At 44.5% G+C, this 288358-nt stretch overlaps 3 protein-coding genes across 10 annotated transcripts in view; 2 read left to right on the top strand and 1 right to left on the bottom strand.

Moving 5' to 3' along the window:
- The window catches only part of ptpn4a (protein tyrosine phosphatase non-receptor type 4a), a 307923-nt gene extending 269346 nt beyond the window's left edge, over positions 1-38577 (top strand). For all 4 annotated transcript variants that reach the window (XM_080199483.1, XM_080199485.1, XM_080199482.1 and 1 more), the window contains 6 exons: positions 9195-9256; positions 14425-14571; positions 19381-19509; positions 26601-26749; positions 29322-29457; positions 33418-38577. In XM_080199483.1, the coding sequence (XP_080055609.1) occupies positions 9195-9256; positions 14425-14571; positions 19381-19509; positions 26601-26749; positions 29322-29457; positions 33418-33504 (710 nt within the window). In that variant the 3' untranslated portion in view covers positions 33505-38577. The remainder of the gene's footprint in view (positions 1-9194; positions 9257-14424; positions 14572-19380; positions 19510-26600; positions 26750-29321; positions 29458-33417) is intronic.
- A 28428-nt stretch (positions 38578-67005) lies between these two features.
- On the top strand, positions 67006-227436 carry epb41l5 (erythrocyte membrane protein band 4.1 like 5). Of its 3 annotated transcripts, none has more exons than XM_080199480.1 (24): positions 67006-67376; positions 114209-114313; positions 118722-118764; positions 122476-122554; positions 129602-129646; positions 132139-132191; positions 133940-134060; positions 137302-137389; positions 138315-138403; positions 141428-141497; positions 150939-151108; positions 152864-152970; positions 155407-155437; positions 160215-160251; positions 161583-161698; positions 183176-183345; positions 185825-185928; positions 187653-187772; positions 192887-192954; positions 195768-195872; positions 198579-198681; positions 218429-218506; positions 220767-220909; positions 221695-227436. In XM_080199480.1, exons 1-24 carry the CDS (start codon positions 67197-67199, stop codon positions 221756-221758), a joined length of 2289 nt encoding a protein of 762 aa, XP_080055606.1. In that variant the 5' UTR covers positions 67006-67196; the 3' UTR covers positions 221759-227436. The 3 variants fall into 3 exon arrangements, with proteins under 3 accessions (XP_080055606.1, XP_080055605.1, XP_080055607.1); XM_080199479.1 differs by having other exon boundaries at positions 195765-195872; XM_080199481.1 differs by lacking the exons at positions 183176-183345; positions 185825-185928; positions 187653-187772; ... (4 more) ...; positions 220767-220909; positions 221695-227436 and adding an exon at positions 169587-169862.
- A 7046-nt stretch (positions 227437-234482) lies between these two features.
- Positions 234483-288004, bottom strand: klhdc3l (kelch domain containing 3-like). 3 transcript variants are annotated; one of them, XM_080198306.1, is made up of 9 exons: positions 287922-287954; positions 279945-280003; positions 268532-268938; positions 255474-255556; positions 254183-254261; positions 247674-247723; positions 242747-242867; positions 239197-239383; positions 234483-236213 (listed from the first exon to the last, which is right to left on the bottom strand). In XM_080198306.1, the coding sequence occupies exons 3-9, from the start codon at positions 268692-268694 to the stop codon at positions 235457-235459; spliced, it is 1440 nt and encodes a 479-aa protein (XP_080054432.1). In that variant the 5' UTR covers positions 268695-268938; positions 279945-280003; positions 287922-287954; the 3' UTR covers positions 234483-235456. The 3 variants fall into 3 exon arrangements, with proteins under 3 accessions (XP_080054432.1, XP_080054430.1, XP_080054433.1); XM_080198304.1 differs by lacking the exon at positions 279945-280003 and having other exon boundaries at positions 287922-288004; XM_080198307.1 differs by lacking the exons at positions 279945-280003; positions 287922-287954 and adding an exon at positions 285356-285445.
- Between the last annotated feature and the right edge of the window lie 354 nt (positions 288005-288358).

Genomic DNA, 288358 nt, shown 5'->3' with positions numbered 1-288358 from the left:
TATTCCTTCTATCTGCCTATTGATGGGGCAGCACGGCGGCACAGTGGTTAGCACTGCTGTCTCGTAGCACCAGAGGCCCAGGTTCAACTTCATGCTTAGGTCACTGTCTGTGCAAAGTCTGCACATTCTCCCCATGTCTGTGTAGGTTTCCTCCAGGTGCTGTAGTTTTCTCCCATGGTCCAAAAAACATGCTGGTTAGGTGCATTGGCCATGCTAAAGTCCCCCTCCGTGTACCTGAACAAGAGCCGGAGTGTGGCAACAGGGGATTTTTATAGTAACTTCATAGCAGTATTAATGTAAGCCTACTTGTGACACTGATAAGGAAACAAAATAATGAAGCATAATGGATAGCATGGTGGCACAGTGGCTTGCTCTGCTGTCTCATGGCTCCAGGAACCATGGTTCAATTCCAGCCTTGGGTGACTATGTAGAGTTTGCACATTCTCCCCACGTCTACGTAGAGCTATCTCTAGGTGCACTGGTTTCCACTCTGTCCAAAAATTAGGTGGATTGGCCGTGCTAAATTTGCGTCCAAAGATGTGTAGGTTAGATGGATTTGCCATGGTAACTGGGTGGGGTTATGGGGATGGGAGGTTGTGCCAGAGGAAGATGCTCTTTCAGAGAGTCTGTGCAGATTCGAATGGCGACCTTCTGCACTGTAGGGACTCTGTGACCTCTGAATCAAAGGAAGATTGAAAAGTATTGCCAGTGCCTCTGCAATCTACACTTTCACTTGCCTTGCTATCCTGGATGCATTTCCTTTCCTCCTGGGGCTTTCTCAACTTTAAGTACAGGCATCCCTTCTAACACCACCACCTTACCAATTTTAAACCCTTCTAGTGTCTGAATTACTTAATTTGATTTATTGTTGTCACATGTATTGGTATACAGTGAAAAATATTGTTTCTTGTGTGCTATACAGACAAAGCATACTGTACATATAGAAGGAAAGGAGAGTGCAGAATATAGTGTTACAGTCATAGCTAGGGTATAGAGAAAGAACAATTTAATGCGAGGTAGGTCCATTCAGAAATCTAGAGGCAACAAGGAAGAATCTGATTTTGAGTTGGTTGGTACGTGATCACGGACTTCTGAGTTCTTTTCCGCGACAAAAGAAGGTGGAAGTGAGTATGCCCAAGACAGGGGGAAGTGTAGACAGTGTCAATGGTTGGGAGGCTGGTTTGAGTGATGGATTATGCTTCATTCACAACTCTTTGTAGTTCCTTCCAGTCTGGGATAGAGCAGGAGCCACACCAAGCTACAATATAACCAGAGAGAAAGCATTCTATGGTGCAACTGTAGAAGTTAGTGAGAGTTGGAGCTGACATGCCAAATTTTCTTAGTCTTATAAAATCATAGAATCCCTACAGTGCAGAAGGAAGCCACTCAGCCCATCGAGTCTGCATCAACAACAATCCCACCCAGGTCCTATTCCTATAACCCCACATGTTTACCCCACTAATCCCTCTAACCTATGCATCCTGGGACACTAAGGGGCAATTTAGCATGGCTAATCAACCTAACTCATACAGTTTTGGACTGTGGGAGGAAACCGGAGCACCCGGAGAAACTCTCACAGACACTGGGAGAACGTATGTCGATTTGCCACAATGACCCAAGCCAGGAATCGAACCCAGGTCCCTGGAGCTATGAGGCAGCAGTGCTAACCACTGTGCCACATGCCACCCTGAGAAAGTAGAGGCATTAGTAGGCTATCTTAACAGTTGTTTCTGCGTGAAGAAACCAGGACTGGTTGTTGGTGATCTAGACACCTAAAAACCTGAAGCTGTCAACCATTTCTACTTTGTCCCCATTGATGTCGACAGGGGCATGCCCTTCATTACACTTCCTGCAGTCAATGACTCTCTTCTTCATTTTGATGACATTGAGGGAGATATTATTGTCATCGTATCAGTTCACTAGATTCTCTGTCACTTTCCTTTACGCCATCTCATCATTGTTTGAGATTTGACCAACAACGGTGTTGTCATCAGCAAACTTGAAAATCGAATTGGAGGGGAATTTGGCCACACAGTCATAGTTATATAAGGAGTCTTGTAAGGGGCCGAGGACACAGCCTTGCAGAGCATCGGTGTTGAGGGTGACTGTGTTGTTGCTTATCTTTATTGACTGCAGTCTGTGCATTAGGAAATCTAGGATCCAGTTGCAGAGGGAGGAGGCGAGCCCCAAGCCACAAAGTTTGGAGATGAGTCTTGTAGGAATAATGGTGTTGAAGGCTGAGCTGCAGTCTGAATAGGAATCTGACATAGGTGTCTTTGTTATCTAGGTGTTCCAGGGCTGAGTGTAGGGCCAGGACCTGTTGCTGCAATAGGTGAACTGTAGTGGATGCAGGCAGTCTGGTAGGCAGGAATCAATTTGTGCCATGGCCAACCTTTCAAAGTACTTCATAACGATGGGTGTCAGAGTCACCAGACGATAGTTATTAAGGTACACTGCCCGGCTTTTCTTTGATACCAGGAAGATGCTACCTTCTCATTCACCAAGGCCTGAATAGTATCTTCCTTGGTAACGACAGAAGGCAAAGTATTCATTTAATACCTCAGCTGTGCCCTCTGCCTCCATATGTAAATCCCCTTTTTGGCCCCTGAGAATCCCCTCTCCTCCTACCACCCTTTTATTATTCAAATGTCTTTAAAAGACTTTGGGATTAAGTTGGCTGTCCATTTATTTTCATACTTCTTTGCTTCCCTCATTTGCTTTTTCACCTCCCCTCTCAGCCATCCATATTAAGTGTGGTTCTCAGTTGTACTTTCTACCTGACAGAAGAAGCACGTTTTTCTTCTTCGTAATTTTTTTTTGTCTTAACTTTCTCTTTCAAGAGAACGTACGTTGATCATGCTCAAACTCTGCCTTCATTGAAGGTAGCCCATTATCAGCTACTATTTTACCTGACTCCAATTTAATCAGCCCAGATCTATTCCTACCGAATTGAAGTTGACTTCCCCCATTAATTTTGCTAACTTTGGATTGTTCTTTGTCTTTTTCCGTAGCCAGACTAAACTGATCACTATCCTATTATCACTTGATCCACTTGGACCAGCTCATTCTCAAGAACTGGTTCTAGCAATGCCTCACTTATCATTGAACTGGAAACATACTGCTGTAGAAAGTTTGTTGAACATACACTAGCAACTCCTCCCCACACTTCCCTTTATACTAGTACTACTACCTCAATCTACATTTGGATAATTAAAGTGCCTCATTAGAACTAGATATTATTTTTGCATCTCACTATAATTTCCTTGTACGTTTGTTACTCTGCATCCTTCCCACGAGTTGGCCTTTAATCTACACCGAGCAGTGTAATTGCACCACACTTGTTTCTAGACTGAGCCAAGTAGATTCTGTCTTTGATCCTTGTGGGACATTCTCTTTGTCTAGTATTGCAATGCTCTCCTTAATCAATCCACCATCCCTTCCCTTTTTTCTTCCTTTCTAATTTTGTTGAATGCCATATATTCAAGATATTTAACATCCAATCCTACCCTTTAAGCCAGGCTCGATTTACGAGTCAGAGGTTTACTGCATGGAAACAGGCTCTTTGGTCCAACTTGTCCATTCTGCCCTTTCTGTTTTAAAATTCCTAAGTTAATCCCAATTGCCCACAAGATAGTCGATAAGGCTAATTTTATAATACATTGAACTGTAGAAGCTTCAACGTGTATGTTAACCAATGAAGTTAGATTTGCAGTAGATTGTGGTAGAGAGCTCATTGGCAGATTTTTTGACAATATGTCTCATTTTTCACCAATACCCAGAATTGTTACGACATAAAAGGAGACCTTTCGGCCCATTGTGTCTCTACCATCTCACCAAACGAGCATCATGACTTAGTGCTATTCCCTTTCCTTTTCCTGGTATCCCTGTGCATCAGTTCAAGTAAACACCTTGAAGGCTTAATTAATTAAACCTGCCTCAGCCACACTTTCAGGCATCGCACCCCAGACTTGAACCATTCGTATCACCTTTGTTTCTTTTGCAAATCTCAATTCTTTTACAAGCAGGAAGTTTCCCCCTATCTACTCTGTATAGCCCCTCATGATTTTGAACATCTCTATCAAATCTCCTCTTAGCATTTCTTTTCCAAGGAGAATAGTCCCAACCCCTCCAATATCTTCCCTTAACCAAAATTTCTTATTCCTGAACCATTCTTGTAAATCTCTTCTGCACTCTCTCCAATGTGTTCACATCCTTCTTGTAGTGTAGTGCCCATGACTGCACACACTATTCGAGCTGAGATTTGACCTAGTGTCAGATGACCTACCTGTTTATCTGAGACTATGTCCCCTGCTTCTAGACTCTGCCCCTCCCCCCCAAACTAAGATGCATCTTTGCTGTGTCTACTCTGTCAAACCTTGTAAGAATTTTGAAGTTTGAATGAGATCTCTCATTCTCCAGAGAATAAAGGCCATACATTCATCTGCTTTATCTTTCTACACTTGCTTGCAAGATATCACATGGTAGGTTGTTGCATAACGTTAAATATCATGGGATCCAGGGTGAGGTAGCCAAATGGATACAAAATTAGCTTGATGACAGAAGACAGAGTGGTTGTACAGGCTTGTTTCTCAAAATGGAGGCTTGTGACCAGCAGTGTGCCTCAGGGATCAGTGCTGGGTCCACTATTGTTTGTCATTTATATCAATGATTTGGATGAGAATTTAGTAGGCATGGTTGGTAAGTTTGCAGATGACATCAGGATTGGTGGCAGAGTTGACAATGAAGAAGGTTAATTGAAACGGGATATTGATGAATTGGGCCAATGGACTGACGAATGGCAGATAGAGTTTAATTTAGATAAATGCAAGGTGATGCAATTTGATCGATCGAACCAGGGCCTACTCAGTTAATGGTAGGGCATTGGGGAGAGTTATAGAATGAGGAGATTTAGGGGAACAGGTTCATAGCTCCTTGAAAGTGGAGTCACAGGTGGACAGAGTGGTAAAGAAGGCAATTGGCATGCTTGGTTTCATTGGTCAGAACGCTGAATATAGGAATTGGGATATCTTATTGAAGTTGTACAAGACGTTGGTAAGGACACACTTGGAATGCTGTGTACATTTCTGGTCACCCTGTTATAGAAAAGATATTATTAAACTAGAAAGAGTGCAGAAAAGATTTACTGGGACGCTACTGGGACTTGATGGTTTGAGTCCTAAGGAGAGTCTGGATAGACTGCAGATTTTTTTCTCTGGAGCATAGGAGGCTTAGGTGTGATCTTATAGCGGTGTATAAAATAGAGTGGCAGAGATCACCTAGATGGTCAATATCTTTTCCCAAAGGTAGGGGAGTCTAAAACTAGAGGGCATAGGTTTAAGGTGAGAAAGGAGAGATACAGAAGTACCCAGAGGGGCAATTTTTTTGCACAGAGGGCGATGAGTGTCTGGAACAAACTGTCCGAGGTAGTAATAGAGGTGGATACAATTTTGTCTTTTAAAAAGCATTTAAACAGTTACATGGGTAGGATGGGTATAGAGGAATATAGGCCAAACACAAGCAATTGGGACTGGCTTAGGGGTTTCAAAAAGGAGCAGCATGGACAAGTTGGGCCGAAGGGCCTGTTTCCGTGCTGTAAACCTCTGACTCTGTGATACTGGGAGTAATCAAGTGCTTACTATTTTTAAAGTCCTGCTTACTAATTTCCTGTCCATCTCCCAGGTCTCATTGCAAGACCACATCCTCCTTTCCTCCTATGCCAGTATAGACCACAATTGCTGACTATTCATCCTTCTTCTTGGGGTGTTCTGCGGCCATTTGGTGATATCCTCAACAGCAATCCATCTTGGATTCATGTCTGCACCTGCAGAAAGACTTGTCTACTCACCTAATTACTGAGTCATATCTTCTTATACTGCCTAATACAGTTGAGCCACCAATGGGTTGAATGGACTTGGCCTGGCTGCACCTCCCAGAAAAACCATCACTGCAACCAGTATTCAGAACTGAATATGGGTTGGAGAATGGAATACACTCAAGTGGACTCTTACACTACTCACCTGTAACTGTTCCTTTTTGATTGCCTGGTGGTCACCTCTTTCCTCTCTCCCTGCGTATTCTTAAGCTGTGTAGTGACCACATCTACAAATGTACTATCCACAAACCTCAACTTCAACGGATGTGTCACAGTAAACTTCAGCTACTGCTGAAGCTTCCAAACACAGGGCTCAAGCTTTTGCAAACAGTGACACTTTCTGTACAAATGACTATCCAGGACATAAACATCCTGGAGTTTAGACGTAGCACAGAAATATACATTGTAGAGGCTTTTTAACATTCATTCCAAGGGTATGGACTTCGCTGGGCCGGCCAGCATTTATTGACTATCCCTAATTGACCTTGAGTGGCCTTCTTGAATTGCCGCAGTCCATGCTATTTACCATTTATATAGATGATCTGGAGGAGGGAACCAAGTGTATGGTGTCGAAATTTGCTGATGACACCAAGATTGGTGGAACGGCAAATTGCGCGGAGGGTGTGGAGAGTCTGCAGAAGGATCTAGATAGGCTGGGCGAATGGGCCAGGAACTGGCAAATGGAATTTAATGTTGGCAAGTGCGAGGTGGTCCACCTTTGGTAGGAATAATGGTAGGAAGGACTATTACTTACGTGGCGAAAAACTGCAGCAGGCGACGGTGCAGAGGGACCTCGGGGTCCTTGTGCATGAGTCGCAAAAACCCAGTCTGCAGGTGCAGCAGGTGGTCAGGAAGGCGAATGGGATGCTGGCCTTCATAGCGAGGGGGATTGAATATAAAAGTAGGGAGGTCTTGCTGCAGCTGTATAGGGCATTGGTGAGGTCGCAGCTGGAGTACTGTGTGCAGTTTTGGTCGCCGCACTTACGCAAGGATATTTTGGCCTCGGAGGGAGTGCAGAGGAGGTTTACTAGGCTGATACCGGAGTTGAGGGGGTTGAGCTATGAGGAGAAGCTGAATAAACTAGGCTTGTACTTGCTAGAGTTTAGAAGAATGAGGGGAGATCTCATTGAGACATATAAGATGATGAATGGGATGGATAGGATAGAGGTGGAGAGACCCTTCCTGCCCAGAAAGGACACTAGGACTAGGGGGCACAGCCTCAAGATAAAGTCGGGGGTGGGGGGTGCAGTTTAGAATGGAGTTGAGGAGGAACTTCTTCACTCAAAGGGTGGTGAATCTCTGGAATTCTCTGCCCGTTGAGGTGGTGGAGGCTGCCTCGCTAAATATTTTCAAGACGCGGGTTGATGGGTTTTTGATAAGCGAGGGGATTAAGGGTTATGGGGAGAAGGCGGGAATGTGGAACTGAGCCACAACAGATCAGCCATGATCTTATTGAATGGCGGGGCAGGCTTGAAGGGCTAGATGGCCTACTCCTGCTCCTATTTCTTATGTTCTTATGTTCTTATGTTCTTATCCACAGTGCTGTTGGGAGGGAGTTCCAGAATTTAGACTCAGCAGTAGTGAAGGAATAGCGATCTGTTTCCAAGTCAGGATGGTGAGTGGCTTGGAGGGGGACTTCCTAGGTGGTGGTGTTCTGATGAATCTGCTGCCTTTGTCCTTCTAGATGGTAGTGGTCATGGATTGGGAAGGTTTGAGTAGCTTTGCATTCCTCTATTTGTTAACTTTGCCATCAGTAATAAACTTTACTACTATCAATGTTACTTGTTAATACTGATAGATTTGTTATGATCTGGTAAGTGTCCAGTAACCTTTCTTAAAAATAAAATGAAATTTGAAATTCCAGTTACTTAAAGATAAACCACAAGATTCCACTTTTAAGAAAACAGAATAACTTTTACTGTACAAAAGTTAGCAAAACAATTGACACTATCTACCTTGTAGTCTTAACATTCAGAATTTGCATGAGATAAATGCGAATTAACAGCAAACTGTGATCATACCAGAAGTTGAACATTAAATAATCGAAGCAACAAAGGTAGTTTTGTCTGGAATTTAGACACTGACCAGTTTGCACTAAAACTCATTTACCCAGGTTCCCTGTACTCATGGGACAAAGGACAAGAGTCGCTTCATCCTTTAACTCAAATAAATAATCTATCTTAATTTATCAGAGATCTAGATACTACCCAGGAGGTTGAAATGACCAGGCCTGCTCCATGAGGTATGAATCTTGGTCTTGGGTCTCTGCTGAGTTCCAACTCTGTGGTAAAGGTTGGCCTTGAGCCTTTGCTGCTTTCTTGCTGGATCCTTGCTGTGTCTCTGTTGCCGACACCAAGTCTTGCCTCCTAGGCAAGTTCCTCTTGAGCTTGCTCGCCTCTGACTTTTGTTTGTGTTTCAAGTTGGCCAGTCCAAACTCCCAAATTCTGCAGCCTAGCTGCAGAGGCTGTTGCCTGCTGTTTAATTTAGATTGTCCAATTCTGCATCTAGCCTAGCTGTTCAGGCCATGGGCCACCCATCCAAACATCAGTTGAATCACAGATGAAAGCAAAATACTATGAATGCTGGAAAATGTCAGCGTGTCTGACAGCGTATATGGAGAGCAAATAGAGTCAACATTTCAAATCTGGATGACTCCATGCCTGTTTTTCCATTTCTATTTTAGATTTCCGGCATCTGCATTATTTTCCTTTTGTATTAATGCATGTTGTTTAAGATCTAATATTTTGTTTCCTGCCTACTGTTTTATAAGGTCATTTAAGCTATTGGATTTAGCACATCTTAATGCTCAAACTAGTTAGTCTTGTCAAAATCTATATATTTTTATCTTGCTGGTCCTTCCCAGATTTTCACAATTCATAAAGTTTCTTTGATAAGTTTCTACTGATCTTTTCATTGTAAAGGAACTTGATTCGATCCCGCAATCATCATTTTACTGCTTCTGTGCAATATTTGAATTTATTTGCTATGGTGAAATTTATTGCAGTGTAATCTGAAAGAAAAATTGATACAATGCTTTGGTGCAGTCATTTTGTTCTGTTGTGCATCTTTACATTGTAAGTCAATATACATTAAGCATATTCCTGTTCAAAGTTGAGAATTACAAATGTAGCAACAAAATGCCGTAACTTTGCCCATGAGTGATTCTATATTGTAGTTTTATCTTGCCACCCTTGATATTGTAATATGAATCTCCTCCAGCCAGTTCACTTGGTATTTCCTAATCTCGGTGTTGGATTATTCTCCTGCGTTCAATGCATGTGCTCCTATTGTGTCTTTTCACAGAACTCTGTTTCTCTTGCAGATGATGCAACACGGGTTATTCTAAAAGGTACAGACGACTACATCAATGCAAATTATATAAATGTGAGTAGTACAATGTACTTGTATACCATATGGCATTCAGGTCCTATGGTAAACTTTTTAGTATGTTGTAATTGTCCACTTATGGCATATAAAATAGTATATAAAAAATTCTTGAAGAAGTTGTTGCATCCACATGGAGTTCTGTATCATTGTTGTTTTGAATCTGTAATACCATTTTTGAAACTCTGCAGAAGAGCACGAGGACTTGAAATGTTAATTCCAGTTCTATCCCCACAGATGCTGCCAGACCTACTGAGTCCAGCATGGCCTAATTCTGCTCCTTTATCTTATGATCTTAACACTTGGTGTAAAATAAATGGTCCCCTGTTCTTTGTCCAACGTCTCATGCGTTTAATCTAATATCTATGCTGAACTGAATGTTATAAAAACAGAAAATGCTGGATTCAGTAGGTCTGGCAGCATCTCTGGAGAGAGAAATGGAATAAACATTCCAAGTCCTCCTGACTCTTCTGCAGAGCTTGAAACCTTCTCCGGACCCCTTTCACAGCTAGCACATTCTTCCCTAGCTATGGAGCCCAAAACTGCTCACAGATTCCAAATGGGGTCTGACCAGAGCCTTATACAGCTTCAGCAGTACATCCCTGCTCTTGTATTCTAGCCCTTTATAAATGAATGCTAACATTGAATTTGCTTTCCTAACTGCCAACTGAATCTGCATGTTAACTCTAAGAAAATCTTGAATCAGGACTCCCAAGTTCCTTTGTGCTTCAGATTTTCCCCATTTAGAAAATAGTCTACACCTCTGATTTTCCTACCAATGTGCATAACCTCACACTTTTCCACATTGTATTCCATCTGCCAATTCTTTGCCCACTCTGCTAGCCTAGTTAAGAAGTTATCAATCGCATTATCAAAATTGGTAATTGAAGCAGAGAGTACCCATTATGCAAGCTTTCGAGTTAAGTAGGCATACATTACCGTGTACTGTTAGCTGAGAGCAATTAAGACTAAGTTAGATAGATGGTTAAAGGAAAGAGTAAAGGGAAATAAAAATGGTTTGAGCACATTGAGGTTATGATTATTGTTCATCTGAAGGATAAACACTAACATGAACTGTTAAGACTGAATAGCATGCTTCTGCATTGTAATTTCTATATAATACTGTTGACTTTTAAACTCCTTCTTCAATATTTCTCCTAAATATTTTATTAAAGTCAACTTCTTCATGATTTGGATTCTTGAAATACAAAGCAAGTTTGTGTTATGCAGCCAGTTCCTCTTAGCATTCAGAGTTGTATCGATTAGTGCAATTTTTGATCTTTGCATACCTCAGTGTGCTGATCCATGGGAATAACACTACCACCTCTGCTAAATATTAAAATAATATAACTAACTGTTTAATATTAGATTGGACCACAGATAATTGCATTGACTGTAAGCTTTAACAACTAAACAAAAAAAAATGCTTAACTTATTGACTAGATTTCCTTTGTAGATGTGCTGATAAATTCACCTATATTTCCTTCATACGTGACGCAAGTCATGAGTTAATAGGCATACACCACCATTACTGTTAGCTGAGAGCTAGATAATGCTTATGTATCTTAAAGCTAAAGTGTCCCTAAATTGTCAGTTTTAGAAAGCGAACCATTTCACAGTAGCTTAAGCACAATAATCAAGTCTGACACCAATTCAGTACTGGAGGAGTATTGCGCTGCTGGAAATGTTGACTGTCAGTTGAGCTCAGGTGGATGTAAAAGATTTGATGGCACTTTCCCAAAAAGTGCAGGGAAATTATCCACAATGTTCTGGCAAATAGACATTCCTCAAAATCACAACATCACAAAAATAGATTATCTTGTTATCACCACCTTGCTGTTTGTGGAAGCTTGCTGTGTGCAAATTGGCTATATATTTTTTCCAATATTACAATAGTGACTACACTTCCAAAGTACTTCACTGCCTATAAAGCACATTAATATGTTTTGTGCTTCTGAAAGGTGTCATGTCAATGCAATCTTTTTTTGTTCCTGATAGAAGGCTTTAAATTTTGTTTTAAGCCACCAATAATTTAAAGTATAACTGTGATTCTATTTTGTCATGCCTATTTGTCATTATAGCAGTAACCTTGGATTGATTGACAGCAGTTTATGGATTATTTGACGGGTTTCATTTGCTCATGGGATGTAGATATTTCTGGCAATGCCAGCATTAGTTGTCTATTCCTAATTGACTTTAAGAAAATAGTGGTGAGCCATCTTCTCAAATTGCTGCAAGCCATATGTTATGGATGCATCCACAATGCTATTCAGAAAGGCGTTCAAGGATATTGACCAAAAAACAATGAAGGAATAGTGATGTAGTTTCACGTTAGAATGGTGTGAGACTTGGAGGGGAACTTGCAGGTGGCAGTGTTCCTTTGCATCTGTTGCCCTTGTCCTTCTAGATGTTAGAGGTCACAAGTTCAGAAGGTGCAGTTAAAGGAGGTTTGGTGAGGTGATGCAATTAGATGTATACTGTTACCTTGCACCAATGGTAGATGGAGTGCAGATCAGAAGGCCTTCTTTGTCCTGGATAGTGTTGAGCTCCTGGAGTGTTGGAGCTGTACTCATCTAGTCAACCGGAGGGTATTCCATCATGATTCTGACTTGTAGATGGTGGACAGGCCTTCAAGAGGTGAGCTAATAGCCACTAGACCTTCCGGCCTCTGATCCGTTCCTGTAACCACAGTGTTGATATGGCTCGTTCAATTAAATTTCTGGTGAGTGATAACCTCTAGGTGATGAAGGATACAGTGTTGATAATGCTATTGAACAAAAAAGGAAGATGGTTAAGTTATTTGTTGTTGTGACTGATCATTGTCTGGCACTTGTATGGCATGAATGTTACCTGCCGATCAGCCGGAGCCTGGAATGTCTTCCAAGTTTTCCTGCATGCGGTCATGGAATGCTACATTATCTGAGGAAGTGTGTATGAGACTGAAACCAGCAGTGATTAGCATACAGGTTATGTGGATTGGGAATGGTAAATTGCCCCTTAATGTCCAAAGCTGTGTAGGTTAGGTAGATTAGCCATGGTAAATGTGCAGGACTGCAGGGATTTGGTGGGGGAATGCTGGCCTTGGTAACATGATCTTTTGGAGAGTCAGTGCAGACTAGATGGGCCGAATGGTCTCCTGCATGGTGAGGTTGATATGGTGCTTGACCTTGTCAAGAGGAGGATCATTGGTGAAGCAACTGAAGAAGGTTGGACCAAGGGCACTATCCTTAGGAAGTCCTGCAGCAATGACTTGAGGCTGATTTAATTGGTGTGCAACAATCACAACAATCTTTTTGTGTACATATGACTCAAACCAATGGAGAGGTGATGTGCTGACATCCCCCCCCCGCCCCGAAAAATATAATATTTCTTGATTTTTGTGCTCCCCTTTCATTCAGGGTTGATTAAATTAAGATCAAATCTGTAACTCTGTTGTATCCTTCAGATTTTTGCAGCTAGTAGTGTATTGAGACCTCATTTAGACAGGATGGCAAAATGCTGTTGCCTAATCAGTTATGCTTACGATATGTTGTGCACAATGTCTAAATATTGTAAACTGATCTTTAGCTTATACTTACTTTCCCGATGTCCATCTGAGTTCATTCCTAAATTAAGTAAATAATTTAGTAATTTTCAGATTTTTAAAGTAGGAAAACATTGATATTTAATAAATTAAATTCCTTTGAAAGACTGTGGAGTATGCCTCAGCTTTACTTATATAATTTTAAAATATTGTTATTAGCGGAGTCACCCTTTTTAGACCAGTGAGGAGAATTTTTTTCTGAAGGTTGTGAGACTTTGGAACTCTACCAGTGGAGGCAGGGTCATTGAATATTTTTAAGGCAGAGGTAAATAGAATCCTGTGAGGCAAGAGAATCAAGGATTATTGGGAACAGATGGGAACGTGGAATTCGAAGCAAACATATCACCCATGATCTTATTGAATAGTGGAGCAAGCTCAAGGGGTCAAATGGTCTACTTCTCCTATTTTATATGTTGGTGGTATGAATTGCAGCTTTAAATTGTAGTGCTTATCAGTTGCATTTGTGCTATTGTAGCTTTTCAAGTTTTAAATTTTTCTTCAATGGTTTATCCTCAAAGTTTTGAACCAAGGAATATCTTTTGAATTTTTTCAATAGCCATTCTGTGGTATTTAAAGAGCCACTTTACACTCTAACGTGGGGTTAAAGGATAGATTAAACATAGAATCACACAATGCAGAAGAGGTCCTTCAGCCCATCAACACTGCACCGACATGTGAGAAACACCTGACCTCCCACCTAATCCCATCTAATAGCACTTGGTCCATTGTTTTGAATGTTATGATATGCCCTGTGCTCATCCAGGTACTTGTTAAAGGATGTGAGGCAACCTGTCACAACCAGCCTCTCAGGCAGCACATTCCAAACTGTCACCACTGTAAAAAAAAGCTTTTCCTCCACCCCTGCTGCTGCCCAAAACATCTTGCCCCTCACGTTGAACTATATCCCCTTGTGACTGAACCTTCAACTTAAGGAAACGGCTGCTCCTCATCCATTCTGTCCATTTCTCTCGTAATCTTGTACACATAATAGGTCGGCCCTCAGTCTTCTCTGCTCCAACAAAAACAACCTAAGCATACCCAACCTCTCTTCATAACTTAAATGTTCCATCCCAGACAGCATCCTGATGAATCTCTTCTGCACTCTCTCCAGTGCAATTACACCTTTCCTATAATGTGGCGACCAGAACTGCAAACAATACTCTTGCTTTGGCCTCATCAAAGTTCTATACAACTCCAACATGACTTCCCTACTGTTGTAATCAATGCCTCAATTTATAAAGGCAAATGTCCCATATGCCTTTTTCACCACCCTTCTAATATGCCCTTCTGCCTTCAGTGATTTCTGGAAAAACATGCCGTGGTCCCTTTTTTGTTCCACAGACCTCCTTTTGTTCTGCCATTCATTGAGTAGTGATAGAACAAAAATAACTAATTACGAAGCAGTCAAAACTTGTGTGACTTAGAAATTACATGTCGAAATTATGGTTTTTACTTTTTTGAATCTGAATTGACAATTTTGAGTCTTAGAGTTATAAAATTACAAAATGAAGCGCTCAAGTGAGGAGTGGTTGGAGAGGTTCAAAGATTATAATCAGTTGTAATTTTTCTCTTTTTAATTTTGCAGATGGAAATCCCTTCTTCCAGTATAATAAATCGCTACATTGCTTGTCAGGGGCCTTTACCTAACACTTGCCCAGATTTTTGGCAAATGACTTGGGAGCAAGGATCCTCTCTAGTTGTCATGCTGACCACCCAAGTGGAGAGAGGCAGGGTAAGTAAAATATTTAATAAAAGACATCATTTTGTGTTCTCCTGTATAATCTTAACTATACATTTATGGGAAGACAATGACAGTAGTATAGTGATAATGTCACTGGACAAGTAATCCAGAAGCCCAGACTTCTTATTCCTGGGAATAAGGATTCATGACAGCTGCTGGAATTTAAAAGCAATTAGTAGAGCTGAAATATAAAGACAGTCTCAATTATTGATCGTCATAAAGACTCATCTAGTTCACTGTAGTCCTTCAGAGAAGGCAGTCTAGCCCATATGTGTTGTTGATTCTCAGACCCACAGCAATTTTGTTGACTCTTAACTGTCTTCTGAAATGGCCAGAAAGACATTTGGTTACAGTGCAGTTAGGGATTAGCAACAAATGCTGACTTTGCCAATGATGCCCATGTTCCATGAAGGAGTAAAGAGAAACTACGTTTTTGATGCATTTTCAAAGGTTAATTTGTTACCTGAAGATATGTTGGTAGGATAAAATGAAGTAAATTAATGTGGAATATAAACACCCCAGAATAAGTGGCCTATTTCTCTGCTGTAGAGTCTCTAATCTAGCTCTGGTAAGTGTTGATTATTTTCAATGCTGCATTATTTAAATTGCATGTATTAAGGAAAAGTCAGTTCTAATTAAATTTGATGGCTATCAGGACAACATATATTAAATATTGATTGTACATAACCTTGCCTTTGTCCAGGAAATCTTGTATTGTATTTCATCCTGTTGGCCCTAATTTTTACCCTTTTGTATTATAATTTGCCAGTGCAAATTTATGAATATCTTATTTAAATGCATCGGTAAACCCAGTGGCTTAATTGTAGCTACTGTCACTGAAGTGACTTCCAAGTGATACCACATTACAAGGGCTCAAATTTAATGGTGCTCTACTGCTCCTAGCAAACCAAAATTAAACATGATCTATAATAGTACTTCTATTGGTATTCATGTAATTGTATTTGGGAAGGGAGAAAGAAAGGAAAAAACCATTTCAACTAAGGTTCATGCAGGAGTAATATTAAACTTTGCATATGGTTTCTGTCTCTTGAATCACTTTCACCAGTTTAACTTTTGCTTTCACTGAATTGGATCAACATTTCAAATGTGTTAATCTTACACAAAATGTATTTAAAGACCACAGTTTATGGTGTTTTTGGCTTCTGTCCATGAAAAGCGACCATAGTGGAATTTCATCAACTCTAAATAATTTCCTTTCATTTGGGCCAACCTATGTGAAGTACCCCGGTTGCTGAAAGACCAGGTGCACGCTTATAAAGCTTACTATAGATATTGAAGACTTTGAATTAAGCCATATTTAATTTTACTTCCTGGCCTTCTGCAGGGTATTACTTATATATCAGAACTAGATTGTGCCTCTCCCTTACTAGTTCGTTGTCCTTACCTGAAAGAAGTAAGCCTAGCTTTAGTAGCACTTATTAATACAGATCATAATGTGTTTTGCACACGAGGCAGTTTGCCCTCCTTATTTCTTATATATATCTTTTAGAGGGTTTTAGCCTCAACTATTTACAACCTATATTAATGACTTGGATGAAAGGATTGATTAAATTGTAGCTAAATTTATTTATACAAAATAGGTAGTAAAGTGCGCTTTGAGAGAATACAAACAGTCTGCAAGAATGAATGTAGATTGATTAAATGAATGAGCAAATATTTAAATGATGGCCTATGATTTGGTTTCCTACTTTGGGAAAAATAGGAAAACAAAATATCATTTAAATGGTAAGAGACTGCAGAGGATTGCAGTATGGAATGATCTGGGCATCCTTGTGCATGAATCATAAAGTTAGCATGCAGATACAATAAGTAATTAAGTGAATGGAATGTTGGCCTTTATTGAAATCTGGAATGGAGTACAAAAGTAGCAAATTCTTGCTCCAACTATACTGAGCGTTGGTGAAGCCTCACCTAGAGTACTGTGTGCAGTTTTGATTTTCTTCCTTGAGTAGGGGTTTACTTTCATTGGAAGTAGTTCAGAGAAGGTTCACGAGGTTAATCCTTCGGATGAGGGGCATTGTCTTTTGAGAAAAACTTAGTGGGTTGGGCTGGAGTGCAGAAGACTGACTAAGAGGAGATTTTATTAAAGCATGCAAGACTCAGCGGGGTCTTGATGGAATAAATGCTAAGAGATGTTTCCATTTGTTGAGGAATATAGAACTAGGGGCACGGTTTAAAAATAATGGGTCTTGCATTTAGGACTGAGATGAGGAGGAATCTTTTCTGAGGGTTGTTAATCTAGATCTCTATTCCCCAGTGATCAGCAGAGGCTGGATAATTGAAGGCTTATTCAAGGCTGAGTTAGACAGAATTTTGACCTACTAGGAAGTCAAGGGTTACGTAGTGCTGGCAGAAAAGTGTAGTTAAGGCCACAATCAGATTATAAATTATTTTCTTGAAAGGCATGACAGTCCTGAGAGGCCAGATGGCTTACTCCTGATTCTGTTCTTATCAATCTTATGAACCTCAAACAACTTTGCTTCTCCAGTTCTGACTTCTTGCATACCCCAGATTTTAAATGTGCCACCATTAGTGCCTAGGCCAAAACGCTGGATTTCTTTCCCTGACACATTTCACGTTTCTGTCCTCCTTTAGGACTCTACTTAAATCCCATCTCTTTGTATCAGCTTTTGGTCATTTACTCAAATATTTACAGTCTTTACATTATATGAACATATTTTGGCAATAAATTAATTCAAAATGCAGCAGAAAATGGGACAAGAATGGCTATTCCATTTAATTCTTAAAATTGCCTCAATCTCCATCTTTGTTTTAGTTATGCAATAGTTGCTTCAAGGAGGAAAATTTAAAGCCAAGAGCTTAGGGGGTAGCAAACTGTACTTAGCTTATACCCCAATCCTAACTTTGGTTTTCCCTCCTTACATACAAACGAATGAATTAGGAGCAGACCATTTGGCCCTTTGAGCCTACTCATCAATTTGATAAGATTATGGCTGATCTAATTGTGTCCTCAACTTTACTTTCCTGTTCACCCACTTAATCTTTGATTCCCTTGTTGATCAAAAATTTATCTAAACGTGGTCTTAAAAATATTCAGTGACCCTGCTACCACTTCTGTCTAGGGAACAGAATTTCACGGACTAACAACCCTCAAAGAAAAACAATTCTCCTAATCTCCACTTTAAATGGGAGACTCCTTATTTTTAAACTTTGAACCGAGCTCTTGTACGCCCAAGGGGAAACCCCTCACAGGATCCACTCTTCTCAAGTGCCCTCAGGATCTTGTGTTTCAATAAGATCATGTCTCACCCTTCTAAACTTCTACTCAATTCTCCTTGTGATAAATACCAATATTCCATTTGTCTTTCGAATCATTTGCTGCACCTGCATACCAACTTTTTGAGATTCATGCACCAGGACCCCTCTGTACCATTGGCAATCTCTTTCAATTTAAATAATATATTGCTTTTTCTGTTTACAAATTGGACAAGTTCACATGTTTCCACATTGTATTTCATCTGTTAAATTTGCCAACTCATAACCTTTCTTTGCCCCGTTGCAGACTCTTTTTAGCCTACTCCCCTATCTGTCTTGATGCCATCAGCAATTTAGCAACCATACATTATGTGCCATCATCCAAGTCATTAATATAGATTATATATAGCTGAGGTCCCAGCACAGATTACTGTGGCACTCCACTCGGCATAGCCTGCCAATCTGAAAATAACCCATATGTCTCTACTTTCTGCATACTCTCTGCCCTTGTTCTATGCTAACATGTTATCCCCTACACTATGAGCTGCTATTTTGTATAGTGACCTTTGATGCGACACCTAATCAAATGCCTTGTGAAAATCCAAGTACACTACATCTACAGGTACTCATTATCCATGTTGCTTGTTACTTCCTCAAACAATTTGAATAAATTAGACAAATTCAATTTCCCTTAATCAAAAGCATGTTGATTCTGTCTGATTGCATCAAGACTTTCCTCCTGTGGCAAATGTTAGACTACTGTCCTGCAGTTTGCTGCTTTGTGCCTCCCTCCTTGAATAGGGAAGTTATCTGCTATTTTCCAATCTATTGGGATCTTTCCAGTGTCTAGGGAATTTTAGAAAGTTACAACCAATGCACCTACTATCTCTGCAGCCACCTCTTGTAAGACCCTATTATGCCAGCTGTCAGGTCCTGGGAACTTATCAGCTTTTAGTTCTATTGGTTTTCTCAGTACCATTTCCCTGGTGATTGTAATTGCTTCTAGTTCTTCCCTTCATTTCACCTCTTGATTTATAAGTATTTCGAGGATGTTATTTGTGTCTTCTACAAAATATTTATTCAACATTTCTGCCATTTCCACATTTACCAGTATTAATTGACCAGACTTTCATTAGAAGGCCAACCCTCCGTTAAATTACACTCTTTTTTAAATACTTGTAGAAACTTTTGTACTGTAATCTCTCTCCCTTTTTTTTGCCTTGGCCTTGTCTTTATTTAATGAATCTGTCTTGTAATGTTTGCATTTTAGTATCTTTCTGGGTAACTGCATAAAATAAACATGAATTTTGTGATGGCATTTGAATGTCTCCATACTTGGCCATGCAGTTAGTTCTTCAGTACTTTGTAAATCCTCCCCGACTTTGGTGCATCTCTGTGGCAAGAATGGAAAAGATTTAAAAGTAGTACGGTTTGCAGTTTGTTTTTGTATATGAGGTTCCTCAATAAGGCAGTAGTTGCCAATTTGTACAGCAAGTTAAATTTGAAAGCAGGTTCCTTTAAAGAATTAAATTATATTGACATGGTTTAGCTTTCTCTACTTAGGTTAAGTGTCACCAGTATTGGCCTGAACCTTCTGAAAATGCATCATATGGGAATTTTGAGATTGATTGTCACTCAGAAGAGGGAAATCCTGCATACGTCTTCAGAGAGCTGACTTTAACCAATTTAGAGGTAAGTTGAATGTGCTGAGAGAGATAACTGGGAATGTTTTTCCATCTGTGAGCTACAAGTATACTTGTAACACTTCAGTCTCCAACAGCTGCCTACGAGCTGGCCATATGGGCCTGTTTTATTTGTACTGTGTGCTGCTTTTGTTATGATCACTGATGGCAGGATATTTGCTAATAGGGAAATTGGGAATTTAACTGCTACAAACCGGAGCATGCTCTTCAATACTCATTTGAGTGTTAAGCCTGTCTAAATGACAAGGTACCTCACAAGAGGTTATTGCAGAAGGTCAGGGGACATGGAGTTGGGGGTAGGGTGTTAGCGTGGATAGAGGATTGGTTGTCAAATAGGAGGCAGAGAGTGGGGGTCAATGGGTGCTATTCGGATTGGCGGTTGGTGACTAGTGGGGTGCCCCAGGGGTCGGTGCTGGGGCCTCAGCTATTTACCATTTATATAGATGATCTGGAGGAGGGAACCGAGTGCAGGGTGTCGAAATTTGCTGATGACACCAAGATTGGGGGAAAGGCAAATTGTGCGGAGGGTGTGGAGAGTCTGCAGAAGGATCTAGATAGGCTGGGCGAATGGGCCAGGAAATGGCAAATGGAATTTAATGTTGGCAAGTGTGAGGTGGTCCACTTTGGTAGGAAGAATGGTAGGAAGGACTATTACTTAGTGGCGAAAAACTGCAGCAGGCGACGGTGCAGAGGGACCTCGGGGTCCTTGTGCATGAGTCGCAAAAACCCAGCTTGCAGGTGCAGCAGGTGGTCAGGAAGGTGGATGGGATGCTGGCCTTCATAGCGAGGGGGATTGAATATAAAAGTAGGGAGGTCTTGCTGCAGCTGTATAGGGCATTGGTGAGGCCGCAGCTGGAGTACTGTGTGCAATTTTGGGCGCCGCACCTGCGCAAGGATATTTTGGCCCTGGAGGGAGTGCAGAGGAGGTTTACTAGGCTGATACCGGAGTTGAGGGGATTGAGCTATGAGGAGAGGCTGAATAAACTAGGCTTGTACTCGTTAGAGTTTAGAAGAATGAGGGGAGATCTCATTGAGACGTATAAGATGATGAATGGGATGGATAGGATAGAGGTGGAGAGACTCTTCCCGCTCAAAAAAGACAGTAGGACTAGGGGGCACAGCCTCAAGATAAAGGGGAGGCGGTTTAGAATGGAGTTGAGGAGGAACTTCTTCACTCAAAGGGTGGTGAATCTCTGGAATTCTCTGCCCGTTGAAGTGGTGGAGGCTGCCTCGCTAAATATTTTTAAGAAGCGGGTTGATGGGTTCTTGATAAGAGAGGGGATTAAGGGTTATGGGGAGAGGGCGGGAAAGTGGAACTGAGCCACGACAGATCAGCCATGATCTTATTGAATGGCGGGGCAGGCTCGAAGGGCTAGATGGCCTACTCCTGCTCCTATTTCCTATTTCTTATGTTCTTAAACACACTGTACCTGTCTCAGTGTCTCTCTTATGGATGAAATATCTTAATTACAAATATTTGAGTCACCTGAAGCCAGCCATAATGACATATTGCATGTAGCAAAGCATGCAGAAATTGTAACATATCTCATTTAAAAAATCTTTCTTCTCCTGTGCGCTGCTGAATCCCATAAGCGTTTTACTTCCATGGTGTTTGTTGAAATGCCAATACAACTCATTCAAAAAGTTCTTATGAGCCATGCTTCTTGTCCTCCATAATCTTAAATTAATGGTCTTCAGTTAGTTTATCCATTAACTAAATTATATGAATCAGAAAAATCCTACTCAATCAGTGGTCTACGTTGTTAGCTAATTTTGGCATGTGCTGCAACTAACTGATTTTCTTATTCAGGGCACTACAGTTGATCTCAGTATCACTTCAGAAAAGGCAAACTAACCATAGTAGTTCCCAATTGTGATTGCTATCTGATACCCAGTGAAAGAATTATAGCTATGTGGGAGTTCATTGAGAAGTAGTTGGGACTGATGCCTCCCCTTTTGCTTGAAGTGGGATGGGAGTTGTGGAACTGTTTGCCAACAAGGAGTTGACACACTTGAGTTAGTGGGCATGTGGGGAGTACAGTTGGGAGATGAAATTCATTTTAAATGTTTTTTATTTTTGAATTTCAAAAATGAAATCTTTATTCATGAAGTACCTGATGAGACTTGTAGATTGACATTCAGCATTTTTTAACAAACATGTCCACAACATAGAAAATAGGAGTAGGTCCTTCAACCCCTCAAGCTTGCTCCAGTATTCAGTTGGATTATGGCTGATCTTCTACCTCAACATTATTTTTGTTATCCCCCATCCCTTGATAACTTAAATATGTAGAAATCTATTGATCTACGTCTTGGATATACTCGATGTCTGAGAGTCATCCTCATTAACGTGGCTTGGCAGATTGCCTCCCCTAAAGACATTAGTGAACCAGATGGGTTTTCCAAAATGTTCTTGACTTTCAATTGCCCTCCAAGGGCAACTAGGGACAGGCAATAAATGCTGGCTAGCTAGCAATGCCCATATCCCTTCACGGAGGAGGACACGAATAGTTTGCCGGATATTAAAGATAGAAGGATGGTAGGAGTTGAGGGCCTGAATGCGATTACTGTCACTAGAGAGGTAGTGCTCGATCGACCAGCGGGACTGATGGTGGACAAGTCCCCATGACCGGATGGAATGCATCCCAGGGTTCTGAAGGAAATGGCAGAGGTGATAGTAGATGCCTTAGTGATTATTTACCAAACTTCGCTGGATTCCGGGGAAGTGCTGGAAGATTGGAAAACGGCTAATGTTACGCCGCTGTTTAAAAAAGGTAGCAGGCAAAAGGCAGGGAATTATAGGCCGGTTAGTTTAACGTCTGTTGTTGGAAAAATGCTGGAATCCGTCATCAAAGAAGAAATAGCGATGCACCTAGAGAAGAATTGTTTGATAGATCAGACGCAGCACGGATTCATCAAGGGGAAGTCGTGTTTGACAAATTTATTGAAATTCTATGAGGATGTGACTAGTGCGGTGGATGTGGTGTTTCTCGATTTTCAGAAGGCGTTTGATAAGGTGCCGCACAAAAGGTTGCTTCAGAAGGTTAGGGGGCATGGAGTTGGGGGTAAGGTGTTAGTGTGGATAGAGGATTGGCTGTCTAATAGGAGGCAGAGAGTTGGTATCAATGGGTGCTATCCTGATTGGCGGTTGGTAACTAGTGGAGTGCTGCAGGGATTGGTGCTGGGGCCTCAGGTATTTACCATGTATATAGATGATCTGGAGGAGGGGGCTGAGTGTAGGGTGTCGAAATTTGCTGATGACACTAAGATGAGTGGAAAAGCAAATTGTGTGGAGGGTGTGGAAAGTCTGCAGAGGGATCTAAATAGGCTGAGCGAGTGGGCGAGGACCTGGCAGATGGAGTACAGTGTTAGCAAGTGTGAGGTTATCCACTTTGGCAGGAATAATAGGAGGGATTACTATTTAAAGGGCGAAAAGCTGCAGCATGCTACAGTGCAGAGGGACCCGGGGGTCCTTGTGCATGAGTTGTAAAACCCAGTCTGCAGGTGCAGCAGGTGATCAAGAAAGCGAATGGGATACTGGCCTTTATAGCGAGGGAGATAGAATATAAAAGCAGGGAGGTCTTGTTGCAACTGTACAGGGCACTGGTGAGGCCGCAGCTGGAGTACTGTGTGCAGTTTTGGTCGCCACGCTTGCGCAAGAATATTTTGGCCTTGGAGGGAGTACAGAGGAGGTTCACTAGGCTGATACCAGAGATGAGCGGGTTGGACTGTGAAGAGAGACTAAATAGACTGGGTCTGTACTCGTTGGAGTTTAGAAGGATGAGGGGGGATCTTATAGAGACGTATAAGATAATGAAGGGGATGGATAGGGTAGAGGTAGAGAGATTCTTCCTGCTGAGAAAGGACAGCAGGACTAGAGGGCACAGCCTCAAGATAAGGGGCGGGGGGGGTGGAGCACTTTAGAACGGAGTTGAGGAGGAACTTCTTCACTCAAAGGGTGGTGAATCTCTGGAATTCTCTGCCCGTTGAAGTGGTGGAGGCTACCTCGCTAAATATATTTGTCAGATAGGCAAGGGAATTAAGGGTTATGGGGAGAAAGCAAGAAAGTAGAACTGAGCCACTTCAGATCAGCCATGATCTTATTGAATGGTGGGGCAGGCTCGAAGGGCTAGATGGCCTACTGCTCCTACTTCTTATGTTTTTAAAATTTCTATGCCTTTCGAAACACCTAGTTATTAACTGCATTTTGAAGGGCTTCTTTAGTGAAAGGCTAATTTAAAGTCTAATTGCAGAACTTCTAAAACTTTAATGTGATGAATATGCTTATGCACATAGCTTTGATGTGTAATTAAATTTGTTAAGCTGAATTTAATGTGTCTCCTAGTCCACTTTTACACAGGAAAAGCCTCGTGCAATCTCCTGGTGGCGGGAAAACCCTTCAATTAAATCAAAGGGTTGATGGGACTAATTGGGATTTGCAGCCACTGAAAGCAATTTTGTTTAGGGTCAATAATGACTAATTGACGCCTATCATTCTTAAGGCCACCAAAATTTACTGATGCCTTCTGTATTTAATGAGAGCCACATGATTTTCCCACCCACTCAAAAGATTGCCCGGCAACCCTATTACATTTGCCAGCGGTCTTCCGAGGAGGACCCCTGATTATCAGGCACTTTATGCCTGACTGGGAGAAGAGGGAGGCTTGGCATCAGCAGGGAGCTGCCAAAAGTGGCACCATAACTCTTCTTATCGCTCCACCCTCAAACCCATCCCATTCTCATTCACCTTTGACCTGGAATCCCTCAATATTCCTAGACCTGTTAAGAGTACAGTGCCACCAGCAGCCACTGTTCCCACTGGTGGTGCTGAGAAGCTGCCAGTCTCTGACCTACAGCACTTGCCATGCAGTCTTCTGCTACCAGGACCTTAATCACAGGAGACCTTATAGTGTCCACTTAAGAGAAGAGCCCTCATTTCATCAGACTTCCTCTACAGAAATGACAGTGTTCCACTTGTGGGCATATCTAGGGGTCACTGTTTAAAAATGAGGGGCCACTCATTTGAGACAGATGAGGAGAAATGTTTTCTTTCACAGGGTTATGAGTTGTTTAAACCCTTCTTCAAAAGGCATCGGAAACAGAGTCTTTGAATATTTTTTAAGGCAAAGCTAAATTGATTCTTGATTAACAAGGGGATGAAAGGAATATGGGGTTGAGGTTGCAATCAGATCAGCCATGATCTTATTGAATGGTGGAACAGAATGGAACAACCAAGTAACCTACTACAGCTCCTAATTCATATGTTTGTAGTTTTCTGACCAATAACTGAGACTCCCACTGGCCTCTCAAAATCAAGACTATAATCTGTGTGTCAATGCTTTAAGAAACCCTTAGGGGAAGTTTTGGAGCTTTGGTGACATGCGTGGCCAGACTCGTAGATTGGTATTAAGCAATTTTTAACAAAAATGTCCACGACACAGAAAACAAGAGTAGGCTCTTCAGCCCCTCGAGCCTGAGCAAGGGGCTTTTAGTGCTGCATAAGCTTTGAATTTTTATTTTTGGATTTCATCATTTTGTTCTTTATGTTGTAAATCTGTAATTTAAGATAATTGGCATAAGAAGCAACAGTGACACGAGGAAAAGTTTTCACGCAGCAAGTGGTTACCTGGAATGTACTGCCTGATTGTGTGGTGGAGGCAGAGTCAATTGAGGCTTTCAGGTGGGAATTGGATTCCTGTCTGAAAAGGAAAGAATTGCAGGGCTATGGGGAAAAGGCAGGAGAATAACAGCAGGTAACTAGCCTCTTAAGGGATCAGCATAGGCACAATGGCCTGAATGGCAACCTCCGATGTTGGAACCATGCTATGATTCATAGCTTTCTTTACTATAATGAAAAGAAAAGGCACAAAGCTAAAAATCCAAATTAAATACAAGAAATACAATGAATTTCAATGTGTGCTGGCTGACCATTTCATTTATCATCTTAAGTTTCATCATCTTGCTGTTTTTCCTCAACCAGCCTTTACGGCACCCACTTTTAATAAATTCAGGAGGTTTATCTTCTGGTTGTGCCAGTCTGTGAAATGAACATGCATAGGAAACCAGCGGTGCTAGTATGAGCCACACAGTATTTAGAACATAGTTAAGATGTATTGGATAGATCTGTCCTTTCTCCCCTGCCCCTTATAAGAACATAAGAAATAGGAGCAGGAGTAGGCCATCTAGCCCTTCGAGCCTGCCCCGCCATTCAATAAGATCATGGCTGATCTGTCGCAGCTCAGTTCCACTTTCCCGCCCTCTCCCCATAACCCTTAATCCCCTCTCTTATCAAAAACCCATCAACCCGCGTCTTAAAAATATTTAGCGAGGCAGCCTCCACCACTTCAACAAAAAAAACAGAAGTTATAAACAAAAAGTTCCATTAAGCCTTACTAATAACTGTTTTCCCCTTCAATTTAATGCTTGGCTAATAATTGAGATTTTGAGTTGTATTCTTTTTCAATACAAAAAGTCAAAATATATATTGTGGAGCTGCTTTGGCCACAAAAGCACCAGTTAACAGTCATTCTCATTTGTCTGTCAGTGGTTTCCTGTCCCATATTCAGCATTCTTGAACTTTATTTACTATTCTCTGACAAGCTTCTGAAAATTTAACAAAGTATCGAACCAAATTAAAGGATTTACAAATACAAGCTTTGTTTTGGAAAAAGAAGTTCTGCACATTATGCTTTGCTTTTCACTTTACCAGGCTGATGGATGTAGAACTGGATCAAAATCCTGGAACTCCCCCCCTAACAGTACTATGGGTATACTTAACCTACATGGGCAGCAGCGGTTCAAGGTGGCAGCTCATCACCACCTTCTTGAGGGCATTTGGGGATAGGCAATAAATACTGGCCTAGCCAGTGAAGCCCACAACCCATGAATGATTTTTGAAAATTAGGAGCTCGATTCCTGAACATAATCTTTAAATTTGAGGCAAATCATGCAGATTGAATAAACGAGCAGCAATATGCAGTCATCAGCTTGCTCCAACCCAAATCTTATTTTAAAGTGATATTGAAGGAACCGCAGGTATATCTAGTTTGTCAGTTAATCCAATCTTTTGCAACTTCACAGAAAAATGAGAGCCGTCCACTCACCCAAATCCAATATATTGCATGGCCTGACCATGGTGTTCCAGATGATTCGAGCGATTTCCTGAAGTTTGTGTTGCTTGTTCGAGAAACACGAGTTGGCAAAGATGAACCAGTTGTTGTACACTGCAGGTAAGCATGGTTTAGCAGTTTGCAAGCTTGAAAAACTTAACCACTTTTAGTCAGAGGCTGAGAAATTGGGTTCCTGCCACAGAAGAAACTTGCACTTTTCTTTTAATCCTATTCTTTTTTCTACCGTTTGTCATTTTTAAATGTGGATTGCGTAAAATTGTATGGTAAATGAGAGCCTGCAGCAGATTATATTGAACATCTTTTTAATGTTCCAACTTATGACAGTGACTTATCATTTATGCCACCTATTTGTTTTAATAGGAGGTCTTGTGGTGCAGGGGGTAGCATCCCTATCTCTGAGCCAGAAGCTCCAGGTTTGTGTCCCACTCCAGGACTTGATGATCAAGGAAGGTCGGTTCATAATATAATCAAACAGATTGAGTGCTAACCTGCAATTTCTTCCAAACGTGCTATTGGTAAGAGCAGGAGAGATGTCTGGTCAACCATGCTTGATGTGGAGTGTTAAAAGCACCTGGTGAGAGGCTAGCGACGTGTTCTGGGAATTACTAGCTATGGAAACAGTTGAAAGTCTGTCTTAGTGATCCATGAAGTGCAGGAAGAGAATTGGACAGGATTTGTGTTAATTCATTTAAATGCCAACTTTAGCCCTGTGGAAAGTGCTAGTTATAATCCATTATTCTATATCACATTGGTGATGGTGCAAATGATTATCCAAGTTTTCTACACTAATAATAATTATTGATAAATAACTGTTGCATAGAATTTACAGCACAGAAACAGGCTTTTTGGCCCAACAGGTCAGAGTTTATTCTCAACATGAGCTAAAACTTTTTCTAATAATTATTTCTTTTTTTGGACAAATAGGAGCAGATAAGTTCACCTAACTATCTCGTATTGAGAAAGTCAGAACTACAATGGAGGGGTTAAATTGAGCTGAACAACATTGGCATGGGGGGAACTCAGCAAAAGTCTGCCTTCTTCATTCAGTGACTGTAGCTGGAAAATAGATCTGTGTGCAAATGTGAGAGCAGGATCTAATAATGCTCTAATGATGGCCAACTTAATGGAGGCAGCACATTTCACGTGTGAGCTTAAATAGTAGGCACTTCAATATAATTGTACATGACATGCGATTACACAATCGGGTGAGATGATGGAGGTGACAGAAATTGAAATGGGAAAGCAGCGAGGATGGGAGTAGATGTGGGAGGAGATTTACAACATCAGATTTGGTAGTAACACTGGAAATTGGTTATTGAGAAGTGAAACTTGTTTATTCCTAGTGTGGTTCACTACTGTTAGATTAGAGGCAGTCTTCCATCCAAAAGAAAATTGGGAAAAACAGAATTTGTTTGGCCTGTATTCCAAGACACACATGATGTGTCAATAGGCGGCACATCCATATTAATGGTCAACCACACAATTCTGACCTTCCATCATGCAGAATATTATTAGACAAGACCGAGGATAGAATAAATGTGAGGGTAGCAAATGGCCCAAGAACTGTTTAAAAATCAGAAAAACAGAGGCTGTTAGAGCCAGTTCCTCAGTGATTGGAAATAATATCCTGTAGAGTTCTGTTCTGGAAAAACAGGGAGGTAGTGGTAATGTAATCAAAAAGCCCAGGCAAATTCTCTGTGAACATAGGGGCATGAGAGGATCTAGCCATCTGCCGTTGACAATCAATGGCATTACTAGTACTGAATACCCCAAAATCAATACTTTGGGGGTTGCCATTTACCAGAAACTAAACTGGAGGATATAAGTTATAAAGGTCATAAGAATATAAGAAACTGGAATAAGCCAATTCCCCCTTTGAGCTTGATTTGCCATTGAACAAGATTGTTCCTAATTGTCTGCTTCATTCCTACCTTACCATACTATTCCCATAATCCTTGATACCAAAATAATCTATTGACCTCTATCCTGAATTTGCTCAACAACTAGGTGTCCGCAGTTCTCTTAGGTAGAGAATTTCAAAAATTCATAACCTTTTGAATGAAAGCATTTCACCTCAGCTCTGGCTTAATTGTAATGGTGAATCTATACAAAATTGTAAGACAACAGTTGAGTACTTTGTGCAGATTTTGCCTCTACTATAGGAATGATATTAAGACAGTAGATGGGTTTACAGTGCAGGTTCATTAAAGGACCAACTAGTATAACGAAATAAAAATATTTTTTAAAAGGTTCGAAAAATTGAGGTCAAAAATGCTCAACAGATCAGGCAACATCTGTGGAGAGAGCAATTAATATGAGGTCGGTGGCCTTTCAAAAGAACAATTCTGATGAAAGGTTACAGACCTGCAACCTCTCCAAAGATATGTATATTCTGCTGAGCATTTTCTGCTTCTATTTCAGATTTTCAACATCTGAGGCATTTTGTTTCTATTGGGAAAACATTAAGGGCTTTTCTGTTAGAACAGTGGATGTAATGGTGATTCCTTAACAATAACAATAAGGATGCAATAGAGTTGATGAAAATCTTTTCTTTACAATGATTGAGTGGATGTCGAAGATTAAATACAAAGAGAGCCAGAAAAGGCGTTTGGAGAGTAAATCAGGTTTCTTATGCCAGTGCATTTCATTTTTACTCCACTGTGTTTTTCAGTGCTGGGATAGGTCGGACCGGAGTTCTCATTACTATGGAGACAGCAATGTGTCTAATCGAGTGCAATCAGCCAGTGTATCCATTGGATATTGTGAGAACAATGCGAGACCAGAGAGCCATGATGATTCAAACACCAGTGAGTATTGATTACTTTTTTCACTTGTCATCACAGTTGCATCTCTGGGGCATTGCTTTCAGGAAGTGGGATCAGATGTTCCTTTCATCAGTTTCGGTTGAGTCAGTACCCTGCAGAAATTGAGCACTTCACACAGTATGTATCTAGATAAGGAGTTAGTGCATTTTAGTGTAGAGCATGATATTGTACAATAGATATTCAAAGTATCTTCATGTTTACAACCAGCGGTTGACATTTTGATTCCCTAGATTATGTCACATGATCACCATGCATTTCCTTGCGTAAAAATACAATTGTCCACCCAGGAATTCAAACAAGCATTGGATTCTGTTTATAGCCCTCCCATGGTATTTCCCTCTGAACACTCATTTGTTTGTTCTTTTCTCTGTGAGTAACCATATAGTCTTTCTTTGTCCCATCCTGATGGAATAACTTCAGTAACCATCTCGACCTCAAACTTTCGCTCACCAAACTATAGCACAGTATGATGGTAGACTAATAGATCAGTTGTCCATCAGTGGTAAATCTCTTTGGACAAATAAATTAGTTTTCAGAAAAGGACTGTTAATAAATCTATCAGTTAACCAGAACTTTCCTGTTGTGTCCCATTATTAATGAGGGCTAGAGGATGAATCTGCAGAAACAAGCAACATACCTGTAGGCCATCCAAGTGGCCATTTCACATGTGTGAGGCTACATCCTGTCTGATAGATCTACCCACTCACGGGCAAATAACACAGCCAAAGACCATTCTCTTCTAGATCCATGTCCACCTGCAATTCTCTGCCGACAGAAATTGAGAGATGAGGACCAATTATGCTTTCATCTGTCTTCCTAATTTCATCTTGCAAGCAGACAAATGTAGAGTGATCAGATGCCATTCACAGACCTGTATAACATGATTTTATAGTTTAAACATCATCACTGATCTTTGTACAGTCATTTTATTCATTACAGCATAAGATCTATGAGCAGCAGTAAGACATTTGACCCATTCCTTCTGTTCCAGTTAAATTAAGTGAGACCATGACTAAGCTTGTATGTTCTTATAATCCTCAACAATGTGTTGCCTTATCCCCATAACACCGTATTCTCTGTCTGATACTCTTTCTGTCTCAATCTTGGACAAAGTTTAAAGTTTTCCTTGCTTTCATATTCCATGTTATCAGCACCCCCCAGCCTTCCACCACCAGAACACCCCAAGATCTTTGCACTCCTCCAATTCTGACCTTTTGAGCATCTGCAATTGTAATTGTCCACCATTTGGCTGCCAATACCATTAATTCTCTCCCTAAACTTCTCCATTCTCTACCTCTTTCCTCCTTTGAGACATGCCTTGAACCTACCTCCTCGACCAAACTTTTGATCATTTGCCCTGATATCATCTTGTGTGCCTTGGTATCAAATTTTGTTCATAACTTTGTTGTGAAATGCCCTAGTGCCCTTCACCTTGTAAAAGGCTCTATATAAATGCAAATTGTTGTCATCCCAGTAATCTTTTTGGAAACTGAAATTTGGGAGCCATTGATTTGTTGGCATTCAGTTTTGTAATTTTCCCCACCAGAGCAGTAGCTTAATTGCCCCCATTTTAAAAGCTTTTGTTCATGTTTAAGGATCAGTTAAGCTAAACTTGTGTTCAAATCATGCATGTCATCTTATAGAGGAGCCAAAGTGATGGTTTCAGCAAGTGCACTGGTCTCTTATTGCGATTCTTAAAATAATCCTTTTGAAAAAGCAGACTGCTGCTGTGTTCTACCCACATAAGTGCTTCAGCAAAGTATTCAACTATAAATAGAAGCTTCCTTTTAATTTATGCCTTATGGTAGCAAATATGTAATATTTTTAGAGACCTATAAATTTAGCTGTTTCATTTACATCAGTCATCTTTTGTTCATTATATATAAACTTATCAATATTCCACATTCTGAGAGCAAACGTGCAAAAATAAATAAATTTGAGACCTCCATGTTGGATGTTAATATATTGTCAACAGACTGTAATTCTAAGTGCAGATAAGTTTTTTTTTACTCAAGTGGTGAGGTCAGCATTTATTGCCCATCCTCAGTTGCCCTTGTGAAGGTGGCTTAGAGCCACCTTATTGAATATAATTGAATGATTTGCAAGGTCGCATCAGAGGGTAAAGTTAAGAGTCATTCACATTGCAGTGAGTCTGAAATCAAATTGGCCAGACCAGGCACCAGATTTCCTTCCCTAAAGGACATTACTGAACCAGATCTGTGTGGTAATCTGATAATTCCATTGCTCACCGTTACTGAGAGTAGCTTTTTATTCCAGTCTTTAGCTTTAAGTTTCACAGCTGCATTGATATGATTTGAACTTGTCTCTGGCTTCTTGTTCCAATTTCAGAAACATAACCACTATTCCAAGCTACTTTAACAGAATTCCAAATAGAGCAGAAGAAAATATGATGTCTGCATCTTATTCTTTTAGAAAAAAAAAATAAATGAATAAAAAGAGCTTACTCTTCCACTTCCACCACTTCAAGGGAAAAAAAGGCAGTATGGGGGCAGGGAGGGGATAAGTGAGATTAAACTTTTCTTAATTATAACAGTCAACATGCTGACTGTCCTCAAATGACTGTGAACAATTTCAGTGAGAACCCAACAGTTGTCATCTGGGACCAGCCTGAGTTGTCAAAAGTCAGTCCTGGCTTTTGAGGGAAAGAACTAATACAAAAACTACACTTGTGGAGTGGGAAATAATTTCTGAACTATTTTCTGACATAGCTCGACATGCACGTTAGATAAAGATTAACGTGGGTGAGGCTGCCACCTGCTGCTCTGCAAGCTGCATACACATACCAACAACTTCAGTTATTAATTTTGCCAATTGATCATTGTGGTTTGCTGGGTTTTGGCATTGGTAGTAACTTCAGTATCCAATCTTTCACTTCTGTTAAAAATTGTTTAGTTGCCTTGTATTACAATATGGGGCACCTTGGAGGAATATAGTGGGAGCCTAAAAAGTGTACTGTCTCAAACAATCCAAAAGGAACCTCAGTACTCCCTTTTCACCTAATTGGTGGCATACCTGCTTGTCATCCTCCGTAAAAGATCAGAACAGCATTTTAGAAGCCAACCTATCATATGGAAAGGAGAGCATTTTAACAATTTAGCAATAACTTCCTTTTATATAATATCTTTATTGTGGATAAAATGTCCAAAGGCCCTTCACAGATGTGGAAGATAAACCAGCACGAAGGCAGGAAAGGAGATAATAAAGAGATGAATTTTGAGGAGGATCTTTGAGGGAGGAAGAGACAAAGGATAAGGTGGGAGTGGCTTACAAAGGAAGTTTCAGAATATCAGGTTACAAAAGCGGAAGGCAAAGTCACCAATGGTGGGGGTGTGAACAAGACTCTAGTATCAGAGGAACAGCATTTGAGAGGAGGGTTTTGAGGTTGGAGGGGTTTGTAAAATCAACTAAGTAGAATTCCGTGGTTGCAAACAACCTGGTTCAGCTTGGGACTGGTCAAGGAGGAGGCTGAAATTAGTGGAAAAATTACTGAGTTTGTTGCAGAGGCTGAAGAATATGGTTTTGCTCTCCCCAGTTGTAACTCCAAGAAGTTACGATAAGTACAAGGTTGAATGTCACTCAGGCAGCTAGACAACGCAGAGTGGGAGGATCACAAAAGATGATGGAGAGTTAGCGCTGGATGTCATCAGGATGTATATGGAAGCTGATGTCATTTCTACAGATGATACCAGGGACCAGCAGATAGACATGGAAGAGAATAGGCCAGGATAAATTGTGAAGGAATTTTGGAACTAATGTTTGGAAAGATTCTGTTGTGCAGGCTATTGAATTATAACAATGATTTAATAGAACGGTGAAATACAAACTTTTTGTCATAGACTTCTCTGAAATAAATTGCATTTTGTTCAGTGTGTATATATTGAAAACATGCAACTGAACCTTTGCTTCCTTTCCTTCCTGCAGAGTCAGTACAAGTTTGTTTGCGAAGCTATTATGAGGGTGTACGAAGAAGGCATTGTGAAACCATTGCAGTCAACACTGTACAATTAGCCTAAGTATAAGGCATTTGCTTATTGTTGAAACTGATTTGCTGGGAACGTTTACAGTGTCATAACGTGCTTGCACAACATGCTGCCATGATGTGAGTTTGAGGATTGAAAAATCGGCAAACTGAAGCATGGACTATGAGAACCTAAGCACTGTTGCACTTTATGTTCAAAACATAATAATAGTTTCTGCTTGTGTGATCATACAATTGCGATGGTCACAGTCGCCCTCATTTCTGAAATGCCGCATCCTCCGCTCTGGTTTTGTTCAGGGAAATCGTCAGCTTTTGGATTCCTCTGTAGTGCCAAAAGGGAGAACTACCTACATGATGTTTCCCTCACCTGCCTATGAATTTGTCCTCTTCCTTGCTGGTTTAACTGAGGGAGTTTATCAAAAGGACCACCTTTAACGGTATACATTTTCCGTTCATGAGATTGACTTAACCATCTTTACTTGACCCTTTGTGAAGAAATCCATGAATTTGAAAGTGTGTGTCGCTGTGGAATTATTATTTGTCTTTATTAACAAGTGTTTTCATGCTGCCTTTGACTAACATACAGATAAAACTCATCTCTAGATTGTGTCCTTTAATGTCGAATATAATTAAAATTAAGGTTCAGTGAGCACTTATTAGTCAAATTGACCCAAATTGTCTCACTTTCAGATTTTGATGTGCAGCTGTTTAACTTATGATGAAACTACAGCAGTCACTCAGTACATATTCTCCTCTGTTCCCTGATCAAAGAACTTACCCCTTTTCTGCACTTATGTGCCAATGTTCCTCAATTAGCAAGAAATTTTTTTATAAGTGTATAAATAAAATAATTTGCAGGGAAAAGAAATGGTAATTTTTCTCAGTAAATTCCAACCAACAATAACATTTACAGTGATTTCTGGGCTTGACTCACAAAGCATTAGAGCCCAAAGTGTAAATAACTATTAGGAAATTTAGCCTTAACCACCCATTTCGTAGCAGGATATTAAAATCTGGGTGCTGTTTACTGGTTAGCTACATTATACATTGGCTAGGACAATCTACTCCAAAGACTTGAGTTCATATCCAGCCCAGGTGATGAAATTTTATGTGACCGTTTGTCTTTATGGGCCTCCAAAAAAATGTTAAGCTCTCCTTCTCCACAGGTTTGATCCTGCAGTGAACCGTGCCATGGGGAAAGGTGTGTACCTGCAGTATTTTTTTTAAATCCAATTGGTTTCCTAAGCACTTGTTGATGGGTGCACACCTCCTCTATCAGTGCCCCATATAAGCTTGCCTTACCGTATACCGTTTTAATTTTACTTCAGTTATCAGCACCAGTCTTGTACCCAAAGAACTGCACAGGAGAAGTGCTGTAGTGTAATTTTTATAGTAAGACACTAAATCAAAGTACTGGGAGGCACAAAGCACAAATAAGAAGCTTGTTAACTAAACAATAGCCAACTTATGAAATGCTGATGGATGTTGCTGTTTTGCTGGTCAATATTCTGGCAATTTCGGAGCTTTTGACTCCATTGATTAGTGTCAATACAGACAGTCTCGTTGCACGCATCTTTACCATGCCTCTTTTTTGAAGAGGAGCGCTTTAGGTATTGGAGTAAAAATAAATTGATATTGTCAGGCACGGGGAATAGTAAAATATGCTGCCTATGAATGATTAAAATTTGGAGAAATGTAGAAATATATATGTTAATAAAGGTAGAATGTGAAAAATCTGCACAAAATAATAGTTTTATGATACTGGAACCCTGTTTTTATAATTGATGTGTTTCTGCACAGAATTAGAAAGACATTAAATAGAAACTATTAATAGTTTAGATTAATTCAATGCGTCACTACTTTTCTCACAGTTAAATCTTGCACACATTTTAGTTTTTAAAAAAAACCTTTATGGCATAAAGTAAAGAAGTAAGACACTTAAATGTTTTTTTTTGATGAAAAATAAATATATATTTTTGACTCTGCAGGATCCAGAGGAGATTGAGACCTCTAAAAGCATACACTCAGTGAACAGTATGAATCCTATTGCAAACAAACTTTTGCCAGAGAATAAAAATGGATGAGTGACTGTTTAATTTATCCCTGTCTAAATATCTGCACATCTGTACTCGTGTGTATTAACGTGTTGTACTCTGTGCAGCTGTAAATAATGCTGTCAAGTTGAATGCCATTCATGCCATCAGCGCAATGCAATTCCATTCACCTGGTCAGGATTGGCGAAGCAAGTAAGCAATTGAGATGGTGAGAACAAAAGGTTAAGCTACGCACAACCAATAATTGATAATAACGAACCTCATTTACTTCCCTTTTTTTGGTCTCCTTGGTTGTGCATAACCGCAGTGTTATTTTTACTAGATTTACCTTGAGGAAGGAGGCATGTGAATTGATCCATTTTATTCTGTCATGCTGTATGATGAACATGAATGTATCTATCAACCATGCAAAATTGCAAGCGGTAGAGTAATGACTGTTGGATTTTAAGGATAAATATTTTTCATACCATTTGTATAAAAAAAAATTTAAAAGTTTGTAACATTTCCATTAAAAAAAAATGCAGGTTAAAATGTGTTTAAATTGTAAATAAGAGCAATACTATTGAGACTGTCAGTTCAGTGCCAATTCATGCTGTACAGGTTGATTTCTCTATTGCTTACTGACTGTAATTATGCAGGTTTAGTATTTGGATTGTTTTCCATATTGTTTAGAAATTTGGAAGTAATTTGCAAATTTCCATTTCTGAAATCATCACGGGCACTTTATATTACAATATACTACTGACTGAATTATCAAGTGATTTCATACATAGACGCTAAGCCTAATAGTCTTTGCTTTGTGTATGGAGCTTATAAGAATGCACACTGGTTGATTTTATCTTTGGATTGGGCTGTTAGATCTAAGAAAAAAGTATCTGGCTAAGCTACTATATACACTTTAATCGTTGATATTAAACAGTGAAAGTCTATCATTTGAGGTTGTACCCAATGTCCAAGTTCTAGGGTTAGAACAATATTAGAACATTTCAGTGTGATTTGAAAGCTTTGTCTCATTTCAGCATGATTTTAGGGCAGTTATGCAAATCAGCCAGTATTCATCGCCAATCTTTGTGCTCAAAATCCCCATCTGGTTTCTGCCCTTTACTCTAAATACTATTACATGCAGCTATAGATCAGTCCAGTTGATTGAGCACAAGGTTATGCATATTTTTCAGGTGTTTTTTTTTAATTACAGTATATTGAACTAAGCTAATGATTAGTTCATGTTGATGTTTTTAGTAGCAGAACTTCAAAGAGTATTGCATCTTAGCAAATCAGAGTTTATAAAGATAGGATTCCTTAATTCGCCCATGCCTGGGCTACTGTGAGTAAAGTAAGAAAATAGGGGAGGGGGGGAAGGTCTCGAGTGCAGAGTTTAAAATGAATAAGTCTTTTGCTACTGTGGGCAATTTATTTACTGAAGTGGCCGATTTTGAGTTTGATTAATATGAGAATGATTTATTTGAAACTTGCTCTTAGAACTTCTAGTTAAAAGGTTTTAAATTAAAACAGACTAATGATGTTGCCCTGTGTTAAATACATACCTAAGAAATGGTTTAAGTAAATGATTGAAGATAGCTTTTCTCATTGTGACAGATCACAGAAAATACTTTGTCATTCCTCCTGCTGTAATTTGTTATCTGACAATTTCCACAAAATGCTCAAATACTTAAAGGGGAAAGAATATTTTCTGGGTCTATTTGCATCTCATAAATGCATAATTAATTTATTTGGTTTTTATCATGCTTAATATTTGACCTTCAAAATGTTATAATTAGAAAATCAAGGACAACCAATTGCGATAAAACTGCAGATTATTGATGATGTAATAAATATTGTATGTTTTTTTTCCTAAATGAAAAGTGAAACCTTGTGCCTGATCCTGCAATCTGAACTGTACACGTTTTATAACCTCTTCAGTAAAATCTTCTAATTACAATTTTATGACATACTTAATTTGAATTTTTTGCTGCTTTCTAACTGCCTGTAAGTACTGTTGGTACTGAAATGCATAATTAAAGAACAGGAAATGCTGGAAATACTCAGGTCAGGCAGCATCTACAGAGTGAGAAACAAAGGCCAGAATTTCCCGATGTAGTACGCCCCATCACGACTGCCACCGAGAATGGAGAATTTCACGCACAGCCAGATCTTCATTCAACAACGGGACCGGAGAATTGCAGCCAAGGTTTCAGATTAGTGACCTATTGTCAGAAATGACACAAAAGTAATGGACTCTAAAACATAGTTCTTTTTCTCTCTCCAAAGAATCTCACCTGCTATGAGTTTTCCAGCATTTCCTGTTTTTATTTCAGACTTCCGGCACCCGTGGTATTTGCTTTTTTAAATTAAGGAATGCGTGTTTTCCTTTTCATTGGCTTTATTTTTGGTCTTCACTTGAATTTTATCAACACTGGAAAAAATGTGAAAAGGAGTTGAGCTTTTGCAGTTCCATACTGTATGCTTTAAGAAGGCCTTATTCATTTCAGTTTTCAGAAGTAGCTAATGGCACCTTTGTTGCTGATGCCCAGCAAATGATACAAGCTCATAGAATATCAGCAGTTTAAAGGATTGACTGAATCAGTACTAATGTCTTTTAAGTGATCAGCCACATGGAGTGGGGTGGGAGAAGGAGGAAATTTCAAATTTTTGTTTATGACTCACTCCCTTCTAAATTTTTTTGTGGATATTATTTAACTTCACATGACCACAATTGTCTCATTTGGGTACGAACTTAATAGTTTATTTGTGACTCTTAATTGCTCTGTTACGAAAATAAAGAAAATGTGCTTAGTAATTTAAAGTGTAGCACCTGTGAGTTTATTTTTGGAGGGGCAGCTGTAACTATATGTACTTAAATTTAATAATTTTGTAATTATTTTTTCTCTATTAAATTTCAGTTTTAGCTGATACTTGGATTCTTTTGATTCAAGAAATATTCTTCTGTACATTTTAATGAGGTTTGATTTAATCCTGTACATAGTGACCCAGTTGCAGCATGTACAGTTAATCTTATGCTTTGTTTATAACAGTAAAAACTTGGTTTTAACAGCAATCTGTAGTTCTGTTGCTATTTATTTCAGTTGACTAATACATGTGTCGGTTTTCTTATTCCTCCATAATAAATAATCCGAAGAAGGGAAGGTGATGAGGGCTAGACTTGAGCAGCTATGTGGAATTTGAAGGGTTTTAGTTTGTTTTAATATGAATTAAAATATTGAACAATACTATGACATGACCAGGATTATACATTTTGGTGAGGCTTCGCTATAAGAAGGATGTGGAAACATTGGAGAGAGTACAGAGGAGATTTACCAGAATGCTGCCTGGTTTGGAGGGTAAGTTTATGAGGAAAGGTTGAGGGAGCTGGGGCTTTTTTCTTTAGAGCAGAGGACATTGAGAGGCGACTTAATAGAGGTTTATAAGATGATAGAACATAGAACATAGAACATTACAGCGCAGAACAGGCCCTTCGGCCCACGATGTTGCGCCGACCAGTTACAAAAACAATGACCCACTAGCCTATACCAATCCCTTTTCGTCCATAAACCTATCCAGAGATCTCTTAAACGCCCCCAAACTAGACGCATCTACAACTGCAGCAGGCAGGGCATTCCAATCCCTCACCACCCGCTGGGTAAAGAACCTACCCCTGACATCCGTCCTGTAGCTACCCCCCCTTAATTTAAAGTCATGCCCCCTCGTGCTAGCTTTCTCCATCCGAGGAAAAAGGCTATCACTATCCACCCTATCTAAACCCCTAATCATCTTATATGTTTCAATAAGATCCCCTCTTAGCCGCCTTCTTCCCAACGAAAACAACCCTAGATCCCTCAGTCTCTCCTCATAGGACCTCCCCACCATACCAGGCAACATCCTAGTAAACCTCCTCTGCACCCTCTCCAACGCCTCCACATCCTTCTTGTAATGCGGGGACCAGAACTGCACACAGTACTCCAAGTGCGGCCGCACTAGAGTAGTGTACAGTTGCAACATTACACTGCGACTCCTAAATTCAATCCCCCTACCAATAAACGCCAAGACACCGTACGCCTTCTTGACAACCTTATCTACTTGATTCCCAACTTTCAGGGATCTATGTACACACACACCTAGATCCCTCTGTTCATCCACACTATTCAAAGTCCTCCCGTTAGCCCTATACTCGACACATCTGTTGCTCCTACCAAAGTGAATTACCTCACACTTCTCCGCATTAAATTCCATCCGCCACCTCTCGGCCCAGCTCTGCAACCTATCTAAGTCTCCCTGCAGACTATGACACCCTTCCTCACAATCTACCACACCTCCAACTTTGGTGTCATCAGCAAATTTACTAATCCACCCAACTATACCCTCATCCAGATCATTAATAAAAATTACAAACAACAGTGGCCCCAAAACAGATCCCTGAGGCACACCACTCGTAACTGCACTCCATGATGAATATTTACCATCCACCACCACCCTCTGTCTCCTATCTGATAGCCAATTCCTGATCCAACTTCCTAGATTACCCACAATCCCATACATCTGCATTTTCTGCAGAAGCCTACCATGGTGAACCTTATCGAACGCCTTACTAAAATCCATGTATACCACGTCAACTGCCTTACCCCCATCCACCTCTTTGGTCACCTTCTCAAAAAACTCAATAAGGTTAGTAAGGCACGACCTACCTGCTACAAAACCAGGGGGGATAAATGAGACTATTTCCTTGGATGGATGTAGCTAGTACTAGGGGGCATAACTATAAGGTTCATGGTGGGAGATATGGGAGGGATGTCTGAGGTAGATTCTTCACTGAGTGTGGTTGGGGTGTGAAATACACTGACTGCTGTGATAGTGGAGTCAGACACTTTAGGAACTTTCAAGCGGTTATTGGATAGGCACATGGAGCACACCAGAATAATAGGGAGTCAGATAGTTTGATCATAGCTCAGCACAACATTGAGGGCTGCAGGTCCTGTACTGTGCTGTATTGTTCTATGTTTCTATTGATTAGCTTCCTTTTCTTATCAGGACCCAGGCCCTGAAGGGCCTTGTAATTGTTTAAGAAAGAATCATGGTATCTAGGCAGCTTTTAGAGAAAATAACTCATCTCTGTTCATTACTTTTGTATGGTCATCTTCAAACATTGAAAAGTTATAAATCATAGAACATAGAAAAACTACAGCATAAACGGGCCCTTCAGACCACAAGTTGCACTGATCATATCCCTCCCTACTAGGCCTACCTATAACCCTCAATCCTATTAAGTCCCATGTACTCATCTAGAAGTCTCTTAAAAGACCGTATCGAATTTGCCTCCACCACCACCGACAGCAGCCAATTCCACTCACCCACCACCCTCCAAGTGAAATCATCTTTTTCTAGAAAAGAAAGAAATTTGAAACATAAGTAGAGGTACTTGTGAGAATTTCGAAGAATATATACGATGTATTGTGGCACCAATTAAGCCCTTAAGCTTTAAAACAGCTTAAGAGTTCTATAAAGTACAAGTTAAAAGAACAGACCATGGAAATGAAATCTACCCTCAGGATTCAGCTACAAATATTGGATATTGTCTAGAAATTCTTTCTGGTTCTATATCATTGGCACAAATAGACTTAAGAACGTAAGTAGTTAAGTCAATTTGTGCCATGACAATGGCAACCATGACAATCCAGGGTACTTCTATTTCCCATGCCTAATGAGTAGTGAGGTGATATTTTGTCCTCGGATTTGTACTGGATGTATTTCATATCCATGCACCGACATGGACATCACAGTAACAACTGGGCTGGTGATGCCTGTGCCAACTGCTCAGTTCAGTCCTGACCCAATCTTTTCCCTTATTATTCCACAAATATGTGGCCACTTGCTTTTTGAAAGCTCCTGTAAATCTGCTTCCACCAGCCTTTCAGATACTGCATTCCAGATCATGACAGCCCTTCATGGGATGAAAATATCCTGATTTTCCCCACTTGTTTCGTTCCCCAAGATTTTACAGTTATGTCCTCTAGTGATTGATCTATGAGCCACTGTTTTTCTATTTGATCTTTGAAAACCTCTCTCCATTTTGAATACATTTTTTAAAAAATCTCTCAAATCTTCCCTGTCCTTTGGAGAAGCTAGAATTGTTCTCTCTCTTCATTTAACTGTAGTCCCTCATCCCTGGTATTCTAGCACCCTCAAGGCTTTGACATCTTTCCTAAGTTATGGTACCTGGAGTTATACTCAGTACTCCTGTACTAGTAATTAAGGGGTTTATCATGACTTTCTGGATTTCAGTATTCTGTGCCAACGTTACAAAGCTATGTAACTGACACACTTTTTTCAGTGCCTTATCAACTTGTCATTGCCATTTTCAAAGATTTGCAAACATGTACCCTTGCATGCCTCTGTTCTTGTACCCCCTCAAAAGGGTACCGTTCAGATTGGGTCATTTTGTACTCCCTTGTAAAGTTATTGGTGTATAGTGCAAATTGCAGTTTTGAATCAACATATTATAAATTGAATTATTAAATTGTTTGTGATGGTCATTTCTCATAAATCTCAGTTAAAAGAATATTAAATTTGAAAGGCTTTGTAGCCCCAAATGACAGGAAGTGAAAGCTAAAAGAGGAAAGGAGGGTTGTTATTAATGTCAAGAGCAAGATTCGTTAGGGAGATTATGGAAAGTACAGGAGCAAATTGAAAAAATGTTACTTCGAGGGCAGTGGTAATGAGAAACAAATTGGCTAAAAATATTTTAGGATTCCATTTAAATACCTGAATTGTAAATGATTAACGGGAGGTGGGAGGGGGGTTTGAGCTATTAAGGTCCAAAGGAAACACCTTGACTTTTTGGAGTGTATCTCATGTTGTTCAATGGTAACAACTGCAGAGTCACAGGTCACAATCTTTCAGTCCCCATTGGATATAGGAGTCATCCCAGCAGACTGGATGGTTGCTCATATAAAAGGGAAGAAGAAACCACAGGTAATCAATAATGGGGAAATTATTGGAAACTCAAGGACAACAGAAGCTTTCATTTGGAAAGCCATGAGTTAAACAAGGGAGAGCCAACAAGAATTTGTTACAGGCAAATCATGGATTTCAGCAAAGCTTTTGACCAGTTCCCACATGGGACACTTGTAAAGAAGGGATTATAGTGTAATTTGATGAGGTGAGTTCAAAATTGGCTTTGGCGTAGGCAACTGAAGGTGATGACGGAAGACTGTTTTAGTGACTGGAAGCCAGTGTCCAGTGGTGTACCACAGTGATCTGGACCGGGTCCCTTATCTGCTATTTATATAAAAATATAAATGACTGTGGAGGGTAGGATGACACACAGATTGGTTGAATGGTTAAGTGAAGTTGTGTCTTGAGTTACAGGAAGATGTAGACAGGATGATCAAATGGGCAGTTAAGTGGCAAATGGAATTTAATCCTGAAATTACTGGAAGGAGTAATTTGATAAGGATGAACAGCATGACACTAGGAAGTTCTGAGGATTAAAGGGTCTTGGCGTGCTTGTCCATAGATCCCTGAAGCTGAAAGGTGTGTTAGTGGGCTGATGAAAAAGGCATATGGGACAATTGCCTTTATCAATCAAGGCAAAGGTTACAAGAGGAGGTAGGTCATGTTGGAGATGTATAGAACTGTGGTGAGCCACAGCTAGAGATTTTATTCATTCTTGGGACATGGGCATCGCTGGCTGGCCAGCATGTATTGCCCATTCCTCGTTGCCCTTGAGAAGGTGGTGGTGAGCAGCTGCCTTGAATCGCTGCAGTCCACGATCTGTGGATTGACCCACAGTGCTATTAAGGAGGAAATTCCAGAATTTTGACACGACTGTGAAGGAATGGCAATTATTTCCAAGTCAAGATGATGAAAGGCTTGGAGGGGAACTTGCAGGTGGTGGTGTTTCTATGTATCTGCTGCCCTTGTCCTTCTAGACGGAAGTGATTGTGGGTTTGGAAGGTGCTATTCCAAGGATCTTTGGTGAATTGCTACAGTGCATCTTGTAGATAGTACACATTATTGCTACTGAGTGTCGGTGGTGGAGGGATTGAATGTTTGTAGATGTGATGCCAATCAAGCGGGATGCTTTGTCCTGGATAGTGTCAAGCTCCTTGAGTGTTGTTGGACCTGCACACATCCAGGCAAATGGGGAGTATTCCATCACACTCCTGACTTGCGCCTTAAAGGTGGTGGATAGGACTTTGGTGAGTCAGGAGGTGAGTTACTGGCTGCAGTATTCCTAGCCTCATAACTGTGTTTATGTGGTGAGTCCAGTTGAGTTTCTGGTCAATGGTAACCCCAAGGATATTGACAGTGGAGAATTCAGTGATGGTAACACCATTGAATGTCAAGGGGTGGTGGTTAGTGTGTCTCTTATTGTTGAAGATCATGGCTTAACATTTGTGTAGTGCGAATGTTACTTGCACTTGTCAGTCCAAGCCTGCATATTATCCCGATCTTGATGCATTTGAACATGAACTGCTTCAATATCTGAGGAATAACGAATGGTGCTGAACATTGTGCAACCATCAGCAAACATCCACACTTCTGATCTGATAGACAGAAGGTCATTGATGAAGTAGCTGAAGATGGTTGGGCCTAGGACACTACCCTGAAGGACTCCTGAAGAGATGCCCTGGAGCTGAGATGACTGACTCTTCGCAACCATCTTCCTATGTACTAGGTATGATTCCAACCAACAGAGTGTCCCCTGATAGCCATTGATTTCAGTTTTTATAGGGCTCCTTGATGCCACGCTGGATTGAATTGCATGAGCAGGTGCTGCTTGATAGCCCTGTTGATGACCCCTTCTATCACTTTACTGATTGAGAGTAGACTGGGCGGTAATTGATGGGGTTGGATTTGTCCTGCTTTCTGTGTACAGGATATAACTGGACAATTTTTCACATTATCGGGTGGATGCCAGTGTTGTAACTGTACTGGAAGAGCTTGGCTATGGAAGCGACAGGTTCTGGAGCACAAGCCTTCAATACTTTTGCCAGGATGTTATCGGGGCCATTGCTTTTGCAGTATCCAGTGCCTCCAACTGTTTCTAGGCCATTTCAGAGGGCAGTTGAGAATCAACCACATTGTTGTGGTTCTGGAGTTACATGTAGGCTAGACCAGGTGAGGATGTAAGATTTCCCTCCCTAAAGGACATTAATGAACTGGTCACCACATTATACAAAGGATGTGATTATACTAGGAGAGGGTGCACCAGGATGTCGCCTAGGATGGTATACTCAAGTTATGAAGAGAGATTGGATAGCTTAGGTTTTTTTCTTTGGAGCAGAGAAGGCAAAGGGTTGACCTGATCAAAGTGTTAAAGATTATGAGGGGCTTAGACAGGGTGGATAGGAAACGGCTGTTCCCCTTAGTTAAAGGCTCAGCCACAAAGGGACACGTTTGAGGTGTGGGGCAGGAGGTTTGTGGGGGAGATGTGTGGAAAAACCTTTACCCAGAGGATGGTGGCGATCTGGAATGTACAGGGAGGGTGGTGAAGGTGGGTTGCCTCAAATTCTTTAAAAAGTACCTGGGCGAGCACTTGGCATGCCACAACATTCAGGGCTATGGGCCAAGTGCTGATAGATGGGATTAGATTGGTAGGTCAGGTGCGTCTGACATGTTGGTGCAGACTCGATGGGCTGAAGAACCTCTTGTGCACTGTTTGATTCTGTGATTACTGACCAACTTGATTGAATTCTTTGTGGTATCAGGATAGGTTGTGCAAGCTCGTACTTAGTTGTTGTACAGATGGAATTTTGGAAGCCGTCAACAAAATGCCACACGCGAAGCTTATTAAGGAGATGAAAGACCTTAAGGGAAAAGTGATAGTATGGATATAAAATTGGTTCAGTGACAGGAAACAAAGTGTGATGTAGCGGTGATTTGCAGTGATATTCCCCAAGTGCTTTTTTTTAGTCCTTTTGCCCTGCAATTTTGTTTTAAGGAGCTGAGCCTCGGGTAGAGAAAGAAGCATTATATTGTAAGGTTTAAGTTTAATTATTAGTGTCACAAGTTGGCTTACATTAACACTACAACTAAATTACTGTGAAAATTCCTGTTTCAGTTTACTGAGGGAGAATTCTGCATGGCAATGCGCCTCACCAGCATGTCTTTCAGACTTTTCGGAGGAAACTGGAGCGTCCAAAGGAAACCCACGCAGACAAGGGGAGAACCTGCAGACTCCACACAGACAGCAACCCAAGCTAGGAATTGAACCCGAGTTTCTGGCACTGTGAGGCAGCAGTGCTAACCACTGTGCCACCCTCTTGTAGTCGTTAGTGATGAGGATAGTTCTCAGATTCAGGGTAGTGAAATGGGCAGAAATATGGCAGATGGAATTGAGTGTAAGGAAGTGTGAAATGTTGGAAAGATGAATGTAGAAAGACAGTAGACTAAACGGATGTGATTTTGATGGGTGTAAATAAGAGAAACTTTGATGTCCATATACACTAATTTTTAAAAGTGATGGGGCAGATGGATAAGATGACTAAAAGGCATATGGGTCACTTGGGTTTATAAATGGAGGAATAGGACATCAAAGAAGAGAATGTGCTAGGCAATACTCAGCTAGAGTAGTGCAGACAATTCTTGGCAGTAGATTTCAGGAGGGATTTAAATAGATGCAGAGGATGTTACTAGGAACGAGAGACTTCAGTTATGAGGAGAACTTGGAAAACGTAGGATTTTCCTCCTTGTAACAGGTGGTTAAAAGATGACCACATAGAAGTTTACAAGATGACTATTTTGATGGAGATAAAAGAAATCCTGTCAAGTAAGTCAATAATTGTAGATTAGATGCAAAGTCATTTGCAAAAAATCTAGAGGGTGTGATGAGAAATATTTTCACTGGAGTTGTTGGCTTTATCCAAAAAGGTGGTGGAAGCTAATTCCATCAATAACTTTAAAAGCCAGGTGCTTGGGAGCAAGGAGTGGGTGCAAATGGAAAGTGGGATTGTGAGATAAACACAGCTGCTCTTTCTAAAAGCCAGCAAAGCACAACGGAGTGAATGGTTTCTTTCTGTGCTGTATGATTCTATGAAACTAAAATTACACACAATCCAGAATGTAAATTCATGCTCACGTCTGTACTGTGTAATCCTGGCCTATTGTCCCCCAGGCAAAACTCCCACATGTGCCGGAAGAATTATTCTCCTAGTCTTTGCCAAGCCCAGGTTCAATTCCTAGCTTGGGTCACTGTCTGGCGGAGTCTGCACATTCTCTGTGTGTCTGTGGGCTCCGATTTCCTCCAAAGATGTGCTGGTTAGGTGCATTAGCCGTGCTAAATTCCCCCTCAGTGTACCTGGACAGGCGAGTTTGGCTACTAAGGGATTTTCACAGTAACTTCATTTCAGTGTTAATGTAAGCCTACTTCAAGAAACCTATTTCAACCATTTGCAATACACCCAGATTTTTATTGAATTTTAGGACTGGCCAGATGAGCCAGTGTGTTCACTTTTGGTACCTCCTGTCTTTTAGTTTATATTAAGGAAGTTTTTACAAGACGCCACACTCAAAAGATTTGAAAAGCTGTTCCAACCATCAAATAGCTTTAGCGTCCTATTGCTTCTTAATAAGCCAAGAACAGCCACTCAGCATCTTCATGCAAGTGGATTGTGACTAAGCTGCAGTTGAATTTAAAGCCTTTGCCTCAGTTTGTGGCACAGTTCAGTAATACACTGTTTGAGATAACCCTGCATCGCAGGGTTTCACATCACAGAATGTCATTTGGCAGCAGTCCAGTGTTTCACTTGCTTGAGAGAAAACACCATATGGTGTTTTTTATATATTGGAGCTGTACAAAACAGATCAAGCTATTGCAAGCACCATCGCAATGGGAGTAATATGTATGACAAATGTGCTAATCTGATGGTCCCCACTGTAAGTAGTGTGTAAACGAGGAATAGTCTGTTTATAGGACTAACTAGTAACGCACTCCTAGAGAATGTATTTAGAGAACACCCAATATTTGTTTTCAGGCTCTTTTCTATTAAGTCAACTTATGACAAAGCAGATCCTTCCAGCGCTATCTCAACCCTGGATCAGCGTAGTAGCACATCTGTGAGTTCAAGTACACCCTGATGGGGGTGGTCACGGAGGCAAATGGTTGCATCAATTTGTATGACCAGGCCACTTTCCTGTTGATGGCACGGCTTAATCAACTGACCTTGTGAAGGCCTATTGACAAAATTTCCAGTTGACCTCCAGAACCCTCGAGGTATCGGGGAAGTAGCTGCCTGGAGGTGTTCACAACGATGGCTCGACAGCTGAGGCCACTGTTTAATTTAAAAATTTAAAAACAGTGTAGAGAGCATGTCTCCTTTATGGGTCTCCATCTCTCATACTTGGAAAGGCCAACTTCTGCTTCCTCCCTGAGCTGGAGTGACTTTGGACCTTCAGCCTCAAGAGCCTGCTTATCATTCTTAATTAGCTGACAATCTCATCCTCTGGCTATTAATTGGCCACTAAAATGTCTGTGTCCACTGGAGTGTGTCATTGACCCCTTTTAATCACCTTTTGCTTTGATATTTTAAGTTCCATTTGTTTCTGTTTCAGACAGTCCCCCTTCAAGAGGCTGCCCTTTTCTTGCTTTGTCTGTCAGTTCACTTAGTATAATTGGTTTAACTCAAAAGCGTGGCCTACAAAAGGTGGGCAGAGCATGTGATGACTTCCCGTTGCTGGTAAAATAATGGCAGGGCAGGTGGGAATAGGTGGCGAGTCTACTGGGTTTTTATCGCAAGATTCATTACCTTCTTATTCTAGATGATATCTTGCTGGAGACAATGGCCTTTTGTTGAAAACACATTTGTTTACATGTCACTTGCAAAGATCAAGTAAGACCAAGACCAGGGCAGCACAGTGATTAGCACTGCTACCTCACAGTGCCAGGGACTTGGGTCACTGCCTGTGTGGAGTTTGTACATTCTCCCCATGTCTGTATGGGTTTCCTCTGGGTACTCTGCTTTCTTCCCAAAGTCTAAAGATGTGTGGGTCAGGTTGATTGGCCATGCCAATCACACAGTTTACTGAGTGGCATTTGCTGCTAAATAAACCTGTTGGACTTTAACCTGATGTTGTGAGACTTCTTACTGTGTTTACCCCAGTCCAATGCCAGCATCTCCAAACCACGCAAAAAGCAGGACAAATCCAACCTGGCCAATTACCACCCAATCAGTCTACTCTCGATCATCAGTAAAGTGATGTGCAAACTTCACTTACACTATCTGTATCTTTAAGACTTGATTAGCTGTAAAGACTTGCATTTCAATCATTATTCTGTAAACTGAGTTTGTCCCTTTATATTCCCTGTTTGTGAAAAGGTCTCCCACTCACCTGACAAAAGAGCAGCAAGCGCTCCGAAAGCTAGTGGCGTTTGCTACCAAATAAACCTGTTGGACTTTAACTGGTGTTGTAAGACTTCTTACTGTGTTTACTCCAGTCCAACGCCAGCACCTCCACGTCATGACTCACTACATAAACACAGTTGCTACAAGAACAGGTCAGAGGCTAGGAATACTGTGGCGAGTAACTCCTCTGTTAACTCCGCAGAGCCTATCCACCATTTACAAGACACAAGTCAGGAGTGTGATGGAATACTTCCCACTTGCCTGGATAGGTGCAGATCTAACAACACTCGAGAAGCTTGACACTATCCAGGATAAAGCAGCCCGCTTGATCGTCACACATACAAATATTCAACCCCTCCACCGCTAATACTCAGTACACACTGCTGCTACTATCTACAAGATGCACTGCAGCAATTCACCAAAGATCCTTTGACAGCATCTTTCAAACCTATGACTCATCTAGAAGGACAAGGGCAGCAGATAAACGGGAGCACCACCACCTGCGAGTTCCCCCTCCAAGCTACTCACCATCCTGACTTGGAAATATATCACTGTTCCTTCACAGTTGCTGGATCAAAATCCTGGAAGTTCCTCTCTACTGGCATTGTGGGTCAGCCCACAGAACATGGACTGCAGCAATTTAGAAAGGCAGCTCACCACCACCTTCTCGAGGGCAACTAGGGTTGGACAATAAATGCTGGCCAGCCAACGAAGCCCATGTCTCAGGAATGAATAAAAAAATTAATTGACCCTCGGATCAGGGGACTGGCAGGGTAAATGCATGGTGTTTTCGGAACAGAGCCTGGGTGGCTTTGCAGATCTGATGGGCTGAATTTCCTCCTCCTGCCCTGTAGGGATTCAATGCAGCTGGCACTACTCTCCCAAGATTCCACTCTATTTATTTATTAATTAGTGTCACACGTACATTACATTAACATTGCAATGAAGTTACTGTGAACATTCCCTAGTTGCCACACTCTGGGACCTGTTCAGGTACACCAAGGGAGAATTTAACATGGCCAATGCAGCTAACCAGCACATCTCTTGGACTGTGGGAAAAAAAAACTGGAGCACCCAGAGGGTAATCCACACAGACAAGGGGAGAACATGCAGTCTCCACATAAATAGTGTCCCAAGCCGGGAATCAAACCCGGCTCCCTGAGCTGCGAGGCAGCAGTGGTAACCGCTGTGCTGCCCTAAGTGACATCACTGTGCCTGCTGTAGAATAAAGGGTTAACCCTAATGATAGCTACTGAGGATGTGTCAATCACTGAGAGAAGATGACTACGAAGCATTTTGGAGAGTAGCTCCAGCTGTGTCTTGGTCTTACTTGACCTTTGTAAATAGTATGTGCCTTTTCAACAAAAGGCCATTGTCTCCAGCAAGATCTCTTCTAGAGTAAGAAGCTAATGAATCCAGAGATAGAAGCAAAAAAGCAGGTGGTGGTCGCAGTGATTACACCTACAGAGAAACAGCAGAAAATGGCAGGAAAATCTTCGAAAGCGCCAAGCAAAAGTGGAGCTCAGGAGGTCTCAGCACAGATCCCTGTGGCACACCACTCATTACATCTCACCAACCTGATAAAGACCCAGTTATGCCTACTCTCTGGCTTCCTATTAGCCAGCCAATCTTCTATCCATGCCAATAATGACTCGAATCCATTTTTTAGCTACAGTTGTTTGTGCACAATAAGGGTTACGCACGTGTGAGAACCCAATACCCTGAACACTTATCACATGAGGTATCTGGATGGTCTACTGCATCCTGCTGGAAATGATTATGCAGTCCTCTTTCCAATTGGTGGCGCTATTCTCACTGATTACATTGAGATGCACACACAGCAGAAATTTGGAAAGATTCAAAGTGCACAATTTAAATTGCACTGTTGTTTCGCAGCGTCAGGATAAATACACAAAACCATCATACACCACAGCCGTCTCAACATGTTTTTACACGGCAATCAGTAAATACTGAGATTGTGGAGTTATCCTTTCTCTGAGTATTCAAGTTTCTGTAACCGAGTTCAGTTTCAGATGTTGGCAGTCTACAGACTCACTGATGACCTCTGCTCTGTGCCTCATGATTCTGCCAATCGCAAACACAGGGGTCCAGAGTGGAGGTCAAAGGTCGGTGGCATGATAACACAAACCAAATGCTGGGAAAAGTGACCTCAGCGGAAAATGTTTCGCAATGAATGGATTTATACTGCTCTGCATAACTGAACCTCCCTACTTTTGATTTCAACTCCCCTCCAATCCAATCAATGGAGTACTAAAAACAAACTGACCACAGTTTGAGAGTGAAAATAATTCACATTTTCCCTTCTCTACGTTGCCAGAGTAAAGTGCACGAAGAAGTGGGCGAGCTCAGAGGATACGCTTTTAATACCGTGAGCTAGTCATGCTTGCTTGTTTTGTTAAAGTTGTCTGTACTGATCATAGCTTGGGCAGGCTACTGAAACACTCCCATAATCTTAGCCAGAATTTATGGGGTTTCGCTTGTTAGTTAGCTACCTGTGAATAAGTACTCTCTACTGTGCCATAGAGGTGGAGAAAGTTACCTCTACACTGAGTTTCCTGACCCCCAATTTTATCCCCCTTTAATTTCTGAAAGAAAAACATAAACACAGACTCAATGGGCCAAATGGTCTCCTCCTGTGCCACACTTACACTAGTTGCTCAATGACTTGCATTTATTTAGCATTTTTCATGACGGCCAAATGTCTCAAAAGCACTTCACATCGAATGAAGTACTTCTTGAAGTGCAGTTCACTGCTGTAGTATAAGAAACATGGTAGACAACTTCTGCACAAGATCCCACAAACAGCCAAGAGATAAATGACTTGATAATCCATTTTTCTACTGTCGATTTTAGTATAAGTATTGGCCGGGGCACCAGAGATAACAGCTTGTCTTTGCAATAGCACCATGGTGTCTTTTACAGGTCAGGTGAGCATCAAATAGCCCTCAGTTTAACGTCTCGTCTGAAAGACAGTACCTGTCACCATGCAGCATTCCCGCAGCACTGCACTGGAGTGTCAGCCTGGATTTTTGGGTTCAAGTCCTGGAAGTGGGACTTGAACCAAGAGGTGCAACTGAGGATACTACAATAAGTTTTTGCACCCCTGGGGCTAAAAACAGCTACAGTACTTGCTCCTGATCATTGTCTAGTAGCCACAAGTGCATGTGTGTGTTTGCCAGTCAAGGATCAGTTGGTGGTTTGACTGCAGACAGCCTGCTTGCACTTAGTCTCTGAACTCACAAGGGAAGAATAGCTGATTGGGCAAGAAAATAAAAGCTATGGAGTTGGTTGGGGGGTGTATGTATATGTCTTTGCTAATATCACCTTGTCAGTGAGTAATAGTTATTCCTTAATTTAAAAAATTAACTAAAAAACAATATTTATTCTTAGTGTCTCAAGTAGGCTAACATTAACAAAGCAACGAAGTTACTGTGAAAATCTCCCAGTCACCATACTCCAGTACCTGTCTGAGTACACTGAGGGAGAATTTAGCATGGCCAATGCACCTAACCAGCACATCTTTCAGACTGTGGGAGGAAACCCACGCAGACATGGGGAAAATGTGCAAACTCCACACAGCCAGCGATCTGAGCTGGGAATTGATCCCTGGTCTCTGGAGCTGTGAGGCAGCAGTGCTAACCACTGGGCCACCATTCCGCCCATCATAGAATCAAAATAGAATCATTGTCGGTGGCATGGTAGCACAGTGGTTAGCACTGCTGCTTCACAGCTCCCACGGTCCTGGGTTCAATTCCCGGCTCGGGTCACTGAGTGTGTGGAGTTTGCACATTCTCCTCGTGTCTGTGCGGATTTCCTCCGGGTACTCCGGTTTCCTCCCACTGTCCAAAGATGTGCGGGTTAGGTTGATTGGCCATGCTAAGAAAATTGCCCCTTAGTGTCTAGGGATGCGTAGGTTAGAGGGATTAGTGGGTATAATATGTAGGGGATATGGGGATAGGGCCTGGGTGGGATTGTGTTCGGTGCAGACTCGATGGGCCGAAGGGCCTCTTTTTGCACTGTGGGGTTCTATGGTTCTATTCATGTCCGCAGTGAGACGTAGAACAAACAGTGAGAAATTACAGCTTAGAATTGATTTGAGTTGACAAAACATCAATAATAACTGTACTGTGGTCATCAAAGTCTTTGACTGGAAATAAGGGGTGTGAGAGCCTTACCGTAGCTCCAGTGGAAATACTTAGCAATGTAACTCAGGCTAGAGCTCTACCACCTTAACCACCACGGAATCGGTGTTTGCGAGGGTCTAATAATGAAAATCTCTGCTGACCTCGGGCAGGAATTTCAGGTCTCGCTCGAACATGGCTATAAAACCCTGCCCATGCAAATGTTACAGATTATTTTACTCCAGCTTTTCAGGAGTTCAGCACAATTATTCAGTGAGTCACTGGGTCACATGGACTGGGAAAGTGAGACGTGGATCATTCTCAGGAGTGAATTGAGCTAGTAAATCTCAACTGAGATTGGGTTTGGGGTGTTGGGATCACCAGGGCCTACTCCTTCACTATCTCACTGACCTGAACTCTGTAGAAATGCCAGTTGGTCTCATTTTGACTTTTGGAGAGTTTGCTTCAAGCTCCCTTCATTCTCTTTGACGCAGTAGAGGGTGGAAAATTACTGCTTACGCCCAGAGATTCTCCACTCCAGAAGCTCTCATGATCACACTCACGCAAACCTGGATATACTGAAGATCCACACCACACTCATTTCCTGGGCTAAGGGGGAGACAATCAGCCAGTTGATAATAACTGCCCAGGGACGCACGTTAGACGTATCAGGGTGACAGAAGGATTATCAAGCTCCCTAATGTTAAACAGCTTGCTAACACATACACGTGAATAATGGTCCCGTTGATAAGGTAACAAAGAGCAACGGATAACTAGGGAGTTGAAACCTCAGACAGGGTTCATCACCTTCAGCAGTGAAGGACAAGATGGAAGCATTGATGTGGGAAGAACTTTCTCTATATTAAAGTAGCCTCTGTGGGTAGATTATGTAAGATTCTATTTTATCGTTAAAAAGCTGAAATCATTTACAACTTCTGCGATTTAAGAAATATATTTTGCTGCATTTAAGAATGTGCATAGAGTCACTAAAGTTAAAAGTTTGATATCCTCTAGCTAAACCAGCCCTTTGTGATCTTCCCACCTCTGGGGTGGCACGGTGGTACAATGGTTAGCATTGTTGTCTCACAGTGCCAGGGACCTGGGTTCGTTCCCTGCCTCGGGTCACTGTCTGTGTGGAGTTTGCACATTCTCCTCGTTTCTGCGTGGGTTTACTCTGGGTGCCCCGGTTTCCTCCCACAGTCCAAAGATGTGTGGGTTAGGTTGATTGGCCGTGCTGAATTGTCCCTCAGTGTCCCAGGATGTGTAGGTTAGAGGCATTAGCGAGGTAAATGTGTGGGATAATGGGACTAGAGCCATGGGTTGGATTGTTGTCCGCATAGACCCGGTGGGCCGAATGGCCTCCTAAGCCTAAATCCGCATATTTTATGCCCTCTTTATTGCTGATCGGTGTGAACCATGTGGCTGCCTCAGTTATTGCACCCCCCCAATCCACCTCGATCACATGCTGTGCTTCCATTCCTTTTGAAACTCCATTCTCCAACCACCGTCCCACAACACGACATTAAAAATTATTGGCCAGATTATGTAGTTGTCGTGACAGCAAAAGTGTCAGCATTCGCCACCATTGCCCGGTGAGAGTGATGGCACCTTCCGGAGCCTGTGCACGCACAGTGACCTGTGGAACGCCGGGAGCAGCTGTCGGTAAATCCCTTCCTGCTCCACAAGGTGTGCTGCAGACAGCAACCTTTCGAAAAGTTGAAGTTTATTGATTGGTGTCACAAATCAATTTACATTAACACTGCAATGAAGTTACTGTGAAAAGTCGCCACACTTCGGCTCCTGTTCGGGTACACTGAGGGAGAACTTAGCACGGCCAATGCACCTAATCAGCACGTCTTTCAGACTGTGGAAGGAAACTGGAGCACCCGGGGGAAACCCATGCAGACTCCGCATAGACAGCAACCCAAGCTGGGAATTGAACCCAGGTCCCTGACACTGTGAGGCAGCAGTGCTAACCATTGTGCTACTATGTCGCTAGAAATCAGAGAACGAACGCCCATTTTGATTATGCTGCCCTTTTAACCTTCACCTTGTATGACAGTTTTTAACAGCATTTTAACTCGTAGCTACTGCTGATGAACCTTTCCCTCCATAAAAAATAATTCTAGTGCAATGTCAACTTTTTCCATATTAATAACAATATGGTAGCATTTTTATATAAAAACGATGATTTAAAAGTTTACTCGTGATACTTTCACTTCTAATGTATCTGTCACCATCTTTCTCTCTCTGCAAACATTCACAAAAGTGATGGATAATCAGCGCAGCTTTGACTTCCTGGTTTGCTGTCTATGACAATACTTCATTGCGATTGGCTGCTTATCCTGCTTGATGACATCACTGTTGCTGCCCAGCTGGGGGACTCCCTGGACTTGGTGCCGGATTCAAATTGGCATCAGGAGAGGCAGAGTGCACACCACAAGAGTTGCCTAGATATTTGTAGGCAGCTTTCTTTGAGGTCAGTGATAACATTGCTCCCACTTTGATAGCAAAATCTGGAATGTTATTTTTAATTTTCTCCTCTCTTGAAGGTGTTGATAGGCTGCCTGGTGTATTATGGGTTGTGGTCGCCTTCAGTAGCTCACCCTGATTGATCTATGACAGATGATGGACACACAGCAAACAAATTCCTTTCAGATCAAGCCTTGAGAGGCAGGTTCTGCCACAATTGAAGCATAACATTCCTACAGTGGAGAGGGAGGCCATTCAGCCCATTGAGTCTGCACCAGCCACAATCCCACCCAGTCCTAACCCCATAACCTATGCATTTACACTAGCTAGTCCCCCTGACACTAAGTGGCAATTTAGTATGACCAATCCACCTAACCCACATATCTTTGGAATGTGGAGGAAACCGGAGCACCTGGAGGAAACCCATGCAGACACAGGGAGAACATGCAAACTCCCACCCAGACAGTGACCCGAGGCCAGGATTGAACCTGGGTCCCTGGCACTGTGAGGCATCTGTGCTAACCACTGATATGATGATGGTCTGGGGTTATAGAAAGAAAGCATTTACATTGAGCCTGTCACAATTAGCAGGATGAGCTTGGGTAGGCCTAATTTCCTTTGTTCATTCACACCCTTTGTTTTACGTTGCTACATTTTGAAAAATTAACAACAGTAATCTGCGTATAAACTGACAAAATCAGATTGGTAGCAACTGCCTGGCTGAGGAGTTCTCAGAATGCTTTTGAGATAGGATCTTTGGACAGCACGTTCTGGAACGAACCGGAGAGCAGGTTATTTTACACTTAGTATTGTGCAAAGCGACAGGATTAATTAGCGGGAGTATGGGCAACCCGAGGCAGCAGGAGCCATGGTTTTATGCCTACGTTTCACCGCAAACGGCAGCGTGGATGTCAAACCTCATGAGAATTATGCCGGCAAGATCTCTGATTTTCGGATTCTCCCGAACCCTCGCTGGTGATGGGGAATGAGGTTCCCACCCAGAAATCTCACTTCAGTGAAGTAACATGTCATTAAAGCACTTCTCTTCTGTAGGGTCTCCTTACCAGAAAATTCTCCACGAGGTTTACAGCTGCTTTTATTAAAAAAATGGGAAGCTGCCTGGGAAACACAGCTTTTTATTTTTATTAATGTGTGGGACATGCGCGTTGCTGTCTAGCCAGAATTTATTACCTGGAGGGAACATTGGTATGTATATATCCCCTGGAAGGTGGGGGTGTGTGTGTGGGGGGTGGTGGGTGGGTGGGTGTGTGTGTTGCGGGGGGGGGTGCGTGCCTAGGTACTGCCCAAGGAGAGGCTTTTCTGGGGAGCTCCATGGGGTGGGATGCCATTCAGCGTGTCTTATCAGATATCAGGGCACCCTTTACAAATGGTGCCCGGTTCTCAGGATTCCCGGCGTTGCTGCCTTTTTCCAGCCCCGCTCCACCAGCATGACACCGTGAGCCACACCTGCGCCCAGTGCCGTACAAAACGTGGCAAGAAAACCCGACTGTGCAGCCGGTGAGATGCGCACCAGTTTTCCCGCCTCAGCCAGCACTCTGCGTGGAAGCATGATTGAATTTGACATCCAGAGTGAAGAGTGGATCTAAGACTAGTGTTCTAAACTTAAATGGGGCCATGAAAGCTGAGCTAGGTCAAGGATACTCGGCTCAGGGATCAATCAACAGGGAAACACCGATAAACATTTAAGGGGAAATTTGAGAATATAATACATTCAGTATATTCCTGCAGTAAAGAAAAATTCTAAAGGGAGAAGGCACCATCGATGGTTAACTGAAGGTGTTAAGAAAAACGTCAAACTTAAGGAGAAAACCTATAACTGCACAAAGATGAATGGCAAGTCAGATGATTGATCAGAATATAAAGAGCAGCAGAGAATGACTAAAAGATTAATCAGAACAAAAAAAAATTAGAGTATGACGGGAAGCTAGCTAGGAAAAAGCTTGTGGCTTGTGCTACCAAATAAACCTGTTGGACTTTAACCTGGTGTTGTGAGACTTCTTACTGTGCTTACCCCAGTCCAACACCGGCATCTCCACATCATTGTTGCTAGACTGCCACCTAGTGAGAAGAATGTAGAAGAAAAAATCTGCAGGGAAATTACAGAGAGATACAAATGTAGAATAATTACAATGGGGGATTTTAATTACACAAATGTAGACTGGGACCATGGTAAAGAGTGGAGAGAGGCAAAAGTTCCTAGATTGTGTTTGGGGAGATTTTCTACAGCAGTATGTGTCCAGCCTAATAGGAAAGGATGCATTGTTGGACCTGGTTTTCAGAATGGGGTGGGCCAGATGGATCAGGTGTCAATGGGGGAATATTTAAGATTCAGTATCAATGTACTGTAAGGTTTTGGATGATGATAGAAAAGGATTAAATGCAATCCAGAGTAAAAATCATTAACTGGGGGAGAGCTGACTGTCAAGTTCTGCACACATGAGGACAGCCTCAACCAGGATCTTGGGTTCATGTCACACTATCTGTAACTCACATCATTTGGCCTGGGCTTGCAAAATCCTACTAACTGTCCTGGCTTGAGACACACCTCTTTAACCTGTGATTAAACCTCTTTCCACATGCATTGTCTGTACCTGTAAAGACTTGATTACCTGGAAAGACTCACTTTCCAACCATTATCTTGCAATTGTGTCACTGCCTATATATGCCATGTTTATGAAACCTGCCTCTCCACTTACCTGATGAAGGAGCAGTGCTCTGAAAGTTCGCAATTCCAAATAAATCTGTTGGACTGTAACCTGGTGTTGTGAGACTACTACCTGTAATAAATATCCAACAACCAAGGCACAACGCCTCGTCTCTGAAGACAGAAGGCTGTCAGAGTGAGCTTCATCTGCAAGAATGCTCTTGTGTTGCCAGTGGCTTCATTACTGTTGATGTGGATTTTGTTTTAGCTTGCTTACATTCCAATTAGGTTCACTGTGTGAGATTTTGAAAACAATATTGATAGTACATTATAATTATGAAACCGAGCTGGGTATTATTTACAGTACACATTAAACATAGCATTTCAGATCGTCAAGTCTGTAACGTGCTGAGTTGTCTGTGAAAAGGAAGTTTAAGAAAATGGTAAATGTTGAAAAGTTTATTGAAAAGTTTTCACATCGCAGTATCAGTCAGTGGCACCCATGGGCTGTTCCTCCACATTAACATTGCTAGCCTCATTTACCACTCTGTCTGAACCCACTGAAAATTTCAAAACTGGGATTGATACATTGTCGTTAGCTACAGCATCAAGGGATATGGTGTCAAAGTGTGTAACTGATGTGATTTGATTTATTATTGTCACATGCATTAGCACACAGTGAAAAGTATTGTTTCTTGCGCACTATTTAGACAAAGCATACCCGTTCACAGAGAAGGAAATGAGAGACTGCGGGATGTAATCTTACAGTCATAGCTGGGGTGTAGAGAAAGATCAACTTAATGCAAGGTAAGTCCATTCAATACTCTGACAGCTGCAGGGAAGAAGCTGTTCTTGAGTCATTTGGTATGTGACCTCAGACTTTTGTATCTTTTTTCCTGATGGAAGAAGGTGGAAGAGAGAATGTCCAGGATGTGTGGAGTGCTTAATTATGCTGGTTGCTTTGCCGAGGCAGTAGCAAGTGTAGACAGACTCAATGGGTGGGAGGCTTGTTTGCATGATGGTTTGGGCTATTTTCCCAACCTTTTGTAGGTCCTTGAGGTCTTGGGCAGAGCAGGAGCCATACCAAACTGTGATACAACCAGAAAGAATGCTTTCTATGGTGCATCTGTAAAAGTTGGTGAGAGTCATAGCAGACGTGCCAAATTTTCTTAGTCTTAACTGGAGTTAACAAATCAGCCATTATCAATTTGAATGGTGGGACAGACTGGAGGGGCTGAATGGTTTGCTCCTGCTCTAACAATCCTCCTAACCCCTCGTCCTCCTCATAATGTTAGTCTCGATTTTCTGTTTTAGATCCCTGTTGTATGTTGCCTGTATATCTATTTGCTTCTGTACCAAATGACTTGAAAACTCTCACTGCCAACCTCTGCCATACCCTCACCACTAATCGACTTAATAGAGGTTTATAAGATGATGAGAGGGATTGATAGAGTGAACGTGCAGAGATTATTTCCCCGGGTGGATGTAGCTGTTACTAGGGGGCATAACTATAAGGTTCATGGTGGGAGATATAGGAGGCATGTCTGAGGTAGATTCTTTACTCAGAGAGTGGTTGGGGTGTGGAATGCACTGCCTGCTGTGATGGTGGAGTTGGACACTTTAGGAACTTTCAAATGGTTATTGGATAGGCTCATGGAGCACTCTAGAATTATAGGGAGGGAATAGCTTGATTTTGGGATTGGACATAGCTCGGCACAACATTGAGGGCTGAAGGGCCTGTACTGTGCTGTAATGTTCTATGTTTCTGATTCCACCTCTCCCAACTTCCACCAGCCCTCCTCTGCACCTCTCATTTTTTTCTTGTGCCTTCCATTGCCTCAAACTCTTGGATTCCTTCTGGAAACTGTCCAATTTCTTCTCTTTGTTTAAGATCCTCCTTTAAAACCCACCTCTCAGACCAAGCTTTTGATTATTTTAATATCTCCTTAACTCCTTGATTCAATCTTTGAAGGTTATATTTGCAGTGAAGGTCCACCAGACTGATTCCTGGGATGTCCTATGAGGAGAGATTGCGTTGACTGGACCTGTACTCACTGGAGTTTAGAAGAATGAGAGTGGATCTCATTGAAATGTATGAAATTCTGACAGGGCTGGACAGACTGGATGTAGAGATGTGGTTTCCTCTGGCTGGGGGAGTTGGGGGTGTCTAGAATAGGGGGTCACAGTCTCAAGATATGGGGTCGGCCATTTAAGACCGAGATAAGGAGAAATGTCTTCATTCAGAGATGATCCTGTGGGATTCTCTATCACATGAGGCTGTGGATGCCAACTTGAGTGTATCTAGGAAGGATAAAAGGCGTCAAGATCAAATCAAATTGAATCCAATTCATGGTCCCCACAAGAGAGACATAGAAGATCCAAGCTGACAATTTTACATCACCCAAGAAGGAAGGTGGAGCTTCAGTTTAACATACTCACCAAAAGACTGATTCTCTGACCGTGCAGCACTCCTTTAGGACTGCATAGAGTCATAAAGGTTTACAGCATGGAAACAGGCCCTTTGGCCCAACTTGTCCATGCTGCCCTTTTTTTTAAACCCTGAAGCTAGTCCCAATTGCCCTCATTTGGCACATATCCCTCTCTACCCATCTTATCCATGTAACTATCTAACTGCTTTTTAAAAGACAAAATACTACTACCTCTTGTTCCAGACACTGACCACCCTCTGTATGAAAATATTGCCCCTCTGGACACTTTTGTATCTCTCCCACCTCACCTTAAACCTATACCCTCTAGTGTTAGACGCGCCTACATTTGGGAGAAGATATTGACTATCCAGCTAATCTGTGCCCCTCTTTATTTTATAGACCTCTATAAGATCACCTCTCAGCCTTCTACACTCCAGAAAAAAAAGTTCCAGTCTATCCAACCTCTTCTTATAACTCTTTATTGCACTTTTTCTAGATTAACAATATCCTTTCTATAATACGGTGATCAGAACTGTACACAGTATTCCAAGTGTGGCCTTACCAATGTCTTGTATAACTTCAACAAGATGTCCCAACTCCTATATTCAATGTTCTGACCAATGAAACCAAGCATGTTGAATGCCTTCTTCACTACTCTGCGCACCCGTGACTCCACTTTCAAGGAGTTTTGAACATGTACTCTAGATCTCTTTGTTTTGTAACTCTCCCCAATGCCCTACCATTAACTGAGTAAGTCCTGCTCTGATTCAATCTACCAAAATTCATCACCTCGCATTTATCTAAATTAAACTCCATCTGCCACTTGTCAGTCCACTGGCCCAATTGATCAAGATCCCGTTGCAATCCGAGATAACTTTCTTCACTGTCCACTATGCTACCAATCTTGGTGTCATCTGCAAACTTACTAACCATGCCTCCTATATTCTCATCCAAATCAATAATGTAAATGACAAATAACAGCAGACCCAGCACTGATCTCTGAGGCACACTGCTGGTCACAGGCCTCCAGTTTGAAAAACAATCCTTTACAACAACCTTTGGCTTCTGCCATTAAGTCAATTTTGTATCCATTTAGATACCTCACTCTGGATCCCATGAAATTTAACCTTATGCGACAACCTAAAATGCGGTACCTTGTCAAAGGCCTTGCTATAGGCCATGTAGACAACATCAACTGCACTGCCCTCATCTACATGCTTGGTTATTCCTTCAAAAAATTCAATCAAATTTGTGACACATGATTTTCCAGTCACAAACCATGCTTACTGACCCTAATCAGTCCTTGCATCTCTAAATGTCTGTAGATTCTGTACTCAAAATATCTTCCAACAATTTACCCACCACAGATGTGAGGCTTACTGGCCTCTAGTTCCCGGGCTTTTTCCTGCAGCCCTTTTTAAACAAAGGCACAACATTTGCCACCCTCCAATCTTCAAGCACCTCATCTGCGATTATCGATAATTAAATATTTCTGCTAGGGGACCCGCAATTTTCTCCCTAAACTCCCACAATATCTTGAGATCCGATCCATCAGATCCCAGGGATTTATCTACCTTGATGCGCTTTAAGACTTCCAGCACCTCCTTCTCTGTAATATGTACACTCCTCAAGACATCACTATTTGTGTCCCCAAGTTCCCTAACATCCATGCTTTTTTCAACAGTAAATACTGATGAGAAATAATCATTTAGGATCTTACCCTTCTCTTGTGGATCCGCACATAGATGACCTTGTTGATCCTTAGAGGCCCTACTCTCTCCCTAGTTACTCTTTTGGCCTTTATGTATTTGTAGAAGCTCTTTGGATTCTCCTTTGCCTCACCTGCCAAAACAATCTCGTGCCCCTTTTTGCCCTCCTGATTTCTCTTTCAACTCTACTCCTACACCACTTATACTTTTCAAGGGGTTCACTGATCCCAGCTGCTTTTGCACGTTATGTGCCTCTTTCTTCTTCTTGACCGGGGTCTCAGTATCCCGAGTCATCCAGGTTCCCTACTTCTGCCAGCTTTGCCCTTCACTCTAAGAGGAATATGTTTACCCTGTGTGCACTCAAACATCAGCCTTGAGTTTCACGTTCAAAGAAGGTGGTAGCCTAGTGGTATTATCGCTAGACTATTAATCCAGAAACTCAGCTAATGTTCCAGGAACCTGGGTTCAAATCCTGCCATGGCAGATGGTGGAATTTGAATTTTAAAAAAATCTGGACTTAAGAATGTACAGATGACCAAGAAACCATTGCTGATTGCCCTTTAGAGAAGGAAATCTGCCATCCTTACCTGGTCTGACTTACTTGTGGCTCCAGAGCCACAGCAATGTGGTTGATTCTCAATGGCCTTCAAGGACAACTAGGAATGGGCAATAAATGCTGGCCAGCCAGTGATGCCCATGTCTCATTAATGAATAAAAATATTTAAAAACTCCTCACAGTCACTAAGGTTAATGATGCTTCACTTCAAGGAGAGTGTCATCATTTTTGAAGGATTTTCTTTGTCCTCCCATGGAACTTTGGCCATTTGAGAATTAAAAGAACAAGACCTGGTGGAGAAAACAGTTTTCAGCCACTCAGACTCAATGTCCAGTCCAATGACATTGATCTTTCAGGAGTTTTGACTGTACGCTCCTGGACCTTGTTTCAGGAAGGGTGTTAATGTTTGTTCAATGGCCTACCACTGAATCTGCAGCATTACTGACAGGATTTCGCCAACACTCACGTGTGTTGCTCATACACAGTCCAGGTCATTTCATGATTGACCTGACCAAATCAATTTGATTTGAATTATTTTTGTTGGACTTTAACCTTGTGTGGAGACTTCTTACTGTGACCACCCCTGTCCAATGCTGGCATCTTCACATCATACAATGGAAAGTATTGTTTCTTGCGCGCAATACAAAGCATACTGTTCACAGAGAAGGAAACAAGAGAGTGCAAAATGTAGTGTTACATTCATAGTTAGGCTGTAGAGAAAGATCAACTTAATGCAAGGTAGGTCCATTCAAAACTCTGACAACAGCAGGCAAGAAGTTGTTCTTAAGTCGGTTGGTACGTGACCTCAGACTTTTGTATCTTTTTCCTGATGGAAGAGAGAATGTCTGGGGTGCATGCGGTTCTTGATTATGGTGGCTGCTTTGACTCAATAAATCACAAGGTTCTCAGAATTTTGCTCCAAAGATTTGGATGTTCAAGAAGCTTCATCACTTCAATCTTTGAGGATCGGATTAGAGTCTCCAGTATCTGAAGATTAATCTCCAGGACTGTGCTGTGAGGAAAAATAAGTAACAAAAAACTTAAACAAAAAAATCCTATGAACAATTCTGATTGGATAAGTTATGGAAATATTGGATGGAAAAAAAAGCTGTTTGATTGACAACTAAGAATTATCCAATTGAATGATGAGTGTTTGCAGTTTCTAATGAGCCTGGTGTACCAAGAGGGTAAACCCATTGAATGACTAATGATAGGAGTGTGTGGGCAGGCCATTTGGAGGCAGCAGTGAGGTGATGAAACCTCCATAAGTACCTTCAAGCAGAGTTGGGCAATCGTACCGTCTACTCCATTGACAATGAATCGTGAGCTAGAACATCACTACAAAAGACTTGCATTCATATAGCACCTTTCATGATTCTGTGGTATGACAGGCTGGCATTCTATCCATATTTTGAGAGTTCAGTTACCACTGATGTAAAATGGGCATAAGCAATTTTGAAGGATGCCATCCCTGAATTCACACTTACTGCCAGTGTTATTTTTTTCTCACTGTACCTGCTCCATGTGGAAACCATCTCTAGGCTTCAGAGCTTTCAAGACAAACGGGAATTTCCGTGTATATAATAAACAGTGAACTCTCAATGAGTCAGACTGGCTAATCGTTCTGCAGCAGGAATGCAATATGTTGCAAACCTTGCCTTCATTAGGCATCGGGTTACCAGGTCAACCACAAATGACTCATTTGCTTCCAGTGTGCCATCATCAGGCCTGTCAAATTAGAGCTTTTGCCTTGTCCCAAAGAGACCTTTAGTTAGCAGTCGAGGAAGATAGACACAGGCATGTGGGTTAGAGCGCACCGGTTGCAGCTAATACTTAGAGAACTCACCCTAAAAAGCATGGCAACCAGAGTAAGCCATCAAAGCAATCATAGAATCAGGGAATCCATGCAGTGCAGAAGGAGGCCATTTGGCCCATCGAGCCTGCACTGACAGTAATCCCCCCCAGGTTCTATCCCCGGATCCTCACATATTTACCCTGCTGGTTCCGCCAACACTAAAGAGTAATTTAGCATGCCTAACCCTCACATCTTTCATAGCGTGGGAGGAAACCGGAGCACCCGGAAGAAACTGACACAGACACAGGAAGAACATATAAACTGCACACAGGCAGCAACCTAAGACCGGAATTGAACCTGGGTCTCTAATGGTGTGAAGCAGTAGTGCTAACCACTGTGCCACCCAGTATCTTTGGGAGAAACTAGCTGTGGAAGGGTAGTCCATCCCTGTGAAGTCCAGGGTGGATTTAATGCCAGCTTGCCCCATGGAGTTCATGACAGATCCCTCAACAGCCAGATGGGTAAATTCAGTCCCTTGTCCCCAGATTGGTGACCATGATAAAGCAGTGTTGCACCTCCTTGCATTATGGTGCGTTGCTTTATGAAGTACTTGTTTAAAATTGCTAATGTTTAAAAGCTTATTTATTAGTGTCACAAGTAGGTTTACATTAACACTGCAATGAAGTTACTGTGAAAATCCCCTAGTTGCCACACTCCAGCACATGTTTGGGTACACTGAGGGAGAATTCAGCACGGCCAATGCACCTAACCAGCACGTTTTTTCAGACTGTGGGAGGAAACTGGAGCATCCGCAGGAAACTAAGGCAGACATGGGGAGAATGTGCAGACTTTGCACAGACAGTGACCTGAGGCTGGAATTGAACCCGGGTCGACAGTGCTAAGCACTGTGACACCATGCCACCCACACACTCCTTCTTAAAGGAGGGCAAATCAACACAATTAAACTGCAGAAAATACCAGGCTCCTTGTATGGAGTTAACAACATTTCTTCAGAACATTGAACTAACAAACTGGGGACAGCGACAGGACACAAAAGCTGTGACGCTGCGAAGATCACAATTTGATGTGTGACTCATGCAAACACTTGGGGGTAAGAATCTCAGGGTGATTTTTCTTTGGTGTTTTACACATTCCAGCTTTGCACCCATTGATGACCTGCAGAGTCTAAACAACATTGCAACAGGATGGCACGATGGCACAGTGATGAGCACTGCTGCCTCACAGCACCAGGGACCCGGGTTCCACTCCCTGCTTGGGTCACTCTCTGTGTGGAATTTGAACGTTTTCCATGACTGCATGCGTTTCCTCTGGGTGCTCCGGTTTCCTCCTACAGTCCAAAAGACGCGCAGGTTAGGTGCATTGGTCATGCTAAATTCTCTCTCAGTGTATTTGAACAGGTGTGCAGACCTGCAGAGTGTGGTGACTAGGGGATTTTCACAGTAACTTTATTGTAGTATAAGCCTACCTGTGAGACTAATACACTTAAACCTGTTTAGGTTATCCTTCAGATAGAGGGACCCAAAAAGATGTGACATTATGTGCGATGTCCAGGGCGCAATGAAGACTGCTGCTGCAGTGAAGAGTGAGTATTCTGTGGTTGCCTTTCATGAATTGCAAGGAGTCTTTTGAGCGAGAAGTCGATTAGTAATGAGGATATGATTAAGGCAGGCAAGAGAGAGAGGAGGAAAAAACACAAATGTAACTCCAGTCACGGCATTTTAATGAATCAAAAGCCACACAAAATTCTCAAAGCCCAGCATTAAGATACAGTTAGATTTGACATGGGTTAGATTTTACGTGGGTTAGATTTGACACAGGTTAGATTTGACACAGGTTAAGTTTGACACAGATTAAATTTGACAAAGGTTTGATTTGAGACTGGTTGCATGTTAGATTTGACACAGGTTAGATTTGACATGGGTTAGATTTGACACGTTAGATTTGATATGGGTCAGATTTGACACAGGTTAAATGTGAACACAGTATAGATTTGGCACAGGTTAGATTAGATACAAATACAGGTTATATTTGACACAGGTCAGCATTTGCACAGGTTAGATATGATATTGATTAGATGTGTTAGATCTGGCACAGGTTAGATTTGATAGCGATTAGATGTGTTAGATCTGGCACAGGTTAGATTTGATAGTGATTACATGTGTTAGGTTTGGCACAGGTTAGATTTGACAGCAGTTCTTGGGGGAATGAGAGATGGGTGAGACCCTATCCCTCTTTAAATCCTTAAATCCTACAGCCTGGAAGAGGCTGACGCCATTTCCTGGGCTGGATTGACGCATGCTCTTTTGGCTGGAAGGATTTGGTTAATTTCAGGAGGTGTGTGTGTGTGTGTGAGTTTCAGCTCGGTGCAGTTTCAGCGCTGTTCCCTCTCTCTCTCCCCCATTGATCAGCGCCGAGAGTTGGCGGGCTCTCCACTGGCTACTTTGTGGCTGTGATCGGATACATTTTATCCCCTTCTCTGTGTGTGTGTGTCTCTCCTCTCCGATCGGGACAGGGGAGGAGGAGGAGGAGGAGAGAGGGGAGATGCTGGGCTTCCTTCGGCGGACACTCGGGCGCCGCACGGTGCGCCGACACGCAGACAAGGAGAAGCAAAGGGAAGCTCAGAGATCCGGCACCCACATCCCTGCGGCCGGGGACTCCCGCTCCATCATCACCTGCAGAGTCTCCCTGCTGGATGGCAGCGATGTCAGCGTCGATTTACCGGTGAGATAAACGCTTTCTGTCCCATTGTAACGCATCTGACAGACACAAAACTCAGTGAGAAGTGATGCTACCTCTTTCACACCAGGTCTGGGGCCACTTGTCCCCTAATGATGGCTCGGAATTCACAGTAACTTCATTGCAATGTTGATGCAAGCCTACTTGTGACACCAAGAAATAAACTAATGGCGAGAGAGAAAGACTAAAATATTTTGAAGTTTTTCTAATGTTACACTGTAAACGCCAAACTTCCATTAACTGGGAAATTTCAGTGCTAAAGACTCTGTGTGTGTTAATGTATGAAGATAATCCTTGCTCTGGACATGTTTGGGTAGCATTGTTTTCCAGCCCTGCTGCAGGTTAAGAAGGTGCTTGGAGGAAGCAGGAGAAATTGGCCATGTAATTTCCAGGCGGGTTGTTGCTCCCAGTAAATAATTTCGGAATTTCACTTAGATCCCACTGGCGTGATGAAAGTTTTTTTTTGTTACTGTGGCATCTCCCATTTTGCCTCTAACCTCCCCACCTCCCCCGGGCTCTGGAGCCCAATCAAAGCAAACGCCAGACTCCACGCTCGCTAATCATCATTGTAGCCACAGAGGAGGAAGGACATCATATATATATAAACCTGTTCAAGATCACACTGATCCCTGGTGTGCTGACCACTGGCCAGAGGGCGAATGATGTGAACACCAGAAACGTGAAGTTAAAACCAGCTGAATGAAAGCAATAGTTTATCTGAGAAAACAGATAGGATCACATTTAGGTTAACATTTTGTTTGAGTAGTATTGGCCTCCAATGAAAGTGTGTATCTCACTGATATGAACTGCTTTCTTTGTGTTGTTTTTCTCCTCTAAGTAGAATCCCTGCTTTTTCTTGCCTCAATGTATTTTATTCATAATATTTATAAAAGTACATTGTTTGAATTTGATATTATGTAAAGTGCGAAACTTTTTTTTTCCCCACATGCGACCCAGTACATTTACAATGTTTGCTTCTGCTGGATGGTGACACCATTCAGTTTTCTCTGGTTGGCGTTGTGGTGGCCACATCCATATTGACCATTGCCTGGCGTGTCTCAGGAACTCTACTCTGACCTGGTGATCTCTGCTGCAGAGGAGTGGGCTGAGAAGGTGGATGATTCACTGGCTTTTGTTTCATCTGGGCCACCTTTTCAGCCTGCAGAGCTCCTTCTCTTCTGCTTTCCACTTCTGTCGCTCCTCCAAAACTGTCTTCCATGGCCCCTCCACCTCCAGAGGTCAAGACTCATAATATTCATCACATTTACTTTCCTCTTTCGTGGGATGTGGGTATCACTGTTAAGGCCAGCATTTGTTGCCCATTCCTAATTGAACTGAATGCTTGCTCAGCCATTTCAGAGGGCAGTTGAGAGTCAACCACATTCAATCATAGAATCTGGAAGGAGGTCATTTGGCCCATCAAGTCTGCCACCCAAGTCCTATTCCTGTAATCCCATATATTTACCCTCCTAGGCTCCCTGGCACCAAAGAGCAATTTAACATGGCCAATCAACCTAACCTGCACACCTTTAGATTGTGGAGGAAACTGGAGCACCCGGAGGGAACCCACGCAGACACGGGGAGAATGTGCTAACCCCACACAGACAGTGACCCGAGGCTGGGAATCGAACCTGGGTGCCTGGCGCTGTGAAGCAGCCGTGCTAACCACTGTGCCACAGTGCTGCCTCAATTGCTGTGACCCTGGAGTCAAATGTAGGTCAGACTGGGAGATTTCCTTCCCTAAAGGACATCAGTGAACCAGATGGGTTTTTAACAATAATTAGTGATTGTTCTGTGAGACTAACTTTCAATACCAGATTTGTATTCATTACTTGAATTAAAATTTCAACAGCTGATATTGTAGGATTTAAACCACTGTCCTCCTGCATTGGTCATAGCAGGGAAGTTTGGAAAGATTAGCCTTGTATTCGGTGGAGTCTGGAACAGTTAAGAGGCAACTTGTATAAACCTTCAAGATGCTGAGGGTTATTGACAGGGTGGATGTGGAGAGGATGTTTCCTGTTGTGGGAGAATCTAGAGCTATGAGGGGCTCACTGTTTAAAATTAGAGTCACTCATTTAAAACAGATGAGGAGATATTGTTTTCTGAGGGTCGTGAGTCTTCCTCAAAAGCAAAGTCTACATGTTTAAGGCAGAGCTGGATAGATTCTTGATTAACAAGGAGGTGAAAGGTTGGTGGGAATAAAGGATTGAGGGTACAATCAGTTTTGTCATGATGATGATTGGCGGAGCAGGCTTGAAGGATCGAGTGGCCTACTTGTTGGTATGTTTTGGGGCATTAGCCAGGTCCGTTGGTTTGCCAGTCCAGTGATACTGCTGCTATCTACATTCTTTAGACTCATCAGTATGCTCAGGCAGAGATTGAAAATAAAGTCACCTGGCACTATCTGAAGAAGTTGGCCTCCCCCAACCAACGTTGCAAAAAAACAGGTTAAAGAACCAGAAATGTTTGCAGCCATTACCATACAGCCTCAGAGATTTTTAACAGCTTCCAACCCCGAGGTGTACAATAGTTGAAGGACGTTAGACAGTGTGACAGTTAATGACAGTTGCCCCCAATTGTGCATCCCTCAGCCTGTAGTCCTGGATCTCTGAATGTATCTGTATAACACACGGTAGTGGACAATTCTTTGCACTGGAAGAGGCAAAGACAAGTTTCAGAAGTAGATGAAAAATATGCTACATTGAGGGCAAGGTGAGAGACACCAGATTATAGTCCAACAGGTTTATAAACCTGGTGTCGTTTGACCTCTCATCTTGTCCACCCCAGTCCGACACTGGCATCTCCACATTGAGGGCAGTGTGCAGAGGGGTTAGACTCTGAGCATGCAGGATGGACCCTGCAGGAGCTCCACCAGCCCAGCCCCTTGGTGCTTGTTTGAAAGTCCTGGTTAAGAGGCTGCTGAATTACATTGACAGTCTGCTCTGGAAACCGTCCAACAGGATCCACCATCTCCTTTTCCTGCGGGGCTTTCAAGATTTTATGTTCTGCCCATTGCCTGATGGACTTGTGGCCAACGGTATGTTTTCTGCTTAAAAGGTGGCACAGCAACATGGCAACACTGGAAACAGTGATTGGTACCACATCCACTCTTCCATCACCGACACTCGGTAGCAGCAGTGTGTACTGTCTGCATGATACACTGCAGCAATTCACCAGAGATCTTTAGGCAGCATCTTCCAAACCCATAACCACTTCCATTTAGAAGGATACGCCAGCAGATACATGGGAGCACCACCTGCAAGTTCCCCTCCAAACCACTCACCATCCTGACTTGGAAATGTGTCGCCGTTCCTTTGCAGTCGTTGGGTCAAAATCCTGGAATTCCCTGTCTAACTGCATTGCGAAGTAACCCACAGCAGGTGGATTGCAGCGATTCAAGAAGGCAGCTCACCACCACCTTTACAAGAGCAACTAGGGATGGGCAATAAATGTAGGCCAGTCGCATGAATGAATTTTAAAAAAGTTTGAACCTTAGCTTACAGTGGCACTTGGTGTGTGCATATCAAAGCTCTCCACACAGTTTGATGCAGCTGTGTACAAAGGTGACCCTCAGGATGAGGGTGACATTTTTCTCCCCTTCTTTCTAGAGACTTTTACATCAAGTCCCTGCAGAAAAGGCCCTTTTCATTGCATGATCTCCATACAAAGTGAGAGGTGTCTTGTGTTTACCATGGTGCAGGAATGGGGATATGTAGGCTGCTCTGGGGTTGACATGTTTGAAGCAATATTACTTGTTACAAAGAAATCTGGATAGCCAGTTGAGTGAGGTGCTTCATTGTACTCTCACTTTGGAACATATTAGCTGCTGTAACCACAGACCTTTTGTACCACTCTTGAGTCAGGAGGTTCCAGGTTTGCATGCATAATGCTGGCTGACATTCCCTCGGTATGGTCTTGGTTGAACGCTGACTTTTGGATGGAAGGTTACAGTTTGGCCCCGTCTGCAAGCTCAGGCAGAGGTTTATATTTCAGCAAATCACACGACACTGACTCACATCTGAGGAAACAGATGAAAGAACCAAAAGGATTTACAGTCAGGAAAAGGCCATTTGGTCCATCGTGCTCATGCCATCTTTTGGCTTAGAGCAATCCAAAACAAATCCGCTGCCCTGCTTTTATGCCCCACTTTCGATCCATGTTTTCCATTAACGTGTGCATTGGTCCCTTCCCCAAACAATTCCATGTGCTGACAATGCTGAATTAATTACATTTCTCAAACCCTCTTCACTTTCTTTAAACGAGTAACTATGCTGTCACCGACACTCACTTCAACCAGAGGATTTGTCTTTCCCTCTCCATCTTACCTATCCAGTTTGCTCCAATCGGAAATGGTGCTGGTATCTCAAGTTTCTCCTTGTTCCTGCTGTTCCACATTAGTGATATCATCCTTGTTTGCCACCGTCCTTTCTATAAAACCATAAATGGTAACTGCGACTTGCGACCTTGTGAGCGTGTATTTACCACCATTTTCATGAGGCTTTTTTGATGTGTAGTTTTCCAGTTCTGCGCAAAGACCCAAAAATATGTAAAGAGTTTACAGTCATGGTCAAATTAGTTATGAATCAGATGAGGTTCCAAGCTCCATGCATCAATCTTTTAGTTATCTGACAAATTTACTTTGGTAATATTTAGTAATGCTCTTAGCCATTTGCCCCTTGAGGACGTAGATGCCTGCTTGATTTACGACAGATCGCAACAAGCTAACTGCTCTGCTGTGTATGAAAGCTAGGATATGAATAATTTAGCATTAGCACTCTAGCCTTGAATCAAGTGGAACTACTCACTCACTAAAGTTGGCCATCCCAGGTGAACCAGTGATCCGTGGCACTAGGGCTGCTGTTTTATGATGCCCTATGAATAATTACACCCAGCCACTTTCTTGTACTTAATCATCCCAATGAATTGGCTAACTGTCGCATTTGTGATCAGTGCAATAAATTGGTGTTTGTGTTGTTGCGTTTTCACTTGAAGATCGTAAATGTACGCCAATCAATTTATCATATGCTGGTATGATGAATTACTTTATAACCAGGCTTGAGGCTATCAATGGATTTCCATCACTAATTAATCAGGTTACAGAATTAATTCATGTGTTTGCTAAACAAAGCATTCTTATCAGCATCCAATTCACCACCTTTAAAAGTTCCCTTCCTCTTTCTCTGGTGCACAGTGCTAATCTGTCAGATGTACTGCAGCAACTCACAAAGGCTGTTTCAATAGCCCCTTTTGAATGGTCATTGGATAAACATATGGATGATGTTGGAATAGCATAGGTTAGATGGGCTTTAGATTGGTTTCACAGGTCGGCGCAACATCGAGGGCCGAAGGGCCTGTACTGCGCTGTAATGTTCTATGTTCTAAATCCACCTAGAAAGACGAGGGCAGCAGGCGCTTGGGAGTATCACCACCTGCAAGTTCCCTACCAAGCCACACATCATTCTGACTCGGAAATATTTTGCCTTTCCTTCACTGTCAAAATCCTGGGGCTTGCTCCCTAACAGCACTGTGGGTGTACCTACACTACATGGATGCAGCGGTTTAAGAAGGCAGCTCACCACCACCTTCTCAAGGGCATTTAGTTAGGTAACACCTACTTTCCAAACATGAAATTTAAATGATTGCCGGTTAGCTGTGCTAAGGCTATATTCTGCACATTAAATTGCTTGCATTTGTCAGCTTACCTTTACATCAATCAACAAGTGCCTTGAATTAAATATCATTGTAGGCTTTTCTGCCTAATGATGTTCTGGTCTCTCTGCATTCTTTTAGTCCCACAAGATTGTGCAGCTTCAACGTCATCCTTGGCTCAGTGGTTGCACCATTCTTGCTGTAGGAAGGTTGTAGGTTTAACCCCATGAGGACATAAATTAGGGTTACACCTTCATGCAATACTGAATGAGTGCTGCATTATCATAGGTATTGGGTTTGCTATTAAACTTAGGCCCTAATCTGCTAGTTCAGATGAATGTAGAAGATTCCAAAGCAGTATTGGGCCAAGAGCAGTGGATTTACCTCGATGGTCAATGTTTAATCCTCAAATCAACATTATTATCTCTATTTCTCATTTGTGGGACTGTGTACAGACTTATTGCAGCATGTGAGATATCCTTTTATGCAACCACCAGAGCTGTGCACAGTAGTCTATATGTGCTTGCTCAAATGCTTCATAAAATGGGAGGAATAAGTCACAATTTCAGCTCAGTATTAATCTCATTTCATTATCATTGATTTGTTATTGTCACGTATTGGGATACAGTGAGAAGTATTGTTCTTTGTGAGCTGGTATAGTCAAAACATACTGTTCAGAGTATTTAGGGGAGAAGGAAAGGAGAGGGTGCAGAATATAGTGTGAAAAAAAAATCAGTCTAATGTGTGATAGCACCATTCAAACATCTGACAGCCGCAGGGAAGAAGCTGCTCTCGAGTCATTTGGTACGTGATCTCAGACTTTTGTTTCTTTTTCCCAGTGGAAGAGAGTATGCCCGGATGCATAGAGTCTTTGATTATGCTGGCTGCTTTTCCGAGGTTGTAGGAAGTGTAGACAGAGCTAATGAATGGGAGGCTGGTTTGCGTGATGGACTGGGCTACATTCAAACCCTTTGTAATTTCTTGCGGTCTTGGTCAGAGCAAGAGCCCATATCAAGCTGTGATATATCTGGAAAGGATGCTTTCTATGGTTTATCTGTAAAAATTGGTGAAAGGACCTCCAGGTCTGTTTCATTTACCATTCCTGTTTTTTTTCCCATTTAAGTAAGAGATTATTCCTGATCCCATCTGGAACACTTCTCTACGTTAAGTTTAGAACATAGAACACTACAGCACAAACAGGCCCTTCGGCCCATAAGTTGCGCCGATCGTATCCCTACCTACCAGGCCTATCTATAACTCTCAATCCCTTTTCATCTGGACTTGTCTGCCCTGTTCCCAACTATATTCTGTTTGCTTTTGGAATTTTCCACCTTCATGGGCTTTGCTCCTGGCCTGACAGTATCTTGGTTCTTAAGGTTCCCACCCTTGATTTTAAGCCTCTTTGTCAACTTGCACTTTCCTGCCTCTGTCACCTCTTCCAGCCACACAATTCTTTTTCCCTCTTGCGCCTTCGCAGTTTTCATTTCTCCACCTTTGGTGGCCATGCCTCATCTAGCAATCTCTCCCCAAACCTCATGACCATTTCATCTACTCCTTCTGCCTCTGTGGTTCTCCGCCCTAATAATCTCCCTGTGTGGCTTAGTGTCACTATCCCATGGAGCACCTTGGAATGTCTTTCAACATTAGAAACCCTCTCTGTTTGGTGTGCCAGTGACTACAGATCATTTATGAGGATGTTATACCAGAGGTCAAGAAAGGAAAAACCTGGGGCGCGATCTTAAAAAAAAAAAATTCTAAGAACTGAGTGAGAAAACAAGTGAGAATGGCTCCAGTTTCTTTTGGCGAGCTGAGAGTCGTAATCTTATGGAACTTAGTGCACAAAAAGAGTCTGAATGTGATTCTCGCCAGTGGGGGGGGGGGAGAGAGTGGAACCTAAGTTTGTCGGTGAAACCGGGTACAGAGCACTCGGGGCACCATTGCGCAAGTGCCCCGAAGGTTCACCAGGCTGATTCCAGGGATGACGGGACTGATGTACGAGGAGCGATTGACTGACTAGGTTAGGATTGTTTTCGCTGGAGTTCAGATGAATGAGGGGGATCTCATAGAGATTTAAAATTCTAACAGGAATAGACAGGATTGATGCAGGGAGGATGTTCCCAAAGGTGGGGGGAGTCCAGATCCAGGGATCGCAGTCTGAGGATTCAGACCATTTAGCACAGAGATGAGGAGAGATTTCTTCACCCAAAGAGTGGTAAGCCTGTGAAATTCATTACCACAGGAAGTAGTTGATGCCAAAACATTGAATGTATTCAAGAAGCGGCTGGATATAGCACTTGGGGCGAATGGGATCAAAGGTTATGGGGAGAAAGCAGGATTAGGCTACTGAGTTGGATGATCAGCCATGATTGTAATTGCAGAGCAGGCTCGAAGGGCCAAATGGCCTCCTCCTGCTCCTTTTATTCTATGTTTTTCTGTCTCCCAGTGAACCGGGAGACCTCCTGGCACCCAGCCACCAGCCCTGCCCTGTGGGCATCGCAACTCCCCCACCCCTCCACAACCCACTAAAACCTAGAGCACTGCTTTAAAAAAAAGAAATGAACTTTTGTCTGCCCTGCTGGTATCAAATATCTCTTGTTTTAATCATCCCAAGTTTAGTGCTGTACAGCAAATCTAACTGTGGTATTGAAGCGAAGGTTGTATGACTTCAAGTAAGTCTGAGAGCATTGATGTGATAAATCCCTTCGCGCCACCATGGATAATTGATTGCACGGTCGGATCATTGTATCCGGTTCTGCTGGCCATGTCTGCTTCAGCTGAAACTTAAAGGGATTAGTGCTTTTAATATTGCAATCCATTATGTATTTAAACAGAAACACGTCCCTACCTCGGAGAGCCTGAGATCTGAGATAACATTGAAGCGTCACTAAAATGTCCAGAAATATTCCGGCAGTAACAGTTGGTATCTTTGCCTTTTGAAAGGCTTGTTTATGAAGCTTAAGATCTTTTTACTGTGAATCTTCAGTTTCACACCGGTTGGTGATGGTTCTAAATCCTCCCGCAGCAGACAGTATGCTCAAGTCTGCACGTGTGCAGACCACCAATGACATTGCATGTAGTTAGGTAAAAACACACTCCAATTATAAAAACCTCTGTTTTTGAAAGGAAAGCCTTGTGCTTGTGTACAGTAAGCGAGAGCAATGTTCAAACCTTTGTTTAGTAAACATAGCAGTCATTCAAGCAGTATTTAAGATTAAAGCTGCCCTTTGTTTTACAGATATAATAGTGGGCTTAAAATCTTGCAAAATCAAATCTCAGAATCACACAATGCAGCAAAGGCCCTTCAGCCCATCGGGTCTGCACCGACATGCGAGAAACGCCTGACCTCCCACCTAATCCCAGTTACTAGCTCTTGGTCCATTGCCTTGAATGTTATGATGTGCCAAGCGCTCATCCAGGTACTTATTAAAAGATGGGGAAGCGATTGGCTGAGTGGTATTGTTGCTCGACTATTAATCCAGAAACTCAGCTAATGTTCTGAGGGGTTAGAAAAAAAGGGACATCATGGACAAGTTGGGCCGAAGGGCCTGTTTCCATGCTGTTAACCTCTATGATTCTATGCGAGGCAACCCACTCTACCACCCTTCCAGGCAGCGTATTCCAGACTGTCACCACCCTCTCTCTCTCACACACACACCCCCGCCACCGAATCTTGCACACCCTTATCATTTAGCGCCCCCCCCCGCCTTTTTTTCCAATTATGCTGAGCATATATCAGCTAAAACCTACATAAACAGCAACATGTACCTTTCAAATGCAGCAAATCATCCCATTCCAGACTTACTAACTGAATTTAAATCCCACCAGAATTGAAAACAGTGTTGCCAGCCTGTTGGCCCAGGCCTCTGCTTTACTAGCCCAGTGACATTACCACGACTCCACCGCCTCCTCCAATTGGCAGTTTTTGCAGGAAATGGAAACAGGGGCCTCACAGGATTTGGGAGGGACAGGGATGGGCTTGAGAGTGGGTAGTAGGGAAGAGAATATGTGGACATTGCCGGCTGAGCCAGCATTTATTGTCCATCCTTTTATTGCCCTGGAGGAGGCAGTAGTGAGCTGCTGCCTTGTGCTGCCTCAGCCCATCTAGTGTAGGCATAACCAGAGTGCTGTTAGGAAGGATTTTGACCTGGTGACAGTGAAGGAACAATGATGTAGTTCAAAGTAGGGTGGTGTGGCCTGGAGGGAAACCTATAGGTGGTGATATTCCCCTGTGTCCTTCTGGATGGTAGTGGCTGTAAAGTGCTGTTGAAGGAGTTTTGAAGAGTTGTTGCAATGCATCTTGTAGATGGTACACACTGTGTGTCAGTAGTGGAGGAATGAATGTTTAGGTAGTGGGTGGAGTGCTTTCTCAGCCCACTTGAGTGTTGCTGGAGCTGCACTTGTCCAAGCAGGTGGAGAGTATTCCATTGCACTCCTGACTTGTGTTTTGTAGATGGTGGACAGGCTTTGGATAATGGTATATCATGTGATTGTGATATTTGTGTGTGAAAATGGCAGTGTTTCTGCACCAGTTTGTTTCTTATTAAACAATGGAATTTTGAGCAGCAATGTGTTACTGTGGATCAAACTGCTCTCCACTGGAATGAAAGTTTAGTGAAGATTTTTCCTAGGAATCGAGCTTCCTTGGAAAATAACAAGAAAAACCTCTTTCCAGTGCTAAGTACTGGAACTCAAAAGAGGAGTTAGGAGGGCAAAAAGGGGGCAATAGTGACTATCACTGTTTGCTGTGCAGACACATGGATTTGGGCCAGTGTCTGTGGGAGTTTGCGCATTCTCCCCGTGCTTATGTGGGTTTTTTCCAGGTACTCCGGTTTCCTCCCACACCCCAAAGATGTGCTATTAGGCTGATTGGAGGTAATAAATTGTCCCTAAATTAGTTTTCCCTCAATGTGAAATGCCATAAGCATAGATAAGGGTCGTGGGTGGAGGGGGGGACTCGTAATGTTAAAATGGCGGCGCGGGCTCGTTGGGCCGAAGGGCCTGTTTCCCGGGCTGTTTTTGTTCTTTGTCCTTTGTTCTTTGGAACACACAAGTCATTGAGTTTCACAGGATATGGCTAAGTTCATTAATTTAAGCAGAAACTCGATTCACTTGGTGGTCCACTGACCTTGAGAGGTTTGGCTTCAAGCCACTTCAGTGCGGCATTGCTGGAGGAAAGCTCCTTTTGATGATTGGTAATCCAAGCTTCTTCTATCTGTTATAGTGGATGTGAAAGATCCCATGCATCGTAGGGGGAACAGTACTTTCCTCTGTATCCTGGCTAGCATTCATCTTGCTTATACTTTGATGGATTGTGCCATGCTCTCTTTGACTGTCACTTTTGCCCACATAACTTTGTTAGAAATAATTGATTACAACGTCATCTGGATACCCTAGAGAGAAGCCTGAGGTCATGTACCAACCACCTCAAGAACAGCTTCTTCACTGTTGCCATCAGATTTTTGAATATCTCACACTGAGTTGATCTTTCTCTACACTCTAGCTATGACTGTAACACTACATTCTGAAGTCTCTCCTTCTTTATGAATGGTTTGCCTTGTCCATATAGTGCACAAGAAACAACACTATTCACTGTATCCCAATACATGTGACAATGATAAATCAGGTGATGAACCACATTGACAAAGGACAGAAGTGAATTTCAGTGAGTGCGGCCTCTGAGCAACTCATTGAAAAAGTTTTGGGATTAGATTCCAAGGCTGTTGTGTTTCAGAGTGCAGTGAGGCGCTATCCTGTGCAGCTTTGCTACTTGCTTCTTTTACACTTCCCTGGGTGGCACAGTGGTTAGCACTGCCTCACAGCGTCAGGGACCCGGGTTCGATTCCCACTGGGTTACTGCCTGTGCGGAGTCTGCATGATCTCCCCATGTCTGCGTGGGTTTCCGCCAACAGTCTGAAAGACATGCTGGATAGGTGCATTGGCCATGCTAAATTCCCCCTCCAGTGTACCCGAACAGGACTGGAGTGTGGTGACTAGGGGATTTTCACAGTAACTTCATTGCAGTCTTAATGTAAGCCCACTTGTCACAATAATAAACAATAAATAGACTGTATGGTAAGTCTGAGTTAGAACTCAGAACATAGAACCCGCCAATGCAGAGACAGGCCCTTCGGCCCATCGAGTCTGCACCGACCACAATCCCACCCAGGCCCTATCCCCATATCATAGAACATAGAACATTACAGCGCAGAACAGGCCCTTCGGCCCACGATGTTGCGCCGACCAATTAAAAAAGCAATGACCCTCTAACCTAAACCAATCCCTTTCCATCCATAAACCTATCCACGGATCTCTTAAACGCCCCCAAACTAGGCGCATTTACAACTGCAGCAGGCAGGGCATTCCAATCCCTCACCACCCTCTGGGTAAAGAACCTACCTCTGACATCCGTCCTATATCTACCACCCCTTAATTTAAAGCTATGCCCTCATGCTAGCTTTCTCCATCCGAGGAAAAAGGCTATCACTGTCCACCCTATCTAAACCTCTAATCATCTTATATGTTTCAATAAGGTCCCCTCTTAGCCGCCTTCTTTCTAACGAAAACAACCCCAAATTCCTCAGTCTCTCCTCATAGGACCTTCCCTCTATAGCAGGCAACATCCTGGTAAACCTCCTCTGCACCTTCTCCAATGCCTCCACATCCTTCCTATAATGTGGGGACCAGAACTGCACACAATACTCCAAGTGCAGACGCACCAGAGTTTTGTACAGTTGCAACATGATGTTGCAGCTCCTAAATTCAGTCCCCCTACCAATAAACGCCAATATCCCTACACATTTACCCGCTAATCCCTCTAACCTGCACATCCCAGGACACTAAGGGGCAATTTTAGGATGGCCAATCAACCTATCCCACACATCTTTGGACTGTGGGAGCAAACCCACGTAGACACGAGGAGAATGTGCGAACTCCACAAACAGTGACCCGAGCTGGGAATCGAACCCAGGTCCCTGGAGCTGTGACGCAGCAGTGCTAACCACTGTGCTACCGTGCCACCTGTGGAGTTTTGCATCAGTGTTAGGTTGCTAAATGATTAGAGCTCAGTATTTTCTCAGTGACTGTTTGTAAGGATATCTGAGCAGTGAAATAGGTTTCTGCTCATGACGCCCCACTTTTAAACCCCACTTCCTTTTGCTGACAAAGTGATGTGTTTCGATTTTTGTAGATTGATGCAGTGGGCATTTTAAGATATTTCAGCAATGGGTTCAGTGCACATAATACCCTGTGGATTCGTCCAAAGATTTGGTAGCATGACATTTAACAAAATTGTTTAATTACAAAATCTGAAATATTTGTACACAAATAACCCTGCGGACCGATTATTCAAGCGATGTGAGTGATGAGGATAGAGAAATGACCTTGCCTGATTAATTGTGTTTGCATTCAATCTTACTCCCACAATCAGAATATTCAAAATTGTTAGTTAAAATGAAGAGGACAGCAGCTACATTTATAGCGTACCTTTTAATGTAATAAAACTTCCAACATCATTCCCTCCACCGTTGTCGCGCAGTGGCAACGGTGCGTACCATGTACAAGGTGCACTCCAGTAACTCACCAAGGCTTCTTAGATAGCACTTTCCAAACCCTACCATCAAGAAGTTCTCACAACACCAGGTTAGACCCCCAACAGGTTTATTTGGAATTGTGAGTTTTTGGAGTGCTGCTTGATGAAGCGCTGCACTTGATGAAGGAGCAGCGCTCTGAAAGCTCGTGATTCCAAATTGACCTGTTGGACTCTAATCTAGTATTGTGAGGCTTCTTACTGTGCCCACCCCAGTCCAACGCCGGCATCTCCACATCATGAAGAACAAGATGCAGCGGAACACCACCATCTGCAAGTTCCTCTCTAAGCCACACACCCACCCTGAGTTAGAACAATATTGTCATTCTTTCACTGTTGCTGTGGCAAAATCTTGAGCTCCCTTCCAAACAGCACCTTGAACTTACCTGCAGCACGTTGACTGCAGTGGTCCAAGAAAGTGGCTCACCAATGCCTTCTCAAGTGCAAAGGGTGGGTGGGCAATAAATACTGACCTAGCCCACATCCTGTAAAAGGAAAACAAACCTTCCCAAACCACAGGAACAGTGTTACGCACGCTTTGTCACTCTGCCACATAAGGAGATCAGATGAACAGAAGCTTGTTTGAGGGGGATTTTAAGAAGGGACTTAAACCAGGAAAGCAAGGTAGAGCAAGATGAAGAGGTGCTGGGTAAGAATTCTAGAGTTTAGAACCAAGATAACTGAGGGAACAACCATCGATGGTAAAGTTCATTTATTCGTGTCATGAGTAGGCTTGCGTTAACACTGCAATTAAGTTACTGTGAAAATCCCCTAGTTGCCACACTCCGGCACCTGTTCGGATACACTGAGTGAGAATTTAGCGTGGCCAATGCATTCAACCAGCACGTCTTTCAGACTATGGGAGGAAACCCACAAGGATATAGGGAAACATGCAGACTCCGCGCTGACAGTGAGCCAAGCCGGGAATCAAACCTGTTTCCCTGGCACTATGAAGCAGCAGTGCTAACCATGATTTGAAAATTGAGAATGCCTGAGAGGCCACTGAAAGACACTCGGATATTTTGGAGGGTTGGGAGAGGTTACTGAAATGGGGGTGGGGGGAGGGCAAATTCATGGAAGGGCTTAAAAAAAGTAAAGAAGAATTTTAATTTTGAGATGTTGCTTGATTGGGAGCCAGTGTAGGTCAGCGAGCACAGGAATGAAAAGGGAGCATGACCTGTTGTGAGCTCAGACTTGGAGAGTGGAGTTTTTGATAACCTCCAGTTTACAGAAAGTTGTTGAAAACCAGCCAGGAATGTACTGCAATTATTAAGTCTAGAGGTTACTTAGGTTTCAGCAGCAGATGTGCTGAACTAGGGAAGGGGTGAATTAGGGTGTTGTTACAGAGATGAAAATAGGCAGTCTTTGTGATGGCACAATGTGAAAGCTGACTTGTGGGCCAAGTATGTGACCAGAGTCGATTTAGTCTTGGACAGTTGTGGAGGAGAGGGATGGAATTGGTAGCTGGGGACAGGAGTTTAAAAAGGGGACCAGCGACAATGGCTTCAGCCTACCCAATATTTAATTGGAGGACATTGCTCTTGTCTAGCACTGCAAACTGCATTAGATAAGCAGCCCGGATGTGTTGAGCTGATCTGCTGTTGAAACCCTCATCCAATGCCTTTCATAGAATTATAGAATCCGTACAGTGCAAATGGAGGCCGTGTGGCCCATCGAGTCTGTGTCGACAACAATCCCACCCATGCCCTATCCCCGTAACCTTCCGTATTTACCCTGCCAATCCCCCTGACACTAAAGGACAATTTAGCACGGCCAGTCAACCTAACCTACACACCTTTGGAATGTGGGAGGAAACTGGAGCACCCGGAGGAAACCCATGCAGATATGGGGTGAATGTGCAACTCCACTCCGACAGTGACCTAAGACCAGAATTGAATTTTGTTCCCTCAAACTTGACAATTCTAAAGCACTCCTGCCTGACTCCCCATCTTCCACCTTCTGTAAACAGGAAGTGCTCTGAAAGTCTGCTGCCCATATCTTAACTTGCACCAAGTCCCTGCCACACTCAAAAGCATTAGAGATTCTGGAACAAGGACACATGGCAGGGTAGATGCTGCAAGGTGGGAGAGTCCAGGATAGAGAACATAATCTCAGAGTAAGGGGTCACCCATTAAAGCCAGAGCAGGGGAATTTATTCTCTGGAGGGTTAGTGCTTAGAATTCTTTACCACAAAGGGTTGTCAAGGCTGTGTCGTTTAGTATGCTCAAGGCTGAGGGAGATTTTTAATCAGTCAGGGAATACATGGTTATGGGGATAAAGCAGGAAAGTGGAGCTGAGCATTATCATAGAATCCCTGCAGTACAAAAGGAGGCCATTTGGTGCATCGAGTCAGCACCGACCACAGTCCCATCCACGTCCTTTCCCTATAACACCATGTATTTACCCTGCTAATCCCTCTGACACTAAAGGGCAATTTAGCATGGCCAATCAACCTAACCCGCACGTCTTTAGAGTGTGGGAGGAAACTGGAACACCCGAAAGAAACCCACACAGACACTGTGAGAATGTGCAAACTCCACACAGACAGGGGCCGGATGTGAACCCGGATCCCAGGCACTGAGAGGCAGCAGAAATCAGTCATGATCTGATTGGCAGAGCGGACTTGATGGTCTGAATGGCCTACTACTGCTGCTACGTCTAATGGCTCGACCATCATTGGCTCTTCAGTTAAAGCTGTAAGTCTGGATTCCCTCCCTCTTTTAGCTGCATTTTATCCACTGCCACCTTTCTATGAATGTCAAACCTGTTGACTGCAGGTTCTCATTTGACACTGGGAGCAGTATGCGAGCTGTCAGCACCTAGCTATACTGATGGTTCTGCTTTGCTCCTGTACCAGAAGTAAGCAGCAGACCACCTGTACGCCCACACAGACAATGTGCAGTGGCAACATGGAAGACAGGACAACAGTGATACCCTACTCATAGTTTGCTTTTAAAAAAGAGCACTCCTGAAATCACAGGTTTCTCTGCACTGCTCCCTGTGGCTGCTTTGTACATAAAGTAAAGATCTGTAGAGGCAACAGTAGTGAATTTGAATTGGGTTTACACTGGTGATGATTACACAATGAATGCACTGTGGCAATGGAAGGGAGGTCATGATGTGGAGATGCCAGCGTTGGACTGGGGTAAACACAGTAAGAAGTCTCACAACACCAGGTTAAAGTCCAACAGGTTTATTTGATAGTAAACCCACAAGCTTTTGGTGTTTGCCCCTTTGTCAGGTGAGTGGAAAGTTCTGGTCCCTGGTCTCAACCTGGTGTTGTGAGACGACTTACTAATGGAAGGTACCAGGGCAAGCTAATATCCAGAGATTGGTTTGCAAGGGCTACATCGCGCTCAGTAGATTTTACCATTTGTGTCACCGTGGGGCGGCATGGTGGCACAGGGGTTAGTACTGCTGCCTCACAGTGCCAGGGACCTGGGTTCAATTCCCGACTTGGGTGACTGTGTGGCGTTTCCACCTTCTTCTCGGGTGCCCTGGTTTCCTCCCACAGTCCAAAAGATGTGCGAGTTAGGTGGATTGGCCATGCTAAATTGCCCCTTTAATGTCAGGGGGACCAACTAAGCTAAATGCATGGGATTATGGGGATAGGGCTGGGTAAGATTGTCGTCAGTGTAGACTGGATGGGCCGAATGGCCTCCTTCTGCACTGTAGGATTCTGTGATTCTCAAAGTGCTTAGGGAAGCAATCTGTCTAAATGTAAACTGGGCTTAGTTAAAACCATAGTTTTACTGAGGGTTTGGTCTTTTGTTTTAAAACTTTCCATGAAGGCGTCGACAGAACACAAGTGTCCTCTTGTTGGAGAACGTAACTAATAAAGAAACTTCACCATAAAATGTACTTTTAACTAAACATAAGGAATTTTATGGAGATAAATGATATTATTGCTGCTGTCTATATAAAACAATCTATCTCTTGCCTGACTGTGGGAGGTCTTGGAGATATCTATGGCCACTGACCTTGTTTGAAGTATCTTCATTTGCATGGAAATAGCATTGTGAAAATATGCTTGTGTGTCCAACTCTGTGTTTGTGTTCTGAAGAGGTCTGGGTGTTCCCTTTTATACCTGGCTGCAAATTGAATTGCAAGTTCTAACCTGCACTTGGTATGGTTCCCAAACGCTCTTGCAGACAAAGTTTTACTGCACCACGGTGTGTGTCACATGATGCTGTATAGGCCACATCATCCTCCAGCGCTTTGTATCACTGCTATCTCTTTTATCCTTCAGTCCTCAACTGACTTTCACCAGAAAACCAAAATAATCACTACATCACTCACTGATTCCAAGAATAATGTTATTCCTGCTGCAGAAAGTCTTGTGTATAGATAGCGCTGTCATCAACAATCAATTTCTGTAAGTGATTGAATATACAGCGTGAGGGGAAAGGCATTTTTAAAAATCTCTGCAGTTCTTATATTTTAAAAACTTTTTTTTTGATACTCTGCCCTCTCTGTGTATCTATTGTGGAGCAAGTATTTCAAAGCTACCTGCCGACAATGGTAACAATGCCTTTTAACATTGCTTTGTGACTTGAACCCAAGACATTATATCCTTGTCCCTTCTAGCCTGAGCAAGTCTTGGCAATGCCCTGCCAATATGTTTATTGATTTGCGGTCACGTGTTCTGTTGCCAATCCTGTGGTGCACAGTTATAGTGTTATCCTAGGGGTAAGAATGGCAGCTATTGTATGTAGATCTAGTCACTGGGAAAACCTATGTCCTCCAAAGAAGCATTTTGTCATTAAAATGTCTCGAGAGTGGTCGCATGGGAAGATGGTGGCATCATGGTATTGATCTTGGCTAGTGACCTAGAGGCCCAGGGTAATGCTCTGGGGACCTGGCCACTGGTGGAATTTAAATTCGGTAAATCATCTGGAATTATCACTAAAATTTTACTACCTCTCCTGTCCGAGGGCAATGGAGAATGCCATTCTGCGAGTCTCGCCTGCCCCAGAATAGGGGCAGGCGAGGCGGCAAAATTTTGGCCCGAATGTCTGATGACCATGCAACCATTGTTGATTGTTGTAAAAACCCATCCGGTTCATTAGTGACCTTTTAGGGAGGGAAATGTCATCCTGGGTCTGGCCGACATGTGACTCCAGATCCACAGCAGTGTGGTTGACTCATAAATACCCTCTGAAATAGCCTAGCGAGCTACTTGTTTGTTTCAAACTGCTATGAAGCTTACAAAAAGGAATGAAACTGGACGGACCACCCAGCATCGATCTAGGCATCGGAAACAATAATGGCAAATTTAAATTAAATCAAAAATCAAACCCAGTTCTGTCAATGTTGTAAAATGCTCCTCACTAACACCTGAGGGCTGGTGCCAAAATTGGGAGAGCATATCACACACTCAGAGTCATACCTTATAGATAATCTTCCAGACATCACCTTCACCATTCCTGTGTATGTGTTCCTGGGAGTTCTCAACAGTGACTCTGGATCCCACGAAGTCTCATGGCACCAGGTCAAGCACGGGCCAGGAAACCTCCTGCTGATTAACACGATTGTTCTGCTCTCTTCTCCCCCCACCCCCGCAATCAGTTGGTGAATCAGTGCTCCTGCATGTTGAACACCACTTGGAGGAAGCACTGAGGGTGGCAAGGGTACAGAATGTACGCTGTGTGAGGGACTTCAATCCCCATCACTAGGAGTGGCTCAGTATTCACACCACAGACCAAGCTGGCTGGTTCCTAAAGGGCACAGCTTCTAAACTGGGTCTGCGGCAGGTGGTGAGGGAACCAACAAGAGATATACACACGCAGAATGAAAAAAACATACTTGACATCCTTGCAAACCTGCCTGCTGCAGATGTCTCTGTCAATGAAGAGTATCGGTGGGAGTGACCACCGCACTGTCCTTGTAGAGACAAAGTCCTGTCTTCACCACCTCTTGAGAAAGGTTAAACAGGTTAGACACTCTCAGTAGAAAAGAGAAGGCGGAAGAGTGACCTGATGGCTATCTTTTAAGATTATGAAAAGGTTTGATAGGGTAAATGAAGAGAAGGTGTTCAGAATTCTGCAATAGATTTTGGTCATAAATATAAATTGGTCTGAATAAATCCAGCGGGGAATTCTGGAAAGCCTTCACAACAGCCGTTAGAATTGGCAACCACATGGAATTATTAAACAGGCACTTCTTTGGGGGAAGCTAGATTAAACACCAGAGAGGAAGGAATAGAAGTGACTATGTTGATGAGGTTAGATTGAGGAGGGTGAAAGGTGGTTCATGTGAAGTGCCTGGTGAGCCAATTGACCTGTTTTCATGCTGTAAATATTGCGCACCGTACAGTAACCTTTCACACAGATTTTGCAATTCTTTATTGCTGACATAAAGCCTCACGAGATTACTGTGAACCACTCTGGTTAGACCACACCTCGTGAGACCAATGTTGTGTACAATTTAGGAATGGAAGGTTCTAGTGTGTGTGTGTGTGTGTGTGTGTGTGTGTGTGTGTGTGTATGTGTGTGTGTGTGTGTGTGTGTGTGTGTGTGTGTGTGTGTGTGTGTGAGATATATATATTCTGGTCAATATATCACTGGGACATGCTGATTTTCAATGATGTATACACCTGGAAATAAAATCTCACAAGAATAACTCTATAGCGTGCACCAATTAACATTGCAATATATTCTGAAGATACGTTGGAAACTCAGCACAGAGACCCAAGGTTCAGTCTCTGGTGTGAAGTAGCCATTCTCAACATTGGGCAGCAATGTGGATGTTAGCTTCAGGGCCTTTTTGGGTTATGGGTGAGATAAATCCAAATGGCTTCTTGGTACTCATCAGTGATCTGCGATTGGGGTGAATTGTGATGTGATTGTATAAACTACCAGCTGCTGTTCTCCTAGAATCATAGAATCCCTATAGTGCAGAAGGAGGCCATTCGGCCCATCAATCTGCACTGACAATCCCACCCAGGCCCTACCCGCCCCCCCCATATCCCCAAGTATTTACCCCGCTAATGCCCCTGACACTAAGGGCCAATTTAGCCTAACCATACATCTTTGGCGTGCGGGTGGAAACTGGAGCACCTGGAGGAAACCCATGAGAGAATGTACAAACTCCATACAGGCCGATACCCAGAGCCAGCATAGAAGCTGGGTCCCTGGCACTGTGAGGCAGCGGTGCTAATCACTGTGCCACTGTGCTGTCCCAGTACAGGAAGGTTGACCACGCAACAACAAAAAGGTCACCAATGTCTTTGAATCTCATCCTAGCAGCAACTTTGGTTGCAGAGATTGAAAATTGGAGTGGGAGGGAATAATAATGAACAGCAATAGATAGAAATTTTTTAGAAAATCGGAATAATCTGTCCATTTATATGTTGTACACTGGAGAAATAATGAGGTAAACAAATCTGTTAAATACCTCAGCTCTGGTTTAATAGAGCCTGAGGTAAACATTTGATTAGGATGCTGTCTGACAGCTGGTCGTATGGAACAATCTGGTAAACTGCCAGCTTGCTGTGCTGTCTAGAGTTTGTGGATTAAAGTTATTGCAGCTCCACGAAGAGCAAAATGCTTTCCCTCAGATCTCCCAGTCCCGCTGACTGTACTTCTGTTCTTCCAGTGCGTTAACATAGAAATGTGGGAGATAGGAGGAGGCCATTTGGCCCTTCGAGTCTCTCCGCTATTCATCATGGCTGATTATCCAACTCAATCCTGTTTTCTCTCCATAACCTTTGATCCCATTTGCCCCAAGTGCTAAATCCAACCACCCCTTGGATACATTCAATGTTTTGGCATCAACTACTTCCTGTGGTAATGAATTGCACAGGTTCACCACTCTCTTTTGGGTGAAGAAATCTCTCCTCATCTCTCGTCTAAAATGGTCCACCCTGAATCTTCAGACTGTGCCCCTGGTTCTGGACACCCCCACCATCAGGAACATCCTCCCTACATCTACCCTCTCCAGTCCTGTTAGAATTTTGTTACTCCTTGTTACCAGGAGCTTCAGCTAAATGCCATGGTAGTTGCATGAAATTTTCTCTGCTTGTATCAACCGAAGTTGTTTCAACCTCCTATAGCCATTATAAATATAGAGAATATTTCTCTGACTAATGTATCAATCCATTGACTGAATTTTGAGCATTTAACTGGTTAAAGGTCTGCCACTCTTAAAGTTTATTTATTAGTGTCACAAGTAGGCTTACGTTCACACTCTAGTGAAGTTACTGTGAAAATCCCCTCGTCGCCACCCTCTGATGCCTGTTAGGGTAAACTGGCCATGCTAAATTCCCCCTCAGTGTACCTAACCAGCACATCTTTCAAACTGTGGGAGGAAACTGGAGCACTCCAGTAAGAGCCCATGCAGACAAGGGGAGAATGTGCAGTCTCCACGCAGACAGTAAACCAAGCCGGGAATCAAACCTGGGTCCCTGGCTCTGTGAGGCAGCAGCGTTAACCGCTGTGCCACTATGGCGCACTATGGTGGAAGCAATGACTATTATCTTAGTCTTACTTGGTTGAAGAGCAACTTTACCTCTGCTCTATTGGTTTAAATAGCTGAGTTGCAACGCTGGATCTTTCTATTTGTGAGTAAGGGAAAGGTTTGAATCACATTCAGATGTGGTTTATCCCTGCTCTGGGGTGAAGGCTCGAATCCGCTCGAAGCTAAGGTGCCAAGGATTACGAGTGAGTTGATGTTTTTGGCAGCCAGCATTGCATTCCCAGCAGTCATTAATCCACAGCCTGATACTGCTCTAATCAGCAATCGTTTTGCACAGTATCAGTGAGCTGGGATAATTACAATCATTAAAATACTCGATAATGTGGTGCACAGTAGCGTCTTGTTCGATGCAGTGTAAAAATGACCCTCTATGAAAGAAATGCTTCTGTTTTGTGTTTGGTTGACCTTGTTTAATCGGAAAGCCCTGTCCAGAACATTCAGTTCTACTTTACTAGTTCTGGCCTTGTCAGAAAAAATTGGAACTCTTTTCTGTGAGACTAAGTAACAGTGACGGACTGTAAAAACGGTTTGTGCTGCATCTAAAATATTTAATTTGTAGCATTCAAACGTAATTGTTACTGACAAGTATAAAGGAGTAGCCCCTAGCACACTGCCTCCCCCCCCGCCCCCCACAATTAATCTTGGGCTACAATCTAACATCGGTTCTATATACAACAACAACAACTTGCATTTATATAGCATGTGGGATGTGGTTTCACGGCACTTTACGGAAGGGTAAATTTGATATGTAAACTGGCAGCAAGCCAAAGGAGATGGTATTGTGACTAAAAGCTTGGTCAGAGAGGTAGGTTTTAAATAGGGTCCTAAAGGAGGCCGGAGGCATTTATGGAGGAGATTCCGGAGCTAGGGGACGAGATGACTGAGGAAAATAAGACCTGATTTGTAAAATAGTGCTTCATTTTGTTTCTGAAAGCTTTCACATGATAAATTGATGCCGCACAGAAGGAGACCATTCAGCCCATCGTGCCAGCTCTTGGTTTTCAGTTAGCCCGACAGTCCTGCTTTTCCCTTGTATTCCTGGTGGGAAAAGGTTTACATTACAGAATGATCATCTATTATAGAAGAGGGAGGCGATGGCCTTGTGGTATTATCACTAGACTATTAACCCCGAAACTTAGCTAAAGTTCTGGGGACCTGCGTTCAAATCCCACCGCTACAGTGTAATTTTAAATTCAATAAAAAAATTTGGAATTAGGAATCTACGGGTGACCGTGAAAGCATTATTGATGGTCGGGAAAAACCCATCTGGTTCACAATGTTCCTTAGGGAAGGAAATCTGCTGTCCTTGCCTGGCCTGGCCTACATGTGACTCCAGACCACAACAATGTGGTCGAGTCTCAACTGCTCTTGGGCAACTCGGGATGGGCAATAAATGTTGGCGAGCCAGTGATGCTGAAGTCCCATGAATGAATAAGAATCAAACACAGAGGAGGCTATTCAGCCTGTTATGTCTGTGCTTGCTCCCTGCACTTCATGTCCCACTCCACTGCCTTTTGTCAAACAAGCTATTGAGAGGGTGCAGAGGAGATTTACAAGGATGTTGCCTGGATTGGGAGGCATGCCTTATGAAGATAGGTTGAGGGAGCTAGGTCTCTTCTCCCTGGAGAGACGAAGGTTGAGAGGCGACCTGATAGAGGTTTTGTAAAATGTTGAGAGGAATAGATAGGGTGGATCCTCGGAGGCTATTTCCCAGGGCTGAAATGGTCACTACGAGAGAACACGGGTTTAAGGTGCTGGGAGGCAAGTACAGAGGAGATGTTAGGGGTAAGTTTTTCACTCAGAGGATGGTGAGTGAGTGGAATCAGCTGCCGTCGGTGGTGGTAGAGGCGAACTCGCTGGGGTCTTTTAAAAGACTTCTGGATGAGTATATGGGATCTAATGGGATTGGGAGTTACAGATAGTTCTATGGCTTGGTAGGTATAGATGTGATTGGCGCAACTTGTGGGCCGAAGGGCCTGTTTGTGCTGTAGTGTTCTATGTTCTATGTTAATGAACCAATTTCCTTTAAAACCCAGAATTAAATCTGCCTTCACGCTCTTGCCAGTGCAGTCTAGAGCCTAACTACTCTGTGCATCAATTGGTTTGTTCTGGTTATTGATTTTTTTTTCACCATACTGTCCTTTCCAGACACCTCAATTTTAAACATCTCTATCAGATCTCCTCTTAATCTTCTCTTTTGCATGAAGAACTGCCCTAATTTCTCCAATCTATCTACGTAACTGAAGTTCCTCATCCCTGGAATCTTTTCTGCATCCTCTAATGCTTTTAGTTTTTTTTCATTCATTTATGTGAAGTGGGTATCTCTGGCTGGGCCAGCATTTATTACCCGTCTCTAACATTTGGGAGTCAATCACGTTGCTGTGGATCTGGAATCATGTGTAGGCCAGTCCAGGTAAGTATTGTAGATTTCCTTCCTAAAGGATTTTAGTGAACCAGATGGGTTTTTATGACCATTGACCAATGACCAATGGTCATTACTAGAGTTGATTCCAGATTTTTATTGAATTCAAATATCATTGTCTATCATGTTTGGATTTGAACACGGCTCCCCCAGGTCTTGCTCTGGGTTGCTGGGTTATTAGTCCAGTGACAATACCATGATGCCACTGTCTCCCGCTTCATAATATTCCAGTTCTTCTTGGACAGGAACTGTTTACTGGGTTCCTTCTGGGTGCTCTGGTTTCCTCCCACATTCCGAAAGATGTGCTGGTTAGGTGCATTGGCCATGCTAAATTTTCCCCGAATGTACCTGACCAGGCGCTGGAGTGTGGCAACTAGGGGATTTTCACAGTAACTTCATTGCAGTGTTAATGTAAGCCTATCTGTGAAACTGATAAATAAACAACTTAACTTGTTTCCTTCAGGCAGTGTGTTCCAGAAACAACTCATTTGTCAGTTTCCTTATGGTTCTTTTGCCTTAAGTCTTTATGTCACCTTAAATCTGTGTGCTCTGATTATTCTAAGCCAGATGGTAAAGGATGGAACTGGAGCCCAGTGTGAGAGCTTTAATTTGCAGAGACTCATTTTACCAACACACGTTACCAACTCCAACAATCGGTTTCAATACAATATAAAAGCAAAATACTGCGGATGCTGGAATCTGAAACAGAAAATGCTGAAAAATCTCAGCAGGCCTGACAGCGTCTGTGGAGAGAGTCGAGTCTGTGTCAGGGCTGAGAGCAAAGGGAAACAGTGGAGATTTATACTATGAGGGTGGGGGTGGAATGGGACAAGAGGAATGTAAGTGAGAGTACAGAAGGCTGAGAAGGTGCTTAAAAAGTGTCCATTAAGTGATCAGAATGTGTGTACGGCAGAACAGGAGGCACAGATTGTTAAAGGATTGCCTGAGGAATGTGGCAGTTTCCCTGAAGGGAGTGGAGGGGGCAAGAAGGAGAGCTGGAATGGACGTGAGAAAGAAGGATTGGAAAATGGATGAATAGGATGAAACAAAATGAAATAAAATAAATGGAAATGGGGTGAAGGTTGAGGAGAGAGTTGAGACTCTGAAGTTGTTGCACTCAATGTTCAGTCCAGAAGGTTACAAAGTGCCCAGAGTTTCAATCTTAAAGTAAAAGTTTATTTATTACTCACACGTAAGGCTTACATTTAACACTGCAGTGAAGATCCTGTGAAATTCCCCTAGTCGCCACAGTCCGGTGTCAGATCTAGTCAGTGCTGTTCAGAATGTGGGAGGAAACAGGAGCACCGGGAGGAAACCCACACAGACACAGGGAGAACATGCATACTCCATACAGACAGTGACTCAACCTGGGAATTGAACCCAGGTGGGTGGTGCTGTGAGGCAGCAGTGTTAAACATTGAATTACCGTGTCGCCCTAGTTTTATTAGCATAGGTGAATCCCCAGTCTATTCCCACTTCCTGAATACAATTAAACACTACATTAATATATAGTTATCTGCCACACGGAACGGTTTCTCCTTCTAAATATTCTTCCAGCTTTTCAGCATCTATAGTCAATCACCTGTTAACATTTTTGCTCGAAGGAGTCACTCCAGCAAGACTTGGGCTGATAAGTGGCAAGTAGCATTCCTGCCACACCAGTGCCAGAAAATAACCAGCTCCAAAAAGAGAGCAGCAGGGCCACCTCCGCTTGACACTCAGTGGCGTTACCATCGCTGAATCCCCCACTATCAACACCCGGGAGGTTATCACTGACTAGAAACTGAACAGGATCAGCCATACAAATACCTTGGCTACAAGCGCAGATGGTTCTGTGGAGAGGAAGCCTGTCCTGCACAATTCAGGAGTGTGATGGAATCCTTTCCACTTGCTGGGACAAGTGTAACTCCAATGGCAGTTGAAACATCCAGGACAAAGCAGCCTGCTTGGCACCCCATTAATCTTCTTCAACTCGGTCTACCACCAATGCACAGTGCTTGTCTGTACAACCTGCAGATTGCACTGCGGCAACTCACTAAGGCTCCCTTTGACTGCACCTTCCAGACCCACGATTTTGACCACCTAGAAGAACAAAGGCAGTCAACACGTGACAACAGCACCATTTATAAGTTCCCCTCCAAGCCACTCACCATCCTGACTTGAAACTATCATAGAATCCCTACAGTGCAGTGTCCATTGGGTCTGCACACACCAATTTCCCACCCAGGCCCTATTCCCGTAACTCCGCTCATTTATCCTGGCTAATCCCCCTATATTGCTGTTCCTTCATCAAAATCCTAGAACTCTCTCCTAACAGTGGGACCTACATTGGGTAGACTGCAGCAGTTCAAAGAAGCCCACCACCATCTCCAGGGCAATTAAGGGTGGGAAATAAAAACGCTGGCTCAACCAAAAAAAAAGAACTGAAATCCCTCGTTCCCGGTACCATTCCAATAAATCTAACCTGCATCCTCACCAATGCATTGACATCCTTCCTCAACTGTGCTGCTCGGGATTGAACATGGTATTCCAGCTGAGGCTGAACTCTGTTTTATAAATTGTAATATCTTTTATATTGTAGCCTTTGCCTTTATATTAAACAAACAAAAACAAGGAAGCCATTTTTTTTAGGAGCATTCTCAACTTGTCCTGTTCCTTTATGACTTAACGCTCAACACCTTCTGTTCCTGCAGCCGTTTGAAAATGATAATATTGCTCCTTCTCATTCCTGGTACTGAAATGTATCATCTCTCTCTCTTTGCCCCAAACATCATCTGCCATGTGTTTGGCCATTTTGCCAGTCATGTCTGAAATTACCTGCAAAGTTTAAAATTATGCCCTGTATACTGTGATGGGGGATTGTGACTGAGTGGTGTCAATCTGTAATTTTGCCAGCTACCCAAATATATACTAAAAAAATAATTTTTAAAGATCAGAAAAGACACTGATTAAGGATGGCTGCCACACGTCTCCTGATATCTAGTATTGTAAGTTGAACATTTCTCTGGAGAGTTTCCATATAGATTGCACTGCATGCATACCCTGACAAGGTCTGCTCCAAAAAGAAATTATTGAAATTTACTGGGACAACGCATTTGCATCTCTATAAGACTACCTCTCCAGCAGGGACTCAAAGTCTACCAGAGCAATAGCTAACTGGAAAGAGGTTATTAAAATGAATATTTTTTAAAATTCATTTGTGGGACATGGGCGTCACTAGCTGGCCAGCATTTATTGCCCATCCCTAGTGCCCAGGGGCAGTTGAGACTCAACCACATTGCTGTGGTTTTGGAGTCACATGTAGGCTAGACCAGGTAAGGATGACAGATTTCCTTCCCAAATGGACATTAGTGAATCAGATGGATTTTTCTGACAATCAATAATGGTTTCATGGTCATCAGAAGATTCTTAATTCCAGATATCTTTTGTATTGAACTCAAATTTCACGCTCTGCCATGGCGGCATTCAAACCCCAGTTCTCCAGAACATTAGCTGAGTTTCTGAATTAATAGTCTAGTGATAACACCAAAAGGCCATCACCTCCCCTAACTCCTTCAGAAGCTACTGATTGGGAAGTTATAAACTATGGAATAAAAGCCAGATTTAGACGTCCGAATTTTCTCAAACAAATCTGTTATGGTCAGACACAAAGTGGTAAATGTAGCCGTTACAATACCCAGGTTAAGTTAATTTAGTATATATAAAATCTGTATACACATCAACCACGCTAGCTTTATCAACCCAACTATGTTACTTCAAAGTATTCAGTTGAGATTGCTTTAACAAATCCATTCCCACATTTTTTTCCATATTTTACCAAGTTCAAACTAACTTTGTCCCAGATTCTTGTGTCATGGTTTCTGCACTGCCCATGGTGGCTGACTGGTCTGTAGTTCATGGAATGATCCAACTTCCTTTATTTTTCTGAACAGAGTGAAACATTTTGTAATCCTCCAGTCCTCTGGCACCCCTGTCATGTATTAAGGAGGAAGATTGCAACCAGAGACTTGGTAATTTCCATCCCTCCTCCTTCTGGCAACCTAGGGTATATCCTGTTGGCACCAGGTGACTGCTTTTAGGACTGCCGACCTTGTATTTTCCTTTTTCAAAATTTTATTTCATCTACTAGTCACAATTATCTCCTCTGTTACAGCTACATTGGCAGCATCTCTTATCCAGTGGGGCTTTTTTTTGGTTCTCTAGTCTATTATTAGCCTTATTTTTGCTACAACCTCCACTTACCTATTTCATTTAAATCTGTATATCTCTATCAGCTGAGGGAACTGTAGTTGTGGATACCCTTCTTTCCCCCCTCATGGAAGATGTTTCTACTCTGTCCCCCCAGGAGGTTATCTGCTTGTTGCAGGACCTCACCTTGTTCAGTTACTGTTTTATCTATCAATTTTTTTTTGCTCCAGTCATAAGTGCGTAAGAAACGGTGACAGAACTAAGTCATTTATTACTGCTCAAGGATCACCTGCCATTAATTAAGATCATGGCTGATTTTCCCCATCCTATCCAGATATCTCATCGTTCCTTTAAGTGTACAAAAACCTATCACCGCATTCTAGAATATATTCAGTGACCGAGAATCCACAGCTCCCTGTAATAAAGGATTTCAGCAAATCCTGATCCTTTTGAGTGGAAGTTATTCACGTCTTAGACTGAAGTGGCAGGCCCTTTATCTTGAGGCGATGACCTCCAGCAGTGCTAGACTGATGGGTCGGTTCCATTTCTAATTCATTGAAATTATCCCTCAAGTTAAGTATTTCTAAACTTAATTGTTTCTTGTCCCAACTGTTGTAAGCCTGATGATATGATGTCTCTGTTCCCCAGGGCCTAAGGAATTGATGGAGCAACAGGGACAACCCATTCAAAGTTTCACTGCTGGGGGGCAGGATGAAACAGGGGAACAAGATTCAGAGGAGTGGGAGATACAAACTGCACTAAAATACAGCGTAACTCAGGCTTGGGAGGGATTAGGCAGTGGGAAAATCTCTGGGGTGGGTGTATACATCACATTTTTACTCAGCAGATGAAGCTGACCTTCGCAAGGTTGACATTTATTGCCCATCACTAATTGTCCTGGAGGAGGTGGTGGTGAGTGGCAGCTTTTGAACCCCTGCAGTCCATGTGGTGTAGATACACCCACAGTGCTAGTCGGAAAGGATTTGCAGGATTTTGACCCCGGCAAAATATTTCCAAGTCAGGATAGTGTGAGGCTTGAAAGAAATTTGCAGGTGTTTTCTTGCTCCAGCTGCCTTTGTGTTGCTAGGTGGTAGAGGCTGTGGGTTTGAAAGGTGCTGTCGATGGAGCCTCGATCAGTTGGTGCAGTGCATCTGGTGTATGGTGCACTCTGTTGCTGCTGTGCGCCGATGTTTGGAGGGAGTGAATGTTTAAGGTGGTTGTCCTGGTATTGATCAAGTGCGCTGCTGATGACGTGGAGCTTTGGGGATGGTGGTGATCTTTGAGTGCTGTTGGAACTAGGCTGGACTTGAACCCTGCAGCCTTCCCACTCGGAAACATGGACCACAGCTGACACTTTGACCCAAAATGTCAAAGTACTTTGGGAGAAGCTTCAGTCTGTTAGGCTGTTCGGAGAAAGTGGCAAAGGCAGGCAAATTCAGCTTTTCATATTGGAATTATGATGAGCAAGGTTGATTTCAAAAAGCAGTTTAAACATCTGCAGCCGGGCTTATTGCACAAGACTGGGATATACGCAAATGGATTTCACCCGTAAACCAAAACAAACAACATATGCCAGGTCTGCCACAAGATATGCAGTGCAACAATACAGCGAGCTGTGAATCCAACCACATAAAGATCTACCGTTCTGTCCTTACATTCACCCCTGAATTCAGCAGCAGTGAAAGGGAAAGAAGGCAGGAACCATTGTAGAAATACTCATTGAAAAGGACAGATCTCCAAAAGCTTAACTCTGCTCCAAGCACAAATGTGCCTGTTTATCTTTCTCTCCCCCTGCAATCTTGTGTTGCTTTTTCCCCTCTCTCTCTCATATGATTCCTGCTGGGGTGCAGTTTTCCCATTGGTACAGTTCTCCAGCACTTTTCCCTCAGTCTTATTCATTGTATGTTAGCCCAAATGGTGCCAGGGAGCAGCAGCTGGCTGTTTGACTATGGAATGCATCACAACAGAGCTGGAGATCCTTCCAACTTGATAGCAACACAACTTTCTAGCGTAAGTGGGAGTTAGGATCCTGACTGTGTTCCTCTCCCCCAAGCCTCAGGAGACTGAAGCCAATTGGCACAATAACAAAGCTACACTTGCCAACTTATTCAAATTGTTGATTGAATTTGAATCCTTCCAGGTGTGGAGGGAAGGAATTGTTATTGTTTCTTTCCCATACCTAGTGTGGCGCACAAGGCAAACTTCCATCGGTTCCCATAGCAAGGCTTTACCCGGAACAGGTCGCCAGGGGTTTGTTGCTTAAGGGGCAGCACTCCATCAAGCATGATTATGTCTTGGAGAGAGGGCTTGGGTGGATTTAAAGTAAATAGAGGGGAATTGGTGCACAATTTTAAGAGGAAAAAGCAAGAGACCATAGCGATTGTAGATCATAGAAACCCTACAGTACAGAGAGAGGCCATTCGGCCCATCGAGTCTGCACTGACCACAGTCCCATCCAGGCCCTACACCCATGTCACTACGTGTTTTACCCACTAATCCCTGCAACCTACACATCTCAGGACACCAAGGGGCAATTTAAGCGTGGCCAATCAACCTAACCCCCACATCGATGGACACTTGGTAAAATAAATAAACACCAGCATCGACAGCGACCCCATGAACAGACTGAAGCAGTATGCCTACAGAACTGTTATTAGAATTCCTGCAGTACTGCACACACAAAAACCCAGAGAGAACTTGTGGTGGGTGTGCAGCTACCTTGAGGTTGGATTGCAGTGACGTGTCCAGCTGTTTGAAACCCTTTATTTACTGATTGTACCCAACATTTCCAGTGGGTTATTGGCCATCCCCTGCATGCAAAATTCTTTCCAATCGCAATGATTTGTGTCTCAAATCCTTTGGCTATAACACTCAACTATACTTAACAGATTGCTCTCTCAGTGAAACAGTAATTGTTTCTAATGATGTTTAAATCACTCAAACCAGCTCAATCTGTGCAGTTGAGGCCGATTGAATCTTTATCCATTAGCGCATTTCTTCCGTAGGAACTGATGGCTAAGAAAGATGAAGGGCAGCATGGTGCCACGGTGGTTAGAACTGTTGTCTCACAGCACGTGGGACCCGGGTTCGATTCCCGGCTTGGGTCACTGTCTTTGCGGAGTTTGCACATTCTCCCTGTGTCTGTGTAGATTTCCCCTGGGTGCTCCGGTTTCCTCCCACAGTCCCGAGACCCATGCTAAATTGCCCCTTGGTATCAAGGTGACTATCTAGGGTAAATGTATGGGGATAGCGCCTGGGTGGGATTGTGGTCAGTGCAAATTTGATGGGCTTCCTGTACTGTAGAATTCTATGATCACTTTCTACAACCCTGTTCGCCACATGACATAATCACTGCAATCACACTCCATCAATTAATCTACAGCAGATAGAGACATGGTGGGTAAGATTCTCTGCCCCTCCTCTCTGCATTTTTCCTGGCAGTGGGAGGCAATGTGCTGATCACAGTATATTCTGGTCCCACTATTATCCATGGGAATTCCAGTTGAAGCCACCCCATCAGGGCTGCACTGCCGTGGCAGTGTAAGCAGCCAGAGAATTCTGGCCAATGAGGAAAATCCCAGTGATGGACACCTTCAGAAACTATAGTTTAAAAGTTACCCATTTCTTCCCCAGTCCGCAGTGGTGTAGTATTATCACTGGACTAGGAATCCAGAGACCCCAGAGTAACGAAAGCAAAGTACCACAGATGCTGGAATCTGAAACCGAAAGAAAAAATGCTGGAAAATCACAGCAGGTCTGGCAGCACCTGGAAGGAGGGAAAAGAGCTGACATTTCGAGTCCAAATGACCCTCTGTCAAAGCTAAAAGGCATAGGAAGTGGGAGATATGTATACTGGAGAGTGAGGGAATGAAGGATGAGTCATAGCCGCAGAAACAGGGAAAAAGACTGCTGACGGCAGCCCACAGAGAGAATAAAGGGTGTGAACGGCCAAACGGCAGAGAAACTGAAATCAGAGGGTAAACTGTGGCAGATAAAGATAAAGGGAAGAGGGAATGGGTAAGAGAGAGGTAAAATTTAATAAAAGGCGGAAGAAGAGGTAAGGAAAGGGGGGGATCAAGTAAGGGAAAGAGTTGGGGGAGAAGAAAAATGAAGAAAGACAATAACGAAATAAAAGATCGGGAGCAGTAAAAGTAAAAATAACAGCATCTCATCTTCCAGCTGGGCACTTTACAGCCTTCTGGTCTCAACATCAAGTTCAATAACTTCAGGTGATTAGCTCCATCCCACCTCGCCCCCCACTTTTTTCATTTTTATTTATTTTTACTGTTCTCGATCTTTTATTTCTTTGTCTTTCTTCATTTTTCTCCCCCCCATTCTTTCCCTCACTTGATCCCCTTTCCTTACCTTTTCTCCCCCTCCCCCCCCCACCTTTTAATTTTCCCTCTCTCCTATCCGTTCCCTCCCTCCCCATATCATCAGCTGTCGGAGTTTACCCTCTGATTTCAGCTCCTCTGCCGTTTGGCCATTCACACCCTTTATTCTCTCTATGAACTGACCCATCTTTCACTCCCTCACCCTGCAGTATAAATATCTCCCACTCCCTATGCTTTTTAGCTTTGACAAAGGGTCATCGAAACGTCAGCTCTTTTCTCTCCTTACAGATGCTGCCAGACCTGCTGAGATTTTCCAGCATTTTCTCTTGCTCTGGTAATGCTCTGGGAACCCCGGTTCGAATCCCCCTGTGGCAGATGGCGAAATTTGAATTCAGTAAAAACCTGGAATTAAAAATCTCATGACGACCATGAAAACATTGTTAATTGTTGTCAAAACCCATCTGATTCACTAATGTCCTTTCGGAAAGGAAACCTGTTATCTATACCTGGTCTGGCCCCCACGTAATTCCAATATGGTTGACTCTTAACTACCCTTCAGGGACAGTTCCGGATCAGCAATAAATGCAGACATAGCCAGCAATGTCCACATCCCATGGACAAATAAAAAAATCCTCTGCCTACGTGTTTCGAAGATCATGTCTCAAAGTTGTCATTATACGATTTTCCAAAGCATTGAAAACATTCAGATGGGATTTGAAATACTTATCGCAAAGGAAAATGAATTCTCGATATTCTGTTACCAGATATTTAAAATGTAACTTATTTACTAGTATTCAGCTGTCTGGTGGGTTCCTTACCGACTGGGATCTCAACTAAGCGATCTGCAAGTTGTCACATGGTATGTTGCCAATCTCCTTTGTCCCTCGCGCTACCCTCACATCCTGCTTTTTTTTAAAAAGAAAGGTTATATTCAGTTTGTTACTTGTATTACACCTGTCTTCCTTCCCATGCCCAGGCTGAGAAGCCAGAATTTTAGCCAAAGTCAATGATCAGCCAGTCTCTGCCACCTGGGAAGGGAAGTGTACCTTTTTAAGTGTTTGTTTTTTTAAATCATGTACTTCTGGCAGGGATGAAACTATGATCAAGCAGGTAGTTTCCCCCGGACGAGACTAATCCTTTGCACTTTGGGTGTGCAGGATGCTCGACTGCAAAATTTCTGCAGTAAGCAAACTTTCAGTTTGTTTGCCGGGCTGGCTACGGAAGTGTTTTCATTGCTGCTTAAACGGGGGTTTGCTTATTTTTATTGGGATGTTTAAGACTTTGCATTGTTAGGAGAAAAACTGGTTGGCAGGCCAGATGATAGGAGTCTTTTTTTTCTCATTTTCAGTTTAGAGCTGCAGGTTTGAGTTTTAGTCTTAGGACATGAAAGTAGTCTGTCTCTCTCCCTGGTTTTGGAAATTCAGTGGGTTTGCTGAAAGTAAGCCTTCCCTTTCTGAAGGAGGGAAATCAGCTGTTGGTGGCTTGCTTAGAGTCCCTGGTGTTTTGGAAGCTGTTCTGACTTACAATTGTTCTGTGTCCACCCAGAGAACTGCAGGCTTCAGCCAAAGGTCTCAAGTCTAGTATCACATGAGCATTAGTCTTTGCTGTGTTAAGCTTCTTTAAGGGTTTTGTCTGTAGCAAGGATTTTGTTTGATTGGAACACATTGGATATATTTGTTAAGGGTTATACATTATCGTGGTTGTTTTGTTTCTTGTTTATAATTGATAACCGTTATTATTCTTAAATAAACTTTGATAAAAGCTCCTGAGTGGGTCAGTTGAATCATAACTGAAGTTAACCATCTCATGCTTACCCTGGCCAAATTCAAATGCAAAACTTATGATCCAATTATGATCCAGGTGGGCTCCAGAGAACACTTCAGAGTTTCTGAGCTGTATGTTTTGTTTGGAACTGCAGTTTTGTTACTGCAGAGATCTGAGAATTGAGGTACAAATCAATGATACTGTCATTGAATGATAAAGTGGACTGAATGACCTAAGCCTGTTCCTATTTTCCAGTAGAGGGGAAAAAGGGTGAGATAATAGAAACAAAGATGTGTGTAATTCTTAGTAATGAAACTAAATTTCCAGTGAGCAATAAATAAAACACTTTTTTTTTGTAATGAAGTGCCCCAGAAATCCTCTAATGATTGACACTAATCTTTGGAAAGCACTCAGTTAGTAGATTAATGGATTTAAAGTTGCCATCCAAAGGTTTGGCTATTGTTGAAGCAGAGATTTGTTGGTTTCGCTGTACCTTTTTGCATTTGGAGACCAGTATAAAGATACTGAGGAAAAGATGGCTTGTACACTTTGGATTTAAAATAATCATTGTCACTGAAAGATTGGGTGTCCAAATTTAGAAATTGCTGTTAGTTTGGAATGTGAAACACTCACAGCCCCGTCAGATTTACTTTTCTGATTTTTGGCTGATGGTGAGCAGTACATGTCCACCCAAGAACCGCTGAGTAGAAGATTGAGGTTTTTGGCAGTTCTAATCTTGTAGCAGAGTTGTTGTCATTGGAGTTTGTTGTTTCTTTATCTCGGCAATGCACATAAGTGATTTTTAAACAATGCTGTTTTTAATGATTTTAAAACATAATATTTTAAAAAGGGAGGGGGACCACACTTTATTTTTGGAATACTTTGGGGTTTTTGATGTGGTTAATTCTTTAGAAGTGTCCTTTTTGCTGTAATGTTTAAAAAATAAGTCCTGCATTTTAACAAAGTCATTCACAACCTCCAAAAGCAGACCAGTGGTCTGTGACGCTCTCTTGAACTGTAGTCACTGTTGTGATGTAAGAAATACAGCATCCAACTTGTGCGCAACGCCACAAACAGTAATGAACTAACGTGAAGATAATCTGTTCTAAATTATGTTGGTTTAAGATAAATATCAGGGTGAACACACCTCTGCTTCTTTGTATAGCGCAGAACCATTGGATCTTTTGCATCCACTGAAGTGGGCAAACTTGGCCTTGGTTTAACATTTCATTTGAAAGATGGCACTTCTAGCTGATTTAATCTCATGTCAACCTAGAATCTTAATTCTCAAGTTTCTGCGGTGGGACTTGAATTCAAAACTTCTGACTCGAGACAAGCTTCAGCTGAGTCAGATACTAAAGAATGGCTGTACAAATCATTCCAATCAGTGACTAACTCATTTAGCTGATAATTGAACTTTACATTTATGCTTCCACTAATTATTTATTGCAATTATGTCATTGGGATGAGTTATCAATTCTTATGCAAGGAACGAGAGATTTGTAGATTTTGGTCTAAATTCAGAAACAGGTTAACCTGAAGGACTATTCCCCTGCCATTTTTGTCAATATTTCACTTGTCTCATTCACAACACAATATTTATTTCTCTCTGGTTCTTCGGAGTTATTCCAACTTCCACCTTCAAGTCCGAACTGCTATTTATCCTTCGTAAGAAGTCTCTTAACACCGGGTTAAAGTCCAACAGGTTTATTTGGTAGCATGGGGTGCCCCAGGGGTCGGTGCTGGGGCCTCAGCTATTTACCATTTATATAGATGATCTGGAGGAGGGAACCGAGTGCAGGGTGTCGAAATTTGCTGATGACACCAAGACTGGGGGAAAGGCAAATTGTGCGGAGGGTGTGGAGAGTCTGCAGAAGGATCTAGATAGGCTGGGCGAATGGGCCAGGAAATGGCAAATGGAATTTAATGTTGGCAAGTGTGAGGTGGTCCACTTTGGTAGGAAGAATGGTAGGAAGGACTATTACTTACGTGGCGAAAAACTGCAGCAGGCGACGGTGCAGAGGGACCTCGGGGTCCTTGTGCATGAGTCGCAAAAACCCAGCTTGCAGGTGCAGCAGGTGGTCAGGAAGGCGAATGGGATGCTGGCCTTCATAGCGAGGGGGATTGAATATAAAAGTAGGGAGGTCTTGCTGCAGCTGTATAGGGCATTGGTGAGGCCGCAGCTGGAGTACTGTGTGCAGTTTTGGGCGCCGCACCTGCGCAAGGATATTTTGGCCCTGGAGGGAGTGCAGAGGAGGTTTACTAGGCTGATACCGGAGTTGAGGGGATTGAGCTATGAGGAGAGGCTGAATAAACTAGGCTTGTACTCGTTAGAGTTTAGAAGAATGAGGGGAGATCTCATTGAGACGTATAAGATGATGAATGGGATGGATAGGATAGAGGTGGAGAGACTCTTCCCACTCAAAAAAGACAGTAGGACTAGGGGGCACAGCCTCAAGATAAAGGGGAGGCGGTTTAGAATGGAGTTGAGGAGGAACTTCTTCACTCAAAGGGTGGTGAATCTCTGGAATTCTCTGCCCGTTGAAGTGGTAGAGGCTGCCTCGCTAAATATTTTTAAGAAGCGGGTTGATGGGTTCTTGATAAGAGAGGGGATTAAGGGTTATGGGGAGAGGGCGGGAAAGTGGAACTGAGCCACGACAGATCAGCCATGATCTTATTGAATGGCGGGGCAGGCTTGAAGGGCTAGATGGCCTACTCCTGCTCCTATTTCTTATGTTCTTATGTTCTTATCTCCACATCATTTATCCTCTGAGCCAGTTCATAGTTTCAATACCAGCTGAATACATCATCAAACCCTTTTGTACCGTAAGCGTGACTGTGGCCACTCTCCATGTTGGTCACCAAACAAAACCAGTCAAACACTTGCCTCTTTCTCCTTTTTAATTGATGCCTGTCTTGCATTTGTGTGTCCTCTTTCATTATTTCCTTCTTTCTGTCTGTCTGTCTCTCTCTCTCTCTCTCTCTCTCTTTCCACCCTCCCTCCTCCCTTTTTTTGTTCTCTCTTTTTCTATCTATCTCTTTCTTTCTCTCTCTTTTTCTCTCTCTCTGTCTGTCTTTCTTTCTTTCTCTGTCTCTCTGTCTTTGTCTTTCTTTCTCTGTCTCTCTGTCTTTGTCTTTCTTTCTCTGTCTCTCTGTCTTTGTCTTTCTTTCTCTGTCTCTCTGTCTTTGTCTTTCTTTCTCTGTCTCTCTGTCTTTGTCTTTCTTTCTCTGTCTCTCTGTCTTTGTCTTTCTTTCTCTGTCTCACGCTCAAACACTTCCTCCTTTGCACTTAAATTTTTAAAAAGTAAATACAGTGGATGGGGAGATTTAAAAACAGTTTGGATTTTCTCAGTTTAATTTATTAGGTGTCCACAGATGTAAAATGATGGTGTTTGTACAGTTGAGACCTTATCCTCCTCCACTCCTGTGTCATTAGCTGCAGTTGAGGGTGCGGATGATTGCAGCATAATACAGGAATGTGAAACAGCCTGCTATCTTGACTGATCCTGGACAGCAATGTTGTCTGCTACATACCAAGACTCCTTATATTTGTATTTGCCTGCCCTTACTGACTGCAAGATTCCTTTCTTCAGGGAGGTCAAGCAGATTAAGAAGCTTCCTTGGGAATCAATGATCTTCTGAAGGAAGAGAAACCTAATGCCTAAAGTGAGGTGTTGGCTGGAAACGATGAATCCACTGGACTCTGTAATTTGTGGGACCACTTTTAAACCTGTTTGTCTACTTTCAAACAACAATTGTGGGAGCAAAGAGAGAATGGGCTAAAAGCAAAATACTGCGGATGCTGGAATCTGAAACAAAAACAGAAAATGCTGGAAAATTCCAGCAGGTCTCGCCAAATCTGTGGAGAGACAATAGTTTAAAGTTTATTTATTACTGTCACAAGTAGGCTTACATTAACACTGCAATGAAGTTACTGTGAAAATCCCCGAGTCGCCACACTCCAGCACCTGTTCGGGTACACTAAGGGAGAATTTAGCACGGCCGATACACCTAACCAGCACCCATTTTTTGGATTGTGGGAGGAAACTGGGGCACCCACAGTCCAAAAGACGCAGGCACAGGGAGAATGTGCAGGCTCCCCACGTACAGTGGCCCAAGTCGGGAATCGAATCCGGGGCCCTGGCGCTGTGAGGCAGCAGTGCCAACCACTGTGCCACCGTGCTGCCCTAGCACTAATGTTTCAAGTCAGGATGACCCTTTGTCAGAGCAAGAATTGAGGCTTGGTACTGGATGATGATACTCAGTGAAACTATATTCCAATAAATGATCGATGAGCCCTTGTAAGAGGAGGACAGAATTCCTCTCAAATTCTGTGCCCAAAGGCAGGTTTGACCCATGGCACTGCAATCTCCACCCTGGGGAAGCTAAGGAGACAGGTCCTGAGTCCACGCCAGCCCAGTCAAAACTGGGATCAAATCCCGTGCTATTGGGACCAATCTGTCTAATTATCCTTTTTTTCCTTGTAGCAGCTCTCCAAAGGACACCTCCAGGAATCTGTGTTGCAACCTGGAACTATGGATCGTGATGGTGGAGGCTCTAATTTCTTTACCTCACACGGCTGGAATCTCTCCCACTCTTACCACCTGTTATTAGCATGAGTTGGAAGGATTTCCAAGTTGTTACCCAACCTGTTTGGCCGTGTTGTGAAAACACCTTCTGTTAAACCTCTTAATGCTGATTAGTTCCTCAAGAACTACTTCACAGTCAGACCTCATCTTTATTCAGTCTACTGGCTCCACACTCCAAATGTTGGCTACCTACTCGCAACGGTTCCCAACCAGCTCACCCCACACCTTGGGTCACATGACACATTCCCTTAAAGGGGCTATGCCCCAACATGCATCACACCTTCCTTGACCACCGAGGGGGGTGTCTTGTGAGATGCTGATGTTTATGGGCTGCAGTGTGTGCCCACACAATTTTCACTGCACTCCAAATATGAGTCTTTTTTTTTAAGAGTGCACTGAGACATTTGAGATTCTGATAAAGCTGAGGATTGTGCAGCATGGAACGAGTCCATTCAGCCCAAATAGTCCATACTGGCTCTTTTGAAAGACTGTACTAAATGTGCTAAGCAGCATCCTAATGTGATGGCCAGGTGGCAGATGAGTTGTCAGTCTATTTTGTTATTTCTTACTCTCTCTAGCAATTTGATGCAGCAGAATGGCTTGTCTGGACCACTTGAGAGTTGAGTCAATGGTGTTGAAGTGGAACTGGGATTGCACGTAGGTAAAGATGGCAGGTTACCATCACTGCAGGACATTAGTGAACCAGTGTCTTCCCAGGGCCACACCAGTAAAATGATTTATTCTTTTATTTTAATTCCACTCCTTTATGCTGTGGTGAGTTTTAAACTTGCGCTCCACGGATTAGTCTAGTCCTCTTGTCTTCCGGGTTACTCATCAACTAAATCTATCCTATTTCCAAGTAAGATGGGAAAATGGGATTTTAATTCTCCTCTATCCCTACAGTTTTCTCTTTTCCTCCAATTCTGACTTCCAGTGCACCCCAAAATGTAGCTGCTGCGCCATTAATGGCAATGTTTTCTGATATTTCGGTCCTGAGATCTGAAATGTCTTCCCTGCACCTCTCTGCCTCTCCAGCTTTCTCTCCTCAAGCTACTGTCTACAGCCTTCTTTTAGGTTAATTGTCGTGTGTGTGTGTGTGTCTTGCTATGATTGTGTTCCTAGCAATCCCCTTGAGATATTTTGCAAGGTTTCTCATCATAGAATCCTACAGTGCAGAAGGAGGCCATTTGGCCCATTGAGTCTGCACTGACCACAATCCCAAACAGGCCCTATCCCCATAACCCCATGCATTTACCCTAGCTAGTGCCCCTGACACCAAGGGGTAATCCACCTAACCCACACATCTTTGGACTGTGGGAGGAAACCGGAGCACCCAGAGGAAACCCACGCAGACACAAGGAGAATGTCCACACGGACAGTGACCCAATGCAGGAATTGAACCCGGATCCCTGGCGCTATGAGGCAGCAGTGCTAACCACTATGCCACCATGCTACCCTTACTTCATGATACTCCTATAAACCATCTTGGGACACTTTTTATTACGTTAATGATACATTTATAAAAGTTGTTTAAGGTGCTGTATAAATGCTGGCTGCTGTCATATTTCTATTTGAACCCACAAGCTTTAAGTCTACAATACAATGAATTTCTGATCTGCAACCAACTTCCTGTTTTAACAAATGATATCTCCCTAGTTTTTGCACTACTTAACAGCAGAGTAAATTCCTGATGTTCTGTCATCTATTCCTCCCTCTCTTTACAAGTGTATTTGCCAGACTTGGTGTGACCCATTTATTTAGCGGGAAGCCGATTTATTCGGATTTTAAAAAGGTGACACTTTTTTTTTGCAATGATTTGCTCTGGAAACGTAATCTCAGCCCTGTTATGTTCCCCCTTTGCCAGTGGCTCCAGTTTGATGATGGTTTGGTCTGGGTGTGATTTACTGGTGGTCAAAGGGTTAAACCCACCCAGCTCGGTGTGTTTGTGTTTTCTTATTCGCTAATTGCCGTGACTTGTGGGAAGAAAGCGTTTTTTAAAAAATTTTTTTTCTTAAGAAAACCAGCCTCCTGATCCCTGTGACCACTGCAGGACTGGGCCGCTGTTCATTAAAGTCTTACAATGCTGCTTTTGTGTCAACTGCAACAGCTTAGTCAGACTTTTTTTATCCACTGAACAAATATGAGTGGCCTTTGCATGTTCAACCAACCTAAAGGACTCTTTTGTGTTTATATTAAAATAAAGTGCTTTGCTGAGAATAACTGGGATTATACGATGGCTTGAATGTTTGGGCTGGTTGTTTTGTTAGGAAGTATTTTCCAGGCCACTTCTGAATTGAAAGCACATTTTTCTATTTTACTTGGTTCTGAAATTGCCACAATCTTTCTGATGCGTTAAATGAGGAAAAATATTGATCTTTGGGCTGTTTATCTTTAGCTGATCTTGGCTTGAGAAGGTGGTTGCCCTCAACACAAGGGGAGGCAATGGCCTGGTGGCATAATCACACGACTATTAATCCAGAAACTCAGCTGATGTTCTGGGGAGCTGGGTTCGAATCCTGCCATGGCAGATGGTGGAATTTGAATTCAAATAAAAAAAAATCTGGAATTAAGAATCAACTGATGGCCATGAAACCATTGTCAGAAAAAAGTCACCTGTTTCACTGATGTCCTTTTAGGGAGGGAAATCTGCTGTCCTCACCTGGTCTGGCCAATGTGTGACTCCAAAGCCACAGCAATGTGATTGACTCTCAGCTGCCCTCTAAAGGACAGCTAGGGACGGGCAATAAATGCCAGCCAGCAATGCCCATTCCCCATGAATGAATAAGGAAAACTTACATTAGAGGACTCAGCTTGACTTCTTATATCTTGTGCTGTAGCAGTTGGGCAGAAGGCAGCTTCTTCAGAAGAGTGGAAATTATTTTATACAGAATAGAGTCTATTCAGCCCGGTGGGTCTTCACATTGCATACAAGCCTCCACCTACCTCTATCCACATGTCCTTCGACAGAGTCATAGAATCCCTACAGTGCAAAAGGAGGCTATTCAGCCCATCACATCTACCCCAATTCTCCAACACAGCAACCCACCCAGGCTCTATCCCCTTAGCTCCGTATATTTACCCCGCAGATTCCCCCTAACCTACACATCTGTGGGACACTAAGAGACAATTTAGCGTGTCCAATCTACCTAACCAGTACATCTTTGGAGGATGGGAGGAAACTGGAGCACCTGTAGGAAACCCACATAAATATAGGGAGAACGTGCAACCTTTACACAGACTGGAATTGAACCCTCTGGTGCTGAGGCAGTGTCTTTGTGCCATCCAGGGCGCACGGTATTTCAAAAAGACAGGCAGAATGCCAAAGGAGGTGGGATAGCTCTATTATTAAAGAATGACATGAGGACAATATTGTGAAACATAGAAGCAGTTGGAGGCCATTTGGCCCTCTACCATTCATTAAGATCATGGCTGATCATCCAACTCAACAGCTTAATTCTACTTTCTCCCCATAACCTATAATCTCATTTGCCCCAAATGTTATATGCAGCCGCCTCTTGAATACAGTCTATGTTTTGGCATCAACTACTTCTTGTGGGAATGAATTCCACAGGCTCACCTCTTTTTGGGTGAAGAAATATCTCCTCACTCACTCCTAAATGGTCTACCTGATTCCTCAGACTGTGACCCCAAGTTCTGGACGCTCCCACCAACAGGAACATCCTCCCTGTATTTATCCTGTCTAGAGCTGTTATAAAAAAGTCTCTATCAGATCCCCCCCCCTCATTTGTCTGAACTCCAGCAAAAACCATAAGACATAGGAGCAGGATTAGGCCACTTGGCCCATCGAGTCTGCTCTGCCATTCATTCATGGCTGATACTTTTCTCGTCCCCATTCTCTTACCTTTTCCCCATAACTCCTGATCCCCTTATTAATCAAGAACCTATCTATCTCTGTCTTAAAGACACTTGATGACCTGGCCTCCACAGCCTTCTGCGGCAAAGAGTTCCACAGATTCACCACTCCCTGGCTGAAGAAATTCCTCCTTATCTCTATTTTAAAGGATTGTCCCTTCAGCCTGAGGTTGTGCCCTCTGGTTCTAGCTTTTCCTTCTAGTGGAAACATCCTCTCCATGTCCACTTGGTCCAGACCTCGCAGTGTCCTGCCAGTTTCAATAAGATCTCCCCATATCCTAAACTCCAAATGCAGACCCAATCCTAACCTAAAACAATCCTAACCAAGTCAATCTCTCCTCATACATCTGTCCCGCCATCACTGGAATCAGCCTGGTAAACCTTCGCTGCACTCCCTCGAGAGCAAGAACATCCTTCCTCAGAAAAGGAGACCAAAACCGCACACAATACTCTAGGTGTGGCCTCACCAAGGCCTTGTATAATAGCAATAACACATCCATGCTCCAGTACCCAATCTCTCACAATGAAGGCCAACATGCCGTTTGCCTTCTTTAGCCCCTGCTGCACCTGCATGCTTACCTTCAGTGCACTTACCTGGTGCACGAGGACACCCAGGCCCCACTGCACACTCCCCTCCCCCAATTTACAGCCATTCAGGTAGTAATCTGCCTTCTTGACTTTGCCAGATCTTCTTGGTATGTCTAGGTATCTTGCATCTTATACCTTGGTGTATCAAAGATATGCCAAGAAAAGATCTGGCCTGCGTATATCATGAAATAGAATAAGTTTGAATGGAAATTAGGAACAGCACAAGTGAGAAAATATTGGTGGGAGGTGGATGGCACAGTGGTTAGCATTGCTGCCTCACAGTGCCAGGGATCCAGGTTCGATTCTTGGCTTGGGTGTCTGTGTGTGGAATTCCCAGGTCCATTGGAAAATAGTAATCGTAATCCAGCAGAATGGGTCAAGGTATCAAGGGGAGTGGACCAAAGGTACGCAAATAGAGATGGAGGCACAAATCATAGAATCCTACAGTGTAGAAGGAGGCCATTCGGAATCTTTGGGCGATAAAATTCAGGGGAGGAAAAAATAAGTTCCCTGTAAATCCAGACGTATTGTCCACTGAAGAAACAGTGCTGCTGTTTGGTTTTTGTTTGAGAGGTTGTCATGCAGAAGATATGGCCCTGCGCAGAGTAAGCAGTTTCCCCGGAGATGGCATTTGTACGATGGCATTTTGGGCACGGCGGAATTGCTGCCATTAAACTGGCAGCAGCGAACAGCAGCTGTATTGATGCCAGTCATTTTGTTCAGTGTTGCGGCACATCAGTGTGACTTGAAGGGTGCTACCTCGCTTTAAAGACAATGTGCTGAATAAGCAGGCAGATGAGAGTATTTAATATTCACAGGAAAGACACACTCTTAAAAGCCTGTCTGATTGTGAGCATGTTGGTTTAAAGCAACACCGCAAAAGAGCCCGATTCAATAAACGTGACGTTTGATTCAGTCAGGCTGTTTAAAAGAAAATATAAGTTATATTGCAAGTAGCCTGGAATAATACACAGTGAGAGGCTATATCCATAGGATGAAGAAAGCAATTCTTTTGTGTTCAGAGCCAGTGTGATAGGAACTGTCATGCCTCTTACAATATGAAACGGCCACTAATAAATCCAACTGGGAATTCGGAAGAAACCTTGTTTACCCGGAGAGTGGGTCGGATGTGGAATTTGAGAGTGGTTGAAGTGAAGCTTTTTAAGGAAAGCGAAAGATGTACTCAGGGAGAGGGAGAAGGAAATGGATTGATTTATTGGAAAGGTGTGCCAGTGGGAATGAATTAGAACGGGCAAGAGGCTCGAGGGGAGTGGCTCACAAAGTACGTTGGCAGCAGTGTGTCCTTAGGATTGTAGGTTGGACACTCCTGCCCTAGTGGGTTGCCATGATACGCTTTGTAGAATTAAAGAATTCCAGCTGGGAGTTTAAGTACATCTTAGATCTATCAGCTTTCACTCCTTTTGGAGCGAATCCCTGTTTGGTATTGGATCACTGCTGATTTTGGTATTTCTCAATCTTAAAAGTGTACCTGAACGAGCGCCGGGGTGTGGCAACTAGGGGATTTTCACGGTAACTTGCAGTGTTAATGTAAGACTACTTGTGACAATAATAAACTTTAAATGTTTAGATGAATTTTGTGATCAGCTTTTTCTTTAGATGTTAAATCCAGCACCTAGCATTTCCTGGAGGTTGACTGCCAGGGTAGGGTGAGGTGGGGGAGGAGGAGGAGGAGGAGAGAGAATTAAACATGCCTTCTTGAAAAGCCTAATGTTTTATATCAAGGTGAAAATTTTAAATGACAGCAAAATCCTGTGGATCGTGAAAAACTCAGCAGGTCGTGGGCGGCATGGTAGCACAGTGGTTTAGCACTGCTGCTTCACAGCTCCAAGGACCTGGGTTCGCTTCCTGACTTGGGTCACTGTCTGTGTGGAGTTTGCACATTCTTCTTGTGTCTGCTTGGGTTTTCTCCGGGTACTCCCATTTCCTCCCTCGGTCCAAAGATGTGCGGGTTAGGTTGATTGGCTGTGCTAAAAATTGTCCCTTAGCGTCCTGAGATGCTTAGGTTAGAGGGATTAGTGGGTAAATATGTAGGGATATGGGGGTAGGGCCTGGGTGGGATTGTGGTCAGTACAGACTCGATGGGCTGATTGGCCTCTTTCTGCACTGTAGGATTTCTAAGATTCTAAGGACAGGCAGCGTCTATGGAAAAAGAAGAATGGGGTGAGCGTTTCAGGTCGATGAGAGTCACTCTGACAAAAGTGGAAGTGTTTATCTTTCTATAGGTGCTGTGTGAGCTGCTGAGTCTAGTCAGTGTTTGCTGTTGGACTTTAAGCTAATCTCTTAACCTTCATCTCTCCTTTAACCTGTGGAATAACAGGGGATGTAACCTTAAAATTGGAGCTAGGCCAATTAAGAGGAGCAAGTTCCAGAAAAAGTGCTTTCGATTCCACTCGTGAGATCCTGTGGATGTGTCGGGTCAATTCAAAATTTCGAGACTGAGGATGATGAATTTTTATTCGGTTGGGGTATCGAGGGGAGTGGACCAAAGGCGTGCAAATAGAGATGGAGGCACTGATCATAGAATTCAACAGTGTAGAAGGAGGCCATTCGAACCATTGAGTCTGCACCAACCACAGTCTCACCCAGGCCCTACTCCCATGCGTTTACTCTAGCTAGCACCCCTGACACTCGGGAGCAATTTAGCATAGCCAGTCGCACCTCATTCGCACATCTTTGGACTGTGGGAGGAACATGCAAACTCCACTTAGACAGTAACCGAAGCTGGGAATCAAACCTGTGTCTCTGGTGTGCGAGGCAGCAATGCTGCCCGATCAGCCATGTTCTGATTTGAATATGATGATAGGAGCAGTAAAAGGCCTTTCAGCCCCTCAAGCCTAATCTGTCATTTGTTGAGGTCATGGCTGATCCGCTTGTTTTGATTTCCGCCTTCCCATCTACATCCAGTCCCCCAACCCCTCATCCCTGCAACCTTTGATTCCCTTAACTAACAAGAGTGGCACAGAACAGACCTGAGGGACTGAATGGCCTACTTCTGTTTATGTGCGGAAGAGTTTAGTTATTCTTTTCTTTTCAAAGTTTCCTTGTTCCCTACGTGCAGCACTATTGACAGACCACATCACACCCTAGTAATCCTCATCAGTATTGAGAAAAACAATCAGGATCATATAATATTGTCACAAGTTTTAGACAAAATTGTGAATTTTAATCTTTGAGAAAAATCAGTGATTATTTATCAATCTTTATGACCTATTTTTTGTTAAAGGAGCAAATAAATTTGAATGTCCGTTTGAAATGGGTGTCTTTAAGTTTGAAAAACGTGAGTTGTTGAATCTTTTACAGTTTCTTGTGTTTGATGTTCCTTTTAGAAAAAAGCGAAGGGCCAGGATCTGTTTGAGCAAATCATGTACCACCTCGACATCATTGAGAAAGACTACTTTGGCCTCAGGTTCATGGATTCAGCTCAGGTCGCGGTAAGATGCCTCTTCATCCGATAGACGCTTCAGGAACTTACTTGTCTTAGCATGTGTACGGTGTTTGGAGAAATAAAAGCTGTCATTTGCCTGCCTTTTGTGACCTCTCCGTTGAGAATTCTGTGGAACAGAAGCTCAGGTTCATTTGTCCTCCGTCCAAGGATAAAATACCAAACACAAAAAAAACTCTTCAGTCTCATTCATCGTGTTACCTAACAGTAATATGACATTCTTCCTATCTGGAAAAGGGCTTTGGTTTTATTAATCCAGCGTCCTCTCCATCTCTTGCAAGCTTGAAGGCAGGCCTGAGAGAAGGTGGTGAAATGGTGGTGTTCGGATAGTATAGCTCCATGCTTCCCCTCTGCAGAGATCATTACAAGAAAGATGTGGAAGCTATTGAAAGGGTGCAGAGGAGATTTAAAAGGATGTTGCCTGGATTGGGTGGCACGCCTTATGAGGATAGGTTGAGGGAGCTCAGTCTTTTCTCCCTGGAGAGACGAAGGTTGAGAGGTGACCTGATAGAGATTTATAAGATGTTGAGAAGTATAGATCGGGTGGATTCTCAGAGGCTATTTCCCAGGGCTGAAATGGTCGCTACGAGAGGACACAGGTTTAAGGTGCTGGGGAGTGGGTACAGAGGAGATGTCAGAGGTATGTTTTTCACTCAGAGGGTGGTGAGTGAGTGGAATTGGCTGCCTGTCAGTGGTGGTGGAGGGAACTCGTTGAGGTCTTTTAAGAGACTTCTGGATGGGATTGAGGGTTATAGGTAGGCCTAGTAGGTAGGGATATGATCAGCGCAACTTGTGAGCCAAAGGGCCTGTTTATGCTGTAGTTTTCTGTGTTCTAGAAGGGCCAGGGTCATAATAGCTATCCCCTCCTACTGAGGCCAATGCCTCGCGGGTGCCCGGAGATGGCTTGCCGACTGCAAGCCCGTGAGGCCTTGGATGTTGCTGTACTTGACACAGACCTCCCCCCACTCCGCCCATCCTCCACCTCTCCAAATGCCCCGTCAGGGCAATAAATGTCAATGGGCTGCAACTGCAGGTCCTCTATTGGAGAGGATTTTCCCCCCACAGTGTTCTGGCAGACTTATCTATTTATTTTAAAAATTGAGACCTCTTCAGTGGAGACGACATGGAGGACTTTCCCCACCTACAGTGATGAGGCCTACAGCTCCTGTTGGGGCTGCTTTCCTTTCAAAGCTGATGGTGCCTTTGGCCTCAGGAACCCACCCTCTCTTCCCAGTTGGATGGTACTTCCAAAGGCAACCTCTTAATTGGGCGGATGCTGCAGAGGACACACAAGACCAGTGCAAGTTTGCAATTGAGAAATGGTCCCATCTTGGAATTACATGGGAGGCAGTGGCCTGGTGGTATTATTGCTTGAATTAGTCCAGAAACTCAGGTAATGTTCTGTGGACCTGGGTTCAGCTAATTTTCTGTGGACCTGGGTTCGGATCCCGCCACGGCAAGATGATGGAAATTGAATTCAATAAAAAAAAATGGAATTAAGAATCTACTGTCGACCATGAAACCATTGTCGGAGAAACACATCTGATTGACTAATGTCAATTTAGTCAAGGAAATCTGCCATCCTTACCTGGTTTGGCCTACATGTGACTCCAGAGCCAAGCAATGTGGTTGACTCTCAACTGCTCTTGGCCAACTAGGGATGGGCAATAAATGCTGGCCAGCCAGTGGTGCCCATGCCCCGCGAATGAGTTTTAAAAAAAAGTCTTGTAAAGCAGGCGTATTTTGTCCTTTGTCTTGTTAGCTGGTTCATAAGTAGAGAAGAAGCAACAAAAAAACTAAAGCCCATTTTTAATTACATTCCTGCTGTTTCCTCTTAAATTGCGACCTGTGAATTTAAGCTTTAATGGGTTTAAATGGATGTTTTCAAGCGGGTTTTAATGATGTTTGGCTCCTGTGTTCTTAACCTGCGTAAACCCCTCAGTGCTGCGTGAAGCAAAACATGTTTTAAGGAAATGCAACTTTTCTAAGGAACCATTTAAACTTCCCACCCAGCGTAGATAAAGCCGGTTAGATATCTGTTACATACTTTGCCTGGATATCACAGGGGGCTGTTTCATGTAAGGTGATTGAGAGACTGGCGATTCCAGCTTTCAGTGACTTTTCTAAACAAGCTGCGTATGGGGTTCCTTTCCTCAGCTAAGAGCTTTTAAATGTCTAGCATTGGAATGTGAAGGAAGTGAAAGAAAGCAGGCCCATGATGGAGGAGCGTTAAAAGCAACACGGCCAAGGGTCAAGTCTAGTTATGGAACCATCCCTCTCTCTCCTGAGCACAGGGGTTACAATTCATGCCATACAACCCAAAAGTCCAACCCCCTTCTAAATGATATCCTTCTCTTGACATCGGGTGAACTGAGCAATATTAATCTGGTTGATGTGACCTTTTGAGAATGAATTGATGGTATTTTGATTAGTTAGGGAAACCTTTCAGAATTGGATCTCTTTCCAAGGGTTACTGATGATTATTTCACTTTGAGAATGCCGAACTGCATTGAGTTCAGCTCCACTCCTCAAAAATCTGCCTCCCAAAGGTCAGTCAATGTTTTCTTACTGTCTGAGAGCACTTGCAGCAACACACGGGTTTATTTGAGTTTTCCTGAACAGACAGAATTGAAAGGTTGGAAAAGAATCGAACCTGCGTGGTTTCACTGTAGTTCTTCTTTCCAGAGGCTGGGAGTTGCAACAAACAGTAAAAATTGATGGTTTCAGGTAGAAAGTCTACCTTGAGTAACCAATCTCTACAAACGTCTCTAAGATTTCTGTCCAGGTTAACATTCTGTGCAAAGTCCTTAAACATCGTCCCTCCCAAGTTGAACTTTCATACAATCCCCACAGTGCAGAGAGAGGTCCATCGACTCTGCACCGACCACAATCCCACCCAGGCTCTATTCCCGTAATCCCTCATGGTTACCCTGCTAATCCCCTGATGCTTGGGTTAATTTTGCATGACCAGTCAACCTAAGCTGCATTTCTTTGGACTGTGGGAGGAAACAGGAGCACCTGGAGGAAACCCATGCAGGCGTGGGGTGAATGTGCAAACTGCTTGCACTGAAGCATAGGATCGGTACAGTGCAGAAGAGGCCATTCGGATCACTGAGTCAGCACCAATTCCCTGACAGAGTATCTTACCTATGTCCTCTTCCCCCACTGTATCCTCGCGTAACCCCACACATTTACCGTGGCTAATCCACCTAACCCGCATATCTTTAGACTGCGGGGGGGAAGCCAGAGTACCACACAGGCACGGAGAGAACGTGCAAACTCTACACAGATAGTTACCCGAGGCCGGAATTGAACCTGGATCCCGTGCGCTGCAAGGCAGCAGTGCTAACCACTGTGTCATTGTGTTGAACTGTACCTCCTTCTGGCATTCACTGGGGATACGTTTGAGCATTTTGTTTTTATTCATTCACGGGATCCGAGTGTTGCTGACTGGCCAACATTTATCGCCTATTCCTAGATCCCTAGTTGCCCTTTAGAGGGCAGTTGAGAGTCAACCACATTGCTGTGGTTCTGGAATCGTGTGTAGGCCAGAGCAGATAGGGAGATTTCCTTCCCTAAAGGACATTAATGAACAGACGGGTTAGGGAGCAAACAGGCGGAGCAGGGACTTTCCTGCCCTTCGAGAACTCATCCCAGTTATCGTTTCCATTGACCGAGGCGGGGGAAGTTCAAATTTTAAGATGATTCAGATCCACTTTAATTTTAAAAAATAGCTGCTGTGCTTGAGCAGGCGTTTGACTTGGAAAAGCTGAGAGGTAAAACAGGCCGACCATTTCTAATTCCTGCCCCCTCGTCTGAAGTGCTAAATTATTTTGTAAGGCAAAAGCAAAATGCTGCAGGTGCAGGAAAGCTGAAATAAGAACAGAAAGCGCCCGAACCTTGGTGCCTGCAGACTGCATCAAAGGAGGGAAAGAAAGTGAGTTAATATTTTGTGTCAGTGCTCTGTCCATCATCCCGAGGTGTATTTTTCCACCTCGGGGCGGACTGGGCTCACTGAGTTGTCTGAAGGTTCATTTAAGTTACCCTTAGTGCCACCGTCTCTCGTGCACTCGATGGCACTGTAGCGAATGCGCACTCGCTGGCTCCCAAGTGGTTCCGCTTTGTTTTGTGTACTCTCCTGATCAGAGTCGACTTTCCCTGATAGACACCTCCTGCGATGGTGTTCGGTACATCAATGTACCTATTTCGGAACGTGTTGTCAATGCAGTGACCTGGCTCCACTCTCTCCTGGTGAAACAAAGCAATGTTAGTTTGGTACAAGGTCACAGACCACCTTCAATGACATCCCGTGTAAACCAGAGGCAAGGAGAGCTGCTTTTGTTCCCTGTTTTATGCAGTCTGTGTATGTAATGTTTGTCCGTATTTTTATGTTGCAGCACTGGTTGGATAACACCAAGAGCATCAAGAAGCAGGTGAAAAGTAAGTTGAGTTTGAAACCGTGAGAAATATTTCAGTCTGGATTTGTGAAATGAGAACCGTAAACGTTTAAGGTGATGCAGGATTTGGGAGAGTAGATGAGGAGGAACGCTTTCCTCTGGTAAGGGATTCCAAGGGTTTCTTTCTGTCTGCGGGATGACCAGATGTACAGGAATTGCCTCCAACTGTTCAGACTTGGGTCTGAGGAGTGACTGAGGTCACTGTCAGGCGTATGGGGTGGGGGGAGATTTGTGGGGGGAGAAGGGGTGTGGTTGAGGGGCGGTGCTGTGCAGGGATGGTGCTGAGCATTTTCGGGACGTTGCGAGAGGTGTTCACCAGTAGGGCCGCAGAGGGCTTGGGAATATTTTCAGAGCGGTAGGATGGAGGAAGAGGCAGGCAGTGCAGGAATCCTCCGGGCTGGTGACATCCTCGGGTTTCCAGCAGTGAGTACCTTTTTGGGGTTGTGCAGCCCTGAGAGTGTCCGCAGCAATGTGATGCAAGTGACTTTACAAAGAGCACAAGAAAGTGGCGAAAAGGCATTGGCCAAGGGGGCGTTCATCGTTACTGGGGATAGAAGATTTTTTTTTTGCAACTATTAACATGCGTCTCCTGATGCTGAAGTGAAGAATGTCACTGAGAAGACCCGAGCATTTTGAGGGAGGGTTGGAGGACTGGGGTCACAAGGTAGAACAGAAAGAAATCCCACAACATCAGCTTAAAGTCCAACAGGTTTATTTGTAGCAAACGCCCCAAGCTTTTGGAACACGTTCCTTCGTCAGGTGGCGAGGTGGCATTTCTTTCTGTTTTACCCCAGTCCAACGCCGGCATGTCCACATCACGAGGTACAGCCAGAAATTGTGGTCCACCTGAGAAACATTGATATCAGAAGGGAAAAGCTTACTGTCCAGCAGTCGGACTCTCGATCTAGGAAGGAAGATAAAAATTCGGACCTCCATTCTAATAATCTCTATATTTACCTTCTGCATGCATTGGGTTGTGGACTCGCAGATATAACAGGTCAGCGCGTGCAGGGCAAAGGAATGTCAATTCCTAGGGCATTAGGACCACTTCTGGCACAGAGGGGGCCTGTTCAAGGTGGAGGGGTTGCATCTCCGTGGAGCTGGAATCAGGTTAAGTAATACTGTGGGGGACACTGCTGCTAACTTGGCTAGGAGATCAGACAGTAACCTTAGAAAGACCTTCCACTGGCCAAGCAGATCGTAAGTGACCGGCACTTCTAGACCACCTTTTTGCCCCTTTGTCACATTAAAGAAAGGGAAATGTCACGTACTCAACAGGACTGATGAAAACTGCACGCGGATCCACTGGGGAGGTGTGTGGAATTCAAGCTCTGGGCTCAATTGGCAAATTACACCCAAGTTATGTATTTTTCCCAATTTTTGTAGTTATAAAGCAGATTTCCTCCCAGGCCCATTTATAGGCCAAATTTAGCATTGTCCATGAAAGCTTGTATGGGGCAGTTGTTATGGTTCAGGTCAGAAACTCGTGTTTTATGGCGCCCACCTGGATCATAAGGTTTTTGCATCTTGGATTTGGCTGGGATAAGTGTGATGTGCTTCACTTCAGGTATGATTCAAATGACACACTAGGGAGCTTTTATCAAACAAAGTTTATTTAAGAATATAGTTAACACATATGGAAAGAAAGCTAGCAATAACTTCTATCAATTACAAACACGAGCATAAAACAACCACCTTAACAAATATATTCAAAATGTTTCAATCAAACCAAAACCTTCCATAGACAAATCCCTTTAAATAAGTTCAACACTGCAAAGTTTAATACTCATGTGATATTGTAAATGAGCTGTTTGGTTGGAGAATTAAAAACTCCGTCTCGTAAGTTCTAGTGGTCCACTTGACATACCTAGAATGGTACAAAGTCAGAACAGCTTCCCAGAATCCCAGGTAGACTCTAGTCAAGCCACCAACAGCAGATTTTGTACCGTACGAAGGTAAGAAGCCTTGCTTTCAACTAATCAGCCAAACTTCCAAAATCCAGAGAGAGAGAGACACTGCTTCCAGTCTGATGTCCACTCCCTCCTAAACTAAACACTGCTGCCAGCCAAAAACATAAAATCAAACCTTGAATTCCCTAGGAAGGAAAGAACCACCTTCCGGAACCTTCCTCCTAACTGTGCAGGGCCATAAAACAACCCGGATTAAAAATAAACAGCCTCCATTTTAAGCCACATAGGAGCAATAAAAGGACTCTTGTAGATAGCCTGGTAGCAATGACATAGCTAAGGCTGTAAGCTGCAGAGAACATGATTTAAAAAAAAACTCTTAAAGGTACACTAATGTCACACGGTGTAAACAAGCCAGCTCATATCAATCAGGGACTGGGAATTGAGCCAGTCGAGCCTCCAAAGTGATGATGAATTTATTAATGTGTAAATAGTAGGTGCCGATGACACCTCTGCACTAATAAAAAGTGAGTGCCGTTCCTAAATGGGTGCAATTGGCCAAAGTGCTGTGTATTGAGGGTGGGGACTGCTTCTTGATCGGATGATTTTTGACCCTGCATTAAAGATTTCTGGAAAACAGGAACATGAGTGGATTTTGATTGGCACTTGCTAGCGTTTTAAATTCCATAAACGTTTGCGCTGCTTCAGTTGATTCTGCCGGGGTTTCACTAATAACACCTGAAGGAGTAGAAACACATCAGCTATGGAGCAGATCAGTGGATGTACTCGTATCCTAGTCCCTATTAACACAATGGGCTACAATGTTTACTCTGGTCATGTTTTTTCTTGGATTGAAGTACAGTCTGGAGTGTTAGAGTAATTTTAATCTGATTTATTTATTGATTTGATTTATTATTGTCTCATGTACTGGATACAGTGAAAAATAAGTATTTAAGTTTACTTATTAGTGTCACAAGTAATCTTACATTAACACTGCAATGAAGTTACTGTGAAAATCCCCTAGTTGCCACACTCCGGTGCCTGTTCAGGTACACTGAGGGAGAATTTAGCATGGCCAGTTCACCTAACCTGCAGCTGTAGGAGGAAACAGGAGCACCCGGAGGAAACCCATGCAGACATGGGGAGAATGTGCAAACTCCACACACAGAGTAACCCAAGCTGGGAATCGAACCCATGTCCCTGTGCTGTGAGGCAGCAGTGCTAACCATTGTGCCACTGTACAGGCAAAACATGCTGTTCGTAGAGTACAGAGGGGAGAAGGAAGAGAGAGGGTGCAGAATATGGTGTTGTAGTTACAGATAGGCTGAAGAGAAAGATCAGCTTAATATATGATGGAACCATTCAGAAGCCTGATGGGAAGAAGCTACTCTTGAGTTGGTTGGTACACGATGTCAGACTTTTGTGCCTTTTTCCTGACGGCAGAAGGTGGAAGCGAGTTTGTCGGGGTGTGTGTGTCCTTGATTACGCTGGCTACTTTTGCGGGGCAGTGGACAGTGTAGATGGAGTCAGTAGATGGGAAGCTGGTTTGTTTGACGGGACTGGGTTACGTTCATGACCTTTTGTAGTTTCTTGCAGTCTTGGGCAGAGCAGGAGCCATACCAAGCTGTGATACTACCAGAAAGGATGCTTTCCATTGTGTATCTGTAAAAGTTGGTGAGAGTTGTAGTGGACATGCCGAATTTTCTTAGCCTTTTGAGGAAGTAGAGGCGTTGGTGGGCTTTCTTAACTATAGCATCCTGAGAATCTGTTAAAATTCCCTTTTGCAGTTGGTCCACCGTACTGTCTTCATTTGCGGGTGAAGTTTTATTCATCTGAGCCCAACAATCTTCGTGAAGAATTAACAAGGTGAGAATGAGGTTTCCTTTCTATCGATTTTTGTCCTTCAAAGATTCTGTCTGATTAAAGACGTGACTATGTGATGTCAGAAATATTGGATTTCCTTTTATTTAAAAAGAAATGTTCTCGCTTTTCTTCCTCTTTACCTGATTATAGACACTCTCTGCTGGTTGGTGTGCCAAGAGGTCAGCTAGGACCTGTAGAAGTGGCCACCAAATGACCACAATTCCTATCTGAGCCTCAGATACGAGTACTCTGAAAGTGTTACTCTGTATCAGGCAATTGCATATTTGTGACATTGAGGAAAAATGAACAACCCCCATTTAAGCCACTTAAGGTGCAATAAAAGGACTCTCGTAAACAGCCTGGCAACAATGACATCAGCTAAGGCTGTGAGTTGCAGAGAACACGATTTAAAAAAAACTCTTAAAGGTACACTGATGTTGCACAATGTAAACAAACCAGCTCACCTTAATTAGGGACTGGGAATTGAGCCAGTAGCGCCTTCAGAATGATAATGAACTTATTAATGTGCATTAACAGTGGATATCGATGATACCCCTGCACCAATAAAAAGTGAGTGAATGGCGCAATTGGCCAAAACGCTGTGTGATCAGTATTGAGGGTGGGGCCTGCTTCTGATGAGGTAGCCGGCTAGTAATCCGGATTAGAAAGTCGGGATGTACATTCTCCACCCCCCCCCCCCACCCCTTTTTAACCATAACCAGTTGTAGTAACCCCACCAGTCAAGCTGCCTGCGATCGGCTAATCGAACACCAGACAGGAAAACCTGAAGCTTCAAGCAATAAGAGGCTGACCAGACTCCTGATTCCCAGGCAGGGCTTGTTTATGTTCTGCCTGATCCTTGTTGTGGGCTGATCCGTGACGGATGTATTGTCTGGTAAAAGCCTGTAGTGGGAGCAATGCCAGTGTGTGCAACGTGCTTCAGCATCTGTCACTCACCGTGAAAAATGGCCCGTTTGAAATGCGCAGTTTGTGGATCTGAGGGACTTGGTGCCTTAAAGGTGCCAGGACTGATTGCCAGAGGTGTGTTAATTCTAAAGCCGGCGTTCCCCATGGGGCTTGTGCGAGACTGTTCAGTGCTAGGCACAATTCAGCGCCTCACAAAATGAGGAACGTGCTGGAACCTGTTGGTCTGCCAAGACTCAGCACAGAGCAAACATTAATCTCGATGATAACAAACCTCAGAGGCGTAATTGCACAGTATCACTTCTGGTATTCGTTGTCAGTCTTTAATTCCCCCCCTCCCCCCAGTAAATCTCAGCCCCTGACGTAGCAATGATTCATTCACTTTTGGGAATTGTTGTTGAGGGTATGGGAAGCATTGGCAACCAATTCAAACTCTTTGGCTGCCTCGCTGGCTGTGCTCAGCAAGGTGGCTGTGAGAGCCACAGATTAAAGAGCCTGTGATCTCACTTCCCTTGCGTGCAGGGTTGATTGAATATCTGCCATTGGCCTCTTCTTCTGGTTGGGACGGGGGCTGGGGTAATGGGGAAGAGGGTGGAGGGAAGGGCTAGGGTAAAGGGAGAAAGGGAATTGGGTCCAGAATTGGTGTTGGGAAGCCTCGAGGTGTGGAAAGGGGGAAGAAGGTTGGGGGGAAAGGGTGGAGGAAGGGGATGGGTAAATGGGTGAGTGGGAAAGTGGTCGGAGAAATGGGGAGGGGGAAAGGGGTGGGGTTTTGAAATGGGGTGGGCAGGGGTGAGGAAATGGGGGAGATGTGGGGCACGAAAGTAGGAGAGGTGGGGTAAAGGGAGGAGGGAGGGATGGGGGGAATTCAGAGATGCACATCTTAGGTAGATTAGCCATGGTGGGGGAGGGGAGGGATCCCCTGGATAAGATGCTCTTTTGGAGAGTTGGTGCAGACCCAATGGGCTGAATGGCCTCCTTCTGTGCTGTAGGGATTCTAAAGTTCCCTGGGTTGGATGGGGTGTGGGGCAAAATCGTTCGGGAATCTTGCCCTTGGTGGTCCACCACTGGAAAGTCAGCGGTTGTCAGTGTCAAGTTTGGACGAGATTGGGCTTGGCTCTGTTGCTCCAGATGGTAAAGCATCCTGGTGGGTTCAAAGGTTAAATGTCAGAGGCTGCCACTGCTCACGGAACTGTTACCCAGCAACGGCCAGAATCTTCAGCAGAATGTGGGGGACAACATTGGGTGGGAAAGCAAACTCTTTCTGAGGGGAATAACTAAATGTGATCACAGCACTCATCCAACTGGGAGATTAAATTGTTCTAAATGCATTATAACAATTTAATTTTGTACCCTGGACTCCTTAACTACTTTTCTAATAGTCCTTGGATCGTGTTTGTTTTATTCACACAAATGTCTGTCATTACATCTGTAATGGCTGCCAGTTGGAATGAACAAAACAGTACAGCACGGGAACAGGCCCTTCGGCCCACCCAGCCTTCATGTTGTCCTATCTAGACCAACCTCCTGCATCCCTCTATTCCCTGCTTGTTCATGTGTCCATCCAGATAAGTCTTAAATATTGCTAACATGTTTGCCTCAACCACCTCACTTGGCAGTGCATTCCAGGCCCCCCAACTGGTGCCCCCTTGTAATTGACATTTCTGTCCTGGGAAAAAGCTTCCAACTGTTCACCTTTATCTTTGTCCACTCCTCCCTCCCTCCCTCCTCCCTCCTCCCCCCCTATAATTTTATAAACTTCTATCAGGTCGCCCCCCTCAGCCTCTGTCTTTCAAGGGAGAACAATTCCAGTTTATTCAACCCCTCCTCACAGCTAACACCTTCCATACCAGGCAACATCCTGGTTAACCTTTTCTGTACTCCTTCCAAAGCCTCCTGGCGACCAGAATTGAACACGGTATCTCAAATGTGGCCTCACCCACGTTGTATAGTAACTGTGTGGTGTAAGAATGCTCGGCGTCTGAAAGCTGGCTGGTTTGGTTTCAATCCTTGAGGTAATTGGATGTGTCCGTGAAATTGATTGATTCACTGCGGTGACCTTGCCCGTTTTGAATTGCTAGTTTCCTTGACCTTTCGGCCTGCTCCTGTGCCCTGGGTGGCATTAAAACTGTCACAGGCCGACCTCTGATAAAGCAGCCTGAAATCACGTGCCCAAACCATCGTGTCGTTGATTGGAACAGGTTGTGTTTGAACTGCTTTCTTTGATTTTCTTTTCCACCCTGGAAGAACAACTAATTCTTTTCCTCTCTTTGCTCCGATTCCACATTGTGTAGGGACACTTTTTTTTGCAGGTTTCTCTTTTTGAATTTCTCCCTAAATGCTTCCCTGAGATTGTGCACATGGGACGGCAGAGTGGTTAGCACGACTGCCTCACAGCGCCAAGGACCCGGGTTCGATTCCCGGCCTGGGTCATTGTCTGCGTGAGTTTCTTCCGGGCGTTCCGATTTCCTCCCACAGTCCAAAGATGTGTGGGTTGGGTTGATTGGACATGCTAAGTTGCCCCTTAGTGACAGGGGGATTAGTGGGGTAAGTATGTGGGGTTATGGAAATGGGGCCTGGGTGGGATTGTGGTCGGTGCAGACCCGATGGGCTGAATGGCCTCCAAGACCTGTAGGGATTCCGTGATTTGTCATGCATTTGCAATCTCTGCAGAAGAAGGCCATTCAGCCCATTGTACCTATAAAACAAAAACAAAGAACAACCCAGCACGGGAAACAGGCCCTTCGGCCCAACGAGCCCGCGCCGCCGCATCATCCTACACCTATTCTACCCTGCGTGTCTACGAATGGAACCCTACTCAGTCAGATTCAGGGAAGAAATAGTGTCAATTTGGTAAAAACCGATTAGCCTAAGAGCACATCTTTGGGGTGTGGGAGGAAACCGGAGCGCCCGGAGGAAACCCACGCAACCACAGGGAGAATGCGCAAACTCCCACAGACACAGGCCCAAATCCATGTATCTGCACAGCTAGCAGTGCTAGTCACCGAGCTGTTGCGGCGCCCGTCTACCGGTCCAGGATCAAGCACACACACCGACATGAAGTACTAGGCCACTCCTGGAACTTCCAAGAGCAGCCCACGCACGACCCGCCGTGTGCATGCCCCTCGCTTGACACGAGGTGGACCTCCACCTGTGGAATAAAGACAAAAATATTAATCTTACAGCCTGCCTTTCCGGTGTCTCCCGAGGTTTAACCCTATTTAATAGCCCCTACCATATCCCTCCATTCTCGTTTCACTCATGTGCCTATCTAACTGCATCTTAAACGAGTCCAACGTTCCTGCCTCCACCACCCTACTCGGTAGCGCGTTCCAGACCCCCAAAACTCTCTGCGTAAAGAACCTTCTTCTCACCTCCAAATTATACCTCTCCCCCCTCACCCTTAAATGATGACCTCTCGTGTTCGTACCCAGTCTAGGGAGCAGTCTCTCACTATTAACTCTATCTATTCCCTTCAGTATCTTATATACCTCTATCATGTCCCCTCTCAATCTCCGTCTTTCCAAGGAGAATAGTCCCAGTTTCTTCAACCTCTCCTCGTAACCCAGTCCCCCATGCCAGGCAACATCCTGGTAAACCTCCTCTGCACCCTTTCCAGAGACTCCATGTCCTTCCGGTAGTAAGGTGACCAGAACTGGACGCAGTACTCCAAATGTGGTCTAACCAACGTTCTGTACAACTGAAGCATTAGACGGCAGCTTTTATACTCTATGCCCCTCCCTATAAAGGCTAACATCCCATAAGCCTTCCTAACAACCTTCTCCACTTGTGACGCAACCTTCATGGATTTGTGATCCTGCACTCCCAGGTCCCTCTGTATGTCTATACTCCTAATCGGCCTACCTTTTATCACATAGCTCCTCTCTGCATTATTCCGTCCAAAATGCATCACCTCGCATTTGTCAGGATTAAATGCCATCTGCCACCTATCTGCCCACTGCACCAACCAATCTATATCCTGTTGTATCACCTGACAATCCAGTTCCGTACCCGCCAACCCTGCCATCTTGGTGTCATCAGCAAACTTGCTGATCACACCACCTACGCCCTCTTCCAAGTCATTTATGTAGACTACAAAGAGGAGAGGTCCCAGTACTGAGCCCTGCGGCACACCACTGGTCACTGGCCTCCAGCCCGACAGGGTCCCCTCCACAACTACCCTCTGTCTCCTATTTCCCAGCCAGTTCTCAATCCACCTAGGTACCTGGCCTCGTATCCCATGCGCCTTAACCTTTTCTACCAGCCTACCGTGAGGGACTTTGTCAAACGCCTTACTGAAATCCATATAGATGACATCAACGGCTCTCCCATCGTCAACCGTTTTTGTCACCTCCTCAAAGAATTCCACCAGATTCGTAAGGCAAGACCTCCCTCTAACAAAGCCATGTTGCGTATCCCTAATCAGATCGCAATGCTCCAAATGCTCATACATCCTACCCCTAAGTATTTTTTCCATTAACTTCCCTACCACTGACGTCAAACTCACGGGTCTATAATTCCCAGGGTTATCCCTACTACCTTTTTTGAACAACGGGACCACATTTGCTACCCTCCAGTCTTCTGGGACCTCACCTGTGTCCAAAGAAGAGACAAAGATTTGCGCCAGAGGCCCAGCAATTTCATCTTTCGCCTCCCTAAGCAGCCTGGGATAAATACCATCAGGCCCCGGAGCTTTATCCGTCCTTACGCTACCTAAAAGCCCTAGCACTTCCTCTCTCGTAATAACTATATCCTGCAACTGAACCTCCGCTCCCTCCAAGAGACCGCACGATTCCGAACCCCTCTCCTTCGTGAATACCGACGCAAAGTATTCATTCAGGAGCCCCCCCATTCCCTCCGACTCAATACACAACTCTCCACTCTTGTCCCTAAGAGGACCAATTTTCCCTCTAACTACTCTCTTGCCTCTAATATAGGAATAAAATGCCTTTGGATTTTCCTTAATCCTACCAGCCAAAGCCATCTCATGCCCTCTCTTCGCCCTTCTAATTCCCCTTTTTAGCTCCCTCCTACTCTCTCTATATTCCTCCAGCGCACTCTCCGTACCCATTTGTTTTGACCTAACATACGCCTCCCTCTTCTTCCTGACCAAGTCTTCAATATCCCCTGTAATCCACGGCTCTCTAATCCTACCTTTCCCATCCTTTTGCTTAACCGGAACATACCTCCCCTGCAACCATTTCATTTTGTCCCTAAAAGCCTTCCACTTGCCAACCGTGGACTTGCCAGCTAACAGTCCCTCCCAATCAGTGTCCTGCAGCTCCCTCCTAATCCTGCTATAGCTCGCCTTTCCCCAGTTCAGCACACTCCCGTTCGGACGGCACTCGTCCCTTTCCATTTTTATCCTAAAGTAGACGGACTTGTGGTCACTGTTAGCCACATGTTCGCCTACCTCTACCTCACCCACCTGCCCCGGCTCGTTTCCCAACACTAAATCCAGTATAGCCCCTCCCCTAGTCGGGCTAGTTACATACTGTTCTAGCGACCCTTCCATAACACATTTCACAAACTCCTCTCCCTCCGTACCCCCAGCTCTAGGCCCCCTCCAATTCACTCCGGGAAAATTAAAATCACCCACTACAACCACTCTATTCTTCCTGCACCTGTCCAAAATGCCCCTGCAAATGCCTTCCTCCACTGACTTTGGGCTGTTGGGTGGCCTATAGTACACCCCTAGCAATGTGATCTCTCCCTTTTTATTCCTCAACTCCACCCACACTGACTCAATCCCTATCTCTTCCATATCGTCCTCCCTCTGCACTACTGTGATGTTTTCCTTGACTAACAGTGCCACCCCTCCACCTCTCTTCAACCCTCCTCTGTCACACCTAAAACACTTGTACCCAGGAACATTCAGCTGCCAGTTCTGCCCTTCCCGTAACCAGCTCTTTGAAAGAACAATCCAGCTAGTGCCACTCTCCAGCCTTTTTTCTTCCCCGAAGTCCTACAATTTTCTGACTGCAAGTATTTATCCCAGTTTCCCCTTTAAAAGGTACTGTCAAATCCAATACCACCATTCTCAGACAGAAAGTGCGTTTCTACGATATAAAATATACCTTTCAGTGGGACTGGTTTATGTTTTAACTCTGATCCCTTGTTTATCTACAGATACTTGTTTGTGTTACAGCTAAAGCAGGATATTCTGAGTGGCAAGTAAGTCTTGTTTTGTATTACTTCTGTATTAGAGGCAGTACAAGTACTATGTTTGACCTGTATTAGTCCTACTGGGTGGTAAAGGCTTTCGCTGTGACATATTTCCATTGAGTTGGTGCCGGTGGTTCAGTGAGTACTTGCCCATTTTAGTGGTGAGGGATTGAGGCAGTTTGAACTGTTGCAGTTCTCATGATGATGCTGCCCAGTGGGGAGTTCCAGGTTTTTAAGCCTAGCGATTAAAGAAGGAATTGTAACTTAGCCGAGATGGAGTAGAATATTTGTTACCTTACTTAAGGAGGGACACGTATGCATTAGAAACTGAACAGAAGGTTCACTGGGCTGATTCATGGGATGAATCCCATGTCTTATGCAGAACAGGTTGGGTCTAAATTCATGGGCGTTTAGAAGAACGAGAGGTAATCTTGTTGAAATGTGGAAGATTCTGAGGGGGGCCCTGAGCAACATCATTGGAATTCTCTTCCACAGAGAACAGTTAAGCTGAGTCATAGAACACATTTGAGGCTGGGTAGATAGATGTTTGATCACAAGGGGGTCAAGTGTTTTTGGGGTCAGATCTTAACGTGTTACGGTCACTATTGGATCAACCATGATCTTTCTGAATTGTAGAGCAGGTTTGAGGAGTTGAATGGCATATTCCTCCTAAATCCTATGTCTAAGGTGAATATGCTTGTAACATTCATTCCTTTAGATACTTCCAAAACTTATTCTGGATTTAATGGACTTTTATACTAATGATTGATACAATGATGTAGTACTAAAAAGAAGGGTAAAATATCCTCCACAGTCTCAGCCAGTGTATTGGAACACCTTCAGGTCTTGACCTAGGAACATCATAGAAACTAGAAGCAACCCTTTGAGCCTGCTCCACCATTCATTATGATCATGACTGATCGTCAAATTCAATATCCTAACCCCTCCATATCATAGAAACAAAAAAAACATAGAAAATAGGTGCAGGACTAGGCCATTCAGCCCTTTGAGCCTGCACCAACATTCAGTATGACTGTGGCTGATCATGTACTTCCAGTGTCCCACTCCCGCCTTTTCTCCATACCCCTTGATCCCTTTAGCCACAAGAGCCACATCCAGCTCCCTCTAGAAATTATCTAATGAGCTGGCCCCAACAGCTTTGTTGGAGAGAAGTTCGCAGGTTCACAACTCTGAGTGAAGAAGTTCTTCCTCATCTCAATCCTGAACGGTTTGCCCCTTATTCTTAGACTATGACCCTGATTCTGGACTTCCCCAACATTGGGAACGTTCTTCCTGCATCTAGCCTGTCCAGTCCCATGAGGGCTGGTATCCAGTGAGGATTTTGTATTTTTATGAGATCCCCTCTCATTCTTCTTCTGAATTCCAGTGAGTACACATACAATTGTTCCTCTCATGTCAGTCCTGCCATTCCAGGACTCAGTCTGGTGAACCTTTGCTGGACTCCCTCAGTAGCAAAAATGTCCTTCCCCAGACCAAGAGACTAAAACTCCACAAAATACTCGGTGTGGCCTTACCAAAGGCCTTTATAACTGCAGCAAGACATCCTTACTCAAATCCTCTCGCTGTGAAGGCCAGCATGCCACTAGCTTTCCTCACAGTCTGCTGTACCTGTGTGTCACCCTTCAGCAACTGTTCCACCATGACACCCAGGCCACATTGCACTTCCCGTTTTCTTAAACTGCCCCTATTCAGATAATCTTCCTTCCTGCTTTAGCCACCAAAGTGGATAACCTCAGATTTATCCACATTATATTGTATTTGCCCTCTCAGGCAGCCTGTTAGCATTCTCTCCACAGTGCACACTGCTACCCAGCTTAGTGCCGTCTGCAAATTCAGTTTCTTCCTCCCATATCCCTTGATCCCTTTAGTCCCAAGAGCTATATCTAATTTCTTCTTGAAATCAGACAAAATTTTGGCCTCAACTACTTTCTGTGGTAGTGAATTCCACACATTCAAGAGGGTGAAGAAATTTCTCCTCACCTCAATTCTAAAAGGTTTGCCCCTTATCCTCAAATTATGACCAATAGTTCTGGATTCCCCCACCACCTGGGACATTCTTTCTGAATCTGAGTCATAGAGGTTTACAGCATGGAAACAGGCCCTTCGGCCTAACTTGTCCACGCCGCCCTTTTTTGTACCACTACCCTGCCTAGCCCTGTTAGAATTTTATACATTTTACATATTGTGTTTGTATATGAGTGCGGCTAGCTTATTCACGTTACCCTGTCTACTGAGAGGTAAATGAACGTGCTGCATATCAGCTGGCCCTTCTGTGTAGGAAAATGGTTAAACTTTCACCTGCTACCTTCCTTGAGGCCACACAATGATTGGAATCGCATTGGATGGCGAATTGTGGGCACAGATCCACATCACATCACCCTATGGCGCAGTGCCACAAGCTGCCTGGAGTGGAGCTTATTTTTGGATGTATTACTGTAAACTAAACTCTTCTTTTTTCTTATTTTTTTTCAACAATCTAGGTTAGAATGCCCCTTTGACACAACGGTTCAGCTATCAGCCTACGCCATTCAGGGTGAGGCCGCATTTCTGATTGTTTTGTTTGGGTTTTAAAAAGTTCTACATGTATTTTCTAATGGACGGTGTTGAATATAATCTGCTGCTTTGCCTCTGCCATGCTAGTACTCCTTGGTAAGCTGATTCTCCGGCCCTCTGGATGGCTTCTGATGAACCTGACATCTGGAGGAGCTTTGTCCTTCACCTCAGAAGTAGAAAATAGTGAACATAAGCATCTAAGCTTGACAACCGAGGAGGTCAACAAGTTGGTCTCTTGTTCTCGTGCTTCTTGTAACTGTAACTTTGTCAAGTCGCATGGTTTTGTGAGACATCTCGCTCTGCGGACCTTCCATGCATGACATCACTGTACCATCTGTTCCACATTTGGATAATTTGAAGCCAAAATAGGTCATGTTCGACCGCGCCTGCAGAACTGTACAATTGAGTCCAAGAGGATCCTCAAGAGGGTGACGTGAATGATGGTGGCCATTTTATTTTCAGCTGTGCTCAGGAATACTTTGGAGGGCAGCAAATTATTTGGGATTTCCCCAGGCGGTGCCGATTTTGAAATAATGTCCAACTAATCTGATTCCTTTAGTTTAAGAGGAATTGTTTTGGCTGTTAATGTCAAGGCCACCTGGTTGCCCTTGAGAAGGTAGCTGTCGCTGTGAACTGCTGGTGAGAATACTTCGCACTGTTATAAAAGCAAAATACCGGGGATCTGAAATAAAGGCTGAGTGGGGAAAAAACTCAGCAGGTCTGGTGGCCCTGTGCATGTTTCCTAATCCAATATGACTCTGCTTTAAATATTCCTAACTATTGGAGGAGGTGATGGCCTAGTGGTATTATCGCTAGACGATCAATCCAGAAACTCAGCTAATGTTCTGGGGACCCGGGTTCGAACCCTGCCATGGCAGGTGGTGGAATTTGAGTTTAATTTAAAAGAATCTAGAATTAAGAATCTACTGGTGACCATGAAGCCATTGTCGATTGTTGAAAAAACCCATCTGGCTCATTAATGTCCTTTCGGGAAGGAAATCTGCCATCCTTGCCTGGTCTGGCCTACGTGTGACTCCAAAGCCACAGCAATGTGGTTGACTGTCAGTTGCCCTTGGGCAATTAGGAATGGGCAATAAATGCTGGCCAGCCAACGATGCCCATGCCCCATGAATGAACTTTAAAAAATTCCTGCAATCCCTCAGTCTTGCACCCTCTGGCAGTACGGTGACCCTTTGGCCCTGTACCCTCTATGAGTACGGTGATCTCTCAGCCTTGTACCCTCTGACTGGCAGTATGGCAATCCTTTGGCCCTACACCCCCTGACAGCATGGCGACCCTTCGGTCCTGTGCCCTCTGGCAGTGCAGCGCCCTCTCGGCCTCGCACCTGAATGTCAGTTGAGTTGTGTACTCTGGCTTGGGGCTCGAGCGTACAGATGTCTGACTCAGTGGCATGAGGGTGTTAAATCTGAGAAACAACAACTTTGAGGGCAATATGAAGGCTATGATATGAGTACCAGGACTTCATCGTGGTTCACTCTCTACCGCCAGTCACCTCACCTCTCTGGATGTTTCAAATCCGCTATGATTCTGTTTTAAATATTCTTAACTACTAGGGGAGGCTTACTGGTGACCTGGCTTTGGAGCCTCATTGCCAGTTTTTCTGATTAGTCAGCAAATGCGGGGATGGTGGAAAAAGATTGAGAGAGGGTAGTTAAAAATCTTCATTGTAGTTGCTGAACCCATTTTGTTCTGGTTTGGTCACTCTAGCTGAAGTGGGTGACTGCGATCCCACGGAGCACGGCCCAGACTTTGTGTCAGAGTTCAGATACGTGCCCAATCAGACGGAAGAGACGGAGCTCGCCATCTTTGAGAAGTGGAAGGAATGCAGGTATGGTCTCCTTTTCCAGAGTTTGATGTAAGAGCATTTCGGCTGTTCCTCATATAACATTAGCGAAAGTCAGACTCAAATCAATTGTTTGTGGGATTTGATATCCAGGATCCATCGACAGATTGGCAAGTCATGTTACAACTTTATAGAACCTTGGTTAGGCCGCACTTGGAAATATAGTGTTCAATTCTGGTCACCACACTACCAGAAGGATCTGGAGGCTTTGGAGAGGGTACAGAAAAGATTTACCAGGATGTTGCCTGATATGGAGGGCATTAGCTATAAGGAGAGGTTGGAGAAACTTGGTTTGTTCTAGCTGGAGCGAGGGAGGTTGAGGGGCGACCTGATAGAAGTCTACAAGATTATGAAAGGCATGGACAGAGTGGATAGGTAGAAGCTTTTCCCCAGGGTGGAAGAGTCAGTTACTAGGGGTAATAAGTTTAAGGTGCGAGGGGCAAGTTCTAAAAGAGATGTACAAGGCAGATTTTTTTACACAGAGAGTGGTGGGTGCCTGGAACTCGTTGCTTGGGGAGGTAGTGGAAGCGGATATGGTAGTGACTTTCAAGGGCCATCTTGACAAGTACATGAAAGGGATGGGAATAGAGATACAGTCCCTGGAAGCGTAGAGGGTTCTTGTTAAGTTGGGCAGCATGGTTGGTGCAGGCTTGGAGGGCCGAAGGGCCTGTTCCTGTGCTGTAATTTTCTTTGTTCTTTGATGCAGGTAAAACTAGATTGACACATATTAGAATGGATTGGCACAGTGGACGGGCTGTGGTGCTCCTCCGATGGGGTAGATCTTGCCATCCTGAGATCACATGAATAGACAATGGTGGGCCAGCAGCCTGTTTTATATTCTTTCTAATCTTTATTTCTGAGTTCAGTACAATTAAAAATAAGAAGTGATGGAAAACAGGCTTCTAAATTTGGCTGAGGTGGGAATTTTTAAACTAGCCTGAGTATGGACTTGTCCCTCGAATCCTCCCTTTCTGAATATTTTGCTATTTATAAAGCCAGAATTATTTTTCTGCAGATGTGTTGGGTAAAATCTCCCCATTCCTGGTTCCCATTGCCCTGATAAGGACCTCCTCTGCATTCTTAGGAGGAGATCTCATTGAAACTTATAAAATTCTAACAGGGTCAGACAGGGTAGATTCAGAAAGAATGTTCCCCATGGTGGGAGAGTCCAGAACTGGGGGTCATAGTTTGAGGATAAGGGGTAAATCTTTTAGGACTGAGGGAAGGAGAAATTTCTTCACCCAGAGAGTGGTAGATGTGTGAAATTCACTCCCACAGAATGTAGTTGGGGGCTAAAACCTTGGGGTCCGGGTCCATAGGACTCTTAAACTGGCCTCGCAGGTAGAGGGCGTGGTTAAGAAGGCATATTGTGTACTGGCCTTCATCAATCGAGGGATTGAGTTTAGGAGTTGGGAGATATTGTTGCAACTTTATAAGACCCTAGTCAGACCTCTCTTGGAGTACTGTGCTCAGTTCTGGTCGCCTCACTACAGGAAGGATGTGGAAACTATTGAAAGGGTGCAGAGGAGATTTACAAGGATGTTGCCTGGATTGGGTGGCATGCCTTATGAGGATAGGTTAAGGGAGCTCGGTCTTTTCTCCTTAGCGAGACGAAGGATGAGAGGTGACCTGATAGAAGTGTATAAGACGTTGAGAGGTATAGATCGGGTGGATTCTCAGAAGCTTTTTCCAAGGGCTGGAATGGTCGCTATGAGAGGACACAGGTTTAAGGTGCTGGGGAGTAGGTACAGAGGAGATGTCAGGGGTAAGTTTTTCACTCAGAGGGTGGTGGGTGAGTGGAATCAGCTGCCGTCAATAGTGATGGAGGCAAATTCGATAGGGTCTTTTAAGAGACTTCTGGATGAGTACATGGAACTTAATAATAGAATTGAGGGTTATAGATAAGCCTAGTAGGTATTGATATCATCAGCGCAACTTGTGGGCCAAAGGGCCTGTTTGTGCTGTAGTTTTGATATGTTCTATGTTCTAAAACATTACTTGATTTCAAGAAGAAATTAGGTATAGCTCTTGGGACTGAAGGGATCAAGGGATATGTGGGGAAGGGGGGATCAGGATATTGAATTTGATGATTAGCCATGATCATAAGAAAGGCCATTCGGCCCTGCTCTGCCAAATACTGCTTTTATTGTTTATATCCTATGTTTTCAGCAGTTTGTGTACAATATGGCAGGATGTCTTGGTTTGGCTGCATTTGACTTTTCAGCACTTGAAGCAAGGATTACGTTCAGCAAATTCTAATATCGCAATAAATCCGATAAATACCATGGAAGGCTGTGGCGGGTCCTCTCTCTGAACCGCTATAGCTGTTGTGGAAATGCTGTTTCTACAGTGATCATGCTGGGTGATTCCAGGGTGATCCAGTGATGATAGAGTGCTGACGTTTGTCTTAAGTCAGTCCGTTGTGTGACTCGGGAGGTGCTTTCCTCCTCCTCCCTGGCAATCAATGTCAGGGGAAGGGGAAGGTGTTGTCCCAAAGCCAGTTAGTTCTTGGCCATTTATATTTCCACTTTAACAAATTTAGTTGAGGATTAGCCTCATGTCCAAATGAGAGAAAATCAGGAAAAATGTAGAGATACTGGAGAAGGTGTGGGGAACAAAACCAATTGACAAGTATGATTGTTACGACCCCTCAGCACCATCAGGAAAGGCTGAACGGGCTGGAGCAATTAATTCTGGAAAAGTCTGAGGGATGACGTGCTGGAGACTTTTGGATATCAAAGGTATTTCACGAGGTAGAGATAGAAAATGTCAGCGTCCTAAACTGGAGGTAATAAATTCAGATGGGGACTTCAGAGAGATCCTTCTTAATCTAAACAGTGGTCAGCAACGAGAACAGAAAATGCTGGAGGATCTCAGCAGGCCTGACAGCATCTGTGGAGAGAGAATAGAGCCAACATTTCAAGTCTGTTTGACCCTTTTGTCAGAGCTGTGATAAGAATAGGGGATGTGCTATCTCGGGGAGTAGTTGAGGCAAATAGCTTGGATACAGTAGAGGGAAAGCTGGAGGGAGAAAAGAGTAGAGGATAAAAGTGAAGAAGGATGGAGCAGAAAGGCTGGCATGCACTCTTTGGATCTGTTTCTGTGCTTTATTGGCTTTTTGTAACTCCCTGTTAATAGGTAACTTGGTAACGGTTTGAATAGTCAATGCTTTAAGAAACTACCAGCTGTAATGGTGAATTTCACTAGAAATCTTCTTTCTTTGCAGGGGTCAAACACCATCTCAGGCAGAAATGAACTATCTCAATAAAGCTAAATGGCTGGAGATGTATGGAGTGGACATGCACAAGGTTAAAGTAAGTGAATTTGGTGGATAAAGTTACCTGTTTTCTGGGGTTTAAATGAGATGAGATGGGAACAGAAAATGCTGGAAATGTACATCATGTCAGATCATATCGGTGGAGAGAGAAGCAGAGTTTATGGGCTGAATTTTCCTGTTCTGGTGTGGGGCTGATCGATGAGGGGTTTAAGGGGGTGAGCGTTAGGGACCCTCGCACTCATCCACAGAACTGGGGCCATGTCCCAGCAAACAGAAGTGAGTCTTTTAACCTAGGTGCCTCGACATCCACCCAACCCTGTTTCCACCTCGGTCTACTACAGCAGGCAGTGGCCCTGACTCCCTCCTCCGTGTCATGAGGATAGTGTGGAGCAGGAGCCAGGAAATTGACATCGGGAAATGGTCCAATTCCAAATGTCCACCTCCGAGATGTAAATCCAGTCCAGTCTTTCAGGTCAGTGACCTTTCAGACACATTCCACCATTTTCATTTCAAATTCTCTAACTGGTTGCTAATTTGCAGGTTCAAAGAGCTCCTTCTGATCATTCCAACCTTCTGATACATCATCCAAGTAACTGCCATTCAAGTCTGAGGTTAGCCGATGTCTCTGGAAGGGGCCATCACAGCAGAGCATGGTCCTGCCTTGCTTCACTGTCCAAACGGGTTTTCCAACAAAGACTTGTAGAATAGGCCCACTTTCCCATCTTGCTCCAGCCAGTTCTGGTCCATCCTTTTGGTTGATAGATCTTTAGTTTTTTTTGGGGAGGGCTGCGTTTTTTTTTTCTTTCACTTCAGTTATATTAATGTCACCCACCGTGGATTTGAATCATGTTTTGTCTTGGTTGGAAGTTGAGTTTATTGCACCCTTGACTTGTCTGTGTGTACAAAGGGATAAAGACTTGCATTTCCCTCATTGTAATTTTCATTTCTGTTTGCATAATTAGGGAAGAGATGAAAATGAATACAGCCTGGGCCTGACCCCAACTGGAGTGCTGGTGTTTGAAGGTGAAACCAAGATTGGACTCTTTTTCTGGTCAGTTGGCCCCATCTTCACTCTTTTACAATGCATATAAGCTGAAGGTCCCATTAACAGCATTGTCTGCCTGTGTTAAGAAGAAAAATGTTCCCCGTTGGCAATGTCCAGGACAAGGAATGCAATTACTTCAGAGGTCACCTGTTGGCACTTAACTGCTTGACGCGGCCAATTGGCACAATTGTGCAATGTATTCGAGGCGTTCAGCTGATATTCCACAGTGAACGGGATGATATTTTACGTGCGGATATCGCTTGAAGTTGAAATTGCCCTAGACGGCAGTTTATTTAGCCACACCAATGTTGTTAGATATACAGTGGCTTGTTTGTAGATATTTGTAAGCTATCTCTGTCCCTGAGGCCGTTGTGAGTGATAAAAGTAGATATTGTACAAAATTTACTAAGACAAGAAGAATTGTGTTTGAATGTGGAAGCAGGAAACATCCTGTTTAAGTAATTTTGGTGTTGAATGTGGTTCTTTAATATAAAGGCTTCTGAATCATAAAACCTATGGCTCGGAGACAGGCCCCTTGGCCCAACCTGGTCTATGCCGACTAAACAGCCTATCTAAGCTAATCCCATTTGCCTGCATAACCCTCTAAACTTTTCCTATCCATGTATCTGTCCCAATGCCTTTTAAATGTTATCACTGTCCCAGCTTCAACCACTTCCTCTGGCAGTTCATTCCACATACGTACCACCCTCTGTGTAAAAAAAAAGTTGCTTCTCAGGTTCCCATTAATTCTTTCCCCTCTTAACTTAAACCTATAGCCTCTAGTTCTTGATTCCCCAACCCTGTGAAAAAGACTGAGTGCATTCATCCTATCCATGCCTCTCATGATCTTTAACACCTCTGTAAGATCGCTCCTCAGCCTCCTACACTCCAAAGGAAAAAAGTCCTTGCCTATCCGACCTCTCCCTGTAACTCAGTCCCTTGAGTCCTGGCAACGTTCTTGTAAATCTTCTCTGCGCTCTCTCCAGTTTAATAAATCTTTCTTATAACAAGGCAACCAAATCTGAACCCAATACTCCAGGTGTAGCCTCACCAACATCCCATACAATTGCAACATAACTTGCCAACTTCTATAAGCAATGCCCTAACTGATGAAGGCAAGCATGCTAAAAGCCTTTTTCACTGCCCTATCTACCTGTGACTCCACCTTTAGGGAACTGTGTGGCTGAAGTTCAAGGTTCCTCTGTTCCACGCTACTCCCTAAGATTCTAACATTCACTGTGAAAGAACATAAGAAATAGGAGCAGGAGTAGGCCATCTAGCCCTTCGAGCCTGCCCCGCCATTCAGTAAGATCATGGCTGATCTGTCGTGGCTCAGTTCCACTTTCCCGCCCTCTCCCCATAACCCTTAATCTCCTTGCTTATCAAAAACCCATCAACCCGCGTCTTAAAAATATTTAGCGAGGTAGCCTCCACCACTTCAACGGGCAGAGAATTCCCGAGATTCACCACCCTTTGAGTGAAGAAGTTCCTCCTCAACTCCGTTCTAAACCGCCCCCCCCTTTATCTTGAGGCTATGCCCCCTAGTCCTACTGTCCTTTCTGAGCGGGAAGAGTCTCTCCACCTCTATCCAATCCATCCCATTCATCATCTTATATGTCTCAATGAGATCTCTCCTCATTCTTCTAAACTCTAACGAGTACAAGCCTAGTTTATTCAGCCTCTCCTCATAGCTCAACCCCCTCAACTCCGGCATCAGCCTAGTAAACCGCCTCTGCACTCCCTCCAAGGCCAAAATATCCTTGCGTAAGTGCGGCGACCAAAACTGCACACAGTACTCCAGCTGCGGCCTCACCAGTGCCCTATACAGCTGCAGCAAGACCTCCCTACTTTTATATTCAATCCCCCTCGCTATGAAGGCCAGCATCCCATTTGCCTTCCTGACCACCTGCTGCACCTGCAGGCTGGGTTTTTGCGACTCATGCACAAGGACCGTGAGGTCCCTCTGCATCGTCGCCTGCTGCAGTTTTACGCCACGTAAGTAATAATCCTTCCTACCATTATTCCTACCAAAGTGGACCACCTCGCACTTGCCAACATTAAATTCCATTTGCCATTTCCTGGCCCATTCGCCCAGCCTATCTAGATCCTTCTGCAGACTCTCCACACCCTCCGCGCAATTTGCCGTTCCACCAATCTTGGTGTCATCAGCAAATTTCGACACCATACACTTGGTTCCCTCCTCCATATCATCTGTAATGGTAAATAGCTGAGGCCCCAGCACTGACCCCTGGGGCACTCCACTAGTCACCAACCGCCAATCCTAATAGCACCCATTGACCCCCACTCTCTGCCTCCTATTTGACAGCCAATCCTCTATCCATGCTAACACCGTACTCCCAACTCCATGCCCCCTTACCTTCTGCAATAACCTCTTGTGAGGTACCTTGTCAAACGCCTTCTGAAAAACAAGAAAGACCACATCCACCGGCTCTCCTCTATCCACCACCCTAGACACATCCTCATAGAACTCCAATAAATTTGTCAGACACGACTTCCCCTTAACGAAACTGTGCTGCATCTGCTCTATCAAGCAATTCCCCTCAAGATGCCTCGCTATTTCCTCCTTGATGACGGATTCTAACATTTTACCTACAACAGACGTTAAACTAACCGGCCTATAATTCCCTGCCTTTTGCCTGGCACCCTTCTTAAACAACGGCGTAACATTAGCCGTTTTCCAATCTTCTGGCACTTCCCCGGAATCCAGCGACGTTTGGAAAATAACCACCAAGGCATCCACTATCACCTCCGCCATTTCTTTCAGAATCCTTGGATGCATTCCATCTGGTCCTGGGGACTTGTCCACAATCAGCCCCTCCAGTCTGTTGAGCACCGCCTCTCTAGTAACAATAATGTCATTGACTACCTTGATTTGATTTTCCAAAATGTAACACCTCACACTTATTTGTATTGGATTCCATTTGCCATTTCTCAGCCCAGTTCCTCAGCTGATCAAGATCCTGCTGCAATTTTTGATGACCCTTGTATTTTATTGTCCTTTGTTTTCAGGCCCAAGATCATTAAACTGGAATTTAAGAAAAGCAAGCTAACTCTTGTGGTGGTGGAAGATGATGAGCAGGTAAGAGGGAATTTGGTGGTGTTTTGTCTCCATCAGGCTGGGACAAGCTCGTCTTACATTTTGAAGGCTGGAGGTAGTGGTCTGTGTTCTGAAATTCTGCGCAGGAATTTTGGTGGGATTCAGGACCCTGCCGTGAGGCTTGAATGGGATCAGAAGCTGTTTTCTGGGAGGTTCAGTCGCTTGGCAGAATGGATTCTAAGGCAATTTGTGAGATAGATGAGAGATTGACTAACAGCCAGTATATTTTGACTGACCAAACCTATGGGGAGACGCTGCAAACTCTCCTGCCCTGGCAAACCTAACTGGTGTGACCATAGGGAACTGTTCATACAGGATTAGCAACCAAAGCTGGCAAATGAAGTCCTGTGCCAACTGTTGCAATGGCTAATGTAGTTTCTGTGTAGCAAAGGAAGGAGATAGTCATTGACTACAGGAGGCGTAGTGGAGGACCTACCTCAGTCTACATCAACGGGGATAAAGTGGAAGAGAGTTACTCTGTGCTGAATTCCCAGCCTTTGATCTGCTGGAATAGTTGCAGTATTAGCATGGCTAATCCAGTTCAGTTTCTGGTCAATATTAGCTCCCAAGATGTTGATGGGAGATTCAGCAACTGTCATATACTGGTTAAATTCTCTCTTGCTGGAATGGTCATTGCCTGATACTTGTTTGGCATGTTACTTGCCACTTATTAGCCTAAATCTGAATGTTGTCCAGATCTTGCTGCAAATAGACATGGACTGCTTTGGTACCTGAAGGGTTGCAAATGGTACTGTACGCTATTCATCAATACTTCCACTCCTGACCTTATGTTGGAAGGAAGGTCATTGATGAAGCAGCTGAAGATATCGGGACTTGGACACTACCCTGAAGAATTCCTGCAGTGATGACATGGTGCCATGTTCTCTTAAACCCCTTTCCTACCACACTCCTCATGCGATACCACTTTATCTACAGCCCCCATCAAGTGAGGGCGGGTTCTGTACCTTGGTGACCTTTCCTCGTATCCTTTATCCCTCCTCTTTGCCCTGAGCTGCATGCTCCTTCAGCCAAGACAAAGGTCACCTGAGATACCTTGTCAGGCTCTGCAGAGGCCTCATGGATTTTTGTTTACGTGTCCTTAACCACCCCTTAAGAATTATCTTTATTGTTTTAAATTTCACTCCTGTTCTATTTGCTGCTGCTCCAACATCTGTCCCACCTTGCATCCGATAGCACTTCAGTTTGAAAATCTCTGAACTTGGAACCATAGAATCATGTAACGCAGAATAGGCCCTTCAGCCCATCAATTCTGCACCAATGCGGAGAAATACCTGACCTCCCACTTAATCCCATTTACTAGCACTTGCCCATAACCGCTTACTCTGCACAAGACGGGCTTGAGTTGTGCCACTAGGTGGAAAATATTCCTACCTGTGTCCTTTAAAAAGACATGATGTGGGTATGCCGGCGTTGGACTGGCGTAAACACAGTAAAAAGTCTGACAACACCAGGTTTTAGTCCAACCTATTTATCTATTTAGTCCTCCTTTAAAAAGATCCAGGAGTTGTACTTCAATGGCAAGAGAGCATGGTGCAAGGTCATAGTGCTGCCATTGCTTAACACCCAATGTAGCCTCTGGCACACCACAGGCAGTGTCGAGGGAGACCCTGGGTGTATTTGGTGAAGTCTTTAAGCATTTTACTGCAATTGCAAGTTAAGACAGTAAATGTCAGAAATCTGCAGCTGGTCAGGCAGCGCTTGTGGAGAGAAACACAGGAATAAATATGAATAGGTTGCTGATCTTTCATTGAAATTTTTGACCCTGTTTCTCTCACTGCAGTTTTTGCCAGGCCATTGCAAGCATTCTGATTACATTGATTGGCTACTTGTGGACGTTGCTATTTTGTGGGTTTTTTTGGTAAGATTGAGTGCTCACCGCAAGCACTGTTGAAGCAATTTGTCCTTGAATTCTGCATTTCAGTTGGATCAAGGCACTGGGAGATTTGATCTGCAAATAGTCATGTTACTTTGGGTCAGTGTCCTTGCCTGTCTGAAAACATCCTGATGATAAGGTTGTCCTGGATGCAGAGTTAATAAGAAATATTTGTGCTTTGGGTGTGCACATTTTCTGCATATTAGGTAATACGACGTCTCCAAACTGGCAATCCCTGGGATTAAACACTAGTTGAATTTCGGATCTTTCCGGGTTTCGGGTTGGATGGTTTGAACTATATCAGGCTAGGTCTGGTCAAGGGTCACTCAAACCACTTAAGGAAAAGACAGGTGTATGAAACTGATAACAAGTTGGTGCGCCACCCCTCCTGTGCAGCACCTAGCCAGACAACCAGCAAGTTATCTTATTCATCCAATAAGGCCGCTTTAAAAAGTAAAGCCCAATTTTCAACATAGCCAGATTTGACACACTGTACATTCTAGTTCACTCTATTCATTGGAGGCGGTAGCAAATGGTAACCGCATTCTCCAAGCTGTTAGCGATTTTGCTTCAATGTGCGTTGTTGTGTAGTCTTTAACTTTCTCGCATCACTGCATTAGATTTCAGATTTGTGGAGGAAGATCATTCATTAGTCACAATGGCTACACTTGGGGCAGTTGGGGAATTGACTGCGTAATGTTGTTGCCCTATTTCAGACTTGCAGTCCCTTCTGAAAGTGGCTTGCTGCTGGCGAAGAAGGGCTTGCATTGATGTAGCACCTGTCATGACGATTGGATGTCCCAGATACTTGATGGCCAATGACTCATTTTCTTTTGTTTAAGTGTAGTCACTTTGTGGGGTTCCGGGGGTGAGGAGGAGCTTCCGACTCACTGGTAGTGTCGCTAACTCTGGCTCAGGAGCTCCCACTTCCAGTCTAGCTCTGGGACTTGATGGTCATGGAAGGTGCAATGTGGCCGGACAAGTTGATTATCATCGGCCTGTGGGAAGAAACCAGAGCACCCAGAGGAAACCCATGCAGACATGTGGAGAATGTGCAATCTGTGAATCAAACTCGGGTCACTGGCTGTGAGGCAGCAGTGCTAACCGCTGTGCCACCCCAAATTGTAGACCAGTCCAGCAGAAGTTGGTGATTGCCATCATAGAACGTGGTACCTGAGGGACAGGAGTCACTGTGGGAATATAGGAAACATGACCATCAGTTGAAAAACAGCAAGCTAACATGAATAGCACTGTAATAATCGAGGGAAACTGTTTAAATGATCACAGAGGGACAAAGATAATGCAAAGGGATCCTTTCTGATCATTGAATTCACTCTCCTAAGGAGAGACGTGACTGCAGTGAGAGCTTCCACGCAGTTGCTACTTATAAAATCACTCTCTCTAAAGGGTGCTCCACCTGATTACTACCTAAGGTAATGGAAGTTGAAAATTATAACTTTGGTATGTGCTCAGGGTTAGGCAGTCTGAGGGAACGTGTAGCATTGTTCCAACTTGGCATCTCCAAAAAGACGCGATGACACCTGCCCGTGGCGCACCTGTTGCTGAATACTCAATGCCTTCGATCGTTGCCAGGAAGATGGCCACTTGAGTGAGGCCCTGGAAGGTGGGGCTGCCGTCCAGCTCGATGCCTTTAGGGAAAAGTCACGAGGAGTGAAACGTGTGATTGTCTGGTACCTGATAACTGTAATTAGGCAGTCGCAGAGACTCCCAGCTTAGACATTATTAAATGTGTGCACCCTTGGCCCATGTAATTGCAGCCAAGCACAGGCTCCAGAGGGGAGGGGAGAAAATCTGTCAAGAAAGATTGATTTTTAAAAAAAGGCAAACATAGATTTAGAAAATCTTCACACCTTTGCCTCTAGACTCAACAAGTCCAATGTTGTCATGGCTGGGTCACCCCACCTTGCACTATCTGTAAACTTGGCTCAGACAAAGCCCATCTCGCTGTGTCTTAACTCTCACCAACTTCTTTTCACCTATCACCCCTGTGCTTGCTGACCTGGTCCAGCGAAGCTTCAATTGTACGTGTTTTAAAATTAAATTCTCATCGCTGTTTTCCAGTCACTTCGTAGCCTTTTTCATAGAACCCTACAGTGCAGAAAGAGACCTTTCGACCCATCGAGTCTGCACCGAACACAATCCCACCCAGGCCCTACCCTCATATCCCTACGTATTATACCCACTATTCCCTCTAATTTACGCATCCCTGGACACTAAGGGGCAATTTCTTAGCACGGCCAATCAACCTAACCCGCACATCTTTTTCCTCGCTCACACTGGAGCAATCTACAACCCTACAACTTGCTGTGACCTACCAGCAAGGAATCGGGCTTTTGAAAACCAGGGAGACTGACAGTTCTGTTCGATGTTTTCACGGATGTTGCTGGATAGAGAGAGAGAGACCCCCCCCCCCCCCCCCCCCCCCCCCTCACCGTCTTTCAGGCGGAATGGCTTTGCTTGAAGTTTCGCTTTGTCTACGTGTTGATATAAGGAGTCTGGAAATGACTGTGGGAATGTTTTCCCTAAAGATGCTGCAGGTTCTTTTTGATCTGCGAGTAGTTCATTTTGACTCAAGTGCATTGTATGTTCTTCTAAAAGGTTTCCTCAGAAGTCTGTCTTTTGGTAGGAGAGTCATAAGGTTTACAGCATGGAAACAGACTTTCGGCCCAATTCGTCCATGCCACCCAGTTTTTACCGTGAAGTTAGTTCTGGTTGCCTGCATTTGGCCCAAATCCCTCTATACCCATCTTACCCATGTCACTGTTTAAATGCTTTTTAAAAGACAAAATTGTACCCGCCTCTGTCCTACCTCTGGCAATTCATTCCAAACACACTCTACCCTCTGTAAAAAAAAAAGCCCCTCTGGACCCTTTTGTATCTCTCCCTTCTCCCCTTAAACTTATGCCCTCTAGTTTTAGACTCCCCTACTTTTGGGAAAAGATGTTGACTATCTAGCTGATCTATGCCCCTCATTATTTTATAGACCTCTATAAGATCACACCTAAGTCTCCTACACTCAAAGGACAAAAGTCCCAGTCTACCCATTCTCTCCTCATAACTCAAACCAGCGAGTCCTGGTAGCATACTAGTCATTTTTTTTTAGGCAAAGACTGTTGCAAGGTTAATGTTGACATGAATACTCAGTCCCAAATTCAAAAGTTGTGCAATTCAGTTGTAAGTGATCACTGCCAGTCTTCATTATGGGGAAAAAAAATCACAGGACAGAGAGAGTTCATTCAGTTCATCATGTCCATGCCAGCTGTTTGAAATTTCTATCCAATTTGACTGGGTCCCTTGCTTCTTTTCTCATAACTATTAACGTTTACTGAGGCAGCTCCATTTTAACTATGTTAGTGTCCCTGTCTTTTTATCTCCCTCTCTCTGTCTCACTCACACACACTCACACACACACTCACACACACACACAGTAGCTGCTTGCAACAAATATGGTGATGTCTTACTGGATAAACAAAGTTTGAGAGGCTCTGTCCTGTGTTTTTATTAGAACATAGAACTTAGAAAAACTACAGCACAGACAGGCCCTTCAGCCCACAAGTTGCGCTGATGATATCCCTACCTACTAGGCTTAACTATAACCCTCAATCCTATTAAGTCCCATGTACTCATCCAGAAGTCTCTTTAAAAAAAACCTTTCGAATTTGCCTCCACCACCACCGACGGCAGCCGATTCCACTCACGCATCACCCTCTGAGTGAAAAACGTACCCCTGACATCTCCTCTGTACCTACTCCCCAGCACCTTAAACCTGTGTCCTCTCAGGACCTTGAAGAATGGTGTTAGGACCTGATTCCCGGATTTACTTCAGAGTTAAATGACTGTGGACTCGAATCCTACTCCAGATCTCAATCTAGGCTGATGGTTCTGTGCAACACTGAGGAAGCTGTGCACTTTGGGAGATGCCAGCTTTCACAATGAGGTTTTAAGCCAAGGTGCTATAGAGATGCCAGGATACCTTCCAGAGCAGACTTGGAGAGATCTTCAGATGTTTTGGCTTATATTTATTCCCAGCTATATTGGTAAAATAGATTATCTGGTTGGTTTGCCTTGATGTTCTTGGGAAAAGTAACTATTGTGTTTCCTACGTCACAACATTTCAAAAGTACTTAGAATCCTACAGTGTCAAATGAGGTCATTTGGCCCATCGAGACTGCACCAACAACAATCCCACCCTAACTCCCCAACACTAAGGGGAAATTTAGCATGGCCAGTCCACCTAACATGCACTGCTTTGGCATGTGGAAGGAAACCAGAGCATCTGGAGGAAACCCAAGCAGATATGGGGAGAATGTGCAAACTCCACACAGTCAAAGACCTAAGCCAGGAATCAAACCCTGGTGCTGTGAGGCAGCAGTGCTAACCACTGGCTATTGAGAATTTGAGATGTCCTGAAATGGTGAAAACAAATGTTCACTAAATTGGTCCCTGTGAGATAAAAAGGAGGTATTGGAGGTTTCGAAAAACGTTTAAGGTGGACAAGTCCCCCAGGGTCATATAGAGTCTTGTCGTAGAATACTGAGTGAGGGAAGGGAAGAAGTTGCTGAGGCCTTGGCCAAAATCTTTGTATACTGTTTAATCAAGGGCGAGGCACCAGAGGATTAGAGAGTAGTTAACATTGCTTCTCTGTTTAAGAAGGGCAAAAGAGATAAATCCGGGAAATTATAGGCCTATGAGCCTTATATCAGTGGTAGGAAAATTATTGGAGAAGATTTTTGGGGATGGGATGGACTCACATTTGGAAGAGAATAAGCTTATTATCGATAAGCAGCATAGTTTTGTGAAGGGGAGGTTGTGTCTCACAAACTTGATTGAGATCTTCGAAGAAGTGACAAAAAAATTTGACTAGGACAGGACAGTGGATGTTGTGTACATGGATTTTAGTAAAGCCTATTGATAAGGTTCCACGGTTCCTCATGGCAGGCTGATACGGAAGGTGAAATCATATGGGATCAGAGGTGAGCTGGTAAGATGGATACAAAACTGGCTTGGGCATAGAAAGCAGAGAGTCGCAGTGGAAGGGTAATTTTCTAATTGGAGGTTTATGACAAGGTTTATGGATCAGTGCTAGGGCCTCTAGTATAATTGATTTGAAGGAAAATGTTGGTGGTCTGACTAGTAAATTTGCAGATGACACAAACATTTGGGGAATAGATTATGAGGAGGATTGTCAGAGGATACAGCAGGTTATACGTCAGCTGGAGACCTGGACTGGAAGATGACAGATGGAATTTAACTCGGACAGATGTGAAGTGATGTGATTTGGAAGGTCTACTGAAGATGGCAAGTCTTCAGTAAATGGTAGAACCCTTAAAAATATTAGCATACAGAGGGCTCTAGGCATGTAAATCGACAGTTCCCTGCAGGTGGCAACTCAGGTGGACAAGGTGGTCAAGAATGCGTACGGCATCCTTAATCTGTCAGGGTGTTGAGTATAGGAATTGGAAAATCCTGTTGCACCTGTATAAGACTTTGGTTAGGCTGCATTTGAAGTATTGTGTACAATTCTGGTTGTCACACTACCAGAAGGATGTTGATGCATTGGAAAAGTTGCAGAAGAGATTTACCAGGATGTCGCCCGGTTTGGGGGTTATGGACTATGAAGCAAGGTTGAACAAACTTGGATTATTTTCACTAGAGTGTTGAAGGATGAGGGGGCTCCTGATAGAGGTTTACAAGGTTATGACAGGCTTGGATATAGTAGATAGTCAGGGTCTTTTTTCCAAGGGTCAATTGCCCAGGACATAGGTTGAAAGTCAGAGGGAGAAAGTTTAAAAGAGATGTAAGGGGTAAGTTTTTCACACAGAGGGTGGTGAATGCCTGGAATGCGCTGCCGGAGGAGGTGGTGGAAGCAGATTCTATAGCAATGTTCAAGAGGCATCTAAGTAGATACTGGAATAGAGGGATATGGACCATGTAAAGGCAAGAAAATATTAGATTAAAGAGGCATCTGTGTCGGCACAGACTTGGTGGGCTGAAGGGCCTGTTGCTGAGCTGTGTTTCCTTTGTCTGTGATGAGAGGCTGAGTAAATTAGACATATTAGAACCATAGAAAAGTTACAACACAGAAGCAGGCCATTCAGCCTATCTTGTCCATGCTAGTCTGACACCACCTTTTCTATCCCACCTTCCTGCACCCGGCCCATAACCCTGTAGCTTACAGCACTTAAGGTGCAGATCCAGGTACTTTTTAAAAAGAGTTCAGAGTCTTTGCCTCTACCACCAACTCGGGCAGCGAATTCCAGGCTCGTCACTCACTAACCTCTGCATAAAATAAATGGTCCTCATGTCCTCTCTACACCTACTGACCCTTATCCAAGGTCGATGGACTTTTGCACAGTCCGCTAAGATTCCCCTGGCGGGTGGGATGGGAAAATTCTGCCGCTGGCCTCGTAAAACTGAGGGAAATGGGGAACGAGTGGGAAAATAATCTTGAAGCCCAAGATCAGCCATGATTGTATTGAATGGCAGAGTAGGTTCAATAGGTTGGAAATACCATCTTTCCTTTCTTTGCCCCTACCTTTTCTTTGTTTGTAGATTCAGCGAGATTTCATTGAGTGCAGTTATCATCTTTGTCAGTGTACCGGCAATTGTATCCTTTGGCAAATATATTGTTAAGCCAATTGCTAAAGACAGATGATGACCATTAGCTTAATGATGTACGAACACAGCTGGGACAGCTGGTTGTGGGGGAAGCAGATTGTCACTCTGCTGAGCTGTTCAGAGAATAAGCTTATTGAAGCTAAAAGATACGCTTTTATACTGATTCCCTCAAAAATAATTATTGGAGTTAACCATCTTCACTGGTTAATTTTTAGGCCCAACTTTTGTCTGCCCTCCCTGGCACTTTGGAGGTATTGACTCCTTACCTGAACATACGATCTAGTGGGCCTGGATTTTACTGGGTGCTTTGGTCCCTGACTGCTTGACTAAAATGTCAATGTTGAGCCTGTATTGAGAACCCCACTGATGTTAGATGCAAGGGTACCCCAAAATCCAGAAGAGCAACTTGGAAAGCCTGTGCTTAATTGTTTATTTTACAGTTTGATATAATGGGAGGAAAGATATGCAAACGAGTGAGGAAATGTTAGGTCTTGTTGTAATCATTCACAGATTTCTGCTGTATCCCTGGAGGAAGCCTCAGTCTAGAGAGAGAGAGAGAGAGAGAGAGAGCTGTCAGTCAGTTGGATGGTTGTTAGCTCTGTGGACCCAGCAGCTGTGAGGCCTGATCTAAGTTTCCGTTCTGTATGGGGAAAGTCAGTGAGTGAACCTGGAACCTTCAGCAACTGTGTAGCTCAGTACCACACAGGACAGCATGCCTTTTCCACTGGAGCAGTGATAGGATAGTTGTAAAAAGAAGCACTGTTTCTGAATGCTCCCTGCCTTGCCAACCAAACAGCGGCAGACTTGGCATTGATGACGATCGGGAGCAGCGCAAAAACTGGTGAGGCGACCAAATGGATGACTTGAACCTTACTTTCTTCCCCTACAAGGGCAAAGAACAAGAACACACTTTTGTATTTCGGCTGGATCACCCGAAGGCTTGCAAACACCTCTGGAAATGTGCTGTGGAACACCACGCTTTTTTCCGATTGCGGGGACCCGTCCAGAAGAATTCTAACCAGCTATCCTTTGTGCGAATGGGCTCCAGGTTCAGATACAGGTAAAGAGCTCTCAAACCCTGGGAACTGTTAAGTTACCTGACAAAACGTAGGGGACGATTTGGGGGTGAATGGCAAGTGGTGTGAACTAGTACGTTCTGGCAGACTCATTAAAGAAACATGACTTCAGGAAAATGATTGCGATAAGGGGCTGACTTTTAAAACCTTTAATGATAACAGGGATGAGAGTAATGGTTTAGTGGAGTGTATACTTTTGAATGCATGTTATCAATATAGTCATGATTTGGCAGTTCCCAGGGGTTTAACATAAATTGGCAGCTTACATTTTATATATTACATCATATTTACAACACAGAACTGCCAGCTCTAGTCTATGTCAGTATTTAGACTCCACGTGAGCCTCTCCCGCCCTGCTTTGTCTAAGTGTAATACCCGTCTGTTCCTTTCTCCCTCGTATAATTGTCTAGCTCCCCCTCAACTGTGCCTGTTATTTAACATCAGCCACTTCATGTAGTAGCAAGTTCCACATTCTAAACACCCCCTGGGTAAAGAGATGTTGCCTGAATTTCAGAATTCATTCACTGGGGGCAATCTCCTGTTGATGGATTCCCCAGGTGCTAATGTCATCCTTATGCCTGTGGAACCCCATCAGAGTTTTAAAGCCATCTACCCGGTCATCCCTCAGCCCCGTCTGCTGGAGAACGGAGCCTGAGCTGCTTCAGTCTTTACTGATGTAATTTCCCAGTTCTGATACCATTAAAGTTTTTATGATTGTCACATTAACACTGCAGTGAAGTTACTGTGAGAACCCCCTAGTCACCACAGTCCTGCCCCTGTTCGGGTACACTGAGGGAGAATTTAGCATGGTCAATGCATCTAACCGGCACGTCTTTCAGACTGTGGGAGGAACCAGAACACCTGGAGAAACCCTTGCAGACACGGGGAGAACGCGCAGACAGTGATCCAAGCCAGGAATCGAACCTGCGTCTCCAGCGCTGTGAGGTGGCAGTGCTAACCACTGTGCCACCCCATCATCGTGAAATTATTTTGCAAAATTTAAATGAAAATTTTTCAATAGTTGGGAGACGGCGGTTCCTGGATGGGAGGCCCAGGTGACAATCAAGCCATCCGTGTCAACGAGTGCATATCTTCAGCTTGAGATACCTTGTTTCCTTTCCTCCAGGGTGCTCTTCCCCTCTCCTCCCTCACTCCCTGCCGAAGAATTGCTGATTCCAGTATTTCAAGGAGCCTTCTAAATTGGTTAAGTTCAAAAGCAAAGCGGAATGAACACTAAAGGCACATCTCAGGCTGCAGTTCTTGTGTCAGGGTGAAGCATTCTTCTTCCGTGGTGCTTGTACAAGCAGGGCCGTGCAGTCCTGTTGCCCTCCCACTCCTTTGTGTCACGTGCGTCAGGTCCCCTTCACCCACACTATCCACTGAGCAAGCAAACAGGAACCTGAGTAGGGGGCTGTAGGATCCGGGAAGGGTGGATGGGGGGTGTTGGGCTGGTGGTGGGCACCTGTGGAGTGGTGATGCAAGCCACAAATTTATGGTTTGTCAATGTGCCTGTGAATTTCCACGATTCTTTCAAGCCGAACTTGCATTTTAAAAACGAAAAAAAAAGTGCCTATTTTCTGGACACTAGGACGATCTTGCTTTGTCTCTGTAATCGTTGGAGGGACTGATGCGTTGCTGCTTGAAGGGCTTGAGAGTCAGAAGCAGCCATACATCTTTGTACCTCTACCCCCCACCTGTGGCAGTTTTGGGAATTAATTTCTGAAATGGTTGATTTCCAGTGGCAGAACAGAGTACCAGACCACCAAAATCAGTAAACCACGTCGGCAAGTGTCCTTTGAGCGCCGGCCCAGCAGACGCTATTCCAGAAGATCGACGCAGCAGCGAGGTAATAACCTGACTGACGGCAGAGTGCAGAGAGAGAGAGCTGGAAATGGCTTCTAGTTATTGTCTATTAGTAAATGGCACACCTGCCCTTTTGTGTTAAAGCCATCATACGTTGTAATCTCCTGGCATTGAAATGTACGCAGAGTGCACTTCTTAAGTTTATTTATTAGTGTCACAAGTCTCACAACACCAGGTTAAAGTCCAATAGGTTTATTTGGTAGAACTAGCCCTCGGAGCACTGCTCCAGGTCACCTGATGAAGGAGCAACACTCCGAAAGCTCGTGCTACCAAATAAAGCTGTCAGACTTTAACCGAGTGTTGTGGGACTTCTTACTGTGCTCACCCCAGTCCAACGCCGGCATCTCCAATCATGTCTCAAGTAGGCTTACATTAACTCTGTAATGAAGTTACTGTGAAAATTCCCTAGTTGCCACACTTGGGTGCCTGTTCAGGTACACTGAGGGAGAATTTAGCATGGTCAGTGCACCTGATTCATTCTGATCCATCTAGCCTGTTCTCAACAGTGTTGGCTGTCCACCCCAAAACCATTTTGGGGGAAAGAAAATAGCAAGTTTGATTGGAACCCAAGTCCAGGAGATCTGTTTGTTCCTGAAATGCAGTGACATTTTTTTGTGTATGGTGGTGCAATGTGTCATGATATTTCTGACTCGGATGTCTCGGAAGGTTTGTTATTGAGGGTGTAAAGGGGTATCTGTGAACCAGTCAGCAGATTTCTGCACTACTTTCACAGAATCTTCCAGCAGCAAATGTGGCCATTCAGCCCACATTGCCTTGTGCCAGCTCTTTGAAAAGAGCTATCCAATTAGCCTCACTCCCCTGGTCTTTTCCCCATAGCCCAGCAGTTGCTTTCTTTTCCATCGATTTATCCAGTTTCCATTCAAAGGTTGCTACTGAATGTACTCCCATCATAGAACCGTAGGAAAGTTACAGCACAGGATGAGGCCATTCAGCCCATCTTGCATGTGTCAGCCTGAGGGCACCCTACGAGGTGGTGAGCTCCAGGGCATAACATGTCTTCCTTTGCCGCACATGATTTTTTTCTTTGCTGTTGTACACCAGGTAAATATTTGGCTATGTTTGTTAATAAAGCCATGCATGGACCGTTGGAAGCACTGCTGCCATCTTTTTAGGGGGGGGATAGTGTGCATCAGATGGTGGTGGGGGAGACACCAGAAACCCCCACCCGTGGTGGGGCTCTGGAGATGTGCAATTGCTATAAATTTCAGAGCATCCAAATGTGCCCTGTGCTTCTCAGTGGAAATTTGAACAGTTTAATTAGTTCAGAGGGATGGTTTGCTTTAGTGTTTTTTTTTTCCCCACCTGGTTGTGGTATAAGATTGGCATCACCTCAGATTTACCTCATCTGACCCACCCCCACCAACACGTTCCTTCTTGTGACGTCGAATTCAGTGCATGAGCAGGCAAGTGTGCCCGCGTGGAAGGATCTTGAGAGCCATCTTGCATGGTTGTCTTCCGTTGCCAAGAGCACAGTGTGAATATTTTTCCGTCATGTTTGCGCTGCTTTCCTTCAGATCGTTCAAGCTCATCTTTTGCAAGTTCAGGCTGAGAGTTCCTGTGAATGTGTCAGCGTCTCTGTGGAGAGGGTCTCCCACACAGTAGAAGTGTGAATTTGCACCGCAAATTTCTGTGGGGTTTTTGGTAATGATTTGTGTTGTGAGGAGGAGGTTGATGTTTAATCATTCTTGAGTGTTGCAAGATGAATTATTGGGAAAAAATGTCATAGAATCCCTACAGTACAGAAGGAGGCCATTCGGCCCATCAAGCCTGCACCAACAATAATCCCACCCTATCCCTGTGACCCCGCGTATTGACCCTGCTAATCCCTCCGAAACGAGGATCAATTTAGCGTGGCCAATCAAACTGATTCGCACATCTTTGGACTGTGGGAGGAAAGCCCATGCAGACATGAGGAGAATGTGCAGACAGTGACCCAAGCCAGAATCAAACCCCCCAGGTCCCTGGCACTGTGAGGCAGCAGTGCTAATGCAGCTGTAAAATTACTTCATTTTCATTTTAATTGATTTTGGATTGCAGTATATACAATCTGTCTGCACTAACATTAGCCGTTAAATATTATGTGGTTAACACTGCTGCTTCACAGTGCCGGGGACCTGGCTTCGATTCCTGGCTCGGTTGACTGTGTGGCTTTCCTCTGGGTGCTCCAGTTTCCTCCTATAGTCCAACGATGTGCGGGTTAGGTGGATTGGCCGTGGTAAATTGCCCCTTAGTGTCAGGGGGAACTAACTAGGGAAATGCATGGAGTAATGGAGATAGGGCCTGGGTGGGATTGTGGTTGGTGCAGACTTGATGGGCTGAATGGCCTCCACTGCTGTAGGATTCTATAGTCTACTTCCCTATAAGACTACTAACTGTCTTTATTCCTGTACTTTTACAGCTAATCCGTTCAACAGGCACTTGGAACCAAGGTAGGCAATACTTCACTGAATTCAAACTAATGGGTAACCTGGAGTCACTGACCAGGTAGAATCTGCCGAGCAGGTTTCGTTGATCGTTCTTGAGCGTGACCTTGGGACCAGTCTGCAAGTCTGAGAGCAAAGTACTGCGGATGCTGGAATTCTCAAATAGACTGGCTCAGATTTGTGGAGAGAGAAACCGAGTTCACCATGACCTTGGAGGGTTTTGGGGCTGGAGGTGACAGAGACAGGAGGGCTGAGGACACAGGGATTTGAAAACCAGGATGAAAATATTCAAACAGTTATTTGCAGCCAGTGAGGCCGGTGTACATCAGTGAACAGGAGGGAGTGGTGAACAGCATGGAGTGCGAGCCAGAATAAGGACAGGGAGTTTTTAAAAAATGTCATTATTATTGTCACATGTATTAGGGTATAGTACAGTGAAAACTATTGTTTCTTGTGCTGTACAGACAAAGCATATCATTCATAGAGTACATAGGGACAAAGGAAAGGAGAGGGTGCAGAATATGGTGTTACTGTGTACAGTGAGGGTGTAGAGAAAGATTGGCTTAATACATAGTAGGTCCATTCAAAAGTGTGGCAGCAGGGAAAAAGCCGTTCTTGAGTCACTTGGGACGTGACCTCAGACTTTTGTATCTTGGGTGAACTAGGGGCAGGCTGGGAGACCAACCAGGGCAGTCTTGCAGTAGTCGGGTCTAGCAATTTATTGAAGGCATGGGTTTGAGCAGCAGATGAACTGAGACGTGGGGTAAAGTCAGGTGTGATTACAGAAGTGGGAGGAGTCAAGATCAGGAGTAGAAATGTACGGACTGAAATACCTATCACATTCCTGATACAAATGTCTCCACTCAGTAAATATCCTGCTTGAGACTGTTAAGTATTCTGGCCCATCGAGTCTGCTCCACCATTCAATCATGGCTGATATTTTTCTCATCCCCATTCTCCTGCCTTTTCCCCATAATCCCTGATCCCTTTATTAATCGAGAACCTATCAATCTCTGTCTTAGAGACACTCAATGAGCCTGCCCTCCACAGCCTTCTGCGGCAAAGAGTTCCACAGATTCACCACTCTCCGGCTGAAGAAATTCCTCCTCATCTCTTCTGTTTTAAACGATCGTCCCTTTGGCTTGAGGTTGTGCCTCATTGTGAAATGAATGTCATTTCAAATTGTTACGCATGTCACACCATATAGCCTCATTGAATTCACTCCTTGTAATTCTCATTAAACTGATAGTGACTTAAAAGGGCCACCTTTTTTTAAAAATATTCTCAATCAGGTCTGCTCTCCTTCCCAGTAGCAGTCACTTGCAAACGAGCAGCAGATCCTGTTTAAGAGTGACGCTGGAGTGTCACTAGACAGTTATTGGGTGGGATTCCCCGGCTGTTCATTCCAACGGCATTCTCTGATCCTGCCAGCAGCACACCCCCACCCACGGTTTTCCCAGCGGCATGGGGTGCCATCAGTGGGAAATCCCATTGACAGCAGCAGGAGCAGAGAGTCTCACCGCCAGCGAATAACATCCTGCCTCCCGCTGCCAAGAAACACACGCGGCTGGGAGGCTAGAGAGTCCCCCCCCGCCAGTTTGTTTGGAGCTCTTACATCCATTTATCGAGACAATTCAGTTTCCTTTAAAATGTGGCACAGTGGTCAGCACTGCTGCCTCACAGCTCCAGGGACCCAGGTTCAATTACCAGCTTGGGTCACTGTCTGTGTGGAGTTTGCGCATTCTCCCTGTGTCTGCGTGAGTTTTTCCTGGGTGTTCCGGTTTCCTCCCACAGTCCAAAGATGTGTGGATTAGGTGCACCGATGATGCTGAATTGCCCCTTAGTGACCCGGGATCTGTAGATTAGAGGGATTAGCGGGGTAAATATGTGGGATTATAGGGATAGGGACATAAGAACATAAGAAATAGGAGCAGGAGTAGGCCATCTAGCCCTTCGAGCCTGCCCCGCCATTCAATAAGATCATGGCTGATCTGTCGTGGCTCAGTTCCACTTACCCGCCCTCTCCCCATAACCCTTAATCCCCTCTCTTATCAAGAACCCATCAACCCGCTTCTTAAAAATATTTAGCGAGGCAGCCTCCACCACTTCAACGGGCAGAGAATTCCAGAGATTCACCACCCTTTGAGTGAAGAAGTTCCTCCTCAACTCCGTTCTAAACCGCCTCCCCCTTATCTTGAGGCTGTGCCCCCTAGTCCTACTGTCTTTTTTGAGCGGGAAGAGTCTCTCCACCTCTATCCTATCCATCCCATTCATCATCTTACATGTCTCAATGAGATCTCCCCTCATTCTTCTAAACTCTAATGAGTACAAGCCTAGTTTATTCAGCCTCTCCTCATAGCTCAATCCCCTCAACTCCGGTATCAGCCTAGTAAACCTCCTCTGCACTCCCTCCAGGGCCAAGATATCCTTGCGCAGGTGCGGCGCCCAAAACTGCACACAGTACTCCAGCTGCGGCCTCACCAATGCCCTATACAGCTGCAGCAAGACCTCCCTACTTTTATATTCAATCCCCCTCGCTATGAAGGCCAGCATCCCATTCGCCTTCCTGACCACCTGCTGCACCTGCAAGCTGGGTTTTTGCGACTCATGCACAAGGACCCCGAGGTCCCTCTGCACCGTCGCTTGCTGCAGTTTTTCGCCACGTAAGTAATAGTCCTTCCTACCATTCTTCCTACCAAAGTGGACCACCTCACACTTGCCAACATTAAATTCCATTTGCCATTTCCTGGCCCATTCGCCCAGCCTATCTAGATCCTTCTGCAGACTCTCCACACCCTCCGCACAATTTGCCTTTCCCCCAATCTTGGTGTCATCAGCAAATTTCGACACCCTGCACTCGGTTCCCTCCTCCAGATCATCTATATAAATGGTAAATAGCTGAGGCCCCAGCACCGACCCCTGGGGCACCCCACTAGTCACCAACCGCCAATCCGAATAGCACCTATTGACCCCCACTCTCTGCCTCCTATTTGACAACCAATCCTCTATCCACGCTAACACCCTACCCCCAACTCCATGTCCCCTGACCTTCTGCAATAACCTCTTGTGAGGTACCTTGTCAAACGCCTTCTGAAAATCCAGAAAGACCACATCCACCGGCTCTCCTCTATCCACTGCCCTAGACACATCCTCATAGAACTCCAGTAAATTTGTCAGACACGACTTCCCTTTAATGAAACCGTGTTGCGTCTGCCCTATCAAGCAATTCCCTTCAAGATGCCTCGCAATTTCCTGCTTAATGACGGATTCTAACATTTTACCTACCACAGACGTTAAACTAACCGGCCTATAATTCCCTGCCTTTTGCCTGGCACCCTTCTTAAACAACGGCGTAACATTAGCCGTTTTCCAATCTTCCGGCACTTCCCCGGAATCCAGCGACGTCTGGAAAATAACCACCAAGGCATCCACTATCACCTCCGCCATTTCTTTCAGAACCCTCGGATGCATTCCATCTGGTCCTGGCGACTTGTCCACAATCAGCCCCTCCAGTCTGTCGAGCACCACCTCTCTAGTAACAGTAATGTCATTAAGACCCTCCAGTCCTATCACCTTTCCATCGCTAACACCCGGCAAATTATTCACGTCCTCCTCCGTGAAGACAGAAACAAAAAAGTTATTCAAGACCTTAGCCATATCCCCATCCCCTACCACTAGGTCCCCTTTCTCATCCTCTAAAGGACCAACGTTCACCCTAGCCAGCCTCTTCCTTTTTATATATTTATAAAAACTCTTGCTATCCTTTTTTATATTAAGTGCTAGCCCAGCTTCATAGCTTCTCCTACCCTCCTTTATCAACTTCTTTGTCAATCTTTGTTGACATTTAAACCTTTCCCAATCCTCTTCTCGCCCACTGCTCTTAGCTACTCTAAATTCCTCCGCTTTTAATTTAACACTTTCCTTCACCTCCTTCGTTATCCACGGCTTATTACCTCTCCTCCTACTGTCCTTTTTGACCATCGGAATAAATTTCTGCTGAGCACCAAGAAAGATCTCCTTAAAGATCCTCCACTGCTCCTCAGCAGACCTACCTTCCAACGCGCTCCCCCAGTCCACATTCGCCAATTCTTCTCTCATCCTACCATACTCCCCTCTGTTCAAACAAAGGACGCGTGTCCGGGAACCCACTTTCTCCTCCTCCATCTGCAACAGAAACTCCACCATGCAATGATCACTCTCTCCAAGAGGATCCTTCGCCGCAAGGTCCCTAATTCTACCCGCCTCATTACATAGCACCAGATCCAAGATAGCTCGCTCCCTCGTCGGCTCCAACACACACTGTTCAAGGAAATTATCCTGGGTGAGATTGTTGTTGGTGCAGACTTGATGGGCCAGATGGCCTCCTTCTCCACTGTACGGTTTCTATGATGATTTAGCTGCTGCTCAGTGAAATATAGAGGTCCCCAAACTGAACTTTTTCCAGAGTTCTGTCACACCTGCCTGTATGATGCTGTCATTCTAAACTGTCCTTGTGCCTGTGACGACTGTCATTTTAAAATTCTTCCATGGAATGGCTTCATTATACTTCTGGACATGATCTCTTCGCCAGGTTTCGGTTTAATTGTTGTACTATTTGTGGTTTCTACTGCTGTGATTTAACGCTGTTTTTGTGTTAAACAATTAGAATCACAGTTTTAAAAAAAAACAGTTCAGCTTAGATCCACAAAAAACCTCAAGTCATAGTTAAAATATTATTTCACCCTTTGTTTTTCTGTATAAGTGATTGCAATCATTGTTTTCTCTTGTTTTGTTTTAAAACCAGTTCTCACAGTAACGCAGCAAGCCAGAAACCTTCCCAGGTATGTGTCCGTTATTGTCCTGTGTATGTGGTGTCTGGCTCCCTCTTAGGAGCAGGAGTAGGCCATCTGGCCCTTCGAGCCTGCTCCGCCATTCAATAAGATCATGGCTGACCTTTTCGTGCACTCAGCTCCACTTACCCACCTGCTCACCATAACCCTTAATTCCTTTACTGTTCAAAAATTTATCTATCCTTGCCTTAAAAACATTTGATGAGGTAGCCTCAACTGCTTCACTGGGCAGGGAATTCCACAGATTCACAACCCTTTGTGTGAAGAAGTTCCTCCTCAGCTCAACTCTTCCATCCGTGGTTTGATTTTCTGAGACCCTGCCAGGCTGTACTCTATCTTGTTGTTGGCCCAGGAACACTGAAAACTGTACATCCTGGGAAAATGTAAATTCTTTCTTAAATGTTGATAATGTAATCAATAGCAGAAACCTTAAAAAGGAACATTGCCTGTCTGCATCTGATTAAGCTTAAAAGCTAAATGTGTGCCTCTACACCTCATAGAATCCCGAGAGTGCTGAAGCAGGCCATTTGACCCATTGAGTTTGAACTGGCTGTCCGAAAGAGTATCTTACCCACGTCCACCTCCCCTGTCCTATCCCCATAACTCTGCGCGTTTACTGTGACTAGTTGACCTAACTTGTCCATCTTTGGAATCTGGGAGGAAACTGGGTCACCTGGAGGAAACCCACGCAGACATGGGGAGACTGTGCAAACTCCACACAGACAGTAATCTAAGGCCAGAATCGAAGCCAGGTCCCCGGTGCTGTGAGGCAGCGGTGCTAACCACTGTGCCACCGTGCCGCCCAGTATTCTGTAACAGTGGCAATCGTGTTACAGTCATTGACTTGTACAGCACAGGAGGCTGTTTAGCCCTTTCTGACTGTATGAGCTTTTTGAAAATACTGTTCAGTAATCCTACTCCGCAGCCCAGTTTTAAATGAGTGGCCCTTTACCTTGCAGTTGTGTCCCCTTGTTGACTCTCCGACTAATGAAAACATCTCACCATCTACGCTGTGAAGCCCCCTCAGGATATTGTATGTCTGAATAAAGTCTCCCCTCATTCTTCTAAATTCCAAGGAAACAAACCCAGACTATTTAATCTCTCTTGAAAGAACAACGTTCTCATTCCAGGAATTGGCCTGCTGAATCTCCTTTGGACTGCTTCCAATGTTACTATGTATAGCAGTCGCACCCCCATCCCTCCCCCTCAGAGTTCTTTATAACTGGACCAGAAAAGTCTAATGTCTGCAGTTTCATCCCATATGGTCTGTAGTCACCAAAACCCTCCATCTCTTCATGCAAATGTTTTAATTTCTGTCTCAGGTCTCAGTGATGAGGTCCGCTGTCCCTGTTGTGGCGTCCTTACCCAGTGCCCCTGTACCCATTGAAATCGAGAACCTTCCCAGAAGCCCAGGCCCCAACCAGTCCGAGAAGAGGAGGTAAGGATTGTGACCTTCCTACTTTCAACAACCAAAGTGATATAGTTACAAATGAAAGCAAACCTTAGAACAATTTGAAATGTAATTGCGCAGTTCAAACTGAGTCAACGCGTTTGCGTTGAAAGTCCTTGTTGAAGTAAATTCTTGTGGCACATTAGAAACTCAAAAGTCACATATGATATTCCGTGACCTGTGAATGTCACCTTCCATTGTTGGCTAAAAGACTAAACCCAAACCGTAAGCCTGAGTTAAGAGGCTTTTATTCATTGGTGTGAGAGGATATTAATGGGCCTCTGTTCTGTCAAATTTGTGACAATACTCCAGCAATTAGCTTTCGAGAATTTTTTAAGGAACAGATTTCCACGGAAATTGCATATTTTGAATCCATTCATAATAGTTTGGTAACCGCACACCCAAGTCAGCCTACCATCTCAGCTACAGCAATGCTGTGCTTTTTAAAAATGAATGCTAGGCTTTTTACTGAGCAATTAACCGCGGTTCCAAAGTTGCTTTCATCATTAAAAGTGTAATAATGTTGGGATGAAAAATGTCGCGGTGAGTTTTTTTGTTTTACAGAGGAAGCTCTTGAATCATGTACCAGACCTGTCCACGTATCAGAGCAGGACTGTGGGACTCCTTTGCAGGCCCAGCCTTGAGGTTTCATCTGTGCAGGATTCCGATGGGGAGACGGAACTTGACAGCAATAACCATGCGTTTTATTTGCACTCTTAAATGTTAGAAAGAAGACCCTTTCACAGAGGTCTGGGGGAGGACTGACCCTCGAGATGTGACCAAAATCAATTAACATTACAGGACCTCAGTGTTACAAACTCAGCCTGTGTGGCAGCTCCATTAATGTCACTGGAAGTCCTCCCATCTCGGTAAGATGTTGAGAGGAACTGTGTTAATATCCATGAGTTGGTAATAATGAGGTTCCGCTGCCCTTTTCTGCCATGGTTCTTGCACAGGTCTGGGCATGGTACCAGTAGACCAGTTTTTAAACTGTGTCCTAAGTTGGGCTCTGCTAATGATGGTTGTCGCCAGGCTGCCACTTGAAACATTGATGGCCTTTGTTGTGTGCTGCTGTGTCCAAATCAAAAGCGATTGAATCAACTGGCTTCTTTGAATTTTTGTCTCGCCTCTGATCTTGTTCAGTTTCTGGACTCTGTATGCTCAAGGTGGTGGAACTCCGGTGCTTGACGTATTGCCGGACCGTTGAACGCGGTTCTTCCTTCCTGTGGTGGTGGGTGATGGTTTTCCTTTTTGACCTGATTGCTGCCGGGTGTGTGATCTGAGGGTGGGTGGAGCGTAACGGAATAAATCATCCGCTGGCTCTGTGAAGAATCATTTTCTGCATGCCTTACTTTCTGTTCATGATGAGAGATAAGAGACGACGCTCACTCTTTTGCAAATCCCCTCTGATTAACTTTCCCGGCTGTGCGTGAAATTGTGTGTGTGTGAGATTTCTTTCTGAAACGTAAGAAATAGGAGCGGGAGTAGGCCTTACAGCCTCTGGAGCCAACTCTGATATTCAACAAAACCTGGCTGAACTCTTATCTCAACTCCCCTTTCCTGCCCTACTACCTTCTTTTCCTTACTGCTGGAGAACCTTTCACTCTGCGATTGAACATTCACAGCTCTCTATAATAAATTCTAAAGATCCACAGTCTCTGGAACGAATAAACCTCTCCTCTTTTCAATTCTAAATGGCTCACCCCCTATTGTGCGACTTTGACCCTAGTTTTAGATTCCAACCAGGAAAATCGATCCCTCTGCATCTACCTTGCCAGCTTCTCTAAGAATTTTTGTTTCTGCAAAATCATTTTGCGCTCCTCTAAACTTTTTAGAGTATAAGCCCATTGTCCTCGCTCTGTCCTAGGAAAGACCTCTCTAACTTACTAATGCACACACACAGGCACGTATATTAACATGCATACACTGTGCTTTGGGCTCTGCTTTTGGTTTCCCTGCGTGTTTCGTGGTTGCTGTTCTCAATATAAATCTCCAATTCTCCTCGAGTTTCGATAAACTGCTTAGCCTGAGCTTCACAATAATTCGTTATAGGCAGGGCCGATTATTCTTTAACCAGTGATTTTTGATTTAAAACCAAAAGAACCATAAGCAGAAGTACTCTGTTCGGCCCATCGACTGTGCTCCACCGTTCGGTGAGATCATGGCCAATCTAATATAATGCTTAACCCGACTTTCCCGCCTTATCCCCATAATTCCCTTACTGATTAACAATCTGTCTGTCTCAGTCTTGGGTATACTTAATGGGCGGAATGTAGCAGCCTCGCTGTTCCCCAAATTGTAAAATCCCGCTCAAGGTCATGGTCTGCCCCCTCCCATTCCGATTCCCATGGCGGGCCGGACAGTAAAATCCTGGCCAATGTCTCCATAGTCTCTGCAGCCCAATGTGGTAAAGAATTCCACAGATTTCCTACCCTCCTTGAGAGAAGAAATTCCTTCTCATCTCTGATCAGCTTCTAAAATGATTACGTAAATTGACATTTCTGCTGGGTCTGTAATGCCAGCCGTAACTCCGTGGTCCAGTGCATGTACCTAGTTGATTGTCTGTTGTCCAGCAAGCGGGTGGAGGCCGCAGAATTTAGTGCCACAGCATTTTCTTCCTTTTAAACCTCCAGCAACTTCCTGTTGGAGAATTCAGCTCAAGCCTGTAGGCCTGAATTTTCACTCCAGAGTCAATATCTCCGCGTTAAAGCAGAAATATTGTACTTTCAGAGATCTGTCCCCCGTTGTAGATCAGATGGATGCATTAATATTTCTGTGACTGATGCATATTGTCACTAATGTGGAGAATTAAAAAGATGATGATTCCATCTTGAGTTGAGGCAATCGTACACTGCTGTACCTTCATTCCTCCAAGTTTATGATGATTTAAACATAGAAACTAGAAGGAGCAGTAGGCCATTCAGCCCCTTGAGCCTCATCTTGATCATGGCTGAATACTGAATTTAATATCATGATTTCCCCCCTTCCTCCCTGGTCATTTTAACCCCAAGAGCTACGTCTAATTTCTTCTTGAAATCAGACAATGTTTTGGCCTTTCTGTGGCAGTGAATTCCACACATTCACCACCCTCTGGGTGAAGAAATTTCTCCCCTCTTCTAAAAAGTTTGCCCCTTATCCTCAAACTATGACTTCTAATCCCTTCTGCCTTGCCACCTATTGTTAAGTTGCTAGCATTAACCTAAACTTTAACTTGCAGATGAGAAGTTAGTGGCAGACTCACCGATTTATTGAAATAACACTCCTGGCCAATTCCTTTATATCTCCTGTGGAGATTATCTCTCATTATTGGACGCAAATTCTTTTTCGGCTAACAGATGTATTTGGAAGGAGTGAGTGAGGCACCTTGAAGAAAGCGATGACGCCCTGTTGCTAACATTGCATGTCGACGCTTGCTCTGCTTTGCTCTGCTCCGAAGTAACAATTGCATGAAGACAAAATGGCCGATTTGCTCTGTGGCAACACTGGAAGACTGACTGACTGGCAGAGTTGTAAGCATAGCTTTGTAAAGGCAAGGGAGCTGAGCTGTGTCTCCCTAAGCGATTGTGAGGGAAATTGTATCATTGTGCCTGCTTAATCATGCTGAATTCTCTGAAAGCCCTGTATCTCTCACTGTCCACTCTACGTTGCTCATTTTAGACTTTATCACTGTCCCTCAAATTTCTCCACTTGAATCTTTAAACATTCTTACACCCGTGAATTCTAAAGCATTGATATCTCTTTGCATGGAGCACACACATTGGACTATCATAGAATTTATTTACGCTTGATAAATTTTTGCAGATCTCACACTCGCACACGTTCTCATTCCTATCCGATCCCATTTTTGCCAGCAGGGAAAAGGGGGCAAAACGGAATTCACACAGGCGGAAAACACAAACTCGGGAGGGCCATTTTAACTTGCTGCTGAGTTCAAGTAGACCCCATTTTGGCCATTGCAACATAACTCAGTGTGGTGGGGGGGTGGGTCATAAGTTGATGGAAAAGACTTAAACACTCATGGAGGTGGAAATAAGATCTTTATAGTTGTCCATGATAAGTTTATTCATTACCCAGATATGCGGCAGCTGACAGTGACATATTTTCTTTTCGAAAGACCTCTGCTGAAGTATTTGATTGATAGATGTTGGTGGCACTGTTACCACGCTGAAGGGAATAGGTTTCGAACAGATCTAGCAGCTCGAAACTGGGCATCCGTGAGTCACTGTGGGCCATCGGCAACAGCAGAATTGTACTCAAACACAACCTGTAACCTCATGGTCTGGCACATCCCCCACTCTATCATTACCACCAAGCCAATGCATCAACCCTAGCTCAATGAAGAGTGCAGGAGGGCATGCCAGGAGCAACACCAGACAAACCTGAAGAACGTGATGCTAACCTGGTGAAGCTACAACACGGGACTACTTGCATGTCAAATAGCATCAGCAGCGTGTGACAGACGGAGCTAAGTAATTCTACAACCAACGGATTAGATCAAAACCTGCCACATCCAGTCATGAATAGTGGTGAACAATTAAATAACACCTCCTCAACAATGGAGGAACCCAGCACATCAGTGCAAAGGATAAGGCTGAAGCATTCGCAACAATCTTCAGCCAGAAGTGCAGAGTGGATAATCCATCTCAGCCCCTCTGAAGCCACTGGATACTGCAAAGGCTAAAGGCCCCTGACAATATTCTGCCAATAGTACTAAGGTTTCCAGAACTTGCCATGCGCCTAGCTAAGCTTTTCCGGTGCAGCTACAACACTGGGATCTGTCCGACAGTATGGAAAATTACCCGGGAAGGTCCTGAACATGAAAATCAGGACCAGGCCAATTACTGCCCCATTAATCTACTGTCGATCATCAGTTCAGTGATGGAAGGTGTCATCAACAGCGCAAGCAACACTTACTCAGCAATAATCTGCCCATTGACGCTCGGTTTGGGTTCTGCCAGAGTCACACAGCTCCTGACCTCATAACAGCCTTGGTTTGAACATGGACAGAATAGCTAAACTCCAGAGGTGAGGTGAGAGTGACTGCCCTTGCATCAAGGCAGCATTTCGCTGAGTGCAACATCAAAGAACGCTGGCAAAATTGGAGTCAATGGGATTGGGAATAAAGCTCACCTCTGGTTGGAGTTGTACTTGGCACAAAGTAAGATGGCTACAGTTGTTGGAGATCAATCATACCAGTTCCAGGACATCACTGCAGGCATTTCTCAAGGAAGTGTCTGAAGGCCTAACCATCTTCATCTGCTTCATCAGTGACCTTCCTTTCATCATAAAGGCAGAAGTGGGGTGTTCGCTGATGACAATGTTTACCATTCGTGACTCCTCCGATATGAAAGGAGTCCGTGTCCAAATGCAACAAGCTTTGAATGATATCCAGGCTTGGACTGGCAAGTAACGTTCACACCAGACAATGACCATCCCCAACAAGAGAGAACCTGGTCATCGCCCTATGACATCCTGTGGCTTTACTCAATCCTCCTCCTATCAACATCCTGGGACTTACTGCTGACCAGAAATTGAACTGGAACCGCTGTACAAATGCTGCGACTACAAGAGCAGGTTAGAAGCTAGAAATCCTGAGGTGAGTCACTCACCACCTGACTCTCCAAAGCCTGTCCACCATCTACAAGGCCCTTGTGTGATGGAATACTCTCTACTTGCTTGGATGAGCGTAGCTCCAACAACACTTGAGAAGCTTGACAGCATCCAGGACAAAGCAGCCCACTTGATTGGCATCCGATCCACAAACGTTCACTCCCTCCGCTACTGACGCACTGTAGCTGTGGTGTGTGCCATCTATAGCATGTGCTTCAGGAACTCTCCACGGCTCCTTAGGCAGCATCTTCCAAACCCACGACTGCCGCCATCTAGAAGGACACATGACAAGACCACCACCTGACGGTTCCCCTCCAAGTCATTCAGCATCCTGACTCGGAAATGTATCACTGTTCCTTCACTGGGTCAAAATCCTGGAACTCCCTCCCTAACAGCACTCTGGGTGCACCTGCACCTCGGGGACCACAGCGGTTCAAGAAGATAACTCAGCAGCAGCTTCGAATCATAGAATCCTTACAGTGCAGAAGGAGGCCATTTAGCCCATTGAGACTGTACCGACCACAATCCCAGCCAGGCCCCATTCCCATAACCCCAAATATTTACCCCGCTAATCTCCCTGAAACTAGGGTCAATTTAGCAGGGTCAATTAACCTGACCCGCACGTCTTCAGACTGTGGAAAAAAACCGGAGCACCCGAAGGAAACACACGCAGGCACAGGGAGAAAGAGTGAAGTCCACTCAGACAGTGACCCGAGGCTGGAATTGAACCTGGGGTCCCTGGCACTGTGAGGCAGCAGGGCCACCGTGCCAACGTTTATTGCCATCACTAATCTTCTAAAGGACGGTTATAGACGGGCAGTAAATGCCGGCTTAGGTAGCGACGCCCACACCCCAAATATGAACGAAAAGGAAATCAAATAACCTGGTGTGTGGTAACATTTGTCAGTTTTTGTTTCTGGCTGTGTGAGAACACTGTCACAGAGACTGCGGCACCTTTCTAGTAATGTCAAAAAACATGAAATCTGCTTGGCCGCACTCATCGAGTCCAATTCTCTCTGCATGACACAATTTTTCTTTGAACCTCCAGGCGCATTAGTCCCAGGCAAGTAATCAGATTAGGTCAAATGAATAACTTGTCTGTGTTTTACTTCCTGTTTGAAATGAGGGGCTTTCTGCCACTTGATCAGAAGCACCAGCGATGTAAGCAGCCAGGGCGGGTGCAGTTGAAGTGTGTTCTACCTACGTACGTTTCTCTGCATCCTACACATTTCTCTGCATCCTACACAACGCTGTGTGTCCCCCACCCCACACCCCGGCCCCCCTGCAGCTATCCGTCCAAGATAGGACCCTCGGGCACTTCCACCTAGTGGCTGAAGCATGAAATTGTCAAGCCGCCCATGTGATTTGGGGTGGCGGGCCAGCACTGAGGTTTGGATTGGAAAATTTAAAGCAGTGGCTGCGAGTGTTGGCATTCAGCTAAACGATGCTGTAGGTAAACTATAAAAGTGGTAGATGTGACTTAAAAACAACAACAGCGCACATTGAGATAGCGCCTTGAAAAATGGTATAGCACCAGGGACCCGGGACCGATTTCGGCTTGGGTCACTGTCTGTGTGGAGCTTGCACGTTCTCCCCGTGTCTGCGTGGGTTTCCGCTGGGTGCCCTGGTCTCCTCCCTAAGATGTGCGAGTTAGGTGGATTACTAAATTGCCCCCTAGTGTCGGGGGACTAGCTAAGGCAAATGCATGGGGTTATGGGGATAAGGCCTGGGTGGGATTGAGGTCGGTGCAGATTCGACGGGCTGAATGGCCTCCTTCTGCACCGTGTTATTCTAGTAAACCCCCAAGACCTTCCACAGGGCTGTAATGAGAGCCAGAATACTGATACTGAGACAACACTGGGAAAGGTGACCAGCAACATGATCAATGAAAGTAGGTCTAAGAGAAAGCTCCTAAAGGAGAATGGATAGGCAACTAAGATTTAGGAATTCCAGAATGAGTAAAAGAGCTCTGTAAAGGTAGTTGCCGAGGACAATTTTTATTTTCCGATGCTCACCATTCAAAGTTTGCAGAATGTGCATGCTTCCTGCGTGACATTTGCGCTGAGAAAGTTCAAAGTGCAGAAGAATGCTGCAGCAATGGTGTGTGAAACTGTGGCGGGAGACCTCAATGCTTTTAAAGCTGTTTCTGTCACCCCGGCTCTTGCACTCTCTTTGCCACCCTTTCTCTTCCTCGCAGTCTCATATTTGTTTCCATTTCCATCCCTGCCTGCCTGTCGCTAACAGCTAACTCTGCCCCACGGTCCAGGCTGCCCCGTCCCGGTGACACCCGTGGACGTCCGTGGAACTCTCCGGCTCTGGCCTCTGCGATGGACAGAAACTACACTGAGTTTGTGCATGAGCAGAATGTGAAGAATGCAGGAGCACAGTAAAAAAAAAAGCAATGCCGTGCCTTTGTAATTCCAGCTCCAGGACAAGATGTTTTCGGCTGTCTCTCCACCCCGATAAGTACGCAAAGACTTGCAAATTGGCCAAGAGGTGCTACTGCCCACTCAGTGACGATATGCCTTGAATGGTTAAAGGGCGGAGGGTGGGGTGGTGGTGTTAGTTGGTGTGGGGAATGAGAAGAGGGACGTTCATTGAAATCTCTCGGTAATGTGCTCCTAGGTAAAGTAATATTTTGCGTGCATTTTTTCTCGTCAGTTTGCGTTCAGGTGAGCGGGAATTAAGTGTCCTGGTTATGATTGAATGAATGGTTTTTTTTTGGCCTGTCAATCCTGTTCCCTTCCACCCACCCCTCCTCAAAGCCATGACTTGTTTTGAGTGTAGCTTCCGTCCACAATGGATGGTGTTGAGTGACCACGTATCTTCCATAGACCATAAGAGATGGGAGCAGAATTAGGCCGTTCAGCCCATCAAGTCTGCTGCACCATTCGATCATGGCTGATATGATCCATTCTCCTGCCTTCTCCCTGTAACCCTTGATCCCCTTATTGATCAAGAACCTATCTATCTCTGTCATAAAGACACTCAATGTACCCTTTCTTATTTTGCGGCGCATGTACACAAATCTAGACCCCCCGCAGCAGTGTCCTTGGATTTTTTGGACAAAGAATTGATCGGGTTTTTAAAAAACAAACATAACCTGAATTTGGATTCTTGACTTGAGGGGGTGTGGGACTAATTGAAAGCGTACTATCTCTGCTTGTTGAGCAGGAGAGTAATAAAATCTGCAATGGTTCTATGTTGGAGTGATGTCCCTTTAAAAAGAATGAATTATTCTGTGGTTCACTATTGGGTTAGCCCCTGAGTCTCTCATTCTGTTCTCCATTCGCTCCCATCCCATGTCAAGGCACCAAGTTCAGTTGACACCATCCAGGACAAAGCAGCCCGCTTGATTGGCATCCCATCTACAAACATTCACTCCCTCCACTACTGACACACTGTAGTGGTTGTGTGTGCCATCGACAGCATGTGCTGCAGGAACTCTCCATGTTCCTTAGGCCTTCCAAACCCATGACTGCCACCGTCTAGAAGGACGAGGCCAGCAGACACATGAGAAGACCAGCACCTGACGGTTCCCCTCCACGTCATTCAGCACCCTGACTCGGAAATGTATCACTGTTCCTTCACTGTCGCTGGGTCAAAATCCTGGAATTCGCTCCCCAACAGCACTCTGAATGCACCTACACCTGGGAGACCACAGTGGTTCAGGAAGATACTCAGCGGCACCTTCAACTCATAGAATCCCTATAGTACAGATGGAGGCCATTCAGCCCATTGATTCTGTACCGACCACAACCTCATCCAGGCCCTACTCCCTTAACTGCACACATTTACCCTGCTAATACCCCTGACACTCATGGCCAAGCAACCTGACCCGCTCATCTTTGGACTGTGGGAGGAAACACATGCCTTGGACTTTCTTTTTGAGCAGAGCTGCTTTTCTGACATTGATCTGAACAAGCAAAGGGCTGAAATGACAATTTCCTGTTTTTTAATCAGTAAGGAAGAGAGGGCGGTACAGTGGTTAGCACTGCTGCCTCACACCCGGGTTTGATTCCAGCTTGGGTCACTATCTACGTGGACTTTGTACGTTCTCCCCGTATCTATGTGGGTTTCCTCCAGGTGCTCCGGTTTCCTCCCATAATCTGAAAGATGTGCTGGTTAGGTGCATTGGCCATGCTAAATTCTCCCTCGGTGCACCCAAACAGGTGCCAGAGCACGGCGATGAGGGGATTTTCACATTAACTTCATTGCAGTGTTGATGTGAACTTACTTGTGACACTAATAACTAAACCTTAACTTTAAAAACTTTAAAAAAACTTTACGAACAGGAATATTGTTGGTTGCGATTTCCCTTTCTCCCCCTTGGAGTCTTTGGCCAATTGATTTCTAAGGGGTGTTGAGGCTGCATCTGGTGTGTAGCAGGTGAGTGCCTACACGGAACTGGGTGCTTCGAAAGGGGAACCTACTGCTCCTCACCTCCCTGTTAATTTTGACCGGAAGTTCTTCGTTCAGCGATAGAATATTGTCTGTGCTGGTGCTTATATTTTTGTCAAGGGAATTAAGGGGCTTGAACAGGGGTGGGGGAGGGAGGGGGGAGGGTGGATAGAAAAGCTAACATGGTGTAATTATGCAGGAGGTGGGTGATGCACATATATATAAATGTACCTTATTCATCAGTATCACATTAACTGTGCCTAATATTAACAGACCAAATGTGGTGGTTGATTCCATTCTTGTTCTTATGTGTTTTTCAACGTTTTAGAATTGTAACCAATACATTTTTGGCTGTAATTCTGTTTCTATTACTGAACCATTGTCAGTGTTGGGTAGATTCTTCTATAAAGTGCATTTTACAACTACATTCTGTTACTGTTCTATATGCTTTTAATCTTTTGAAGGATGGGAAACGTAAGCTTTAGCTTATTTTTTTGGGTCAACTGTTTACCAGCAATTTGCGTGTATCTCGATACTAATTCTAGCAGTGCGAAGTGTTCTGATTTTAAGATATAGCCAATAACAACCTACATCCCCCCCACCCCCCAACTCCCGCCGAGGCAACAGAACTGAAAAATTCCACAGGCGCAAACTGAGAAGCAATTTGATTTTATTTGGAAATTGGACTGAGTTGCCTGAGGGCTGCATTGTTCCATGGCTTGGAGCCACACATTGCCCAAGGCCACAGAAAGGGCACCCATGCATTGGCATTTTGTCAGAAAGGGCCATTCAATGCCAGAAGCCTGTGACTGGTTTGACTGTGGCCGCAACCCTTGTTAATGGTCACTCCCGTCTCCCCCTAGAAACAAATTTACATGTTGTTTTAGCACTCTACTAATGTCTGACTCACCCTTTCCTCGTTTCGCCAACACATTTTATCTTAAGGATGGAAACAGTGCGATGTTCATTCCTCAATTTTAATTCCTAGCTTGTCACCCCTGATATTTCAAATGAGCTTCATAGAATCGAATCATAGAACCCTACAGTGCAAAAGGAGGCCATTCGGCCCACTGAGCCTCCACCAACAATCCCACACTCTCTCCCCGTAAACCCACATAATTACCCTGCTAATTCCCCCCCTAAACTAGGGTCGATCTAGCATGGCCCATCAACCTAACCCACTCATCTTTGTACTGTGGGAGGAAACCCACGCAGACATGGGGAGAACGTGCAAGCTCCACGCAGACAGTGACCCAAGCCGGGAATTGAATCCGGGTCCCTGGCACTGTGAGGCAGCGGTGCTAAACACTGTGCCACCGTGCTGCTGAGTTTCCAGCAGTGGTGTATCTAACTTTATTCCTGCGTCTTTGCAAGGTACGTCACTGGCTGTAAAGCACTTTGGGACATTGTGAGGTTATGAAAAACATTGGCCGGAAAGTTATGGCTGCTCAAGCTGGCAGGATTTTACCATCCCATTGCAGTGAATGGAGATTTGGCTGGGCACCCAATTCTCCATCCTCACTGCGGCGGGAGCGCGGCGTGAACGGCCAGTAAAGATGGTGCCTGCTTTACAAGTGCGAGTCTTTTGGAATTCTTTGGATTGTTGGCTCCTTTATAAGTTGTAAAGATCTAAACATTCCACACTCTACATAATAAGTTGAACAGAGGCCAGAGGTTGAACTGACTTGTCTACTACAGCTTTAGTGCTGCATCCTACACTTAGAAAGAGCTGTATTTATGTATTGCCTTTTACAACCTCTGGATAATGCCAATAGAAAAGCTTCATTACCCATAGTCACCATGGTACTTCATGGAGGCCTGTCTCCTTACCTTGTCTCTCGCTTGATGAGTGATTCCTTTCCAGAGGCGAATGATGCCTATGGTTCTTCTCGGGCTGTGGCTCATTACTATCCCACCAGCTAATGAAATGTAGTCAATGTTATAATGTAGGAGGCAAAGCAACCAATTTGGGCATAGCATTGACCTAAAAACAGCATCCTGTCCCAAAGATGGTGTGTGACAGTGCCCCACTCTCTCAATACCACACTGGAGTGTGTTCCTAGATCTTTGTGCTCAAGTCTCTGGAGTGGACCAAACCACTGTTTCAAAATAAACTTGGGAGGATTTCTTTTCTAGGATGTAAGAACTTTAGAGAAGGGACAGAAGCGCACTGTCTGTGTGGAATTTGCATGTTCTCCCCGTGTCTGCATGGGTTTCCTCTGGGTGTTCCAGTTTCCCCCCTTATTCTGAAAGACATGCTGGTTAGCTGCATTGACTTGAACAGGTGCTGGAATGTGGCGACTAGGAGAATTTCACAGTAACTTCATTGCAGTGTTAATGTAAGCCTTACTTGTGACAAATAAATAAACTTTAACTGTCCCTATGTTCAAATCCTGTTGCTATGAAGACCAATATACCATTTTCCTCCTTGACTGTCTGCTGTACCTGTGTGCTTTCAACGACTGACGCACAAGGACACCAAGGCCTCATTGAGTATCCATCTCTCTCAATTTACACCCATTCAAGTAATAATCTTGTCTCCCTATTATTGCTACCAAAGTGGATAACCTTGCATCATACTGCATCTGCCATGCATGTGCCCTTGCACTCAGCCTGTTCAAATCTCGCTGAAGCATCTCTGCATCCTCCTCACAGCTCACCCTTCCACCCAATTTTGTATCATCTGCAAATTTGGAGACTTAGTTCCCTCTACCAAATCATTAATATATAATGTGAACAGTCGGGGTCCTAGCACAGAGGAACCCCACTAGTCGCTGAATGTCAGTCAGAAAAAGACCTGTTTATGGCAAATTTTTGCTTCCTATCTGCTAAACAGCTTTCTATCCACCTCAAGACATGTCCTGCAGTCCCATGTGCTCTAACTTCACATAACAGACCACTATTATGTGAGACCTCGTTGAAAACCTTCTGAAAGTCTAAACCACATCCACTGGTTCTCCTCGATCAACCCCACTAGTTACATCCTCAAAGATTCCAATAGATTTGTCAAGCATGATTTCCCCTTTATGAATCCATGCTGACTTTGTCTGATTATACCATTGCCTTCCAAATGCCGAGTTATGAAACCCTTGATTAATGGACGCTAGCAACTTCCCCAGTACCAACATAAGGCTCATTGATCTATAATTTCCTGTTTTCTCTTTACCTGCCTTTTTGAATAGTGCATTTACATTAGCTACCCTCCAATCTGTAGGGACTATTCCAGAGTCCAAAGAATTTTGCAAAATAACCACCAACAGATCTACTACTTCCAGGGCCACTTCCTTAAGTACTCTGGGATGAAGATGACCAGGAGCTGGAGGTTTATCCTCCTTCAATCCCATCAATTTCCCTCAAACCATTTCTGTACTAATGCTGATTTCCTTCGGCTCCTCATTAAAACTTGTTTATCTCAGAATGGCTCCAGAGACAAGGAGCTTGAGCACTATAATAGACTGGTGAAGCTGGGGCTGTTCTTGCCAAAGAGAAGGTTGAGAGGAGATTTGATAAATGATGCACAAAATCACGAGGACTGTTGATGGAGTGAGTGGGGAGAAATGTTCCGTATGAGGGAAGGGATGAGAACCAGTGGACACCAACTTAAGCTGAATGACAAAAGAATTAAAGGCAATGCGAGGAGAAACCTTTGCCCATAGAGATTGTTTAGTATCTGGAGCGTGCTGCCTGAGAGGAATGTTTGATCATGGCTTTCAAAGTGAAATTGGGTATGTGTCTAAGGGGGAAACCTTTGGACGGCTGTGGAAAAAGGGTAGGAGAGCGGCAATTGCTCTTACATGAGAATGCCAGTATGGATTCAGTGAGTTAAATGGCCACCTTCTGTACTGTAAGCATCCCATGATTCTGTCCTGTTCACAGCCTTCTAACTCGGAGGCGTGTGTGCTACCAACTGTGCTATGGCAGTGACTGCTACATAATGGTGTGTGTCGTTAAGGAAGAATATGCTCTTAATGAATTGATTCATTTAACTTTTTTAGTAAAAATCAGCATCTCTCGAGCATGGATGGAGATGTGGATTGTATCATACGTGAGACTTACTTGAAAAATGGAAAAGCATGATCTTCAGAATTAACCAAACATGTTTAAAGAATCCTTTGACATGCACATGCCACATATAAATTTATGTTATGCAGGCTCTGTTAGTCTCTGTTCAATGCCCCTCTGCGGTTTTAACAAGCAATTTTCTCTTCTCTCCCTCACCCCCACTCTTCTCCTGTCCCCATCACTATGTTAATTCCCCCTCAACTCTGCCCTTCGATATCAGAGAGATTTCCTGTCACTCCCTTTCCCTGTAGGTTTTTTTGTATCCATTGCTTTCCTTCAAGGATTTATCTTTTAAATGTTATGATTGAACTTGCTTCAATCGTTGTGTTTTCTGTATCCGAATCCATCAGCAATTGCCAGCCGGTGTTGTGAAGTCTTGTATGAAAAGATGAAAGATTTGCATGTATATAGAACCTTTCGTGACCTCAGAACACCCCAAAGATCATTGTCACAACCAGTGAAGTACTTTTTGAATGGTAGACATTGTTACAATGTGTGGAATTACGACAAGGACTTGGAATGCAAACAGGATTGGATTTCCTAGTAATACCATCCCCTTTTGCTCCCACCACCTTCCCACCTCCCGGCACACTTGAATTCCCTTTGATGCACTCTGTCCAAGGTGACACAGAACGGTAACTTGAGCAAGGGCATACGGTGGCACCGTGATTAGCACTGCTGCCTCACAGCGTGAGGGACCAGGGTTCGATATTGGTTTGAGTCACTGTCTGTGCAGAGTCTGCATGTTCTCCCCATGTCTGTGTGGGCCTGTCCCAAAGACGTGCTGGTTAGGTGCATTGGCCGTGCTAAATTCTCCCTCAGTGTACCCAAACAGGTGCCGGACTGTGGCAACTAGGGATTTTCACAGTAACTTCATTGTGGTGTAAGCCTACTTCTGACAATAATAAATAAACTTAAAAAGGTGACAGAGGCCTGACACTTCCTGTAGTCAGCAAAGATCAAACCACTTTAGCAGGGAGTGAACAGACTTTGATAACATGACTACTTTGTTGGCAGTTTCAGTGTTGTGTGTACTAAAAATAGGCGCCTCACTTGTTTGTATGCCTTTTTGAGTTATTGCATCTGTAATTGAACACATTTTTTAGAGGGGATTTTTGTAGGAATTCTACACTCCCACCACATAAACGGCCCCAGTCACGTGCTGTACCAGGAGGTGAGAGAGCCTTGAGTACACATCCCACTCGCTTGGCCTGACAGAAACCAGACGCGAGTATCCATCGCAGGATGTTTTGATCTAGTCATTTTCAGAGAGCATTCTGACTGTAAATACAACAGTTTTCTTCTTAAAACATTTATTAGGGTCATGGAACTGTTTTTTTTTTAAAAAAAAGGCAAGCTCTAGGAAGTTGCAGTCCATTCATATTAATCAGTTCAGTCATTCGCCTGAACAAGTCCCACTGCTGCAATCTCACAATATCAACATTGCATTTTGGAATAATTTACCCCGGTGTCTTGCAGTTAGGATTTCAGCACTGCAGCTCGGGTTTCATTTCTGTTTTGTCGAACTTTATTTAAAGAATGGCTTGAACGGATATTTGTGTGAGGAGAGATAAAACGCACAAACATCTTTTTTTTAATTTCTCCCCCGGCTGGGCGAGTTAAAAATAATTCCGCCTCTTCTTCCACATTTCTGCTCGTGTTTCTGCTGAGTGTGGGGCCATTCCAGCCACTGGTGGACTTTATAAATATCCGTGTGGAAATGCGCAGTGCTGATTGGTGACTAAATGCATCTCCACTCTGAGACTGGTGCAAAAGCGTCTATCCAATGAGCTGTGTGGCTGACCTTGCCTTGTAGTGAGATTCATCGCTCCGCTGATAGGTTCCTACTTTCCCATCCTTGGACCCCCAAGGGTCTGGTGAGCAGAAAGGTTTGCAAATGTTACCCCCCTTGTTTCAATAATGAATGACCCACAGTGCAATATAGAATCATTGAATTCCGACAGTGCGGAAGGAGGCCATTTGGCCCATCGGCCCTGCGCCGACTCAGCATCTTACCCAGGTCCACACCTTCACTCCCATCCCCACCCCCACCACCGCCGAACCCCACCCATCCACCAAAACCGCCCAATCCCTGTAACCCCTAATCCCTATCTACACACCTTGGGAACCAGCAATAAGGACAGCAAATGTATGGTAACACCGTCACCTGCTAGTTCCTCTCCAAGTGGCTGACCATTCTGACTTGGAAATACATCACTGTTCCTTCACTGTTGCTGGGTCAAAACCCTGGAACTCTCTCTCTGTAACAGCAGTCTGGGTGTACTTGCCATGGAACCATAGAATCGCTGCAGTGCAGAAGAAGGCCATAAGATCCAGTGAGTTGGCCCTGATTCTCTGAAAGAGCATCTTAACTCTCCCACGCCCTATTCCCGTAACCTGTGCATTTACCATGGCCAATCCACCTAACCTGCAGCTCTTTAGTCACTGAGGGGCAATTTAGCATAGCAGATCTGTCTGCCAGAGCTGTCATGTTCCTGTCACCTTTCTGGTTTCTCGAGAAAGCGTTTCCTCTGTGACATTTTTCTCATCTTCCTCCGCTCCATTGCTGTCTGCTACAGCCAGTTCTGGGTGGACTCCAGCTGAGATGTGAACCAGTTTCGCCTCTCTCCGGGGCTGATGTAAAACCTTTTTAGTAGGGAGCATCCATCCTGAACAAATAGCTTGAACAAACCCTGTAGCCCATGCTTCTATTGATGGCTGAAAAGCATAGTTGGAAATGATATTTTGATTGAAATGTGGTTATATCGTGATATTATTAATCTGAAGATGCGGTCCAAGCTTTCAGGTACTAATTTTGGTAGCAATCTCAAAAGTATTAAAGGCTTTATTCGTGTTCCTTCAATTATATCGGCGTTTGAGAGCAGAAATCGTGTTCACAAAAGCTATTTTAACAATGAATGGAAATTGGGTTAAGTTGCCTGCCAAAGGGCTGAGATATGGCTGGAAAGCTCGCAGCTGCACTTTACTTTTGAGTGGCTAGTTATTGATGTTTCCACTCAGAATTCCTGCAGCAAGGATTTGCAAGTGAAGGATAAATTTGAAGGGAAAGAATGCATGTTCACTTAAGGCCCAATTTGCTTCTTTTCCTACTTGATTGAAGGTTATTTCCTCAGCAAATCGCCCACTGAGTTGTATTGTGTAGCATTTTCATAACCAATATATTTCGGGCTGTGTATTGAATAATTCTCCTGGGTCCAAGCCAAATAGTGATCCCTTCTTAGAATAGAATATTGCTAATTTACACCACCACTTAAAACTTTCAGTGATATTGTGTACTTAACTTGGTAAAATGTCCCAAGCAATTCTTGCCTGGGGTTAGAATTCATTTAGACACTTGACAATGGGGCTTGGGGTTCCTGATTACAATCCCATTCGAGACTGTTAACATTTAAAGAGAAATTTGAACACCCAGCGATTAACTGATATAACTAGGCCATAAAATTCCACATTTCTAAACCAAAGAACTGTCGGGTTTGTGAAAACAAATTGAGCAAACCCAGCATCGCTAACTTAGTTTTTAAAGATTTATGCTATAAATTTACGTCATGGGTGGCACAGTGATTAGCACTGCTGCCTCACAGTGTCAGGGACCCTGGTTTGATTTCAGCCTTGGGTGATTGCCTGTGTGGAGTTTGCACATTCTCCCTGTGTCTTACGTGGGTTTCCTCTGGGTGCTCTGGTTTCCCCTCTGAGTCCAAAGATGTGCAGGTTAGGTGAATTGGCCATGGTAACTGTGTGGGGTTATGGGAATAAAGGGAGGGGGTTTGCCTGAGTAAGGGGGGTAGTGGGAGATGCCTGAGTAAGGTGCTGTTTTGGAGATCAGGTGTAGCCTCATTGGGCCGAATGGCCACCTTTTGCACTGTAGAGATTCTGTGATGAATTCAGTTCTACATTTTACTCTTCCTCTTTCCCCACAACCCCCAAACCACCTAAGACTTCCCTTGCATCTTACATGTATCTTGAAGGTTCATTCATAGTAACTTCATTGCAGTGTGAATGTAAGCCTACTTGTGACTAATAAGTAAACTTTACTTTTGGGTCCAAACCAAGGGTATGCTACAGTTCTCTGGAATTCTCTTTAATTCTTCTCAGCATTCCAGCTATTCTGTCAGGTCCAAGCTTTTATGAAGATCCTTCCATTAATTTATGGCCACGTGACCCTCCAACTTTCCTTTCAGATCTCAAAGGTGGAGTCCTGTGACCAGGTGTGGACTTTACTATTTTCTAGCTGTGGGCTTTGAACATTCAGAATGTCTCTGGTTCCTAACAGTGCTCTCTGCTCCTAGTTTAACAGCTGTTGACGGATATTTTCCCCCTCAGTTCCAAGCTGACTGTGACTGCAAAGTGCAAACTTTCTGAGGGAAACATCCAACTCATCAAAACAAAACTGTTCTAATCCCCACATCATATCTCTCTGATAATGGAGTGCTTAGAACAGAAATTTATTTACCTCCAAAACAACCCTTTGATTCTGTGACCCATATTAATAATTTCTTTCTCTACTGGATAGAAGCGCCTTCGGACATCCTTAAGTCCACAAAGAAACCCTCTGGTTTACAAAGCTGCTTTCAGCTTCTTTTTTTCATTGGAAACTGCATGAATAATTTAAATACCGTAGATGTTGAAATCTGAAACAAAAACAGAAAATGCTGGAAAATCTCAGCGGGTCTGACAATATTTGTGGAGAGAAAATAGAACCAAGGTTTCAAGTCTGGATAATCCTCTGTCAGAGCTCTGGTGAAGGGTTATCCAGACTCGAAACGTTGACTCTGTTCTCTCTCTGCAGATGCTGCCTGACCCGCTGAGATTTTCCAGCATTTTCTGTGTATAATTTAAATCCCTCATAGGAATAATTGATGTTACCAAAACTCCTCCAAAAGTTCGACGATGGGTCATTTATTGTTAAGTTTCTCCCCATCAACTCTGACCTTATTGCTTAACCACAACTCACCTTTGAAGTGTAATTAAGCATGGATTGTTTCTTTAGTATTTATAGCAGTATTGTGTTTACCAGTTCCTGATCTACATTTTTGAAAAAATGCAACACCCCATCTAAAAGTTATTTTCTGAAATGTATGAATTATAAACCTAGATATTCGTGAAACTGGATTATGTCAATCTTGACGATACTTACTTGGGGGCAATGTTATTATTTTACAGCATAGAAGTTAGTTTAAGCCTGTTTTTTGAGGCTTGCAGTTGAATAACAAACACTGGAAGTCTGACGTTTGGTTAGAAAATCTGACCAATTGCTGAAAATCATGTAGCAATAAAGTTGATGCTCCAAATATATACGGTGGCACAATGATTAGCACTGTTGCCTCACAGCTCCAAGGACCCAGGATTGACTCACAGCTTGGGTAACTGGCTATGCGCAGTCTGCACATTCTCCCTGTGTTTGCATGGGTTTCCTCCGGGTGCTCCGGTTTCCTCCCACAGTCCGAAAGACATGCTGATTAGGTGCATGCTAAATTCTCTGTGTATCTGAAGAGGCGTCGGAGTGTGGCAACTCGGGGATTTTCACAGTAACTTCATTGCAGCGTTAATGTAAGCCTACTTGTGACATTAATAAATAAACTTTAACTTTAAATATATGCAGTATTTGATTGCAATGGATTAGCAAAACCAATCGAAGGGATCTTTTCTTTCACTCAATTCCGAGAAGGTGGATTGTGGTTGTAAAGCCCCACCCTGCCAACAGTCCTCCAGGTATCCTTGTCAAGGAGGTATGCTTGATCCTGAGTACCGACTGTCCGCACCGTTTGTTCAACCACATTGTTGGAATTAAAACCAATGGGTTGCCAGGTTGTTCCACATCATCACCCCAACCCCCTCCAACCAGTCCTGGAGGTGGTGGACAGATGCCTGTTGTGTGCCACCAATTCTACCCAACTAAGACCAACAAACACAGCTGGGTATGGAAGCACTCAGTTTGTTGACCTCTGACTCCATGTGGTATTGAGATTGAGCCTGGGAGGGTGCTGAATTTCCATTGATTTTATTTCATACCCTCCCTCCAATGCTTCACCTAAAACCTGAACACCCTTCCATTTGCACATTACCAATCTAGCATTGTGTCCATGGGTTATTGCATTGTACCACCTTGAAGAAAGACAGGAATTCTAATTTCTCGCTTTCAGAAATGTTTTAAAGGTTTTTGAAAATCTGGTCGTCCATCTGTTGTAACTGAAACAGGTAAGCATGTTTTCATAACTGCTTAGGAATAGATCCAAGGTGCAGAGTACTTGATCTTTCCGATTGTGGTTACACAAATGGCTCTTGACATGACCATTGCCCGGGATGAAGGTATGCTTTATCAATGAATGTTTGCTGCCATCACACTGTGCCTGTGGAGTGACTAATCAAGTCCAAGACTATTGTATTACACTAATTAGTGACTGCCTCTACCTGTGGCTGCTTTGGACTTGTGCTAATAGCTTCAATCATTTGATTTTAGTGGCTGAATTGAGCAATCAGTTGACGGGGCCCAGCGGTTATTGGATAGGCTTCTAGGCATTTTTTGCCAGTGCTTGCATTCTGAGATTCTGTGCGGTTGTTCTTTGAAATTACAAATTGTTGGCCATGATGATTTGTCTGACTGTTGCTGCCACCCTTACCGATAGTACGTTGGGAGCGTCAATGATTGGGGTGCGACCAAATTGGCAAAATGACTTTGGCGACGATATTTAAAAAGGCAAAATCCTTGGGTAGTTTGGTGGGGAAGGTGACACTCTGCCAACCTGCTAATGTGATCAGCTTTGTGTCGGGAAGTGAACTTGTAAACTGCAATTTTTTTTTCTCTCGCAAACAATCCAGGCTCTCTTAATTCTTAACCCCACAGAAGTAACTCTTGACGGCAATCTCTTGGGTGCAGCACCCCTTTAATGGTTACCAACCCTTTGAGCACTGTGAGCACGCTTCTGCCACTAATTATAGCCCCAACAGATTCGCGAAACAAAAACAAACGCAGCGAGTGCTGCAAATCTGAAATGAGCATTGAAAACTCTTGAGGGGAGAAATCGAGCAAAGTGGGTGACCGTCCATCCTGAAATTATTAACGCAATTTGTTGCAAAGCTAGTGCGTTGGACGCGGGGACAAGTCGGGAGGAAGCCTGCCTTTCCCCAAGGACGTGCGATAAAATACTTGTGCGCCTGGGAAGTTTCGCTCAGCGCTCAAAGGGTTAACAAAAGCAATTGAAGTTTGACTTTGCCTGGCTGAAGGATCGATGGTGTGGGTGAACGGGGCGCTATCTTCCTCCGTGGCTTGCATGCATGAGGGTGTTGGTTCCAAGGTGGGACGAAACCTTTCCCCCGAACGTTCAAGGACTGAAGCAACATTTTAAAAGTGTTGCGCTGATTTTGTTTCCACAGCGGGCAGATAGCAGACTTACTCGATACCAACGAACTGCTGGAGACTTGTGTGGATGATGTCATCGGAGTACCAGTTGCCATGACAGCGGCAGGAATGTCGGAAGATTCGGTTCAAAGTTTGACCTCTGCTGGAATGACTGAGAGTGTCGGTGGGAAACCAGATTCAGCTGGTAAGAGGCAGGTTGCTTCCAGCGCTTTGTTAATGTGGTGGTGGGATAAGGAGTGTTGTGTGTGTATATAATTTGAGGTACCAGTTTTATAAATAATAATTGCACTTGTAAAGTCCTTCTTTACTTCAAAACAATGCCACACACTGAATTAATCTTGTGTTGCAGTGTGTTTCAGCGCTAGTGAAACATATTTATTAGTCATGAGTAGGCTTACGTTAACACTGCAATGAAGTTACTGTGAAAATCCCTTGGTTGCCACGCTCCGGCGCCTGTTCGGGTACACTGAGGGAGAATTTAGCATGGCCGGTGCATCTCATCAGCACATCTTTTGGACTGTGCGAGGAAACCGGAGCACCCGGTGGAAACCCACGCAGACACGGGGAGAACGTGCGAACTCCGCACAGACGGTGAGCCAGGCTGGGAATCGAACCTGGGTCCCTGGCGCTGTGAGGCAGCAGTGCTTGCCACCATGCCACCCCACCGTACCAGTGGAGTTGAAGGTGTGACGTTGATTTAAAGATTATTTATTATCCAAGGGCACTTGTGTAAAGCTTAAGTGATCTCTTCATACACCTCGAATAGCTTCTGACTATCTTCAGTCAAGCTCGGTCCACTTTCCAGTAAGCCTGGGTGAAATATTCTGCCAGGGAGTCAGTGCAGACTCAATGGGCCAAGTGGCCTCCTTCTGCAATGCAGGGTTTCTATGATTCCAGGTTTAAAAAAAGGCCGATTCCAGAACACTGAGGACGCCAGAGCGATTGATGGTGGCCGGCCAGCAAATATCTAGACCAACGCGAAGACTTGGATTTGAAACTTGCAGAAGTGATTTGGTGTGTGGCCATGGTTTTGAAGTGATGAAGAACTGTCTAAGTGCAATTATTATTTATAAAACAGTGCACCTCAAATTATATACACACAACACTCCTTAGCCTGCTATCACATTAGGTCGGTTCCAAATCTCAAAACCCTGGAACTCTGCACCTCCCTGTAAGGTATCGGCAAATCTTTAAATGCCAATGTTATCGCCATTACTTGACTTATTTTACCTTCCTTCCTGTATTCAGCATCCTGCATTATGGGCCTGGGGCCTTCATTTAGTGGTTTGCTAATTTAAACAGAAGATTCCAGTGAATTGAACTTTGATTGTCCATATTGGTGTTACTGATTTTCATGTTTAGATCCTTCCATGGCCTTGCTTCCTCTCAACGTTGTTTAACCTCCTCGGATTCTGTCATTCTCCAAGGTCTCTGAGCCTCTTTAGGTCTGGCTTTTTGAGCATTCTTGATTTTTTTATATATATGTATCAGTGCACCATTAGCAGCCATATCTTCAACTGCTGAGACCTAAACTCCCTCCCTGAACCCCTCTGCCTCACTACTTCCCTCCCTCCTTTAAGTAGCCCTTTAATAATTACCTCTTTGAGGCCAAGCTTTAAAACGCTTGTCCCTAACATTTTCTAGAGTGGCTCAGTGTCAGACTTTGTGGATATTGTTACTACATTAACAGTGTTGGAGGGTCAGCGCAAGACTTAGTGTTGGTCTAGATATTTGCTGATCGTCCATCATCAATCACTCTGGCGTCTTCAGTGTTTTGGAGTCAGTCTTCCCGACCTATAATCATAAAAAGCCTACAATGCAGAAGGAGGCCATTTGGCCCATTGAGTCTCTTTTAACCAAGTGTACTCCTCCATCCTATCCCTGTAACCCCACACATTTAGCATGGCTAATCCACATAGCCTGCGCATTCTTGAATCCCTATAGTGCAGAAGGAGACCATTTGGCCCATCAAGTCTGTACAGACCACAATCCCACCCAGGACCTATTCCTGTAACCTAATCCCCCTGACACTAGGGTCAATTTAGCATGGCCAATCAACCTAAACCGCCATATTTAGAGCGTGGGAGGAAACCGGATCATCCGGAGGAGACCCATGCAGACACAGGGAGAACACTGAAACTCCACACGGTCACCTAAGGCCAGAATCGAACCTGGGTCCCTGACGATGTGAAGCAGCAGTGCTAACCACTGTGTCACCATGCTGCCCATAATGTTGGAGTGTGGGAGCTGGAGGAAACCCATGCAGACACTGCAGAAACTCCATGCAGTCGCCCGAGGCTGGAATCGAACCCGGAGCTGGACAGACATACACAAACAGTTAGTATATGCATTGCACTGCAATGTGAATTGTCTGTGGTGAGTTGAGGAAGGATACTACATTAAAGCAAGGCCCAGTTTTAGATTAATACAGTGGATGAATTATATTGCTTGATGTATTTGCCTCAGCAGTTTCCCTGAGAATAACCAATTTTCCAATCGAGTAATGAAAAATTAACTTGTTGGCTCATCAGCTTGTTGCTGGAGATTCCTCCGAATGGAGTGGGGAATAGTGGGGGACGCTCGATGTATAAATTGCATTAACGATGGGAACACGTTTGTTTAACCGCTTGTTATTGATCCCTTTTGCCCTCTCCATGTTCCAGCATTGGATGAAGTAGTGGCAAGGCTGAAGCAGCTCCAGATAGAGAGCAGCCCTGTTCCTGGGACCAGGCCCAACATCAACCTCCATGTGAACGCCAATCACCAGGTAGGAATGAGATTGGTGGCTTTACCCTGGTTTCAACTGAGATACCCGTATCAAATCAATACCTTCTCTTCACCAAGTGAGGCTGCTGGCCAGTACCTATGTACTGACGATGGCACCAAACTCCAATTACATAGAACGTAGAACAGTACAGGCCCTTCGGCCCTCGATGTTGTACCGAGCTTTGTTCAAAACCAAGATCAAGCAATCCCACTCCCTATCATTCTGGTGTGCTCCATGTGCCTATCCAATAACCGCTTGAAAGTTCCTAAAGTGTCTGACTCCACTATCGCAGCAGGCAGTGCATTCCACACCCCAACCATTCTGAGTAAATAATCTACCTCAGACATCCGTCCTGTATCTCCCACCGTGAAACTTATAGTTATGCCCCCTAGTAACTGCCACCTGAGGATTTTACAGATTAAATTGCTAATGTTCTAAATTGAATGCAAATTATACTTTTGTTGCCTAAGGGCATCACAAAACCTCAAACGGGCAAAGGCCTTTCAACCTGTAAGAATATAAGGAATCGGGGCTAATCTCTTTGGCTCTTCAAGCCATCTCTGCCATTTGATAAGACTAGGGGTGATTTACTTTGATTTTGGGATGTGAGTATCGCTGGCTAGGTTAACATTTATCACCCGTCCCTAACTGCTCTTGGGAAGTTGATGGTCATCCAGCTTTCTTGAACCCTTGCTGTCCATGTGCTGTGAGTACGCCCACAGTGCTGTGAGGGCATTCCAGGATTTTGACTGTGAGATGGTCTAAGAACAACAATATAGCTCCCAGTCTGGAAGGCATGTGGCTTCGAGGGAAGCTTGCAGGTTGTGGTGTTCCTGTGCATTTGCTGCCCTTGCCCTTCTAAATGGTAGAGGTCCTGGTTTGCTCCCATCGAATCCCTACAGTACAGAAGGAGACCATTTGGCCCATTGAGGCTGTACCAACCACAATCGCACCCAGGCCCTATTCCCATAACCCCACACATCTACCCTGCCAATCCCCCTGACATTAGGGTCAATTTAGCAATCATCCTAACCCACACATCTTTTGGAGTGTGAGAGGAAACTGGAGCACCCGGAGGAAACCCACACAGACACGGGGAGAATGTGCAGACTCCCCGCTGACAGTGACCTGAGGCCAGAATTGAAATTGGGAGCCTGCCGCTGTGAGTGCTAACCACTGTGCCATCGTGCCAACCCTGTGTTCTTGAAGGACCCTTGACCCCAGCTTCCCTTCAGTCCCTTAATCCAAAGGATTTTTCTGTCTCTCTCTGGAATAGTCTCAATGATGGAGCACCCACACAGCCCTGAAGTCAAAGATTTATAACCATTTCTGTGAAGCAATGCACTCTTATACCAGCTGTAAATAGCTGACCCCTATTCTAAAATTATGTCCCCTATCATGCCATTCCTCCCATATGTTCAAGTTACTCTATCGTTGGTTATATTCCACTCATTTCATCAAAACCTCCCTTCAAACACACTGATTCCTGATGACATTTGAAGGAAGTCCATTCTCCAGTTTCACCAAATGTTAACATCCTGAGATGTTTTCTCCTGTTTTGTGTCAATGAGTAGCTCAAACTATGGCATCAGATGGCAGCATTTTAAATATTGCCTGTATGAAAGAAGGCGCCTCTGATGCTGATGATATTCTTGGCGTTGTAGTTCAGAGTGTGTATGCTTTGGGAAGGGCCAATTGATTTTAAAATGTTGTCTTTGTGTCAGGATGAAATTGTTAAGTTGATGGACAAGGACCTCAAGAACACAACCAGTGTCCCGTGCCCGATTCCTCCCGAGGACACGAAAAGTAACAGTTTTAAAGTGCAGACGGAGGCTGGCGTGAAGGTAAAACATTGACAAGGGTTCGTTTTGTACAATCTAAATAACCTGACTGTCAACATTGTAAAAAGTCTGACAACACCAGGTTTTAGTCCAACCTATTTATTTGATAATATACTCACTAGCTTTCGGGGTTACCCCCTTCGTCAGGTGAATGGAGAGTTCTGGCCTCAGACAGAGCATATAAAGCACAGACAGTTTAGAGATTACTGATTAAAATGCGAATCCTTACACCTAACCTGCTGTTCAAGACCTGAAGTGGCTGATAATGTGAGTGGAAGGAGCACTGATCACAGTTTAAAGAGATGTGTATTGTCTCCAGACAGTACAGTAAGTGAGGTTTTGCAAACCCAGGCAAGTCATGGGGGTTACAGATAGTGCGACATGAACCCAAGATCCCTGTTGAGACCGTCCTCATGTGTGCGGAACTTGGCTATCAGTCTCTGCTCAGCGACTCTGCGCTGTCGTGTGTCGTGAAGGCCGCCTTGGAGAATGCTTACCCGAAGGTCAGAGGCTGAATGCCCGTGACCACTGAAGTGTTCGCCAACAGGAAGGGAACAGTCTTGCCTGGTGACTGTCGAGCGATGTTCATTCATCCGTTGTCGTAGCGTCTGCATGGTCTCCCCAATGTACCATGCTTCGGGACATCCTTTCTTGCAACGTATCAGGTAGACAATGTTGGCCGAGTTGCAAGAGTATTTACCATGTACCTGGTGGATGGTATTCTCACGTGTGATGATGGTATCCATGTCGATGATCCGGCATGTCTTGCAGAGGTTGCTGTGACAGGGTTGTGTGGTATTGTGGTCACTGTTCTCCTGAAGGCTGGGTAGTTTGCTGCGAACAATGGTCTGTTTGAGGTTGTGTGGTTGTCTGAAAGCAAGAAGTGGGGGTGTGGGGATAGCCCTGGCGAGATGTTCGTCTTCATCAATGATATGTTGAAGACTCCGGAGAAGATGTCGTAGCTTCTCCGCTCCGGGGAAGTACTGGACGACGAAGGGTACTCTGTCCACTGTGTCCTGTGTTTGCCTTCTGAGGAGATCGGTGCGGTTTTTCGCTGTGGCGCATCGGAACTGCCGATCTATGAGTCGAGCACCATATCCTGTTCTTATGAGGGCATCTTTCAGGGTCTGGAGGTGTCTGTCACGATCCTCCTCATCTGAGCAAATCCTGTGTATACGGAGGGCTTGTCCATAGGGAATGGCTTCTTTAACATGTTTAGGGTGGAAACTGGAGAAGTGGAGCATTGTGAGATTGTCTGTGGGCTTGCGGTACAGTGAGGTGCTGAGGTGACCGTCCTTAATGGAGATGCGTGTGTCCAAGAATGCAACTGATTCTGGGGAATAGTCCATGGTGAGTCTGATGGTGGGGTGGAATTTGTTGATATCATCATATAGTTGTTTCAGTGATTGTTCACCATGAGGCCAAAGGAAGAAAATGTCATCGATGTATCTAGTGTATAGCATCGGTTGAAGATTCTGTGCAGTGAAGAAGTCTTGTTCGAACCTGTGCATGAAGATGTTGGCATATTGAGGTGCAAATTTGGTCCCCATGGCTGTTCCATGTGTCTGGATGAAAAACTGGTTGTTGAAGGTGAAGACATTGTGGTCCAGGATAAAGCGGATGAGTTGTAAAATTGCATCTGGAAACTGGCAGTTGTCAGCATTGAGTACTGAGGCAGTCGCAGCAATGCCATCGTTGTGGGGGATGTTGGTGTAGAGCGCTGAGACATCCATTGTGACGAGGAGTGTCCCTGGTTCAACTGCTCCGTGTGTGCTGAGTTTCAGTAGGAAATCCGTAGTGTCGCGACAAAAGCTGGGGGTTCTTTGTACAATGGGTTTCAGGATGCCCTCAACGTAGCCGGAGAGGTTCTCACACAGAGTCCCATTGCCCGATACAATGGGACGGCCAGGTGTGTTTGCCTTGTGTATCTTTGGGAGGCAGTAGAGATCTCCAATGCGGGGAGTACGTGGAATGAGAGCACGGAGGGTGCTCTGAAGGTCCGGATCATGTTAAAGAACATGTTAAAGAAGCCATTCCCTATGGACAAGCCCTCCGTATACACAGGATTTGCTCAGATGAGGAGGATCGTGACAGACACCTCCAGACCCTGAAAGATGCCCTCATAAGAACAGGATATGGTGCTCGACTCATAGATCGGCAGTTCCGATGCGCCACAGCGAAAAACCGCACCGATCTCCTCAGAAGGCAAACACAGGACACAGTGGACAGAGTACCCTTCGTCGTCCAGTACTTCCCCGGAGCGGAGAAGCTACGACATCTTCTCCGGAGTCTTCAACATATCATTGATGAAGACGAACATCTCGCCAGGGCTATCCCCACACCCCCACTTCTTGCTTTCAGACAACCACACAACCTCAAACAGACCATTGTTCGCAGCAAACTACCCAGCCTTCAGGAGAACAGTGACCACAATACCACACAACCCTGTCACAGCAACCTCTGCAAGACATGCCGGATCATCGACATGGATACCATCATCACACGTGAGAATACCATCCACCAGGTACATGGTAAATACTCTTGCAACTCGGCCAACATTGTCTACCTGATACGTTGCAAGAAAGGATGTCCCGAAGCATGGTACATTGGGGAGACCATGCAGACGCTACGACAACGGATGAATGAACATCGCTCGACAGTCACCAGGCAAGACTGTTCCCTTCCTGTTGGCGAACACTTCAGTGGTCACGGGCATTCAGCCTCTGACCTTCGGGTAAGCATTCTCCAAGGCGGCCTTCACGACACACGACAGCGCAGAGTCGCTGAGCAGAGACTGATAGCCAAGTTCCGCACACATGAGGACGGTCTCAACAGGGATCTTGGGTTCATGTCGCACTATCTGTAACCCCCATGACTTGCCTGGGTTTGCAAAACCTCACTTACTGTACTGTCTGGAGACAATACACATCTCTTTAAACTGTGATCAGTGCTCCTTCCACTCACATTATCAGCCACTTCAGGTCTTGAACAGCAGGTTAGGTGTAAGGATTCGCATTTTAATCAGTAATCTCTAAACTGTCTGTGCTTTATATGCTCTGTCTGAGGCCAGAACTCTCCATTCACCTGACGAAGGGGGTAACCCTGAAAGCTAGTGAGTATATTATCAAATAAATAGGTTGGACTAAAACCTGGTGTTGTCAGACTTTTTACTGTGTTTACGCCAGTCCAACGCCGGCATACCCACATCATGTCGACATTGTGGCAGGTTTAGAATACCTTAGAGGGACAAGTTTGGAAATGTCTAAGACCCTTTTCTCTACAGTCAACAGGTGAATACGGTTAGGTTCACATATATTTTTAAACCTCTCCTAGCTGCACTTATCTCACCTTTTTAAGCCGATAGTGCAACAATTGTAATCCTCGGCTGGAACTTTGCAGTCCTTTCCCGCAGTGGGATTGTCCAAAGTCAATGGGTAAGCGAATGGCTCGCCACCCTCACTGCGGGGGCACCCTGCTGCAGTGGGGACAGAAAATCCACAGCCCTTGTTCCTAAAGCTGGCCAACCTGATATTATCAACACTCATGGTGTAAAATCAAAGCGAGCATTTTGAGAGATTGTGATTAAATATAATGAACAAGCCGCCTTTGACCGAGACTTGCTGTCAGTTGGTGAGGCTGGAAACGTGAACCGGCCCAAGAGTTACCTTTGGCTCCGTGATGGCGCTTTCACTTCTGGGCCAGAGGTTGCGGGTTCTAGTCACGTTCTCGGGGACAAAATGGAGGCTGACCCTTCAGTGCCACACTGAGAAAATGTTAAAGGTGCCAACTGTCGAGTGAGACGTTAATTTAAAGGCCTCATCTGTAGGATGGACACTAAAGATCCCAAGACAATATTTGAAGAAGGGCAGAGGAGTTCCTTTTGCTGTCCAAGCCAATACCTATTCCTTGTTTTGTATCACTAAGCAAAGGACTATCCAGTCATTGCCATGTTGCTGCTTCTGGAACCTTGCTGTGTGAAAATTGATGCTGCGTTTCCAACGTTACAGTGGTGATTAAAAAGGAAGTACTTGACCGGCTGTTTGAGACACCTGAAGGTTGTAAAAGGTGATGTCTGAAATACAATTCTTCTTGTCAGTGCTGCTGGTGACCTGGTTAGGGGCCAGACTTGTACAAGTGCCCACTCTACGCTGGGCACAGCTGTCGTGCCAGTGTTGGAACTGGATTCCTAACGGTCGGAGCTGTAAATATTCACCTAGATAAGTAACTTCAGAGAAAATCGCAATCAGAATCCGTTGAATTTATAAGACTTGAAAGCAGGAATCTTAATAAATTGGACTTAATAGGCTTGCACTGTCCAACCTGTGTTGTACACAGTCCAGTCATTCAGTAACACTTTGCAATGCGTATGAAGGAATCCGAATTGTTCATGTCATAGAGGTTTACAGCATGGAAATAGGCCCTTTGGCCCAACTTGTCAATGCCATCTCTTTTTTTTAAGCTCATCCCGATTGCCTGAGTTTGACCCATATCCCTCTATATCCATGAAACTGCCCAAATGCTTTTTAAGAGACAAAATTATACCAACCACTACTACTACCTCTGGCAGCTTGTTCCAGACACTCACCACCCTCTGTGTGAAAACAATTGCCCCTTTGGACACTTGTATATCTCTCCCCTCTCACCTTAAACCTATGCCCTCTAGTTTTAGACTCCCCTACCTTTGGGAAAAGATATCTAGCTGACCTATGCCCCTCATTATTTTATAAGATCACCCCTCAGCCTCCTACACTGCAGGGGAAAAAAAAGGCAGACTATCCGCCATCTCCTTGTAACTCAAACCATCAAGTCCCGGTGGCATCCTCGTAAATAATGTGTTAAAATTCTGCACAGGTCACAGAAGCCTGGATTGACTTGGGAACTTTTGAATTAAGTGCTACTGTAAAGAGCCCCCTTTAAAATAACTTGTTCAAATTTTAATCTAAAATTTAGAAGAACCTCACTGATATTCCAGACAGAGTTGTGGCTTCATGTCATTTTCATAGCGGGGCAGTGAGATATGACCAGAGGGGCATGTGTACTGTATATTCTGTCCATGTTAATAAGGTGCGTATTATTGTTTAGATTCTTTCATAATAGTTTTACATATTTCTTCCCAGGTGGCGCGAGATGATACCAGGCTGAATGACAATAACTCGAAGCTGTTTGACACAGCCTTCAGCTGCAGGTCAGGACACGATTTTTTCACAGTACAATTTTCATTTTGGGGCCAGATGTAATTTCTTTGAAGTTTTTTTTAATTGTCCACTGTCCTTCCCCTGAGAGTGCTGATTCTCCCCCTGGTATATTTCCACCGACACAGGCAACCCCTCAATAGCGTTTTTAAGCTTATTTATTAGTGTCACAAGTTGGCTTACATTAACACTGCAATGACTGTACTGTGAAAATCCCCTGGTCGTCACGCTCTGTTTGGGTACAGAATTTAGCATGGCCAATGCACCTAACCAGCTTGCCTTTCGGACTATGGGAGGAGACCGGAGCTTCCGCCGGAAACCCATGCAGACACGGGCAGAACATGCAAACTCCACACTGCACCCGAGGCTGGAATTGAACCCGGGTCCCTGACACTGAAAGGCAGCAGTGCCAGCCAGTCTGCTGCTGTGCCGCCATCGCTCACATCGGCTATTCTTTGAACAAGGGACGCAAAGTTTGCATGCTCGTGCAGCAAGCTGTTAGAAATCTAAATAGGACATTGACCTTTACTGCAGGGAGACTGGAGTATAAGAATTAACCAGTATTGCTCCAATTGTACACGATTTTTGGTGAGATCACATCTGGAGTACTGTGTTGCAGTTTTGGTCTCCACGTTTAAGAAAGGATTTACTTGCACTGGGAGTGGTACAGGGAAGGTTCATTAAATTGATCCCTGGGACGAGGACATTGCCCTATGATAGGGTGGACATTTAGAGACTGTTTCTACTGATGGGGCGGGGAACCTAAATCACAGGAGCACAGTCTCCGGATAAGGGCCCAATCCTTTAGGACTGAGATGAGAAATTGCTCCAAAGGATTGGAAATCCTTGGAATTCTCTATCCCAGGGGTTGGTGTTTCTCCATTTGTTGAATGCATTTAAGGCTGGGGCAGGCAGAATTAAGGTTTAAGATTTATTTATTAGTGTCACACATAGGCTTACAGTAACACTGCAATGAAGTTGCTCTGAAAATCCCCTAGTCGCCACACTCTGGTGCCTGTTTGGGTACATTGTGGTCCTTTGGGAAGTTAAGCGATATGGGGGGGAACTGGGACAATGTAGGTGAAGCCCAGGATCAGCCATGATTGTACTGGATGTTGGAGTGGGCCCAATGGCTGTGTAGCCAACCCCTGCTCCTTGGGTGTCTGCAACCCTAGATAGTAGTTATTAGCAGCTTATTTTACTGTATGCACTTTGCAGCATTCAAATGGAATCCTGCCCTTGCATCATATTTGGCACGTGTTTTCCTGTGCATGCAAGCAAAGACCGTCAGACCCACTTGTATAGTTCCCTTAGCCAGGTGAGTGCCAGGGAGCTGGTTATATGCATATCTTTGATATCTTTTCTCCTTCTAATGGTGCATCTTTACCATGCCAAACATTACACAGGGAGTGCTGCACATTCGGAAGTGCTGCCTTTTGAATGAGATGTTGAACTGCTCAGGTGAATGTACAAGATCCCACGGCACCACTTCGGAGAGGAGCAGGGGAGTTAGATCCTGGTCAAGCTGCAAGTTATTTCCTTGCCCTGTTGTTCCTATCCTGGCCACTAGATGGTGCATGAGAGTGGCCTAGATTAGAATGACTATCCCCCAGTCCCCCATCACATGTTCCTCCTTTCACAGTGCTCCCCTCCTCTTGGTAGACATGATGTGTCTGTGCAATTCTATTCAACAAAACACTGAAGTGTAATTGTGTGTCTTTGTTTCGTAACTGGTTTAAATGCTTCTGATCAGGACGTCTTTATGAAGATCTGGGGAGGTTTCAGTTTAACCCGTTACTGAAAAGTGACAATTTTTAGACATGGTTGTGATTTAATGTATACCCATCTCCCAGCACCTTAATTAGTTAGCAGCCAATGAAGCTGTGTGGACCAGAAAGACTAGTGTTTTTTCCCTGAGTTAGTTGGTCTCAGATTGGGTGTCAGCGAGGGAGCTGGAATTTTCTTCTGTGGCTTTGGGTTCGAAAAGGGACAGTCAACTCGAGTTCAGAGATCCTGATCTCTGCTCAACAACTGCTGCCACAGCTGTGTTTGTATTAGCTCCCAAAAATGATGCCTTCCCAAGTTCAATAACCCATCAGGACTCATTGTCTTGACTAGCTGGGTGAGGTGGAGCGTTTCCATGGAACCTCAGTGGAACATAAGAACAAGGAGCAGGAATAGGCCATCTGGCCCTTCGAGCCTGCTCCACCATTCAATAAAATCATGGTTGATCTTTTCGTGGACTCAGCTCCATTTACCCGCCCGCTCACCATAACCCTTAATTCCTTAACTGTTCAAAAATGTATCTATCCTTGCCTTAAAAACATTGTGAGGCAGCCTCAATCCCTTCACTGGGCAGGAAATCCCACAGATTCGCAATCCTTGGGTGAAACTCGAGACTAAAACTGTTCCCCATTATTTTGAGGCTAAGCCCCCTAATTTCACCTGCCAGTCCCTGCTTCTGTCTTATCTATTCCTTCATAATTTTATATGTTTCCATAAGGTCTCCAGTTATTCTTCCTAATTCCAATGAGTATAGCCCCAGACTACTTAATCTCTCTTCACAAGCCAACCCTCTTAACTCTGGAATCAACCTAGTGAATCTCCTCTGCACCCCCTCCAGTATATCCTTCCTCAAGTTGGGAGCATTCAGATGTTCACAAAAAGGCAGAATTGCCTGGGTCTGAGGGACAATATCACTTGTCAGCTGACACTGATGCCCATTAACCTGCTCTCTGCCCCTATTGTGACAATCAAAGCTTTGTCTGAGTGCAGCACACTGTGATTGTGTTCATATTTTAAGCAGGGGATCAGGAGCTGCGGAAACCATGTTAGTGACGAGCAAAATCCCAGAGCGACAAGGTTCCTGGGGCCCAGTGAAAGGCAATCCAGTCAGCACTGCGTTCAACCTGTAAGTATTTCCAGGGGTAAAACCCTCGCTGCATTGCAGTTGTTGAGGTTAAAACATCTGTGATGGGGGCAAGCGAGTCTACTCTGTCATCGTCTTACAAATGGGACAAATTCTGGACCAGATACGATCACAAAATAATTAACTGAAACAGGCTAGAGCTGTGAAATCAAAGCAACGATCCCAATGCAGGAATTGGGAGCAGGAGTCAGCCATCCAGCCCCTTCGAGCTTGCTCTGCCATTCGATAAGGTCTTCACTCATCGCGTTGTGATGTTGACTCCACTTTCTTGCCTGTGCCCCATAAATCTTCACCCCTCCCAATAACCATTCACCCACCCCCTTCACCCCCCCCCTCCCCTGTAACCCTTCACCCTCCCCTCCCCCATAACCCTTCACCCCAAGGGAGCGGAAACATCTCAATCCTGCTTATTCTCAGCAAAGTAATCAATATTTTTGCAAGTACTGAAACACTCTTATTCATTTATTAGTGTCACAAGCAGACTTACATTAACACTGCAATGAAGTTACTGTGAAAATCCCCCAGCTGCCACACCCTGGCGCTTGTTTGGGTACGCTAAGGGAGAATTTAGCCTGGCCAATGCACCTAACCAGCACATCTTTCGGACTGTGGGAGGAAACTGTAGCACCCGGAGGAAACCCAAACAGACATGGGGAGAATGTGCAAACTCTGCACAGACAGTGTCCCAAGCTGGGCATCGAACCCCGATCCCTGGCGCTGTGAGGCAGCAATGCTAACCACTGTGCCACCTGACTGCTTCGTTACTGTATCCCATCACAGCCAGGTTTGGAAGCATATCTATTTCCAAGTTAAATATATTTAGTGATATTTGGCCTCCCCAGCCTTCAGTGGTAGCCTGCTCCATTACTATCCTGGGAATGGTGACCCCTTGTTCTAGACCACCCCCCCCTGCCCCCACCCCGCATCACCATCAGCCAACATCTCTGCATCCAGTCTGTCCAGTCCTGTCCGAATTGCCTCTGTCAATTAGGTCCCCTCTCATGCTTCTAAATTCCAGTGAGCACACCAGGCCTAGTTGACCCAATCTGTCCTCCATACCTAATTCAGCCATGCCAGAAATCAGAGTGTGGTGAACCTTGACTGCTTGAACCCGATGTGGCCAAGTGTCGGGAAGGCAGAGGTAGTTTCAGGTGAGCTAGGTTTGTAATGTTAAATATTAGAGATGAGCTATGGATTTAAGTGGGTTAATTTCGCGCTTCTGTGTAAGAGGAGCAGAGTTCTGGTTAGATTCATGCTAGACAAAGGTGTTTGGGGTTTTGGTCAGTTCAAACTCATCATCCTCAGTGTGAAGGAATTTCTTTTCATCTCAGTTTACCCCCCACCCTCAATGCTCAGTATCCTCAGACTGTCACCCCTGGTTCTGGACACGCCCACCATCAGGAGAATCCTTCTTGCATCTACTATGTCTAGGCCTGTTAGATTTTGATGGGCTTCTATGAAATCCCCACCCCACACCTCATTTTTCTGAATTGCAGTGAACATGATCCTAACTGGCACAATCTCTCCTCATACCCGCCATCAGCCTGGTAAACCTTCTCCACACTCCCTCGAGAGCAAGAACATCCTTCCTCCAATAAGGAGACCAAAACTGCACACAATATTCCAGATGTAGCCTCACCAAGGCCCTGTATAATTGCATCAAGACATCCTCTCACTGTGAACATACCATTTGCCTTTTTTACTGCCTGCTGTACCTGCACGCTTACTTTCAGAGTCTGATGCATAAGAACACCCAAGACTTCATTGTACATTCCCCCCAATTTACAGCCATTCAGATAATAATCTGCCTCCTCCTTTATGCTGAGGGGCACTGGCCATTTAGTTTCAGAATGCTTTTATCTTTGAACCTAACGGAACTAAAGGAATATTGTATTATAATCAAACTTTTATGTTTCAGATAAGTTGTTGATAAGAACTAATTGGTGGCCCTCTGACTTGGTTCCTCCACCTTTTCTTTTTAAAAGAAAGTAGAATCATAAAATAGAATCTCTACAGGATGTGGAGACTTTGGAGAGAGTACGGAAGAGGTTTACCGGGATGTTGCCTGGTCTGGAGGGTATTAGCTATGAGAAGAGATTGGACAGACTCGGTTTGTTCTCTCTGGAACGATGGAGGTTGAGGGACCTCCTGATAGAGGTCTACAAGATTATGAGTGGCATGGGACAGAGTGGAGAGACAGATGCTGTTTTCTAGGGTAGAAAAGTCCAGCACTAGGAAACATAAGAAATAGGAGCAGGAGTAGGCCATCTAGCCCCTCGAGCCTCTAATGGGTTTAAGTCCATGGGGAAAAATTTAGAGGAGATGTGCGAGGCAAATTTTTTACAAGGAGGGTGGTGAATGTCTTGAACGCGCTGCCTGGGAAGGTGGTGGGGGCAGGTATGATAGTAGCATTGAAGGGACAACCAGATGAATTCATAAATAGGCTAGGAATGGAAGAATAAGTGCATATGGCTTTGGTTTCGGCAGGCATCGTGATCAGCACAGGCTTGGAGGGTCGAAGGGCCTGTTCCTGTTCTGTACTATTCTTCATTCTTTGAAGATGATCCTCGATGACCATCAGGTTGAGGGGGTTCAATCCTCGATCGTTTATATATTATTTATGTAGGAGATAAGCCTGGCTCTTTTTGAGTTATCATTGTGTCATAATCTCTGCCATCTCTCCCCCAGTGATGAACTGAGTGAGAAGGAGACGGCTCCATACTCTGAAATTCCAAAGCTTCCGTTGACTCCGGCACCCACGGAGCCGCTCAGTGACCTTCCAGCTTTAAAGGTAAGAGGAGCTTCAAGAACAAAACTCCAGCATCTTTTTCATCCAAAGCATTTTCGCAAACAGTTAAGACTCTTTTTAAGTGTAGTCACTGTTGTTATGTGAGAAAATGTGACAGGAGACCAGCACGCAGCAAGCTTCCTCACGTATCAGTGTGACGACAGCTCAATATTCTGTTTTGGTGATGTTAGTTGAAGGATTGGTTGACAGCTGGGGCACGGAGAGCATTCCTGCCGGAATGAGCAGCAATCTCTTCGGAAAGAGCCTGGGCAATGCAACAGCTCTCAAATTGCAACCAAGTTAACACACGGGAATCCTCCTCCGTTGGTACATATTTGGATGCAGTGTAGACTCGGCACCAAGTGCTATCTCCAGTACTAAGATTAGGCTGCACGATGGTTAGTACTGCTGCCTCACAGCGCCAGGGACCTGGGTTCCATTCCCGGCTTGGGTCACTGTCCATGTGGAGTCTGCACGTTCTCACCGTGTCTGCGTGAGTTTCCTCCGGGTGCTCTGGTTTCCTCACCCACACCGAAAGACATGCTGGTTAGGTGCGTTGGCCATGCTAAATTCTCCCTTCGTGTACCCAAACAGGCGCCAGAGTGTGGCAACGATGGGATTTTCATAGTAACTTCATTGCAGTGTTAATGTAAACTGACTTGTGATGCTAATAAGTAAACATTAAAACTTTTAAGATTAATAAACACTGGACCATCCCACTTATACTGTGCATTAATTTTAAGTTGAATAAGTAGGCTTACATTAAAACTGTAAGGAAGGTACTGTGAAAATCTCCTAGTCACCACACTCTGGCACCTGTTCAGGTACACCGAGGGAGAATTTAGAATGGCCAATGCACCTAATTCTTTTGGACTGTGGGAGGAAACCAAAGCACCTGGAGGAAACCCATGCAGACACGGGGAGAACATGCAGGTTCCACCCAGACAGTGACCCAAGCCAGGAATCGAACCCGGGTCCCTGGTGCTGTGAGGCAGCAGTGCTAACCTCATGCTGAATGGCCCAATTCTGCTCCTGTATCTTCTGGTCTTATGCACCATGAGTGCTGGCAGTGTATTCGCGGTGAAACTCCTAACTGTATTTGTTCTTCCCCTCTCTAACCCAAGGTTCATTGTGTTCCTTTGTACTTCACCTGAATATGCGCTAACTGAGCAAGAGCTTGGTGCTGCCTTTGGGGCCATTGTCCTGTATCACTTATCACCGAGTAACACGTACCCAAGCCTGGCTTTATTGTCTCGCTTGCCACATGCGTTTGTTTGTTGGCCCATGTGCCTTGTGAGCTCGGTTGAACTATAGTATCCTTTGTGTGTCTTGGCTGAGTTTGCATGTGTCTTTTACAGCTGACCTTTTCCTGGTCTGGGCCATTTTCTAGACCCAGCAAGATCCAGTGGTGGAGGTGGGTCAATGAGGAATATTGTAAGGCTAAATTTTCCAGTGATGCTTTTGCCTGTCGATGAGTACAGGATTACTCGTGACTCCAGCTCTCTCACTCCCTGTGGGTTCGCGGTAGCTTTCATTGGCCTTGGCACTGGGCTCTGGTGACCCGCTTCAGAGCGGACATGAAGATTAGCCTTTATGTTTAGGATTCTCCAGAGGTTTATATTCATCTGACCTACAGGCAGCAGATCACAAGTCCTCCCAATCTGAATACGAAGGAACTCCTCACCACATGGGTGTGCTGTTGGACGTTCCGCTGCTTGCTGTTAATCCATTTTACCACAAGAGGGCAGTGGAGCCACCCAATCAGCTAATTTATCAGGAGCTGTGTCCCTCTGTGACAGCCAACCCGTTGTCCTGCTAATGTTTGACAGCTATGTTCGATACTGTTCAGGTTGAATTCTCTACAGATGTCCAGAAGGAGAATTGCCAGGGCAGCAGCTGGGAATTCTGCAGCGCGTAACTTGCTTCCTTACTCCCCAAAACCTGCCCACCAACTCTTAGATTCAAGTTTATTTATTAGTGTCACAGGTAGGCTTAACACTGCAATGAAATTACTGTGAAAGCCCCCTAGTCGCCACACTCCGGCACCTGTTTGGGTACACTGAGGGAGTATTTAGCATGGCCAATGCACCTAACCAGCACATCTTTCCAACTATAGGAAGAAACCGGAGATGTAAAAGTCTGAGGTCACGTACCAACAGAACAGCTCAAGAACAGTTTCTTCCCTGCTGCTGTCAGACTTTTGAATGGGCCCACCTTGCATTAAGTTGATCTTTCTCTACACCCTAGCTATGACTGTAACACTACATTCTGCACTCTTCCATTTCCTTCTCTATGAACGTTATGCTTTGTCTGTATAGTGCGCAAGAACATAGAACATAGAACACTACAGCACAAACAGGCCCTTCGGCCCACGAGTTGCGCCGATCACATCAACACCTACCAATCTATAGACCTATCTATAACCCCCAATCCCATAAAACCCCATATACTCATCCAGAAGTCTTTTAAAAGACCCCAGCGAGTTCGCCTCCACCACCACTGACGGCAGCCGATTCCATTCACTCACCACCCTCTGAGTGAAAAACTTACCCCTAACATCACTTCGGTACTTTCCTCCTTTTCACTGTATGCTAATACATGTGAAAATAATAAGTCAAATCAAACCCAGAGGAAACCTACAAAGACATGGGGGTGGGGAAGGAACAGTGACACAAGCCGGGAACTGAACCCGGGTCCCTGGAACTGTGAGGCAGCAGTGCTAATCACTGCGCCACCGTGCTGCCCACAAGACAGGAGTGTGTTGGGATTTACTAAATACGTTTAGCATCAATTCAACTCTAACAACATACGAAGCTCGACATCATGCAGGTCAAAACATTGCCCCCACCCCAAATCCACCCCCGAAACATGCCCTTCCTCTGCACCCATTGCAGCTGTGTGTACTGTTTATAAGACTTCAGCTCCAAAAGATTGCTTCAATAGCACCTTCCAAACCTGCAGCAAGGGCAGTGAGAGTCTGGGAACACTACCGCTAGGGATGGGTAATAAATACTGGTTTTGCGAAAGACCATAGAATCCCTGCAGTGCAGATGAGTCCATTCGGCCCATCAAGACTGCATCGATTCTGTTGACAGAGTATCTTACCCAGATCCTTCCCTGTGACCCCATACGTTTACCATGGTTAATCCCATCTGTTCTGCACATCTTGATACATTACGGGGCAATTTAGGATGGCGCCAGTCTACCTAAACTACACATCTTTGGACTATGAGAGGAAACTGGAGCACAGAGAGAACACTGACATTATGAGATGGCACAGTGGTCAGCACTGCTGCTTCACAGCGCCAGGGACCCAGGTTCGATTCCTGGCTTGGGTCACTGTCTGTGTGGAGTCTGCATGTTCTCCACGTGTCTGTGTGGGTTTCCTTCAGGTGCTCTGTCTCCCCCCCCCCCAACAGTACTGGTTAGTTGCATTGGCCGTGCTAAATTTTCCCTCGGTGTACCTGAACAGGCGCCAGATGTGGCAACTAGGGGATTTTCACAGTAACTACATTGCAGTGTTAATGTCAGCCTACTTGTGACACTAATAAATAAACTTTTAATTTAAAAAAACAACTTGGGTTGACTGTCTTCATAGTAGCTTCATCACATTACCACCTAACTCCTACAGCTCCACAAGTCAAACAACAGTTTTAAAAAACCCTTTGTCAGCCTATTTACAATTAATACAAACCAATATTTGCAGAAAATGCAAACACATGACAACTCCAGTGAATATTCCCTGGGTTAGCTTGTTACAATATCCAGGAGGGTTTAATTTTTAATTCCTGGGGATCCTGTCCAATCCTGGAGGGCTTGGCAATTCCACTCACTACCTTGCAGACACTACAACAACAGACGAACAGACACCGCTCGACAATCACCAGACAGGAATGTCCCCTTCCAGTTGGTGAACACTTCAGCGGTCACGGGCATTCAGCCCCTGATCTTCGAGTAAGTGTTCTCCAAGGCAGCCTTCACGACACACGACAGCGCAGAGTCGCTGAGCAGAAACTGATAGCCAAGTTCCACATGCACGAGGACGGCCTCAACCGGGACCTTGGGTTCAATGTCACACTGTCTGTAAACCCCATGACTTGCCTGAACTTGCAAAATCTCGCTGTCCTGGCAGGAGACAACATGCATCTCTTTAACCTGTGCTTAACCCTCCGCTCGCATTGTCTGCACCTGTAAAGACTTGGTTACCTGTTAAGACTCACAATCCAACCATTATCTTGTAAATTGAGTTTGTGTCTTTATACGCCCTGTTTGTGAACCAAACTTTTTTAAAACTTTATTCCAATTCGATCCAAGCAAATCAAATCCAATTCAGAGTCCCAACAAGTTGGGACATTCCCGATCCAAGCTGACAAGACAGGGCTCTCACCTCCTGTTTTGGGCTTGATCTACATGATCCAAGCTGACTGGAGTAGGTGTAGCTCCTCCTCCAAGGCTTGATCTCATTTGCATTTTAGCCAAAAGGCCAAGATGCCGCTTTTAAAAATTGCTTCAAATTAAGCTAAAATGTAACCTTATGACTTCAACCAAGTGCAGCATGTCAATACTACACTTAATCTTCGCCAAAAGGCCGAGAAGCGTTTGTGAACCAAACTCTTCAATCACCTGATGAAGGGGCAGTGCTCCGATAGCTAATGCTGCCAAATATACCTGTTGGACTTTACCCTGGTGTTGAGAGACTTCTTACTGTGCCCACCCCAGTCCAACACCAGCATCTCCACATCATACCTTGTCTGTGGCCAACGTTTTAAATCCCCGCGTCAGAATTTGTACATGTATCTGGCTGGTGCTCACAGCATTTCATGATCAGGAACAGAGAACTTGGCCACTTTCATTTATCTCCCCTGCCCAACCTCAACAGCACCTGGAAAGTTTAATCGGTAGTCAAGGTTGTCACTCTCCTGTGGTGAATGAGCTCCCTCTGCTGGGATACTCTTAAAACTGCATTTTTCAAACTCAAAGTTACGTTGCGTAAATTTGTTTCTTGAATTGGTGTTCAACTTTAAACATTTTTTTTGGATGTGATGTACTGAAGATAAAACTTGGACAGGCAAACCCTACCTCCAACAGGCTGACCTGGGAATGCTTTTCATTAATATAGCGCCTGTAACATAGTAGAAATTCCCCGTAATCCCACGTATTTACCCTGCCGGTCTCCCTGACATGAAGGAGCAATTTAGCATGACCAATTCACCCTAACCCATACATCTTTGGACTGTGGGATATGGGGAGAACATGAAGACTCCCCAACAGACATTGACCCAAGGAAGGAATTGAACCCAGGTCCCTGGCGCTGAGAAGCAGCAGTATTTTGACTCTGCCACACCAATGTCCCGAGCTACTCCCTAGGAGTGATTATCAAACCCAAATTCAATGCGTGAGCCCTGGGATGAAATTTTGGCGGAAGGTGCCCGAAAGCCTTGGGTCAGCGGTAGATCTGCGGGACTGTCTCAAAGGAGGGACAGGATTTGGGGAGGGAATTCCGGAGCGTGGGACCAAAGAGGCATGGCCACTGATGGTGGAGTGATTCAAATCGGAGGAGTGAAAGAGGCCAGAATTGGAGGCACGTAGGGGATTTGGTGAGCTTGCCAATGTTAGCGATCCAGGGGGACGAAGGCATGGAGCGATTTTGAAAGCGAGGAACGGAATTTAAAATTGAAGTGTTGCCAGGCTGGGAACCAGTGTATGTCGGCAAGATACAAGGGTGATGGGTGAATGAAACCTGGTAACTGTTAGGCTGTAGAGAGCTGGGTTTTGGAAGAGCTTAGGTTTACAGAGGGGTTCACAGAAGCACATAATATACAGTGCCGAAGGAGGCCGTGGGCCCATTGAGCCTGCACTGATGACAATCCCACCCGAGCCCTATCCCCATAACCTCATATACCCTTCTAGTCCTTCTGACACTAAGGGGCAATTTATCATGGCCAATCATACCCTTCTAGTCCTTCTGACACTAAGGGGCAATTTATCATGGCCAATCAACCTAACCCGCACCTCTTTGGACTGAGGGGAAACTGGAGCACCTGGAGGAAACCCACGCAGACACGGGGAAAATGTGCCAAATCCAGACAGACAGTCCCGAGGCTGGAATTGAACCCGGGTCCCTGGTGCTGTGAGGCTGCAGTGCTAACCACTGTGCCGCCCTGGTTTGCAAGGTGGCAGCCACCAACACTTGAACGATAGCATCTACCGATAATAGAGGCAAGGATACAGGAAGGAAGGGTCACTCGTTTAAGACAGAGATGAGGAAAAATTCCTTCAGAGGCTTGCGAGTCTTTGGAACTCTCTTCCTCAATAGACAGCTGAACAGAGTCTTTGAATCTTTTTGAGGCAGAGTTAGATAGATTCTTGATTAGCAAGCGGGTAGAAGGTTATTGGGGGTAAGCAGGAATGTGGGGTTGAAGTTACAAGCAGGTCAGTCGTGAACTCCTTGAATGGTGGGGCAGGCTCGAGGGGCGGAGTGGCCTACTCCTACTCTTAATTCATATGTATGATTTCAGCAGCAGTGTTGGAGTTGGGCATTGGGAGGTAGAAGTGGGAAGTTACAACAGTACAACTTCCTAAGCCATGTTCACCGTCGTGATTTCACAATATCGCTGTCCTTTCACTGTCATTGGGTCAAAATTGGGGCGGCATAGTGGCAAATGGGGCAGCACAGTGGTTAGCACTGATACCTCACAGTGCCAGGGACCCGGGTTTGATTCCTGGCTTGGGTCACTGTGTGTGTGTGTGTGTGTGTGTGGAGTTTGCACATTTTCCTCGTGTCTGCGTGGGTTTCCAACCACAGTCCAACATGTGCGGGTTGGGTGGATTGGCCATGCTAAATTGCCCCTTCGTGTCAGGGGGACTAGCTAGGGTAAATGCATGGGGTCATGGGGATAGGGCTTGGATGGGATTGTGGCTGGTGCAGACTTGATGGGCCGAATGGCCTCCTTCTGCACTGTAGGGATTCTAAATCCTACACCAGATGGACTGCAGCAGTTTGAAAATGCATCTCGCCATCACCTCCTCAAGGGCAATTAGGGATGGTCAATAAATGGTAACCTAGCCAGCGATGCTCGCTTTCCCGTAAATGTAGAAAAGAAAATACTTAACCTGCCCCCTCATTGGTATGGGAAACAAGAGTGATGCCCACATCTGATGAAAGAACATTTGTGTAAAAAGCTGAGCTATTTTAGGGTGGCACAGTGGCACAGTGGTTAGCACTGCTGCCTCACAGGGACCTGGAATTGATTCCCGATTTGGGTCACTGTCTGTCCAGAGTCTGCATGTTCTCCCCATGACTGTGTGGGTTTCTCCTGGGTGCCCCCGTTTACTCCCAGTCCAAACATATGCAGATTAGGTTGATGACCATGTTAAATTGACCCTTAGTGTAAGTGGGACCAGCAGGGAAAATAGAATCATAGAATCCCTACAGTGCAGAAGAGGCCATTTGGCCCATCGAGCCTGCACTGACTCTCTGATTTAGGCCCTCTCTCCTGCCCTGTCCCTGTAACCTCACACATTTACCATGGCTAATTATTCTAACCTACGCATCTTGGGAAACTATGGGCAATTTATCATGGCCCATCCACCTAACCGTCACATCTATCAGACTGTGGGAGGAAACCCATGCAAATACAGGGAGAACGTGCAAACCCCACACAGACAGATTGAACCTGGGTTCCTGGAGCTGTGAGGCAGCAGTGCTAACCACTGTGCCACCATGCTGCCGGGTTTATGTGGGGTAATTACAGGGATAGGGTCTGGGTGTTTTTTTTCGTGTGTGTGGGTGCAGTCTTGATGAGCTGAATGTCCTCCGTCTGCACCATAGGGATTCCATGATCTCGAGTGCCAATTCTATTTTTCTTTCCCTAATTTATTCACCAATTACTCCCTCCTCTGCTGAAGGTACCGATTTGAGATCCGACGCATTTCGTGGTTGCTGGGCGCCTCGGAGTACCTGTGCGGTTGTGTGTTATCCGGGACTGAGAGTATAGGCAGGCTGTGGGACCAGTTGGGGACTCGCTCAGCCTGATGCTGTTAAAATGGGAAGGGAGGCCTCTGTGCTTTGCTTCAGTCTGAGGCATCTTTCCGTATTATTGGGAGTGGCCTTGCTAAGCTGTACCAGGGAAATGACCTTGCTGTGCTGGCCTAATGAGAGCCTCCCATCTCTGCTCTCTCCATTTTTGCCGTTTGACTGGTAATTAATCTCCGCTAGTAAACTCTGTATCTTCAACTTGACGACCTGACAAATCGGCCCCCTCACATTCCTCTCTTTATTACTCTATTAGGCTATCTGGAAGGTGGATGGGGGAGCAGAGAAGTATCTGCAGTTTGCACAGGCCTCTCGCTCACCAGGCCTCCCTCCCACCCCCTGTTCTCTGCCTTTTCAGTTTTCAAGGCAATTGCACTATTCTAAGGCAAGGTCATGGTGCTCCTTAGTGTAGAATCACATTAACCAACAGTCAGAAGAAAAAGACCAGCTAAAATGAGGTGGACGGTAATTAATTTGTGATTTTTACTCGTGTGTGTGTGTTAGCCAAGTGATCAGATTAGAAAATGTTTTGTTTCTGGTCTCCACGCATCAGCTTTCCTTTCGTTATCTGACAGTTCCACCTGGCAAAGATTTAACTGCAGCATTCTTCAAGGCAGCTGCCAAATATTTACATTGACACAGAAACTCGACTTTACTTTCCCAGCCTCCCCCACCACCCCCCGCACCCAACACCCACCCCCCCCCCCCCACCCCCCCGTCCCCCCGCACCCAACAGAATCTCACAAACTACTTCCAACTATTGAATTCCTTTAAAATGAAATGTTAAATCTGATCCAGCACCCCACCCCTCCCCGCGTCCAGACAATCTCAACCTTTAGCTTATGTAAGGTTAGGAGTGAAAGTAATAGGGTAATTGTTATGGGGGACTTTAACTTTACTAATATTGATTGGAATTGCTATAGCTCTAGCTCATTAGAGGGGGCAGTTTTTGTACAAAGTGTGCAGGAAGGTTTTTTGACTCAGTATGTTGATAGGCCAACTAGAGGTGAGGCTATATTGGATTTGGTGCTGGGAAATGAGCCAGACCAGGTGCTGGACTTGGAAGTTGGTGTGCATTTTGGTGATAGTGACCACAATTCGGTTACGTTCACCTTAGTGATGGAAAGGGATAGGCATGAACCTCGGGTCAGTAGTTTTAGCTGGGGGAAGGGTAATTATGAGGCTATTAGGAGAGAATTAGGAAGCATAGGTTGGACTAGGAGACTACAGGGACTGGGAACGTCCGAAATGTGGAGTTTTTTCAAGGAGCAGCTACTGCGAGTCCTTGATAGGTATGTCCCTGTCAGGCAAGGAGGAATTGGTAGAGCTAGGGAACCGTGGTGCACTAAAAAAGTTGATTCGTTGGTTAAAAAGAAAAAGGAGGCTTATGTCCAGATGAGACTTGAGGGCTCAGGTAGTGCACTAGAAAGCTTTAGATTGGCAAGGAGGGAGTTGAAGAGTGAATTAAGAAGGGCTAAAAGAGGACATGAGAAGACTTTGGCTGATAGGATTAAGGAGAATCCTAAGGCGTTCTATAGGTATGTTAAGAACAGAAGGTTGGCTAGGGCAAGATTGGGGCCAGTTACAGACAGCAGAGGGAAGTTGTGTGTGGAACTGGAAGAGGTTGGTGAGGCATTGAACCAATATTTCTCTTCGGTGTTCACGCAGGGGGACATGAATGCAGCTGAGGAGAACACTGGGTTGCAGGGGTGTAAACTAGACAGTATTGCAGTTGATAAGGGGGATGTGCTGGATATTCTTGAGGGTTTGAAAATAGTTAAGTCCCCTGGTCCGGACGGGATTTACCCTAGGATTCTCTGGGAGGCAAGAGAGGTGATTGCAGAGCCTCTGGCTCTGATCTTCAGGTCGTCGTTGGTCTCAGGTATAGTACCGGAAGATTGGAGGATAGCGAATGTTGTCCCATTGTTTAAGAAGGGGAACAGAGACTTCCCCGGGAATTATAGACAGGTGAGTCTTACTTCTGTTGTGGGCAAGGTTTTAGAAAAAATTATTAGGGATAGGATTTATAGTTATTTGGAGAGTAATGAATTGATTGGAGATAGCCAGCATGGTTTTGTGGAGGGTAGGTCATGCCTTACTAACCTTATTGAGTTTTTTGAGAAAGTGACCAAAGAGGTGGATGGGGGAAAGGCAGTTGACGTGGTATATATGGATTTTAGTAAGGCGTTTGATAAGGTTCACCATGGTAGGCTTCTGCAGAAAATGCAGATGTATGGGATTGAGGGTAATCTAGGAAATTGGATCAGGAATTGGCTAGCAGATAGGAGACAGAGGGTGGTGGTTGATGGTAAATATTCGTCATGGAGTTCAGTTACGAGTGGTGTGCCTCAGGGATCTGTTTTGGGGCCACTGCTGTTTGTAATTTTTATTAATGATCTGGATGAGGGTATAGTTGGGTGGATTAGTAAATTTGCTGATGACACCAAAGTCGGAGGTGTGGTAGATTGTGAGGAAGGGTGTCATAGTTTGCAGGGTGACTTAGACAGGTTGCAGAGCTGGGCCGAGAGGTGGCGGATGGAGTTTAATGTGGAGAAGTGTGAGGTAATTCACTTTGGTAGGAATAACAGATGTGTCGAGTATAGGGCTAACGGGAGGACTCTGAATAGTGTGGATGAACAGAGGGATCTAGGTGTATGTGTACATAGATCCCTGAAAGTAGGGAATCAAGTAGATAAGGTTGTTAAGAAGGCAAACGGTGTCTTGGCGTTTATTGGTAGGGGGATTGAATTTAGGAGTCGCAGCGTCATGTTGCAACTGTACACAACTCTGGTGCGGCCGCACTTGGAGTATTGTGTGCAGTTCTGGTCCCCACATTATAGGAAGGATGTGGAGGCTTTGGAGAGGGTGCAGAGGAGGTTTACCAGGATGTTGCCTGGTATGGAGGGGAGGTCCTATGAGGAGAGACTGAGGGATTTGGGGTTGTTTTCGCTAGAAAGAAGGCGGCTAAGAGGGGATCTTATTGAAACATATAAGATGATTAGAGGTTTAGATAGGGTGGATAGTGATAGCCTTTTTCCTCGGATGGAGAAAGCTAGCACGAGGGGGCATGGCTTTAAATTAAGAGGTGTATAGGACGGATGTCAGGGGTAGGTTCTTTACCCAGAGGGTGGTGAGGGATTGGAATGCCCTGCCTGCTGCAGTTGTAAATGCGCCTAGTTTGGGGGCGTTTAAGAGATCCGTGGATAGGTTTATGGAGGAAAAGGGATTGGTTTAGGTTAGAGGGTCATTGCTTTTTAACTGGTCGGCGCAACATCGTGGGCCGAAGGGCCTGTTCTGCGCTGTAATGTTCTATGTTCTATGTAAACCCTCCTTATTTTTCTTCAGGAGGGTATTGTGGTCAACGTGACGGTAAGGTCTCATTCCAAATTAATCACCGCAACAGGAGAAAAGTCTTCCCCGGACGGAGCTGGCCGCTAGGCTTTCCTCACCAATGGGATAACAGCAGCAAAAGCAAAGCCCGGCAAAGAGTGGGAAATATGATGGCGAGTCAATTAAAATCTCGTCTCCCCCAACCCCACGAGGGCCATTTGCCACATGTCTAAGGCTGTCCTTTGACATTCTGCACCTTTGTTCTGCCACTTACACATTTCAGTCTTTTCCGGCTTGGGTCACTATTTGTGTGGAGTTTGCGCATTCTCCCCGTGTCTGCATGGGTTTCCTCTGCGTGCTCTGGTTTCCTCCCACATTCCAAAGATGTGCAGGTTAGGTGGATTGACCATGCTAATTTGCCCCTTAGTGTCAGGGGGACAGGCTAAGGTAAATGCATGAGGTTATGGGGATAGGGCTTGGGTGGGATTCTGGTTAGTGCAGACTTGATGGGCCAAATGGCCTCCTTCTGCACTGTAGGATTCTATGATTCTAATGGGTAGCACGGTGGCATAATGGTTAGCATTGCTGCCTCACAGTGCCAGAGATCCAGGTTTGATTTCTGCCTCGGGTCACTGTCCTTATGGAGTCTGCATGTTCTCCCTGTGTCTGTGTGGGTTTTGTCCCACACTCCAAAGATGTGCGGGTTGGGTTGATTGGTCGTGCTAAATTGCCAATGTGTCAGGAAGACTTGGAGGGTAAATATGTGGGGTTGGGGGATAGGATCTGGATGGGATTATTATTGATGCAGGCTTGATGGGCCAAAAGGCCTCGTTCTGCACCGTAGGATTCTATGATTCTATTTGTATCATTCTCAGCCTTTGCTACCACCATTTATATTGCCTTTATCTTTTTGTCTGTGACAACTTACAATCCTCCTTCTCACCCTAACTGTATGAATCTTATCCTATTTTCTTTGTCTTTGGCTCTGACGAAGGGTCATCCGGATTCGAACCGTTGGCTCTATTCTCTTTCCTAGATGCTGTCAGACCTGCTGAGATTTTCTGTTTTTGATACGATGGGACGGAGTTGTCCGTGACTGTGGTCGATAGTTGGACTTCTCTATCCCAACTGCATTAATATCCCTGAAAAGCTTCTTCACTCCAACGCTTGTTTCTGAAATGAGAGTCCTGAATTATGATTTCAGCTTTTTTTTCCCTCCTTGAAATCTCACCCTTTTCTGTCAGCTCATCGCGACCTTTCATGACCCAACATGGTTGTTATTCAGTTCTTCCAAATCTGCAATCTCTTCATACGGAATTGTTCCACGTAACAATGCCATGTTGGACAATCTGGAGTTTGCCTCCTTGGTGTGGTGTTCGATGATCTTAAATGTAAGCAGCGCAGGCCTTGTTTGATATTTTTGACATGTACAACCTGTAATTCACATCAATTAAAGGCCTTGTTAATTTGCTCTGTCATTACTCTTTGATCTCACGCTAACTCGGAGACGTTCTGACGCCCCAGCCCAGCTCTCTAACTGTTGTTGTGCGACTGGTTGGCGGCCTCGAAAGCCAGTCTCAAAAGAAATTAATTCCTTAACTTGCAAAGTGCTTTGCGATGATTCGGTGATGTCATGAGGCGCTACCTAAGTACACGTTGTTTTAATTTCGCCAATTTGAAAAGGGAGACGGGTGGCTTTGTGGTAACGTCATTGGACTAGCGGTCCAGAGGCCCAGGCTAATACTCTGGGATGTGGGTTCTAATCTGATGGTGGCACAGTGTTTTAGCACTGCTGCCTCACAGCGCCAGGGACCCGGGTTCAATTCCAGCCTTGGGTCACTGTCTATGTGGATTCTGTATGTTCTCCCCGTCTCTGCTGGTTTTCTTCCGGGTGCTCCAGTTTCTTCCCATAGTCCAAAGATGTGCGGGTTGGGTGGATTGGCGCTGCTAAATTGTCCCTTAGTGTCCCAAGATGTGCAGACTAGGTAGATTAACCATGGAGTTATGGGGATAGGACGGGGATGAGGGCCTAGGTAAGACGCTTTGCCAAGAGTCAATGCTGACTCGATGGGCCGAATGGCTTCCTTCTGCACGATAGGGATTCTTATGTCTCTATGAATTATTACACCTTGAGTTGAAAGCTGGGGTCAGTAATGGTGGCCATGAAACTATCATGGTGGAGGATATGCTCCTGTCTGCATTGATGGGGACAAAGTAGAAATGGTTGCGCACTTTAAATTTTTAGGTGTTCAGATCACCAACAACTTGTCCGGATCCCTCCATGTGAATGCTGTAGTTAAGAAAACCCTACAAAGCCTCTACTTTCTCAGGAGAGTAAAGAAATTTGGCATGTCCACTAAAATTCTTACCAACTTCTACAGATGCACCATGGCAGGCATTCTCTCTGGTTGAATTACAGCTTGGTATGGCTCCTGGTTTGTCCAAGACCACAATTAACTATAAAGGGTCATGAACGGAGGCCAGTCCATCACTCAAACGAGCCTCCTATCCATTGACCCCCCCCCCCATCTCACTTCCCGCTGCTTCGGGAAAGCAGACAGCCTAATCAAGAGCCCCACGCACCCGAACATTCTCTCTCCCACCTTTTTCCTTTGGGAAAAAGGTACAAAAGCCTGAGGTCACATACCAACCAACTCAAGAACAGCTTCTTCCCTGCTGCCGTCAAACTTTTGAATGGATCTACCTTACATTAAGTTGATCTTTCTCTGCACCCTAGCTATGACTCTAACACTATATTCGGCACTCTCTCCTTTCCTTCTCTATGAACGGTATGCTTTGTCTATGTAGTGTGCAAGAAAAAATACTTTTCACTGTATACTGCTACATGTGACAGTAATAAATCAAATCACATCATTGATTCTCATTTTAAAAAAAACTCGTCAGAGAATGCAATTTGTCCCCTAAATCTAGTCTAGATGTGCCTCAAGATTCAGAGCGACCTAGCTGACCCTTAACTGTCCTCCTGAAAGGACTGAATAAGCTACTCAGTTCATGGGGCAATATATGCTGGCTTTCAGTGGCACATGAAAGAGTTGAAAAAAACTGCAACAAGCTTGAATATTGAGCGTTAATAAATGATCTTTAATGGAACGGCCACGAAAGTTGGTGCTGCCACATGCTGCGTGTAATAATACTGTTGAGATTCTGTGTAACAGGTTATCATTGTACAGTGGAAGCTGTTTACAGTGTCACCACAGGTGCTGTGGAGGAGTTCCTATCCCACAATTAACTCGCTCACACACAATTGCGGACCATTAATAATGTTTATTTTTAGAGGTGGTGTCTCGTGGGATCGTGACGGTTTCAACCGGCCCTGCCCCTGCACCTTAATTGACTGTAGATGTGGCTTGATTTGCAGGGTTGTGTTAATGTGTAGGTTCTCGTAGTGTGACACACTCGCTCCTGGTGTTAGATGCAGACACACAGCTTGTCTATCCCTATGGTTGTAGGCGCCAGGATAACCTGGATAACAAAGGCACTGATGTCAGACTCCTATTTATTGACTACAGCTTAGCCTTCAACATCATTATTCCTGGAAACTCATCTCCAAACTCCATGGCCTGGGGCTCGAACCCACAGACTGCAATCAGTTAGGATAAGCTACAACACCACCTCCACAATCATCCTCAATACCGGTGACCCACAAGGCTGTTTTCTTAGCCCCTTGCTATACCACTTATACACCAATTCCCCTCCACATTTTCACGTTTACTGATAACACCATTATCTCAAACTATGATGAGTTGGAGTACAGGAATGAGATATAGAATCTGGTGAAGTGTTGCGACAAAAATAATCACTCCCTCAATGTCAACAAAACGCAGGAAATAGTCATTGACATCAGGAAGTGTAGTGGACGATATTCCCCTGTCGATGGGGACAAAAGAAGAAATGGTCAAGAGCTTCAAGTTTTTAGGTGTCCAGATCACCAACAACCTGTCCTGGTCCCTTCATACTGATGATATAGTTATGAAAGCCCACCAACGCCTCTACTTTCTCAGAAGATGAAGGAAATTTGGCATGTCCACTACGACTCTCACCAACTTTTACAGATGCACTACAGAAAGCATTCTTTCTGGTTGTATCACAGCTTGGTATGGCTCCTGCTCTGCCCAAGACCGCAAGGAACTACAAAGGGTTGTGAACGAAGCCCAGTCCATCACACAAACCAGCCCCCCATCCGTTAACTCTGTCTAAACTTCCAGCTGCCTCGGCAAAGTGGCCAGCATAATTAAGGACCCCACGGACCTCGGACATTCTCTCTTGTATCTTTTTCCCAATGGAATATGATGGAAAAGTCTGAGATCACGTACCAACCAACTCAAGAGCAGCTTCTTCCCTGTTGCTGTCAGACTTTTGAATGGATTTACCTCGCACTAATTGATCTTTCTCAACACCCTAGCTATGGCTGTAACACTACATTCAGCACACTCTCCTTCTCTATGAACTGTGTGTGCAAGAAAGAATACTTATTACTCTATACTAATATATATGACAACAAATTAAATAAAACCAAATCAAAGGAACCAAATGTTAGCACCGCCAGTTTATGCCAAAATGGAACAAGTAAAGCATTCCAAGGTGTTTTAGAAGGGGGTGGGCTGGGAGTCCAGTTAAAATGGGAGAAGGTTTGAGGTGAAACCAAAGGCTTTGTTGAAGAGATGTTTTGCATCTATTAAATAATCTACAGTAGGAAATAGACCTTTTAGCCTCACTGTCTGTCCTTCACACGAGCCTCTGTCAATCCCTCTCATCTCACCCTGTTGGCTTACTTTTTCTTTCTCCCTCATGTACATATCCACCTTTCTCCTTTAAATGCATGCCATTCACACAGTGGTTAGCACTGCTGCCTCACAACGCCAGAGACACAGTATCGATTCCCGGCTTGGGTCACTGTCTGTGTGGAGTCTGCACGCTCTCCCAGTGTCTGCATGGGTTTCCTCTGGGTGCTCCGTTTCCTCAGAGTCTGAAAGACATGCTGGTTAGGTGGATTGGCCGTGCTAAATTCTCCCTCAGCGTACCCGAACCCTGGAGTGTGGCGACTAGGGGATTTTCACACTGGCTTCATTGCAGTATTAATGTCAGCCTATTTGTGACACCAATAAGTAAACTTTAACAAAAAAACCTCTGCATTGTGATAGAGTTCTTCCTGAATTCCTTATTAAATGTCTTGTAGAAATATTTTCTCTGTCACACTACTTTGTAATTTTGTAGACAATAATTAAGATCCCTAACCTCATGCCAAATTTTCTCTTTTCTGGAGAGTAAAGACCCAGCCTTGTTTGGCCTTGACTAAGAAATGTTTTTTGATTTGATTTATCATTGTCACATGTACTGATATATAGTATTGTGAAAAGTATTGTTTCTTGCGTGCTATACAGACAACGATACCGTTCATGGAGACAGAAAGGAGAGAGTGCAGAATGTAGTGTTACAGTCATAGCTAGGGTGAGGTGGGTCTATTCAAAAGTCTGATGGCAAAAATGGTAAAGTTGTTCTTGAGTCTGTTGGTACGTGAGCTCAGACTTTGGTATCTTTTTCCTGTTGGAAGAAGATGGAAGCGAGTATGTCCGGAGTGCGAGGGGTCCTTATGCTGGCAGTTTTTCCGAGGCAATCGGAAATGTAGGCGGGGCCAATGGATGGGAGGCTGTTTTGCATGATGGATTGGGCTATGTTCACAACCTTTTGTAGTTTCTCGTAGAGTTGGACAGAACAGCAACCATACCAAGCTGTGATACAACTAGAAAGAATGCTTCCTATTGTGCATCTGTAAAAATTGGTGAGAGTTGTAGTTCATGTGCCAAATTTCCTTGAGAAAGTAGAGGCATTGGTGGGCTTTCTTAACTATAGTGTCGGCATAAGGGGAAACCAGGAGATTATCTCAGTCCTGGCTTCCATCAGTCTCGTGGATCTTTATTTTTTCACAATCCTGAGTTCCTCTACACTTTTTAAATACAATTTGGGAGACTGGAGCAGTGCGTAGTTTCACTCTCAAATTTGAAAGTCTGATAGCCTTTTTGACCGAGTGAGTTCAAATATTCCTGTGTAAAGAAGTGTTTACTGTGCACTGCCCCTGCCCTACAATAACTCAGCTACGCACCATTGCCACTCAAGATCTCAGCTGCAAACTCTGAAGGATGGAACTTAAAATGTATAGTATGTTGTTAAACATACCATGAAATCAAATTAAACATTGTCACGCTCCCCGTGTCTGCATAGGTTTCCTCTGGGTGCTCCAGTTTCTTCCCACAGTCCAAAGATGTGCAAGTTAGGTGGATTGGTCATGCCAAATTGCCTCTTAATGTTCCAGGATGTGTAAGTTAGCGGGATTAGTGGGATAAATATCTGGGGTTACAGGGATATGGCAGAAGGGCAGGCCTGGGTAAGATGCTGTGCCGGAGAGTCAGTACAGACTCGATGGGCCAAATGGCCTCTTCCTCCATGGATTCTATGATTTTTTAAAATTAAATTTTTAGCAAACCTTGTTTCAGAAACGTACTTCAAATGTGTCCAAAAAAAAGCATTTGGAAACATTGTGGACCACTTGTCCTGTATTTGTCAATATTGGTAACTGACTCTTTACAAAGTGCTGTGTCTAAATTGGCCGGAATTAGTGTCCGAGGACAGTCGGAAAATGCACAGTAATGCAGACATACGACAAACCCATCTCCTGTGGTTTCTGGTCACCTGAAACTCAATAGCAATAATAGAAAACAGGACAGGGATGAATTTCTTAAGAAGAGTTAGATGGAATCATTCGCTTTTTTCTCGATGATTCCCACTCTGGAATTTGGCCCTGCTGTATAATGTTTTGAACACTTTTATGAATGAGTTTCTGGATGATGTCTGTGGCCTGGTATTATTTTGGATGAAGATGTTAAAGGAGTGGGAGGGTGGGACATGCAAGCGAGAACTTTAGTTACTGAATTCCTGGCAGCTGGAGGATTTTCCACTGATAGAGGAGCAAAGTTTTTTAAAAATTAATTCAAAGGATCTGGGCCAGCATTTGGACAGCACAGTGGCACAGCAGTTAGCAGTGCTGCCTCATGGCATCCGGAACCCGGGTTCGATTCCCGGCTTGGGTCACTGTCTGTGTGGAGTTTGCACATTCTCCCCGCCTCTGCGTGGGTTTCCTCTGAGTGCTCCGGTTTCCTCTCACAGTCCAAAGATGGTTAAGTGGATTGGCCGTGCTAAATTGCCCCTTAGTATCAGGGGGATCAGCTAGAGTAAACGCATGGGGTTGCGGGAATACCTGGGTGGGATTGTGGTCGGTGCAGACTCGATGGGCTGAATGGCCTCCTTCTGCACTGTAGGACTCTTATGATTAATTGCCCGTCCCTAATTGACTTTGCGCTGCGTTCTTGAACAAAAGAGGCCCATGTGGTGTAGATCTGATGATGGGGATGCAACAATGTACACTTGGTCGGCAGCAGATGTGAACAGAGAGAGAATTGGAAAGGTAGGGCAGTGTGTGCGGCCGCAGAGTAATTAAGTAGCAACTGGGGAAAGGGTAGGTAGTGGTGGAGACAGCAATGATTGGGATGATATGGGGATGCAGAAACGGGTTGAGAGAGGAAAGTGCTGTGAGGTGGAAACCATGCAGAGAGAATTGCAGATGGCGACGGTGTCTCGTGGGTAGGCCAGCTGGTGATTGAGGCAAGCATTGTATCAGTTCCTTTGCACGGGTTTCCTCCGGGTTTCCTCCCATACTCCAAAGATGTGCCAGATAGGTGGATTGGACATGGGAAACGTATGGGGTTACGGGGATGAGGTGGAGGTTATATTCTCAGACGGAGAGTTGGTTCTGACTCAATGGGTCGAAAAGCCTCTTCTGCACTGGCAGGATTCTGATTTTTCCTTAACGGCCAATTTGTCCAGGCCTCCGTGGGCTAATATGGTTCTCGCCGTGTTTGCGTGGGTTTCCTTCGGGTGCTCAGGTTTCCTCCCACAGTCCAAAGATGTACAGGTTAGGTTGATTGGCCATGCTAAAATTGTCCGTTAGTGTCACAGGAATTAGCAGGGTAAATACATGGGATTGTGGGGATAGGGCCTGGGTTGGGATTGTTGTCAGTGCAGACTCGATGGACCGAATGGCCTCCTTCTGCACTGAAGGGATTCTGCGAGCCTCTTTCTTCTATGGACTGGCATGAACCTGCTGTAGAATGGGCATAGTCGAGGTCTGGGGCAACATTCCCTCATTAATCTTCAGCCACCACTGGTTGTACGAGTTAATTGCCTTCCCCTCCTTGAGTATTGCTGCACTGTAATGAGAGAACACCTTTCCACAGCACGGTATTGTGGCACCAAATCGTATTGCTTTATTTCTCAGCCCCTGGATCTGAAACTCTTTTGTTGTGTTTGCAGAATGTTGCTGAGGATTTGGACAACCTGTTATCGGCACTGAGTGAGAATCTGATCGATTTCACTGACCCTACGCCACTGGTAGGTTCTATTTCTAAAGGTGCACCTCCCTCCTGCTGTGAGATCATTGTAATTAGAGCCAGCAAGCTGCAGTCTCTGCCGGAGCCCACTCACTCTCTGCTTTCTCTATCCCTAAAGGATCTATATGATTATCTGTTAACAAGAAGAAGGCTGAGGCAAAAATATTAGCGTTTATATAGTGCCTTTCATAACCTTGGGGTGTCCCAAAGCACTTTACAGCTGAATAAATCATTTATGGAGTGTAGTCACTGCGGTAATGTAAGAAACACAGCAGCACGTTTACCCATAGCATGGCCTAGTGGTATAATTGCTAGACTATCATTCCAGAAGCTCAGCTAATATTCTGGAGTGCCGGGTTTGAATCCCCCCACCGCAGATGGTAGAATTTGAATTCAATAAAAACTACCAGGAATTAAGAATCTATTGATGACCATAAAACCATTGCCAATTATTGAAAAAACCCATCTGTCCTTTAGTGAAGGAAATCTGCTCTGGCCTACATGTGAGTCCAGAGCCACAGTAATTTTCACAATAACTTCATTACGATATGAATGTAAGCCTACTTGTGACTAATAAATAAGCTTTACTTTACTTTTTAATGTGGCTGAGTTTCAACTACTCTTGGGCAACTAGCGATGGACGATAAATGCTGACCAGCCAGCGACCCATGTCCCATGAATGAATTAAAAAAACGCTCACACAATCAATGCTGAGATAATAATCAGATCATCTTATCTGTAATGTTGATTGAGTAATACCTATTGACAAGGACAGCTGCCCTAGACTTCTTTCAAATAACACCATGAGTCTTTTCCACCCACCTTAGAAGGCAGACAGAGCCTTGGTTTAACATCTCATGTCATTCTCATTCAAAAGATGGCATGCCAACAGTGCAGCACCACCTCAAAGCCGCACTTTGATTTTTGAACTCAAGCCCTAGATTGGCACTTGAACCAACAAACTTGTGACTTTAAAGTGAGGGAGTGTCACCAACGGAGCCATGGCAGATGCTGAGTCAGCTGTGACCCTGAAACTTCTTCACAACTGATGGTCTGTAATTTAATGACCTATGTTCCCAAAAATCTCATTTCAGAGCCACATGAGTAATTTGTACTTTTCAACGCCTTATCAGAATTATTTCTAATTACATTTTAATGCCCCCCTTTACACTGGCCTTCAAGTGACTTTTTATAAAGCTAATTTAACAACCGAGCCACTCAGATAGTTGATTCACTTTCCATTTGGCAGCTGTCACTACCAGCTTCATTGCAGAATTATCGTTGAAGAATCCAGTGCCAGTCTAGAATTGATCATTGATGTTCCTGTAATCTTGCATCATTCCAGCTATCTTGCTCAGGCAGTGCAGATTTACCAATCTATCTGTTGAAGTTATTCACAGAAAAAAATGTAGCTTTTTGAACATTGCAGAAAAGAGAAAAGTTGTCAAAGCTTTTGGTTTTGCACTCATCAGGACAGATGCAAGAATACCAAATTTCAAAGGGAAAACAATTTATACTGCATGAGAAGTGGGTGGTGTTTGGTTGGCATGAGCACTCTGGTAAAGGCATTGACTTGGAGAATGCACTAGGGAACAGTTAACCGCAAGGGTGCTGATTGGTTGGTAAATGGTCTCTGGCCGAGGCATTGCCATAGGGAATGCACCAAGGAACAGTTATTCTCTCGGCTTTTGTTTAATTGAAAAATGCCTGGACATGTTCCTTTTGCCTGCAGCGGACAGGGCCTTATGTACGAGTATTTCCAGCAAGCATATTTGAGTTACATTGTGAGCCCGACTGGCGATGATGATTTAGTAGTTAGTATAATTCTTAGCGCATTTAGGTAAGTGCTGTCCCATCACTGAATCATATATAATGTTGGACATTTGGGAGTTTTGCAAACATGGGTTAGTTGAGTGCGGGCACTACTTTTCCTGTTGCGAACAGTCGGGGATGAGGGGGGGAGTGCGTGATGTTTGATACAATCCACCACTGGGGTGTACAGTCTATATAGCTGGTATCGTACCGCCACTGAAATTAATATATCACATTACTCATTTGTGTGGAAGGTAGCGTGTCCTTTTGGCTTATCGGCAGCTTTCTGTTAGTGGATAATAAATACCATTTGTGTTGCTACTGCAAAAAAGCTTTGACCACATGCTTGTGTTTTTTCCAGCAATACTCCAGTTCTGTAATACCAAAGGACTGTTCAGCTATTCCTTCTGATCTTTGTGTGTTTGTGAATGTTTTTGACGTCGATATAGGGCAGGGTGGTTCCGAATGGAATTTTCAGTCGAGATGGCTCTTCCGCTGTAAAGGCATCAAAACCGCTCACCGAACCTGTACTCTTTCCGCTCCCGTCTCCCACTCCAGCTCAACGTTCCTTGGAGACGACATTTACTACCAGGTAAAGTCTCAGTAATAGCATCTGCCGCTGAGGAATGAATGAGTGTGATTTAAACCCAAGCCTTGTGTTTAGTTGGAAATGGGAAAATGGTTATAATTTTATGGAATGTGGCATTTGAATTTCTCTACGTCACAATTTCAATGATTTAATCCTCAAATCCCCTCCTGACTTTGTGCCATCTTCCAAATTTACTGCCAATTTCTGTGGCACGGTGGCACAGTGCTCAGCACTGCTGCCTCACAGCTCCAGGGACTTGGGTTCGATTCCCGACTTGGGTCACCTGTCTTGTGGAGTTTGCGTATTGTCCCCAGGTCTGCGTGGGTTTCTTCCGGGTGCACTGATTTCCTCCCACAGTCTGAAAGATGTGCTGGTTAGGTGTGTTGGCCATGCTAAATTCTCCCTCAGTGTACCCGAACAGGCACCGGAGTGTGGCAACTAGAGGATTTTCACAATAACTTAAATGAAGTGTTAATGTAAGCCTACTAATAAAACGGTGTCCCTCCCCCCATCCCCTCAAAATCCCACTGCAGCATTTATGGGGCCAAACTCTGGGCTTCCTTCACCTCCCCAAGTCACTCCACCTCGTTGCCCCCCCCCTCCCCTTCAATGGAGAAAGAAAACTGCCTCTCAGCCCACCTTCTCAAGCAAGAGCTTACGTCACCTCCCTTCATGCCCTCACCCTCTCTCCAACTCCCCTCGCTGCTCTCCTCTGAGTCCGGTGCCTTGGGACCTCTCGCTGCTGATGATGTTCGGTCTGTTGTTAACGCGTTGTTTATCTCCCGCAGCGCTCCCGCGAAGGATGTGGAGAAACCTGCGAAGCCCAAGGGGTTGTTGACAACAGAGTTGTGAGGTCGACTGGGCTCACCTTTTGACCTGTTTATGAAATGGAAATTGACAGTCAAAGGTGGCCTGCCTGCATTTAGACTCTCAGACATTGTGTGTGGAGTAAACCAGCAACATTGATGACCTCCTTTTGTATAAAATCTGAGCTCCACGCTTTCTCCTTATTGAGTAAACGTTATGGGCCGTTTGCTGTAGGAACACTCCCCTGTGGAATCTTTGCTTTTCGTACCCACAACAAAAGGAAAAAGTTTCTAGTTGCTATTAGAGAATGTGAATTCCTCCTGGATTAAGGCTACTGGAAAATTAAACATGGGTACAGGAGGCGCCTGGAATAATTACCATAATTTCATCTCAAAGAATAAGATGTGCTTTATCAGTGAGAGCGACGGTTTCTGTTGACTACTGATCCTGAGGAACTGCTGTCAGAGGCGCTAGTGGAATAATCGCTGACTCCGGGCAGGGAGTGAAGGTTGGCGATGGAGTTACTACACTACAACCCAAGCATGGCTCTCCATTGGAGCAACAGATCACTGGATCAGTTCTGCCCAACACTTTAGTGAAGAGTAGAACTTGTAACATCTCAGATTTTAACTACTGAGGCATCACGCAATATATGGACCCTGGATCTAACTCCAGTTTCTTGGTGAAGGATGTCCAGGGAGCTCCAGAGCAGGGTGGCGACACCAGCACAGATTCTGAATTACACTGGTTCTCCGTGAGCTTCCTCATATCCTGGCAGTGGTTTGAATAACTTTCCAATTTGAGGTCCTCAGAAAGGTTGGGTGTGTGTGTGGGGTAGGGTTGTGGGGGGGCCTTTCAAAGCGGAAAACAAACTCGAGCCTTATCGGAAGTATCACATTTTTGACCATTGTTCGCTCGCCTGTGCGGTGTGTTTTAACAGCAGTAAATGAGGGGAAAAGCCTGGAAAGGCATGAATCGCCACTCAGCGATGGTTTCATCTGGCTTTCCTTCAATGGATATCTGAAGCATGATGGGAAGAAGGACAGATATGGCTCGCAAAGAGGGCGGGGGAAGAACAAGTGTGACCATGCAACTTTCACAAAGTATTACTTATAAAACTGTAACTTTTTTCCAACTGGTTTTATATTGAAGTTGCAACTTATTTTTAAACTCCTTTCATTCTCTCTGTTTGGATCTTCTTGCCACCCTCTCCCAACACTCCACCCAATCTCCAAACACTCTGTTACTGCACCCCATCATGCCGGCATAGTGTGCTCCAAGCCGGCTGTGACCTGAAGCAGCCGTGTCTGAACACATATCAGCGGATCATGGTGAGTGAAACCTGCACTTAAACTAAACGTGCAGGTACTGCTCCACTCAACCTTGAACCACACCGCAGCTTTTGATGCTGGTCTCATCCAATTTGGACACCTTTTTGGGGTCTACTGTTGTGAATCTTTTCTGTGACTTTAGTAAGGTCAACAGCGTGTGTACGTGTGGATCAGTGCGTGCTTGAAAGTTCTTCACATGAGTATTGCAGAGTAACACCACACCTGTGCTTGCCGTGACTGGTCCTTCATCTTTTTCCTCCCTTTTTTTGGGAGGGAGGATGTCTCCATTATAATTAGCACCTTGTTTCCCTGGTGCCATGATTAGTCTTTATATAATCATAGGATGACTGAATCTGCTGAGTTGTAATTGTTTCTCGTAGGTTCATAGACCCCTTTCCCCCACTACAAATGTCCAGATACTCATATTTTGTTGCATCTTTTCATTATTTGTGAGCTGGTGTGTACACTTGTCCTTCTCTAGTGCTCTTACCCACCCAATCTCCTGAGAACTAGTCTTCGTTTCGTTTGTATCCCAAGCTACTGATGTTTGACTGTAACCACTGCAGCTCCCCGGCTAACAGTGCACAACCCCACTGCTTCAAGATTTGTGACTTATGCTTGTTATGTCGTAATGTTCCCTGAGCGCCCCAGCTTTGCTCATTTCTGGCTCAGAGGGTCGTATGTTTAGCCTGTACACCAGAGATCCCTGCGAAGTCCTGTGCTGCTGGCATTGCTGTCCTTTGGGAATGGGATCCCACCATGAACTGAGATCTTACCTGCCTGCTCATGGCAGCACTCGAAAGGCAGGCAATTCTCCCAGTATCCTGGTCAATGATCCACCCCAATGCTTGAATGATCATTCACGTCACTACTATTTATAGGGCATTGGCCCACAAGACTGTTCGAGAGTCATTATGGCACAGAAGGAGGCATTTGGCTTATCAACTCCATACCAGTTAGCAAACTCCAAAGGGTAATGCATCACAGTGGCACAGTGGTTTGCACTGCTGCCTCTCAATACCAGGGACCTAACTTAGACTCCCGGCTCGGGTGACTGTGTGGAGTCTGCACGTTCTCCTCACGTCTGCATGGGTTTCCTCCGGGTACTCCGGTTTCCTCCCACACTCCACAGGTGTGCAGGTTGGGTGGACTGGCCATGATAAATTGCTGCTTAACATCAGGGGGATCAGCGGGGTAAATGTGTGTGATTACGGGAATAGGGCCTGGGTGGGATTGTTGGTTCGAGGCTTGATGGGCCAAATGACCACCTCCTGCACCGTACAGATTCTATGATCACATGAACCACTATGAATTGGTTCAATGACCCTCTTGAAATGCAAGTAATTTAGTTTATTTCCTTGTTCGTTGTGGAATTAAGGCTTGAACCTGTTCCCATTAGAAAGATTGACACTTTATTAAACAAGAATCTTAACTGGCACACCTCTCTGAACTCTGATGTCATGAAAATATATTGTTTTGTTTAAGATGGTATTGTAAGTTTGTCTCATCATAAGAATAAGTTCATTGAAGTTTCTGTGGTCACAATTGGCAGCTGCTATGATTTAAGATGGAGACTGATGAGGATTCTCCTCTTATACAATGTGTTTGTGTACTTTCATATCCATGTACTTCATTGTGATCCCTACTGGAAATTAAGGGTGTACGAAACTCAAAAAGACACAAGTCTTTCTCAACTTGTCTTTACCAGGGAGTTGAATGAAGTCAGTTGGAGCTCCTGCAAATGATGTACAAAAATTCATGAAGATAATTAATTATACACCACAGTTAAGCTGATGCATAATTTTAGCCTCATCTCGATTATAGTTTGCGTTATGTAAGTCGGGTGTCACTGGTACTACATGAGGTGAGGAGGGAATAGTTCCTGGGCGAAATGATCTTGCATTGTTTCAGGTTTTGGGCCTGCTGTGCCCAGCACTAAGCCACGTTCTCGTCATCCGGTAAGCTTGAATAGAACGTGTCAAACTTTAGTTTCCTTGTGACTTTGAGGGATTTTATACTCAGAGCCAAGAGGCCTACACAGTAAAAACAAAGCGCTGTAAGTATTTAGCAGATCTTTGGCAGGAGAAACAGGAGTTAATGATTTGAGTGAAATCCTTCAGAGGTTATATCTGTTTTTTTTCCCTCTCCTCAGATGCTGCTAGCCACTGTGAGTACTTGTATAGAAACATACATAGAAAGTAGAAGTAGGCTATTCAGCCCTTCAAGCCTGCTCTGCTGTTCTTTTGATCATGGTTGATCATTAAATTCAAAGCCCTGATCCATCCCTTCTTCCCATATCCCTTGATCCCTTTAGCCCCAAGAGCTATTTCTAATTCCTTCTTGAAATCTCACAACATTTTGGCCTCAACTATTTCCTGTGGTTGTGAATTCCACATGTTCGTCACCCTGTGGGTGGAGAAATTTCTCCTCACCTCAGTCCTAAAAGGTTTAACCTTATCCTCAAACTATGACCCCTAGTTCTGGACTCCCCCACCATTGGCAACATCCTTAACCTACTCTGTTAGAATTTTATACGTTTCTATGAGGTCTCTGCTGGCTCTTCTGAACTCCAATGAATTTAATCCTGACTTAGTCTCTCCTCATATGACAGACCTACCAACCCAGGTATCAGCTTGGTAAACTTTCGCTGCACTCTCTCTATAGCAAGAACATCTTTTCTCAGATAAGGACACCAAAACTACTCATACTAATCCAGCTGTGGCCTCATCAATTTGGAGTAACGATGTTGAGGTCTGGTGTCCGGAACTCAGGAAAGATATATTGGCCTTGGAGGGGCTGTAATGCAGATTCACTCGACTTAAAGAGGAATTTAAGGGGTTAAATTACGCAGGGATTACTTAAAAGATGGCGACTAATTCTTTGCATATAGAAAATAAAGGAGCACTCCAGTTGGGTGTTTAAAATAATAAAAGGATTTGATAGGGTAAGTCAAAGTGAATCTACTTCCTGTGGTGGGAATCCAAAAATCACAGGACATATTTGTAAAATTTGGGCTCGCATTCACATAGTGGGTAGTGGAAATCTGAAACGGAAGTCCAGACTGTTAATCTCTCATAAAAACCTGGTGGCACTGAAGGATGCCATTTAGTCCCATACACTGGCTCTTTGAAAGCACTATCCAATTGGCAGGATTTGAACTTCAACTTGGAAAGAGCAGACCAGGTGGGAAGGGTAACAAAGGCATTGGCTCACCAAACGAAAGCTACTTTTGTACGCAGCAGGATACTGAGCCACAGTCATGGCAGGATGAATCCAGTCTGTCCTAAATTAGTTGACCTTTGTTGAGGTTGCCACAGAAAACCAGTGGGGAGATGAAAATTATTTTTCTGACATTGTGTTATGATCTGGAACGTGCAGCCCGCAAGTGGAAATTGTCACTTTTCAAGTATTTATTGCGTTCTCTTTTAAAAGGAGAAACAAAGGAGCAAGAGAGGGTGGGATTCGAATTCAAAGAGCTATCACGGACACAAGGCTTCAGAAGGCCACATCCTGTAAGGTTCTAGGAGAAATTGAGAGCATGGACTGGGTGAGAGAGGAGCAGAATCAGCCAGGGTTCCCATTCCCAATAAAGAGATTCCGGACACACTCCATCATTAGGCTGTGACATGATCCGGTTTCTGGATGATGCCCACTGCAGTTCAATAGGCCCATTCACAACAACTGGGGCTGAGCCATAAAGGATTGCCATTTGTTTGAGATGGCAGTGGTGTCCTACAGTTTGCTCAGAGTCCAGGTTGCTATGGGAACACGCAACTTTGGTTGTAGCCCAGTGCTATGGGTAGTGGTGGTAGAGATTCCAATTTCTTTCCATCATATTGGTGAGCAGGAATCTCTCCCACCTTTACCACCAGTCACTGGCGTGTATTGGAAGGATTTGCCGGTTTGCTCCTTAGCCTGTTTGCCCACGAACTGGGACTCAAACCCAGAGTCTTCGGCTCAGAGACAAAGACAAGATACAACTCACCACACCCTGTATCTTGGATAAGCTATTGGATGGCGTTTCAGTGTCTGCCATCGAGAGGAGCAGAGAACTATTGAATAGAAAAAGGTATACAAGTATATTTATCAGCTAGTGTACAAGATACAGCCACTGTCCTGCAATTTGTCTTGTTAATTTATAGTGCTAGATCTTCATATACAAGTGCAATTTTCATTAGTCCCCAAATAATTTATTTGATTTATTAAAAAAATGCACGTTTCACTGTATTGTCACAATGAGTAGTATATGTAGCAAGCAGTATTAGGGGCACGGCACTGATTTCTGTATTTCTATGTGTTTGTGTATGTGGTTTGTAGTTTACTAACTCTTTTGTACATTTATATGGTGTAGTTTTCCTTTTTCTCCTGATACAATAAAAGTTCTACAACTGATGGGAAGTTTCTGTGTCTGTATATCTTCTGCCTTTGTTTTTATTTTAACTCCTTTTTAAAACAACACCCTTGAACTCATTCCTTAGCCCGTATGCTAAGGAACATCAGAACTGGGAATAGAAGTAGGCAAATGCAACCTTCCGAGCCTGCTCCACCAGTCAGATTACGGCTGATCTCTCCCTGGTCTCAAATCCATCTCCCCACATCTCTTTATCCCTTATTTTGTTCACAATATATCCATCTACTTCTTGAGACCATTCAATGGGCCAGGTCTCAACACCCCTTTGCTGAGCTACACTGGCTCCCAATTCAACAATGCGACAATTTTTAAAATTCCCATACATAGTTAATCGTAGCTTTCAAAAGGGAATTGGATAATATTAAATTGCAGGGTCACAGGGAAAGGGTGACGGAATGGGCCTGGCTGAGTTGCTCTTGCAGAGAGCTGGCACAGGTGCAATGGGCCAAATGGCCACCATCTGTTCTGCTGTAACCATTCTGATCCATCAGTGCCACCACTCTCTAAATGTTCAGTGTTCTTCCAGTTCATACCTCTGGCATGTTTCTGATTTGAAACGCTGCATCATTGGCAGCTGTGCCCTCAGCTTAGCTCTAGAACTCCCCCCCCCACCGCCGACAAACCTCTTCAGACACATAGAGAAGACCCCAGTCACACAAGGCAGGAAACGATCCACAGTCCCTGGCACTGTGAGGTAGCAATGCCAACCAGGGAACCACCTGTGTCTTAAAGAAGGAGAGAAAAGTTAACAGTGGAGCACATTCCAGAGGCTTAGCTGCTAAAGCAAGGTAATGGTTTGTATTAGAATGAAAATAGATAGTGCTCAAGGGGCCGGAGTGAGAGCACTGCAACATTCTTGGAGATCTGTAGGACTGGAGATGATTACAAACTTGGTGAAGCCCCAGAGGGATTCGATCACAAGATGAACATTTTGAAACACAAGGTATTGCTGGACTTGGTGGCACCACTTGAGGGCAAGAGTGAATCTGGAGCTAGATGGAACAGGAGTGTAAATTTATGCACTATACAGTGGTCAATTCGATTGAGCACTGGAATCAAAAGGAATGCTTTATCCACTACACTAGCAACCACGCAGAGGAGGTTAAGCCCTGTGGGAATTAACTCCCTCTCTATTTTTATTGTGTTTATGTTTGAGGTTCGATGAACAAGTAAAAATTTGGCAGTCATGTTAACTTGTATATTCCTGTGGGTTCGGGCTCCAAAAACGAACACACAAAAAAAAACCAAACTATTATTTTGAAGCTTCTGAAGAAAGTGACCTAAAGCAACTGTAGTTGTAAACATTAGCTTTTATTTGTTGTGTAAGGCGCACACTCGGTTCTGGGAAACATTCCACAAGAGAGGAAAAGGTAAACATTACAAACATCAGTCGGTTCGACAGCAAGAGCGTCAAACCCAGTGCATCTCTGTCAGAATATTTCACTGGTCTACCAATCATACATTGCAACAGCTACCTTTATTTTCAGAGTATTTTGTTTTCTGACCTTTTACATTTTGTTAACATTTGCATCGTAAACATCTGAAAAAAAACGCGCGCGCACACGTTTTCATGGAATCATAGAATCCCCACTGTGCGGCAGGAGGCCATTCGGTCCATCAAGCCTGCACCAACAAGAATCCCACCCAGGTCTTATCCTGATAACCCCACATATTTACTCTGCTGCATTTCATTGCATCAGTTCCAGAGAGGCAAACGCGTGCCTTTCGGACACCAGTTAATGCTCCAGAAGCCTTTTTTTTACATGAGGCAGTGGCCTCAACATCACTTTAATTTTGAAAATAAGTTACAGAGAAATGGGTTTAACTGCCAGCTTTTTGCAGACATTTGTGTAAAATTAATGTGCAGGAAAGGATTAGTGTGATAGGAAAAAGTGGGCAACATTTGATACAGATTAACCGAACCAGTGATCCATAAGCAGGACACTGCATGGCTTTTCTTTCTATTGCATTTGATACAACATCCCGCATTCACAACACTGATTATAAAACATACTCGTTACAGTTCTGCTGCAAGTCAGTCTAAACACTCCCCTGTTCTAAAAATAAGCTTACACGTTGGTTCAAACTCTCTCACCTCCCAATGTGGTATGGTGGAGGAATTGTAATCAGTGCAAGCACCACAGACGTAGATGCAAAACACACTTTTGATTGTGGAATTCTGGAAACAGACTTCACCTGAGGGATTGCTGGTGACAGCAGCGGAAAACATAACGCACTGTTGGTGCCAAACACCACTATGTGCACCAAGAGAAGGCAAACCGCCCACGTGCCTCTTTAGCCTGGCATGGTTCATATTGTGTGTGTCAGTGTGTGAGTTGCATAATTAATCAAGACTCCTGGATTGTGCGTGACCAAACTGGAAGGTGATACAGATTTTCATCAAATCTGAACTCTCAGCCATTATTCGACAAGGCAGTCTTTACCCAGTAACTTCATTGCAGTGTTAATATAAACCTGCTTGTGACACTAATAAATAAACTTTACGACAGCATGCGTCTATCTTTCCCAAGCCGTTATATAAATCTGTAAACCTGACAGCAGAGCATTTAGTAAACATCTACACACACAACCAGTTCAGGATATGACAAAGAGTCAATGCCACGTAACCAGTGTAAATAGGTGGCTAAGCTTAGAGGCACCCAACAAGGCTGATATGATCCAGAGTGTCCAAAAGGCTGCGGGGAGTGGGGGACAGATTCAATGGCAACTTCCAAAGGGGAAATTCTAAAGAAAAGGAAAAGATTGCTATGAGGGTAGAGAAACAGGGGAGTGGGACTAATTGTTCATGGGTTCAGAGAGCCAGCCACAGATTGATGGGCTGACTGGTCTCCTCCTCTGCTGTATAAATCTAAAATTTGCCAATCTTGCTGCGTATCTTTGTTCTGGCTGTACAACTGGAATGAAATCATACAAAACAGCATCCCAAATTCTGACAGGCACCCGCAGGGAGAAAAGCAGAGACACTTAAGAGCACCAGGAAAGGTAACGTGGCAAACAAGCTTCCCACTGCACTGCTACTGTTCGGACACAAGGTGATAAAATAGGGTCATTGCTTCAAAGGAAAAAAACATTTTTTCCAAGCCCTCTATATCATTCATTTCATGCAGTTTGCCACAAATGTGTGAACAATTACACACAGGGTTCCTCAAACCACCTTACCCACTCCCACTAATTGCCCCCTCCCCACATGCTGGCACCCATCGTCACCCCAAGTTTTAAAATCCATTTATTTAATGGTTGTGATCAGGATCACTAGCATTCAGTGAGGATTTAAGGCTACTTTCTGAAGCAGGTCAGTTCCCTTCTTCAACGTTGAGGTGATTGATGTTCAAGTATATTTTTTAGCAAACAAAAAGTACAACAGCTTATAATCAGAACTATAATAAGAATCAGCTTATAATAATTATTATAAATCAGAAGTATTCTGATTTTAAATGGCAGTGCATGGTTAGCAGAAGGCATTGAATGGATTTAAATGTCCAGTTACTCGGGGGAGTAGAGATGGCCAATGTAGCAGAGCAGGTGCGAGACTGGCACAAATGGAAATGCGGTCCCTCTGTTACAGGGGGGTAGGGATGGCAAGAGACACGTGCACAGTTCAGCACTGTGAGACTGTAGCCCGCTTCACTACAGGCGGCCATTCCACTGCTCACACCTTCCCTGCTAGCCCTGCCACATCCATTACAGACTCAAGCAGCACTTGAGCCCATTCCCTCCTGACTGATTGTAATAGAGGACCTTGTGAATGCTCCAATAAAAAGTGGCTGCATAGCTCATGTATCAGCTGGACCATCCAGCACACCCTGGTCACATCTTTTGCTGGCCCTGTTGCTGTTGTCATGTTGGTGGCAGCTACCATTGTGTCTTAGTCACTTGCCTTGGAGATTGTGTGGGGGGGGGGGGGGGGGGAGAAATGGGGGAACGGTGGGGGGGGGGGCGGGGTGGTGGTAACCAAAAGCTGGCACTACTGGGCAGACAGGTTGTTTCTCTCAGCATTGTGGCGGACTGAAAATAACAGCGGTTTTTAAGAATAATAGAACCGTAAAGAAATGACACATGTCTGATATAACACCTAATTATAATGTATGATACATTAATTGTGCTCTGGTGCCATTTGTCTCCCACTCCTCAGCAACTTTTCTTTAAAACTTTACCATATCTAAAACACCCAAAAGGACCTCACGCACAACCTGAAAAATAATACTTTTAAAAACGAACCATACATTTTAAAATGCCAGACAATGCGTTTAAGATAACAATTTAAGCTCTGCTAGTCTTCAGGATTATTTGGGTGAATTTTATGCTGTGCAGTGGTTTATAGATTCCAATGCGCAGTGCTGGAACAATTTTCCATATTTATTGATTAATGTCACAAGTAGGCTTATATTAATACTGCGAATAAATTACTGTGAAAATTCCCTAGTCGCTACACTCCGGTGCCTGTTGGGATACAGAGGGAGGATTTAGCATGGCTAACGCACCCACCCAATACTTTTGGACTGTGGGAGGAAACCAGAGCACCCGGAGGAAACCCATGCAGGCACGGGGAGAACATGCAGACTCCATACAGACAGTGATCCAAGCCAGAAATTGAACCTGGGTCCCTAGTGCTGTGAGGCAGCAGTGCTAACCACTGTGCTGTTTTGGGGGTAGGAAGTCCAGTAAATACTGTTAAAATAGCACTAATGCCCCACTCAATCCACCTCTCTTACAAAGCCGTCGACTGAATTAAAATAGATTTCCCTGAGAAGGGACATGTTCCTCTCTCAAAGTTACTGGCTGAATTAAAATGCATCTCTCCGGAAAATAACTCTTTATTCTTATTAGCTATATTTTCCTTCTTTGCAAACTCGATCCCAGCTTTATTCCACAAGTGTACAGGCCAGATTCCCCAAGTTACCTACTCAGGTGCAGCAGTGCAGTCAAACAATCAAACTTCCCACAGCCAACCGGAGAACCCTTTAATGCCACACAATCTTAATGAGCAAGCACTATTGTTTAAACAGTTTGTGGAAGGCAGCTACTGGGCACAATTTGTTTCTGTAAGGCACTGCTAGTAACAAGTACTTATCATTTGCTACTATCTAACTATGCAAGTATGCTCAAAAAGCATCAGGGGAAATAGTAAATTAGCATGTGGACCGAGACGTCTGATCGATTTGCACTCGTGTAAAGGTCATTCTCATGACTTTTGTCCTAAAAATAAACCTTTTTTTTAAAAATGCATCCTGTGCAAATGTCACACTTGGCTTTTCAGGGATCAGAATGCAAATCTAATCCTGCAGATATTAATGATTCAATTTCACTGTAAATGTATAAATACAAATATAACAGTGAACAAATGCTTCCAATAGTTCTACACAACATAATTAACATAGATGAGAAAATAAATACATGTTCGATCATTAATATGAATTCTTTAGCTTTGTTGGTTTTTATTTGATTCCATTTGTGGATTTCACTCAAATCCACATCAAGCAGGCATGTCAACCCCTTGGAACATTACCTGTGTAAAAGTTGACTCCAGGACCTTTAGCTTAAAATAAAGTGGTTTCAAAAATTCGACAATTGCACAAGTACATACAGTATATTCAGCAGAACTCTGGCAAAGGATCTGGTAGGAAAGAAATAATCCTTTTGTCTCTTTCAAACGATACCTGAATTTTCATGCTTTCGTGTCATCTGAGCTATTCCCAGATCGCAATGGGTTAACCCAGGTTTTATGTGTCAACTTTTTAAAAGAAAAACTTCCACTATCATTTATTGTGTTTTTTTCTTGTCAGCTACAAACTGCGTCTTCCCCGGTTTAGTGGGTGAGTTACCACAGCAATGGACTCTGGCCTTCTTGCCCTTGGACCTAGGGGAATGGATAAGCAGTACTTGCTTTGGAGATTGGGTAAATGAAGGATTAAATGGATTTTTTGCAAAGTGGGACTTGATGAGGTTTTCCTGACTAGCACTGTGGATGGACCTACACCAGGTGAACTGCAGCTATCCAAGATAGCTGTCTTCTCACTGGCAATTAGGAGTGGACATTAAATGGTGGCCTTTCCACAAACACTCTCATCCCAAGAGTGAAAGAAAAAACTCATGACAGTCCAAATATACAATTCATATCAAATCTGACATGAAAGCAGTCACACAAATCTCACTCCAATTTGTCTCACAGGCAGTGCAGTGTCCAGTGGTGTTAGCACAATCCCCAAGAATCTACTGAAGGCTGTCTCTACTTATTGCTACAAGTCCGTTGCCCTTCCTCTGCCTCCTCAGGTTTGATCCGTATCAAATGCTGCACATTCCTCAGGGTTGCCACTGGAATCCAAAGCATCCCCAATAGTAGAGTAAAATCTTGGAGGAACATGTTACCTTGTGTTCAGAAGGACTGAGCTGCCAGGCGAGGAACCCATCTATTTGAACTGTTGTAACAAAGGCACTTACAAGGGTGATGCCAGTTTAGCGACTGACAAGGAAGCAAAGAGTTTGCAATATACATCAAGTTGCAGCTTATAACCTGGTTTCCAGTTCAATCCCAATGCGACCTCTCCAGTTTGAATACACTCACCACATTGGTACTCACCACCTCAGAACTAACCTAGCTGTTGTGCTATTTAACATACATACAATGATTCCGTCAAATCTATCCCCTCTTCAAACACATTGGTGTCAATTGTCACTCCTTTCCCCTACCACTGAAAGTATCAGCTCTTACTGGGGAGACAGGTCCCCAAAGTGGCTGCTAGCAGCTCCCCCCGAATGGATGGTGATCCGAGTCTGGGACAGTGTGGAGCAGGCTATCTAACTGGAGGAGGAGTGAAAGTGCCCGAGCCTCTCCAAACAGCAGCTCCAGAATAGGGCTTTCCTGCAGGGCTCCTGCTGGCCAGCAGTCAGTAATGGGGTGGGGATCACCAGCTAATTTCAGCCAACCATGCTTCCCCCCAGCCCCACTCAAACACCTCCCTCCACCGCCACACCCCCTATCCCCAACCCAAAACCACCCCTGCACAAAACCCCCTGGAGCACATGTACCTTCCCAAGAAAACCTAATATGACACAGGCCGGGGATCGAGCTTGGGACCTTTGAACGGCTTCACACTCCATCAAGGAGCAAGAGACTCCAAATGGAGCATCCAGACTGTGTGCGGAATCTTTCTGTGCTGACAGGCAAAAAGAATGCTGATGCAATTTGCTCTTTCATGGCACTGGGCTGAGGGACAACACGAGTTCAGTCACTGACATCTGTGGCTGGAAGTAGCAACGTCAGAACAGAGAAAATGAGATCTATTGCTTATCAGCCCTGCTGAAACCAAGAACTAAAGAATAGCATTTGCAAAAAGTGCCGAGAGAGAAAAAGAGAAGAAAAAAGCCCGTTTCCTGCCCCCCATCAGCAGCACTATGCCCAGTGCTATCTGGAATACCAGGAGACTTGTCCACATTTTGCCCACAAGACTTTTATCGCCTGACAATTTTAAGTTCACCACAGCAATTCTGCAGCAACTCTTGATCAGAGTGCCACCAGAAGACGAGCTTCCTTTCCTTAATAAGGATGTTGATTCCATCCCTACCACCAGTCACCCAATAAACTGGAGTATGAGAGCTAATAGGTGCATCTGCCATTCTGCTTAAATGATAGAACCCGTTTTTGCACATATACGTTCTGCGTTTCTGTCAGATTCACATTAGGAGATGCCCCTGACGCATACAAAATTAGATAAAAATATGCACAATTTGCCTGTCTGCACGTTTGAGCTTACACGCTATACAAAAGCTATAAAAATATAAAAGTTTGTTAGAAAATGTTTGATTTGAATTAGCATATTAGCACAATAGCAAAAAGTACAATTAAAACTCTCAATAATGTTAGGCCTCTCTATGACCAAGCATGCCAAAAAAAAATACTAGTTACTGTTTGATGTGAATTGTCTTGTTATCACACCCTATGTCAAGTTTGTACGGTCTTTTTTAAAGGCCTTCTCTGTTAAACTAGCACTTTAAAAATGTTTCACATAGCTTCATCTGCCACATAGAGATGCAGCCTGTCTCGGACAATGGTTTGCCCCCTACAATCAGCAGGACCTCAGGGAGACTATCCCGTGAGTGGAGCGTCACTTCACCTTGGTCAAGACAGAGTGTCCCGTCTTCTCCCGCTATACTGTTGTCATCGCTGTTCTCATCGGCGCTGTAATCAGCAGCAGGTTGCTCCTCTGGCTGGATGGGGAGGTGGTGGCCGTTCTCGCCCTGCCATTCCCCATCAGGAGTGTTCAGGCTCAGGAGGTTTTCCTTGCTCTCGGTGCACCGCACGCTAAACGTCTTCATCTCGATGTTCGAGTAGGTTTTTTTGGCTCTGAGCTTTATGGACGACGGGCTGCGGTATCCTGGCGGCTGCGTGGAAAAGTTCAAACAACAGGCCCCCTTCAGGACAGCCAGGGGCTTTCCGTTGCACGTGTCCTGCAGGCCAAGGCTGCTGTCGTGACAGATGATGCTTGGCGGTGACATTGGATGAGGTAATTCTTCCACGTGCTTCTCCTGGAAGCTGGGACCAACACCTATTGTGCAATGATAGATTTTTGGTGGTGGGCTTGTGTCCGTCGCTGGGCTCAACCTCTCCCAGGTCTGTGCTTTGAGATAAAATTTCCACAGGCTGTTGTCCGAGTTGTTATGGTCTCTTCCCCCTCCAAAGATTAACATGCTGTCCTGGTATACGACTGCGGAGTGACCCACCAACTGGTGAGGGCCCGACCTGAAAAATAAAGAATGAATGAAGGGGCTTATTCACTCGCAAGTTCGAATTACAATCACGGTCTGCATAGTTTGAAGTTTTTACTAATCGATCAGGGGTATGGCTGGCAGAAACATAGAAAGTAGGAGCAAGAGTAGGCCATTCAGCCCTTTGAGCCTGTTCTGTGCCATCCTTCATGATTATGGCTGATCATCCGACTCAATAGCTGGATCTCACCTTTCCCCCATAACTTTTGATCCCTTCATCCCAAGAGTTATATCTAACTCCTATTTGAAACATACAATGTTTTAGCCTCAACGAATTCCACAATCTTACCACTCTCCATATGAAGAAATTTCTCATCTCAGTCCAAAAAAGTTTACCCCATATCCTTAGACTATGACCCCTGGCTTGGGGCACCCCCACTATCAGGGACATCCTTCCTGTGTCCACCCTGTCTAGTCCTTATAGAGTCATAGAAGTTTACAGCATGGAAACAGGCCCTTCAGCCCAACTTGTCGATGCTGCTCTTTTTTTTAAAACCCCTATGCTATTCCCAATTGCCAGCATTTGGCCGATGTCCCTCTGTACCCATCATACCCATGTAACTATCTAAATGCTTTATAAAAGATAAAATTGTACCCGCCTCTACTACTACCTCTGGTGGCTTGTTCCAGACACTCAGTATCTTCTGTGTGAAAAAATTACCCTTTGGACACTTTTGTATCTCTCCCCCTTCATCCTAAACCTATGTCCTCTAGTTTTAGATTCCCCTACCTTTGGGAAAAGATATTGACTATCTAACTGACCTGTGCCCCTCATTATTTTCTAGACCTCTATAAGGTCACCCCTCAGCCTCCTACGCTCCAGAGAAAAAAGTCCCAGTCTATTCAGCCTCTCCTTATAACTCAATCCATCAAGTCCTGGTAGCATCCTAGTAAATCTTTTCTGCACTCTTTCTAGTTTAATAATATCCTGGAATTGCTGTTCCATTGCCTACAGGACTACAACATCTCAGCATATTTACCTCTTCATGGAAGCCAGCCTTATTAGAGTCATAGAGGTTTACAGCCTGGAAACAGGCCCTTCAGCCCAACTTGTCCATGACACCCTTTTTGTTTTAAAAAACCCCTAAGCTAACCCCAATTGTACCTGCCTCTATTACCACCTCTGACAGCTTATTCTAGACACTCACCACCCTCTGTGTGAAAAAATTGCCCCCTGAACACTTTTGTATCTCTCCCCTCTCACTTTAAAGCTATGCCCTCTAGTTTTAGACTCCCCCACCTTTGGGAAAAGATATTGACTATTCTAGCTGATCTGTGCCCCTCATTATTTTATAGGCATCTATAAGATCACCCCTCAGCCTCCTACACTCCAGAGGAAAAAGTCCTAGCCTATCCAGCCTCTCCTTATAATTCAAGCCGTCAAGTCCTGGTAGCATCCTAGGAAATCTTTTCTGCACTCTTTCTAGTTTAATAATATCCTTTCTAAAATAGGGTGTCCAGAATGGCACACAGTATTCCAAGTGTGGCTTTACCAACGTCCTGTACAACTTCAACAAGACATTCCAACTCCTGTATTCAATGTTCTGACTGATGAAACCAAGCATGCTGAATGCCTTCTTCACCACTCTGTCCACCTGTGTATCCACTTTCAAGGAGCTATGAACATATACCCCTAGATCTCTTTGTTCTGTAACTCTCCCCAACTCCCTATCATTAACTGAGTAAGCCCTGCCTGGTTCAATCAACCAAAATGCATCACGATGCATTTGTCCAAATTAAACTCCATCTACCTTTCATCAGCCCACTGGTTCAATTGATCAAGAACCTGTTGCAATTGGAGATAATCACCTTCACTCTCCACTATGCTACCAGTGATAGTGTTATCTGCAAACTCATTAACCATGCCTCCTATTCTCATCCAAATCATTAATATAAATGAAAATAACAGTGGATCCAGCACTGATCCCTGAGGCACACCACTGGTCACAGGCCTCCAGTGTGGAAAACAACTCTCCACAACCACCCTCTGGCTTCTGTCAAGAAGCCAATTTTGTATCCATTTAGATACCTCACCCTGGATCCCATGAGATTTAACCTTATGCAACAACCTATCATATGGTACCTTGTCAAAGGCCTTGTTAAAGTCCACGTAGACAACATCAATTGCACTGTCCTCATCTACCATCTTGGTTACTCTTTCAAAAAACTCGATCAAATTTTGAGACATGATTTTCAACTCACAAAGCCACGCTGACTGCCCCTAATCAGTCCTTGCATCTCTAAATGCCTATAGAACCTGTCTCTCAAAATACCTTCCAACAATTTACCCACCACAGATGTGAGGCTCACTGGTCTGTAGTTCCCAGGCTTTTCCCTGCAGCCCTTTTCAAACAAAGGCACAACATTTGCCACTCTCCAATCTTCAGGCACCTTACCCATGACTATCAATGATTCAAACATCTCGGCTAGGGAACCCACAATTTCCTCCCTGGCCTCCCACGATGTCCTATTTTCGCATTGTAAAAGTGAATTATCCAGCATCAGGCTTCAGCCTACAGATCTCTGTGAAGGAATACAGTATTGGACTTTGGTTCTGGACACGCATGAAACAATGATTCTTTGTTCTGTGGTCTTTTCCCTGTAAATTTTCTTTCTCTACCCATTCTTCCTTGTACCAATACACAGGTAGCTACATAACAGCACTCCTCATCCTGGGTGAATAAATTAACCCTATGAGTTTACCGTATCTTAACTTTGCCGTGGGCTTAATAATAGAAAATTGAATCATTTCAAAACTGACAGGTTGGGAAATATGCCACTGCTTAGAAAGCGGGAAATCAAAATCAAAATTCCTAACGGAAGGTGGGAGGAGAAATCAGGGCTGTTTAAATTAAACCCCCTCCTGTCCATAACATTATCTTCAGAATAGTTTATTCAATAAGATTTATCTGCCGTGCACTAAAACACAATCACGTGCTACTATTGAAATCTTTTACCGTGCTTTGATTCTGGACCACGTGGCATTGTTGAAATCCCACTTCCAAAAGTCATTCTGTTCTACAAGTCCAACCAGTCCCCCAAACAGGTACATTCCTCCCTTGTAGACAGCTGCAGAGTGACTGTACCGAGGTCCGGGACCCACATCACCATAGGGGGTAGACACTGGGCACCAATCCTTGGCGTCTGTTGGAAGAGGTATTTTGGTAACATTGCAACGGCGATATAAACAGGTAGCTTATTTTCAAAGTATTATTACCACCCACACTCTTTCCAAACGATTCAAGTGCTTTTCTTTCTGGTCACACATCAGTCTAGATTTTCCACTCCAGTACTGCTGATGCTGCCCCCAAGTTTGTCTCTGGGGCAATGACTGTCGCAGGGGACAGAAAACGCAGCATCTTGGGGAATAATAACCTTTCCATCTCGGTGGATCACCAAGACCTGTTGCAAATCTGACATCAGCAGTAGAGTCTGAATCATTAAAGGAGGAGATAGATACATTTCTAATAAAAAAAAAGAGTTAAAGGGATATGGAGAACAGGTAGGGAGGTGGATTTGAGACCAGGGAGAGAGCAACCATGATCTGATTGAAGGGCAGTGCAAGCTCGTAGGGCTGAGTTTGCCTACCCCTGCTCATATGTTCCAATCCACGCACCCGACACTGTCCCAAACTCTCAAGCACAGAAAGTCCTTTGGCCAGCTGAGCTCATCCCCCTAAAAATAACTTGCCTCCAACTGTTTTGTAACCGGTTTGGTATTAGACTGCACCTCAAGTACATTGCATGTGTTAATTCTTCTTGGTATAAAGAGCTTTCTGATGTGAGTGCTAGATTTACTTTTAGTTACTTTGCAGCTCAGGTGCCTTGCTGCAGTTTAATTTAGTTTACATCTTCTACACGGCTCACACACATGCCTCTGTTGCAGGGTGCCAACTAAACAGAGGCTCTGGCCAACTGGTGGTTTCCTGTTGTGCCAGCTGCAGTATCAATTGCAGCTTGCACAATGCGCACACAAAAATAATCAGACCCAAACTGACTGTTAATTTGGGGTAAAATAAGCAGAGAAAATGATTGTTTTTATTTTACAATGTCGCACAATGACTTCAAACCATCCTCACAGCTGCTGCATTTGGCTGTGACAGCGCTACAGTTGTGTGACGTGAGGCATCGCACACACACACACATATACATACTGGGTGAACCTTGCCAATTCAGAAGGCGAATGTGTAATAAGTCCTTGATTTCCTCAGCACCATCGGAAGCTAAAGGGAGCACCGGCTGCTTTCCATTTTCCTCATTGCTAGCAAAACATTTTTGATTTAATTTATTATTGTCATATGTATCAGTGAAAAGTATTGTTTCTTGTGTGTGATACTGACAAAACACATCGTTCAAAGAGAAGAAAAGGAGACAGTACAGAATGGAGTGTTACAGTCATAGCTAGGGTGTAGGGAAAGATCAACTTAACACAAGGGTCAAAAGTCTGATGGCAGCATGGAAGAAGCTGCTCGAGTCGGATGGTCTATGACCTCAGATTTTTGTATCTTTCAAGACTGTTTCTCAAGTTCTTGTCTTTGAGGCGTGCACTGTCAGGTTTTTAAAAAAACTAATTCAAAGGATTTAGGTGATGCTAGATGGGGGCAATACAGTGGCACAGTGGTTAGAAGTGCTGCCTCACAGCACCAGGGACCCGGACTCAATTCCCAGCTTGGGTCACTGTCTGTGTGGATTTTGCACATTCTCTCCATGTCTGCGTGGGTTTCCTCCGGGTGCTCCGGTTTCCGCCCACAATCCAAAGATGCGCGGGTTAGGTGGATTGGCCATGCTAAACTGTCCCTTAGTGGCAGGGAGACTAGTGAGGGTAAATGCATGGGGTTATGACTTATAGGGCCTGAGTAGGATGGTGGTTGGTGCAGACTTGATGGACCGAATGGCCTCCTGTACTGTAGGATTCTATGATTGTGTGCTGGCTGGGCCAAGATTTATTACCCTGCCCTAATTGTCCTTGAACTGCATGGCTCGCTGGGCCATTTCAGAGGGCAGTTGAGTCAACCACATTGCTGTGGCTTTGGAGTCACATATAGGATGGCAAATTTCCTTCCCAAAAGGACATTGGGTGGCAAGGTGGCACAGTGGTTAGCACTGTTGTCTGACAGTGCTAGGGACCCAGGTTCAATTCCCGGGGTCACTGTCTGTGCGGAGTCTGCATGTTCTCTGCATCTGCATGGATTTCCTTCGGATGCTCCGGTTTCCTCCCACAGTCTGAAAGACGTGCTGATTAGGTGTGTTGTCCATGCTAAATTCTCTCTCACCAACAGGCGCCTGAATGTGGCCACGAGAGGATTTTCACAATAACTTCATTGCAGTGTCGATGTAAGCCAACTTGTGATAAATAAATAAACTTCAAACCTTTCGTGCGTCAAGATAGGTTTTTACAACAATTGACAATGATTTCATAGTCAACATAAGAACTTCTAATTCCAGATTTTTATTGGGTTAAAATTTCTTTATTCGCCGTGGTGGGATTTGAACCCAAGTCCCCAAAGGTCCCCAGATCTCTAGATTACTAGTCCAGTGACAATATCATATGCCACCACCTCCCCTCCAACCCTGTGGATTGGATTGCTGAACTGCACAGATTAGGAAGGTGGCAGCTTCAAGCTCCTTTGGGACATGGAGTTAACAGATCTCATTCTCAATCATTAACAGACTGAGGCATCAACAGGGCTGCAGTCTCTGTCTCTGCACTGACCAGGTCTCTTGCTCCCAGTCTTCAAGAAGTCTAGTTGGCTGAAGGCACATAGCGTAGGGATTTTAGGTAAGGAGTATGAGGAGAGCCAATGTTACCCCAGTACCCAAACAGCATACCAGATGGTGACATGGGCAGTATCCACCATCTTGTGCTGCAGGAAACTAAACCTCTTCAGGAGAGGAAGCCACGGAAAGGGAAACACTGGGGAGAAAATAAAAATGATGAGACTCACCATAAATTGAGTTCGCCTTACTTAACTTGAGGGCAGCACGGTGACAGAATGGTTAGCATTGCTGTCTCACAACTTTAAGGACCCAGTTCAATTCCGGAATTGGGTCACTGTCCGTATGGAGTTTGCACGTTCTCCCTGTGGGTTTCCTCCCACACTCCAAAGATGTGCAGGTTAGGTGGACTGGCCATGCTAGATTGCCCCTTAGTGTCCAAAGGTGTGCGGGTTAGGTTGATTGGACATGGCGAATTAGTGGATAAATACATGGGGTGTAGGGTCTGGATGGGATTATTGTTGGTGCAGGCTCAAAGGGCTGAATGGTCTCCTTCTGCACTGTAGGATTCTATGACTGTTCTATGATAGCTACTGGCAAAAAGTTACAGGCAACACAAAACGAAAGGGAACACAATGCTTGACAGAGAACTGATCAAAGAGCAACACAGAGGCCATTAGCTCCCACTCCCCTCTGAGAATGCTTTATGCTTAATGTTTTGTAGATCAAATGTTACTCCTTGAAACATTGACTCCTGAAATAATTTGAACATTTAGCTGGTATCTCCACTCACCAAAGTTAAAGCTCCAGAACTCCTGCGAGGGTCCCTTTATATCGACATAGCCACCATACACATACATCTGAGCCTCAAACACCACAGCCGTGTGCCCCTTCCTATTCTTGGGCACCTGTTTCTGAAGAAACAAAGAAGGTGTTAATGGCATTTCCTCTATTTTTAGTCTGGCTACAGAGGCAGGTAACATAGAAGCATAGAAACTAGATGCAGGAGTGGGACTAAGCCGTTCGGCCCTTCAAGCCTGCTCCACCATTCATTTTAATCATAGCTGGCCATTGAATTCAATATCCTGATCCCCCCCTACTCTCTTTCTCCCATATTCTACTAATCAGTAATCTCACCCCTGGATAATTACTTGAAATGAAAAATTTCACAGGGCCATGCAGGGGAGCAGGATGAGGCGAATTGCTCTTCCAGAGAGCCAGCATGAACATGAGGGGCCAAATGGCCTCCTTCTTCACTGTAACCATTCTCTGATTATATGTCCTCTGCCACCATCCCCACATGAAGCGTACAAGCACGACTCTGGGTGAATTACTTCCGTTTCTGAAAGTGGCATGGCTTCTGGAGGCCTGAGACTTCTCAATCAATCAGGGTTGCTAATCCAGCCAAATACCTCACCCTCCCAATCTGCTCTTAAACCTTCACATGAAAAGAGCAAGTCAGGGGCTCTGTCCACCATCTATTACAAGACACATGTCAGATGTGAGGTGAAACACTCTCCACTTGCCTGGAGGAGTGCAGCTCCAACAATCCTCAAGAAGCTCAACACCATCCAAGTTAAGCAGCCCATTTAACTGGTGCCCCTTCCACCAGAATAAACATTCACTCCTTCCACCACTGACACACAGTGGCAGCCTTGTGTATCACTTGTGCAGAAACTCGCCAAAAGGTTCCTTAAACAGCAGCTTGCAAACCCACAATCGCTACCTAGAAGGACAAGGGCAGCAGACATACGGGAATCACCACTGAGAAATTTCCCTCCAAGTCACTCACCATCGTGACTTGGAAATAGAATACCATTCCTTCACTGTCGCTGGGGCAAAATCGCGGAACTCCCTCCCTAACAGCACTGTGGGTATACCTACACCATGTCGCCTGCGGTGAGTTCAAGGCAGCAGCTCACTGACAACTTCTGAAGGCCAACTAGGGGTGGGTAGTAAATGCTGGTCCAGCCAATGATGCCCACATCTCCCAGATGAATAAAATAATATTTATCAAGAGGAAACTGCAGCTCATGCAAGTCTGATTGTCAAACAGTCTGACAGCAGAGCACTGGCATAAGGAACAATGGTGCAGTGACAATGCCACTGAATTGGTAATAAGAACATAAGAACATAAGAAATAGGAGCAGGAGTAGGCCATCTGGCCCTTTGAGCCTGCCCCGCCATTCAATAAGATCATGGCTGATCTGTCGTGGCTCAGTTCCACTTTCCCGCCCTCTCCCCATAACCCTTAATCCCCTCTCTTATCAAAAACCCATCAACCCGCTTCTTAAAAATATTTAGCGAGGCAGCCTCCACCACTTCAACGGGCAGAGAATTCCAGATATTCACCACCCTTTGAGTGAAGAAGTTCCTCCTCAACTCCATTCTAAACCGCCCCCCCTTTATCTTGAGGCTGTGCCCCCTAGTCCTACTGTCTTTTTTGAGCGGGAACAGTCTCTCCACCTCTATCCTATCCATCCCATTCATCATCTTATACGTCTCAATGAGATCTCCCCTCATTCTTCTAAACTCTAACGAGTACAAGCCTAGTTTATTCAGCCTCTCCTCATAGCTCAACCCCCTCAACTCCGGCATCAGCCTAGTAAACCTCCTCTGCACTCCCTCCAAGGCCAAAATATCCTTGCGCAGGTGCGGCGCCCAAAACTGCACACAGTACTCCAGCTGCGGCCTCACCAATGCCCTATACAGCTGCAGCAAGACCTCCCTACTTTTATATTCAATCCCCCTCGCTATGAAGGCCAGCATCCCATTCGCCTTCCTGACCACCTGCTGCACCTGCAGGCTGGGTTTTTGCGACTCATGCACAAGGACCCCGAGGTCCCTCTGCACCGTCGCCTGCTGCAGTTTTTCGCCACGTAAGTAATAGTCCTTCCTACCATTCTCCTACCAAAGTGGACCACCTCACACTTGCCAACATTAAATTCCATTTGCCATTTCCTGGCCCATTCGCCCAGCCTATCTAGATCCTTCTGCAGACTCTCCACACCCTCCGCACAATTTGCCTTTCCCCCAATCTTGGTGTCATCAGCAAATTTCGACACCCTACACTCGGTTCCCTCCTCCAGATCATCTATATAAATGGTAAATAGCTGAGGCCCCAGCACCGACCCCTGGGGCACCCCACTAGTCACCAATCCAGAGGTCCAGGCTAATGCTCTGGGTACAAGGGATCAAATCTCACTATTGCAGCTGGTAGAATTAGGTATTTTGTCAGTTGTGGCTGATCATCCAACTCAGTAACCTGATCCTGCTTCCCCCCCCATATCCTTTGATCCCCTTCCCCACAAGAGCCATATCTACAGAAACATAAAATATGGTCTTGACTTAAAAATTTAAGGAATGCTATTAAAATTTGGCACCAAATTGTACTGAGGATTATGAAAGATTCCAGGAAGTCAGAGATAGAACGGGTATTGTTCAGCGTTGCCAAATAATAGAATCATGGCCCATCAAGTCTGCACCAACACACAAGGAACATCAAATGTGAAGTAATTCATTGTGGAAATGGGAATCCAGGAAGGAAGCATACCTTAAATGGTAGGATTTTTAAACATGAGTATACAGGAGCTTTAGCAGGCAGAAGCATTGCCACGTGGCAACGTAAACAAATAGATTCTGTCAAAGCAGAAGTAGAATTCTTGGGTTTGTATCAAATACAAAAGCAACATGGTAAAAGCAACTTGCACAAGAGCTTAGTGGGGCTGCAGTTGCAAATTGTATGAAAGCAGTGGAAAAGGTATCGCGTACGTGGTCTAGGGTGTTATCTCTGACAGAGGATTAGATTTACCAATAATAACTTGCAAAGCTACAGTCTTTTATGATGGGAGTTTAGAACATTGAGGAGTGGCCCGATAGAGGGTGTTCAAGATCGTGTGGGTTACGATAAGGTAGCAAATCTGTTACATCATTTGGTGAGGTGTGCACACAAAATAACTGAAGGGAATAATGGAAAACAATCCTGTATATGGAACACAGAATTCTTTGTGGTAAACTTCAACTGAAGCTAAGCTCATAGATACTTTTAGAAGAGGAATTAGGTGATTGATTAAGGATATTATTGAAGGTTACATCAATAATAGCAAACAAGCCAGCGAATAGATTTAGGGTACGTGATTCATGTGGAAAAAGAATGATAGACTCGATTGGCCAAATGATCTGCTAATATGCGGTGACATTTGCTAATTCAATAACGACAGCGTGATATCACGGCTGCAAGATTTGGCTTCAGGTAAAAGAAGTAGCACTTCCATTTAAGGGGTGATTTTTATGACCAGATGTCCCAAAGCACTTTACAACCAAATAGGTTGGGCTAGTGGGCTGGCGAATGGCAGATGGAGTTTAATTTAGACAAATGCATTTTGGTAGATTGAACCAGGACAGGACTTACTCAGTTAATGGTAGGGCACTGGGGAGAGTTACAGAACAAAGAGATCGAGGTGTACATGTTCATAGCTCCTCGAAAGTAAAGTCACAGGTGGACAGAGTGGTGAAGAAGGCAATCAGCATGCTTGGTGTCATTGGTCAGAACATTGAATACAGGAGTTGGGGCATCTCGTTGCAGTTGTACAAGACATTGGTAAGGCTACACTTGGAATACTGTGTACAGTTCTGGTCACCCTATTATCGAAAGGATATTATTAAATTAGAAACAGTGTAGAAAAGATTTCCTAGGATGCTATCGGGACTTGATGGTTTGAGTCATAACGAGAGGCTGAATAGACTGGGACTTTTTCCTCTGGAGTGCAAAAGTCTGATCTTTTAGAGGTCTATAAAATAATGGAGTGTACAGATCAACCAAATAGTCAATATCTTTTCCCAAAGATAGGAGAGTCTATAACTAGAGGACATAGGTTTAAAGTGAGAGGGGAGAGATACAAAAGTGTCCAGAGGGGCAATTTTTTCCATACAGAGGGTGGTGAGTGTCTGGAAAAAGCTGTCAGCGGCAGTAGTAGAAGCGGGTACAATTTTATCTTTTGAAAAGCATTTAGACAGTTACATGGGTAAGATGGGTATAGAAGGATATAGGTCAAATACAGACAATGGAGATTAGCTTAGGGGTTTTAAAAAAAAGGCAGCATGGACAAGTTGGGCCGAAGGGCCTGTTTCCATGCTGTAAACCTCTGAGTCTATTAAAAAAGTCCCTTTTGAACTGTGGTCCCTGTTGTAATGCAGAAAATGCAGTAGCCAATTTGTGCATGTGATACTGGCTGGACACTGTTTATTTCTGAGTGATTGTGGGTTAAATATTGACTACAACGCTGGGAGAACTTCCTTGCTCTTCATCAAAATTATGCCATGGAACCTTCTACACGACCAACATCTAGTTTGAAGTTAAAGTTTATTTAGTAGTGTCACAAGGTTTATATTAACACTGCAATGAAGTTACTGTGGGAATCCCCTAGTCACCACACTCGGCTGCCAGTTCGGCTACACTGAGGGAGAATTTAGCGTGGCCGATGCACCCAAGCAGCACATCTTTCCAACTGTGGGAAGAAAGGAGCACCCGGAGGAAACCCTCGCAGACAGGGGGAGAACGTGCAGACTCCACAGAGACAGTGATCCAAGCCGGGAATCGAACCTGGGTCCCTGAGCTGTGAGGCAGCAGTGCTAACCACTGTGCCACCCTAGCATCTCATTTGAAAAGTAAATGTAAATATCCACAAACTCCCTCGCACAGAATAAGCAAATATCCTTACCGCGACCTCACTTGAAAATGTCTTGTGCCACCAAGTCCAACTCACGCCACCTATTAGAAATAAAACCTTTGTTAAACTCCAACATCACTTGTAACTACTTTTGTGTACCACCAGAGGGTGGTTCACTAAGCTTGTTAGTCCCAAAATGAAGCCTTTTATTGCCAATCTGGATAAAAGTAGCCAAGAGAAATTTCCAATGAAAGGAAACAAGATTATGCAAGGATTCAAACATTCCCAATTACAAGTTCGCAGAATTCCCAATATATTGGATCTTGTATTTACTTTCTGCTTTATTTTCACATTTTAAAGTTTATTTATTAGTCACAAGCAGGCTTACATTAGCATTGCAATGAAATTAACTGTGAAAATCCGCTTGTCGCCGCACTACCTGTTCGAGTACACACAGCGAATTTAGCATGGCCAATGCACCTCACCTGCACGTCTTTCAGACTATGGAAGGAAACTGGAGAAAGCCCACACAGCCACAGGGAGAGTGTGCAGACTCCATACAGACAGCGACCCAAGGTTGGAATTGAACCTGGGTCGCTGGAGCTGTGAGGCAGCAGTGTGAACCACTAAATAAAATGAAACAGTGCTGGAAACTACAGCTGTAAATGAGGCCTATACGGATTCTATATCTTAAACACATTTCTCGTGTTGATAATTACTTCAAGCACTACAACATCTCAAGTAGGTTACTCAAGGAAAAATACAAATTTATCCTGTGGCCAGGTTGTTGCTGACCCTTGGCTTGGAAGCTTATTCATTTTCCAGATATTACACAAGAACAGCTCACAATTACAAATACAGAAGAATTCTCTCTTTGTTTTATCCACTTTTGAACCATGGCCAACAAAAAGAAGATGTTTCTGTCCAAAAATCTAGTTACTGAACCACAACCAACAGAAAGAAGATATTTCTTTCCAAAAGTCTAGTTGTTCAATAGGCTGTGTTCATTTAAACTTCCAAGCAGAACTTTCAGACTTTACAGGATAATTGCTGCAGTGTATTTTGTAGACATATCGACACCTTGCACTGAATGAGATGTCTGAATGTGTTTTATGAGGTGGGTGGAGGAGGCAACCCCAGTTAGAAGAAGGCAGGAGGTCAGGAGTAGCATGGCCAAAGAGTAGCATGGCCTTCTGAATGTGGGCAAGAGTGTTAGTTAGTGAGAGAGAAAGGGTTTAGGAGAGAATGGAGCGTGCAGAGAAACTTGGTGGCTTAGTCCAGATGCTAACCCTGTATTCAAGCAAACCTAACATTTACACTTTCTTCAGTAAATTTGCTTTGCAATGCCTACTAATAATATGTTTGTTCCACATTAAAATCTATCATGTTCACACATCAGAAGATTTCTTATGAGTTAATTTTTGAAGAAACTCAAGTAACTGGCTCTTGAGGCAGCCACATAGAGGCAGGGAAAATGATCCATCAATTATTGACAAGCGTCCTAACAGAAATAAGATAAATGCACTTGGCAAAGTTGTGAGAAGTTGCTTTGGATAAGTGGTTCATGAGGTAGAATTGGAAGACAAACGAGACAAACGTCATCACTTCTGAAACACATCTTTTAAAAAAAAATCTTGCTGGAATGGAACAAAGGCCCAGTTGAACATTTCCTTACATTTGTACAAGTTCAAAATGAAAAAAATTTTCAGTCAGATTAGCTAATGCAGCGCCATGGCAGGACAAGTGCCTGAAATTTGCAGTCTCATTCAGTGTAACTTCAATTCCAAGAATGGTAATCGGAGAGCATACTAGTGCAGTATTCTTCCAAGGATGGTGGTTTGTCTTCAATAATGCAATAACTATCAATGGCATCTGCCTATTATTATGCTCAGTTGGCTTGGAGCTATACTGGCGGTTTCACAATGCCCTGAGGTCAGCAACAGAGGAACTGGCTGCACAATAAGGCTCCCTTTTACGAATGGTTACATTTCAATGTTAGGAACTAGCAGCACAAAGGGAAGCCATTTACCCTAGCTTACTAGCTACCTACTTAGTCCCTTTTCCCACTTCTTTCCTTACCTCCTTTTTATTTTTTTTAAACCAGTTACCAATTTGTTATATATTAAAGAAATGATGTACTTGGGACACAGGGTGTTAAAATAATGAAGCTTTATTTACAGGATTTACATAACTGCTTCTTCTCTGTCTGTCTGCTAGCGATTTGTGGCACCACGTCCTGTGAAAACATGAACTCATTAACACAACACAGCTTCACTAAAAGCAAATAAGAATTAATACAAATAAATAACCATTCCTCCACCCTTAAACTGAATGTCCCCAATAGGTTCAAAACAAGTTCAACATGAATAATAGAGTCAGAGAGTCATAGAAGTTTACAGCACGGAAACAGGCCGTTCGGCCCAACTTGTCCATGCTGCCCAGTTTTTAACCACTAAGCGAGTCCCAATTGCCCATATCTCCCTATATTCATCCTACCCATGTAACTGTCTAAATGCTTTTTAAAAGACAAAATTGTACTTGGGTCTACTGCTGCCTCTGCGGCTCATTCCAGGCGCTCATCACCCTGTGTGGGGAAAATTGCCCCTCTAGACTCTTTTGTTTCTCTCTCCTCTCACCTTAAACCAATGCCTTCTAGTTTTAGACTAAGAAAAGATGTTAACTAACTACCTCATCTATGCCCCTCATTATTTTATACATCCTCAATAAGATCATTTCCAAGTCTCTGACACTCCAGGGTAAGAAGTCCCAGTCTAGCCAGCCTCTCCTTGTAAGTCAAACCATCAAATCCTGGTGGTATCCCAGTAAACGTTTTCTGCACTCTTTCTAGTTTAATAATGCCCTTTAAATAATAGGGTGACCAGAACTGTACACAGTATTCTCAGTGTGGCCTCACCAATGTCTTGCAGAACTTCAATAAGATGTCACAACTCCTGTATTCAACGTTTTGACCAATGAAATGAAGCATGCTGAATGCCTTCTTCACTACCCTGTCCAGCTGTGATTCCACTTTCAAGGAGCTATGAACCTGTACCCCTAGATCTCTTATTTCAATAACTCTCCCCAACACCTGACCATTAACTGATTAGATCCTGCCGCAATTTGATCTACCAAAATGCGGCACCTCTCATTTATCTAAATTAAACTCCATCTGCTATTGATCGGTCCAAATGAACAAGATAGTCAATAGTCATTAAATCACTCACAATTAATAAGTTAGTTGATGTGAAGGTTGTTGCTTTTGGAAGGGTTGATGGCAAACCTTTGGCATTTTTTTTCTTTACACTGGTGGTAACCTCTGATATTTTTGTCCTTCCATTAATGTCATCATTCGTTACTTTGACCAATGCCAACACAGGCACTGGAGGTTGTCTCGGTGCCTGATCTGCAGTTGAGGTGTTGTGTGCCTCAACAGTGTTCATTAGTGTCAGGGTTGTAGGAAGATGCAGGTCAGGACTTTGTAAGGTTGAATCTGGATTCTCTGCGGATTCCAATTCCGGTGGATCTGTTCTTCCAGCTAACAGCTGGTCCGCACGTCTCCTCTGGAGAACGCCATCTCACGTCTGGGCAGTATAAAAGAGACAGGTCTGGTCTGTGCAAGGATTGTGGCTGAAACATATTACTCTCCTGTGGAGTCATTCCTAATGTGGAGATGCCGGTGTTGGACTGGGGTAAACACAGTAAGAATAACCTCGAAAGTTCGTGAGTTTACTATCAAATAAATCGGTTGCACTTAAACCTGGAGTCATTCCTAGCCACTCCTACTGTTTATGATAGATCTGAAGAGGTTGAGTTCAAATTCCAACTTGACAAATTGAACGCTAGGAAAGGTAAAGTGGCCATGAAAACAGCTGGCTAGTGCTTAAAATCCAGCTAACCATCTACTCCTCGAGTTTGCTTCACCATTCAAGTAGATCACGGCTGATCTGTATCTTAACACCACTTCTATCACCTTTAATACCATTGCTTGACAACAAACTAACAGTAGGTTCTGGAATTTTCAATTGGCTTTTTGGAATTTGGGAAAATATCAGTGATTTTTTTTATTCATTCGTGGAACATGGGCATCACTGGCTGGCCAGCATTTATTGCCCATCCCTAGTTGCCCTTGGAGCGCAGTTCAGTGTCAACCCCATTGCTGTGGGTCCGGAGTCACACGTAGGCCCGACCAGGCAAGGACAGCAGATTTCCTTCTCTAAAGGACATTGGTGAACCAGCTGGGTTTTTCCAACAACTGACAATGGTTTCATGGTCATCAGTAGATTCTTAATTCCAGATTTTTTTTTTATTGAATTCAACTTCCACCATCTGCCGTGGTGGCATTTGAACTCCGGTCCCTGGAACATTAGTTTCTAGATCAGTAATACCACTAGGCCATCACCACCCTGTATTAAATTAATTCCATCATAACTATCTCTTTTATAAAAAGAAAAGTTGGGGCCCACTCACTTGGCTGTTCAGTGTGCATACTGGGAAGACAAAGCATTTTTCCAATGTAACTCTCATTTAATGCCAACATCAAATCATTCTGGCACAGGCCTTATTTATCAGTGTGCTAAATATGGCAGTGCAAGTCACGAGTTCTTTAACCGCACCCCGACACAATCAACTCTTGCCAAGGTTGTTTAATCTGTTCAGAATTGTCAGGCAATGACAAAAGGTCACTTCCTTGAGGCCTGGGCCCACATGATGCAAATATTCAATTAGGCCTCACTTCCTTGCTCTTAGTCCACAGCCCTGATATTTCCTTTTCATCCTTTCCAAGTATACAACCAATGCCTTTTTTGAAAGTTCCCTGTGAATTTGGGTGCCTCAACAACTTTCTTTCTTTGTGGTTGGGGTTGAGGGGAGGAGTGGAAAAGAGCTCTTGATTTCCACTGCCACATTTAACATTGCTGCAAGGCTATGCGTGTGTGCTGGAATTAATTGACACTAACAGTAAATGACTTAGATTGGAAAATATTCTCTCTTCCCAGTACACATACTGAATACCCAAGTGAGTGCTCCCAACTTCTTTTTTTTGGTAAAGGGAATAGCCATGCAGGAATTAATCACTAGTATGTTCCCAAATTTTAATATACACTCGCTAGGGCAAGTCTGGTAGTAATTATTGTTGCATACTCCCAAGAAGCAACTGTATTGTGGTGCGGATGTCATCTAACTCTGTGTCTGCTCGATTCCTATTTGGATTTTTAATAGCAAGTAAAAGCGATGACATTTTTACTGCAATCAATAATAACTTCACCCACGCATCACTTACTTCTGCTGTGGAAACCTCGGTAATTTAAGATGGAAAAGTAAAGGCCAAGGGAAAATGTGAAGAGTGAGCTAAATTTGATACTGGCATTTTAACTTGGATCTTGGCCAATTAAAAGGGGAGAAAGCAATGCCACAGGCGCAAAGTTCCCCAGTTATTAATACATTTAAAACTGCCAAAGGGACAGGATGTTGGACAGCAGTAGTAGTGGGAGATTGATTCACTATCAATTCCAGAATTCTCATTTTATTCCATTCAGACTAAAGCAAAATGGCATTCAGAATGGTTTTAGGAATTGCCAATGGAAAATGGAAAGGTGACACCCCAGGTTTCATCGAGGCACCAGTCATGTGGTTGGGGCTGATTGCGAAGAGCTTTGAATTGCAGCCGTTTGTCTGCCCCTGATTCGGGCCACGTCCGACATGGATCTTGGGTCAAAATCACATATTCTTCCAGCGCTTTGGCAATCCTCATCTTAACTAGCGTAAAAATTCACCGTGACATCAAAGCAAAACCCAAATTAAGTTAACTAATGAGGCAGCACAGTTATATTGTGGAGAGGGGTGGTGAAAAAGAAACAATTTCTCAAGTGACTATTGAAAGCTTTGGAAGATGTAAAGCAACATTATAATTAGTCTGATCTTCCATTGTCAATTACAATCACTTATAGATTAGCCTGGCTATTAAACCAGGGGATTTTCACAGTAATGTTATTATAGTGTGAATGTAAGCCTATTTGTGACTAATAAGTGTAGGTCAGATGGACTTTAGATTGGTTTCATGGGTCGGCACAACATCAAGGGCCAAATGGCCTGTACTGTGCTGTAATGTTCAATATTCTATATAATAACTAAACTTTAAAAATAGACAATTATGAGTTAAACTTTATTGACGACTGCAATACTTTCCAAATGTCGTGGTTTTGCAATGTTAAACGTGCTGTTTATCCATGGGCCTGTAAGACGATAACTTTTTCAGAAAGTGTGTGATAAAAATCACAGTTTTCTCTTCCCGCAGACAAACTGAAGGCTTTCGTACAAATCCGATTGGTAAATCGCTTCCATCTCTTTTCCCAGTTTATTGAGTTATTCATATCCTTTCTCTCAAACTTTATGTCAAAACTATTCTCCCCCTTGCCTCTAGATCTCAACAAAACTTTCTCTTTAGCTCTTCAGGTGAGATATTACTCCATCAGGAGTTATACAGGAAATTGAATCCAAAGACTATGGGGATTATGAGCCAAACACACTTGCAATGTAACCCCAGCAGTACATATTTCTCTTACCAATGTCATAGATCCAGAGAGGTGTTTTCCCCTGGGTGTAAGCAGAGTCCATCATTCCACCAAACACATAGATCATTCCCTTCCAAAGAAAAATCACAGGAAAATTTGAAAACTTAAACTGTGAATAACTAAATTTTTCTTCATTCATTTTATTTTCTCAACATTTCCAAAACACAGCCAACTCTCATCAAGATTGTTTATGCTGGTCAGGCATGGCAATAGCTATAGGATTTCAGCATGGAAAAACGTCACTTAACCATTGTGTCAGTGCCCTTTCTGTGAAGGAGCTACCAGTATTCAGTGAGACCCACTTTCCTGCTCGTTTTCCACAGCTCCTGACAAAGTTCAGCTTTTCAAGGACACATCCAATATCTTTTTGAACGTTACTACTGGATTTACTCTGACCACTCTTTGGGAAGTGCGTTCCAAATCGCTACATAACACAACTTGCTGCAGAGTAAAATTTTTCCTAATTTCCCATCCCTCCCCTGGCTTTTTTGACAAATATCTTAAATCTGGCTCCTGCCAGTGGAAACAGTTTCACTGTCCCATCAAAGCCCCTCATCATTCTGAACACCTCGACTCAATCTGCTCTTAACCTTCTCATTCCCAAGGGGAACAACCCCAGTTTCTCTAGTCGTTCCACATAACGGAAGTCCCTCATCTCTGGTATTGTTCTGGTAAATCTTCTCTTCACCCTCCCCATGGTTTTGCCATCTGGGTTTGCTACCCAGAATTGGACAAAGCTGAAACCACCCTGTGGCTTGGAAAGGTTTCCTATAACTTCCTTCTGGCTCAGAGCATGGAGGTGAATTTGGAGCTGTGGATCCAAAAGAATATTCCTCATTAACAACATATCCATGCAACTAGATCACTTTCAGATCTATATGAAAACTGGGATGGCAAACATCTGCTAACTTTTCTATTAATCCTAATTAAATTCCTCCTGTCCACTATTCAGTGCAGCCCACTTGCTAACAATCTCTGCAACCGCTCAATAGCTGACCGATATTTATCTAAGGAAGTACGTAGATCTCCAATCATTACCTCCTCATACCATCATAGACAAGAATGCCATCTCGCTGCTTAAGGAATTACAGGCATGAAGCCACATCCTGCCACTCCCCAGTTGTCGCGCCTGGGGCAAAAATTTTAGGGCAGCGTCAACACATTTTATACTAGCCACATAAATACATTTTTGATATAACCCACATGGAGGTGGGTGAGTATCTGGCGTAACATTTGCACCATTTTCAACAAAGGCATTGGGTCGCACCCACTCAGCTCTTACTTCATGGGCTACCAGCGAGGGCTCCTCCAATTCTTCTGGTGCAGTTCCAGCCACATCATCCAGCTCCTCCCAGGCATTCTGAGCTGAAAAACACAAAGGCATCAACTGGCATTACAATAAATTCCTATTAAGAGGAACAGAATTTGTGAGGCTGCAGTTATGTCACATGTGGATGACAGGGATCTGGCACTGCTGCCTCACAGCGCCGGGCACTGCTGCCTCACAGCGCCAGGGACTTGGGTTCGATTCCCAGCTTGACTCACTGCCTGTGTGAAGTTTACACATTCTCCCCATGGGTTTCCTCTGAGCACACCTGTTTCCTCCCACAGTCCAAAGATGTGCAGGTTAGGTGGATTGGCCATGCTAAATTGCCCCTTATTGTCAAGGAGACTAGCTAGGGTAAATACATAGGGTAATGGGGATCGAGCCTGGATGGGGTTGTGGTTGGTGCAGATTCAATGGGCCAAATGGCCTCCTTCTGCACTGTGAGTTGTCTAATAAATAACTGTATGTTGTTCACAGTATGAGGACTACAAGTTGGAACATACACTGGGACAGTTGCAGACTATTTCCAGATCTAACTCACTATATCTGTGTTTACTATATCTTGTGTTTACTAGGCTGATACCGGAGTTGAGGGGGTTGAGCTATGAGGAGAGGCTGAATAAACTAGGCTTGTACTTGTTAGAGTTTAGAAGAATGAGGGGAGATCTCATTGAGACATATAAGTTGATGAATAGGATGGATAGGATAGAGGTGGAGAGACTCTTCCCGCTCAGAAAGGACAGTAGGACAAGGGGGCACAGCCTCAAGATAAAGGGGGGGGCGGTTTAGAATGGAGTTGAGGAGGAACTTCTTCACTCAAAGGGTGGTGAATTTCTGGAATTCTCTGCCCGTTGAGGTGGTGGAGGCTGCCTCGCTAAATATTTTTAAGACGCGGGTTGATGGGTTTTTGATAAGCGAGGGGATTAAGGGTTATGGGGAGAGGGCGGGAATGTGGAACTGAGCCACGACAGATCAGCCATGATCTTATTGAATGGCGGGGCAGGCTCGAAGGGCTACATGGCCTACTCCTGCTCCTATTTCTTATGTTCTTATGTTCTTATCTATTGCAAAGAGCACACAGCCATACAAATAATAGAATGTGGCCAGTGGGAAATTAAAATAGAATGGATAAAATGCTGGCATTTTAGGTAACTGCATTATAATAATGTTTCTGTGCACATTATCCCAACATTGGATTTTATTAACCCAACACTAATGTACCAGACCATTAAACAAAGGATTGGTTTAATAATCCCAAGACCCTGAGCTATCATGACTGCCTGGAATCTGGTGTCAAAGTGATCATGATGTTGTTGAACCAACTGGTTCACTCAAGTTGCAGTGTTAATGTACTTGTGACACCAATAAATACATTTTAAGTTCATTCAGAAAGGACATTTGACTCCACATCCATACCAATGTCATCTGAAAAGTGGCCACTTGTCTTGAATAGATTCAAGAAATGCTGCTGGTGAACTTGCGACTCAAGAAGGTGAGTGACCACCATCTCCCACTTCCCTCCTGGAAACCTGGGTTGGGCAATAAATGTTGGCCTTCCCAGAGAGGCCCATTTTTGATTTGAGGAAACGAGAGAGTGCAGAATGTAGTGTTACAGTCATAGCTAGGGTGTAGAGAAAGATCAACTAAATGCAAGGTAGGTCCATTCAAAAGTCTGACAGCAGCAGGAAAGAAGCTGTTCTTGAGTCAGTTGGTACGTGACCTCAGACTTTTTCCTGACAGAAGAACGTAGAAGAGAGAATGTCCAGGGTGCGTGGGGTCCTTAATTATGCTGGCTGCTTTGCCGAGGCAGTGGGAAGGGTAGACAGAGTCAATGGATGGGAAGCTGGTTTATGTGATGGATTGGGCTACATTCACAACATTTTGTAGTTCCTTGCAGTCTTGGGCAGAGCAGGAGCCATATCAAGCTGTGAGACAAACAGAAAGAATGCTTTCTATGATGCATTTGTAAAAATTGGTGAGAGTCGTAGTTGACATGCCAAATTTCCTTAGTCTTCTGAGAAAGTAGAGGTGTTGGTGGGTTTTTTTTTTAAACAATAGTGTCGGCTTGGGGAGACCAAGACAGGTTGTTGGTGATCTGGACACATAAAAATTTGAAGCTCTTGAGAAGCCCGTATCTTAAGAATGACTAACAAAACAATCACTGGTAAACCACTACATTAGGAAAAGTTTGTATTACCATGGCTAGTCCTTCACAAACTCCAAAATCTGCCAAATACACCCTACTCAGCACTGAGATCAGCCATGATCTTATTGAATGGCAGGGCAGGCTCGAAGGGCTAGATGGCCTACTCCTGCTCCTATTTCTTATGTTCTTATGTTAAGATTTATGACCCCATCACTCCTTCTCTCACCTTCCTTCATTGTCTTCCCCTGGCAAACGTTACAACAGCGCACATCTATTGCTCTTTCATTTTGGATTTCCGCTCCATCTTTGGCCACAAAGCTTCAGCCACCTGAGTACCTCATCCTGGAGAGTTCCACCCAAAGTCCTTCAAAGGGCAATCTTTCACCCCCTGAAAGTCTACCTCCATGTCCATGCCATTTGGTCATGGACTCTAAAGCTTCCCCAACTGCTATGCATAATGATGTTTCTCCCAGAGCCAGGATTCTGATAACAGATCAGGGAGTTATTAAACGCCTCTCAGTGCAAGTAAGTGCAAGAAGACTTTTAGCTGTTTTTGCCGTTTTGTGAAAATTCATAATTCTGGCTATAGCCACTCACAAAGAGAAAATTAACCAGAGCCAAAGAGAAGCTCAAAATGAAGTAAAATAAATGAAAGGGAGAGTCTTTTCCTTGAATTGGTGGTTTACCTGCAATATTAAGCAGCTTGATCGCTCTCCCAAATGACTCAATCCTCTCAAACTTTTGAAATCCGCCCACAGCACTACACCCAGAGGTCGAACTGCATACCGCCGAGTGATCACACCTTAATACCCAGTACACCACAACCCCCCTGGTCACCAACGGTGAGTCAACCTCCCAAAGAGGTAATTCCTGTGGTGTGAACAATTGCTGCATTGATTTGATCTTCAGAGGTAGAAATCTTAGAAGAGATTTATTTCTGTCTGACTGTACCAAGATAAAAGTCTTCAATACTCCCATCTGTACAAAGTTATTAAAATGAGTCACTCTGCGAAACAGCTTCAGCGTCTCACTATTTTGGGACATTTGGACAACGATTTCAGTCTCTTGCTCTGGAAATGAACTAATTTCTAGTTTCCCTTCTGCAAAACAAGTTAATTCACCAGCCACACCTGTTCAGAAAGCATATTTATACCTTTTTCAAGGTAGAGAAAAGCAGAGTTTATAATATTTATAGATTTTTTTTTAAAAGAGTGAGCCATGGATCAGTTGGCACTCTTGCCTCTGAGCCACGAGGTCCCAGGGTTCAAGTCCCACTCTGGGAAGTAAGCACAAAAGTCAAGGCCAACAATCCAGTACATCGCTGAGGGACACCTGCACTGTCTGAGGAGTCCTCTTTCAGAGCAAGCAATGAACTGAGGCGCTGGCTGCCTGTTTAGGTGAAGGATCCAGTCGCACCATTTTGAAGTGGAGGGAAGTAGTTATCCCAGTGAAGAGGCCATTATCTGTCCCTGAATCAACATCACAAAATCAGATTTATCACCTCATTGTTACATTACTGTCTGTGGGAGTTTGCCATTTGCTTTGAGAGGTCTGGTGGCTGTGAGGTACAATTGCAGCTTTTTATAGACTGAAGTTTGTAACGATGGCACGATGGGCTAACACGTTTCACACTCTGTCGTGTGTTGCTCCTGCTGTGTAGCATGCATTATGCCCAGTGTTGTAGTGTCACCAGGCTGGCATTTCCTTTTTAGTAAGAAGTCTCACAATACTGGGTTAAAGTTCAACAGGTTTATTTAATAGTAAACGCGACTAGCTTTCAGGGTTTGCCCTTTTGTCAGGTGACTGGGAGTTCTGATCACAAACAGAGCATATAAAAGCACACACAGTTTACAGAACACTGATTAGAATGCAAGTCTTTACAGCTAATCTCGCATTCTTATCAGCATTCTATAAACTGTGTGTGCCTTTATATGCTCTGTTTGTGATCAGAACTCCCACTCACCCGACAAAGGGGCAAATCCCGAAAGCTACTGGCGTTTACTACCAAATAAACTGGTTGGACTTTAACCTGGTGTGGTGAGACTTCTTACTGTGTTTACCTCAGTCCAACGCCGGCATCTCCACATCATCAGCATTTATGCATAGCCCAGCCACTCTTGGTGATGGATGTTGAAGTTGCCCACCCTAGGGTACCACCCACAGCACTTCTTCCAACTGGAGTGCAACATGAGGAGTACTGATACATCAGCTGAGGAAGGTTTCCTTGCCTATGTTTGACTTGATGCCATGGGACTACATGGGGTCAGGAGCCAATGTAGAGGATTCCCAGGGCAACGCCCCCTCAACTATGTTAACCTCTGTTGGATCTGCCCTGCTTGACGGCAAGGACATACCCAGGGATAGGGATGGTGGCACCTGGATTATTGTCTGTAAGATATAATTTGGTGAGTTTAACTACACCAAGCTGTTGCTGGAGCAGTCAGTGGGTCAGTTCTCCCGAGTATGGCACACAACCCCAGACAAACGTGAGGACGCCTTTATAGCACTAACTGGATGAGGTACGGCTGTCAACATTTCCGGTCTTGGGTGGTCCGTTCAGTTTTTAAAAGCTTTTTTTAAGTTTGTTTATTAGTGTAACAAGGAGGCTTGCATTAACACTGCAATGGAGTTACTGTGAAAATCCCTTAGTCTCCACATTCCGGCACCTGTTCTGGTACACTGATGGAGAATTTAGCATGGGAGGAAACCAGAGCACCCGGAGGAAACCCACACAGACACAGGGAGAATGTGCAGACTCCACTCAGACAGTGACCTGCGGCTGGAATTGAGCCTAAACCCTGCCACTGAGAGGCAGCAGTGCTAACCACTGTGCCACCGTGCCGTCCACTTATTACTTTTTTGACTTTTCTGTAGTGGTTTGGTGCAACTGAGTGGCAGTTAAGGACAGTTAAAAGTCAACCACATTGCGGAGTCAGGAGTCACATGTAGGCCAGACCGGTTAGGGAAGGAAATCTGCCATCCCTAAAGAACATTCAGTGATGTGGAAGTTAGGTGGATGGGTCTTTTTTTTTAAATGACAATCTGATAGTTTCATGGTCACCTTTATTAGATTTTAATTCCAGATTTGTTACTTCATTGAAAGTAAATTCCACCACCTGCCCTGGCGGGATTGAAACCCATGTCCACAGAGGTTAGCCTGTCCCACTGGATTACTAGTTCAGTGACATTACCATCATGCCATCCTGCCCTAGCGCTGCAACTGGAAGCGCACTGAGATATTGGTCACATCTTCCACTGCCGAGTTTCCCATTTTCAGGGGAACTCGCAATTAGTTCCAGGGATCTGTTCAAGTATCCGGCTGGCTGATCCCCACTGGGGTTGGGGGAAGCCTCAGTGAAGCATTCAGCTGCTCTACAGCCCAGAGACTCAAAGGGAACAGGGACAAGCAGAGCTACCCACTGAGCCTGGCAGGACATGAGCCGTACAATCGCCAAAACGAAGAACGAGGCGTGTGTCTGATAATCAGAGCTTCTGGAACGACAAGAGAGCTTCCTGAACAATCAAATCCTGCGGTGAGTGAATAGGAACATAGAAATGCAGAGGACCAGAAAAACCATTCAAGTTTATCGGGTTGGTCATGGTATCTGAATATCCCACCATATCCCTCCAGCAAATTTTTCTGACAGACAACAATCTCTTGGTTCTGCTGATACAATCCACTCCAATTGCATTCCTCGGCAGTCAGTTCCAAACTTGCAAATCCTCTACAGATGGTACAAAGAACAAAAAAAAATTACAGCACAGGAACCGGCCCTTTGGCCTTCCAAGCCTGCACCGACCATACTGTCCAACTTAACTAAAACCCCCTATCCTTCTGGGGACCATATCCCTCTATTCCCATCCTATACATGTATTTGTCAAGACGCCCCTTAAAAGTCACTACTGCATCCGCTTCCACTACCTCCCCCGGCAACGAGTTCCAGGCACCCACTACTCTCTGTGTAAAAAATCTGCCTTGTACATCGCCTTTAAACCTTGACTCTTGTACCTTAAACCTATGCCCCCTAGTAACTGACTCTTCCATCCTGGGAAAAAGGTTCTGACTATCCACTCTGTCCATGCCTCTCATAACCTTGTAGACTTCTATCAGGTCTCCCCTCAATCTCCATTGCTCCAATGAGGACAAACCAAGTTTCTCCAACCTCTCCTCATAGCTAATGCCCTCCATACCAGGCAACATCCTAGTAAATCTTTTCTGTACTCTCTCCAAAGCCTCCAGAACCTTCTGGTAGTGCGGTAACCAGAATTGAACACTATATTCCAAATGCGGCCGAACTAAGGTTCTATAAAGCTGCAACATGACTTGCCAATTTTTAAACTCAATGCCCTGGCCGATGAAGGCAAGCATGCTGTATGCCTTCTTGACTACCCCGTCCACCAACATTGCCACTTTCAGTGACCTGTGCACCTGTACACATAGATCCCTCTGCATATGAATTTTCTTAAGGGTTCTGCCATTTGCTGTATATTTCCTATCTGTATTAGACCTTCCAAAATGCATTACCTCACATTTGTCTGGATTAAACTCCATCTGCCATCTATCCACCCAAGTTTCCAACTGATCTATACCCTGCTGTATCCTCTGACGGTCTTTATCACTATCTGCAAATCTACCAACCTTTGTGTCGTCCGCAAATTTACTAATCAATCCAGTTACATTTTCCTCCAAATCATTTATATGTATTACAGACAGCAAAGGTCCCAGCACTGATCCCCGAGGAACACTACTTATCACAGCCCTGCATTCAGAAACGCACCATTCCACTGATACCCTCTGTCTCCTTTGACCAAGCCAGTTTTAGTTCTCATTTTGGTGATCGTACAGCTCATGTCCTGCCAGTTGAATCTAAGCTGCCTTTTCATCTTCTCTTTAGAAGTTTTGCCTCCCTGTTTGAGAAGCCGTGACTGTGCTAAACACAGCAATACTCATCTCAACTGTGCCACTTTGCATCTTTAACAATTCAATAAGTTTATCCAAGCTTTCTTCTCTGCGCTGTAAACATCAACAGCCTCTGCAACCTTTCCTTGTGCTGAGGTATCTTATAGAAGTCAGGACAGAGGGAGGCCATTCCGCCCATCAAGTCTGCACCAACAATAATCTCACCCAGGCTTTGTCACCGTAACCACGCATATTTACCCTGCTAATCGATGGGTGACATGGCAGCACAATGGTTAGCACTGCTGCCTTAGTGTGCGGTTCGATTCCCAGCTTGGGTCACTGTGTAGAGTTTGTACTTTCTCTCCATGTCTGCGTGGGTTTCCTCAGGGTGCTCCGGTTTCCTCCCACAGTCCAAAGATGTGCAGGTTAGCTGGATTGGCCACGCTAAATTGCCCTTTAGTGTCGGGGGACTAGCTAGGGTAAATGCATGGGGTTATGGGATAGGGATTGCGGTCGGTGTAGACACATTGGCCCGAATAGCCTCCTTCTGCACTGTAGGATTCTATAATAATCCCTTTCACCTACGCATCCTGGGACACTAAGGGACAATTTAGCATGGCCAATCAATTTACCCCCATATTTGTGGATTGTGGGAGGAAACCAGACCACCCGGAGGAAACACAATCAGACGCAGGGAGAATGTGCAAACTCCATACACACCCAAGCCAGGAATCGAACCTGGGTCCCTGGAGCTGTGAGGCAGCAATGCTAACCACTATGCCACTGTGTCACCCACTAATTTAGTTATCCATCTCTTTATTCAGAACAGTAAGGGCGTGGAACGCCCTGCCTGCAACAGTAGTGGACTCACCAACATTAAGGGTATTTAAATGATCATTGGATAAACAAATGGATGATATTGGAACAGTGTAGATTTAGACTGGTTTCACAGGTCAGCGCACCATCAAAGGCCAAAGGCCTGCAATGCGTTGTAATGTTTTATGTTCTATCATTGTAGCACTTCCGCTATCTGGATGTCTTTCTAATAATCTGGCAAATAGAACTGTGTACAGTGCTGCATGTTAGTACAGGACAAGTTACTCTACAATAACGCATTCACTTTAGAAGCAGTTCGGTGAAGGCTCACTGGACTCATTCCTGAGGTAACTTATGAAGAAAGGTTGAACAGATTAACCCTATACTCATCAGCGTATGGAAGATTGAGAGCTGATCTTGTTGAAACATAAAAGTTCTTGAGGGGACTGGATGGTGTGGGCAGCCAGAAGATGTTTCCTTCTGTCAGTGTGTGCATGTGTGTTGGGGAGGGGGTGATTAGGATAAGAGCTAGGGAATATATTAAGACACATTTGAAGAGAAACCTTTTCTCCCAAAGAGTTATTGGTTGTGGAGTTCACTTCCCCAGAAAGTAGGGGAGGCTGGGTCTTTGAATTTATTCAAGGCAGGCTTAGATTTTTGTTAGGCAAGGGTTGAATAGAATAGAATCCCTGCTGTGCATAAGGAGGCCATCTGGCCCATCGAGTCTGCACCGGCCACAATCCCATCCAGACCCTATCCCCGTAACCCTGCATATTTGCCCTACTAATCCTGCTGGCACTAAGGATTAATTTATCACAGCCAATCAACCTAATCTGCGCATCTTTGGACTGTGGGAGGTAACTGGAGCACCCAGAGGAAACCCACGCAGACACGAGGAAAACATGCAACTCCACACACTCACCCAAACCAGGAACTGAACCCGGATCCCTGGGGCTTTGAGGCAGCAGTGCTAACCACTGTGCTGCCCTAAAGGTTATGGAGGGATAATGGGAAAATGGAGCTGAGACCACAGCCAGATCAGCCACAGGCCTCAATTTTATCGATGCGGGAGCGCAACTGGTGGCACCGCAAGCGGATGTGAAATCCGTTCCTGTCCTCCACCGGTTCCCGACACGCTGCCTGGCTCATTACCTGGCAGCCATGAAACGTGCTCATTAGTGGTGGTGGTGGAAAAGCCATAAATCTGGTTGCGGTCTCAGCTCCAGTTTCCCATTATCCCTCCATAACCTTTAGGGCAGCACAGTGGTTAGCACTGCTGCCTCAAAGCTCCAGGGATCCGGGTTCAGTTCCTGGTTTGGGTGAGTGTGTGGAGTTGCATGTTTTCCTCGTGTCTGCGTGGGTTTCCTCTGGGTGCTCCGGTTACCTCCCACAGTCCAAAGATGCGCAGATTAGGTTGATTGGCTGTGATTAATTAATCCTTAGTGCCAGCAGGATTAGTAGGGTAAACCACAAACATATTCCGTCCTGGATTGAGAATGGTGAGAAAACATGAACGCTGCCTGGCTGATTGCACCAAGTGTAAAAACACACGGGGTCATGGAAAATTAAGGACAATGTCATGCTTAATGGGCTTAATCATCCTTTTATTTGTTGATGAGCATGCTTCCAATTCCTGCACGGATCTGCTGACCATAGTGGCGCCATGATGTCAGGATGCGAAACCAACGTTTGCTCGGCGATTTCACACAATCAGCTGCTCGCCTGACGGGCCGGGTGAAATTCCGGCTACAATCTGATTGAATGGTGGAAAAGGCTCAAAAGGTCTACTCCTGCCCCTATGTACAAACCAAGAGTGATGCCTGTCCTATCTATTGCTCTGGCTATGGCCCAAGACATCCTTAGATTCCTTCACTATTTCATGTTCGCTTGTTTCAGCAATGTATCCCAACAAAAACGTCAAATCCCTCTAGTGGATCCAGCTCAATACAATTATATCAGTTAGCATGCGACATCCATGCTTACTAGCTTTTCCTATTCTCATGACTGTGCCTTTCTCCACAATAAATAGCATTTATCACTTGTCATTTCAGTTCCTCTATCCAAACTGATCCCTCTGTATTCATCTTGTGTCTGGTTATTTGTAGCCCCTCCCACCTTAGCACTGAGCTTTAACTCTCTTCCTCCAAGAGAAGAACACCGAAAACTAACAGACTGATCCACTGATTGGGGCAGCATGGCGGCACAGTGGTTAGCACTGCTGCCTCACAGCGCCAGGGACCCAACTTTGATCCCCGGCTTAAGTCACTGTCTGTGCGGAGTCTGCACATTCTCCCCTGCGTAGATTTCCTCTGGGTGCTCCAGTTTCCTCCCACAATCCAAAAGATGTGCTGGTTGGGTGCGCTGGCCTCACTGTAACCGAACAGGCGCTGGCGTGTGGCAAGCAGGGGATTTTCACAGTAACTTCATTGCAGTATTAATGTAAGCCTACTTGTGACACTAATAAATAAGCTTTTAAAAGTTACTTGACTGGTTACCTTCTTCCAAACTGATCCAGCTCCACGTGTCGCCCGGCACCCTTTGCTTCCTCAGCCTCAGCTACTCAATCTGTACCACGTGCGGGACAATCTCAGATACAACACTGCTTTCAATGAAATCTGAATGAGCAACAGACACTGCATTTGGCCTTTCCTCCAGTTTGTTATCTCCTTGAAAAAATGTTCTACTGAGACTTTGCCAGATTTCAGATCACTGCCACTCCTCTCAAGCAAACTTCATAGAGCTTTGTCGAGATGATCTAGCCATAACTCCACCCCTAAGTTCTGTATTTCTTCAGATGGTTCTCAGCTCATTCCTTCTGATTGTCCTCCCATGTACGTTCCCTATCACGTCATTCTCTGGGTCGCCTCCTGAACCTCTTTTTGAAGGTTTGAATTATAGGAGAGGCGGGCCTTTTTTCTCTGGGGTGTAGGAGGATGGCAGGGTGGGTACAATTACAACATTTAAAATACATCTGGACAGGTACATGGATGGGAAAGGTTCAGAGGAATACGGGCCAAATGCAGACAAATAGTTCAGTTTCCGAAACCTGGTCAGCACGGATGAGTTGGGCTGAAGGGCCTGATTCTGTGCTGTATATCCCTATGACTCAAGGTGGCGTTTCAATTCTTTTCCCCTAATCCCAGGCACAGTCCTGGTGTTTAGGAATTTCCTAAGGATACCCACCAGAATGTGTCCTGTTTCATTAGTGACTGCCATGAGGATTCTCACATGAAGTGTGTGACAAATTTGTCCATATCAACACTTTCACTTTGAAATAATGTGACAATCTTATGCCACTCCAGCAGTTTTTGTTCCCCAAAGTTGTGCATTTTAAATGGTTTTAATGGCCCTTAGTTGTCTTAGTCCCAGTCCCTGGTAATCACAGCCTCTCGATGTCCAGCTGCCTCAGCTGATTTGCTTATCCAGTCTGTTGCAGTTGAGTAAAGTTTATTTATTAGTCACAAGTAACGTTTACATTAACACTGCAATGAAGTTACTGCGAAATTCCCACACTCCGGCACCTGTTCGGGTCAATGAACCTAACCAGCATGCCTTTCAGAATGTGGGAGGAAACTGGAGCACCTGGAGGAAGCCCATGCAGACACAGGGAGAATGTGCAAATTGTACACAGACAGTGACCCAAGCTAGGAATCGGACTCAGGTCCCTGGCATTTTGAAGCTGCAGTGCTAACCACTGGGCTACCGTGCTGTAATAGTTGACTATTAAGCAGGTAACAAAAAAAAATGTTCTGAATCTATTAGCTAACAGCAATCTTCTTTCTCATTCCTTAATAAGTTACATCCATTTATTCCACACACCTTCCACATTCAAAACTGTCTCAGTGACTGGGCAAAGTTTTCTCCCCACTGATTTCCTGCCTGATTAAAGCGCAGAGATCAACGTGGCTATATTGCACGCGTTTCACTAAGTGCACATTTCAGCAGGTGAGTTCTGCAGCATCTGAAATGTCTGGGGATTGAGGAGCTGCCGACTAAAGACGATTTGAAAAAAAATGTTGTCAGTAAACCAGGCACTGGTTCCAGTAGCTACAGCAGGAAAAAGCAACTGAGGAAGAAAAGGAGAGGGGGGCGGGGGGCAAATGGAGCAGGATAAATTCCGCAACTGTGAAACTTTAAAGGGCCGGCGGAGAATGATCAAGCCATTTGCCTCCTAAAGGAACGTGCATTTTTTCAGAATTATTCTCCTTAGCAAGATCTGAACTTACAAAATTAGAGTGTCTCAATACACATTGAATTTTCTATCATTTAGTTATAAAGAACCCCTAAGTTTTCCACTTCCGCGCTCCACTCTATTCCCCCCATTTTCAATTTGCAGTCAGAGTGCACATTGGCACTACTGCCTCACAGCACCAGGGTCCCAAGTTCAATTCTCACCTCGGGTCAACGTCTGTGTGGAGTTTGCACTTGCTCCTCGTGGGTTGCCTCTGGGTGCTCTGGTTTCCTTCCGCAGTCCAAAGATGTGCAGGTTAGGTAGATCGGCTATGTTAAAATGACCCAGCTGTCAGGGGAAATAGCAGGGTAAATGTGTGGGGTTATGGGAATAGGGCCTGGGTGGGATTGTGGTCGGTACAGACTTGATGGACTGGATGGCCTCCTTCTGTACTATAGGGATGCTATGAACCCAGCCACAGCTCTCCATGTCTCTGGCGCGTTTTTCCAAAATTCTCCTTCTTTTAGTCCCACTGCCACTTGGGACATCCCAAACAGGACGAGGAATTCAATCTTCAGCAGCTACTTGTCTCCTGTTTCAGAATCCTTTCGACTCACATCACTCCAACCCCATAGTGTGGTGAAGACTGAATTATTAAATGATTTCAAGGAGGAGACAGATATATTTCTGATTCAAAAAGACAGGTTAAAGGGAATTGGGGAAGAGGTAGGGAGCTGGATTTGAGACTAGGGAGAGATCAGCCACGATCTGATTGAATGGTGGAGCAGGCTTGAAGGGCTGAATTTGCCAACTTCTGTTCCTGATTCCTGCATTCCTCACCTCAGGTCAGGTCAGGTCAGGTCTGACCTCAAGCAACTAGTGTGAATAAGTTACATTAATCCTTATTCAGGTGCCATTAGCTAAAATTTGATCATGATAACACGTCACAAGAAAGAGCCAATGGAAACCTGGCATCTTACCAATGTTGTACCTCCAAAAGTCCTTCAGCCCATTTTGCCTCCGACCGCCATAAAGATAGACATATCCCTCATAGGTGCAGCAGCCATGCTTGTATCGTTCCACCGGTGCTGCTCTCGACTGGGGGAGCTGCCTCCACACAGGCTGCCCAATTCCTTTATGCATAACGTTCTTGTCACAACCAGGTTATTTCCCAAATGGCCAGCAGCTGGTGAACCACCATGCTGCTTTGCCCCAGAAGCCAGCACTCAAAATTCAGCCAAAACCGTATGGATGAACGTCACAGGATGCTCTAGGAATAGCAGCAGGAGGTTACCAATCATTTCTCGCTCGGGGTGCAGAACACAAGCTGAAACTCTCAAATTACAAAGCAGAAAATGCTGGAAACGCGCAGCAATCGTGGCAGCACCTGTGGAGAGAAAAACAGTGTCAATGCTTCATGCGTGAGACTTTAATCAGCGATTGGTTAAAACATTCAAGAGTAAACTCAGAGATGATGGATTTTGTAGATGTTACGAAATCCTGAACGACAAAGTTACAACGATCTCAATGAAACACATCTGAAATGCGTACCAATTTACTGACACATGTCCTGGCATGGGGTGGCACAGTAGTTCACACTGCTGCCTCACAGCACCAGGGACCAACTGCAGCCTTGGGTGATTATCAGTGTGGAATTTGAACGTTTTTGCTGTGTCTGCGTGGGTCTCCACCCTCAGTCCATAGGAATTGGGATGGCTTGTTGAAGTTGTACAAGACATTGGTAAAACTACATTTCTAGTTATCCTATTATAGAAAGGATATTACTAAACTAGAAGGAGTGCAGGAAAGATTTACTAAGATGCTACCGAAACTTGATGGTTTGAGTCATAAGGGGAGGCTGGATTGATTGGGACCCTTTTTCTCTGGAGCATAGAAGACTGAGGGGTGATCTTATAGAGGTCTATAAAATAATGAGTGGCATAGATCAGCTAGATAGTCAATATCTTTCCCCAAAGATAAGGTAGTCTAAAACTAGAGGGCATTGGTTTAAGGTGAGAGGGAAGGGACACAAAAGTGTTCAGAGGGGCAATTTTTTTCAGAAAGAAATCCCACAGCACCAGCTGAAAGTCCAGACAGGTTTATTTGTAGCAAAAGCCACAAGCTAACTCCCAGCCACCTGACGAAGGGACAGGCTATCCCGAAAGCTTGCGGCTTTTGCCACAAATAAACCTGTTTGGACTTTAAGCTGGTGTTGTGGGATTTTTTTCACACAGAGTGTGGTGAGTATCTGGAACAAGCTGCCAGAGGTAGTAGAAGAGGCGGGTACAATTTTGTCCTTTGAAAAACATTTAGACAGTTACATGGGTAAGATGGGTTTAGAGGGACATGGGCCAAATGCGGGCAATTGGGATTAGTTTAGGGGTTTTAAAAAAAAAAGGGTGGCATGGACAAACTAGGCCGAAAGGCCTGTTTCCATGCTGTAAAAATCTATGACTCTGTGCGGGTTAGGTGGATTAGCCATTGTAAATGTGTGGGGTTATGGGGACAAAAGTAGTTAAAGTTTATTTATTTGTTACATGTAGGCTTACATTAACATTGCAATGAAGTTACGTGAAAACTCCAGCGCCTGTTCGGGTACACGGAGGGAGAGTTTAGCTTGGCCAATGCACCTAACCAATACGTCTTTGGATTGTGGGAGCAAACTGGAGCACCTGGAGGAAAACTACACGGACACGGAGAAAACATGCAGACTCCGTGCAGACAGTGACCCAAGCTGGGAATTGAACCGGGGTCCCTGGTGCTGTGAAGCAGCAGTGCTAACTACTGTGCCATCACTCTGCTTCAGGGCAACGGAGAGCTGACTCTGTCAGAGAGTCAGTGCAAACTCGATGGGCTGAATTACCTCCTTCTGTATTGTGGGGATTCTATGGTCCCCACATTTTGACTGTTGGAAGTTACTTATGTTGCCTTCAACTGAAACCTTAAGAGTTCATAGGATCTGCAAAGAGTCAAGCATGCTGAACAAAGCCTGTCTTATCTTCTTAGTTAAAAAAAACCAGATCGACCCGCAGCGACTTGCCTTTGTATCGGCACCTTCCATTTTATCACCAAGATGTTGTTTCTGATCTCTATACACCTCTTCCTCCCACCTGATAGTCCGTGTGTATTGTATGAACACAACACGTGACTCAGATTCAATTCATGGCATCTTAAACGGCAAAGTCCCTTTAAAAAATAGCTGAAATCACAAAAATCTAGTGACTAAGGCTGAAAGCCCATCTGGGTACTTTAAGGAAGGAAATCTGCCACCTTTACCTAATCTGGCCTCTATATGGGCCCACAGCAACGCGGTCGATTCTTAACTGCCCCTCTGAAATGGCCTTGCAAGCCACTCGGCCCAAGGGCAACCAAGGATAGGCAATAATCATTGGCCCAGCCAGTGAAACCTACATCAAATGAGTGAATACGAAAAGTATTTACTTTGGGCCTCTCTAGAAATTGGGTGGAGGGGAAGAGAGGAACTTTACCAGCCAAGCAGTTGCCCAGATATAAATGTTAACGGCCAAAATTATGAGCACGTGTACAACCTCTGACCTCTGACCTCCTAGCAGAGGGAATTCAGATGAGCAGTTTGACACAGCTAGCTTAGGTCTTTGCCAGTTTCCAAGGCTGGCTTCACAGGGTGGAGGCGGTAGGCTTCATGGGGGGGGGGGGTGAGGGGGTGAGGGGGGGGGGTGGGGTAAGAGGGATGGGTGAGGCTGGCTTCACAGGGTGGGGGTGGAGTGGGAGGGAGGCTGGCTTCACAGGGTGGAGGCGGTAGGCTTCATGGGGGGGGGGGGTGGGGTAAGAGGGATGGGTGAGGCTGGCTTCACAGGTTTGGGGGGGAGGGGTGGTAGTGGGGGAGGCTGGCTTCACAGGGTGGGGGGGATAGTGGGGGGGAGGCTGGCTTCACAGGGTGGGGGGGATAGTGGGGGGGAGGCTGGCTTCACAGGGTGGGGGGGGGATAGTGGGGGGGAGGCTGGCTTCACAGGGTGGGGGGGATAGTGGGGGGGAGGCTGGCTTCACAGGGTGGGGGGGGGATAGTGGGGGGGAGGCTGGCTTCACAGGGTGGGGGGGGGATAGTGGGGGGGAGGCTGGCTTCACAGGGTGGGGGGGGATAGTGGGGGGGAGGCTGGCTTCACAGGGTGGGGGGGGGATAGTGGGGGGGAGGCTGGCTTCACAGGGTGGGGGGGATAGTGGGGGGAGGCTGGCTTCACAGGGTGGGGGGGATAGTGGGGGGGAGGCTGGCTTCACAGGGTGGGGGGGGGATAGTGGGGGGGAGGCTGGCTTCACAGGGTGGGGGGGGGATAGTGGGGGGGAGGCTGGCTTCACAGGGTGGGGGGGATAGTGGGGGGGAGGCTGGCTTCACAGGGTGGGGGGAATAGTGGGGGGGAGGCTGGCTTCACAGGGTGGGGGGATAGTGGGGGGGAGGCTGGCTTCACAGGGTGGGGGGGATAGTGGGGGGGGGGAGGCTGGCTTCACAGGGTGGGGGGGATAGTGGGGGGGAGGCTGGCTTCACAGGGTGGGGGGGGGATAGTGGTGGGGAGGCTGGCTTCACAGGGTGGGGGGGATAGTCGGGGGGAGGCTGGCTTCACAGGGTGGGGGGGGGGATAGTGGGGGGGAGGCTGGCTTCACAGGGTGGGGGGGGGATAGTGGGGGGGAGGCTGGCTTCACAGGGTGGGGTGGAGTGGGGGGGGAGGCTGGCTTCACAGGGTGGAGGGGGGAGTGGGGGGAGGCTGGCTTCACAGGGTGGAGGGGGGAGTGGGGGGAGGCTGGCTTCACAGGGTGGGGGGGAGATAGTGGGGGAGGCTGGCTTCACAGGGTGGGGGGGATAGTGGGGGGGAGGCTGGCTTCACAGGGTGGGGGGGATAGTGGGGGGGGAGGCTGGCTTCACAGGGTGGGGGGGATAGTGGGGGAGGCTGGCTTCACAGGGTGGGGGGGGTTAGTGGGGAAGCACGCACACGGTGACAGATCAGCCACTGACCCCTTCAAACTGCCATCGATTCACAGCATTCTCCCCACATTCTAGAACTTTCCAATTTTGAACGCCTGTGTTCCGGCCTCTCAATCTCATCTGCAGAGGAAATTCTCAAAGCTGTGGAAAAGAATGAGGCCATCTGATCCACAGTGACCGCGCTGATATTTTGGTACGGGTGTCCAATTAGTCCCACTCGCCAATGCTTAATGTTGATTTATTAGTGTAACAATTAGGCGTATACTAACACTGCAATGAAGTTACTGTGAAAATCCCCTTGTTGCCATACTCCGGCGCCTGTTCGGGTACACTGAGGGAGAATTTAGCACAGCCAATGCATCGAACCAACATGTCATTCGGACTGTGGGAGGAAACTGGAGAACCCAGGAGGAAATACATGGGGAGAACGTGCAAACTCCACACAGAGTGACTCAAGTCGGGAATCGAACCCAGGTCCCTGGTGCTGTGAGGCGGCAGTGCGAACTACTGTGCCACCCTAAGTCAGTACCCGTGGCTTTTTCCCCCTTCACCTATGCATTGAATTCTCAGTTGAAAGTTCCTATTGAATCTGCTTCCAGCAGCTTTTAGGTAGCACATTTCAAATCACAACAACTCACTGTGTAAAATAATGTCCTCACATTGTTTCTGCCAATTACCTTCAATCTGCGGCTCCTGGTTACCAATCCTTCTGCCACTGGATTCAGTTTTGTCATACCTGCTCTATCAAACCATTTGTGATTTTGAACACTTCTACCAAAAGCCTCCCCTGCTTTTTCTCAGTCATTTTACACAAGTCCCCTCAACCCTGACACCGTTCTCATTAACTCTTCCGTACCAAACCCAAGCTCTCGAAACACCCTTTCTAAAATGCAGTGCTCAGAACTGTACACGCTGCCAGTGCACGATAAAGATACTTTTGTCCCCAATTTCTGAATTAACAAACCCAAGCATCCCATATACTTTATTTTGCCAGACTTCTCAGCATGCCCTGCTACATTTGAAAAATACTGAGGTTTGGAGTTACCTCTGATTTTTACTGCTTTGACAATGGTCAATGTGCCTCTAGCTACCTCAGTGCTAATCCCTGCAATTCCATCCCTAAATGACAAGTAAGGTTTGTCAACCATTCCTAAATGGTTGTCAGACTATCAGATTCACCATCAGACTCTCCTAATGGTTATTGGGTGGCACTGGTGCCCCACAGTGCCAGGGGCTGGGTTTGATTCCAGCTTTGGGTCACTGTCTGTGGAGTCTGCACGTTCTCCCCGTCTTGTGGGTTTCCTCCGGGTGCTCCGGTTTCCCCCCACACTCCAAAGGTGTGCAGGTTAGGTGGACTGGCCATGCTAATTTTCCCCTTAGTGTCCCAAGATGTGTAGCTTATGGGGATTACCGGGGTAAACACTTGAGAGTTACGGGGATGGGGCCTGGCTAAGATGCTCTGTTGGAGGGTCAGTGCAGACTTGATGGGCTGAACAGTCTGCCTCTGCAGTGTGGGGATCTGGTGAAAGCAATCTGGGAGATTTTAAAATGACAATTCTGTGATTCGATTCTGTAACTTGTGGTCCCTGGCCACAGCCCATTCATGAATGGTGATAATTGCACTTGCAGCAACCGACCTGGTGCAGCACGATAACATAGATCCTAAACGACATGAACATGCACACACACTGCTCATCAACATTGCTGCCTGTTCTTTCCCCAGTAAGAAGTCTCACAACACAAGGTTAAAGTCCAACAGGTTTACTTGGTAGCAAAATCCACTAGCTTTTGGAGCGCTACCCCTTCGCCATTGTGACTAGAACTCCCATTCACCTGAAGGGGCAGCGCTCCGAAACCTAATGGATTTTGCTACCAAATAAATCTGTTGGTCTTTAACATGGTGCTGTGAGACTTCTTACTGTGTTTACCCCAGTCCAACACTGGCATCTCCACATCATGTTCTCTCCCCGCCAGCGCTGTCTGTACTTCCAGTTGAGAAGAAGGATTTTGAATCAGAAGCAAAGGGTAACTGTTGGAATTTTCGACTGCCTTTGCTTAGAAAATTCACAGCATGCAGTGACCAGCCTAAAAATGCTTAGCCAAGTGGCTGCAAGGAAGGCCCAGGATTCAAGGTAAGAGGGAGCACTGTTGCCTGCTTTGCAACTGGGTTATGAAAATTACCACTACAACTCTCACCAATTCTTACAGATGCACCACAGAAAGTATCTTTTCCAGATATATCACTCCTCCTCTGTCCAAGACCACAAGGGTTGTGAACATAGCCCTGTCCATCACACAAACCACCCACCCATCCATTGACACTGTCTACACTTCCCGCAGCCTCGCATGGATCCCACGCACCCTGAACACCTTCTTCAGTTGGGAAAAAGATACACAAGTCTGAGATCACGTACCAACTAACTCAAAAACAGTATCTTCCCTGCTGCCATCAGACTTTTGATTGGACCTACCATATATTAAGTTGATCTTTCTCTACACCCTAGCTTTAACTGTAACACTACATTCTGCACTCCCCCTTCCTTCTTCCCTACGTACTGTATAAGCGGTATGTTTTGTCTGCAAAGCGCACAAGAAACAATACTTCTCACTGAATCCAAATGCACGTGACAATAGTAAATCACTTTGTCCGAAGATAGTGTAATCAGTGATTTCACAACTTTCTGTTTGTGAAGTCGCTTTAATGCTCTTGAAAAAATGTTTGACTTGACAAGAGCTAAAACATGTGTGAAATGGGTAGCAACCAAGGAGGAAATAATGACCCAGGCCCTGTTTAAAGCCTGGGCCTTTTTTAGGCCTGTCCCCGAAGGTTGAGTATGTTACTTCAACCCTGAAGAGACGGTGAATGGGAAGGAGTCACTGATTTTCTTTACTCCAGTTGATTTATTGATTTTGTTGTTTAATTTGCTTTCTTCTCATCACGGGACCTCAAATGCAACTCGGGGAAGAATCTAGAATTCAACATTGCAAAGGCCAAACAAAAGAGCCACTTTCGTCCAAAAAAACTTGCATCTGGGAGAGTTGCCAAAGGAAATGTGATGAGTTGACGGGATGGACAGGAAGTTGGGACAGTGAAGAAACTCCCCTCCTTGTGTCATCCAGTCAGCTGTAGCCTCAATTCTGTCACTGCCTCCTGGATTATGCCCAGCCAGAGTTGGCAACCCTAAGCAAAAACTGGGCGCACCTTCAAACTATGCAGGTTTCTAACCACGCTATCAGGTGGGAGAATCTCATTCCCATCAACACCAAAGACAGTTGGAATTGTCCCTCATTTCCCATCCCTCTCTCATTACTTGCAGTGCAGACATTGCAGGACACACCATCCAACCCATTCTACATATTCGAGGTCTCAATTCTGATTGCAACATTGTCAGGAATACTCTGAGCAAGAACTGAGCTTATTCCCTTTAGCTATTCCTTCCCCTTCAACGCAACAGCTGTTGCCCAACATCCTCCCAATGCAACTGAAACCCAAATTAGCTTACCTTTCATACAGTTTTGTAACAAGAATTTCTTCACACCTTTGTGAGGGTATAACAAATAGCACTGGATCCAACATAGGGTACAGATCTAGACTGGCTGTCAGGTTTATACAGTAAGAAGTCTCACAACACCAGGTTAAAGACGACTACATTTCAAGACGTGCTTCATTCGATGTTAAATGATCTAGGGTGGTGTGTGTGTGTGTGTTGGGGGAGAGGGGTCTAAATTTTCTCAGATACGATGTGTCATTTCAGTTTTTTTTCACAAGGGCAGGATGACCAGCTCAGGAGGAAATAATTAAGGGACACTTAGCAGGGTACAAATAAAACCAGAAACCATAGGAGCTGCAGAAGGAGGGGGTTGGGGTGGGGGACTAGGGGCTTCTGACAGGACAACACACCAGGGCATTGGGAGGGAGTGGTGACCAAACTATAGGAGTGAAGGGCAAGGGGTAATTTTCTTTCTCTCAAAGAGGCTACATGGTGGCACAGAGTTTAGCATTGCTGCCTTACAGCGCTAGGGACCTGGGTTCAATTCCAGCCTTGGGTGACTGTCTATATGGAATTTACACATTCTCCCTGTGTCTGCATGGGTTTCCTCCCACAGTCTAAAAGTGTGCAGGTTAGGTTGATTGGCCACGCTAAATTGTTGCTTAGTGTCAGAAGGATTGGTAGGGTAAATATGTGCGGTTAAGAGGATAGGGCCTGGGTGGTGCAGGCTCCAATGGCCTCTTTCTGCACTGTAGGGATTCTAACCCCCTCACTCTCTCTCCGCTCCTTCACACTTTTTTTCCTTCCTCAATGACTCTCTCCCCTCCCTTCCACGCTCCCTAACCCTTCCCTCTCCCAATGCACCCCTCCCTCCACCTCTCTCTCCCCCTCCTTCCCTCTGCTCCCTCTCTTTTCCACAGCCTTCCCCACCTCTTTCCCCTGCCCGCCCCCATCTCTCTGGGCAGCACAGTGGTTAGCACTGCTGCCTCACAGCGTCAAGGACCCGGGTTCATTTCTGACCTTGGGTGACTGTATGAGGATAGGGCTTGTGTGGGATTGTTGTCAGTGTCGGCTAAATGACCTCCTCCTGCCCTGTAGCGATTCTATGATTTCTCTCACCCTCCCCCTCCCCCTTTGCCTCCCCCCATATCTCCTCCTCACTTTCCCCTCTCCCCCCCTCTCTCTCCCCCTCCCCGTCCCACCCTGCCTGTCTCACCCCTCTCTCTCCCTCTACCCCCCTCCCTCCATCCCTCTCATTCACCAGTCCCTTCAGGTAGTGAGTGGTCGGTTTCAGACTGTTCCACGCCCCCGGTTCCCGATCCCGTCCTACTCACTCTGTCACTCCCAGCAGCACAGACACAGCCCCACACCCACTCTCCACTTTAAAATATCAGTCTCCAGAGAAATTGGCAGGAAGATCACAAACTCGAGGGTAACTCACAGCGTGGTACCTTCGAGGTTTTTATTAAGGGGTTCACCGTGGCGATTGGCTGGCCTGGTACAAGGACTGGTGGGGACAGCCTGTGGATCGAGGGCTTTTGTTGGACAACCTTCTGCTAGGATGTCCCAAGATCACAAAAGATGCTGCATAAATAGAGTCATAGAGGTTTACAGGATAGAAGCAGGTCTTTCAGCCCAACTTGTCCACGCCACCCAGTGTTCATCACTAAGCTAGTCCCAATTGCCCGAATTTGGCCCATATCCCTCTATACCCATCTTACCCATATAACTGTCTAAATGCTTTTTAAAAGACAAAATTGCACCCACCTCTACTACTGCCTTTGGCAGCTCGTTCCAGACGCACCCTGCCTTTGCTGACTACCTATCTAATCTTTGTCCCTTATTATTATACATAAAGTAACAGTTTATTTCTACAATGCTGTACATGGACTTTTTTTTAAAGTTTGCTGCAACATCCTAATGGGGCAGATTTTGCGGTTGATCCTGTCAGCATTCACCGTCACTACGCCACCGAAATCGATAGCAACTTCTGTAGGCCACACATTGTCACAACGACAGGAAACTGCGACTGACAGAGATCTACCTAATTCATCAGCTAACCACATACATAGTGAACTGTTTACAACTTGTTGCAATAATGTTACAACTGTACAAAACTCTGGTGCGGCCGCACTTGGAGTATTGCACACAGTTCCGGTTGCCGCATTATAAGAAGGATGTGGAGGCATTGGAAAGGGTGCAGAGGAGGTTTACCAGGATGTTGCCTGGTATGGAGGGAAGGTCTTATGAGGAAAGGCTGAGGGACTTGAGGTTATTTTCATTGGAGAGAAGAAGGTTACGAGGTGACCTAATTGAGGCATACAAGATGATCAGAGGATTGGATAGGGTGGACAGTGAGAGCTTTTTTCCTCGGACGGTGATGGCTAACATGAGGGGACATAGCTTTAAATTGAGGGGGGATAATTATAGGACGGATGTCAGAGGTAGGTTCTTCACTCAGAGGGTAGTAATGGCGTGGAATGCCCTGCCTGCAGCAGTTGTGGACTCGCCAACTTTAAGGGCGTTCAAATGGTCAGTGGATAGGCATATGGATAATGTTGGAATAGTTTAGGTTAGAGGGTCATTAGATTGGTTCCACTGGTCGGCGCAACATCGAGGGCCAAAGGGCCTGTACTGCGCTGTAATGTTCTGTGTTTAAAGAAGAGCAGCTTGTAAAAATAAATAAATACAAGAAATGATGCCGATCACAAACAACCAAGTCACCTAATGGCCGATGTGCTTTCTGTGGCCACAGACGTGACTCCAGGATTGGGGTGCTGCCTCCCTGATACCTGGGTGAAGGATATCACAAAGCGGCTGCAGGACATTCTACTGCAGGAGGGTGAACAGACAGAGCTTGTCATCCACACTGGTACCAATGACTTGGGTAGGAAGGGGGATATGGTCCTGCAATAGGTGGCAGAAAAAGGAGATGCATTTTGGGCGGAAGAACATGGAGAGACAATCAAAAATAAAGGGTAATACCCTTAAAGGGGTGCAGGAGCAGAAAGTAGCAGGGCAGGGGGAGAAAGCAGTTAATAAATCAGGCAATATTCTGGCCTTTGTTAACAGGTGCAGAGTGTATATGAGGAAGGAGGTTATGCTGAATTTATATAAGACACCAGTTAGACCTCAGCTGGAATACTGTGTACAGGGTGGCAAAGTGGTTAGCACTGCTGCCTCATGGCATCAGGGTCCCAGGTTCAATTCCAGCCTCGGGTCACTGTCTCTGTGGCACTTGGGCTTTCTCTCCGTCTCTGCGTGGGTTACCACTGGGTGCTCTGGTTTCTTCCCACAGTCCAAAGATGTGCGGATTAGGTTGGCTGGCCATGGTAAATTGGCCCTAGTGTCAGGGGGTTAGTAGGATAAATGCATGGTGTTATGGGAATAGGGCCTGGGTGGGTATAGACTTGATGGGCTGAATGACCTCCTTCTGTTACTGTAGGGATTCTATGAGTTCTGGGCGCCACACTATAGGAAGGGTGTAAATGCATTGTACAGAGTGGTTTACAAGAATGGTCCCAGGGATGAGAAACTTCAGTTGTGTGGATAGATTGGAAAGGTTGGACTGTTCTTGGAGGCGGCAATGAGGCAGCTAGACAGAGTAGATAGGGATAAACTGTTTCCACTCATAAAAGAATTAAGGATGCAAATATGATGAGAGAAGAAACTTTTTCACTCAGTGAGTAATTCAGATCTGGAATATGCTGCCGGGACGAGTGATGGAGAGGTTTGCAATTGGGGCACTGGATGACTACTTAAACAGAAACAACATGCAAGGTATAAGAAAAAAGGAAGAATGGGCAGTAAGTCACATCACTCAATTGAAGAGCTGGTACAGACACAATGGGCCAACTGGCCTCATTCTGCACTGTAACAATTCTGTAGTTGTGAAACTTTAAGTTGACCACTTCTCTGGAAAGTTTTGATATGAATTGCACTGTAGACCTGTTGCATGTTATTTCACACTGGGGGATCTTTCAAGGTCCACTTCAAACAGGGGCAATCTGGAAAGGAAGGAGAATTTTGGACATTTTGAAGAATTGGACATTAATCAACTGCCATTCTATCAAGAAAATGATTGGCCAAATCTTCATTCACCACAGTGGGATGGGAAAGTCCCACCAATGTGAACAGTGATATGATTCCAGCTTCTGCCCTCTGGTCCTTGGATCTTCCATGAAGGGAAAACATCCTCTCAGCATTTAATCTGTCAATCCCCCGAAGAATCTGATATGTTTCAATGAGATTACATCTCATTCTTCTAAATTCCCATGTAGAGAGCCCCACCCTGTTTAACGTTTCCTCATATGACAATCCCTCCATACTGGGGATCATCCTAGTGAACCTAGATCATAGGTCACTACAATGCAGAAGGAGGCCCTTCGGCCCATCGAGTCTGCACCAAACACAATCCCACCCAGGCCCTACCCCCATATCCCCGACATATTATACCCACTAATCCCTCTAACCTACGCATCCCTGGATACTAAGGGGCAATTTTCTTAGCATGGCCAATCAACCTAACCCACACATCTTTGGACTGTGGGAGGAAACCGGAGTACCCAGAAGAAACCCACGCAGACATGAGGAGAATGTGCAAACTCCACATAGACAGTGACCCGTGCCAGGAATCGAACCCAGGACCCTGGAGCTGTGAAGCAGCAGTGCTAACCACTGTGCTACCGTGCTGCCCTAGTCTTTGGAATTCTCTTCCAGCAGTGGAGGCTGGGTCAATAAACATATTCAAGGATGAGCTGGGGAGATTTTTTAATCGAAGAGAAGTGAAAGGGTATGGGGGGGATGGGCAGCAAAATTGAATTAATGCCACAATCAGATCAGTCATGATCTTATCGAATGACAGAACTGGTTTGATGGGCCGAATGGTCAAGTCCTATTACGACTTATGATGTTATATTTTGTTCTATCAAAATTTAATCAGAAAATTTATTCTGTTTTCTGAAAATTAAAGAAAAAAAAAGGAATTTGATGCTTTTGACTTCCTGATTTGCTGTCTGTGAGAATACTTCAGTGAGACTGGCTACTTATCTTGCTTGCTAACATCAATGTGCCTGGAGATGCCCTTGATCTGCTGCATTTGTGAGAGGGGAATTGGACCTTTGGGGGTAGTCTTCTTAGAGGTCAAGTGTGAGTGCTATTGCTTCGCTGCTATAACATATTATTTGTTTGCCAGAAGGGAGAGATCGCGACAGGAGTGGATACACAAAGGATTGCAAATGAAGTGCCTGTGTGCTGGTTCACAGTATAATGAACTGAACGCTCTGGAGTAAATGGTTTGTATACAATCTACCCTTGTCATGGTGATAGCCTATCAACATCATGTCAATGCACTGCTGGCCTCAGAGAGCGAAGTGACTCATGGAATTAATGCGCCACGTGTTACCTGCTTAATTAAGTAATACAATCCTACTTGCATCTGCCAAGTACACCCAGCAGCAACTAAAAGACATTGAACTGATGAGAACAATTATTTATTTCACGTAAATGACTTTCTGTGGCATTGTGTATGGAACAAAAACAGGAAATTCAAAGCGCCTTGCAGTCAAAGGTAGAAGATACAACACACTATATATATATTGCAGAAGCCTCATAACAACATGATGCATGCTGCTGAAGCCTCAAAGGTTCCGTAAGTATTTTAGGTCCCAAAAGGATCAAATCAAAAATACTCAATTGAAATGCTGACAATTTCATTTCTCTCTGAACTCATAATGGTGTTTGTGATGACTTAAAGAGTGGCAACTGCATCCGTGAGAAAAGGGCTTGGGAATTTGTAAAACGAAGATACAAAAGAGATGTTGGTGGGTTTATAGTTTACATGCAACACCAAGGAAAAGACCAGCTGATAAAAGCAAATTACTGTGGATGTGGGAATTTGAAACCAAAACAGAAAACGCTTGAAAATCTCAACAAGTCTGACAGCATCTGTGGAAAGGGAACAGAGCCAATGTTTCGAGTCTGGATGACTTTTTGTCACAGAACAGTCATCCACACCTAAAACAAACTTGTCCAGTGACAGCTTATTAAACTGCCCTTAGTCCTTCCTGGCTCTGTTCTTTCTCGCTCTCTTTCCACAGATGCTAAAAAACCAATGGATCAGTTTTCATGTGTTTAAGGGACGAACGCTGACCAGGTTACTGGGAAAACTCCCTACGCTTCTGCAAGTAATTCCAAGGAATCGCTTATATCTGACATGATGGGCAAATGGGAGCCTGAATTTAACATTGTGTCTTCAGCCAACGCAAGATGGCCACCAACATCTGTCTGCACATACATAGTGAAGCAATGATGTCCTTTTGCAGGGGACACAGGGCCAGTTTGGATCTTATGCAGATTCTGCAGCAGATGAATGAAGAATTACAGTTTAAAGTGAAGGTGCATGCTGGCCTCTGTTGTACAGTTTTGTTGTGTATAACTGTACAGTTTTAGCAAGACTGCATTGTGACGGCACTCCCGACCTTAACCCTCCTATCTATACATCAAACCTCCCCACCTGCAAAATCCATCGAGTTGAACTTGGGGAATTTCAAAATTACTTTGATGTGGTTAATTCGTTTCCTCTCCTCTTTTTACTTATTAAAACTACTACATTCCTACTGTCCAGTGACAGCTTATTAAACTGCCCTTAGTCCTTCCTGGTTCTGTCTTTATAATGTTGTGCAAAGTGTGTGTGTTTCACACAACAATCACACACGATACACTGGTTAGCACTTCTGTCTCTCAGCACCAGGAACCCCGGTTCAATTACAGTCTAAGCTCACAGTCTGTCTGGAGATTGCGCGTTCTCCCCGTGATCCACGTGGGTTTCCGCCGGGTGATCTGGTTTCCTCCCACATTCCAAAAATGTGCAGGTTAGGTTGATTGGCCATGCTAAATTGACCCTAACATCAGGAGGATTAGCAAAGTAACTCTGTGGGGTTACGTGAATAGGGCCTGGTTGGGATTACGGTCGGTATAGCCTCAATGGGCTGAATGGCCTCCTTCTGTACTGTAGGGATTTTATCATTCTATGAAAGTTCGATGGGACACTAATGTATAACCTGAGGAGGAAAAATTAGCAAATTGAGTTCAACGGTCTGAGTGAATGGGAAAGAATAACCATCAAAACGTTAGATTCTTTATCATCTTTCTGTGTCATCCACAAAGAGAATATTTGAAAATATGCACAGCATTTGAATCATTACACCTAACATGAGAAGACTACTTGGAGGTGTCGCTCTGAAGTTAAATAACCATGGCAATACAAAGGCTGGTTAAACTTTATAAAGTTTAAACTTTAGTGGTGTTGTGGTAATGTCACTGGATCAATAATCTGGAGACAAGAGCTCAATTCCCACACTGGCAGCTGCTGAAATTTGATTTTATTTTATTCATTCATAGGACATGGGCATTGCTGGCTAGCCTGCATTTATTGCCCATCCCAAGTTGCCCTGAGAGGACAGTTGAGAATCAACCACATTGCTGTGACTCTGGAGTCACATGTAGGCCAGACCAGGTAAGGACAGCAGATTTCATTCCCTAAAGGGCATTAGTGAACCAGATGGGTTTTTACGACAATCATTTCATGGTCATCAGTAGATTCTTAATTCCAGATATTTTATATTTAATTGAAATTTCACCATCTGCCGTGGCAGGATTCAAACCCGGATCCCCAGAATATTAGCTGAGTTTCTTGATTAATAGTCCAGGGATAATATCACCAGGCCATCACCTCCCATAAATTCAGGTAATAATCTGGAATGAACAAGCTAGTTCCAGTAATGTGACCATGAAACCCATCTAGTTCGCTTACGTCCTTGCCAGCGATGCCCACATCCTATGAAAGAATTTTTAAAAATCCTGAAGGACACAGACACACAAGTGCCTGTCAAATCCTTTTCAAAATTATTCATCGAATGCTTCTGCCACCTTTTCAGATAAAGCGTTCCACATCCTGAGAACTTGGCATTAAACCATTGCTTATCTCTCCTCTGCTGATAATTTAAACTTATAATTGCTTGCTGTTGACCTATTTGCCTGAGAGAATAGTTGTTTCAATTTACTCTGCATTCTGTCCTGCAATAAAGTTTAAACAAATAAGCAATGCTTCTGGTTTATTACTTTAAATGCCTACATTAGCCTAAATCAGGGTAAACAGTTTACTCAAGTCTGTCATTCACTGTAACGGGCTGTTTACAGATCGCCATCAATACACTGACATTGTCCAAACTGACCACAGCACCACATCAAGAATTCCACCCTCCTGAATTAATTATACACACTTAGTCAATAGAAACACCCAATCGTTGTGGAAAGACATCTCATTTGGCAAGTAAATAAGCAGAATACAATAGAAAAAGTGATTGAGAATCAAAATGATTGCAGAAAAATTAAAAAGTGGGGTGAAACGCAAACAGCCTTCAAGTGATGTGGAGGCAGAAAATGATAATAATGGCATAAAAAATTTGTCTTATCCACTGATAATCACCAATATGCCCTGATGATTACTGCAGTGTATATTATTCCTGGCTGGTTCAGAGCAGCACAGTGGTACAGTGGTTAGCACTGCTGCCTCACAGCGCCAGGGACCCGGGTTCAATTCCAGGCTTGAGTGCGTGGAGACTGTGCGCGTGGAGTCTGCACGAATTTCCCCCAGGTGTTCCGGTTTCCTCCCGCAGTCCGAAAGACGTGCTGGTTCGGTGCATTGGTCATGCTAAAGAAAAAAATCACCCTCAAATGTACCCGAGCAGGCACAGGAGTGTGGTGACTAGGGGATTTTCACAGTAACTTCATTGCAGTGTTAATGCTTGCCTACCTGTGACATTAATAAACATAAAGTTAAAGTTACCCCACCAGAAATGTTTACTCTAAGATGACACTAATGTTTTAGCATGACATCCAATATTGGGTTGTCTTTCAGACTATGGTAGTCCTTTTAATATTACAGGACGCCCTCTTCTTCCAAGCTTTAGATATTACAGGATGGGAATGAGTAGGGATGAAAAAGTTGTGAAATGTAGCTTGGGGCGATTCAAATGCAGGCAATCAGGCACCCTCTGCCCTGTACCACTCTCACTTCCTGTGGCAACCAGACCAAGAGCAGGCACTCGTCAGGTAATAAATTGCAACTTGAATAAACTGATGCAAACAACAAGAGGCACAACCATTCTAAATCAGCCTTTAAATCGACACCCATGATGTGGCAGGAGAAATGGCTTTGCGTTGCTCCATGAGGCACTACAATTACATTGTGACGAAGACCAAACTGCATTTCAACATACTGCAACCAGTCTCTACAGATCAGTTTAAGTTTTGCCACATGACCCATTTGCATATGAAAACAGTGATTCTTCCTATACCTGTCTGTTGAGTCATACTGACATGGTGAAATGTTGCCACGGTGAGATGCATCAAGCTGAGATGCATTTCCTATTATTAAAATCCCATACGTTCTTGTATGTTTGTTCTTCCGCACAATGCCTGCAGTAGTTCAAATAAACTAAAGTAAACCTGTGTTGGTGCACAGTGCAAATGCTGAAGTCCGTTGAAACATGTATATAGACACAGGCCTTAAGCAAAGACAAGATCGGACTTGCTGCAATGGCTCGACAGGTTAGCTACGGAGAGGTTTCTTCCACTGGTTTGGGAATCTACAAAATGGAGTGAAAACCTCAGGATAAGGGGCAGCTCACTTAGGTCTCAGAGGAGGAGAGATTTCTCCTGTCAAAGGGTTTTGAATCTTTGTGGTTTTGTCCTCTTTCAAAGCCAAACCAAATAGACAAACTCAAACTAAATTAGGACAAAGTAAAAGGGGCAGCTCCCCAAAAGGAAGGGGAACAGCCCGAACAAAAGCAAAAGTACAAAGGAAACTTAAGACACGTCATATCAAAATGTGATTGTCGGGGTCTATAATGCACCTGAGCCCCTGTGGTGCCCAGCGGGCACGGAAGGCTATACCAGAATGTTCTAGATGTTCCATCGTTGACTATATTCAAGGTTGTGAAAGGCAGATTTGATCTCTCAGGGAATCAGGTTATATGTGAAGTGAGCAGAAAAGTGGAGTTGAGGGAAATCAACCGTGATTGTACTGAAAGGTTCGAAGGGCAATCTGGTCGATTCCTGCTCCTTCATTCTTAAAGCACAGTTTTGCCACTGCTGCCCTCAAGAACAGCTTCTTCCCTGTTGCCATCAGACTTCTGAATGGATCTATCTTATATTAAATTATCTTTCTCTAAACGCTAGCTATGACTGCAACACTACATTCTGCAACTTCTCTTTCCTTCTCTATGAATGGTATGCTTTGCCTGTATAGTGCAAGAAACAATATTTTTCACTGTATACTAATACATGTGACAATAAAAAAATCAAAGCAAAACCCTATACTTTGGCACAAACCCCTTGATTTTTGATATGCATTATTTCACCTCACCGCATCCCCCACTTCCACTCTAGGTCTTTCTGGTTAATCATGGTCCATGATAGTGGGGAGGGCGGGCAGGGAGAGAAGCAGAAAAGATACAGCAGCCAATTTGAGCACACTGATGTGATAATGGCCAGAGAATCTATTTTTCTTTAGAGTGCTGATTAAGGTACGGATATTGTTGAGGTGAGAATTTCCCTCTTGTTGTCTTTCAACATAGCGCAACAGTGAAAGTAAACTGGCCTTCAGTTTTATGTCTCATCTGAAAGGTGACATGCTCGACAGTTGAGTGCTGCATTGGAGTGGCAGCCTAGATTCTTGTGGTCGAGTGTCAGCCTCAGTAGTTAGCACTCTTGCCTCACTCTGAGTCACAAGGTTCCAGTCTCATTCCAGGGCTTGTGCACAAAAAGTCAAATCTGACACTCGTGCAGTGCTGAGGGAGTGCAACACTGTCAGGGTGTTGTTTGTTTGATTGAAATATGAAACCCATTTGCCTGCCTGGGCGGACAAGGTCAATCCCAGGACACTGGCTGGAAGGTGAGCAGCAGAGTTACCACCAGAAAGCTGTCTGGTGTCTACTCCTCAACCATACATTAAGTTTATTTATTGGTGTCATCAGTGGGCTTACATTAACACTGCAATGTAGTTACCGTGAAAATCCCCTGGTCACTACACTCTGGCGCCTGTTCAGGTACACCAAGGGAGAATTTAGCATGGCTAACGCACCGAACCAGCATGTCTTTCGGACTGTGGGAGGAAACCAGAGCAGACACATGAAGAACGTGCAGATTACACACAGGCAGTGACTCAAGCCAGGAATCAAACCCAGGACCCTGGCGCTGAGAGGCAGCAGTGCTAACCACTGTGCCACCATCACAAAAACAGCTGATTCGGTCTGTGGGGGTTAGCTTTGAGCATAGTGACTGCTATCTTTCCTGCATTACAATAACAACTATGCTTCAAAACTGATACTCCGCTGGCTGTGAAGCGCTTGGAGAAGCGATCGTGAGAGGCGCTATATAAATGCAAGTCGTGGGGCTCCAGCGGTCAAAAGTGAGCCGGGGTGGGGGGGGGAGACAAATCAGCTGGAAGAAAGGTTGGGTCGAAAATTGCATGTCAGCCAGTTGAAGGGCGAGTTTACACAGTCGCCACACGTGCGGATTCCCTATAACACAGCAATGTGAGTGTCAGCGACAAGCAGCAGCGGAATCCCCTCGCAGCTCAAACCCTGCCCTTTTTTAAAAAAACACTTAGCAACAGGCTCTAAAGTTGGGACATTTCCTCCCTTAAGCCACGTCCACCGGACGATATCCTGCTGCTGAGCGATCTAACAGTCAGTGTGAATAGTGGAACTGTTCTATTTCAGAAATAACAGCGAGGGCACCGCTGGCTACATCAAAGTTGCTACAATTCACAAAGTATCCATTTGTCTCCCAATCTGGGTCGGCGCTCCAAACCCGCCTGCAACATCCCTCCCCAAAGAGTAAGAGCAAAAAGTTAAATACCATGTATCCAGGGCAAAACACACTGAGTAAAAACTCTCCTCTCCACTCCGCTCGCACCCACCCCCCCGCGACCGGCTGCTCGCCAAGAAGCCACTGAGAGCTCAGGAGGCACCGCCCTGTTGGCAATATTGCCTTTCCCAGCGTCTCGACTGGTGCTGCCTCCTGCAGCCTTGGATGGTCAACCAGCAACCCTGGAGGGCCAAGAGGACCCCTTTCCCAAATGCTTTGCAGCCCTCCAATCCCCACTCCCCGACCCTAAAGCAGGATGCCAGATAGAGATCATATTATATAATATCTATCTGATATGTGTCAATGAGGCAAATTGTGCATCTGCCTGTGCCCTGCATAAGACTTGGGGGTGGGGGTGGGGGCAGGGGGGTGTGAAATCCATCCTTAAGTTGGCTGCAGAAGATATTCCACTCCAACTTAAATAAATT

The sequence above is a fragment of the Carcharhinus amblyrhynchos genome, chromosome 11 (genome assembly GCF_965287045.1).
Source record: "Carcharhinus amblyrhynchos chromosome 11, sCarAmb.v2.hapA, whole genome shotgun sequence".
Lineage (NCBI taxonomy): Eukaryota > Metazoa > Chordata > Chondrichthyes > Carcharhiniformes > Carcharhinidae > Carcharhinus > Carcharhinus amblyrhynchos.
Note: the sequence above shows the minus strand (reverse complement) of the source record. Positions and strands in the feature narration are given on the sequence as shown.

What these genes read in the sequence shown, in the direction of transcription:
- epb41l5 (XM_080199479.1), top strand. Translation starts at nt 67,197, where the DNA reads ATGCTGGGCTTCCTTCGGCGGACACTCGGGCGCCGCACGGTGCGCCGA. An exon ending in CTTCGTGAAGAATTAACAAG is followed by an intron (nt 122,555 to 129,601) that starts GTGAGAATGAGG and finishes GTTTATCTACAG; the next exon opens with ATACTTGTTTGTGTTACAGC. An exon ending in TGGTGGAAGATGATGAGCAG is followed by an intron (nt 141,498 to 150,938) that starts GTAAGAGGGAAT and finishes TTCCCCTACAAG; the next exon opens with GGCAAAGAACAAGAACACAC.
- klhdc3l (XM_080198304.1), bottom strand. Translation starts at nt 268,694, where the DNA reads ATGCATAAAGGAATTGGGCAGCCTGTGTGGAGGCAGCTCCCCCAGTCG. An exon ending in CCTCGCTGGTAGCCCATGAA is followed by an intron (nt 254,262 to 255,473) that starts GTAAGAGCTGAG and finishes TTTCTTTGGAAG; the next exon opens with GGAATGATCTATGTGTTTGG. An exon ending in TGGTCCAGAATCAAAGCACG is followed by an intron (nt 236,214 to 239,196) that starts GTAAAAGATTTC and finishes TTTATTTTTCAG; the next exon opens with GTCGGGCCCTCACCAGTTGG.